This window comes from Panthera leo, chromosome D1 (genome assembly GCF_018350215.1).
Source record: "Panthera leo isolate Ple1 chromosome D1, P.leo_Ple1_pat1.1, whole genome shotgun sequence".
Lineage (NCBI taxonomy): Eukaryota > Metazoa > Chordata > Mammalia > Carnivora > Felidae > Panthera > Panthera leo.
In genome coordinates this window covers 64,231,716-64,478,522 of record NC_056688.1, presented here as the reverse complement: position 1 = coordinate 64,478,522, position 246,807 = coordinate 64,231,716, and the positions used below count along the sequence as shown (strand labels likewise).

The 246,807-nt window shown below is 41.3% G+C and overlaps 1 protein-coding gene and 2 pseudogenes across 1 annotated transcript; 2 read left to right on the top strand and 1 right to left on the bottom strand.

Annotated features, from left to right (window-relative positions):
- Window positions 1-13,630: 13,630 nt before the first annotated feature.
- Window positions 13,631-215,569, bottom strand: SYT9 (synaptotagmin 9). Its single transcript, XM_042906776.1, has 7 exons — window positions 215,425-215,569; window positions 152,242-152,593; window positions 141,571-142,117; window positions 66,704-66,824; window positions 65,102-65,273; window positions 62,886-63,015; window positions 13,631-14,170 (listed from the first exon to the last, which is right to left on the bottom strand). The coding sequence occupies exons 1-7, from the start codon at window positions 215,567-215,569 to the stop codon at window positions 14,162-14,164; spliced, it is 1,476 nt and encodes a 491-aa protein (XP_042762710.1). The 3' UTR covers window positions 13,631-14,161.
- LOC122200972 lies at window positions 201,944-202,313 on the top strand (annotated as a pseudogene).
- A 25,444-nt stretch (window positions 215,570-241,013) lies between the features above and the next one.
- LOC122201465 lies at window positions 241,014-241,251 on the top strand (annotated as a pseudogene).
- The last annotated feature ends 5,556 nt before the right edge of the window (window positions 241,252-246,807 follow it).

Genomic DNA, 246,807 nt, shown 5'->3' with positions numbered 1-246,807 from the left:
ACCTAAATGTATATCAAAAAATGCCTTCTTCTCTTTTATATCCTTTTATTGCTATTTCCTTACTTAGAGCTTCCTTATTTTCTACTTCTTATTCACTTATTTAACAAATGTTTGGGAGTGCCTATTATTTTCCAATCACTGGACTATGCACTAGGGATATAATGACAGACACAACACATATATTTCCTACCCACAAAGAGGATGTAGTCTCAGAGGGGACACAATCACAGAGATGCATAATTAAATTATAATACATTTTAACTATATTATTTATTATTATTATTTTTTAGTGCTTATTTATTTTCGAGAGAGAGAGACATGGTGTGGGGTGGGGGCAGAGAGAGAAGGAAACACAGAATCCAAAGCAGGCTCCAGGATCCAAGCTGTCAGCACAGAGCCCAACATGGGGCTTGAACCCATGAACTGTGAGATCATGACCTGAGCCAAAGTCGGATGCTTAACTGACTGAGCCACCCAGGTGCTCTGCATTATAGCTATTTTAATTATGTGGTGATAGTATTGAGTGCCAGGACAGTATTAGAGATGGAGCACCTGAGCTCTGTGAATCAGGGAAGACTTCCCAAAGGAGGTGACACCTGATACTTGAAGCTGAGACTTGAAGGATGAGTAGGAATTAGCCTATCAAGGAGGTAACAGGGGGAAGAGGTGGGAATGGCTCTAAGCACAGGCAAGAACATGGGCAAAAACACATAAATGAGGACTTAGTGGACTTGAGGCACTGATGAAAAGCTCTGTATGGACTTTCAATGACTGAGTAATGATGCTGGGGAAATTATTGTAGTTAGGATCCCTAGGAAACAGACGTTGAGACCAACCTGCATGCAAAACATTTCTGGGGGTGTGCTCAGTGGACAATACCTGTGGGGGAGTGAATGAAGCATGAGTGAGCAAAAAGAGAAGTTAAATTGCAGTGCAGTTGCAACACAGGCCTCAAGTGATCTCACAAAGAGCTCCGGAACTAGGAGACCCCTTCAGATATGTCCCAATTTGATGCAAAGGGACCACGTCTTGGCACCCCTGCATCAAGCAGTCATTGGCAAGGACTGTTCATGAGTTGGGAGGATACATAATGTTGAGTGAGGCAGCTTCCTTTGGCTGAGGACAGTCCTGGAGAGGGACTGTGTTAATGGCAACACTCACACAACATGGGGAATAAGTGTCCTTGTCCTAGAGGATCATACCATCCACTTTAGTAGGATAAGCAGAGGCCAGACCTCGCCAAGTTTGTAGGACCTGCCAAACAGTTTAGATGTTGTGGTAAGAACAATGAAAGAGCAATTAGAGAGTTTCAAATAAGTGAGTACATAAATAGGCTGATGTTCTAGACAGACCTCTCCAGAGGATGGATTGGAGGGTGACTAGACCAAACTCAAGGTGGGAGATTAGGAGGCTGTTACAGTGATTGCAGAGAGATAATTAGAGCCAGAACTAGAGTAGTCAGGAGAGAGAGAGCTAAATGGATATTATGGTATTGTGAAATAAAATAAATAAAGATTTGGTCTTCAACCATTGTTCCTGACACAGAGCTCCTAAAACCCTTGGAATTTCCTGTAATGAAAGCCATTAAAGTCTCTTTCGTTAATGAGGGCACTTTTGGACCACACCTAGTGTGGGGGCTGCTTGCCAGTGGAGTCAACCATGTGATTAGAGAGTTGGAACTTTCAGTTCTACCCAGACCTCCAGGGAGGGGAGAGGGTTAGAGATCAAGTTCAATGACCAACAGCCATGATTTAATTACTCGTGCCTATGTAGGAAGCCTCTATAAACACCCAAAAGGATGGAGTTTGGAGAACTTCCAGGTTGATGAACACGTGGAGGTTCAAGAAAGTGGTGCACTCAGAGACCATGGAGGCTCCACGCCCTATGCCCACATCTCTTCATCTCTTCCATCTGGCTGTTCCTGAGTCATATATTTTTATAATAAACTCATATTCTAGTAAGTAAAATGTTTCTCTGAGTTCTGTGAGCCGCTCTGGTAAATTAACACAAGAAGTGGGTTGTGGGAACCTCTAATTTATAGCCAATCAGTTGGAAGCACAGGTGACAACCTGGACCTGTAATTGGTGTCCAAAGTGGGCGAAGTCTTGTGGGACTGAGCCCTTAAGGTTGGGATCTGATGCTGTCTCCAGATAGTGTCAGATTTGAGTTAAATTGTAGGGCACCCAGCTGGGATCAGAGAATTGATGGTGTGGGGGGGAAACACGCATTGTAATTGGTGATCAGAATTGTAGATATCTTTGAGAAACGTTTAGGATGCAGAAGTGACAAAATTGGTTACTAACTGAATGAAGGATAGAGAGAGGGAGGAATCCAGTTTGATGGCTAGATTCTGCATTGTCTACAGAAGCCTCCATTCTGACCCCTTCTGGTCTATTGTCCACATTGCAGCCAGGATGATGGAGCCAATTTGCAAACCTAATTATGTAATTCCCCCTGCTTAGGGGCACGGACTGTCTGCCAATTCCTCCCCAATAAAGTCTAAATTCCCCAGGCTCATGGAAAGCTTTGCAAGTAAGTTACATCTAAATTAAGATCTATAGCATGAGCAAAATATCGGCAAAGGAATAGGGGTAAGTGTGAGGTACATTCCAAGTGGGGAGGGAGGCACACAGATAGCCCTTTACCTCTGGCTAGCAAGGCTGCCTCTTAGAATTGAGGATGCCTCTTTTAGACGAAATTTCTGCTTCTCTGCTTGTTTTTGCCATATGTCTGCTACTCAGCTCTTAGACTTTTGCTGGGACACATGTCCTTGCCTAGACTAATTCCTGAAAGAAAGAAATGTTTGCTCTTGGTCTGGGTTTCTATTTCCTCCAGAACAGGTCCCTTGTCTGAATCATGCTTGCTGTCACCTTGCAGCCAAGTCCTGTCACCTGACAGCCTCTCTGAAAGACACTTAGAATTTTGCATGGATGATGTAAGAACCTCAGGTCCATTACTGTGGCCCACTTAATGGATTTTAGCATTGACTTCAAACCTTACATTATTTTGAAGGACTCAGTACTCTCTAGCCCTTAGCAAACTGGACAGATGTGAGATTTCACAGTAGTTCAACATATTCCACATACCTATGAAAACCAAGTTCTCAGAAGTGTCAGATATATAAGCTATGTAGTGCTGTGGACATGATGGGGAAGATTTTACAAGGACAATCAAACCTCAAAACCTAGGACCACTTGGAGAGGAGGAGGGGCACTGAATGAAGGAGGGGGGCCTGAAACACCAAATTATTTAAAAAGTCAGTACTTTTTAGGACTAAAGATCCAGTTGTGAGGATCACAGTTGTTTGTACGTAGATGACGTGTGTAGGGGACTTGAAACAGCCTCCTTTATTAATTACTGTGATTTTCCCCTTGATGGATTTATTCTCTTATTAATTTGCTACTCTCTTCTTTTCAGATCTTTGGATTACCTGGAAAAGAAGGAGGTAGGAGTGAAGCAATAGGGAGTGGTTTGTGTCATTTCATAGGACTAAATGCTGTTTCAGGATGTGATTTTAAAAAGAAACATACTATAGAAGGAAATTAAATTTGACATTAAGAAGAGTTTCTGACTGGGGTACCTGGGTGGCTCAGTTGGTTGAGTTGGCTGAGTTGGTTGACTTTGGCTCAGGTCATGATCTCACGGTCATGAGTTCGAGCCCCCGCACCAGGCTCACTGCTGTCAGCACAGGGCCCACTTCAGATCCTCTGTCTCCCTCTTTCTCTGCCCCTTCTCTGCTCCTGCTCTCTTTCCTTCTCAGTAATAAATAAACATTAAAAATATTTATATAAAAAAGAAGAATTTCTGACTGATAATTCTGGGGCAAGAAGTTATTGAAGCAATTTGCGATTTTTCTAGTGGATAATGAGATATTTGAGAAATCATTTAAAAGTCTTTAGAGATCTACATTAGAACATAGGAAATCAGGACAGAACCCCCTTAGAAGGCCCCATAAAGGTAACCAAAAATGACAGTCATATATAAATGCTTGTGGAATCTCCAATCAGTGTCAGATATACCTTTAGTTACCTTCTGTCCCCATTCAGCCTTTGTCACCAGCCTTTCCGTTTATCAGTGATGATGTAATTTGACATGAGCAGAGCAAGAAGTTCCTGAGACACTTCCTTTGCCCCCATTCACCTCTTCTTATCCTACCCTCTCTCACTCTTGGCCTGACTCTACTCAGAGCACAGTCTTCTTTGTTCTGGACTTCCTCCCCCTTCTCCTCCATGTTTTACTGGAAATGTCTTCTGGCCAGAATCCTCTCAAGTGGCCACCAGTAGTGCTTTTCCCCCTCTGAAGTGGAGAGCCTGGTCCTGTCTCCTGCAGCCTCAGGATGGGAAAGGTGCTGTCCAGCATTCCTTTGGTGGAATACTCACAGCCTCCCTCTTTGTTGTTGTTGCTGTTTTTTAATTGAAGTATAATTGACATACAATGTCCTATTAGTTTCAGGCATGCATCATAGTGATTTGATATTTTTATACACTATAAACTGATCCCCATAACTCTGGTTACCATCTGTCACCACACAGAATTACTACAATATGGTTGATTATATTCCCTCTGCTGTACATTATATCTCCATGACTTATTTAAGCATGTGCACCAGAGTCCCTAGAACTTCCCAAACCTCTCTTGGTGATCATTCTGGTTTGGCTTTTGAAATCCACCTGAGCAGTTTCCTATGAGTGGATTCTCATGGGAGCCAAGTGTCTGCTCCTAACTGACACTAGTCAAATGCTAGACGCGATGTGCCACGTGTAGCTGGTTGGGCGCGGGTGTCCTATTTGGAGTGTCTGTTCTCAGATCACCTGGTAACCACATCTCTGCCAAGAGCTCCTGAAGTTTTGCCGACATTCACTCAGCTTGGGGAGGTCTTGGAAGTGGGGGAAGGATGCACTGCAGGGAAGGGACTGATTAATGAGCATAGGACTCCTTACTAAGTAGGCCCCAGGGCCAAGGCTGGTCAGCATGTGTAGGAAAGCTGGGTCTTATACAGGCCCCGTGTCTTTTCCAGCATTGGACATACCCTTGGTTTCTGCTGTGAAGGTCCCCAAGAAAGTGGGGCCTCTGGGGACCGATGAGCATTTAGCCCACTGCGGACTGAGCCCCAGGACTTAACATCATGGATTACATTGTGTCCCCACAGAGTATCTGCTTGGGTGGTCTCAGTTCAGTGTTCAAGACCAAACATGGAGTCAATTTTGTGCAAAATATTGGTTTGCCACTAGGGGGCAAAGACTTTTTAGGCAGTTACCTGACTATGGCTAAAATGGTAGTCCTTTCTCTTTTTATATTTGAATAGGACTGTAGTCCATCTACAAAGAGTGCCCATAAACTTTCTCTCTCTTTAATTCTGCCTCCCTCAATAAATTTGATTGATATTCTCAATCAGATTGACTGAATCAATAGAACAGACTGAGTGGGTTAAATTAAAAAATGCTCTTGCAGTCCATAGAGTATCAGGCCCTAGAAATCCACATCTCAAACCAGTCACACGTGGGCTTGGGGGGTGGGCAGGGCTGGCTTGTGTGGACTGCAGATGGGAGAAGGGAGGTTCCTGCTCTTTGCCTACCCCCCACCCCCCAAACACCTCTGTCTTGATGTTATCAGGAGGACAGGGCTGAGATGCAGCAGCTGTGGACAAATCCATGAGGTTCCCAGGATAAAGATTTTTTAAAAAATTTTTATTAGTTTTCTTTATTTTTGAGAGGCAGAGAGAGACAGAGCATGTGTGGGGGAGGGGCAGAGAGAGAGGGAGACACAGAATTGGAAGCAGGCTCCAGGCTCTGAGCTGTCAGCACAGAGCCCGACATGGGGCTTGAACCCACAAACCGTGAGATCATGACCTGAGCCAAAGTTGGATGGTCAACTGACTGAGCCACCCAGGCACCCCCCACCCCCAGGATAAAGATTTTCATTGCAGCCCAAGGCAAGGGTTCATAGGCTGTTGCTTCACAAAGTAGGCCAGGGTGAGAGGCCACTCAGTGTTCCCCCTCTTTCCTGCCCCTACCTAGGAACCAACAGCCCAGACTGTCCCTCTTCATCTAACACCTACTTCTTCATCAAAATCTCCTCTTCTAGGGAGCTGCCCTCTTCCTACCCTCCAGCTTACTCACAGGACTATAATGAATTCTTTAGGGTATCTTGAGAGAATCTATGCTGGTATTAAATTCAGAATGGAATTGCCTCTGCCTGGAGTGCCAGTCCTGTGTCATGATCCACACTAGACATCACTGATTATTAAAAGGGATTTAGGTAATTCTCAAAATCAAAAAGTCCTTTCAGATCATTTGTTAAAAATGAAGAGCCAGTGAAAAGGGAACTGAGAAGCACTGGGAGAGGTGAGGAGAGAGCTGATGGCCCCTGGAGAGCATAGAAAACCCTCCCCTCACAGTTAGTCTACACTTGGGTTTCCAGGCAACAGGAGTCTAGGACTGCACAGGCCCCACCCCAGCTATGCAGCTTTCCGGGGACAGGGACAAGCAGTTCCTCAGACTCAGAGACACACAGATCAGAGGTAGAAGAGCACAGAACACATCAGGCCAAACTTCCCCATGTGAGAAGAAGCTGGGAGCCACAGGAGTGGCCTTGGCTTCAGAGGCAGGGGCAAAGCCCTGGGCCCAGCCCCAGACTGTGGCTCCATTACATCATGCTACCTCTTGGTCCTTGCTCAATGTTCCTGATCCTTGAAAAACAACAGTTGACCTTGAACATGGATTTGAACTGGGTGGTTCCACTGATACGTTTTTTTTTCCAGTGCGGTACTGTAAATTTATTTTCTCTTCCTTATGATTTTCTTGATACTATTTTCTTTTTTTCCAGTGTACTTCATTTTAAGAATAATGTATAGAAGTATATAATACACATAACATGCAAAATATATTAACTGACTATGTCATTGGTAAGGCTTGTGGTCAACAGTAGGCTATTAGTAGTTAAGTTTTAGGGGTGTCAAAAGTTATATGTGGATTTTTTTACTGTGTTGGAGGGGTCAGTGCCCTTATCCCCCACATTGTGCCAAGGTCAAATGTACTACACATGAATGGCAATCTTTCGCCAGAAATGGTAGCCCTGACAAACCCTACATGGGATGCTGTAGTCTCTGATATGATCCTTTCTCAAACCCACATGTTGTGGCCCTTGAGAGGTGGAGTCATTGGCAGTGATGCTTTTCCTGGCCAAAGACTGGGTTATGGAGGTGAGTGTCATGTAGACTCTTGCATAAAATGAGAGTAGAGAGCTGCCATGAATGATGGTCATGGGTATCTAAGGAGATAAGAGGCTTTGAGAAAACTGGACTCCCTGTGCTAGTGGGCAAGAACACTCACAAAACCTTGCTTTATCTCTGGTATTTCCATGCAGCGAGTTCTAAAAGATCCAGAGAGCTTTTTGCTACAAAGATGTAAAGGTCAAGTCTCCCAGTTCTGCATGGGACCATGTTCTCCTCAATCATTTTCTTCTGCCTAGGAGGGACAGGAAGCTCTGCACCAGCCTCTGCCAAGCGCTCCTGAACAATAATTGCATTTGTGCTTATGTGTGTGCCCATGTACCGTAGGCATACCAAGCACCAAGAAGTAAAAGTCAGTGAGAGACTGGGTCAAGGCAGAAAGTCCCATGTCACATTTCTGTTGTGTGCTTGAGCTCTTTGAAGACTGCCCAAGCCCTCTTAAGCCCAGAAGAGAGTGGGAGCCAAGTACTCCCACAAGTGTACTACTTTTTCTGTCTCAGGTATGTCTGTGGTCTGGTTGCACCAGGGACTGAGAAGGGTCTGGGCAGGAATCCTTGAGGGCTAGGGGTGTAGTAGGAAGGGGAAGCCTGGAGGTTACAATGTTGGTCAGTGGCAGAGTAGATTCTCAGCCCCACTGCAGGGCAGGGCTGTCTCCAACCAGCACTATGTTTGGAGGTAACTGATTTGAGGTCCTTCTGCATCTTCTAGGGCCATCTGGTCTCTACCACTGCTTTGGTCCACCAGCAAAGGGCAAATGTTTTTGGCAAAGCAGTGAGATCATGCACTAGAATAGTTTTAAGTGGTCGATAAAAGTTTAGTTAACCTTCCTTCCGGGTCCTTAACCCCCATGTAATTATAGCTTTAAGCCTGAAATTGGGCTTTCCCAAAGTAGTGATTTTACATTGTCCCCTGGAGCTAAGAAGGTCATGAGTTCTTTCCTCATGTATACAAATGCCTTCCTCCACAAGGACCTGCCTTCCCCATGGAAACATTGGGAGACATGAAGACTGTGCTGGGGTTTCCTTAGCCTGCCCAAGCAGGCTCTTTCTTCTTCCAAATTAGAAAGGGCCCAAGAGGGGCAGTGGGTCCCACTGAGGCTTTACACACAGGAGCAGTCCTTATTAAGGCACCATGACACCTACTTTTACATGAGCAGGGAAATGACATAATGGAGCCATTCAGCCAAATGTCAAAGTCAATATGTGCTCTAAGAGATGTAATAAATGCGTGAATAATTTACCTAAGTTTTCTGGTTTTATGGGACTCTTTAAAGTCACAGATATACCCCTTGGATTTCTTTTAAGTCCGTTATTTACATTTTAAAAAATTACATCTTTCTTCCTCTTAAAAATCCAAAATCAATGAACTTTAAAATGCGGGGAAAAGTTAAGGAGACTGCACTTAGTCTGGCTCCAGATGATGCGCACCCCCAGAACCCTGCACCCACACATGGTGGTTGTCCTTGTTGTTCTGTTTGGTGACACAATACACTCTCCTTTGCCTTGGAGTTCTGGGGACAAAAGGACGACCTGTCAGATTGGGGAGAATCAAAAGCAAGTGGCAGTTGCTGTCCAGATGGCATTATCCTGATGCAGAACCCCCAGAAGTTTTGTCAAAGCTGCTAAGTGGACCTGCTATTGCCAGCGGGCTGGGGCTCAGGGTTGGGGGGTGGTGGGGTGAGGCCAAACAAGTGTGATGAGCACTAGTTGGGGCCAGGATCCAGCAGGTCAGGCAGGCAGCTTCCTCTCCCAAACCTGCAAGACTAGGCACCTGACATGTAAGTGCCACTGGCTCCTCAACGTGCCTTTCAGGTGTGGGAAACACCAGGAGGCAAAGTTTACACGTCTTCTGGCTAATTCTACCCAAACAAACACAATTCTTTCAAAATCTACCAGTGCAATTCAACATAGGGTTTCACTTAATTTGCAGAGAGCAAAGCAAAACCAACACATATTTTGAAAAGAAAAAAAATATTTACTTTGGTTGAGGTATCTTCATCCCCAGAGTTCTAATTTGAAAAGTGGCATAAAGCAGCTCCTCTTCCTTTTTAAAGAGGAGCCAAGACATACCGTTGGTCTCCGTGGGGCTTGGCCCAGGGCTGCCTGCATCTTATTCTCAAGAAAACGTATTTTGTATTCGCTCTTTGCATCCAGAAAATGCTGACCATAATTGAACCACGCTACCCACAATCGTGACCATAATGCAGATCTGCAGCTTGGTTAGGAAGGTTCATGAGCGTCGCTGGAGCCAGCAGACCCCGTGAGTCCTCAGCAGAGCTTTCAGTCTGCATTTGCAGACATGCAGATAGGTATAGCACATTTGTTTCCCTTTAAGAAATGTACACTTTATAGCATGGCTTTTCTTCACTGAGTTCTTACTCTGCTTTGCACTTTCCAGTGCACTTCTAAGGTAGGGATTATTTGAAATTTTATTTTATACTTTTATACTATCAGTGCAGAGCCGGATGCGGGGCTTGAACCCACAGACTGTTAGATCATGACCTGAGCCAAAGTCAAGAGTCAGACGCTTAACCAGTTGAGCCACCCAGGGTGCCCCTATACCTAAAAATTTTTAATTTAATCCTAAAAACTCCTGAGGGGGGAAATACATCTTAAAAATCATTACTTTTTTGAAATAAAGATAAAAAAAACTTGTTTCTGGAAGGTTTATTTACCAGTTTATGTAGCCCATAAGCTTGTCTCTGAAGCCCTGAATACAAGTATCTTCAGGTATTTATTATTCTCTGACAGCTTTGAGATTGGCAAATTAGAGAAATTGCCTTTCTTTGATAAATTCAAATCTGGAAACTGCTGCCACACAAGAAGAATTGTATCTAAATTGCGCTAATATCAGTGTCTTGAGATGATGTTCACTTGATAGGAAAAACTGTCAGTATTACTATGTCAGATGCTGATTTGGAAATAGCTTTAATGCAATTGATAATTATTGGAATAATAGCTACAGTGAATTTAGTATTGAGTCAAGAAGACTATAATTTTGTTTTACTACCTTTACTGTTTGGAATAACAGTTGAATTATCAAAAAGTAAAGAAATGGTAAAAGCAATGTGATGTGTTCTAAGCTATAAGATGCAGTGGTTTATCATCAATAACCTTCTTACGAATAAACATACCTTCATAACTGTCTGACAACAGTGACCCAGCCTTCATGAATACAACTATCCTATGACAGAGTTTAGGAAGGCAGTAGCAATGACATAAAGGGACAGCATTTGTGGCCCATGTCCCTTTGGCTCAGAGATAAAGGGAGAAAAGCATCTAACTTAAGCTTTTGAGCTCTCAGTAGGATGATGATAATCATATTTTTACTCCAAAGTTTCTTGTTTTATGGTAGGCTCTGCATCAGTGATAACCAGTTGCTTTTCATTAGATTTTGCTCTAGTTAAGTGTCCATGGATAGCCCTTCCCCCTCTCCTCTGCCCTTTATTACTACCACACTCACCACCCCCCCCCCCCATTGTATGTATTAAGACTTACATGTGCTTTTAAAATAAGAGCTATCCAGGAAGGCTTCTGATTCAGTGACACCTCCCTCTCCACTCCTAACCCCACTATTTCCAAAGTAGCCCTCATGAGCCACACTTTCTGATAGTCCATTCTTGTGTAATCTCTTCCCCCAAATCTAGGCTGGCCTGATGACTTGCTCTTGACCAGTAGTATGTGGCAGGGATGACTCTGTGATACGTCAAATGTTATTTAGAAGAACCTTGCAGCATCTACTGGGACCTCTTGGAATGTTAGCTCTGGGGAAGCCAGTGCTATGCAAACAGTCTAACTGCCTTGAGACCTCCATGTTGTGAGGAAGCCCAAACTAATCATGTGGAGAGATTATACGGAGAAGCCCAAACAGCAACCAGCTGTTCCAGTTATCCCAGTGAAGGAGCCAGACATGTAAGTGATAAACCCATCATAAATATTCTGCCTTGTCGGGCATTGAGATGATGCCACCTTCAGCTGCCATCTGATAGTAACCATGGGACTCCAAGAGAAAGCAATCACCCAAGCCCAGACAACTCACATAACCATGAGGGGTAATAACTTCCCCTATAAATCAGTAAGCTTTGTATTTTGTTACGCAGTGATAGATAACTGGGACATCCACCATTGCAGGACAGGATGGCCATGAAGATAGCTTTCCACATCTATCTTTTGTCAGTCTCCTTGGCTTAAGTATGAAAACATGCATAACTTTCTTATTTTCATATGCAATTTAGTTCTATTAATGGTCATGAGGACTAAGTCATTCCATTTAGAGTCATGATAATTGGAGCATTTTGAAAACATCCACATTGTAGAAACCACGCCTATCCCTCTGTCCCTTATTCCTGCCCTGATTGTGTACCAGTGTACTTCCTGGACAGCATATCACCCGTTGAATGTGCTCAGCTCACTGGAGGGGAGAAGCTTAGGTAGCTACACACATCCAAGGCACATCAGCTTGAAGACAAAGGCAGTAAGAGGAAGGGGCTGAGAATCAGTGCCAGGTGGGTAGGGGAGACACTTGGCCTCTCCCATCTCTTGGCACCAGCTTTTCCCAAGGTCTTCTCCCAATATCTGACCCTCTCACTGCCATTTCCATTTTTTCAAGGTATGTTAATTTCCTTTTCCATCTTGGAAAAGAGGTTGGAGAATCCCCTTCCCTTCAAGTTCAATGAGACAAGGTTGGAGTTTTTCAAAAGGAACATTTACTAGGAAACTAAAGGGAAACCAAACAGAATGCAAGAGAACAGAGGCAGAGTTGCTGATGGGTTCAGGGAGTTCAAATTCAAAATGGCCTCTGGCCACAGCTGGACTGGCTAGATAAAGCTTTCTAGACATAAAGCCACCTGCCTGCCATGCAGACAGGCTTCTTTGCCTGCTGGCTCCTACAAAGCCACCTTCTGTTTCATATCAATAAGCCAGTAACATACTCAGTAGTACCCAGGGCTGCTAGCTCTCTGGGCAGGAAGATCTTTGGGTGGGTGGGTGGGTGGGGGGGACAATAGGCACAGCTGCCCCAGGATCTCCTACCCAGGTTCTCAGTGCCAAGGACATGTCAAAGTTTATTGGGATGGCTGCCTGATATCTGCTGTGGCCAGTCTGGTTTCTCTGGGACCATTCTTCTGGGCTCATCTGCCTGGCTCTAGAGACAGTATATCTGCTGGCTATCCAGCTGGCACATGTCCTTCATGCTTTGGTTTGGAACACTGGTATGGTGGAGGATGTCTGAATGGGGAGGAAGAGTCAGAGTGGAACCTTGGGCAAGGAAAGTTGAATTCTCATGTCATCGGATGCAGGCAGAACCTTGGGTTCTCTTTGGATCCCGGTTGTTGAAAGCCAATCAGAGATGGAAATGGACTAGGCAGGCTGGGGAACACGTGAAGCTGAAGTGTGGTTAACACTGCCTTACAGAACCAAAGGCCTCTATTTAGATGTGAAATCAGTGTAGAGTTTCTTACACCAGGCAGCTGTGGCAATAAGAACTTTCTGAAGACATGCAATGATCCTGCTTCTACCCAGTTAGCCCCATAGTGAAATGTTAATTCAGACAAAGATAATGAGCTTCCCAGGATGTTATCTTGGAGAAGTGGTGCAATGTGTGGTTGGGATACCCAATTACCTTGCACCCATGATGGGAGAGAGAGGACCACTAGGTAACAGCCACCTCCTCCCCCCCACCCCAAGGTATGCTAAGGCCTTTGGTTTCATTTGTATGGAGGCAGAAGCAATGAGGATGAGGAGCAGAGCTGGCAGTGGGTTGGCTGATGTGGTCACAAAGGAAAAGCTGAGTAATGAATGAGATACCCGGGGAGAGCCCTTGACCTTCACTCTTGTAGGTATTTCCATTCCCCAAGTGCTGTGAAAGTGATATATGTGTCTGGAAGTGAAAGGAAACCTGTCTGTGGCTTCCCAAGGCTATGCCCCTGGGTTGTTGCATATGGAAATACCCCAGAAAGCACTCAGACCAAGAAGGCCCAAAAGTTGTGCCTTTCTCAGGGGAGGGTTGTGTTACCTCTCCATCAACTCATCTCACACAATGGTACACCTGTTCTTGACGCCGTTCCCCTGGTGGACAAATATGCCCTGAAAGGGTATTCCAGAATGCTTATGCCATTGAGATGCTTGCCTCCCTAACAGAGATAGATGGCAATTAACTTTCATTCTAATGTCAACACCAGTTGCAAGGAAGTGGCTGCTGGTCATCTAGAAAACGCTGTTGAGGATTCTGGCTCCTCAGAATCTAGGTGCAGCACAAGAAACATCTATGATCAACTGGTACTCTCTGCCATGTGCATGGGAGGGGGCAGTGAATTTGCTGTGAATTAACCCTCCTTGCACTAGATTTTCTCTAGGGGAACAGCCTGTTTATCCTCTGACTCTCCTGGGTCTATTCCTTGCAAAGCTGGAGCACTTCTTGGGGTAAAATTATTTTCTGAAGACAGTTATTAGCTCAAAGGTAGTCCAGTATGAATTAGATCTGCTGCCTATTTAGCACCTGGATATATTTTTAAGTATTCCGTCCTTCCAGGGCATTCAAGCAAATAACATCATGTCAGAGTGACATTGCCAGAGCAGGTGCTATGACCCCATCACCAAGGGCCTCGTGTTAATCACTAAGAATCCCAGTGCTCTAGGGTACTCTTAGTGTTCTCACTACATCAGGTGGTTTCTTCCACAGTCCAATCTTGGTTCTTGGCCATGACAGTCATGCTTCCCCTGCAGCACACCACCTTAGGCCACTTGAGGATGGCCAGGCCATTCATATTCACTAAACCTAATATGGAAAGAGGGCCAGTTATTGCTGTGGTTACAGCTCAGCATTTGGTCACTGCAGTCGTCCGGGTGTTGTTCGATGGGAAAAGTTACTTAAGATCTTTGTAAGGTGGTTGTCCTACTGTGTCCTCGGCACAAACAATCCTCTTACCAATAGTCATCGTTTCTGTAGGAAGAAGAAACAAAGAGAATGCTTTGGTTTTCATCCATATATATTCTTTTATTTTTAAAACTGAAGTATGATTAACATACAGTGTTATTTTAGTTTTAGGTGTACAATGTATTGATTCACAATTCTATACAACACTCAGTGCTCACTATGGTAAGTGTAGTCACCATCTGTTGCCATACAATGTTATTATAATATTATTGACTATATTCCCAATGCTGTACTTTTCATCTCCATGACTTATTTATTTTAGAACTGGAAGTTTGTATTTCTCAATCCCCTTTATGTATTTCACCCATCCCCTCCACCTGCTTCCCCTCTAGCAACCACCAATTTGTTCTCTGTATTTAAGAGACTTTTTTTTTTTTGGTTTATTCATATGTTTTGTGTCTTATATTCCCTATAGAAGTAAAATCATACGGTATTTGTCTATGACTTATTTCACTTTGCATAATGCTTTCTAGGTCCATCCATGTTGTCACAAAATGGCAAAATCCCATTCTTTTTTATGGTTGAATAATATTCCATTATATATGTGTAGACATACACACCACAGTTTCTTTATCCATTCATCAATCGATAGATACTTGGGCTGCTTCCGTATCTTGGCTATTGTAGGTACTGCTTCAATAAACATAGGGGTGCATGTATCTTTTCAAATTAATTAATGTTTTTGTTTTCTTTGGAATTTTGGTATTTTCTTTGGAGTTTAGTGGAATTACTGAATCATATGGCATTTCTAATTTTAATTTTTTGAGGAACCTCAGTACTGTTTTCCACAGTGGCTGCACCAGTTTACATTCCCACTAACAGTGAACAACAGTGCACAAGGGTTCCTTTTTCTCCACATCCTCACCAACACTTGTTATTTCTTGTGTTTTTGATTCTAGCCATTCTATAGGTGTAAAGTGATATCTCATTATGGTTTTGATTTGTATTTCCCTGATGGTTAGTGGTGTTGAGCATCCTTTCTTGTATCTGTTGGCCATCTGTATGTCTTCTTTAGAAAAATGTCTATTCAGGTCCTCTGCTCATTTTGTAATAGGATTATTTGTGGAGTTTTTTGGTACTGAACTATAGAAGTTATCTATATATTTTGCATATTAACCTCTTTTTGGACATATCATTTGTAAATATCTTCTCCCATCCATAAGTTGCCTTCTTGTTTTGTTGATGGTTTCCTTCACTGTTCAAAAATTTATTATGGTGTAGTCTCAAGAGTTTATTTTTGCTTTTGTTTCCCTTGCCTGAGGAGACATATCTAGAAAAATGTTGCTAAGGCCAACGTCAAAGAAATTACTGCCTATATTTTCTTCTGGAAGTTTTATGGTTTCAGGTCTCACATTTAGGTCTTTCATTCATTTTGGGTTTATTTTTGTGCACAGTATAAGAAAGTGGTCCAGTTTCATTCTTTTGCATGTAGCTGTCCAGTTTTCCCAGTATCATTTATTGAAGTGACTGTCTTTTCCCCATTGCATATTCTTGCCTCCTTTGTCATAGATTAAGTGACCATATAAGCATGGGTTTATTTCTGGGCTCTCTATTCTGTTCCATTGATCCATGGGTCTATTTTTGTATCTGTAGCATACTTTTTGGGGTTTAGAGGGAATATATCTCCACATTATAAAGGCTATATATGACAAACTCACTGATAATATGATACTCAATGGTGAAAAACTGAGAGCTTTTCTTCTAAGATCAGAAAATAGACAAGAATATCCACTCTTACCACTTTTTTATTCAACATAGTACTGGAAGTCCTAGCTGTAGCAATCAAACAAAAAAGAAATAAATGACATCTAAACCGGTAAAAAGAAATACAACTTTCACTATTTGCAGATGACAGGATACTGTATAGAGAAAACCCTAAAGACTCTACAAAAAAACTATTAGAACTGATAAATGAATTCAGTAGTTTCAGGATACAAAATTAATATACAGAGAGGTGTTGCATTTTTACACACTAATAACAAAGTAGCATAAAGAAAAATTAAGAAAACAATCCCCATTACAATTACACCAAAACGAATAAAATACCTAGCATGGTCACACGACCATGGAGGTAAAGACCTGTACTTTGAAACTAAAACACTGATGAAAGGAATTGAAGACAACACAAACAAGTGGAAAGATATTCCAATGCTCATGGGTTGGAAGTATTAACATTATTAAAATGTCCATACCATCCAAAGCAATCTACAGATTCAATTCAATCCCTATCAAAATACCAACAACATTTTTCATAGAGCTAGAACAAATAATGCTAAAATTTGTATGGAACCACAAAATACCCTGAATAGCCAAAGCAATCTTGAGAAAGAAGAACAAAGCTGAAGGGACGCCTAGGTGGCTCAGTTGGTTAAGCATCTGATTTCAGATCAGGTCATGATCTCACAATTCACGAGTTCAAGCTCTGCATTGGACTCTGTACTGATAGCTCAGAGCCTGAAGCCTGCTTTGGATTCTGTCTCCCTCTCTCTCTGCACCTCCACTGCTTTACTCTGTCTCTCTCTCTCTCTCTAAAAATAAATAAGTAAATAAAGAAGAAGAACAAAGCTGGAGGTATTAGAATTCTAGATTTCAAGATATACTACAAATCACCCATACATTTTTTAATGTGCACCAAATAAGTGCTAGGCACTGTGATAGTTGCTGGGGATATAGATATCATGAGTGAGACACATGCTTCCTTTTCAAAGGGCTCACAGGGGGAGAAGTTAGAATGTGAGAAGCTGAATGACAGAGTTGTACATAAAATGCATAGGGAAGGACAAGGGGATTGGGGAGGTCTACAGAGAGGATTCTGAAAGATAAGTCAAGCTGGGCTGTTTAGGCTAAAGGGGAGTCCATCAGGAGAGAAGGAGGGAAGGCCAATTTGGGCAGAGGAAAGAGTTTGTGCAAAGGCACAAAAGCAGGAAAGGTGTATGTTTGGCCCATTGGAGGAAGTGGCAGAATTTGGAGTGAGGAATAGAAGGGGAGGAAGTAAGGCTGGGGAGGAGAGAGGGGCGTCTGTGCGGTGCCACATTCATTCCTTTTCTTCAAGCTGTGAAGGATGGGCTCTTTCAGTGGAGTCCAGACTTAGAGTAGCAGGATCTCTCATGTTTCACACTCAGTGGAGCATCAATTTAATTTAAACTCAGAGCATCTTCCAGTATAGATTAGGGGTATTAATGCTGCTGTCCCAGAGAGAAAGAAAACTGGAATCAGTCCCAAGGACACAGCAATAACAAAAAATATACATGTTAACTATGGGAGATTCACAAACATTGTGAAACTAGAATACATGGACTGCATTTCAAGGATCAAATGTTCACATGTGAGGCTATAACTTAGAGCAATAAAAGCTAGAGCATACACTGTAGACAGACTGTGACCTTCGAATGTAAAGTGTGTGCCTGGGCTTGGGCACACCCATACCCCTGGGAAAGGGATGTTCCTTCCTGAGTCTAGGAGGAAACTGTGAATGGATATTTGTCTTATATTGTGATTCAAAACAACCTTCCCAGACCAGCTAATGCTCTGGAGCACCCCATGAATGGCTCTCCTTCCCAGCCTACCACCCACATCCTGCAGGATCTTCCCAGAGCCCCTTTTCTCAGCTGTGAGACCCATACCTGCAGGCCCAGCTTGCCAGTCCCTGAGTCTTTCCTTATCTGGGAAGGCAAACGGTCAACAGGCTTAGCCTCACCAAAGAATTAATTGTGCTATTAGCCAACTAGGCCATGTGCCATATTCCTTCAGGTTTTGAGTACCTATTATGTGCCAGGTGCTCAGATATGCACTTTACAAATCCTTAAAAGGACCCTATGAGGCTCTTTACTGGAGGACATAAAAATATAGGAAGATTAATCTGCCCAAAGCCATACTGTTACTATGAGTCAGAGCTGGGATTTGAACCCAAGACTTGTAACTTCAAAGTCTATGCTTTAGCAATTACATTGTTCCTAAATTCACTCTGTAAGTCCAGTCTATACATCTGAGCTTCTGCCTTGGTTTTCTAGATACTGTAAATCAGGAGAAGGAACACTAAGAAATCCTAGTCTGAGCCAGTAGCATGCAGCAGATACCATAGCCCACTTACAGCTTCCAACCTTACTACTCCATTTGGATTCCCCCGGCTAGTGACCTGCCCATGTACTTCATTTGCCCCCTCAATTTTATGCACAACCTCAGTCTTCCCTGTTCTGACTTTAGTTTCTCCTCTCCATTTGAAGCATTTGAAGCAGCCAAATGGCCAAATTATAGGGCAGCTCTGACCTGACCTCCACAGCTGGGTTTTGCTCACTTGGCGAGTTTCCTTGTGGAAAACTGGAATCAAACGCAGCCCCTGGGAATACCGTGGGGTGCCTATTCTCTTCTTTAGCTGGATCTCCCTCTTCTATGGTTGGGTTTATTTTCTGGGCCCTGATCCTGTCTGGTCCCAGTATCCTTTGTGTTCTTACTCTGGACAGTGCCATGAAGGCCCCAGAATGTTTTTGGTCTTCCAGCCCACAAGCTGACAGGATAAAGGAGTTTCGATGTCTGGTGGAATGGTGGTGTGGTCGTCTCTACCAGGGGTCTTGCAAGAGAAGCTTCTCGGAAATGAACTTTTCCTAGGGAAAGTCAGATATACAATTCAGGTGTGGAAGAAGTAGTTCGGTTGTTACAGGAGAAGGGTAGTTTTGAATGTGGCATGGGTGAATTGTGCTGTGGCCCAACCTCTTTTGTTTGTCTTTTGTCGGGGGAAAGACCGGAAAAGCTCAACAAAACCAAAGAAAACGAAGTAAGTAAATTACAACAACTTCCCATACTCTTACTACCTAATGAGCTGTTTCTCAGCCAAGATTTCTATAAAATAAAGCGTAAGGAAAGATTTTTCTACAGTTCAGAAGAGTACTGACCCAGTAGGGCTTTGGTGGGGGGATAGGGTGGTAGAGACTGACAGCAATGGCAGCACAAACATTGGTGGCCATAAGTCTGGCCTAGCTGGTTCCAAGCTGGCACCAGGCCCATCTCAGTGGGCAGAAGCAGCAGTGTCCTTGTTATCAGACCAGTGCCCTCCCAGGAAGCACCAGGGGCTTGGAAGGTATCAGGAACTTCAGTGGCATCAACAGGAAGTAGTGGGTACAATCTTATCAGAACAGAGGGGAATTTAAGTGAATTGAATTGTCCTGAGACATACAGATCCGATTTAAATTAAATTGAATTGAAACCAAAGATGAGAACTGTCTCAATGAAAACCGTAATGTGAAGTGACATTTCGATCACAAAAATGACAGCTGATGTGAGACAGGCCATTGAAACTGACCCCAAATTAAGAACATGAAAAGACTGAGTGGATCATTAGATAATATCTTCCTGTGAATTTGAAAATGGGTTTTGATTACAGGAAGTATCTAAGGGCTTTGAACTAAGAGGCTTGTCAAAAATTGAAGTGACTCATTACATGATTCAATCTTACATGGGCTTATTATTGTTAAGCTTGTATTTAAAATTTTTATTTAAAAATCACAAAAATCTCATGATTTTGTTGACTATTACTTAGCACTGCTTTGGAAATATATGAAGAAACATCAGGCCCTCCTGCTTACAATATGATTAGCTTCTTTTTTCTTTCCCCGAAGCGGGCATTCTTTATTCTTCATTGCCCCTCACCCTTTTAAGAATCATGTTAAAGAAATAAAGCAGGGTGAATGTGACTATTCTTTTAGTCAGGAGACTGGGGTGATAGCTGGAAAAGGAGAGTCCATTTGGGTAGTAACTACTATTTGTGGGGCACTCAAGTGCTCTTCTCTATCCTAAGAGCTTTGCATAGTTTACTTCATTCAATGCTTGCCTGGACCCTCTGGGATAAATATTACAGTTACATTTTTTACAGAGGTAACTGAGTCTGAGAAAGGCCAAATAACAAAGGTAGTGAATGGCAGAGCCAGGATTTGTTATCATGTGTTTACGGGTTCATAATGTATGCTCTTAAGTACCATGCCCAGGACAGCAAATTATCATACCCTGAATGCCAACTACATCATGGCGCCTTTCTTTTTTTTATTTATTATTTATTTTTTTTAATGTTTATTTGTACTTTTGAGAGAGAGAGAGAGAGACAGAGCATGAGTGGGGTAGGGACAGAGAGAGAGGGAGACACTGAATACAAAGCAGGCTCCAGGCTCTGAGCTAACAGCTCAATGCAGGGCTCCAAACCACGAACTGTGAGATCATGACCTGAGCTGAAGTTGGATGCTTAACCGACTGAGCCACCCAGGCACCCCATCACAGAGTCTTTCTAAAAAGGATTTCCAATTCAGAGGATAATTCTGAACAGTACAGACTTCATAGGAAAGTGTATTAACATCCACTGTGAAGTCAACCTTGAGGGGAAAGGTGGTGAATGGTGGCGGCATGTATGACATGTACATTGTTACTGAGAAGGTTCATCAGAAACAAGCAAGAAGCAAGGGCTATAAGTGAGGTGTCATTAAAAAGGTATAGGGGAGTCCTGTCACAGTTTCCAGATGAAGGGCCAAGTTAGTGAATTATTGCAAGGCAAAGCTTACTCTACCTGATGGGAGTTGAGCTGATATTTGGAGTTTGTTACTCCGAGTTTATAATTTGTTACATTTATTCATTAATTCATTCAACAAACATTTATGGAGCACCAGGCAAATGTGAGGACCACTAGAAACACAAAGATGACCAATGCACACCCTATCCTCAAGAGCTTGCAGTTGTCAGTAAATGGCTAGAGAAACAGGCCACTGAGGAAGAAAAGAGAGTAAATGAAGTCTCATCAAGAAGCCTGATTGAAATTGCTATGTGTGGGTGTGTGTGTGGGGTGGGGGAGAGACTGTGTGTGTGTGTGTGTGTGTGCGCGTGTGTGTGTGCGCGCGCACTTGCACACATGTGCATGTGTACAGGATTCCATTTTCCCAAGTCGGAGAAGAAAAAGGAAAAAAGTTATAAAAAAAACTGGGTCAGGGTGAAAGTTGAAAGGTTCCTAGGATATATGAGATGCACTGGATTGTGACACGCAATCCCACTAAAAAAGCATGGTGTTCTCCCACTGACAGTACAGCTAGAAGCCAACTATAAGCCAACATAAGAAGGGACTTGCCTTGTTAAAGCACAGCTCTGGTGAAATATTCCAGGGGGCCATCCACGCCCTTCCCCATGTCCATGCACAGGTATCCTACCTTTGCAGTTTGGGACTTGGACCTCTCAATGGCCATCTGTAATCTCAGGTGCTACCAAAGACTTGGTAATTCTGATCGTATTATTTAGAAAATTAACTTTGTAACACCAGCAAGGTATAACAAACAAGAATTCAAAACAATGAAGTAATGATGCTTTTTTGTGTAAGTTATATTTATTTGAGTGTAAGAACACATTTTGTTATCACAGTTCTGCTTTATGTTGAGGTAAGTGCTTATAATATATTAAAAATTACAGGATTTATGATTTTAATAGATACATTTAGGAAAAGTTGACTTGTTAAATTTACTGAACATTTAAATGCTCAGGAAAATCCAATATACTAAGTTTAGAAATTTATTTTCTAAGATGTTGAAATGCTTAAAGTAGTGTAATCTAAAAGTATATGATTTTATTTATTAGCATTGGAAGAGTTAACAGTGCTTGAGAACCATTTTGTTTAACACCTACTGTGTTAGATGTTTGAAGTGTTTGATGTAATCACTCTTTAGATTTGTGACTTCAGTTTGAAATGTTTAGGGAAATTAGCCAATCAATTGCTTAAACAGTGTTTAAGTATTAGGAAAATTTTACTTGCTAGATGTATAAGGTCTTTTCTTTAATTTGAAATGTTTAAGAGAATTTGATTAAGTGTGAAATCAGTGTTTAGCAGCTTAGGGAAATATAATCTGTCAAATTAGTGAACTAATTGAGAATTAAACATGGAAAAAATGAAAATGAGTACTTTAATTTCAAAACGAAATGATTAGTTTCATAAATCATTGTAATAGCTAATATCATATATAGCATTTAGTATGTACTGTTCTAAGAATATTACATCTATGAATTCCTTTTCTCCTCACCACAGTTCTCTGAGGTGGGTACTATTATTATCCCCATTTTACAGATGAGGAAGTCAAGGAACAAAGATGTAAAAGGACTACTTTACCAAGTGCTATGGAATGAACTGTATACCCCACAAAATTCATATATTGAAGCCCTAACCTCCAACGTGATGGTATTTGTAGATGGGATCTTTGCAGGGTAGTTAGGGTTAGATGAAGTCCCAAGGATGGGGTCATCATGATGGGATGACCTAAGAGATGGGATTAGCTAAGAGACATCAGAGAGCTGGTGCTCTTCCTCTCTTTCCACTTGCCATGTAAGGACACAGTGAGAAAGCAGCCATCTACAAGCGAGGGAGAGAGTCCTCACCAGAACCCAACCCTGGGGGTACCTAATCTTTGACTTCCAGCTTCCAGAACTGTGAGAAATAGATGTGGTGTAAGCCCCCCAGTCTGTGGTATTTTGTCACGGCAGCCCAAGCTGAGGCATCAAGTGCCTCCATTTCCTAGGGCTTTCATAACAAAATACAACAAACTGGGGGACTTAAAATAATAGGAATTTATTCTCTCACAGTTATGGAGGCCAGAAGTTTGAATTCAAGGTGTCATTGGGGCTGTGCTCTTTCTAAAGACTCTACAGAAGAATCCTTCCCTGGCCTCTTCCTGGCTTCTGGTGGTTGCCAACCATCATGGTGTTCCTCGGCTTTTAGTTGCATCACTCCACCATCTCTGCTCCGCTGTCACACTGCATTCTCCTTGCTAGCTCTCTCTGTGTCTTGACATGGTCTTCTTATCATAAGGACACTAGTCATTGAATTTAAGGACGATCCTAATCCAATAAGACCTTATTTTAATGTAGCTGAATATATCTGCAAAGATTCTTTCCAAAAAAGATTGTGGGTAGATTAGCATTTTGGAAGGACACCATTAATGCAGTATCCCATGTCACCAATATCCAGCACATTGATAAAGTCCATGTCAGTTCTCAGTCTTCATCTTATTTGACTTATTGGTAACCTTTGACAGATCTGATAACTCCCTTCTCCTGGAAACAATTTCTTCTTTCTTGTCTTTGGACACTCCTGGTTTTCTAATCATTTCAATGACTTTCTCCTTCTCAGTCTCTGTTGGTTTCTCTTTTTTTCCTAGCTTTAAGTGTTGGAATGTCCCAGTTTTTAATCCTTGGACTTCTTCTCTTCTCCATTTATATGTCAACCATCTTTACAACATCAGTTTGACCTTTCTCTGGAATTCTAGATTTCTGCATCTAACTTCCACTTGATGTCTCCCTGTAGATATTCAATATCTGATTGCCCTGCACAGGTGCTTGACCTGCTGCTGTCTTTTTCAGTTCACTTCCAGGTGCTCAGGCCCAAAATATTGAAATCATCCTTCACTTCTCTCTGTCATACTCTACATCAGGAAATCCTATAGGTCTCCTTCCAAAAATATATCCAGAATGTAACCACTTCTCACCATTACCCCACTTCTACACCAGTCCAAGCCTATACTGTTTCTGTCTGGATAATAGCAGCAGACTCCTAGCGGATTTCCCCCCTTCTACCCCTGCCCCCTACAGTCTATTCCCAACACAGAATCAAAGGGATCACTCATGACCTCAGATCACATCACATCTCTCTTAAACCCACGAACCATGAGATCATGACCTGAGCCGAAGTTGGGATGCTTAACCGACTGAGCCACCCAGGCACACCCACATCTCTCAAAAATCCTGCAATGGCTTCCTGTTCATCTCAGAGTATAAACTAGAATCCTTATAGAGATCTATGAGGTTTTATGTGATCTGAGCCCTGCCCACCTCTTACTTTTCTGATCTCATCTCTTATTTCCCTCCCTCACCCTTGCAACCCCCACATTGTTTTCAGTGTTCCATGTACAAACTTCCCTAAGGCCTTTGTATTGGTCATCCCCCATCAGCCTGCATACACATGTGACTTCCTCCCTCATCTCCTTTGCTCAGATGTTTTAATTCTCCATGAGACCTATGTTATCTCTATTAAAATTACCACCCCCTCTCTTAAAAAACAAAACAAAACACAACCAACCAACCAACCAACAAACCAAAAAAAACCACTACCATACTTCTGGTCCCCCCCTTACTTGCCCTATTTTATTTTTCTTTTTATTGATTAGTGACTATTAGCTTCAATAATACAGAATATGCTCACTTACAATGTTTCTTTTCTGGTTTTCCTGCTAGAATTAAGCTCCACTAGGGTAAGAATTTTTGTCTATTTTTTCTCACAGATGTATACCCATTGTAGGTAATCAATATTTGTTGATAAAGAAATGATTAAATCCCCCACATCCTTCTGCAAAGTGACTGTTTTAAAGGAAACTTGGTTGAGTATGACTTGAATAGAATGTCACAATATAGACAGTAAATGATGCAAATGATGCAAAGAGGCGTCTTGAAAGATTGCAGAGATAAGCAGCCAGCATCATTAAGTCCAAACATGGAGAAATTCTAGAGGACATGGTCATGGTTCTTCCAATCTCTTTTGTTTTGTTTGTTTTTTAAAGTGACTAGATTTTATTTTATTTTATTTTATTTTATTTTATTTTATTTTATTTTATTTATTTTAATTTAATTTAATTTTATTTTGCCTTGTCTTGTCTTATTTTAATTTTTGATTGGGGGGAGAGGCAGAGGGAGAGGGAGAGAGAAAATCTTAAGCAGTCTCCATGTTGCAGTTCTCAATTCCACGATCCTGAGATCATCACCTGACCTGATATAAAGAATGGGGCACTCAACTGACTGAGCTACCCAGGTACCCCAACACCCCATCTGTTTTTTAAATTAAGATGATTCTGTCACAGAGACCTTTATGAGAACGCTCTGGGCATTTTTGTTGTCACAAATCTCACCTGAGACAAAGACTGGGAACTCGGCATTACTGTAATTCTCACGGGTGCTGCCTTGCACTTGGAGAACTGAGAGCTGGAAGGTAGGTAGAGCTCATTTTCTCCTCAAGAAAGTGGAGCTTCTTAGGCTTTCAGAGCTAACACTGGGTTACTTTTATAAATTACTAGAACCACTGTAGCTGTAGTTTTGAAAATATGACATGCAGAGTCCATCTAAGAAATCAACAATCATTTTCCAAGCTGTAAGATAGAAGAAATTGGAATTCTATCCAACAAGAATTTATTCAATGCTGACTTTGTGCCAGGTACTTTGCCAGGTACTGGTTATACAATGATGAATAACAATTGCTATCCTCAAGGAGCAGCTGGCTGTACTGCAGATGACACGTACACAAATAATATCAAGTGGCACCAAATGCTATGGTAGGGGTAGGCACAGGGGACCAATGGGTGAGAACACATACAGGAGACATTTAACACCTAGTAGGAGGATCTCCAGAATGCTTCCTAAAGAAGATGACAACTGATCAGATGCTTAAAAGATGAGCTGGATGTAGCCAAGCAAAGAGAGGTAGCAAGGACAGCACAAGAAGTCAAATCAGGAGCAAGGGCATGGGGGTGAACAAAAAGTATGGGGTGGGCCACCAGAAAGTGGGCATGGCATCAACATAAAGTACAAGGAAGAGATGGATGCAGGGTCACAGAGGACCATGAATAGCAACATAGGGGACCTGATCTTGATCTGAACAAAGGGCAGCTATTGAAGTGGTCAGATTTGTACTTTAGGACTTGGACCCTGCAAGCAGTGCAGAGACTGGATAGGAGAGCAGAGAAACCAGGGTGGAGCAACCATGTAGGAGCAGGTGAAGCACCCCTCTTGCCTTTATAGTCCTCATTTACCCTGGCCTTGTAGAAGTGTTGGTCAGTGGGGAGGAGGTAGCTGGTTTTGGCTCCTGAGAGCTCTATTTGGTTGGTCCTGAGACAGGATGAGAGCATTTACATTCAGAATTTCCTAAAAAGGGACAAATGGAACTCTGAAAAATAATGAAGAGCAAGAAATATAAATATCAAAGAGATAATGAATGGTCATAACTACAACCCAACCCACCAATGTTTAGTGTACAATAAAATGGATGTTCGATCTGCTCACCTGTGAAATTGACTCCAGGATATCACCATTACCACTTACAGATGGTAGGCATTTTCTGGCTAAACAACAAGACCTCAGTATCCTCTAGCTTTTATTTGCCTGACATAAGGGAGACCTTGAAGGGAGATGCATTCAGCCTGCTGCACGTGTGGGTGACTTGTACCCTCCCCTCTGAGTGCTTCTACCCACTTTGAAGAGCTGTGCAGAGTCTATGTGTCTCAATCCTCCCTCAGGACTCTCACACTGACCAGTCCCCCTCCTGCCTGTTGATGATCACATTCTGGAAACTTCTCTAGGGACCACAGAGGAAAGGCTCAATCACCCTCTGCAGTAAAGATCCAGCAATGAGCTCATGTCAGCTAAATACATCAACTGGGTGAATAATGAAAGCCCCTACTTTTCACCATGGGGAGGAAGCGTAATCTCAGACCTCAAGGGGTTCACAGTCAAGAGAGAAGACAGATGACTCTAACGCACTAGAAAGCAAAAGCTAGAGGCAGTAAGTGATCAATATGAATCACAATCACAGTATCATGGGAGCACTTCATTCTAAGTGGGGTGTAGTTCACTTAAGACTTCACAGAGGAGGTGGCACTTATTAAACCCTGAGGATTATGTAGGATTTATATGGTAAGAATGTAGAGGAAAGGTACAGCAAGTTAAGGAAGCATCAGGAGAAAAGGTGAAAAAGAGAAAATTAATTTAGGCACTATAAATAGGCATGGCCAGCCAGTGGAAGCTTTTGAAGGAGGGAGACCTGGTAAAATCTGAGTTCTCCTGCCTAAGGAGAGTGGCTTAAAATGAGAAGGAAACAACCAAGGGGCTGTGGACATTGCTAGCATAGACTACCTAAGGGAGGGAAGGCAGGCACTGAGGGGGACCTCCTTCCTGGGCACCTGTTGGGACCAGCCTCACTGAACTGAGTGATGGATACTCCCTTCAGCAGGTATGACCCAGGAGATGGTCAACCACACTGAGTTTACACAGGCCAAAGAGAACAGCTGTAGAATTCATAGTCTATTGCGATACCATGAGAGAGAAAATACCCACTGCATGGTGGCCTCAAGCAGGGGTCTCCCCCATAAATTACTCAGGCCTATCATGCTCCCTTTTCCTTCTGTGAGTATGGATGTGTTTCCCTTAACTTAGGAGAAGTTCTCAGAATTAGCTTAAACACTGGGATGTCGTTGTATGGAATAAATACATCTAATAGGTTGAACAGAACTACGTTTTGAAAAGTCCATTAAATATGTGGTAATTTAAAAATAATATAATATCTTATAGCTTAGTTTTCTGTGTGAGAGAGAGATCCTTAAATATGTTTGTTGTTTGAAAAGAGGTTATGACATAAGCCACTTTCTTTCCCCCAAAGATTTAGAGGCTTATATTAAGTTATTCACAATATCAACATTTTGGGTTTTATTCCTACCATTAACTTTTTTTTTAATGTTTACTTATCTATTTTGAGAGAGAGAGCGAGAGAGGGTGTGTGAACATGTGTGCATGAGTGGGGGAGGGGCAGAGAGAGAGAGAGAGAGAGAGGGAGAGAGAAAATCCCAAGCAGTCTCTGTGCTATCAGCATAGGGCCCGACTCGGGGCTCGATCCCACAAACTGTGAGGTCCTGACCTAAAATCAAGAGTCGGATGCTTAACCAACTGAGCCACCCAGGTGCCCCCCTACCATTAACTTTTCATCTCAGCTTCCCACAACATCCAAAAAAAAAGCAAAACCAAAACCAAACAAAAACACCTATCAGCACACTTTTCTCTTATTTGAGTATCTGCTCTTTTCTGAAAAATCTGACTGATAGTTGGCCATGGAATGCATCTCTCTGCACAGTGCTGTTAACACTGGGCCTTTGCGTAAATTAGAACCAGGAGCCCCTCCAGGCACACTCACCACTTGGCAGTGGAAAGACAGCTGACTTCAGCTTTGTGTTTCCAGTCGGCCCAGCTCCCTGCTGCAGGAATCGCCTATAGGAGTATTTGCAAGGCCCTGGGGGAAAAGCTCTTGGGGGTAGGAGTCCCTTGGGGAGCTTAAAGGCCCAGACCTTACCTTGGCCTGAGAGGCTGTATTGTTCTGCTTAATGAGGTAAAGTGTCTTCCTTGCAGGCAGGTTCCCACTGGCAGAGACAACTATGACCTGAGGTGGATGTTTCTTTCCCTGATATAGGATTTTCAGTTTCTTATGATCTGTTTGTCTTGCAGTCACTCCTGTCACCCCCAGCCCTTAGGAAGGTTTCATTAAACACTGGCGCCGGGCGCTAGCTGTGCTTTGGGGAATTGCAGAGGAGCTGGGTCCATGCTGGGGGTAAGCAGCGCAGGGAGAGGCTGTGGGCTTGAAGAAGCAGGTCAGAGACCTCTGACAATGACCAGCAGAGAAACCAGGAGCGCGACTCGGGGCAGAAAGTAAGCAACAAGCAGGACTGATGAGACACAGAATTGCTGAGTGGTGTGGGGAAAGGAAATTAACAAGGGCAGACACAAAGGGCAGAGGCTCAGACAGGTAGGACCTGAGGACCCGGGACTTTCATCAAAGGGGCTGGAAATTCAGGGAGAAGGGAGAAAAGTGACCAAGGATGGAGAGAGTACTGGGAAAGGTGGTTCTTCCTGCATGAATTAGGTGTTGGTGTTACCTGTGAAGAAGCTGAACTCTCATAGCTCTGCCCTGAGCACCTGGCCTGGGAGACAAGATGAACCAGCAGAGTGGACAGGCTGAGGAGACTGAGCTCCATTCCAGTCTCCTGGGGCTCACGATGAGGGGTGGGGGAGTAGAAACCCCAGGGGCAGCCACTCCCCTTGCCTGAACCCGGAATCCCTGGGACTCCCTGTCCTAGCTACACCACCTCCTCTCTGCTCTTCCCAAGTCTTTGTTCTGTGGTCTGCTTCTTGTCCCAGGTCCCTGTTAGTGTCACTTCCCAACACCAAGGTGGCTCCATTCACCCCATCATATCTCTCTGTTGTATGTTCATCTTTGAACTTATCATGACCCATTTGTTTACATGTTCACGGTTTGTCTGTCTCCTTCCATCAGAATGCGAGTTTTACATTCAACACTGCATTCCCGGTGTCTGGAACAGCATTTGGCACGCAGCAGGTGCTCAGTGAATGCTGGCTGAATGAATGTGGGAGGGCAGACATCAGGACAGCTGAAGACTGCCGTACGAACTGATGATAAACGTGCCAACGGCCAGCCCTTGGGGTTTAGAGGAACATAGTTTGGAGTGTCTTCCCAGCTCACACTGTCAGCTCCCTCCCTGGGCCCACTCCCTGGGCCTAAATTAGATCACATCACCAATGTGACCAATGAACCAACGCCGGAGTGTGCTGACCGGACACAGCCTGGGGGGACACAGACACATTCCTGGAGCAGAGAGTGTGGTTACGTCCTCCCAAACCACAGGGGCAGAGAGGGAGGTAGGGTGGGTCCTCAAGGCAAATGGGATTATTTTATCAGAAGAAGGAATGCTGCATAAGCAACACATAAATTTTCACTTCAGAGCCTTTGGCATTAAGAGAAAATCATGTTCTACTTTGAAGGAATCAAATCTTTGCTGCTACGAAGTTTAGTCTTATCAGAATACAACATTTAAAAACACATTTGCGGGAAAACCCCACAGAACGTAACAGGACTGCTAAAATAAAAAAAAGAGTAGTCCATTAGCTTTTAGGACTTTTTTTTTTTTTTAAAGGTTTCAGTTAATCAATTTTACTGCATATTGTTCACTGCATGTCCTACTGGTTTTGAAAATCACGGTTATATTGAAGCAGCAGCTGATTAGGTGGGGAAGAAACAGAAGAAGCAAAACAACTGAAAAATAAATTAGCAAAAAAACTTACATGACGAATCATTTGGGAATGTGAGGTCACAAGGGAGAGGGCATGAGAGCCAGCAGGAGGAAAATGAAAGAATTTTCCAAAAATCCTTAGGCATTGTTTTAGCTTTACGTTATTAATTGAGTTGCGTAACAACAGCACAGAGGAAGAATCTTTTAGAACCAGCATCGCTATGTGATCCATAGATTGCCTGACCCTGTGAGGACCCAGTTGTGTCTGACTGATGTAGCTGCCTGACCAGCAGAGAGGCAGGTTTGAGAGATTTGCTGAGAGACTGGGTAGGTCCATACAGATTTGTTTCTAGGAAGAGGGGAGGGGAAGAAAAAGAAGAGAGCAACTGGATCAGCTATAGGCTGCCTGACTCAGCTTGATGAACAGAGGCAGAGAGAGCCTTTCCTAAGAGGGTGGAGGAGGTCCACATCCAGACCCACTCAGAATGGCCTTGGTGTCTGTGCCCAAGATGCATCGGGGCAGGAATCCGAAAAATCTGTAAGCTTTTGCTGCAATAAAAACTCCCCAGTCTTCGCTGCTTATAAGAATGAACATGTCTTTCTTGCTCGTGGGTCTGTGGGCTGTCTGTGGCTCTGCTGGGCTCAGCCGGATCTGGCTCCAGACAGGTGGAAGTCGGCTTCTGTGTCTTCTCATTCCAGGGTCTAGGTAATTCCCTGACATATGCCAAAAGCCCCAGGGGATAAGTAGAGATAGGAGATGCTTCTGAAAGCCCCGCTTGGAGCTGTGACCCCACCCATAGTCTATATTGGTCAAAGCAAGTCACAGGGCCTCACCCAGAGCAACCAGAGTATAAGACCCTTAAGGAGTGTAGAGAGGGCATGTAACAATGGACAAATAATACAAGCTACCTCAGTATGCCAGCTCTATCACGGCTTTGCCTTATGATGTTGGAAAAGTTAGTTCAGCTTCAGTTGTTTTATCTGGGGAGATGCTATCGTCTACCTCACAGAGTGAGGGTGACATTAGATGATACATGTACAGTGCTTAGCACGACGCCCTGGATAGAGTAGGTGCTTGATGTAGGCAAGCTAACGTGATATTATTACTCATCTGAGGTACTATGTCACAGGTAAGGAACTCCTGATTGTCGGGGGCGGGTGATGACTGGCACTAGGGAGAAGGCAGGACAGTAACTGACAGCTTAGATGGGCACAGTCTGGGGCAGCAGTAGGGGAGGTGGTGGTCAGGCAGGCAAGTAAGGATTTAAAGTGGTAGAAAGGCTGTGGACACACTAGACCCAAGCAAGGCTCACGAACACTGGGTGATTAATGAATGAATGGATGCGTGGATGAGAGATGGCTCAGGTTACGTCCCTCTTGAACAACTCTGGAAGAGCAGCTGGTCTCAGGGCTGTTGTGGCTTTATCTTCCCACCCCCAGGACAGCCTGGTCACCTTACTTCTTCCAGGGAAGGCACACTTTGCTCCCTGAGGCTGAAGCTGCCAGGCCTCACTCCCTTTCCTTCTGCCCCCACTGTCCAGTCACCTCATCTCTCTACCCTGTCACCCATATCCTGCTCTGTACTTCCCCTTCCCCAAACAAACCCCCTCTCCGAAACATCAGCAGCCCTCCTCTGGGGCCCTCCACATGCCATCCTCTATTATCCTTGACTCATTATTCAAACCTTCCACCTGCCTCCCTGCCTTAAGTTCTCCCTGGAAGCCATGGCTCTGCAGTCCTCTCAGCAGAAGGCCATTTTGTCCTGTGAGTTCCCTGGGTCCCAGGCTGGGGTGGGGGCACTGTCTCTTTTGCTCCTTGATGCCCCTGCCTCTCCATCTTCTTGTCAAACCACCTGCCTTCCCTCGACCTCTCTTCCCTGCTACCACCAGGAACATCCTTGGCCATGACTAAGACCCCTGCTGCCCCCCGCCTGCCACTGCTCCGCACTGACAGCCAGTCCAGGTAGGTCTCTCACCTGGGTGCCAACCCATCCCATCGTGAAGCCACAGCCAGCTGTTGTGACAGTGGTGGTGACAGTGGGGGTGGTGAGGGAGATTCAGCTCTCCAGGAAAGCTGCGGAGAAATGGCCTCCAACTCGGCGTGCCCTGTTGCAAAATTATGTTGGAGGACCTATAAAAGGTGATTTATTTTGAGAGAATTCTTTGTGCTCTGTAGCAGAGGAGATTTTTCCCCTTTATCAAATGATTTCAGGAAGTCTGGAAAACAAAACTATGTACTACACCACGCTGGAGACACAGTGGGTACAGTTGCCATTTTCAGCATAGATTGAAGTGAGATAATCGCAGCATGAAATTGTAATAAATGGGCACAGTCATCTTGCTGAAGCCAGCACAAGAGCACGCATGGGCCGCTTTCTTCTTCAGAGGGGGCGTTGTGTGCCACTGCCCCATTCTCTGCCTTGTGGCGAGGGCACAGAGGCCGAGATCTGTGGCGGTGCTCTTTTCACAGGTGCCATCAAGGGCAATGATGTTCCCCCCTCCCCGAGCTTCAAGCCAGGTCCCCACACCTGAGTACCACACCTTGGATGGCAAGGCTATTCTGAGAACAGACCCTGAAGACGTTCTGGAGGCCACAGCCTCTATCCCCACTGCCTCTCCATCTCCTGCCTCCTTAGCTGCACAAGTGAGGTCACCAAATCATCTCAAAATGTGAAATATCCCGGAGTCTGGGGTCTCTGAAGCCCGGCTGTATTTCTCTCCTTGTGGACCTTACAGACTTTCCCTAATAGCCCTTCCAAAGAGGGAGATCCCATATCATGGGGCAAGACCTGGGCCTTTTCCATTCAGCTTTTCAGTGGGTAGAAGTTTGAACTGAAATCTGCTGGAATCATGCAGTGGCTGTCAGTGAAGAATACCCAGTGTGGGGGTCAGTCAACTGGGCCCCGCACGCCTCACACCGAGCACGTGGGAAGCCGGGCCCTCTGGCTTTCTCTCATTCAGCCAATACCAAGCACCTACTCATTGCTGGGGCCTATAAAAGGGTCTAGGGATTCAGAGATGAATGGGATTCACTCCCTGTTCTCAGGGAGCTCATGGTCTATTCAGGAAAATGAATACGAAATGACAAAATCGCAGACACCTGGGTGGCTCAGTCAGTTAAGTGTCTGACTTCAGCTCAGGTCATGATGTCATGATGTCATGTTCAAGAGTTCGAGTCCTGCCTCCAGCTCTGTGCTGACAGCTCAGAGCCTGGAGCCTGCTTTGGATTCTGTGTCTCCCTTTCTCTCTCTGCCCCTCCCCTGCTTGCACTCTCTCTCTCTCTCTCTCTCTCTCTCTGTCTCTCTCTCTCTGTCTTAAAAATAAAGAGACATTTAAAAAAATTTTTAAAAAGAAATGACAAAATCCCATTATGGGAGCTATCACAAAGGTATACATAGAGAGAGGAGGCTATACTTGGGTTGAATCTGAAGGAAGTACACATTTGCAGGGGAAGTTCTGAGGAGGTATCTCAGGCAGGTGGAACAGCCCATGCAAAAGCAGAGGGACATCACAGAACACAGTGTCTACACATCCCAGAAGCAGCTAGTGAGGCGTGGCTGAGCATAAAACGTCAAGGGGCAGTGATGGGCTGGGACTCCAGACAGACAGGGAGAGGGTCAGGTTGTGAAGGTCTCTGTGTGCACACTAAGGAATTTGGGTTCTACCTGTAACAGAAAGTCTGAGAGGGCAGGAGGAAAAGACGGAATCGGGGTGAGGTGCCAGAGTGAGACACGTAGTGGGCAGGCAATTTCCAGATGCATTCACTGGAGCACAGGGAAGCTGGCTGCATCTGTCTCCTGCTCCAAAGGGCTCTAGTTATAAGGTTGAGACTGGCCAGACCCCAAAACATAGCATCTCACAGCACTGGAAAACCTGAGTTCCATTGGCCAGTGTTCTCACCTGTCCTGCAGCCTCACATACACTCGCAGGTCGCCAAACCCCATATGCCAAAGCAAAAGGATATGGGTGCCCTTTGGCTCCAGGAGTGAGAGTCATGTTGCATTCGTGGTCAGGTTCTGCTGGGACCCAGGGTGGATATTCCAGGTGGTGCTAGTGTCAAGGTGTGCACTTCCCTAGCTTCCCTAGCTTCACAAGGTGTGCGCTTCCTTCCCTAGCTCTTCTCAAGGATCAGGTCATTCCTGTCCACTGCATGGGCATTTGATTATTTAGGAATCATTGCAAGATACCTGGGGGACTGACCAAGACCAAGGTGGGCTCACAGAGAGGCAGGGCAGGAACCATCTCCCCACATAACCCAGGAAGAGCAGAGGAGGAGCAGGGAGGTCCCAGTGGACCAGCCTTGAGTTCCTAGATGGGGAGATCACAGAGTATCCCCTGCCTGTATCTCCTTGAGGGAGTCAACACAGGGGCCATGTCTGTGGTGGGTGTTGCGGAGGGTGGGCAGGGAGGGCTTTTTCTTCTTCCCCTCTGGGCAGTGCCAGGATCCAGGTACTTAAAGGACGAGCATCTGTGGTACCAAATGCTAAGTTTAGGGATCAGGAAGCTGTCATGATGTCACTGGGCCTGGACACCACTGGATAGGAGGATCAGCCCTTCCGAGAGGTCCCAAAGTTGGGGAGGGAGGGGTCAGGTATTCCCAGTGTTTCCGGCCAGGACTCTATAAGCCCCATGGAGCCTGGTTTCTCCTTTAATAACAATGACAATAATAACTAGTATCTATTGAGCATACACTAGGCACTAGGCATTCTTATAAGTGCTTTACATTTATTAACTCATTTAATTCTTACAGCTCTAGAAGGTAGTTAAAAAATAATCTTCCCAACAATAACCAAGATCACCTGTGGATGTAAAGACTGGACATCCGGCTCCATGACATCACTGGGTGGGAGCTTTTCACTTCCCTGCAGCCCTGGCTACACAGCTGTAGGATCAGGGGGGGTGCTCCAGGCTCACCTGGCACCTTGGTGGTGCTGTGCCTGGGGCTGGTTCCCAGCTTGGGGCTGCCACGTAACTGCTGCTTATGTTAGGGGTGGGGAGGGAAGCCCATCCTGTGGTCCGTGCCATGCAAGCCAGATGAGTTGGACTTTTTAGCAATTTCATTAGAAGGTGCACATACTGTGTGCAGAAGGGTGAGGCAGGCTGAGCCCAGACACTGGCCAGGAGTGGTGTTGCATCTGGAAAAGCTGGTTTCCAAATGGGGACTTCCCCAGGGCCCCATGGTGCAGAGAACATCTCTGGGATCCCAGCTCTAGGTACAGAGTCTCGACAACTAATTTGGCCTGGCAAGCCCTGACTATTAAAAGAACTGTCTCTCCATGGTCCTCTATATGGAAAACCCAAAAGATTCCACCAAAAAAACTGCTAGAACTGATCCATGAATTCAGCAAAGTCACAAGATATAAAATCAATGCACAGAAATCAGTTGCATTTCTACACAACAATAATGAAGCAACAGAAAGAGAAATCAAGGAATCAATCCCATTTACAACTGCACTAAAACCCATAAAATACCTAGGAATAAACCTAACCAAAGAGGTGAAAAATCTACACACTGAAAACTACAGAAAGCTTATGAAAGAAATTGAAGAACACACATTAAAAAAAAAAAAAAAATGAAAAACTACTCTACGCTCCTGGATAGGAGAAACAAATATTGTCAAAATGTCAATACTAACCAAAGCAATCTACCTATTAAATGCAATCCCTATCAAAATAACACCAGCATTCTTTATAGAGCTAAAATTTGTATGGAACCAGAAAAGACCCCGAACAGCCAAAGCAATCCTGAAAAAGAAAACCAAAGCTGGGGGCATCAGAATCCTGGACTTCAAGCTGTATTATAAAGCTGTAATCATCAAGACAGTATGGTACTGGCACAGAAACAGACACTTAGATCAACGGAACAGAAAAAAGAACCTAGAAATTGACCCACAAGCATATGGCCAACTAATTTTTGACAAAGCAGGAAAGAATATCCACTGGAATAAAGACAGTCTTTTCAGCAAATGGTACTGGGAAAACTGGAGAGCAACATGCAGAAAAATGAACCTGGACCACTTTCTTACCCCATACACAAAGATAAACTCAAAATGGAAGAAAGACCTAACGTAAGACAGGAAGCCATCAAAATCCTAGAGGAGAAAGCAGGCAAAAACCTCTTTGACCTTGGCCACAGCAACTTCTCACTCACCATGTCTCTGGAGGCAAGAGAAACAAGAGCAAAAAGGAACTATTGGGACCTCATCAAGATAAAAATCTTCTGCATAGTGAAGGAAACAATCAGCAAAACTAAAAGGCAACCAATGGAATGGGAGAAGATATTTGCAAATGACATATCAGATAAAGAGTTAGTATCCAAAACCTGTAAAGAACTTATCAAACTCAATACCCAAAAAATAAATAATCCAGGGAAGAAATGGGCAAAAGACATGAATAGACACTTTTCCAAAGAAGTCATCTAGATGGCTAAGAGACACATCAAAACATGCTCAACATCACTCATCATCAGAGAAATACAAATTAAAACCACAATGAAATACTATCTCACACCAGTCAGAATGGCTAACATTAACAACACAAGAAACAACAGATGTTAGTGAGGATGTGAAGAAAGAGGAACCCTCTTACCCTGTTGGTGGGAATGCAAACTGGTGCAGCCACTCTGGAAAACAGAATGGAGGAGGTTCCTCAAATAATTAAAAATAGAACTACCCTATGACCCAGCAATTGCACTACTAGGTATTTATCCAAGGGATACATGTATGCTGTCTCGAAGGGGCACATGCACCCCAATGTTTATAGCAGTGCTATCGACAATAACCAAAGTATGGAAAGAGCCCAAATGTACACAGATGGATGAATAGATAAAGAAGATGTGGTATATATACACAATGGAGTATTACTCGGCAATCAAAAAGAATGAAATCTTGCCATTTGAACAATGTGGATGGAACTAGACCGTATCATGCTAAGCAAAATGCTACGTCAGTCAAAGAAAGACAAATATCATACGACTTCACTCATATGTGGAATTTAAGATATGAAACAGAAAAACATAAGGGAAGGGAAGCAAAAATAATATAAAAACAGAGAGGGGGACAAAACATAAGAGACTCTTAAATACAGAGAACAAATGAGGGTTGCTGGAGGGGGTGTGGGTAGGGGATGGGCTAAATGGGTAATAGGCATTAAGGAAGACACTTGTTGGGATGAGCACTGGGTGTTATATATAGGGGATGAATCACTGGAATCTACTCCTGAAATCATTATTGCACTATATGCTAACTAACTTGCCTGTAAATTAAAATAAATAAATAAATAAGTAAAAGAATTGTCTCTCTAGCATCCACTGTATCCCAGTAGGTCACCAGCCCCCCTGTCCCCAAAAGCTGCTTTGTGTGGTATGGAAGAAACAGAAAGTGGCCTAAAACAGAAACCTGGGGCATGAATGTGTCTAACCGTAAGCCCACCAACTCATACAAGAGATAGAAAAGAACAGCTGGAGATGGAGGAGGACAGCAGACTTCTTCTGGGAGCCAGCGGGAGCCAGGAGAAGGCAGGGTCGAGGCAGAAGGGGCAGAGCAAGGCTGGAGTCGGGGGCTCCTGGTGGGTCACCACTGAGGGAGATGGAGGTCGAATGGCACAGCTGTGAAGTCCAAGCTGGTCAGTGAAGCCTGAGGCCTGGTGCCCCCTGCTCTCATCAGCCACTGGGCTTGAGGCAGCACATTACAGACAGTCCAGTTTTCCCTTCTGCTTCTCTCCTTTTCCTGAACATACTTGTATGTTAAATAACATCAGTGATCAAAACGTACCTAGTATCCGTTAAGGGCAGACATTGTGTTAAACAAACACGCCGCATTACTTCTCATTAAGTCTCAAACTGTTCCATTTGAGAGGGTCTATTGCTGTGCTGAGATGAATAATCTGAGGCTCAGAGAGGTTCAGAAACGTGCCCAAGGACACACAGCTCAGAAGCAGTAGAGCCAAAACATGAGCCCAGTGGTATGACTCTAGAGCCTGTGTTTTTAATACCATGGTTCCTGCACTGAAAAGACCTCATCCCTGGCTTTCAGTTAGTGGACAGTGGCCTAGGGCTCCTACAAAACCCCAGCAGGGGAGGGCCCTCCTGAAAGCCTGTTGGCAAGATGAGCCACTCTCTCATCTGGCCCCAGCAGCTGACGTCTAGGTCCCTGTAGTAACCCTGCTCTGAAAGATCATGAACTTCATGGGAGATCAAAGGCAAAGCTGGGTACCGCCTGCCAATCCATTCCCGCCTGACCCCTCCCATGGCTGGCTTCCAGGGAAGCAGCCACCACAAGACCAGAACATCCCTGGCTCTGACTCCACAGGGGAGGCACACGCGGGCCTCCACTGGTTCTGGAAATTGGGCAATTTTTCACTTAAAACCATCTGAAAACAAACTTCATGCCTTCAAAATTATACATTCACAGAACATTTCTAGACTCTGGAATAGGATTAGGCGGTAATGATTTAATTGATGGTTAAGTGCGTAGATAAAATGAATGTGCTGAATCCTTTCTGTAATTATCTCTCCAAGGAGCTCCGGCAGCTGTAATTACTGTCTGAGGCCGAAATTACAAACCAGCTGTAATTTTAAGCAAAACGTGGTGAAGCCCCTGCCAGATCCAGTGAAAGTCAGTCGCTACCAACCAGCACAGGGACACACGAGGACCCGCCAAAGGGAGCATGGCCCTTGTAGAGGCTCGTCTCTCGAACCTGGGGAATGTGTTCTCGCTATTGCTCTGTACCCCTGGCCCTGACCGCCACTACAATGCAGTCTACACCCTGTTGGTGGCCAATACACAAAATTAGGTTATAAATCCAGGTCTGGATTAATCAGAATGGCTGTCTACACTGATCAAATGAGTCTAGTCATGACTAAGTTCTTTGCAGAAGCTATGCTCCTGCCAGATAATTATGCACAGCTCATGTATTCATTCAACAACCACCGACAGAATTATGGTGTGTCTCCTATGTGCCAGGTGCTGTGTGAAGGATTGGGTATATACATAGGCGAACAGAGCAGACAGGGCTCCTGCAATATTGGACCATGCTGCTCGAGTCATTCTTGACTTGGCCAGAAACCTGCTAAAGATCTCACGCATCTGGATCTGCCTGTGGAGATGAGGAGGATGGGTACAAGACCATGTGACCATGTCAGGAAGGGCTGGGTGTCCTGTAGCTGAGAAGGCACAGGAGCTGTGGGTCTTAGCACACTTGTTGGGGGCAATGGGCTTGGTTCTTAGGCCTCTGGTCTGCACCCTCTGGCATGCATTCAGTACTTCCCAAGATGCTCACCACGTGTATAAGCTATGCTCCTCTCTGGTTCATTCCTTCTACCTGAAAACAATGGACCCCGTACCCGATCTTTGCTGTGCAGGACTCTTACTAGATATGAACAAGGCAGAACATAGCAAAAGGAAATGCTTACTATAAGTGTTACCAAACAATCTGTCTGATTACTTACTTTGTCTGTGTCCTTAGACTATAAATTCCAAGGGCAATGGGGCTAGCATTTTCCCCACTGTATCTCTAGTGCCCGTCAGAATGCTTGGCACCTGTTCAGAAAAATTTGGTTTATCAACGAAAACAAACTATAAAATGCCCCGGAGGAAGAAGGCAGACGGGGCTGGCACATTCCACTACTGGAGTGAGGTCAAAGGTCCCCAGCTCCATCCCTGAAGAGAAGGGGTGTTAGGTGCAGGTTCTGGGCGGTGAAGTCTGTGGAATGATGAGCAAATCTAGGCATCCCCAGGGGTCCACTACAATTCATCCATTCTCTGTCTCTCTGTCTCTCTGTGTCTCTGTCTTTCTACTTTTCCTCACTAGACCATGCTCCTGGAAAGAAAGTGGTATGTGTTTGTATTGCTGAATCCTCAGTGTCTAGACATTGCGTAGTACAGAGTGGCCCTAAATAAATGTTTATTGAGTAAGAGCATCAGTAAAGCCATCAGAGCACTGAAAGGTTACCTGCAGTGATGCTGATGGCCAGGGGAGGGCAGCAAAGGGCAGCTGAGCTGAGGCCAGAAGCCCAGGAGAGGGCTATCTGCTCTTTGGTGATCACTTGGCATTGAGGCAAAAGTTCTATTATTCATGTGATCATTTGGGGACATGGAGGCAGCAGGATTGAAGAAGACTGCTGACAGAAGTCCAATGAAACCCAGCGTTATAAAGGAGGGAGACCAGTTTGAGTGGGCAGCTAGAGAGGGTAGGGGCCAGTGCTGGAATAGAGGTATGGGGAAGGAGAGGCTGATGGCCAGGATCTCAAGGGAAGTAGTCTAGGCTCACAGTGTTGGCAGCACAAGGCCTGTGCAGAGTACCTTCTGGAGCTCCAGACTTACTCTTGGGGCTTTGACTCTGGTTCTTATAGTGACAAGTGTCCTGGAAGTTGGGCCTGATACCACTGACAATACTGATTTGGGCTCAGGACCAGTAGGAGGAGAAGGCTAACACCAGATCGGGCTGCGTGGGGGGAGGTCCCTGCTTGGTGTGGGAATAGGCAGAGTGCCAGATCATTAGAAGCGCTCCTCATCTTGGTCAATTCTCTCTGGTGCAGAGTGCTGACAGCATATGCAGAGTCGTGACAGGCAGCAGGTGGGGTGCAGGCCATGGCTTCCTGCCAAGACCACCTCTCACCTGGAGAGGTTCTCAGTGGGGGCTGCTGGTCCAGCAGATGTGGGCTCCAGACTTGATTCGCTATCCTGTGGTGCTCATGTTGGCTAGAAAATGTTTCCAGGAGGGCAGACAACACTGAGCCCAGAGCTGTTGTGGACAGACATCAGGGGAATGGAGGGAATCACAGCCGGAAGGTTAGACAGACATCACTAGGGGAAAAGGAGATGGTGTTTTTCGCCAGTATGAAGAAGGGATTCTGCTTGCGATTGGAAAACAGTGTCCTCCAAATCAAGGAAAGCCCTCTGTGCCTTGAAAGATGTCACATGGCCAGTTAACCCAAGTGGTAGGTAGGACACACATCCCTCCAGGATGCTTTAAGTGTCAGGAGCTTTGGGAGATCCTTAGCCCATGAGAATATGAAGAGGCACATAACCTCATTTTTTTTTTTTTTGAGCAAAGCTTTGATGAAAGCAAAATTGCTGCATGATGCCTCAAAGTGTCTCAGTTGTAGAAAACAAGTAACCCTGAGTCAAGTTCATGGTTCCGTGAAGGAGCCCAGCTTCCCAGTAGAGACAGAAGACCAGATTTCTAAGTTCAGATCTGGCATGGGCCCCTCTAGGAAAGTGGGGAGGTAAGCAAGTTTCCATATTTCTAGAGAGTGGAAGTGCAGTGAAGAGGCAAAATGATGGGGATGAGGTAAGGTGGTAAGAGAGAGACAGAGAACAGGTATTAAGACAAAGGCAAGAATGTGCCGTCCTTACTTCAGTAAAGAAAAACCTTACTGAAAAGGTTTTCTTTTCAGCCTTTGTACATACACGTCCATTTAAGACATCAGTGAGCATATCTTTCTCTGAGTCCTTCCCTTACTACCATTTGTGACTGCGTCAGAACAGCATTTTAGAGAGCTTCTCAAATACACTGAGTCTCTCTATCTAGGCTCCCAGCAACTGAAAATGTGTACCTATTTTTTTCTTCTGAGTTTTCGAAAATCTTAACTCAAAAGCTATGACAGAATCTGACCATATCCAAACATTATCTCTTTCACTACCATGATCTCTATGATGATGCAGTAATTTTCCCTGAGGGCCTAATTACTTCTACTTTCCCAAAGAGTTTTTATTTCTCAACACATTTTCTTTCTCCTTCTCTTTCTTACTTTGATATAGATTTTTTTCTGACCTGAACTCACTGTCTACATTTATCAGAAGATGTCTTGCGAAGCACACTGGTAATTACCTGCCCAGCACTAACTCCCCCCTAATTTCCTCCCTCCTAAATGAACCTTGAATTCATCAGGTTTCCATTTCTCCCCCACACACCTATGTATCTCAAGGGAAGAGGATCCATCTCTGGAGTTGGATCTGTTTGGCCTACATAATCCCACTCCTTTTGCCAGGGACTGATTCAAAACTTGGCATCTTCTGGCTAATGACATGTAAAGGGAAAGTTTGCTGGGGGCTTGAAGAATATTTTCCTTTTCCCAACAGAAAGCTAGAAGAAGCACTTTTTCTTCTGGTTATTTACATGTCTAGACTTGATGCCTGGAGTGGCAACCATCTTGCCACCAACCTGAAGATGAACTGAAAAGGGAAGATGGCCCAGTAGCCCAGAAAGATCCAGAGTTCCTGATCCTGTCACTAACCACAGCTCCTTAGCCAAATGACACATTTCTCATTGTTTAGCCCAGTTTGTGGCAGGATTTTGTTCTTTACATCCAAAGTATTCTGATACATCTTGCCAGCAAAGCAACTCAAGAGGTTTTTAATCAAAGAAGACTTCCAGGACATGTCTCTTTGGTGGACTTCCTCCCTCACGCTGAGATTTTGCCTTTGTACTAGTGCTATGATTTGCTTTAGGAGAGCATTGCCCCTCTGCCTGCGATACTCCGTTCAAGGGGTCACTCTGCTAAGCTCCACGTGTACCCTGCTCCTTGAGTTTTCTGCCTCAGACTTTCCAGGCAGGTTAATTGCCACTAACCTGACCGTTTTAAGTGATCTGCTGGCATGCCTGGGGTCCACAGGCCTTGCACTGGATCATTGTGCTTGTTCTCTGTGTGGGATACATTAGAACGCTGGAGGTCACTTCTGGCTGGTCTTCTGATCTTACCTCCCATGGATCACTGACAACCACTGATGCCAAAAGTCTTTTTCCCACATCCTACTTAATATCATCCACAGGGACTAGTCTGGTGTGTTATCTGTTTTGTTGTGTTGTTTCCCTTTTCTTCTTGGCATTCCCTTTTTAAATCATCTTGATGGGATTAGCTAATCAATAGCTAGTTCCCCCATGTCTTTGTAAGATCTGCATTCTTGGCTAAAAAGCATTTCTTCTGGTATGTTAAGCCATGGCTCAGAACCTCATCTAAACATCAGCCTGATTTTTTGCGGCCAACTGTTGATCATCTTTGAGGTATTCCTTCTAGAGTTCCAAAGGACATGAGGAAGAATAAGGAAAACACCATTTACGTTCTCAATTCCTTAATTTTCCCACCCCAAAATCATGATCTCTGAAGATGTATCCATGTTTCCTTCTAGTGGTTTGCCTATGGTTCGTGAGAAACAGTAAGTCTGACCAATCTCAGCTGACTATTATACTTTATTGACTATCAGGAAGCCATCTTGCTATCAGATCATTTGGGTCTATCTGTAGCTGCCTCACTACGAGGAATCACCAACCAGGCTCTTTTTAAGCTCCTTCCATGCAGCTTTCTTTACATTCAAGTTTTTGTTCTTCATCTGTGTTTCTCTTCCAGAAACTATAGCTTCCTCTCAATAGTTTAAATCTCCTTTCTCTTGTGTGTTATTCATTCTTGCTTCTTCCCTATTCAGGGAGATTTCCACCATTTTCAGGTTTCAACTTGATGAGGGAACATAAGGCAAGCTGAGGTCAAAGCGCAAGCTAGTACACTCCGCCCCCCCCCCCCCCCCCCCCCCCCCGGCCCACCCCCCTGACCACCGGTGGGATGTGTGCGATATTCCTCAGGCACTCCTGGCTGCCCAAAGACAAAGGAAAGGTCAGGAAACAAATGGTTAAATTGATAGTCTCCATCAGTTTACAAATATCTTGGTACAATTACAAGAAAAGGGCAATCTTATCAATAGCTAATCTCCAGGAACTCCCTACTGCCTTAAAGATAATGCTTTGCTAGAGGGAAAACAACCTTAGCTTGACAACAGCTAGGCTTCCAGTAATCTGTAAATCTTTAGCATATGGAAATACCTTTAAGAAACTTCCTCTTGACTTTATCTCCCCCAACTCCACAGTATATAAGTAGTCACTCGTCATAACCCTAATGCAGCTCTTTCTGACAATGGGTCCTGTCCCCGTGCCTTAATAAAATCACCTTTTTTGTACCAAAGAGGTCTTTAAGAATTCTTTCTTGGCCATTGACTCTGAACCCCCACCACTACTCCAAAACCTCATCATTATGCACAGCTAGACCATGGCAAACTATGTGAAAACACTGAGTGGCCCAAATCCAACATCCACCAAATGTACTTCTGGGTGGCCCAAGTCCATACATGTTCTGCTGCTAAGCATTTGGGTTGTGAGTAATAAAGGCTCACTCAGAGTAGTTCCATATAAAGGTTAGCTAGGGGTGGTGGTGATGATTTCTTATGAAACCACTCATGGAGCAATAATGGAAATGGACTTTCACAGAAATTCAAGAGCAGGCACCCTGGTAGGAGTAGGTCCTAAGACCAACTGAGCAGGAGTTTTGTTCTGGGTCCAAGGTAACCCCTGGAACCTCAGTATCACAACTTCTAGATCTTGGCTCTGGTCCATTATTAACCTAATTCAGCTGTGCTCTCTTCTTTCTTTATTGATTGGCTTCTTAATCTTCTACTGAGCATATAGTTCTACTCACTACCATTTCAGCATACTTCTAATGTGTTTTTTCCATGGCCTACCAAGACCTCTAAAGTCTCTCTTCATCTCATAGTTCTGCTGATGCCTCATTTTCTTGATATATCCAGGGTCAGTGGCAGTATCTAATGGACCCAACCCACCTTGGGGTATCATGTGACCACATCATATGTTGCTGGGCAGCTCATAGACAGGCTGCTGGGAGCATGTGCCCCTCTTGATCCAATCATCTCTGGCCATGAATACATTTTATAAACGATGGTGTTTAGAACTGTCTCTTCAACAGATGGTAGGGGGTGGAGCTGTGTGTGCATGCAGGGGAGGCTCAGACGGGGCAGGCACTGTGAGTAACATACTCAGTGCAATTCCCTTGCAAGGCTCTGCCTCCCATCTGCTCCGTGTCTCACCCTTGCTTAATTTTCCTGACCTCCAACTTTGAAGTCTGCTCAGCCTCTCCAGTCTCAGCTTACTGTTCCACTTCTCACCTTAGCCTGTCTTCTGATTTAGTGTTGCTGGACTGAAGCTCCTATGGCTTGGCCAGGGGGTCCACTCCCGTCAACCATTTCCAAGTAGCCTTGGTAGGTACAACCCAGCATTCCTGAGCCTTGGCCACCCAATGTGAAATCAGACATGCTCCTCTTCTCTCTCAGCCAACACTCAGTTCCAACACTGGCTCCTCTTAGCTTCCTTCTTATTTTCTGGAACAGAGAAAGCTGCCCAGAAGGTTAAATTCACATTCTAAGTGAAGATTTCACACCATTCTCTTCTATGGTGTGTGCATGCCTCAGTGTCTCAGTGTCTCTAGTGCCTCTTGCTTGTAGGATATCTTCCATTCTCTCTTGGAACTTTGTCTTCTCTATTAAGCTGGGTTTTTAGGAACATTTTTCCAGACTATTTCATCTCTTCCAATGTCTTAGAGTTTGTCTAATTAAAGCCAAAAGGGCACAGTGAGTATTTGTACTCTGAGTTGTGAGGGACAGCCTCTTGCATCAACATTGAGCCCTTTAGGACTCCAGAATAAATGCTCAAAGACTGTCCACAGCAGGACCTGCTGGAAGTGAATGTAGGTGGGGGCTGTGAATTAGAGCAGGGAGGAGAAGACTTAGCAGGAAGAAGCTTCTGCATCAAGGCTGATGCTGAAATCAGAGATGAGGTCTAGGCAGAGGTGTGGCACGTCCTTCAAGTGTCAGGGGTGGGACGTGGGATGTGCATGGGAGGACAGGGAGTAGGTCTCTGATCTGAGGGGCACAGTTTCAAAGTGCAGAGCAGAGCATCAGGAAGAGGCTGGGCTGTTCCAGATAATCTGATCAAAGTTGATGGAAGAATAAGAGTAACACCTAGATGCTGGCAAAAGGCTCAGCAGGACCCAGGTGGAGAAAGATGTCCTTTCAAGGCAGAGTCAGGTTGGAAGAGGGCAGGGCTGCTTTTAGGACACTGGAGTGTGCAGGAAGTATGCAGAGGACACCTGGGGACCCAGAGACATGGTAAGAGAGGAGGCAGGGGATCACCTGGGCCTCAGTTCTGCTCATTAGGGAAGGTAGAAAGGGGGCATTGCATAGATGCTGGGTGCTCTGTGCAAGGCTACTTGCAACCCTGCCTGTGGAGTGACATCTGTTTCTCCAGGATGGAGCCATGCTGTGCCCAAACCAGGTGGGAGGAGCATCTGTGTACTCTGGGAGAAAAGCTGGGTACAGGCCCAGGGCCCTGTGTCTCCAGGCTAACGCCCACACACCCATCATCCCTTTTCTCTCCTGCATCTTTGACCTTTCCTTTCCACTGGCCTTTTCCTCAGCCTATAAAAATGCTCAGATCTCTTGTTGCTGAAAAAGAAAATCTCACTCTCAAAAACTTTCTTTGTTCTCTAGTGATTGGCCTGTCTCTTGCCTTTCCATTTTGGCCAAGAAACTTGAAGGAGTTGTCTGTGTTTATTAACTCCTGTCTGTCACCAATCTGGATGCTACCAGATACCACTTCTCTGCTGAAATGCTCTCCTGGAGGGGAGGAGCCATACAGACATAAAAACTCAGGGCAGTCAGCCCAACCAACCCGTGGTACAGAAAGACAAGAGCACTCTCTCTGAAGACATTTGAGAAATTTGAAGGAAAGCAGAGAGATGGGCACAGTAATGAGAAATGATTTTAAAATGCCATTAAGTTTAATTGGACATTGACTTGAACAGATTTTTCTAACCTTTCTTTTGTCCTGGCCTGCTCTGTGACATCACCCTGACACTGACTGCCTTAGTGTTATGCTGTCCCCTTGGGCCCCTCTCCAGTCGTTGCTCCCTCGTCCATGCCTTGTTTGGAGGGCACCCACGTATCTGAGTGCCCTGATGACTGCTGTTTCAGAGTTACTTGTTCAGTCCTCACTCTAGGCCTCAGCAGGAGAGGGTGGCAATTCCAAGAATCAGCCTGTGTGAATGGACGGCCCTTCTCTTCTCTGTAGGGTCACAGCTGAGTCTGCATTTTCTAAGGCTGATACACAGGCCACTTGGAAAAACCCGCAACCTCCCCTAATTCAGGGAGAGCTTTCGTTGGTCAAGCTCAGGACTTTCTGACATGCTCTTTCCAAGGGATCGGGACTTAAAATCAGGCTAATTAGCCATTTGTCAGCAGACTACGGGCATAGGCATTTTTACTGCAAAACTGGGTGAAAGAATCTGCCTCCTTCCCATGGCCTTGGGCCCAGATTAGAATCTGATTGGCTCTCAGTTAAGAAAAGGGTAGGAGGTAGGAGTGCCATGTGAGCATGCACATGTGTGTCTGTGCATCTATGTGTGTGTGGTGGGGGGCAGTGGATGGTTAAAATTAAAGTAACTTAGCTGTGAACATTATATCTTTCAGAGGAGCATCTTGTAGAAGGTAACAAGCAAATGGCACACTGTGTCACATGTCACTGCTCTTGGCACATGCTGAAACTCCTTCATCCCTCCCCTGTCTCCTTGTCAGGCTCTGTCCTTTCATCCTCTCCCCAAACACCCTATCCTTTGTCTACTGTTCCGTGGCTCAGAAGACATCAGGACCATCCATCTGGTCAGCAGAGCGGCCTGGGTATCATCCCGAACTCCTCTCTCTTTGGCTTCCCATAAACCTTGGCAAGACTTTCTTCCCACCTCCTCCTCTACTTGTGCCCTCTTCAGGCCTGAGCATGAGCATAGCTCACCTTGACCCTACAGCTGTGTCTGCCTCCAACCTCCTCCCTCTTGCCTATGCTCCTCCAGATGGTCAGTGTGATCTTTTTAAAACATGGATTTGGGCAAGCTGTGCTCTTCTTCAAATCATTCCAAAGCCCCCTACTGCCCCAGCAGAAAGTCCACATTCCTTATCACAGCTGAACAAGCCTTTGCCTCCCTTTTGGACCTCATTTCCATCCCTGTGTACCCTGTGTTTCAGTCATCCTGAATTCCCTTGCTCCAGGCACCAGCCTTCCTTCCATTCACATCTCCATGCCTTTGGATGTGTTCATCTCTCTCCTTCACGTTCCTTGTCCTCTTTGCTCAGCAGAAAGATCCCTACTCATTTTGCAGAGCCTGCCCAAGTGGGCCCAGCATGTCTCTCTGGTACCAGCCTTCTCCAGTGGGTGGCTGAGACTCTCATCTACACTCCCTTACAAATTTTGAAAACAGTGATTATACAATCTCCAGTCAGACCTCCCCAGTAGACTCCTTGAAAATGGGCACTGTGTCCCCACACCAGGCAGGAGTGAAGGAGTCTACGCAGAGACGGTTACCCCAGGGAACTCTTTTGAAGCAGTGATATACACATCCAACAGGAATCGCCTCTTCCTTCCTTCTGTGGCTTTACACAATGTTTTTCTTCAATTATAAACACACAGTTGGTGTCTCTGTGCTGTTTAAGCAGTGTAAGGCTAAGTACAGATCCAAACCAGAAGGTTAAATACTCGTGATTAAAAATAACCTATATGTGCTCATGCACATGAGACAACACAGACTCAGGCATGCAGTGTCCTATGCAGAGAAGTAAAGCCAGTGTTTCCTGATTAATATATGTGATGAAAAGCCTAGAATTCCAGTCTTTTGGAGAAAAAGCATTCTGGATGGACCTACAGAATGTAGTTATGTGGTTATGATTCCACATTTCCCTCTTAAAACTGCATCAAAATTACAGTGGTCTTTCGAAAGGTGCATATCCTGTTACTCCTGTGTTTTTCATAGTGTGAACTGTGACCCATCACTGACTGGGTTTGTGAAACCTTTAACGGTTGTGACCAGTATTCTTGTTTTAATGACAAAATTGTTTTAAAAAATGCATCAGATGTATGTGTATTATTTCATGAAACTTTTGTTTCAGTTTTATATCTGGTATGTCATGCTGTAAAATGTATTTCTTACTCTAAATCTAAGCTAAGATCACTTGAGGCCACTGCTTTATTATTTAACAATTGGGAGCTTATTGAAATATGGTGCCACCTCCTTGTGATCTCAACATCTAAGTCTCTGGGTAACACTGGAAATTCCAAAGGCCAGAGAGACGACATGTTGGGACATCCTTGGAAAAGTTACCTTATTTGAGCGCTGCAAGAAAGAGCATCAGCAACAACCAGTGGCTGCAAGGCTGGGCGGGGTTGTATTTTCCTACTTGTTCCAGACTTGTGGAGCATCTTCCACTGCCAGAGACTATTCTGGGCATGTTCATATGTGCTGAATCATTTAATCAACATGGCAGGTATATAAACTAGGTACTGACAGTCCATTTTTGTCTAGGAGGAAACTGGTGTCAGAGAGACCAGGGAATTTGCTTGGGAGCAGCAGTCCCGAGTGGTGGAGCGGGCGTCAGGCACCGGTAACGCAGCACAACCGGGCTAGCCCATTGGAAAGTGGGACTGGTCATGCCATCCTCTTTGATTCAGTGATTTTGCTTTCCACCTTTTCTGTCTCCTTCGACCACAGTAGATCTTGCATTTATCTGTTCTGCTCTTTCAGTTTCCAAATTAGATTGGACTTGAGGAAACCATTCACCAAAACAAAACAAAATAAGACAAAACGAAACTACCTCCCCAAACTGGACACCACTATGTTAAACAATTAGTTTAAGCATTTCGAGGTATGCTTAAATTTGCAAAGAACTAACTTAAATTTGTACATTTACATATGCATATAAACAGCAGATTACAAATAATTTAGAATCACGTAGGACCTCCACGAACCCTTGAGTCCGGGGGCCAGACCCAACAAGTTCTCATATTACACTCCAAATGCAAATCTATGTCAATCCTACTGAAGACTTCCTGGAGCTATTAAAGGCTACCTTGTTTCTGGCCAGCAAGACTGAGTCCAGATCTCACTGAAATGCCTTTCATCTTCCACCATCCTCCCCTCTTCCACCAGGTTCCTTTCCTCGCGGTGGGCTACTGCCCCACAAATCTCTCCCCTAAACCTCCTCTTCCTTCAGCTTCTTCAACCACAGGCAGGGCCCCTTATGCAACCTCCTGCCCCATCCCACTCAATAGGTACTCAGCAGGCAGGTCCCACTCAGCAACACAGAGCTTTAAACACAGAGGTCACCTAATGTTCTCTGAGTATGGTGGGCTGGGCATGGTGGAGGGGGCCCAGCCTTTAACTTTCTCCTCCCTGGATGGGGACCCTCCTCCCTGGATGGGAATGGGCGAAGCCCTGAGTCTGATCCAGATCTGCTTATTCTTTCATAGCCCTGGTTCCCCAGCATTCCCTGGCTCATGGAGTCCCCTTGTGGTCTTTGCAGCTGATTCACTACGTAGAGTTAGAGGAGTCTCGGTCTGTAGTTGCTCAAGGACTCTCATAAAGCTCAGTGCCATCCAAGCTGACTAGAACACAGGGCTCAGCACTGCATTTCCAGTGCTACTCCTATTATTAATGCTGTCCCTAGTTCCTGCTACCGAGCAAGTCCTTATGCAACAGGGCAGTGTCCTGGGGCTCCCATGAACTCAAACACAATCTCCAGACAGTGAAGGAAGCTGCATATGTTCTGGGGGCTTTAGAGAACTATGGCTTAAAGCAGTAAGAGGAACATCTTCTGGGTTGAGTGGTCCTTGAAGACTCCCATGTGATTCAAAAGTCCTTTTCTTGCCTATTATTCCCTTTTTTGCTTTCAAGCATCTCCTCTGGCAGCAGCAGCTGGAGCTAAAAGCTATTTCCCTGTAACAAAGCACAGCTTTCCCAAGGTCCTTGCTATTAACACTTTGGTGCCTGCTGACATGTGAGAGCAGCAGCAGGATGGGAGGTGGAGGGGCAGGCGTGCTGTGCGGGATGGCTTAGATTCTGCTGGACTCAGTGAGTGAGGGCAGCATCCCAGGTTTCCCCTTGTTATCCTGAGAGTGGAGTTTCCTCAGGTTTCCTGAGAGTGGAGAGTAACTATTTCTTTTGCTACAAGGATCTCCAGATCCTTATTCCTGATCTAAGGTTAGGTTCTAGGTATGCCCACATTCACACAATACTTTGGTTCCATACTTGAGAAGCAACAGAACTATCACATTATTTTTAAGCAGCAGCACACAAGCCATTAGCGCCAATCCCAGGAGTGGACATCTCACAACTTTAAGGAACATAACATTTAAAATGCAAGCGAAAGATCAGATTTCGTCATTCCCAATTACTCATGCTGTTGATATCACCCTGTAGGCTCCATCCAGGTGGGGAGGCAAAACTGTAGCTCTGTGGCTGCCCTGCCCTGCTTCAAGGTCCTATGATGCAATCTTCTACAGCACGGGGACCTCAGTTGTCAACCCATTCTAGAACCTTGTGTGCCAAGATGAGTCAAACTCCACATCCTTTGCCTCCACTATCAGGTGAACCTCGCCTGCCAAGCTGAGATCCTACTTGGATCCTAGCTCAATCCTAAAGGTTTGCCATGAAGACCTCTGCCATTATTCTCTCTAAACAGAAGCCCGCCCTGATCCCTGCACTCTTGGCTTCTTTGTTAGAGGTTGAATCTGCAGCTACAGTCACTGCCACTGGAGGGCTCCACTCACTACCCCTAGATGGAAGCTTCCAGAACTAAGAAGGGAGTACCTGATGCTCTACCTTGATATCTTAGCTATGGACTCCGTGGGCTCCCTGCCCATCTTCTCCTTGTGAGTAGGTGTTGCCTGTTCCAATTCAGCTCTGTTCCTCAGTGTGACTGTGATTCCAGGCAACAAAGAGAGAATGTAGATAAGCCACAACTAAAACAGCACTCTGAATCCACATCTCCATGCCTCCTTCAGAGACTTCATTAAGCATTAATGACACGAAGGAAAATTCAGAATGTTTACACTGCTTAACTTGAATCAATTTGATCTCTTTGGATGGCATTTTCTTGATTGGTTTTATGATCTTTTCTAGTAAACCTTCTAAATCTGGACATTTACTGTCGGTATGTATAGTATTTAAGCACTCTCCACTCAGATCCTCAGCTACGTGGGGAGAAAAAAAAAAAGTACATCTTTGTTTTCCTAACCCTCATTTATAGCTGCTTCTCTTTTGATAATCTGAGCACAACTCACGGTGGTACTCCCTAAACCTACAAGTTAAAATTGCACTTTGTAATTGCTTTGTGATTTTTCCCCGTTTCCTTATAACATTTTTAAGCATTTCAATCATCAATGTCATCACATTTCATGTTCTGAATTTGATTTAAAATGGGAGAAAATATGTAACTCTACCACTATTGATTATAGGCTTTAGCCTGTGAGCTTTAGCTCATAAATAAAAATAAAATTATAAGAATAGGACTAAAAGATAATTTAGAGCTGCTAAAATATCGCTATTAAAAGAATATAGATTTTTATTTTCATTCTAAACAGAACTGTAGTACACGGTAGGGGACATCAACAGGAAATGACAGGCATGTGACTGATCTTCATTGCTGAGGAACTGTGTCTTTATCAACCCAAGGGAGCCACCATAAGCTAGAGAGCTGCCCACAGGTCCTGCAGGTTCATGCAGGGTTTGAATTTCCCTTTGCAAAATAAGATACAAATACAACAGGAAAGCAGATTTCCCCCTCACTTTATACAGCATTTGCATGTCATTAAGAGCAGAAAGTCTCTCTTCTGGCCATGACTGTTTCAACATGTGAGCTAAGCAATCAAACATTGACAATGTTTTCTTAGGAAAATTTCACTGAACGTCTATCATGTGCCATGTACTTTGTTAGATACTGGACATACCATAGTGGGCAAAACAGAAGAGTGGATCTCGTGGCAACTTTGGGAATGGTTCTCTTCACTCCAAAGGAACACCAAATGGGTCAGGAGTGGATGCTTACCAGTGTCCTAGAAAATATATTTGTTTTAAACAACAGAAATCCTACCTCATATTGCTTACATAGCAAAGGGAATTTATATGCTGACATATCCACAGAGGTAACACTATGTTCAGGAGTGGCTTGATCCAGCCGCTTGATCAAGGGTCTAGATTCTTTTTCTTTCTCTATTCTGCCATCCATGGGGTTGGCCTCACCCCATGCCCGGATCTTCTACAGATTTAAAAGGGCCACAGCTGCTCCTGGGGTATACGCTTCTTTGTTTACATCCAACAGGAAAGAGACAGCATCTTTGTCCAAACATTCACACCAAATGTTGTATAATCTTCTCCAACTGAATCAGCTTATGCAGTGCTAATCCCCCATGGATGGTTTGAGTGGTTTAGCCTCGGACCAGGTCATAGTTTCATCACCGAAGCCAAGGAGGGAGCTACGCTCCCTAGAATCCCCAATCAGAGCCATCAAAAAGAAGGTCTGATGCTGGGGAGGCAACTAATTAACACTCACACTGTCTGTGGGCACCTGCAGAACTGGGCAAAATCCTTGTCAGCTCTCTTGCTTCTTGTTCTTGGGATGTGAGAACTAAAGCCATCTACCCCAACACAGCTGTCTACAGAACACACTCTACGTCAACTTGACTGTAACTATTCTACTGTCTTCATTAACACAACTTTACTATTCTGGAGAGTCTTGCCACGAGAGATAAAAGTTGTAAATAACATCATTGCTTATTACAGGGAATTCTCAAGACCATCGAATTCTTCTTTAGTATCAAAAGACAAGTTTATGCCCCCAAACTCTTTGAATTTTGGTCTCACAATCCTCACCTTGCTGGTCTCACAATCCTCACCTAAATTATCACCTCATGATCTTTACAGAATCCTAACCAAGCTCCCCCGTTCCGTAGCAGGCAAGCAATAAACTCAGCTTTGCCCTATTAACAGGTTGTTCTGGTGATATTTGGGAGGCCGCAGTCAATAGGCACATCTCCCAAAAGACTCATTTCCAGGAGCAGTGGCCTTCCAGACATCCCCCTCCTCTGCCAAGATGCACCACTCTTGCTCCAGGCCCATCAACCCCCCAAGTTCCCTCTTACCCCTAGATACCACCTAGGGGTGTGGCTCCTTCCGAGGCTGGCCGGAACTCTTCTGGTGCATTTCATCTATGGGGGAAGAATTGGCCCATTGGCCCACTGTATAAACTGTCACCTCTGAATGCCACTCCTGGAGATGGAGATTGCTGAAGCCTCAAGCCCGTTGTTAACCACTTTTTATTTAATTGCTATTCAAGTGTGCCGCAGGTGTGCTCCAGGGCAGAGACTGCTGGGGCGAGGTCATTTGTGAGAGAGAGGAGAGTCAAGATGCAATTGACTTTTTGTTCAGGCAGAAATGTTATTTTCTAACACACTGTTATTATCTCTTATAACTCTAGCGTTGCCCCAAATGTTTCCATGTTTTATATGATCACCAGCTTTACAGATACTCAGAAGAACCACTGGTTTTGCATCCCAGCTAAAGATGAAAAAATGCTTAGGGTCTTTTTTTTTTTGATAACTAATTCAATACAAGAAAGAAGACTGCTTGAGAAATACTGAGTGCTCTTGGCTTTGTTTGCTGACCATTTCTTCCACCAGCTGGAAATACAATGCCTCATTAACACTAACCGTGCCTACTTGTCCAAACGGCACTCTGGTCACTTGTAACAATTGGCACAGATTCCAAAAGGTTTGTTAACGTTCTTCAGATCCCAAACATATAGCATATCTTTATGTTCTTTGCAATTGGTTTTGCTTCAGTGGTACTGCAGGTGTTTATGGATACTGGCATGCTAAATCTCACCGATAAAAATAGTTAATTTTTTCCAAAAAAAATTTCAACTAAGAGTCCTTTATTTTATCCAAAAAATCATTTTCTTCTATTTTTTTTATTTTTTATTGTCGCACGTAGGTGGAGTGAATCATTACATTGTGTAAAACTGCTGCTAAAGTGTTTCCCTGTTGAGAAAACTAACTTATGGATTAATGTCCTTGTCCCTCCTGATCGGTTCTCATTCAGGGTGCAGCTGTCTACCCTTCACCACAGACATCTCGGTGCTGTTTCTGCTTCCTCTGTCTCTTACAAAAGAAGACACTAAAATACTCTAGAACCCGGCCACCTATGTCAGCTCAGGGGGGTCCTTCAAGATTTAACAAGGTGTCTCTTTACTGTTCTGAATATTTTTCACTTTCACTCAAAATGCAAAGCTATCATCACCAGATGCAGTTTGTGATGAAAGAAAGAAAGAAAGAAAGAAAGAAAGAAAGAAAGAAAGAAAGAAAGAAAGAAAGAAAAGCAACAGGCTCAAATGGAGTCACTTGTGCAAACATCCCGCATCATCAAACAAGGACTTAATACCTAGCCTACCTGCAGTTCAGCCTCTCCCAGGAATGTGACCCGTAACCAATCAATCTGGACTTATCTGGTCAGTAGCACTAGTGAGGTATTCTGCCTGACCCCTATTTTCCCCCAGAGGAAGGTTATCTTATCTGAAACAATCCACTCTTTGCTAGAGCAACTTCCTGCTTCATTCACCTCCTTCTGCCTACAGAAGGCTTTCATTTTGTACAGCTCTTCAGAGCTCCTTTCTATCTGCCAGACGGGAGGCTGCTCAATTCATGAATTACTGTATAAAGCATGTAAGATCTTTCAATTTACTCAGTTGAATTTGATTTTTTAAACAATGGGAACAAAGTGAGGAAATGGCCTCTTCTCATATCCTCCTTCTAAATGGAAAACAGTCAATCAAAATGTACAGCTAAATAAATTAGGGCCATCTCCATTTGAACAGCCCCCTGCAAGTTCTGTGTCAGGACCTTTTACATCTTTCCTTGAACTGACTTGTACTTTGAACTCCATCGAAAACTGTGGAACTTTAGAACTAAAGGAAACCAAATGCCATCACAATATGCCTCATTCATTCATTCTTTCATTCGTTCATCAATACTAATTCAATACCTATGTAAGAGGGATAGTATTTCCATTCTCTGCAAATCATGTTGTTCCATGCAATGAATTAATGCCATAGACTGCTATAAGCCAAGGGCAAATAACACAAGGTCAATTATCAGCCAGTCCCTCATGAAATAAGAGTCTGGAAAGCCAGGCCTTGTTCAGGGAAAAGAGATACATCTAAATTCCAAATGTTCCCTTTGCATGTTGAGAGGAAACCGTAGAGATCTGAACATAAGGCATAAGTAGAGAGGAGTCATGTTATGTATAAAGTAAGTGTAATAGAAAGAGTTAGGGGTTTCCCCAAAAAGAAAGATGAGATATAGCTTTAGTGACTTAAGAGAAGTCATTCTAGGTACCCAGCTAGTTTCCCTCATCTGTGCCTTACCTGGCTCTAGTAGCAGGAGCACACTTCTAGAAGAACATCCTAAGAGATATTAGAATTACAAAGAAATGCAAAAACCTCAGTAGTTAAGGATTTTAAGGGAACAAAGGGAATGTAAAAATCACTAGTCTCCACCAGGCCAGGAAATAGCCTCACCCTATCAGAGACAACCAGTGGTAAAACTCCCAGCGCGGGTTCAAAAGTAAGCAAGGCCCCGCCCTCCTTACCCAAGAGAAGGAGCCCCAAACCCCAGTCAGTTTATACCTGCTCTCAGAGCATACCCGTGTCGACAGTTACCTCTGCTTCATTATAATGTCACAGTATCAGCCTTAAATGGAGCACAAGCTTCTTCAACATGACATAGGATGAATGTATAGGCATGTTTTCTAAGTACACCTACACAACCTTGTGGCCCGCCTTCACAAGTGGTGACAGAGCTCCCCTTTCTGAATACTCATCCTAAACTCTAAATAAAAAGAACCTACTCATCCTTGCTTGGGATGGGGGGTGGTCATGACTTTGGAAGTTATTCCCTATGATCTCCTTACTGGCTGCAAACAAAGTTTCCTTTCTGTGAAAACTCCCCCTGGTGTGGTATCTACCTGTAACTCACCAAGGAGCAAACTCACATTAGTTCAGTTACAGAAGATTCTTCCAGCTGGGAGGAGGAAGTAGAGAGCTTTGGCAGAAGAGACAGGGAGAGGGGAAGACAGGATCTCCTGTGAGGCCCTGGTTTCACCCCTCAGGCCTAAAATCCCAAGTTTCAGGTGGATTGAGGAGGAAGCTGAAGGTGGATGTGTCTCTCTACCAACATGAGGCCAGAGGAACAACGTAGAAATGGCCATGTGGGGCACCTGGCTGGCTCAGTGGGTAGACAGTGTGACTCTTGATCTTGAGGTTGTAAGTTCGAGCGCCATGTTGGGCATGGAACCTACTTAAAAATAAAATCTTAAAAAAAAAAAAAAAAAGGCCATGTAACTCAATGGACATGCAGAGGGCGTCTGTACTGTCATCAAGTCCCCTGAAGCTCCTATGTGTCTCTGATGTTTGGAGGGTGTGGAAAGGAGGGGACTATTGGCTGACAGGGTTCCAGGGGTTCCAGCAAGTGGGGAAGTGACCCCGTACCAAGGGGTGCAAAAACCTCCTAGGCCAGGCATCAAGTGAGAGCTGCTGTCAGACCTCAGAGATCCTCAGGGCTGGCAACAGCCACATTCAGGTTTGGCCAGCCTCAAAGGGGCCGAGCTCCCACAGAGTAATCAGGCCTGGCTTGGGCTTGTTCTGTGAGGACAGGTAGCAAGTTACATCAGCAGGGATCCTCAGCGCAGGCAGAGACAGTGTGGCATCTGATGGCCAGAGACAAGAAGGAAAATGTCCCCTGTCAGGTGAAAGCATGCAGTCCACTCCTGTCACAAGGCCTTTAGGCTTCCCCACACCTGGATGGCAGCTTAGGAAGGAGGAAGGAGAGGAGACTTCCAGAAAGAAGGGAAATAGCTCTGGTAGAGAATTTAAGCATTATATTTGACTAAATATTTATCCCAGAGAAACCAAGATAACCTAGAAAAGACCAGAAATCATTAATTAGCAAGATCAATTTTTTTCCCCTTCCTGTTCTTTACCAGGATGGTATTCATTTTAGATAATAAAGAAATTTACATTTTCTTACACTACTTTAATGTACTTCAAGTGCTTCTGGTTCTCTCGGTTCCCATCCAGGCCAAGCATTTTGTTGTCTGAGGCACTGAGATCTTCTGTTGGATCATATTCGGAGGGGTGGGGGGGGTGTGTGTGTCACCACATGCAGAAGATACTGTGATAGCATGTGGCCCTCCAGGTACAGACTCCTCATTTCCTCCATCACTATCTGCTGACACACACATTAGGCTCATGCTCAGCTCAATGACCCAGTTTTTGGGCTACCCCTTCACAGGGCAAAGCATGTGATCGCCAGCCTCAGTTCATCCCTTACTTATCAGAACTGAATTCACGGTATTTCCAAAGACCAGCAATGGGGGTGCTGTAGGCACCTCAGGTACATCCTGCTTCTGTGTGGCAGCACTTTCCAGGGCTCTCCCTGTCCCGTCCTTCACTCCACACTTTCCCCTACCCAGTCTCAGTTTCCTTCTCTGGTAGTCTAGTCCTCACCTGGGCCCACGTCCTGCAATAGACGCCAAGTCCTCTGATGGGAACCTCATCGCCTGCTTGGTTCTTTCTAGCCAACCCCTCCCCGTTGTGGAGAATCACTTTTGTTTCTTCAGTCTCTTGTAAATAACAATTTCCCCAAAGTGCTAAAGCCTCTGAGTCCCTCACTTAAAAATCTGGGTAGCACTGCGTTTCGCCTGCGTCAATGTCTCCGTCCTGCCTGGGCCCTTCTCAGGAAGCTGGAAGGAGCACTGGCTCACACTGCAATGACCCCTGGGGCGGGGGAAGACACCTAACCCAACCGGAGCAATCGGATGCCTTCTCCCGGGAATGTGTGTACCTCGCAGACTTCAGGCAGGTTCTGCGGGGCACTTGATGGCCACTATCTAGAACTGGTTTCAACAGCCTGGTCCTGTAACTCCCAGTGACGTCTGGATAACTGATGCTTGCTGTCGTTCTACAGCTGTAAGCTTACACCTTCAAGAGGTTCCAGAGGGTGGTAGGTGAGTACTCTGGTCATACTGGGCCTCACTTGTCCCTCAGTTATGCCAGGAACTGCATAACTCTTGAGTTGTAGGGGGCACTGGGCTCAGTGAGGTGGCCCTGCGGACCACCAGACCAAGTGGGTGCAGAACCCCCTTGTATATACACACACATAGGAAAGGCTGAGCTTAGAGAGAGGAGACTTATCCACCCCTAAGCACAACGTGAATAGGACTCTGGGGTTTAGAATCTTGTATCGCCGCCCAGGATAATGTCGCTGATCTTCACTATACATTCTGATTGGATATTCTCTCTTCTCTCTTTTAGAGAAGTAACATTTTATTTAACCAAATGGTGTCTGTGTCCGGTCTTCCCATTACACCAGTTCACTGCTTGTTAATGCAGAGGTTATGCAGCACTACAGGGGGAAAGTGATGAAAACCTGAAACTATTTTTATTATTCTCACCGGGGTTCATGATGTAGGCCAGCTCCACTACAGAAGGGTGGGAAGGGTGCTGGGCTGTGACCAGGCCAACACCATCTTCTCCAGGATATCAAAGGGGGGGGGGGCTGTAGTGGGAGCTCCAAGAGTTCTACTACCTCCTGAGGCCCCCTGGAAGGGATATTCCTGTCCCCGAGTCCCAGGCAGCTGGCTCTAGGGGAGTCTGCACAGCTTCCCAAGCCTTTAACATCATGGAGAGTGAAGGGAGCTGTATTGGCTGACCTTTGAGTGTGCAGTGAAGCCATCCAGAAACCCTGAGAGAGAAATGGATTTCTGAACTCATTGCCTTTGAAGACTCCATCTGCCACCTGCCCTGGCAAGGTCAGGGTGTGTTGGATGCAGCCCCGCCCGAGCCGGCTGCCAAATCTCTGCAGGGTTCAGGGTTCAGTCTTAACCTGGTCCCTCAGCCCCCAGCGGTGAAGAGCTTCTGCCAGGCCAGACTCCCTTTATACTAAATCCTAACTACCCCATAATCTCTCTCTGCCTTTCTCTCATTCACGTATACACACATGCTTATGTACACACACACACACGCACACATACACAAACACACACAGAACTGGGACTTAATTGCCGTTTTTGCTTTTACACAGAAAATCTAAAGGTTCTCAGACAGTGTAAGAGGAGAGGAGAAGAATCAGAACTTAAGGGCATGCATCTATGTCTAGCCCCTTCCCCCCATCTGAGGGTGCAGGGGGTGGGATTTCCAGCCTTCCTTTTACCCTCCATGGCAAACATGATGGCTGAGGGTTCCATGAGGACACACGGCAGCCCCTCACCATGCGGGGCATACATAGTACTGACCGTAACAGAGAACCTCCCTGAGCGTCTACAGCCACTGTGTCTTCACTGTCTGATCCTCACAACCACCCTTGGGAGACAGGTGCTGTTAGGGGCCACTTTGCAGAGGAGAAAACTGAGATTCAGAAAGGGAAGAACAACTTGTGAGTGGCAGCATTGGGATCTGACTCTAGGTCCATCCAACTCCACAGTGAGTGCCTCTGACCAACGGCTCTGAGTCCAGTTCCCTCCTTCCTTACAGCTGTCAGCAAAGCGCAATGACCTCTCCAATCCTGCTTTTCATCTCATCTGGTACCAGTGCCCCGATTCTGTTGGCTGCACGTTTATTTTTAAAAGGGAAAGTACCGCTTCCACTCTTGGGATGGATGTGGGGTCCTGGGCGCATACTTCAGAGAGACAGGAAGCAACGGGGCAGAGATGGCCCCCTCTTCACTTGCCCCTCACAAGGTGTGCAGGCACGTCATTCTGGGGCAGCAGTTAAGAGACCACTGTTGTACCAGCTGAAGTCATTCTAGCTGCTGCAACACACGACTCCCAAGTTTCGGTGGTTTAACCCTAAAAACACTGATTTCTCACTTACATGGCTATCATACCCTTATTTGCAAAAAGTCAAGTGCCCAGGGTTTAGGGACCATCTCCCAAGCGAGCAAAGTCAGACAGTGCTTTTTCCTCAGGAGTGAAAAGAAGCCTCCAAGGCCCGCATTCCATGCTTCCCGTTGGGTACCATGCATGCACCGCCACTCAGGGTCCCGTGCACAATACACTACCTGTCCTCACTCCCCGGCAAGGGCACTGAGAAGGAGCTGCTGTGCACCAAACAGGGGCTCCTGTCTCAGCCCCACACCACATCCCTAAACTCTACTCCTTTCCCATCCTGGGACCTGAGAGGCAGAGAGCTCTGTGACATTCTGTGACACTCCTGATTACAAACAAGAATTAAAGTCAGCTGTGACTGAAGGGTACAAAAAGTCTATTACCACTGCTCTGATGGTCACTGGTACTGACAGACTCAGGCAGTATAATGAGCCCTCACATGGACTCCTTTGAGGGCTCCCCCCAGGAGCTGAAGAAGTGAGGGGAAGTTGGGTTAGCATATGACTTGCAGCTACTTCTCAGGTGATTCAGGGGGCCGTGGGTCTCCCTCAGGGATTAATTTTGAGTCCAGAAAAGAACGAGTCTTAACTTCACTGGCCCAGGGGCAGAGATATCCTTGGGGACCTATAAATTAGGGGGCCTTAGGTGCTGCTTGAATACACCCCAGGCCCTGAAGCTTAGAATCAGTCCATAGGTTCTATGCCGGTCTTCTCCGTCAGGCACCATCTCCAACAAAGGAAGACTGTCCCTTCCTCCCCAGGGCCCCCTGCCTCCCCAGGTCTGCCTCAACCCGACTCTCCTGAATCTTGATGGCAACGGAACCCACACGACTGAGGTTTTGTCTTGGCCTCTCAGGATGGCTTTGATGGGAGTAGAGCTGCCTGTACTGGAAGAATAAGAGGAAAGTTCTCTGCCTGGAACCCATGCTCCCTGGAGTCCCGTTTTCCAGGGGCTCACTTCCCCATCACTTAACCAAGAGCAGGAGGGAAAATGCCTTCCTGGACAGTCTCACCTGCCACCTTTGTGCTCCTGTAGCACCTGATATGGATGTTAAAGCTCATGACTGTGCATTTTAGTGGTTAGTTTGCATGCCTTCTTCTGTCTCTTTTGTGGTCTACAAGCTCTTCACAGGATGGTTTCTTATTCACATCTATTCTCTTTACCTAATACGGCAATTGACTCTCACAGGTGATAAACGCAATTTATTTTTGCAATGCAATTTGCATTTTGCAAATTTGTAAATGCAATTTGTTTTTGAAAGAATGAGTTAGTACATAAATAAGAGAGGGTGTCAATGAGCAACGATGGATGGGGGAAGCATGAATGAGAAGTAAATGATGGGGGGGGTGGTAAATGAATGAATGAAGGTGTGAAGCAGAATGATGGCCCACTGGATGCAAGTATTCATTCATCTCTTCTTCCCTGCACACAAACCCCGGTTTTTAGTTGGGACTATTTACACCCAGTAAAAGAATACATTTCCCACATGTGTCCATGCGACTAAACTCTGTGACTAAGTTAAATATAAGTAGATGTGTCACATGAGACATCAAAGAAAATCCTTTGAAAGAGAATGTGTGTGCTTTTGGATCTTGCCTCTTTCTACCTTTGGATGACCTGAAAAGATATGTTGGAGCTTAGCAGCCATGTTGTTCAATGAGGTGACCTCAAAAAAACCCCACACTGGGACAGTGAAGCAGAAAGACAGAAGTCTAGTTCTCTACTGTAATCACAGAGCCACTAGGCTGCCTTCTTCTGGACCTTTTTTATGTAAGAGAGATATACATTTCTATTTCATTTGTTGTTTTGTCCATTTTTATCACATGTAGTTGAATCTGATATTAAACAGCTTGTCCAGAATCACAGGTTAATGCTACAGCCAGTCCTGGAATCCAGGCCTCCTCTCTCCTAGTCTCAGGTTCTTTCTGATGCTACACATAAGTCACTCTATGGCGACCTGAAATTCCACACTCATCCGGATCCTGTAGACACCTTCCAAATGTCAACCCAAAGCCATGACATGGAATCAGAGAATCTTAGTCATTCTTGAAGACAATCAAAGTGAGGGATGAGTGATCAATGTCCAAAACCCACTAGACAGATGGGGAGCACAGACTCAACCTCAGACTGAATGCAATTTCCAACGGCCTCAGAAAAGGCAACCAGAGAAACCCATCAGTGACTGTAGACCCCGGTACACTCACCCTCTTGGTGTCTTCTGCATTTCAACAGTAAAGCATTTATTCTTCCACAAAGTGGAGCATGTGGGAGTAGGGTCTTACCTCCACCAGGGAATGCCAGTGTGCAATGGGCTTCCGAGGATACGACAACATCTCACTCCAGTGGTCTCTGCCCAGCCTCTCAGCTTCGTTGCCTACTTGACACACGCCGATGATCTCATTATGACCTACACTGTGAAAACGGCCCACAATAACTTTTTCTTAAAATTTTGGTATGTAAGAGCAACAACTACTCAAACTGAGAGGAATTAGGCAAAGGGTGGTTCTTTTCATTCCTTAATTTAAAACTACAGGACAAGCTTAAAAGCCAATAGAACTTGGGATCCAAGATAGTACTTGGTGGCACAGAGAGGAAGAGCAGAGGTTAGCTGTCACACACCTGAGCTTTTGTAACACTGGCATGGCTTAGCTTGTTCCTGATGCATGCTAGGGATGACAACTCTGGTTCTAGAATGAGGCTGACCTCCAGGTCTTCAAACCTATGTAATGAAAAGGAGGCCATCTGAAAGGAGTTCCTTGCATTAATGGCTGCTCAAATTCCTATAAGAGGCAACCAAGTATGTGTAAAAGAGAAGTATTGGGTAGGGCAGCCATAGTCTGGAGCTTACAAAGGGGGCAGGGTGGGGATACTTCCTGAGTCTTCTTGCAACCCCTCTCTTCAGGGAATGTGTGTTCTCACACTCTCCCCTCCTTCCTTCCAAGCCCACCTTTGCTTCTTTGACCCAACTTGATTTTCCTACTGTAGAAAGATACTTAGCTCCTTTAACTTTAGGGCTAATATTTCTGAAACTTTCCCTGGGTAGGTGCCTGCCTTGGGGCAATCTTTCTCCTTAGCAGTTTCTGGTTAGAAGTCGCCTGTGTAACTAGAATGATATGACCCATCCTTTAACTCTTTAGGATCCGAGCTCATGGACTTTCCGTTGTTTTCCTTCCTGCAAAGATGAGTAATTTTTCTCCTATTTGTATGTAGGGAGTAATGGCAAGACACGGGTGGGGGAGTGTGAAGGACATTTGAGTCTGTGCTCATTAAAATCAGTTGTGTGCAGAAGCCCCATGAATTCTGCCATGGATTTTTCCAGGCAGATTCATGAGTTTACTGAGAATTGAATTGAAGCAGAGCTCATATAATCAGATTTGTTGATGCGGGAATCTTGGCAATCGCTTGAAAAAAGCTGGCCTAGATTTCCACGGTTGGTGGGCAACGTCCCCTCCTGTGACCTGACACTACTGGTGTTGTGTTTCGTCCAGAGAAGACAAGATAAGGTTTATTGCTCCATGTGGGCTGTCACACCCATGGGCAGCTGAGCCAACCCATGTGTTCCCTGAGCTGGAAGACAGTTCTGTTTCACCTAGGCATCTGCTAGAAAGGGTGTTCAGGGCACTGATGCTGCCTTAGTGACATTTCAGGGGTATGTGGGAAAATTTTCAGCTACAAATAATATTTGTAAGATTATATTAGAAGTCAGAATGATTTTTTTTTATACTTGTGCCCAGACCACGTGGGAGGTTTCCAATTAAAAAGAGACTCTGCATTTCAGTCCAATGACTGGTTTAACATGTCTAATTCCCTGTTGGTACTTCCTTTGCATATTAAAATGACTGTTTTTCAAATCTGTCCTTTAAATACACAATTGGCTACAATGCAGGCTATAAATATCTCTTCTGTGCTGTATTAATTAGAAAGTCGAGCATCTTATACATTTTAATGTACCCTGTCATCCATACTGATTCTAGCATTTTCAAGAGAACATTTCTGTTTGCTTTCAGACTTAAGTGGATGGAAATGATCTTTATTAAACACACTTGGAGAAGGGGAAAAATAACAGAGTTATGTATTTAGAAATGTTGATGGTGTGGCTAAAGTAATCACTCTGCTATTTTGAGTGGAATCTTCCCACGAAGGCCAGGCAGGATTGCGCAGGAGAAGATTAAGACCTGCAGAACCAGGTTTTTCCAAGCTGAGATTCTGGGGAGTATGCAGGAATGGAAAGGGGATGAGGTGGGGAGGAGGGGAGGATGGGGAAGGAGAAAGAAATAAAAAGGTGGAGAGCAAAGAGGCACTTGGGTAATATAACTCTAAAGCATGGTTTGGAAAATGGCGACTCCTTGTCAGTCAGCTTTCCCGGGGTGTCCATTTGACTCATTTCCTGCAGCCTGGGACACCAGCTAAGAACGTGTGGCTGCACTCCCCCTCTTCCCTCCCTGTCTTGGGCACAAGAGACATTTTCCGCCCTGAGAAAAAGCTCCAGGTATCTCACCGGTCATAGTCCATGACGGCTATGGACAAGTGGATTTGGTCAATGTTCTCGGGAGGGACGTCAAAGACTATGGCTTCGTTGTAAATGGGATTCAGAGTGTTCCTCTTGGTGGATGTTTTCCTCTTCTTCAGTCGTCGGCCATCACACATCAGTGACACTTTCACGTAGGGATCTGTACAACCATGAGAAGCGGGGGTACTGAGAGGATAAATGTGGATGTAGGGGGCAGTTCCATCACTGTGGAGTTCCACGGACTACGGGATGCAGAACTCCCTTACCTGCCTGTGGGCTGGAGTTTGGGGATTTTAATTAATAAGATGCCTGGGCAGTGACTACAGTTAGGATAATTAAGACATTCATTCAAGAAAAAGCACAGGACACTGTCTCCTCAAAGTGTGTGGAATTTAAAAATAGTGTGAAAATATCTGTTACCAAATTAGAAAATGTTCCAGCTAGAATTCCAGACTTGCCTGGCTGCAATGGGGAGAGATGCAAAGGTATTTCCAAGGCAGGAAAAACAGGCTGAAGGCCCCGACTCTGAACCACCCCAGACAGTCTCTTCCTAAACATCAGGTCTTTAGGAAAGGAACAGATAGAATGCCTAGACGACAGGGACAGCTTTGGGGAGTACAGGGACTTCAAGCCCCAGAGCTGCCTGAAGTCGGGTTGCAAAGGGGGAAGCAGTTCAGCACAGCAGAGAAAGGACAAAGCTTGCTTATGGCATGACCTTGGCAAAGGGTGACAGGTGACAAGCTCGGTCTCTGCTTCAGGTGGGACTTCTCTGGTTCTACCTCACTATGCTTCTGCTCCATGGGGACTTCTCTTTTTCTCCTTGCCTGCACAACCACGTGTTTCCCTGACTCCCCATACACTGTCCAGGAGGCACTGAAAGGCCAGAAGGGGCCACAACTTTTTTTATCTTGGAAAAATACTGGAGGCCAGTAAGTAAGCAGAATATACTGCATCTGATGTCCATTGATTTCTGTGATCAACAGCCAATGGACTGGGTGTTCTATGACCACATTTTGGGAGCCCCTGAAGAAGTTGCTTGGGAATGTGTATAGTAGGACCTGCATATCAGGGCTTTCTTGTTATGGTTTAGAATATGTTTAGAATACCAAACTGCATAGTTCATTGACAGGCCTTGTAGGAGGATATATGATTGTTTTCAATCTTCCATAGGCCTGAGATGGTGATTACTGGTATCTGAAGAAAGACCCAATTAGATAAGCTGTGTCAGTATGTGTAAACTGTAGGTCCAGTTCACAACTATGGTGAAGAAGACGTATAAGAGAATAATGACTATTCCCATTAGGTAGCATTTCATATGTGCCAGGTACTGTTTTATGACATTATATGCACTAACTTACTTAATCTTATTATAACCCAATGAGCCAGATACTATTATTACCCTCATTTTACAGATGGGGAATCCGAAGCTCAGACAGGTTAAGTGACTTGCCCAAAGTCATACAGCCATGAGGTCTAGGAGAGGAATTAAACCTAGGTAGTTTGGTTTTATGCACCTTATTACTCTGTTAGAGACTTCATAAATACTACATTAGAACCATGGGAGGAAGTCTGAATTTGAGAATGTCCCACCTGATGCTCCTGTTATGTCCATTGCCTTTAAATTCCTCGCTTTTATAATAGTGATGGTCAGCCTGCCAGCAGTTGGAAGGTAGCAGAGGGAAAACATCAGCTCTCCAAGATCCACATTGTCCTGTTGAGAAAGCACAAGCGGACTCATTGGAAACTGTCCTCAGCCTGGCACGCATAAGGACCAGCTGCAGGACAGCATTGGAAGGGACACCACTGGTCCTCAGCTCATCTTGTGAATCCCTGCTATCTCCTGCTTCACGTCGACCACAAGGAGGAGAACAAATGCCTGGACTTTGGGAGCCCCAGACCCTAAGGAAGTATAGCCTGTCCTCAGATGGCAAAGCTGTGGAGGCCGTCCAGGGCCTCCACCACCCTCTATCTATCTAGCCACTTGCGGCCCCGCACAGCCCCCAGGAATGAAGCCCCCAGAGCCTTGGCTATTTCCCATGTGGTTCCATTCATATTCCCACCACAATCCCCCAGGCCCCCCCCAGGACAAAGCTACCCAAAGAGGTGCTCCTTAGGACTGCAAAGCCCCACCAACGGCACAGACGTGCTCTGCACACAGCCCCACGCAGCCTCCTGCAGCCTCTCAACAGACCCCCACACAGCCTCTCCCTGTTTCCTATAGCCCTTCCCCCATAGTCTTCCCCACAGGCCCCACATGAGGGCAAAGTCCTCCAAATAGCCACCATCTGTATGCCTCCTTCCCTTACAGCCCTACACACTCCCCTACCCAGTCCCCTCAGGACTGCTGTCATACTTGCACACACTCCTGCAAATACCCCCATCCCAAAACACACACAAGTGCATGCAGGTGCACACATACACACTCAGCCAACAACCCTCCACCCAGCAGAGCACTGCACACAACCTGGACACGCACTATGTATGTAGACCAACACACGGCTCCACTGGATCCTGAAACACCTTGCCCCTACTATGTGGCTCTAGATAAGGACCCTGCAGAAGGCTGTGAGTGCCACCCCGTGACCTCATGCGTGCCCTCCACAGCCCTGGACACACCCAGATACTTGCCTGGCCCTGCCCAGCCTCAGACAGAGCCCTCTGTAGTCTCTACACAGGGAGAAATGGGTGTGACCCCCTACTGCTGGTCTTGGGGGTTCCCACTTAGCTGTAGCTCTTGCCTTCTCTTAGTGTGTCCCTAAGGAGACCGTTTCCCTTTGCTGGGGAAGACATCTCCTCAGGCAGTGTGTAGCCATTCAAATAGGTCAGATGACATGGTTCTCTTTCTCCTTTATAGCCCAAGGAGTTACCAGAAAGGGGGAAAAAAAGCCAGTTCATTTACTTTCCATTTCTTTGATACCTAAGGTTATCGAGGTGGGTGTCTGTGTCTAATTAATACGGTTTCATACTGACAATGCTCTGGGGAGTCCGGGTTTTGCCCTCAACATCCACAGACTCCCCTCCCCTCCTCGAGTCTCCAAAGATGCTTCTATTTTTAGAAGCAAAGATTCAGTTCTGGAAGGTCACCTCGCCCAACCTCCCTGCCTTGACCGCTTCTGCAGGAGGATGAGGCGAAGGGAATCTGTTTGGTCGCTAAGGCAGATGGATTGCTCTGCATCTCTGTGCATCACTTGCATCGTGTAAATAAATGACCTCACTCTGCAAGCCAGGCTCTCCTGGTTCCTGGAACCTGGATCTCAAGACACCCAGGCGGCTGGGCCTTTCCCTCTCAGATAGAGTGAGGGGGAGAGACAAGAACTCTATAGGAGTGTGGGGTGGTGGCACACCAGGCAGGCGCTGGACAGTTTCATGCTGCTGGTTCCCTGTTGCAGGACAGGCGTCTGCTTTCCCTGAAGAGGGAGGATCTGATCCAGCTTCCTGCTGGTGGCAGAGGAGAAACAGAAACAACAGCTGTCCCCACAAATTATCTTTTTCCTTCCACACTCCCTGCCCTATTCCTTTGCCCTTTGGATTCTGTCTGCCTTAAGTGGAAAGGCCCAAACACCTGTTCCTCCCTCAGGAGGTTATTCACTGCACCTAGCTCACCACCCCCTCCTCTCATCCTGCTCAGAAAATCTCAGTTTGACAAAGCAAAACAGGAGTAACCAGAATCATGCCGATGAAGCTTCATCTCACCCATTTTCTCAGCATACAGTTCTGGAAGGTCCACACTCACCCAAGCTCTGTCGGGCTCAAGATGTGATGGGGCCTGCACTCCAAGCCCTGCCCTTAAGCCCAATGAACACAACTGAATGTGATGACTCAGGTTACTTTTGTGCTAAGTACATTTTCTTCCCAACATAAACCCCATTCACAAATCACTCACATTATGGCTCTTTGCTCATAAGTTTAAGGAAAAAGAAATCAAGCTTTGGACTTGGTGATACAGTATTCAAAAGGTCAACTAAAGTCCACATGTGTACTTAAAAAAAAAAAGCCAGAAAATTAAAAACATAGTTATCAAAGAGAAAATGTTTGATTAGACTTTCAAGTGTTTAGAAATAAAACAGTTAACATTTTCTAAATCATGAAAGTAAAAATTATGATAAAATTAATATATAGATATTTTTAGTGAAAGAACAAAATATCCCCTTTTCTTCTGTATCTGTTGTCACTCCTTTCCCCAGAGTGACACTGAATAATCTTTGTAGTTTTCTTTTCATTCATCCATCAATCCATCCACTCACTCACTTATTCTTTTAACATCGGCTGCGATGGTGGTGGTTGGGCATTGCTCTTTTCCAGGCGCTGGAGCTGTTTTTGCAGTGGGAACAACAGACAGGGTCCCTTAAGTGCAGATGGGCTTGCAGGGATATGGAACAGGGGTCGATGGTACATAATGTTAATTCTGCTTTTCCCCTATCAGCTGGTGCTGATTTGGGGTCAAGAAACTGTAGATCCCTATGTTTGCAAACATCCCTTTAAACCAATGGTTCTCAACAGTAGTAATGTTCCCCTGGGGGACATTTGGCCTTATCTGGAGAAATTTTTTATTGTCATAACTGGGGAGGCAGTTACTGACATCTAGCGAGTAGAGTCCAGGGATGCTGGTAAACATCCTACAATGCACAGGGCAGCCCCTTTTACTGCAAAGAATTATCAGGTTCAAAATGTCAATAGTTTCAAGGTTGAGAAACTGCCTTACACAGAAGTGTTTATATTGTTCGTAAAAATTTTTCCAGAGTGCTGATGAAAGTCAAATATAAAAGGGTGGTGGAATATTTGGCTTCTTTTTCAGCTTGACAAGAATACAGAGTGTCACTGGTGGCTGTGTGCCCTGGGGGATACAAGGGGAAGGAAAATGTCATATAAAGAAATGCTTCACTTGCTCCTGCTTTGTGTGGCCACGTTCAGTACTGTTAGCAAAATATACTGGGAATTTATAGCAAGTGCGTGAGAATTCTCTACCTGCCAATCTGTAATGTGATATGTTTGCCTGTAGTGGTCTATGATAGCTGTAAGTTTTGTCTAATTAGTGCACTTTGCATTCTTCTTCTTAGGTTCTTTTGGTGAGCTCCTTCCCAATTCTGTGAAGATCTAGAAGGGCTGCTGCAGGAATTCAGGTTTAACCAAATATTCATGGCCCTGTCCATATCTGTTTAGGGATAATCATGGAACCCAGGCAAGGCCACTTCAAATCTTCTCTGGGATTGAAAAATTGATATTGAAATGGAGCAATTATCATTTTATTGGGGTTATTTGTTGGGAAGATATGAAACTAGAATTGTTCTAAGGTTCTTATACTATATGTAGCACACATGGTATAATATTACTTTAAGTTAGGCTGTGTATATTAAAGATGAACACTATGGGGATGTCTGGGTGGTCAGTCAGTTGAGCATCCGACTCTTGATTTTGGCTCAGGTCATGATCTCATGGTTCATGGGTTCAAACCCTACGTGGGACTCTACGCTGACAGCTCTGTCTCCTTCTTTCTTAAACATTTAAAGATGAACACTATAAACCTGTAAGAAATGACTATTAAAAGGATTTATAGCTAATATGCCAAAAAAGGAGATAAAATAGATGCTTTAAAAGTATTAAATTAATCCAAAAGGAGACAGAAAAAAAGGGAAAGAGAATACTACGAGAAGAGACAAACCTTACAGAAATAGAAAATGAATAACAAGATGGTAAATTTAATCCTATTATTTCCATAATTACATTAAATGTAAGTGATCTAGGCATCCAAATAAAAAGCAAAGATTGAGACAATAAAATAGCAAGACTCAGTTTTATGGTCTCTACAAAAAAAAGTACTTTAAATATAAAATATAAGTAAATTAAAAGTAAAAGAGTAAGAAAAGATATGCCATACTAACACTAATAAAAAAATCTGGAGAACTATATTAATATCAGACAAGGTATATGTCAGAGCAATGAATATTACCAGGACAAAGAGTGATATGATAAAGAGGTCAATTCATCAAAAGCACATAACAATTCTAAATATTTATGCACCAGATAACACACTCTCAAACACATGAAGCAAAAGCTGATAGAATTGCGAGGACAGACAAGTTAGAGTCAGAGGTTTGAATACTTGAACAACACTAACAACTGACTTGGTGTAACCAGTGGCATTACAATAACACTCTATCAACCAGCAGTAGAATACACATCTTTTCAAGTGCACCCATAACACCAAACAAGCTAGACTATATTCTGTTCTAGGCCATAAAATGAGTCTCAATTAAATCTGAGAAGATTCAAAGTACATTTTCTGGCTGCAATGGAAATGAATTAGAAATCAACAGCAAAAAGATATCTGGAAAATCTCCAAATATTTTAGAACTAAATATCACACTTATAAATAATCCATGGATCAAAGAAGAAATCAAAAGAGGAATGAGAAAGTATTCTGAACTTAACTGAAATAAAAACATGACACATCAAAATGTGTGAAACGCAGCTAAAGCAGCATGTGGGGGGAAATTTATAGCACCAAAATGCTTATATTATGCAAGAAGGAAAGTCTCAAAACAATGACCTCAGTTTCCACTCTAAGAAATCAGAAGAAAATAAATAAATGAAGATTAAAAAGAATAAATAAAAACAAAGTAAGCAGAAGAAAGGAAATAATAAAGATTAGGTAAAATAATGTAAAGATGTATATTTCAAATAGAGTAATCACTAAATAACTAATAGATATAGTAAACCAAGACCAACCATATATGCTGTATACAGGAAACCCATTTAAAATATCATTACAAAGATAGGTTTTGAAAGATTTTTCAAAATTAGGCAATGTAAACACTAATCAAAAGAAAATTTTAGTGACTATATTAATATCAAAGAAGATTTCAAACCAAGGAATAGTTCCAGGGAGGAAGGATCAGATCATCAAGGGGACATAATCTTAAATGTGTATGTATCTACCAACAAAAATTCAAAATTATTGAACAAATCTGAGAGAATTAAGAGGGAAACTAGGCAAGCCCACAAGCAGAGTTAGAGACTTCAACACTGCTCTATCAGTCATTGATTGAACAGGCAAATAGAAAAGAAGTAAGGATATAAAAGACCTGAGCAATAATATCAACAAACTTGACCTAATTGGCATTTACTTTACCCATTGATACTCCATCTAACAACAACAAAATATTCTTTTTAAGTATACACAAAACATCCACCAAGATAAATTATGCTCTGGGCCATAAAAATTTTTTTTCATTAAATTCAAGAAGATTGAAATCATGCCAAATATGTTCCAAATAAGAATAAAATTAAACTAGAATTCAATCAATAATATCTGGAAAATCCCCCAATATTTGGGAATTAAACAATATTTTCTAAATAACCCACAAGTCAAATAAAAACCCCCCACAAGGTGTATTAAACATTAATTTGACCTGAATGAAAATGAAAATACAACATATCAAAATGTGCAGGACCCAGACAAAGCAGTACTATAGGGAAATGTACAGCATTAAATGTTTATATTCAAACAGAGGTATAATTTCAAAACACTGATCTGAGTTTCAAGTGAGGAACACACACACACACACAAAAGAGAAAATAAAACACAACACAGATAAAAGGAAGAAAATAACATAAGCATAGAAAACAATGAAATATAAAAAATGGAAACACTTAGAGAAAGTCAATGAAAGCAATATCCTAGCAAGACTGACCAGAAACAAAAATTAGAAAATATTAATTATCAATAGAAAATAAAATATCAAATGGAAATGGATATATCAATACAGATACTATAGACATTAAAATAATAAGAAATGTTATGATCATTTTTATCCCAATAGATTTGATAACTTAGAGAAGATGAACAACTTGCTTGAAAGACAAAAAAAAAACCCACCATACCAAACTAAAGAAAAAAATAGATAACCTGAATTGTTTTATATCACTAAATAAATTGAAGTCCCAATTAAAAACCTTCTCGCAAAGTAAAGTCAAACCCATTTAAGAAAAAAATAATACCAATTCTATATAAGCTTTTCCAGAAAAGAGAAGAACATTTCCCAGCTCATTTTATGAGGGCAGCAATATCTTGATACTAAAACTAGACAGATATTATAAGAAAACTACAGACTATTGTCCTCATGGACACAGACACAATTATCTTCAATAACATTTTAGCAAATTAAACCCAGCAATCTATTAAATAGGAGATATATCCTGAACGAGTAGGATTTATCCTGGGAATGCAAGTCTGGCTTAACATCTGAAAATATTAATCAAAGTAAATCAACATATCAACATACTAAAAAGGAAAAACCATATCAACAGACAGAAAACAATCATTTGAAAAAAGTCAATACCATTCAGGATAGATGCTCTCAGAAAACTGGAATAGAAGTGGACTTCCTTCTATTAAGAAAGACACCTGTAGGGGCGCCTGGGTTGCTCAGTCGGTTGGGTGTCTGGCTCTTGATTTTGGCTTGGGTCATGATCTCATGGCTCCAGTTTGTGGGCTCTGCGCTCACAGTGTGGGGTCTGCTTGGGATTCTGTCTCTCTCCCTCTCTCTCTCTTCCTGCCCTGCTTATCTTCTCTATCTCTCTCAAAATAAATAAATAAACTTAAAAAAAAGAGAGATAACTTATAAAAAAACTATAGTTAATGCTAAACTTGATGACAGACTATACATTTTCTCTCCTAAGGTTAGGAAACAAGGCTAGGACATCTGCTCTCACTACTTCTGTTTCACATTGTACTAGAGGGTCCAGCCAGTGAAAGAAAACAGAAATAAAAGATACACACCTTAAAAAAGAAGAAGTAAAACTGTTTTATTTGCAGGTGCAATGATTACTTATGGAGAAAATTCTTAGGAATCTATAAAAAACTACTAAAACAAGTTTAGCAAGGCCAACAAGGCTAATATGAAAGCAAAATTATTTCTATATACTAGAAATGAAACAAGTATTGAAATTTAAAAATACACTTACATTTATACTCACAGATAAATTTAGCAAATCATGTGCAAGACCTGTATACTGAAAACTACAAAACAACGGTGAGAAAAATTAGAGAAGACATAAATAGAGAGATATTTCACATTCATACATCAAGAGACTTATTAACATTGTTAAGATATTGATTCTTCCATAATCTATAAGTTCAGTGTAATTCCAATCAAAAGTTCAACATACCTTTTGTAGATATTGACAAACTGATTCTAAAATTTATATGCAAATATAAAGAATCTAGAATAATCAAAATCATTTTGGAAAAAAGAAACAAAATGGAAGTACTTAACACTACCTATGAGGTGTAGAATAAAACAACAGTAATCAGTAATCGAGGAGGTGTTCACAAAAGGACAGACATACTGATGAACGGAACAGGATGAAGAGGCCAGAATTAGACCCTCATTTACATGGTCAAATCACTTTCTAGAAAGGGAGCACATAATTTAATGAAGAAAAGATACTCTTTTAAACAAACAGTACTGGAATAGTTGGATATCTATTTGAAACAACAACAACAACAACAAAAGAACCATGACCTTTCCTTCACATGATAGGAAAGGATTTCATGCAAATGGATCATGTAAGTACTGAAACTATGGAAGTGCTAAAAGAAAGCATAGGAGAAAATGTTTGTGACTTTGGGTTAGATAAATATCCCTTAGATGGACACAAAAAGCACAATACATAATAAAAGAAACTCATACCGTTTGCTTCATTAATGTTAAAAACTTTTGCTCTTCAAACACATTCTTAGGAAAGACAAAGGTTAAGCCACAGGCTGAAGGATTATATTTGTATAATATACAGCCCATAAAGGAATTACATCCAGAATATATAAAGAATTCCTACAACTTAGAGAAATAACCTAACAAAAACAGGGGCAAAGATCTGAACAGACATTTCCTCAAAAGAATGTTAAACCATAGCAAGATACCACTACACAACCACAAGAATAAGCTAAAATGAACGACTGACAATATGACTTATTGCCCATGATGGAGAGTAATTGCCTCTCAAGCTCTGCTGGAAATGCAAAATGTTAAAACCATTTGGGAAAAACAGTTTGGCAGTCTCTCTTAGGTTACACATACACATGCCAAATGACCCAGAAATCTCACATTTAGTTATTTCCCTAAGTGAAATAAAATCACACCTCCATCCAAAGACTTGTATGCAACTGTTGTGAGCCCAAACTGAAAAGAAACCCAAATGTAGCATCAAATGGTGAATGGACAAACAAAATGAGGTATATCCATACAATGGAATGCCAGTAGGCAACCAAATGGAAAAAACTACTAATAAAAGAAACAACACGAATACATCACAAAAGCATTAAGCTGAGTGAAAGGATCTCCAACAAAAGACAACATGTATGATTCCCTTTATATGAAACTCTGGGAACAGCAAAATTACAGTGACACAAAGTGATCAGTGGAAACTAGGGACTGGTGGTGGGAGGAGGGAACTGATCATAGAGGAGCACCAGGAAATCTTTGGGGATGAGAGAAATATTCCATGTCACGATTATGGTGGCAGTTACATGGCTGTATAATTGTGACAAAACTTGTACACTTAAAATTGGTTAGTTTTATGGTATATAAATTAATAATGGGCATTAACAATTCTGAAAAGACACATTTTGTAGAGGACTACACTTTTGTCTTCCAATTTTATGGCCTTGAGTTCACAGGATATGCCTTAATGATTTCAACCATTTAAAATATTATGTTATTCTGTCCTATCCTGTCTCATTCAGTTGTGCTTATATGTGCTTAATGTGTATTCTCTATCTGCAGGGGCCAAATTCCCATGTGTCTATTAAATCAAGCTTGTTGACTTTGTATCCAAGTCTTCTTCCTTCCAGAATTTAATTAATAATGCTTTGTCTTTTAAAATACATTTAAAAAATAAATAAAAATTAAAAAGTGTTTTTTATTTTTTATTTATTTTTATTTTTTGCTATTCCATTATGTTTCACAGCCAAATTAACAAACATTTAAGATATAGTTAAAATATTCCCATTTCTTTGCTCACTGCAGTTTCTTAAAACCCACATCCCCCCCTTTATAGAAACATTTTTCATTTTACTTGAGTATGTCCTTGAGAACTTTTTTTCTTTTTTTTTTTTTTTCCAGTGAGGGATCACAGGTAGTAAAAATAATTTTTATTGTGGTCTAATTCTTAAAAGAAAGTTGGCTGGGCATAGAATTTAGGTTAAAATTCTTTTATCTTAGAATCATTTTACATTGTCACAATGTCTCCAAGCACTTCATGTTCTAGCTGGGATGAACATTTGATGCCATTCTTTTGTAGATTTTTTTTTCCCTCTCAAGGAGGTTTTAAGATGGTCTCTTTGTACTTTTATTTTGTACTTACACCTTCTGAAATTTTCCCAAAAGGTATTTAGATATCTTGTTTTCCTTGATCTTGCTTGGTCCTCAATGATCCATATTAATTAGAATTCTTTCTTTTCTTTTAATGTCTTCCGCCCCTCCCCACTCCCTTTCCCCCCACCCTGCCCCGGGATCAGTTGATCTGTTCATTTTGGACCATGATAGTGGTTTTCCTCATGGTCTAGGACATCCCTAATTGTCTATATTTATAATTAAAGGGTCAAAGGAAAGTCTTCTATTGCTTATGGCCTCTGTAATTCCTTTACTATTATTTTATGAGGGGCCTCAGGAGGCAATGCAGGCAATCTCGTTTTTTATCTGATGTATTTAACTAGGAGTTCTGATGAATTATTCTTTAACACTACCTGTAAGATATTAACATTACCAAAATTACTGAACTTTGGCATTACAGAAGGTTACACAAGTTAGGCAAAGGGAATCATTATCAACAGACTTATGATACTCCAGTTTCCTCAATATTTTTGAGTATCATTGTATTGGAGGTCCCCAAGACCACCCTGAAGTTTGATGATTCACTAGAAGGACTCTAAGGACCCAGAAAGCTGTTATTCTTATAGTTAATGGTTTATTTCAGCATAAGGACTCAAGATTAAAATCAACAAAGGAAAAAGATACAGGGTAGAGTCCGGGAGAAACCAGGCATAAGCTTCCAGTTATCCTCCTCCAATGGAGTCACACCGACAGCACTTAATTCTCCCAGTCATGATGGGTGACAACACATATCGAGTATTGCCAAATGGGAAACTTAACTAAACCTTGATGCCCAAGGTTCCTTTCCTTTAAACACTTCTGTTTTTTTTTTTTTTAAGTTTATTTATTTATTTTTGAGAGAGAGAGAGAGAGAGAGAGCATGTGGGAGAGGGGTAGAGAGAGGAAGACAGAGAATCCCATTCAGGCTCCACACTGTCAATGCAGAGCCCAACATGGGGCTCTAACCCATGAACTGCAAGATTGTGATCTGAGCCGAAATCAAGAGTTGGATGCTTAACTGACTGGGCCACCCAGGCACCCCAATGTCCAAGGTTCTTGTTGTGGGTGGCAAAGAGTTCCCAAATGACTGACCTTAACAAGTCAGTCCTCATTTCCATCATCAGAGGTCAAACAGCATGGCTCAGGACCCTAGGTGAACAAACACAGTTGTTGACCATTATTGCATTGTTAACATAAAATATCTAATGTGGTCCAAGTTCTGTTATATAATGAACTCTTATCAGGCAGGATATTCTAAGGGCTTAGAGGTTATCTCTCAAGAACCAGTCAAGGACCAGTCCTTTCTTTAAAATGTGTAGAGTTTGAGGGGCGCCTGGGCGGCTCAGTCAGTTGAGTGTCCAACTTCGGCTTAGGTAATGATCTCATGGTTCATGGGTTCGAGCCCCGTGTCGAGCTCTGTGCTGACAGCTCAGAGGCTGGAGCTTGCTTCAGATTCTGTGTCTCCCCCTCTCTATGCCCCCAAGTAATAAAAAGAACTAGGAGCATCTTTTGTTCTATTGAAGCAACTCTGTGTGGGCTCTTGGATGGGGGCTGGTCACCAGAAAGACCAAGCCAGAATAAGAAGCTTCGAATTTTCAGGGGTGCCTGAGTGGCTCAGTTGGTTAAGTGTCCGACTTCGGCTCAGGTCATGATCTCATAGTTTGTGAATTCAAGTCCCGAGTCAGGCTCTGCTGTCAACACAGGGCCCATTTCAGATCTTCTGTCTCCCTCTCTCTGCCCCTCCACTGCTCATTCTCTGTCTCCAAAATAAATAAATACACTAAAAAAAAAAAAAAAAAGAAGCTTGGAATTTTCAGCCAGAGGAGAGTGGGAGGAAAGGGGTTAATAACTGATCATGCCTACATAAGGAAGCCTCCATAAAATAGGACCCAATAGACCTGGGTTCAGAGACCCCCAAGTTGGTGAACCTATCTATATACTGGAAGAGTGACATACCTGCCCTATGTATCTCTTCATCTGGCTGTTCATCTGTATCCTTTATCACATTGTTTAATAAACTGTTATGTTTCCCTGAGTGGTATAAACTGTTCCAGAAAATAATCAAATCCAACAGAGAAGAGGTCATGGGAATCCCTGATTTGTAGCCAAGTTGCACAGAAGTTGTGGGTAACACAGGGACCTACTTTTTATCATTGGCATCCAAAGTGGCAGTCAGTCTCATGAGCCTGATCCCTTAACCTGTGGGATCTGACATTATCTCCAGATAGATAGTATCAGAACTGAGCTAAATTTTAGGATACCCAGTTTGTGTTGCAGAATTGCTTGGTGTAGGAAAACCCCACATGTTTTGTGTCAGAAATGTCATAAGTGTGGTAAGTGGTATCAGAGTAAAGGAGAAACAAACAGGAAGAGAATGGTAGCTTTTTTCTACATAAATGCTTAAAAATCAGATTAGGGAAACATTTTTTAGCTTTAAATGTATAATATGGAACAAAGTAAGGCTGATTATCAGTGATCAAAGCATCTACCTGAAGAACCTGGAAAAAGAACAACAAATTAAACACAAACTAGAAGGAAGGAAATAATATTAGAGCAAAATTAATGAACTGGACAACAAATATATTTAGAGAGAGTCAACAAAGCCAAACGAAGTTGAAGTTAGCTTCCCCCCCCCCCCCAGTTTATTTATTTTGAGAGAGAGAGAGAGAGAGGGAGAGGGAGGGGCAGAGAGAAAGGGACAATCCCAAGCAGGCTCTACACTGACAGCATGAACAAAATTATGGACAATTATGTCCATAACAGAACAAAGTGGGAACAAATCATATAATTATCTAAATGAATATAGACAGATATGATAAAATCAAGCATCTACTTATGATAAAAGCTTTTATCAAACCATATATAAAAGAGAAATTTGCTGATCTGATGTAGGGCATCTAAAAACAAGGCTATAGCAATGGTATACTTAATGGTGAAATACAGAAAGCTTCCCAATTAAATTATGAATAAGACACAGACTACTTCTATTTTACATTGTACTTGAGGTCCTAGTGAAATAAGGCATGAAAAAGAAATAAAAGGTATAAAGTTTTGATGTGAAGAATTAATTCTGTCATTATTGCCAGATAATATGATGTGTAAAACTATCCCAAAAACCTTACAGAAAAACCATTAGAATACATAAGCATCTTCATCTATGACTGATGGATTAATGGCCATCAGTGTCAGTAAACAAATATAAATTTTACTTTTATACCAAAAAAAAAAAAAACAAGTTAAAAAGTAGAAAAAAAAACCTTATTTAAAATAGTTTTCAAAAAACCCATCAGCATCCTGCAGATCACTTAGATTCCACCCACACCTGCCTAAATAACCCAGAAAACTGCCAGAAGACTAGCAGAACAGAGTCTCCGGAGCCAAGCGCAGACGAGAGGCCCACGGAAGAGGGTAGGAAGGGCAGCGAGGCGGTGCACGCTACACGGACTGGCGGGAGGGAGCCGGGGTGGAGGGGCGGCCCGCCGGCCAAGCAGAGCCCCCGAGTCTGGCTTGCAAAAGCGCAGGGGCCTGACGGAGTGTGTTCTGACAGCAAGTGGGACTCAACATCTGGAAGGTTATAAGTTAACAGCTCTGCTCAGAGAGCGGGAGGGCTGGAGGACAACGGGAGGGAGAGTTGTTGAGCCCTGGATGACAGAGCTCAGCTTGTCAGGGAACAAAGGCACTCGCCAGCACCATCTCCCTTGCCCATCCCCCAGCCAAAATCCCAAAGGGAACCGGTTCCTGTCAGGGAACTTGCTTGCACCTCACAAACACCCAACGTTGTGCTTCTGCGGATCCATCCCTCCCACTGCCGCAGGGCCCCTCCCCAAGCAGATCTCTGAAGAAGCGAGCTGAGCCTTCCCCTCCCGCCCCTGTGCACCTTGCTGATCCACCCCAGCTAAAACGCCAGATCCCCAGCACCACAAGCCTGGCAGTGTGCAAGTAGCCCAGAGGGGCCACGCCACCCCACAATGAACCCCGCCCCTAGGAGAAGGGAAGAGAAGGTACACACCAGTCTGACTGTGGCCCCAGCGGTGGGCTGGGGGCAGACATCAGGTCTGACTGTGGCCCCACCCACCAATGCAAGTTATTCAAGACAGCACAGGGGAAGTGCCCTGCAGGTCCGCACCACTCCAGGGACTATCCAAAATGAAGAATTCCCCTCAAAAAAACCTCCAGGAAATAACAACAGCTAACGAACTGATCCAAAACAATTTAAACAATATAAGAGAAAGTGCATTTAGGATAATAGTCATAAAATTAATCGCTGGGCTTGAAAACAGTATAAAGGACAGCAGAGAATCTATTGCTACAGAGAGCAAGGGACTAAGGAACAGTCAGGAGGAGCTAAAAATGCTACTAATGAGCTGCAAAATAAAATGGAGACGACCACAGCTCGGATTGCAGAGGCTGAGGAGAGAATAGGTGAACTAGAAGATAAAATTATGGAAAAAGAGGAAGCTGAGAAAAAGAGAGATAAAAAAATCCAGGAGTATGAGGGGAAAATTAGAGAACTAAGTGATGCACTAAAGAGAAATAATCTACGCATAATTGGTATTCCAGAGGAGGAAGAGAGAAGGAAAGGTGCTGAAGGTGTACTTGAAGAAATAATAGCTGAGGGGCGCCTGGGTGGCGCAGTCGGTTAAGCGTCCGACTTCAGCCAGGTCACGATCTCGCGGCCCGTGAGTTCGAGCCCCGCGTCAGGCTCTGGGCTGATGGCTCGGAGCCTGGAGCTTGTTTCCGATTCTGTGTCTCCCTCTCTCTCTGCCCCTCCCCCGTTCATGCTCTGTCTCTCTCTGTCCCAAAAATAAATAAAAAAAACGTTGAAAAAAAAATTTAAAAAAAAAAAAAAAAAAAAAAGAAATAATAGCTGAGAACTTCCCAGATCTGGGGAAGGAAAAAGGCATTGAAATCCAAGAGGCACAGAGAACTCCATTCAGACATAACTTGAACTGATTTTCTGCATGACATATCATAGTGAAACTGGCAAAATACAAGGATAAAGAGAAAATCCTGAAAGCAGCTAGGGATAAACGTGCTCTAACATATAAAGGGAGACTGATAAGACTAGTGACAGATCTCTCTACTGAAACTTGGCAGGCCAGAAAGGAATGGCAGGAGATCTTCAATGTGATGAACAGAAAAAAATATGCAGCTGAGAATCCTCTATCCAGCAAATCTGTCATTTAGAATAGAAGGAGAGATAAAGGTCTTCCCAAACAAACAAAAACTGAAGGAATTCATCACCACTAAACCAGCCCTATAAGAGATCCTAAGGGGGATCCTGTGAGACAAAGTACCAGAGACATTGCTACAAGCATGAAACCTACAGACATCACAATGACTCTAAACCCATATCTTTCTATAATAACACTGAATGTAAATGGACTAAATGCACCAACCAAAAGACATAGTGTATCAGAATGGATAAAAAAACAAGACCCATCTATTAGCTGTCTACAAGAGACTCATTTTAGACCTGAGGACACTTTCAGATTGAAAGTGAGGGGATGGAGAACTATTTATCATGCTACTGGAAGTCAAAAGAGACCTGGAGTAGCCATACTTATATCAGACAAACTAGACTTTAAATTAAAGGCTGTAACAAGAGATTAAGAAGGGCATTATATAATAATTACAGGGTCTATCTATCAAGAAGAACTAACAATTATAAACGTCTATGCACCGAATACGGAAGCCCCCAAATATATAAAACAATTACTCACAAACATAAGCAATCTTATTGACAAGAATGTGGTAATTGCAGGGGACTTTAACACTCCACTTACAGAAATGGATAGATCATCTAGACACATGGTCCATAAAGAAACAAGGGCCCTGAATGATACATTGGATCAGATGGACTTGACAGATATATTTAGAACTCTGCATCCCAAAGCAACAGAATATACTTTCTTCTCGAGTGCACATGGAACATTCTCCAAGATAGATCATATACTGGGTCACAAAATAGCCCTTCATAAGTTTACAAGAATTGAAATTATACCATGCATACTTTCGGACCACAATGCTATGAAGGTTGAAATCAACCACAGGAACAAGTCTGGAAAACCTCCAAAAGCATGGAGGTTAAAGAACACCCTACTAAAGAATGAATGGGTCAACCAGGCAATTAGAGAAGAAATTTAAAAATATATGGAAACAAACGAAAATGAAAATACAACAATCCAGATGCTTTGGGATGCAGCGAAGGCAGTCCTGAGAGGAAAATACATCGCAATCCAGGCGTATCTCAAGAAACAAGAAAAATCCCAAATACAAAATCTAACAGCACACCTAAAGGAAATAGAAGCAGAACAGCAAAGGCAGCCTAAACCCAGCAGAAGAAGAGAAATAATAAAGATCAGAGCAGAAATAAACAATATAGAATCTAAAAAAACTGTAGAGCAGATCAACCAAACCAAGAGTTGGTTTTTTGAAAAAATAAACAAAATTGATAAACCTCTAGCCAGGCTTCTCAAAAAGAAAAGGGAGATGACCCAAATAGATAAAATCATGAATGAAAATGGAATGACTACAACCAATCCCTCAGAGATACAAGCAATTATCAGGGAATACTATGAAAAATTATACGCCAACAAACTGGACAAAATGGAAGAAATGGACAAATTCCTAAACACCCACACACTTCCAAAACTCAAACTGGAGGAAATAGAAAGCTTGAACAGACCCATAACGAGCAAAGAAATTGAATCAGTTATCAAAAATCTCCCAACAAATAAGAGTCCAGGACCAGATGGCTTCCCTGGGGAATTCTACCAGACATTTAAAGCAGGGATAATACCTATCCTTCTCAAGCTATTCCAAAAAATAGAAAGGGAAGGAAAACTTCCAGACTCATTCTATGAAGCCAGTATTACTTTGATTCCTAAACCAGACAGAGACCCAGTAAAAAAAAGAGAACTACAGGCCAATATCCCTGATGAATATGGATGCAAAAATTCTCAATAAGATACTAGCAAATCAAATTCAACAGCTTATAAAAAGAATTATTCACCATGATCAAGTGGGATTCATTCCTGGGCTGCAGGGCTGGTTCGCAAATCAATCAACGTGATACATCACATTAATAAAAGAAAAGATAAGAACCATATGATCCTGATAATTGATACAGAAAAAGCATTTGACAAAATTCAGCATCCTTTCTTAATAAAAACCCTCGATAAAGTCGGGATAGAAGGAACATACTTAAACATCGTAAGAGCCATTTATGAAAAGCCCACAGCTAATATCATCCTCAATGGGGAAAAACTGAGAGCTTTCCCCCTGAGATCAGGAACACGACAGGGATGTCCACTCTCACCGCTGTTGTTTAACATACTGTTGGAAGTACCAGCCTCAGCAATGAGACAATAAAAGGAAATCAAAGGCATCAAAATTGGCAAAGATGAAGTCAAGCTTTCACTTTTTGCAGATGACATGATATTATACATGGAAAATCCGATAGACTCCACCAAAAGTCTGCTAGAACTGATACATGAATTCAGCAAAGTTGCAGGATACAAAATCAATGTACAGAAATCAGTTGCATTCTTATACACTAATAATGAAGCAACAGAAAGACAAATAAAGAAACTGATCCCATTCACAAGTGCACCAAGAAGCATAAAATACCTAGGAATAAATCTAACCAAAAATGTACAAGATCTGTATGCTGAAAACTATAGAAAGCTTATGAAGGAAATTGAAGAAGATACAAAGAAATGGAAAAGCATTCCGTGCTCATGGGTTGGAAGAATACATATTGTTAAAATGTCAATACTATCCAAAGCCATCTACACATTCAATGCAATCCCAATCAAAATTGCACCAGCATTCTTCTCGAAACTAGAACAAGCAATCCTAAAATTCATATGGAACCCAAAAGGCCCCGAGTAGCCAAAGTAATTTTGAAGAAGAAGACCAAAGCAGGAGGCATCACAATCCCAGACTTTAGCCTCTACTACAAAGCTGTCATCATCAAGACAGCATGGTATTGGCACAAAAACAGACACATAGACCAATGGAATAGAATAGAAACCCCAGAACTAGACCCACAAAAGTATGGCCAACTAATCTTTGACAAAGCAGGAAAGAATATCCAATGGAAAAAAGACAGTCTCTTTAACAAATGGCGCTGGGAAGACCTGACAGCAACATGCAGAAGAATGAAACTAGACCACTTTCTTACACCATTCACAAAAATAAACTCAAAATGGATAAAGGACCTGAATGTGAGACAGGAAACCATCAAAACCCTAGAGGAGAAAGCAGGAAAAGACCTCTCTGACCTTAGCCGTCGCAATTTCTTACTTGACACATCCCCAAAGGCAAGGGAATTAAAAGCAAAAATGAACTATTGGGACTTCATGAAGATAAAAACTTCTCCACAGCAAAGGAAACAATCAACAAAACTAAAAGGCAACCAATGGAATGGGAAAAGATATTTGCAAATGACATATCGGACAAAGGGCTAGTATCCAAAATCTATAAAGAGCTCACCAAACTCCACACCCGAAAAACAAATAATTCAGTGAAGAAATGGGCAGAAAACATGAATAGACACTTCTCTAAAGAAGACATCCAGATGGCCATCAGGCACATGAAAAGATGCTCAACAACGCTCCTCATCAGGGAAATACAAATCAAAACCACACTCAGATATCACCTCACGCCAGTCAGAGTGGCCAAAATGAACAAATCAGGAGACTATAGATGCTGGCGAGGATGTGGAGAAACGGGAACCCTCTTGCACTGTTGGTGGGAATGCAAACTGGTACAGCCACTCTGGAAAACAGTGTGGAGGTTCCTCAAAAAATTAAAAATAGACCTACCCTATGACCCAGCAGTAGCACGGCTAGGAATTTACCCAAGGGATACAGGAGTACTGATGCATAGGGGCACTTGTACCCCAATGTTTATAGCGGCACTCTCAACAATAGCCAAATTATGGAAAGAGCCTAAATGTCCATCAACTGATGAATGGATAAAGAAATTGTGGTTTATATACACAATGGAGTACTACGTGGCAATGAGAAAGAATGAAATCTGGCCCTTTGTAGCAACGTGGATGGAACTGGAGAGTGTTATGCTAAGTGAAATAAGCCATACAGAGAAAGACAGATACCGTATGTGTTCACTCTTATGTGGATCCTGAGAAACTTAACAGGAACCCATGGGGGAGTGGAAGGAAAAAAAAGAGGTTAGAGTGGGAGAGAGCCAAAGCATAAGAGACTCTTACAAACTGAGAACAAACTGAGGGTTGATGGGGGGTGGAAGGGAGAGGAGGGTAGGTAATGGGTATTGAAGACGGCATGTTTTGGGATGAGCATTGGGTGTTGTATGGAAACTAATTTGACAATAAACTTCATATATTAAAAAAAACCAAAAAACAAAAAACAAAACAAAACAAAACAAAAAAACAAAAAACCCATCAATACCTTGTAATATATCTACCAAAAAATGTCCAAGATTTTTTTACAGAAAAAAGATAAAGCATTATTGAGTAAAGGAACTGTCTAAATAAATGACGAGAGGTACTGTGTTCATAGATTGGAAGACTCAATATTACAAAGATATTCTCCAAAATGATCTACATAGTAAATTTAATTCCAATCAGATTACAACTTGATGAAGTAATTCTAAATTTTATTTGAACATGCAAAGTGCAAAGAACAGTCAAGATTCTTTTGATGAAGAACAAATTGGGAGACTTTACTCTACTGGATAGGAAAACTCGTAGAATTCTACTAGACTAGTGTCCAGAACAGACTGGACTAGTGTAGCATTTGTGCAAGGTAAACAAATGAATGGAGTTGTACAGAGAGCTCAGAAACTAACTTGTGTATATGGACATTTGTTTTATTGTAGTGGTTGTCTTCATTTGCCTCTGCACATTACTCCCTGCTCTATTCCCTAAAAGACTGTCCTCTACAGAAAGAAGTAAAATCTGTTGTATTTATTAAGAGAATGTCTGACAGATTTTGGGATGAATTAGTGAAAGGCACATGGGCATACACACCCTCATACAGCAAATAAAACCCATATAATTCATTTGTTTATTCTTCACTCAATAAGCATTTACAGAACACAATTATTTGCCAGGTACTTTTCTGGGTGCTGGGAATCCATCAGTGAACCAAACAGATAAAAATCATTTGCCTTCATGAGGCTTCTATTTCTTGTGAACCTAGGCAATGAGCAAAATAAATTGCACACACACACACACACACACACACACACACACGTTCGTACATACACATAACACACACATATGGTGAAATGTAGAGAAGAAAAGAGTAAAGAAGGGGTTAAGTAATATTGAGGGGTTAAATAAAATATTAAACAGAAAGGCTTCAAACCGGAATGCCTTTTGAGTAAGGACCTGGGGAAATGAGGTGATAAAGGCAGCAATGTAGCTAACTGGGGAAGACTGAACACAGACCAAGGAGCAAGTGCTTGAGGTAGGAATGTATCTGCTGTTCCTGAGAAAAGAAAAAGAGGGAAAAAGAGAGTAAAAAAGACAAGATGAGAGAGACTGTGAAGGACTAGATCATGCGGGTTATCAAAAGGATTTTGGCTTATCCTCTGAGTGGGAATGGAAGCCATTAAAAGGATTAAAGCAGAAAAGCAGCACAATGTGACTTTATTTTAACAGGATCAGCCAGGCTGCTGCATTGAGAATAGTCTGAGGGGACAAGGGCAGAAGCAGGGCCATCAGTCAGGAGATTACTGCAATGAACCTAGTGAGAGTTAATGTGGCTTGGTCCAGAGAAAGCAGTGGAGGTGGTGAGAAGTTATCCGATTTTGAAGATAAAACAACAGGATTTTCTAGCAGATTAAATGATAGAGAGGAATCAAAGTTGATTCCAGTATTTTTGGCTTGAGTTAATGGAAAGGTGGGATTTCTATTAACCCTCATATCTACATGTAGGAGAAGGCAATGGGCTATGGGACAGATCAAGAACTCAGTTTTTTGTACATTACATGTGAGATCCAAATGGGGATGTCTCATAGCCAATTAGGTATGAGTATGGAAATCAGGGGAAAGAGCCAGGCTAGAGATACAAATGACCAATTCCTGGGGTGGGGGCAGGGGGGAAGAGAATGTAATCACAGCATACCACATAGTTCAGCTGTAAACCAAGTTTACATAATAATGACACAGACATGAATAATTACCTCCACAAATTTATGATAGAGCTAATGTTAGAAGATGGGGAAGAGTCTGTGGCTGTAGTGAACTTAGGAGCTATGTCCTCATCTTCTGCAATAAAATTCAATAAAGCTAAAACTAAAAATAAAATAAAGCATTTAAAAATATATGGAGGTATATTTTAAAAGAAACAGTTAAAGTAGCTGAAAGTATTTGCTTCTGCAGAGTGGGAATTGGGATAAGAGGTATAAACATAAAAATGATGACATAATTGGTATTTAAAGGCCCTGAGGTCACAGTACAGTTGATGGGAGCTGAGTTCAAGTCTCAGCACCTCATTTACTATTATGCAACCTTAACCAAACTACTTAATCTCTCAGTGTCTCAGTTCTCTATTCTCAGTCTCCTCAACTGGAGACTGAGACTACTGAAATTAGTGTCTAAAACACAGGGTTGTTAAAAAGATTAAATGAGAAAACATTTGTGTGTGGTCAGTACTGAATATGGGGCATCTGTTACCGCCTCTGCATTGATTACATGTTTCTCACTCTCACTGGTCAGTGTATTCTTCAGGGGAAGTCCCCTCACCCACCTGTCCCAGTGGCTGATTTTAGGAGTAGCTTGGTCAGTGTTTCCTGAATTAATGAACTGATGCACAAATGAAGAGGAGTGCAAGGGTCCTGGGACAGTTGCTACAGCCTCAGTAGCCTAGCCTCCTAGGACCTTTGGATCAAATTTCCAGTGAGGCACCACACTATGGTACATGCGATTGCTACAACCCCTTATATTCTCCAGCACTACTGACTCCCTGAGAAATCCTATTACAGAGTCTTTTTCTCTTTTTTTTAAACGTTTATTTATTTATTTTGAGAGAGCAAGTGTGCACACACATGTGAGTGCATGAGGAGGACAGGCAGAGAGAGAGGGAAACAGAGAATCCCAAGCAGGCTCTATGCTGTCAACACAGAGTCCGACAAAGGGGCTTGATCTCATGAATGGTGAGATCATGACCTGAGCCAAAATCAAGAGTGGGATGTTTAACCAACTGAGCCACCTAGGTACTTCCAGAGTCTCTTTCAAAAACAAACCCCCCTGTGAGATACAGCAGCAAGAAATCGTTATTTAGCAAGTGGAGAGGAAATCCTAGTTGCAATATTTTTCTTACGTGTCATTAATCCACAAGTGTAATAAATACATTGATGGCCCAAACCTGCCTCACCTGTAACAGGGAAGCTGTCAATGATTTGATCATCCTGTTTTCTCAGAAACTCCAACTGTATTCCTGATACTTGCCACAGACATGATAAAATTGGCAAAAACACCCTTTTCCAGTGACAGATCCTACCAATAATTAGCGATGCACTGTTAAAGTAACTGTTGATTGCACTTTATTTATAGATATTAACATGATTAATTGCACTGGCAGTGTGCCTGGAGGATGACACTTTCTGAGTGGTACTGGGGCACAAGTGAACCCAGCAGCCCTCCCAGGGTGCTGGAAGGGATTGTGGTCAGCCCACTCCTTTTCCTTTTCTGACTCACTCCCTCAGATGACTCTGGGTCACATTCCATAGGACTGAGCTGACATTAGACAGCATTTACTTGGACTAGTGATATGCTTGCACGTGTGTAAAGCACTTCATGGTTGACTAAAACATTCAGTATCCCAATCTTACCTGATCTTATCCAGCTCCCTGGTTTACAGTGCTGACTCCAACATTTATGTCTCCATCCCAGGCTCTTCCCTGCATTATGGACTCATCCAGATGCTTTCTTTAGAGGTCAGTTGTCTAATAAGCATCCCCACCTTGACAGTTCACAAACAGGGTTGACTTCCCTCCCCAGCCTTCCCACCCAAGTCGTCTTCAGCTCAGTTTGGTAAAAACATCCTCCAGAAGCTGAAGCTCACAATCTGGTAGTCAGCGTATCTAAATTCCTCCTCTTCTCTCACCCTCCCACATCTGCAAGTCATGTTATCTCTCCCTCCCAGAATATCTAGAGTCTGTCCAATTTTCTCCTTCTCTGTACATGTCCCTTTTCCAGAATATTGTCGCCTTGCTCATGTGAACTACTGAAGAACAGTGAGGGCACAAGGAGAGGCGAGTCCATGAGGCTCTGTGCCCAGAGCACATGTTTCTGCATGGCTCACAGATGCCCTGCTGCTTGCTTACATATCCTCATGTCCCCATTGCAACAAGACTCTGAGTCTGGGACTCCCAGCGTGGTCTGGTGCACTGGTGAGTACTTGGACAGAGCTTCAGGAAAGGACTGGCCCCACGAGGGGAGAGGACACTGCAGTTCCCCACCTCCCCCCATGATTGGCATTGGTGCTTTCCCTCAAAGGCTTCTAGAGTATGACCTAGTGGTTGGGGAGCTCCCATCATGCCTCCACCACATAGGAAGAGGCTGTACCCTACTGATGCAATGGCAGATAGGATCGATAATAACACACAAGGGAAAACTTAATGATGAGAACAATGATAATAGCTCACTCTCAGCAACCTCTCTTCCTTCCTGTAAAAAAGAGGTAGATTTGGCTTGTCTCAAGTGACATGATGGCTGAGATTTGAGTCTTTCATATTTCAAAACACTACCTACACAGCCAGGAAGATGTGGTGATGTGGCAGACACTCTCTTCTGTGAAATACTTACTAGGTGCTCAGCTTTTCTCAGCACTAGAGGATGAAAGAAAAGCTTGGTGACTGGTCTGTGCTCTGTAGGAACTGCCCGCCTAGGATGACAGGCAGAGTGTCACCATGGGCAGAGGCTGGGTCCTCACTGGCAGAGAGGGAAACCATAGTCCAGAAGAGAGTTGAGCCCTTTTCTGGGAAAAGTAAACTTGGTGTTTATCTCAGGCATGTTATTGGGGTTATTTTAAAAGTATGGTTTTGGAGGCCCTAAAATTTCAATGAGTCTTCATGGGTACATTAAACATGGGGGGTAGTAGATTAACATCACTTCCTTCTTTGATTTGGGCTACTTGACCCCTATTATCAGGGCCCCTTTGTAGGCACAGTAAATGTGGACCTGAACACAGCATCTGGTGAGGTCTGTCCTGACCCCCTGGTATATGATCTGCATAACTTTAGGCTGGATGATAGTAAAACAAGGTGAATTCACTTGTAGTTGGACAATCAACCATAACAAAGGGTGCTGCCTAATGATTCAACACTGGGGTATTATCCAGTTCTATTATTATGTCAATAATTTAGAAGACCTAGAATTTGGGTGTGACATGATTGGCATAATAAGTGCACTGGAGCCCAGAATCAAGATTCCTAAAAATCCTGATAGGTGAGACGGATAGAGCCTAACAATATAAATTGATTAAGATAAGTTATTTGAGGGCCTACCCAGTCAATGATGCCACCTCTTAAGTAGATGCAACCTAATTAGGTGAAAATAAAAGTCTTTATGGTTTAATCGTATTTCGAATCAAAATGTGATACAGCTACCAGAAACTAATTTTGTTTTGGGCTGCATCAATAGAGGTATAGTCTAGAAAGGGAGGGTGTATACCAGCCACCACACACCCAAAACATTAGTTCTGTTCTGGGCATCTCAATTTTAGAGATATGTAATCATCTAGAAGATGGTGAGAAGTGCAACCAGAGGGGAGAGGGTCAGGATTATAGACGGAACAATAAAGAGCTATGAAGCTCTAAGGAAGAGATTCAAGAAAGGTTCTTGTCAGCACATATTTGAAGTGGTGTCACATAGAAGAAGGACAGTACTTGTTCTTAATGGTTCCAAGGATTAGAACTAGGACCAAGAAGGGGAAGCCATGGGAAGATGTAGAACATTCTTTTCTATCACAATACAAAACCACAGTCTGCTCATCTCTGAAAGTGGGAAATTCCCTTCCTGTTGGGCTGCTTTCTCTGCTCTAGAGAAGAATGGAATATCAAGAGGAGGGTTAAACAAAAGCAAAGCCTTTCCCAGCCCTGATATCCTGCAATTCCCTGATCTCAGAGATTAACTGATAGGCAAGAGAGACAATAAAGTTTTGGAGCAAGACAATTGTGTTATCAGAAGCGTGATTAAGGATATTGGATTTGGTGGAGTGTGCAATTGCATTTGAGGGAAAGATCTGGAGACTGGGAGGTCAGAGCAGTGATGGAGGTTGACTGATAAAGTTTACTTGTGCATTTTAGGAACACGCATGCTTTAAAGGGGGACATGGGAAAGAGGAGGTGAATTCCAAGCCATGGTGCATCTAACACAGGAATATTGAGTGCTGGGGTCTCCCTGAACCTTCTTCTTCTTTTTAATGTTTATTTATTTTTGAGAGAGAGAGAGAGAGAGAGAGAGAGAGAGAGAGAGAGAAAGCACAAACAGGGGAGGAGCTGAGAGAGAGGGAGACACAGAATCCGAAACAGGCTCCAGGCTCTAAGCTGTCAGCACAGAGCCCAACATGGGGCTCGAACTCACAAACCGTGAGATCATGACCTGAGCCGAAGCTGGACACTCAACCGACTGAGCTACCCAGGTGCCCCTCCCTGAACCTTATTATTATTTCTCAACACGCTTTTCTAATAGATTCTTCGAGATTTGCACATGATTTTTTTTAATGTTCCTATTTTCCCAGGGAGCATGTCTAATCAAAGACTGTTGTCTGTAAAAACAAAGCAGATTTCAGAAGTTAAAGGGCTACAGAAAAGGCTTTAGTATTGAATTTGAATGCAAAATAATTTATTCTGAAGTCTTTTTATAGATCTATCAATTTTCAATGGGAATCAAAACCCAGAAGTAATTGGAGATGAAAATTTGTTGTTATTTAAAGCACAAATATCATTTGGGACTGTCGGAGCATCCTTAGAAGCTTGGGCATTGTATGATGGCTCTGGCTGCTATGACGTGTACCACTGGCTTTTGGAGAAAAGAAAACACTGAGATGAGTTAGAGATAATTATGAATTTATCTTGCACTCTAAACATCCTTGTCATCCAGAAAAGGTCTATCAAAACTAAGAATTCACATTTATTGGAGATGGGAGAATGAGATTCTTTCATAGAAATGCCCTCTAAAGAGAAGCATAGCAGTAAGTGAATGAAACAACCAACATGCTCAGTGATAGGAGCAGTCATCAAGAGAAACACATTATTTTTATTCTACCATGGATGGAGACCTGCTCCAAAGAAAATCACAGGACATAGGCTGTTTTTAACCTTTACACTGGAGACAAGCACTAGGCATCCCACTTCTCTTCCATTCCCATCAATTGTGCCTCCACCCCTACTACCATGTAACTCTTAGAGTTTAGTACGTGGGTCACCAAGTCGCTTCATCCAACCTCCAAAGTGTGTCTTGATTGCTTAAATTCCTTGCTTAAATCCTTGGGTTAAGAGTGAACCTCTTAGCATATTCTATAAATGATCTTCTGTTATTTCCCCTAACATGTTCAATTCCCCAATCAGTCTGAACTATTCTTAACTCCCTACACATACCTTACCCTTGCATTCCTTTTGTGTGCTGTTTCTTCTTCCTGAATGACTGCTCACTTCTCTGCTGGTGAAATGTTCTTTTGTATCTTTGAAGACCCAGCTTGCAAGTAATCCCTACTGTGCAAACTTCAGGTCTCTCCAGCCCTGTGCTCTCCACTCAGGAAGCCCTTTGTCCATATTTCTATTACCACAAGAAATTAGAGATATTTGTGTTAGATTGTGAGATGCTGAAAGCAAGAGCTATATCTTCTTCCTCTTAGCATTTTATCCAGGGCCCCAGACATTTGACAGAACAGAACTCTAGGTCAGAAAGGTTAAGTAACCTGCTCAAGGTCACACAGCTAGGTAGTGCTGGAGCCCCAGCCAGGCAGACTGACCGCAGACTATAGTGCTCCCAAGTGGAGAGCTCTTGCCTAGCCCAGGAGAATCTTAGAGGATGGTAAAGGGGAAGTTGGCCAGATTATTTTTTCTTGTGTGGTGGAGAGAGATGAGGAAGCATGTGGGGAGCTGAACTGGGAAACATTAGTCTCCAGATCCTTCCCTTTACCACACAAGGTCTTCATCCTCAGGGCTCACTTTCACCTTTTATCAGCAAGGACTCACTTCTGCCTTTGCAGCTAGTGGAGAAAAGAAAGAAAAGCAAGAGAAGCAACCTTGACGGAATCCTATTTGAGAACTAGGGCAAATGGGGCTTTAGCAAAAGAGGATCTGCCTCTCCTTCACATACAAGCATCAGACCATTTCCCTCCATATCCACTAAAGTCTCCTAATACTCTTTCGGGAAATAGAGATGTCGTTACAATAAAGGGAAGTGTAGGTATAATTAGGAAGCATTTCAGATATACTTCCAATAAAGACAATAATAATCATCTCTCTCATTAAAAATTAAATGAACTAATATATGTAAAACATTTAGCACGATGTCTGAAATATGTGGTAATGCATTATCCATGTCACTCCCACACTGCTCAAAGCAGTGCAAGGCACAGAGGAGGTCTCTAACTCTCAGGTGCAATGTATCAGTGAATGAGTGTCAATCTCTACAGGAAGGGAATGAGAGACTGATCAGGGAAAGCACAGAGCAGAAACTCCTCTCCAACAGCTCGTCCCACATTTGAAAACACTCTTACATCCTGATCTACTAGCTGGATAAAGGAGACACACAGATGCTGCAAGAATTTCCTAGGCTATGAAAAGAATCATACAGGAAAGAAAACAAACTATCCCTGCAAAATGGTACAGTCCTAGGAGCTACATAAGGTTATCAGATACCATCAGAGAGGTTGAACAACCTGCCTGAGGTCACAAAGTGCACCAGTGTCATGAATAGGTCTGAAGATCCATTCTACTTCCCTGTGCTCTCTGTGACCCCAAGTCTTCATTCCAGGGTGGTGACTTTCAGGAGGTGTCAAACTATCCTATTAAGAGTTTGAGAACAAACATCCCACTCCAACTCTCACGACTTTTGCGGAGAGTCTAAAGCTTTCTCCACCTAACACCCCAGTTGAGACTCACAGGCATTTTCTAGGAAGAATAACTCAACTGCTACAGAAAGTCTACTTCTTGGTAATGGCCTTAAGCCATTCCATGTGTCGGGGTGTTTTGGGTGACAAACATGGGCACCGAGGTTGCCCTGACCACCTGAGGAATTCCCTGACTCCCTAGAATCATGACAGTCTACGTTATGTAGGAATTCTAGCTTCTCTCTACAAAGGTGTAGTTCTCATTCATCTGGGACAAGAACAAAGGCAGTTATGTAGAAGGCAAGAGAGTCTTGGGAATGTTTAAAAAAAACAGAGAGAGTCTTCACTTTAAATTTATTAATTCATCTATTCAACAAGTATTTGTTGAATATCTACCATGTACCAGGCACTATACTAGGTACTGGGAATACAAAGGGGGAAAAAGGGTAAGAATTCTTGCTGTAATAGAACTGCCATTGCAGTTGATACTCTAGAACTCAGACAACAAACAAATATAAAAAGTAAACTATATATTGTACATTAAATGGTAAAAAAAAAATGTCAAAATTATAGTCAGACAGAGGAGATGGTGGAAGGAAATGCAATTTTTTTAATTTATTTTTTTTAATTTTTGAGAAAGAGAGAGTGTGAGCAGGGAAGGGGCAGAGAGAGAGAAAGAATCTCAAGCAGGTTCTGCACTGTCAGTGCAGAGCCTGAGGTGGGGCTTGAACTCATCAAACTGTGAGATCATGACCTGAGACAAAATCAAGGGTCAGTTGCTTAACCAACTGAGCCACCCAGGTGCCCCAGGAAATGCAATTTTAAATAAGATGGTCGGGGAAGACCTCAGAGATGATGACATTAAAAAGAAGACATGGGTGCCTGGCTGTCTCAGTTGGCTGAGCATCCAACTCTTGATTTCAGTTCAGGTCATGATCCCAGGGTGATGGGATCAACCTGTGCATTGGGCTCTGCACTGAGCGTAGAGCTGATTAAGATTTTCTCTCTTTCCCTCTGCTCCTCTCTCCCATGCTCTCTCTCTCTCTCCAAAAACAAAACAAAACAAAACAAAACAAAACAAAATTAAATTAAATTAAAATAAATAAAAGAAGACCTGAAGGAAGGGAGGAAGCAAAAGTGCAGAAGTGGCTCAGGCAGATAAAATGACCCTGAGGCAGCAGTATGTCAACATTGGGAGGAGCCTCCAGTGTAGCTGTAGTGGAGAAAATATTTGGAAAAGGACTGGATATGCAGTCTGAGATAATGGGGCACAGGGTACAAATTCTGGAGGATTTTGGCTCTTATTCTGATAAAACTAGGAGTCATCAGAAGATCTGGGGCAAAGAAGTGACAGGAATCAGCCAAAAATTTAAGAGGGATCATTCTAGCTTTTGTGTAGAGAACTGCATGAGGCAGGGAGGCAAAATAGGATCACGATAACTAACTACGAGGCCATTGCAATAAATCAGCAACTTATGCTATTCAAGCTTCCATTGTTTTTTTAGCTAATTTCCCAAGATTATCTGGATTTTATAAGGTGTTCTTAGTCATTAACAAGTGGCTTAATTGGTTATTGAATTCGTCATTGCTTTTGTTGTAAACAGGTTTCTGCTACTCATCTCATCAGATTCTGCGGGGTATGATAGGACATTCCTTTTGGTTAGGAAGATTCATGATAGAGGCCCCAGGCATTCTGCAATATCAAAACGTAACCCTCTAGGATAATCTAAAAAAATGTAAAAAGAGCCTTGAAAAATGTTCATCAGGAAAACTTCCCCAACACCAGGTGCCCCAGTCACATCACACCTAATGCAGGCATCTCCCTCTAGGGTCTCCAAAAGAAAAGATGTGAAGGCCTCCCCAGCCTCTAGTGCTTCCAGACATCTGCGAGGAGAGAGTTCAAGTATTAGGTTAAATTATGTGAAACTTCCACTTTTATAGGTAAAAAGTGATGGACAATATATTAGCAATTTTACATAGTTCAATCTCTTTCATGGTTCAGAGTCAGTGGGAGCTGACTCTAAATGTTCTGAGCTAGCTGCAGCCCTAAATGTTCTCACAAATGCCCTCAGACTGAGAAACTGTTCCAAAATAAAATGCAAGCCTCAACAGCTCAGGTCAGCCTACACAAAAGATGCTGACAACGTCTGTACCTGAAGCAATCAGACCAAAGCAGGTAAATGGGGGCTTGGAAACATCTGGAACTCAGCACTGGACAGTAACAATCTGGGAAGAGGAGGTGTGAGCTTAAGGAGATCACCCAAGGGTAAAACAGGTAAGGGAATAGGAATGAAAAGGTGACATATTCAATTGATTTATTTAAAAATGTATTCCAGGGGCACCTGGGTGGCTCAGTTGGTTGAGCCTCCAACTTCAGATCAGGTCATAATCTCATAGTTCATGGGTTTGAGCACTGCATCGGGCTCTGTGCTAACAGCTCAGAGCCTAGAGTCTGCTCCAGATTCTATGTCTCTTTCTCTCTCTCTCTGCTCCTCTGCTGTTCATGTTCTGTTCTCTCTCTCTCTCTTTCTCTCTCAAAAATAAATAAACAACAACAAAAATACATATTCCAGAGGAGAATAGTAACAAGTCTTATATTGTGTCTAGTATAACCCTGAAATAATATCTGACAAAGATGCACAAAAGAAACAAACACCTTTACCAAAATAATAACAAACAAGCAAACAAACCTACAGGTCAATTTTTATATGAATATAGTTGAAAAATCCTATATACTAACAAATAAAACCTATTGGTATTAATAATAACCTTGACCAAGTAGGGTTTATTCTAAGATACATGGATGTTTCAAAATTAATAAATACATTAATGGATTAAGTAGGAAACATCTCAACAGAAAAGGTTTTAGATAAAATTCAACATCCATTCCTAATAAAACAATCATGTAACACGGAGAGCAGTATCATTGAATTCAAGATCAGAACAAGAATTCCTGCTATCACTCCCATTATTTGACAGTTTGGGAAGTTCCAACCAATACCATAAAGTAAGAAAAATACATAAAAGGTAAAACTATTACAAAAAAGGAGTAAAAATGATTCTTCACAGAAGCTATGATTGCTTGGTTAGAAACCAAAGATAACCACATGAGTAACTATTGAAACTAATGAAACAGGTGGCTAATTACATGTATGTAAAAACAAAGAACTCCTAGAAATCATAAGTCAGAAGCCAACCCAATAAAAATGGTCAAAAAGCTAAAACATACATTTTATAGATGATACCTGGAAAGCGAGAAAAGCTTGATGTCATTAGTCATAAAGGAGAACCACAATGAAATACTGTCACTGGAATGGCTAAAATAAAGACACCAATATTGTCAGGGACATGAAGGAACTAGAGTTCATACACACTGCTGGTGTGAGTATAAAATAGGACAACGCACTAGAAAACCATTTGCATTTCTTATAAACATATATCTATCTACCTTACGACCAAAGAATTTTACTCCTAGGTATTTACCCAAGAGAAACGAAATGTATCTCTCACAGATTTATACAAGAATGTTCATAACAGCTGTATTCATATTAGCCAAAACAAAAGCAAAGAAAAAAAAAACCCCAAACAACCCAAATGTCCAAAAATAGAAGAATGGATAAACAAATTCTGGTGTGTTCATACACTGTAATATTACTCAGTTTAAAAAAAAAAAAAGGAACAAACTACAGATATACCCCACAACATGGCTAAATATCAAAAACATTACCTTGAGCAAAAGAATTCCCTCCTACACAAGTTATTAAGTACAAGAACAGGAAACTGTGGTGATGGAAGTCAGAAATTGGCTGCTGTTAGGGTAGGGTGGAGGGTCTGACTGGAACAGGGCATGATGGAACTTTCTGGGATGATGGCAATGTTCTTTACCTTGCTGTGGATGGTGGTTATATGGATGAACACAAATACTAAAACTCATCAAACTGAGCACTTACAATCTATGCATTTTACCAAATGTAAATTATATCTCAATTTAAAAAGTCTTTTCTATATATACCAGTGAAACAGATTTTGGAAGTGAAAAATTTTCCATTCTCAATGGCAGCAAAAATATGAAGTACACAGGAAAAATCTTAAAAAGATATGTAATGAATCCAGATAAAGAAATTTTACAAAATGGTATTAAATGACTTTTTTTTTAAAAAAAGTTATGAAGTAAATGGAGATATTCTATGTTCCCAGATGGGAATATTTAAATTTATAACTATGTTCATTCATACCAGAATTGTATGTAGACATAAGTAAATCCCACAACAATGTCACAGTTCATTTTTAAGCATCTTTCCAAAATCATATAAAGGATTACTTGCAAGATTACATCGATGAAATACCCAGTCTTCTCACCATTTATTAGAATAAGATGAGACATCTGTCTTACTAGAAGTAAAATGTATTATTAAAAGGCTGTCATTCTAATATCAGTATACTGCTACCAAAAAAAAGTGAAGATGAGTGGGGAAAACCCATAAAGTACAAAAATAGACCAACTATATATGCAGACCAGTACTTGGGTACATAATTATCTCATTAAAATACAAGGGATACTCATGCACAAAACTCGAGAAACATACTTGGATATTTCTATAAAGGAGTTTCTATTCTCTAAGAACTACAGATTTTATTAAAACCCTTACCACATATTACTTTGATAGCACAATTTTTAACAGTATGTTCCCAACATTCTCTTTCATTCACAATAGATCGCAGAATCAATAGGCTAAGTGGAAGAGAGCATCTGTTTGAAGATAATAGTCAATTGCTTTCAAATTCTCACTACTTCCATATTTATCCCATTTTATTACATTTCTGAGGGTCATACTTTATGATTAATATCAGCATTTTTCAATTTCCCATCTTTGTGTGTGCGTGTGTGTGCACGTGCATGTGTGTTTGAATAGGGTGTAGGTTGTTGTCTTATTGTTTTAATTGCTTTGTTAAGAAATAATTTACATCCCATAAAGTTCACCTGTTTTAAGTGTAAAGCCCAACGAATTTTAGTACATTTACAGAATCTATAAACATCACCACGATCTTGGGTAGCCTGGGTGGCTCAATCGATTAAGTGTCTGACTCCAGCTCAGGTCATGAACTCACGGTTCATGAGTTTGAGCCCTGTGTCAGGTTCTGTGCTGATAGCTGGCAACCTGGAGCCTGTTTTGGATTCTGTGTCTCCCTCTCTCTCCACCCGCCCCCGCTCGCACTCTGTCTCTTTCTCTTTCAAAAATAAATAAAAATTTAAAATATTAAAACAATAACAACAAAAACATCATCACAATCTAATTTTAGGACATTTCTATTATTCTAAAAAAGAAACCTCATGCCTATCTAGTCTCTCCTCATAACCTCCCTAGCCCTAGACAACCACTAATCTACTTTGAACCTCTACAGATTTGCCTTTTCTGGACATTACATACTAATGGAATTCCATATTAATGGAATCATACAATCTATGTTCTACTGTGTCTGGCTTCAGAATAAGGGCAAGATGAGACTCAATTTTTAGACAATTATGTAAATACCACTAATCAAATGAAGATGAAAATCCTGCTGACACCGATCTGTTTCAGCAATGCCACTTAAAATAGTTTTCAAGAGCTTTATCAGCTGATGTATTAAATGTTAAATTTGGGTTACAAAAGGTGGTTTAGTGATGTGAATGTATAAGGCTCAAATGTGCAGACTGCACAAAAATTAAAAATATGAGTATTTGTTATGTGACAAATTGGCAGGTTAGGAAATGTTGGCTCAATCAGGGGGCTTGGTTGAAAAACCAATTATTTGGAAAAATTAGTTAAGATCACTAGCCTACACGTATGCCAGATTCATTCCAAATGGATTTGAGTTTCAAAGTAGAGAGTGCAGTTTAGACTGCAGCCTCTGGAGTCAGACGAGCTGGGCTTGATTCCAGGCTCTGCCACTCACTAGGTAACCTTGAACAAGTCACTTCACCTCTCTGTATCTCAGCTTCTTCATTTGTAAAATAAGTTATAATAATAGCATATGCCTCATAGGGTTTCTGTGATGAATAGAGAAGATGGCATGTGTGAAGCTCTTTGGACACAGGCTGGCAAATGGTTAAGTGCTCCGTAAATGTTATTCCCGAATGTTGCTGTGGTTGTTGACATAGGTGATTTTTGTAATTTCAGGAATGAGGGTGGAGATGGGAGGGACTTTCTAAGCATAACTCCAAAGGCAGAATTCCCTTTCTTTCTTTTGTTATTTTGGGAGAGAGAGAGAATGCCTGCAGGTGAGCAGGAGAGGCGCAGAGGGAAAGAGAGAATCTTAAGCAGGCTCCAGGCCCAGCGCTGAGCCCAACACAGGGTTCAATCCCATAACCCTGGGATCATGACCCGAGCCAAAAGCAAAAGTTGAACACTCAACCAACTGAGCCACCCAGGCACTGCTGAATTTTCAACAGAAGAACATTATGTATGTGAATACATAAACATTTAATAGGGTCAAAGAGCAAACAAAGACTGACATCTTTTTTTTCAAAGAGATCTTAAAAGTTACTAAGAAAAAACAAAAGTAAACCCCAATACAAAAACTAATAAAAGAAACAGACAAGTCACAAAAGAAGAAAAAGAAAAAACAAATGGTCAATAAATGTATACACTGATGTTTATCTTCATCAATATTATAAGAAACACAATTATATCAAAATTATATCAAAAAATCATGCTGTATTTTGCTTGCTACATTAGAAAATAATACAATTATGATAAGAGAAAACCTGGGAGCCCTACACAAACTGAAATAATAACTACAACAACCAGAAAAGGCAAACATCAAAACAGGTGAGAGAAATCCTCTGAAAATGTCAATAAGGAGAAAGCAATGAAAACCAAAAGCCCATTAAGGCTGGATACTCAGCAAGAAAAGTAAAATTAGCTCATTCATTCATTTATTTAAAAAACAACAACAACAAAAGTTGTCACCCACGAGATGTCAAGCACGGCACGAGGTGCTAGAATTTGGGGTTGGCAAATTCTAGCTAGAGTCCCCAGACCCTAAGGAGTTCCCCATCCCATTTGCTCGGAAGTGCAAATAAATTACAACCAACAATTAAACATAATGTTGTCACATAACCAGAACATGGTATACTATAAAATCTTAAAAATATTTTTAGGCTTGCAAAGACAGAAAATGAGAAATGTGATTTTTTTTTCTTTTTTGGCTGAGAAAAAAAAAAACTTGAAAACGTGCTTTTCCCTATGAAATGGGAGGAGAATAAAGGATGTACTTTTTAGACTGGGGTGTCTGTTTTCCTGACACGTCATCTGTTCCCATTCTCCCAACCCCATCTGGAGGGTTTCTAAGTTCTTTCTTCAGTTTTTCTTCTCTCCACAATCCTGAAGACAAAAAAATGCATACACTCCATCATCACAGCTTTCCATGTCATTGGAAATGGAAAGGTTACTGCAGGGTCTCACTACCCAAGGGACAGAGGGGGGCTGAGAGTGGGGTGGGCCTGGGAGGAGGGAGCCTGGGTGCCTCTAAGGCATACTCACTCAGATACCCCCAGACACAAAGCAAGGGCTACTAGCAATCCAGAAAACCTGTTCCGGGAGGCAAATCTTCACTGTCCGGATAGAAGGTTCAGTTTAGGACAGATCTTTTTTCTTCCCTTTCTCCTGCTAGCATTTGCTCCCTCATCCATCTGTCACAGCTGCAGAGTTCCCCAGCCATGAAGGAATCTGACCCCAAATTCTATTTTAGTCCAAGTGATGCCTTACATTTAACAGAAATAAATGTAACCACTGAGACGACAAACCCTGCTCATACAGGTTAGAGTTTTCAACTGGGTCACGAACGATCTTAAATATCCATACGAAGGGTAAGCAGGCCAGTGAAGGGATAGCAGAGAACTTCCAACAAGCCAGGGAGAACTGGAGTGGGTCATTTTGTCTTTGCCATGCTGTCTGATGTTTCAAATTAAAGTGTCAGTTGAAAGGCAAACAGATCAGGGGTTCAATCCCAGCTCAGCTATCCACTAGCTGGATGAGTTTGGGCAAATTATCGAACATTTGTTTCCACATCTCTAGAGTGAAGGTAATAGCACTTGACTGGGTTTTGGGGATTATTAGAAATAACGCATGTCCCTGACACTAGAAATTTCAAAGAACATAAGCTATCATTTGCTGGTCAATCAGGCTTCCTACTGTTCCTCAAAACTCTGAACATTATCTGTATCTCAATATCAGCAAATGACTTTGTTTCTTACTTCATGGAGAAATCGGAAGTCATTGGACCAGAAGTCCCCGAGCTTGTTCACTCAACATCCTTACAAAGACCTCTGTGTCTTTATCCTCCTTTCTGCATCAGAAGACGCGTTCCTCATCTGATCAGGTGGGGGTAATATTCCACCCCACTAAGCCCGCTTAGAAACTTAATGATTATCTCTGCTCTTCTCATTTTTCACCCTTTTCTTCTCCAATGCAGCCTATGCGTCAGCGTTTAAACATACTCTCTAAATTTTTAAATAAATCTCTCCCTTGAAAACATGGCCCTCTTCCCAGCTACTGCCTGCCACTTTCTTGTCTGGCCCAACTTCTCCAAAGGGTGGTTTAGACAAAATAGCTCTAATTCCTTACCTGCCACTCAGTCTTCAACCCACCTTTACTTGGCTTATGCTGCCAGCGGTCTATCCAAACTGCTCTCACAGGGTACCCCCCACATGTTGCCAAATATAGTGGATATCTCTCCGTCTTCATTTTGACCTCTCAGAGGGCACTTGCCCTAAATGTTCACACATCCTTTGTGAACGTATTCACTTCCCCTGGATCTGACAACATTAGATTCTCCTGCTTTTCTTCCTTTTTTCTGACTCTACTGTTTTAGTTTCCCTTGAGAACGTTTCTACTCCATTAGACCTTTAAATGTAGAAAGCCTCCATGGTGTGGTACCAGGAATTGCTTTCTTTTCCCTCTAGTTCATCTGAGATGATCCCTTTCCATGTCTTCAATATGCTCAGGCCAGCCATGCCTTTCAGTTTTAAACCCATACATCTAATAGCCTATCCAACATATCCACTTGGATGGCCCACAGACACCTCCCATTCACTATGTAAAAAACTAAATTCAGACCTTCTCCTCTAAACCTATTTCTAGTATTCTCCATTCCAATAAATGGTATCACCATTCACCTAGATGCTAATATGATGCTAATGTGAAAAAACTTAGGATCATCATTTTCCTTGTAAGATTTCCTGGTGTTAAAAGTACTCAATTTGTACCAGGTGGATGAGTCAGGAGAATTTAGGTTAGTTGTTTTCTTACTAATTTCTCTATCTAGTTCTGTGAACTCACTCAGAAATAGTAGCAAGAGTGGATTCCAGGAGGCCCATTAGGAGACTATGCAGAGAAATGATAATAGCTTGGGCCAAGGTAGTAGCAATGAAGATTCAAGCTAAATGTAGAAACTGAGATTTACAGAAACTGGTGATTGATGGAACGTGTGAGAAGAACAAAAGGTACAAGGGAGACATTCTGAGTGCCGAATATACGTAACAGGTGCAAAAAAGGTATAGTGGACAACAAAAATAGAGGTCAATTCAATAAACAACAACAAGAAAAAAGAGGAGCCAAAAAATATCAACCATATTAACCAGAAAGTGAAAAATAGTAAGACAGTAAAAGAAATCTAAATATGTATAATTAATGGCAACATATATAGATGGATTAAATTTTCAAGTAAAATTGAGTTCTATGCTATTTATAAGAAACATCCCTAAAATGTAACAACATATTAATGTTGAAAGTGAAGAAATGAAAACTATATGTGAGGTAAATAAATAGTAACCAAAAGTTCACATAATATTGGGCAAAGGATCTTTAGGGTGAAAAACACTATAGGGATAAAATAGTATGGTATATTTGGCTGATTTTTCTGCCAAATGTTCAATATCTCCATTTCCTGACTGATGGAACCCCAATTTTGTTTGAGGCAGCAATGGGCCCAGTTAAAAATACCCAATTTTCTGGACTCTTTTGCAGTGAGGGATGATCATGACCATTTCTGGCTGAAAATATATAGGTGGAAATCTGCTGGATGGTACTTTTGAGAAGTATCCGATATAAAGGAATAGTCTTAACTGATACTGTCATTCAACTTTCTACCATCTTCTTATATATAATGCTGAGCTGATAACTGTAGGTAGAGCAGGCATTCAGTGACTATGAATCTGCAAGTACAATGTTAAGAATAGTAGAGTAAGAAGTTAGAAGGATCTGGGTCCTTGAAAACTTCCTTAAAGAGGGTGACCAGCCCTGAGTTATTATCAGATTTCTTATTTATTGAGAAAAATGATATTCTGTCACTAAGCCACTCTCATTGGTTTTCCATAACATGCAGCTGATCTCATTTCCAGCGGACATAATGATATAAGGAACGATTCATCATTAAGATATAATGATCCTGAACCAGTGTATATGTGCTAGAGATACCAAATTCACAATCATAGTGGGACATTATAACATAGCTTTTTAAGTAAATGATAACCCAAGCAAATAAATTATGTGAGAATACAGATTATTTGAAAAACACAGTTAATTGGGGCGCCTGGGTGGCTCAGTTGGTTAAGCGTCCGACTTCAGCTCAGGTCATGATCTCACAGTCCTTGAGTTCGAGCCCCGCGTGGGGCTCTGGGCTGATGATGGCTCAGAGCCTGGAGCCTGCTTCGGATTCTGTGTCTCCCCATCTCTCGGCCCCTCCCCTGTTCATGCTCTGCCTCTCTCTGTCTCAAAAATAAATAAAAACATTAAAAAAACCCACACAGTTAACAAGCTTGATCTAAGGGTTATACATGGAAGCTTGAATTCAATAATAGGAGAAAACACATTCTTTTTTATACATAAGCATACATAATCGATTACATTGTTCTTATTATTTTGAGTCGTTATTTGTTAATTAATCTGTGAGATCAATTAAAAATAAGAAAAATGAAGGGCACCTGGGTGGCTCAGTTGGTTAAGTGTCTGACTTTGGCTCAGGTCATGATCTCACAGTTTGTGAGTTCGAGCCCCGCACCGACCTCTGTGCTGACAGCTCAGAGCCTAGATCCTGCTTCAGATTCTGTGTCTCCCTCTCTCTCTGCCCACCCCCTGCTCAAACTCTGTTTCTCTGCCTCTCTGTGTCTCTTCTCAAAAATAAATATTAAAAATTTTTTTTTAAATTAAGAAAAATGGAAGTTTTTATTTTACCTTCACTTAGCTCTTCTCTGATGTTCTTCCTTTCTTTATACAGCTCCAGGTTTTTGACCTCTATTATTTTCCTTCTCTCTAAAGAATTTGTTTTAACCTTTTTTTACAAGACAGGTCTACTGGCAACAAATCCCCTTCAGTTTTTGATTGTTTGAGAGAGTCTTTATTTCTCCTTCACTTTTGAATAATAATTTTGCAGGGTACCAAATTCTTGGTTGCTGGTTTTTGCCTCTCAATACCTTAAATATTTCACTCGACCCTCTTCTTGTTTACACAGTTTCTGAGAAGAAGTCAGATGTAATTCTTATCTTTGTTCCTCTACAGGTTAGGTGTTTTTTCTTTCTGGCTTTCAGGATTTTTTTCTTCATTGTTGATTTTTCTGCAATTTGAAAGTGATATGCCTTGGTGTACTTTTTCAGTATTTATCCCACTTTGTGTTCTCTGAGCTTCCTGGACCTGTGGTTTAGTGTTTAACATTAATTTGGGGAAACTTTCAGTTATTATTGTTTCAAATATTTATTCTGTTTTTTCTTTCTTCTGATATTCCTGTTTCATGTATGTTATACCTTTTGTACTTGTCCCAAAGCCTTTGAATATTCTGTTCTTTTATTTTTTTTTTTTCTCAGTATTTGTTCTCTTTGCTTTTCAGTTTTGGAGGTTTCTACTGAGATATCTTCAAGCACAGAAATTCTTTCCTCAGCCTTGCCCGGTCTACTCATAAATCCATCAAAGGAATTCTTTATTCCTGTTACAGTATTTATGTCTATCATTTCTTTTTGGTTATTTCTTAGCATTTCCATATTTCTGCTTACTGACCATCTGTTCTCTCATGCTCTGTATTTTATCCATTGGAGCCCTTAGCGTATTAATCATAGTTGTTTTAAATTGTTAGTCTGACAATTCCAACATCCCTTCCATGTCTGGTTCTGATGCTTGCTCTGTCTCCTTAAATTGTGTTTTTTGTCTTTTGGCATATGCCTTGTAATTTTTTATGGATAGATGGACACGATGTACTGGGTAAAAGGAACTGCTGTAAATAGGCCTTTAGTCATGTGGTGCTAGGTGGTGGGGGGAAAGGAAGCAATCTCTAGTCCTATGATTAGGGCTCAGCCTTTTGATGAGGCTGTGCCTCTGGACTGTGAACTTCACAAGTGTTTTTAATTTCTTTTTTCTCCCATCTTTAGGTGGGAGAGAATGGCTAGAGCTGACTGGAGTTGGGTATTTTCTTTCCCCCAGGTCAGTGAGGCTCAGGCTAAACAGTTTCTCCCAAGGGCAGGCCTTGTGAAGTAGAACAGAGTACACTAGCACATTCAGAATGGTTCTTTTTTCCTTCTGCTTGCTGGAAACAGGAAGAGATTTTTCTCTGATATTTACTGTGGAAACCTGGTTGAGCTAGAGGTAAATTTCACAAAATTGTGAAGTTCCATCATGATTAGGTCCCCCTGGAGTTTTTAATTCTCAAAGTTGTCTACACTGAGCCTTTAGCAATTCATCAGGTTTTCCTACCCTGGCACTGGTTCCAAGAGTGGCTCCCACTAGTGAGTCCTTACTCCAGGAAGTTGTTACTCTCTGTCCTTGCCTGTCAGTCTCTCCAGCCTTAGGGATTTGCCATGTGTCCTCACCTCTTTTACAGAGTCTATAAGAGTTGGTTTTTTTTTTTCAGTCTGTTCAGCTTTTTACTTGTTAGGAGGGAGAGGCAATTTCCATGCTCCTCACATGAAGAACCAGAAACCAAAAGTTGAAAATACATTCTTTTTAGGGAACCATTGAACAGTTTATAAGAGCTGACCATGTATAAGGCTGCAAAGCAAGCCTCAGTAAATCCAAAACACCGATATTCTTCAAATCTCTGAGCAAAATGCAATAAGATTATAAATCAATAACAAAAAGCTAAACAGACCCACAAATTTGGGAATTTAAAAATCATACTTCTAAATAATTCACCACTTAAAACAGGGATTATAATGGGAATTAGAAGCTGCTTGGAACTGAATGACTCATAGGATGTAACAAAAAACCACATCAAAAAGTTAGACAAAGTATAACAGACTAACCAAACCAAAAACAAACACAAGACCAAAAAATTAGAGAAAATATCAAAAACAAAGACAAAAGGATCAACAGTACAAAACTCGTTCTTTGAAAAGCTCTAACAAATCAGTTAAATCCTTGACAAAGTAGGTAAACACACACACACACACACACACACACACACACACACACACACAGAAATAAGGAACAAATAAACTGTGTCAGAAATGCAAAAGAGGCCATAACTATGCCTATGTTAGGAACTTTTAGAAATGTCAGAGAACATTATGATCAACTTAATACCAACTCAATTTGAAAACTTAATGAAACATAAAATTATCTAAAAAATATAATTACTAATATTGGAATCAAGAATGGATAACTTGAAAAAATTATAACCATTAAATCAATCAAATCAGTTACTTAAAACCTACCTCAAAAAGCCCTCTATGACAGATAATTTGACAGGCAAGTTCTACCAAATCTTTAAGAAATCAACATTCTTTATCTTACACAAATTTTTTGAGAGAATATATTTAAAGAAGAAAGTTTCTCCAATTTATTTTGTGAAGCTAGTATAACATTGATCTCTTAAGCAGGCATGGACGGTGTAAGAGAGAAAAATAATAGGCCAATTGCCTTTATGAACATAGCTGCAAAAGCAGTAAAGAAATTATAAGAGAGGAAAATAAAGTAATATATGAAGGAAAAAACCATCACAACAAAGTTGGGTTTATCACCAGCATTCAAGGATGATTTAACATTAGATACTATAATACTATAAACCCACCACATAAAATGATGGAAATGGCATATGGAAAACAATAGTATCATTTAGACTCAAAAAAAGCACTAGAATTTAACACTCATTCATGGAAAAGATACTATTGAGCAAACTATGAATCTTTAATCTCATAAAAGTTACCTATCAAACACTCACTGAGACTATCATATTTAATGGTGAAATGCTAGAAACTTCCCTTTAAGAAGAAGACAAGATTCCCTGCTTTCACTGTTTCTGTACAATATTATACAGGAGTACTTAACAGGGCTCCAAATAAGAAAAATAACTGGCAGGAGTAATGAAGAGAAACGAAGTTGTATTTTGTTAAAAATTACAACCTAAAGAGAATCTGAAAACTAATTTAACTAATAACCAAATACAAAAGTTTGCTGGACATAAAATCAATGCTCAAAAAATCCAGAGCATTTTTATTCACTAGCCAAAACAACTGTAATTTAAAAGACAACTTTCACAGTGGCATCAAAAACTATATTGTACTGAGAAACAGATCGGTAAAAATTATTTTAAAACTTTAAGAAGGACATTATTACTGAATGACCAAAAAAGGACTCCTTATATAAAACAGTACTAACCTTATTGTTATTCTTTATCCCTTTGCACACAATTTTTTCTTCTTCATAGTATTGATCACCTCCTAACATATGCATTTTTTGTTTATTGTCTGTTTCCCCTACTAGAATATCAAGTCCTCAAAGCTAGTATTCTTTTTGCTTTTATTCTGCTGCATAAGTCTCTGGAATAATGCCTGGTATACTGTATGTCTCATAAATACTTTTTCAGGGGCACCTGGATGGCTCAGTCAGTTAAAGGTCCAACTCTTGATTTCAGCTCAGGTATGATCTCCCAGTTCGTGAGTATAAGGCCCACATTGGGCTCTGCATTGACAGTGTGGAGCCAGCTTGGGATTCTTTCTTTCCTTCTCTCTCTGCCCCCCCCCCCCCCCAACCCCTGGCTCTCTCTTTCTCTCTCAAAATAAATAAATAAATAAATGCACTTAAAAAAACAAAAAACAAAAACAAAAAAACAAAAACAAAACTTCTTCAAGGGTGTCTGGGTGGCTCAGGTTATGATCTCCAGGTTCAGGAATTCGAGCCCCACCTCAGTCTTTGTGCTGACAGCTCAGAGCCTGGAGCCTGTTTCAGATTCTGTGTCTCCCTGTCTCTCTGCACCTCCCCCGCTCATGCTCTATCTGTCTCTCTCTCAAAAATAAACATTAAAAAAAATTAAAAAAAAAATACTTCTTCAGTGAATTAATGAACATCTAACCCAATGGAGAAATAAAGTATATAAGGTAGAAAAAAAATCAGTATTATAAATATGTCAATTCTAGTCAAATTAATATATCAATTGAATGCAATTTAAGTAAAAATGTCTACAGTGTTTTTTATGAAGCTGAATAAGCTGATCCTAAAATTCTTCAGGAATAATGAAGGGCTAAAAATAGCCTATCCACATAAGAGGGAGGAGAGGAAAGTTGAGAACAGAATTGGGTAGGAGGAGACTCAACAGTTACGAAAACGCTATAGAAATCAATGAAATATAAACTAATAGAGAAGGGAAGACTGCCCAGCGGAAAAACAACGTATGTATGAGAATCTGTTACATGTCAAAAGTAGACTTCCACACTCACGGGAGCTGACACAAGTGGCTATTAAGATAGATTGATTGTAAAAATAGCTCCAACGCTCCACCCCTCTGTACATTCCTTTGGCAAAGTCATGTGTCAGCTCCTCCCATAAGGAGGAGGTGGTCTGTCTCCGCCCGCCCCCCCACCCCCCCTCCAGTGAATCTGGCCAACCCTGCAACTTGCTTTGGCTAATCAAATGACATCCAAGTGCCCATGTGTCACTTCCAAACCTATGCCTCTGAAAGGCCTTATGCGCCTCCACTTTTTCTCCTATTCTGGAACCTCTGCCGGGAGAACAAGCTTGGGGAGCCACGTGGAGCAGAGCTAAGGACAGTCGTCCCAACAAAAGCCCCAGATATGTGAAAGAGCCCAGCCAAGATCAGCAGGCCTGCCCGGCCAACCTCCAGCAGACAACACAGCCATGAGCGAGGCCCATTGGGCCCAGCTCTGCTCAGCACAACCAAGCTCGGGAGCAAAATCATTACATCACTGAGGTTTTGCGGCTGTTATGCAACATTACTGTGGCATTAGGAAATGGATAGTAGATACTTTTATGGAGAAGGATAGACTTTTTTTAGTGAACACTCACACTGCACACATAAAAGAAAAAAATCCACATAGATCAAAGAATAAACTGTAAAATACAAAACCTAAAAAGTTTTTAGAAGACAGTCTAAAAGTTTCCTTTTATAAAGTTGTTTAAAACTTAAAGCAGTCTAAAATTGCAGACCATAAGGAATAGAGACAATTCTGATTATATTAAAATTAAAGGCTTCTGTATGACAAAAGATACAACACACAAAGTTAGAAGTTAAGCTTTAGAATGAGAGAAGGTATTTACAAAATGCATAATAGAAAAATGATTTATAACTAGAAAGTAAAAAACAAACAAACAAACAAAACCCCCCAAACCATAACAATTAACAAATAAAAGTAATCCTAAAAGAAAAATGGCCAAATTATATGATCGGGCAATCCACAAAAATTCCTAATGGCAATACGTATAAACATAATAAACATATAGGGAAATGTAACTTAAAATAATGAGCTACAACTGTCAAAATTAACCCATCAACCAAGTTTTAGGGAACACATACAGACACTGAAAACTATATATTTCTGTTGGGAGTATAAATTGGCATAAATACCTGGAGAAGCAGTTTTTAAATACCTAATAAAAACTGAATTGTGTGTCTACTCCAGCCCTTACCAGTTTCATTTCTAGCAGTGCCCCAAAGGGACATGTAGAAGGATGTTCATTATAGATTTTTTTTTTTTTTAGCAGAAAGGGGAATTGATGCAACTATCCATCAGTCATGAGACAGATAAGCAAACTAACTTAATCACAAAATGGAATTCTAAATAACAAAGTAAATCATCTATATGTACAAGTATTAGTGCGAAATAAACCTTGAAAAAATCATATTAGAAGAAAAACAAGCTACAAAGGGACATATAAATTGTAATGCTACTTATTGAAAAAATGTAACATGTGGCAATATTATATTATATATGTTTAGAGCCATAACCATGTAGTAAAATAATAACAATATGCATGGAAAGGATACACACCAACTTCAGTGGTTAGGTCAGGTGGTTGGGAGGGGTTTGACTATGTCTGTACTATTTTATAACAATAAATATATTAGGATCAATATGGCAAGATATTAACATATGAACTTCTAATATGTCTTTTTTTTTTTTGCATTTTTCTGTATGTTAAAATATTGAGAATAAAAGACAAATAAAAAAGGACAATGGAAGGAATTAACATAGTGGCCACCCATTCTCTCCCCACCCTAGTTTTTGTGGATATTTTTGCAAAATGGATGTGGCTGATGAAAGACAAGCAATGGGTCTTCTTGGGTTATATCTTGATTTGTTAGCCTGCTGCCAAGGTGCCTATTTAAAAAAAATTTTTTTTGTTAATGTTTATTCATTTTTGGGAGAGAGAGAGACAGAGAGAGAGAGAGAGAGCAAGCGGGGAAGGAGCAGAGACAAAAGGAGATACAGAATCTGAAGCAGGCTCTAGGCTCTGAGCTGTCAGCACAGAGCCTGACATGGGGCTCGAACTCATGAACCGTGAGATCATGATCTGAGCTGAAATCGGACACTTAACCAACTGAGAAAATGAGGCACCCAGCCAAGGTGCCTATTAGAAAAAGTAGGAGGAGAGAGTTTGGGGTCTCTGGTTATCTATTTGTCTGAAAACTATTATACCAGGGGTTTACTTCTCATTGCCTCTCTATCTTTAGGACACTCTTACCCAATTATGGCTGGTTCTTTTGCATTACCTCGCTTGGGGGACCAAGCTTAGTCATATCAATAATGTAAAAAAATGTTTATTATCAGGTCTTAAAGACCCGAGTAAACATAGTATTATTTTTTTCTTACGCTGGTATTCATATCCTGTATTTCCAAACAACCAGACTTTGGCTCCCTTTTGTAATTCTGCAACATTAAGATGATACCAATACAGTCCTTGACAATTTCCCTAGACACCTTACAATCTCTTCTTCACACAACAGCCTGAGGGGGTATTTTTAAAATGCAAATAATTGCATGTCTCTCTCCTCCTAAAAATCCGTCACTGGTTTCTACTTGTTGTTTAAGGGGGGAAAAATCCCAAATACTGAACATGGCTTGTTTTTCATCATGAAAGGCTCTTTCCAGAACTTCTCCTTTGTCTTCTTCTTCAGGTTAGCTTCAATTCACACTTCACCCTCAGCATAAACATTACTTCTTTGGGGAAACTTTCCCTGACGCCGCAGACCGAGTTTTGCCCTCTTGTTACTGGTTCTTGGAGTATCTGGTATTTTTTCTTGTGCCATTTCTCACACTTCCAATTAAATAGCAATCTGTGTAATTACTTGTTGGATATCTGCCTTTCCTCCTTGTCCAAACACCATGAAGGCAAAGACCCTCATTCACAGCAACCTAGCGCCTCCCACATACAAACCATTCAACATGTTACCGTGGGATGCATGAATTAGCATGTTTTAATATTACAACTTGAGAAAAGTGACTTAAAGATAACGATTCTCTACATAACAGAAACTGCAAAGTGGAGTTTCAAGTACTGATGGTCATAATTACTTTCCATTACATCGACTGGAAAATGGTGATAGTTGTCTGTAAAGGACTCATTTTAGAAGGTTCAAAAAGGGGTTCTGGTTACTATCTCAAATGCTCTCAAGTCATAGGTTTAAGTACTTAGATCACAAGGGGGAAGCAGCATTAGTGGAGTACAGAAGGGTAATGTGCAAGAAGGCGTCCTTTTCTTCTTCCCTTGCTGGGGGGCTGCATCATATGATGGAGTCCAAGCCCTGCTGGGAAGGAGAGAGAGCAAGAGCAGAAAAGAGCAAGCCCCAAACCAGGTGAGGTAGGCTAAAGCCTAGACACTCACTGCTCCTATTTCAGATCACTGAAAAACAGAAGTAATCATTTCTCCCAAGGGAGAATCTAGATGCTGCATGTCAGGGTTGCAAAGAAGGTACGAAAATTAAATTTCAAGAGCTAGAAAGGTGACTCAAGTTTGAAGATGCAAACAGCAGACTCACCAACAGTTCGGTCTTTCTGTGTTAGAACTACATTGGGATCCAGACAGTTGGCCTTGCAGAGCTGCTTCCTCCATCCTCGACAAGCTCATTACCATTTGTGACTTTAATTTCAGTAACCAATCTCAACTCCTGGATAAGCTCAAACACATCATCAGTTATCTCGGCCTAGACCTGAGATGGTTGATGAGCACAAGAGAAACCACTATTCCACTGGAATGATTTTAGGTTGATTCCCAAATGAAATCCAGGGGAAAGGCTTAGGTGTGACCAGTCAAATTAAATAAGAAACATTTCATGAGCTCTACTCTGTCCAGGGCTCTGGGCCAGGCAGACCCAAGTCCATAAGGAAACGAATGGGCCCCCAAGAAGCTCCTGGGATAGCTGGGGAGAGAAGACACAGCACGAGAAATGCGAACAGCATGACTGTGGACTAGTTATGAGAATCTTGGCACTCCGATTCTAGCTCCAGGTGACTCTGAGCAAGTTATGCTGAGTCTTGATAAGGCTTCTCTCCTCTGTCTGTGTATCATTTGACCAGATGATCTCTCAAGTCAGTCCCATCCATCTCACTGTGCCCACCTCTTTCTCTAACCCAGTGATTGAATATAAGAGAAGTCCCAAAGCAGTAGCTGAATGTTTCTTCGATTGTGCAATCGAAGGATCAGGCAGTAACTGTCATAGAAGTATATGAGAGAAGGTGGGGTAATCTGCATCAGACAGACGCTTCTCTTCCTTCTGGCTGAGGAAGGCAAGAGACAGCTTAAGGGAAAGGTGGGATTTGAGTTGGGGCCAAAAGGAATAATGGGACAGCTAGGAGAAGAGTAGAAGGTAACTCTAACACAGTGCTTGCCTAATATTTTGCGTTGTGGCAAAGAAGCTATGTCTGTAGTGCACCCGAGAGAAAACCAGCTGGTGGGGAGGTAAGGGTGGAGGCGGGTATCACACTAGCAGAACTTACTGGAAATCCACCTCTGGAACTTGCTGGGAATCTGCCATCTAGGGACCAGGAAGAGCTGTTCATGGGAAGATGTCTCACGAGAGGCACTCTGCTACAAAACCAACTGAGGAGGGGCCAGGGGGAGCTGCTAACCACTGAGTGCCGGAGGGGCCACCTGTGCTGTGGAGCCCAGCACTGAAGTAGGTGCGCACACCTGCAGGAACAGGGCACTAGGGAAGCTGCATGTGCTGCAGGAGCTGGGTGCTGGAGAAGCCTGGCCTCCTGGCAGAAGCTGGAGAAGAAAACATCAGAACTAAGAAGAAAAATCCCTTCCTCCTACATTGTCTGTCCAGTGCCCTCTCCTGACAGAGTTTAGCAATGTGTTAGGTGGTAAAGGTAAAACAGTTCAAGGTCCCAATTTATTTTTCCAGAGCAGGCAATGAAGGATGAATTTGGAGTTGAGAGGAAATAAATTTATAACTGGCACAAGCAGTATGAAAGAGTTTGGGGCATAATCCTCAATATATGTGTATTTACTTACATACAGCTTACATATAGACAGTTCTAACAAATGTATATAATAAACATACACAAAAAAGAGAAACAACCAAGATAATATAAGCAGAAATTCTAATATTTTATTCTTGCACCTCAATGTACTCCACCCAGTCAAACCCTTAAGGGACCAGAGCCAAACTACTTACTCGGCAATACCTTTCTCATATTTGCAGCTCATGGTAACCTCTCCATAGGTCCCATCCTTGAGTGAATTCTGCTCTGTATTGCTACATCAGTGTTTCACAGGTACATCTCATCTCCTCCAACAACCGCAGGGGCACTTGTTATACACTATTCCGTACTATCCCCCACAGGACTGGATAAAAATTATAGTTATCACAGCCTTGCTAATGGCTGACTCACTGACTATCCTTTTTTATTTGTACAACTACTTTATTGAGGCACACTTGACATATAAAAAACTAAACAACTTAGTGTATACAACCTGATAAGTTTGAAGATAAGTATATACCCACAAAACTATCACCACAATCGATGCCACAAACATACCCACCGTCACCAACTATACCTAAATAACGTCAATATCTACCGAACACCATTTTTCTTTATTATTCAGATAATAACCAGCCAGAGGCAGTGCATGTATCCAAAGTTTAAACTATGATGTCTGGGTCTTGCTTTTTTAACTCACTTCCTCCAAGAATACAAGGTATTTAATAAAACATGTTTGTTGTTGTCAGCTTGAAAGTTTGCTGTACAACTTTCTGATGAATTTAGGTAAATACTCTCTCAATCCCAGTGCAGATGTTCAGGGCAGCTATGCAGACCCAGTTGCCTTGCTGGAAAGACCCTTATCTCTTCTTCATCTCTGAGTGCTTAGACAACACTTGCATAGAAACTCCTATCACTCTAAAACTGTATGTCTTTCTGCTTCTTTAGGAAGGAAAAAGCCCACTTCATTTAGGTCAGAAGTCGAGAGACTGCTTCACTGGGTAAAACCACACACACACACACACACACACACACACACACACACACACTTCCCAAGTCCTCAGAGATGGCCTGTCGAGCCAATTGGGATTTGGCCAAAGAGACACACAACTGCTCACCATCTGGGCCCTCCTCAGGCTGATGGTGGACAGACACCTGCAAAGAAAAGCAAGGTCTGGTAGTCCCTCTGCTTCCCTCACTCCATCCTGCCCCTACTACTCCTGCAGGCTTTACTTCCTGGAAAAGACATTCACAAGCCAGTCACCCCAGCTCATCCATACAGCAGGCTTTAGCATAGAGTGCTGGTTGCTCATTATTTTTTTCTTCCTTTCTCCTCACTCTCAAGCCTGGCAATGTTTGTAACTTAGGTAGAATCCTCCCAGCCCTGGGTATTCAAATACCAGCACATCTTTCAACTAAGCCCACTGTCTGTGTGAGGATACTTTGCTTAACGGAGCGGCCAAATGTTGACAAAACAGAGCCTAGCCTCATCTCAAATTTCCACTTCCATCTTCAGAATCGATGAGCATTCTGGAAAGTGCATCATTAATCCCATTACATCATCTTATTGAAGACACTGTTGTGGTGTTTACAAAAAGAAAATGCTTTCTTTGCCCATAAAATCAATGATGACAGGCTAAGGGTCTGGGCAGGGAATGAGCAGTCTGGAGCTCCCGTCCAACACACAGCTCCCACACGGGGAGCCTGTAACTCAGGAGCTGCTCTCAAAAGTAGGCCAGCATCACCACTGCATCGTGCATTAGGTGACTGCCACCAGCCAGGCTGCCCAAAGCCACAGGGTCCTCTTGCACTGACTGCGGGAGCTTAACCCCGGCTAGCCACATCCTTGGCCAATTAGCACAGATGGCAGAGTCTTGAAAATGTAGCCACTGCCCCAAATGACACACAGATAATACTTTACTTGTACTAAAGATCTTAGAAAATATTGAACTATTAGTTTCTTCCTTCACCAGAGTTCCTGATATTCAACCATTTAAAAATAAGAACTGCATATTTGTTTCAAGGTGCCAAAAAATGCTAAAATTATTTTTTAAACCCTGGCTATTCATATGGGAGCAGAACTTTTTTAAAAAAAGTTTATTTATTTATTGTGAGAAAGAGACAGCATGAGATGGGGAGTGGCAGAGATGAGAGAGAGAGAGAGAGAGAGAGAGAGAGAGAGAATCCCAAGCAGGTTCCATGCTGTTAGCACAAAGCCTGATATGGGGCTCCATTCCACAAACTGTGAGATCATGACCTGAGCCAAAATCAAGAGTCAGATGCTCAACCAACTGAGCCACACAGGTGCCTCAGGGAGTAGAACTTTTTTAAGGTGACCATTTTGACATGGATGTTTTTAAAACCATAGCATCCTATCCTAAGAATCACTGGTTTTATTACAAAGTGGATGCTTACCTCATTCCTGACCCCATTCCATGTGACTGTCACTTACAAATAGGATGAGGGTTAGAGACAGGGTCAGAGTTGAGAATCCTCTAAAAACGGTTGCTTCATACATTTTTTAGACAAGTTTGTAAAATCTGGAAGTTCATCTGTTCATGTTGAGGCAGTGTCAAAATGCACATACTATTTATTGTCTCCCTCTTGCCCCTCCCTCATTTCTTCTGGAAAAATCCTGCTCTCAGGCTGAAAGTTGGTGGTGGCAGCAATAGCAGCACCAGTCATGAAAGGAGCTGGGGAGTGAGCACTGAGGGAGGAGGGGTGGAAAGAGAGAAGGCCTGGGGAGGCCTTAGCAATGAGTCCTGAGATAAGGAAGATGAAGGAAAGTCAGCACAGGCCACAGGACTGCATTTTGGACATCCGTGTCTATGAGGCAGACGTGGGTGAACAGGACTGTGGGCTTTAGCCTGCAGGACAGACCAGTGCCTGTGGGCAGCTCAGGCAGGATTGACGGGCTGTCCTTTAAAATGGTATTATTTATATACCTGATCAGTGTTTATCGGAAGAGAAGTTGCCTGTACTGGTGGGTAGAGAAAGAAGGTTGTTGGAGGCAGCGCTGGCCTCCCCTCTATCACCTGACAGTGAAGCCTGAAGCTGGCAGTTAACTGGACCTACATCATCAGAAGACGTGCATTCACTGCAAACTGGGCCACTTGGAAATGCCAGTGCTCTCCCTCTGTGGCTTACGGTAATAGTAGTTCCAACTACAGAGAATATTCTCCTGGAGAGAAACTTTGATTAATAGTTTCCTCCACCACGGTGTTTTAGCATCCTTTATTGATTACTTCTCTGGATATCTGTCTGGCCAGCCTGCCCTTATTCAAGATCTGATGTATCATCTATTCATCAAAAACTACACTGGGCGGGGACAAGGTGCTATGGGGGGTTCCCGCTGACATGAGTGACTCATGGGGTAGAGGGGATCTATGGGGAAAACACCAGAAATATTAGTGGCTCTCATAAGTGTGCTACATGCAAACCAGGATGCAGACTCATTTTTATTCCAGAGTTTAGAAGGCATTGTTCAAAACATGTGTTTATGCTGGGATAGATATTTGGAAGTGTGGTGTGGAAAAAAAACAGAGGTTTTGGAACAGAGGCTCTAAATAGGCTTACATTCAAACTTTGTTTTGCCCCTTATTACCTGTGTGACCTTAGGCAAGTGATGAACTCCTTTATGCCCAGTTTCCTTTTCTGTAAAATGGGTATAACACTTCTTTCACTGTTTTAAAGATTCATTGGGAAACATAAAAGCCCTGAAGCTGGGGTCTGGCGCCTAGGACGCGTTCCTTAGTCCAGCGCAGAATCCAGTCCTAAGCGGGCACTGAGTGTGAAAGGTTCAACTGCTGTGCGGCTGTTCTGTGACTAGGCCAACGACTTCTAGGAAAGAAAAACCTCTTCTAATGAAAAATTTGTTTTTCCAGTGGGTGTGCTCAGCATCCAGGAGAGAGACTGGCATGGATGGGGTGGTGGGAGAAGTGAGAATTCAGAGAGAGTGAAATACAAGAGTGGATTTTGTGAGGACACATGTCCATGGGTGATGACCCAGGTCCCCAGGCTGAGAAAAGGCCAGCTTGCACCTCCTCAGGCCTCTTCCAGACTGGAGGGGCCATCCCTGCAATACTGTCTCCTCTGCTGGCTACAAGCCTCTTTGACATCCTGATAGAGGGTTGTTGTTTTTCTGCATTTTTTTTTAATAGTGGAAAAGATATACATAACATAAAATCAATGGTTTTAGCCAGGGGTAAGTGTACAATTCAGTAGAGTTAAGAACATGCACAACATGCAACCATCACCACAATCCATTTCCAGAACTTCTGTGTCATCCCAGATACTCTGTATCCATTAACCAATAGCTCCCCACTTCCCCCTCTCCCATCCCGACGATTCCCACCGAGGAGAGTACGTGGTGGCGACAATGGGCAGGGACCCACTTGAAATTTCCTATTCCAGACCCTCTTCTGAATTTTCTGACCCCTTCAGAAGCCACTCCCCCAAAGCCATGGCTACCTCAAAACCCCATCAGGGCGTGTGGCTCCTCTGCCTGAAGGGCCTTTAGTACCCCTCCCCACACCTCACCCTCCACCAGCTGTGGCTTGTACCCTCCTCAGTTTGTGGAGCTCAGCTCCCTTCCTTTCTTCAGGATCAAACTGACTTCGGCTACTTTTTGATAACTGCTGGAATTGAGAAATACACAGACCACAGCCAGGACTAGACCTGATCTGATGCCCATGGCTGGGTATGAAATCTAAAGAGACAGTAAAAGAAAAACCCATTTTAAAACAGGACTAGCTCAATTCCTAAAAACCACTCATCCACAATCTGAAAATACAGAAGGATTCTATTCTGTTTAAAAAAAAAGGGGGGGGGGTCTGGTGGCTCTGATACCTGGAAGGGATTAAATGCTAAAAATAGCTCAAGGTATTAAGAATGCTGAGGGAGTACACAGTTCATGAAACAGAGAGCAGTAAAACCTGGCATTAAATGCTAACAAGAGAGGAGTTCTTCCCAAATGATTGGGATCTGTGAGTCACTAGGACCCTCCTCCATTAAACGAAAAAGCAATTTTCTTTAACAGCAGCACAATTATGGACCTTACTGTCCAACCCAGTGTTAAGAAAATACTAAATACTTAGGAAAGGATCCAAAACTGACCTGAAATGAAGGAAGTGAACTATGGATTCAATTCTCTAATGCCTCCCTGTCTTGGGTGAAACCGTGCTGATGGCCAGGTAACATTTGCAGGGCCATCTGGTGACATTTCTTTTTGGGAACAGATTAGTAGAGACTGGGGAGGGTGGTACAGAGACCAACACAAGATTCTCAGGTGGCTTCCTGGAGCCTGTGTATGTCTCTGAAGGCGGGGTGGGAGGGTATCCCCTATTTTTTTTCTGGAAGGGTGTGGTCAAGCTCTAGTTAAGCATTTGGGAGGCATCAGAGGAAACCCTCCGCAGAAAGTATTCGTTTTAATTCTGAGAGCATTTCTTAATACGAAACCCAGGTATTAAGAAAAGTTCCTCATTAGGAAATGTTCTCTCTCCACCTCCAACTCTTCCAGGATGAGAAGGGAGTAAATGCAGCTAGCGATGAATTGCTTCCTCTTGGAACGGCTTCCTGCTCTGATGCCACAGGCTTGGCCTCTGCCAGACAGTGGTGTTCTTCAGTTTCTATGGGTGTCCCAGAGCTTACCATCAAGCCTAATGTCTGTAGAAAGAACAAATGCTTCACTGGATCTTGGACCCTACTTTCCCTCATGCTCTGCTCTCACTGAGTTGGATCTCTGGCTCAATATGGCAAGACTCCAAAATTTCCTCTGTTAGGCCTCCATCCCCTTGACAAGCTGCTGTCCACATCTGCTGTGGAAGGACAGTGAGACCTTTCCCTCCAGGCCTATATGGAAGCACCATAGAACTACACACTTCCCCACTCCCTGGGCCTGGCAGCATCCTTTAGTATAGGGAGGCTGGCCCCAAGACCCCAGAAGCTGTATATGAGATTTGCCCAGTGTCTGGCCCTGCAAGCATTACCCTGCTTTGATTGGAATATTTGCTAAGAACTGTTTGAAAGCACTATTGCCTAATTGGTCAGTGCCAGCTTCTCTTTTGGATATACTAAGATCCCTCAGCCTCCAGAGAGAAGGAACAAGCCAGACCAGCTTCCTCCGGAGGTGGCACACTGGATTTGGGTTTGCCCTGGGCTGCCTGACTGCCAGCGAAGCCCTCACCTCAAGACAAGTGGACAAAGGGAACAAAGTCCTGTCCAGCTGTTCAGGGACAGAGGCTCCACCCACTTGCAGAGGGAGTCCTCTGAGATACACAACTGTGCATTCTGCTCCTTTCCTGAAACACACTAAAGCAAAGAGGCAGGCCAAATCATGTTACAACCATATCAAAACGGCCACCGGAGAGCCATGCTCAGAGTTTACATGGGAGAGACATATCCAAACTTTAACAGTGGTTATCTCTGGACAGAGGGATTATGAGTGACTTTGTACTCAGTATTATCTGCCCTTCTGCTTTTACTCAAGTTTTCTGGATTGAGCATATTACCTAAGAAAGGGAAAAGCCAACAAATTAATTTTTGAGAAGTAAAATATGTTCTAAAATTTAAAACAGACCAAACTGAGATTAATAAATCATGTTTTGCAGTTACCATAAAAGAACTCATCAGACCAGCACCAAGACCACAGGCTCCCTGAGGGCAGGGGCCATTCCATATACACTCTCAGCACGCAGCTCCGTCTCATCCTTCTCGCCAGATGGGGCTGCGCTCGACTTCCTGCTTGTGTGGGGCCTCCCCGTCCCACTGTGACATGGGGGGAAGTGCCCTGTCCAAGCCAACCGTCAACGCTGTTCCTCCATTTGGGGTCCCATCCACTCTCACCTTTCACCAGGCTTCTGGCCACGGGGCGCCCGCTGCTCATCTTCTCTCTCCTGCACCTGACGCTCTTCCCCTTTACCTGCTCTTACCTGTCAGCATTTAAAATATCCCTTCCATCTTGACAAAACCCTTCTTTATTTCAATCTCTCTCGTCTTGGCAGACCCCCACCCCGCCTTCGCTCTCATGTGTTTCTTAGTCTGCTCCACTCTGGCTTCGTTTCTCACCACTAGCATCCCTTACTAGAGCCACCAAATATTTCTTGTCGAAGAATCCGACAGGTTCTTTTCAGTTCTTTCTTAATTGACATCTGTGCGGCTTTTGACCCACGTGACCACTCACAATTCCTCGAAATATCCTTGTGACTTTGTGACACAATCAACTAGTTCTCCTTTACTGCTTCAACTGTTCCACTTCAGGCCCTATGAGGTCTCAGGAATTGGTCCTATACTCTTCCTTCTTCACCCCAGATTCTCCTAGTAAGTGACTTCCTCAACCTATATGATCCAAATAGCATAAACAGTATATGTTGACGATTCATGAATTCTTACTTCCAAAACAGACCCTGCTTCTGAACCACAGCCTAGGGTATACGACTGCTTTTATGCCTTTCACTTGAATGTTTCATTGAAAGTACAAACCATATATGCTAGAAATGTAATGCATGAGCTTATCCCACAACAAAAATATAAATACCTGTTCTTCATCTAATGATTCCTATCTCAATAAATACCAACACCTTCCTTTGGGGGTTGCTTTCTCTAGAAACCCAGAAATTATTTTGACTACGTCCATTCTTTAAGTCTCAGAGAAAATGACAGGGAGACAGGAAATGAATTTACCCTCACATCTGAAACAATTCAAAATCTGGACAAAGTACATGAAATGATGATTTCTAAAACACTGAACACCAGGCCATGAGGATAAGTGATACTTGAATGACAGGAAACAAAGGAGACAAGTCCTACAATTAGCCCAGCTCACTACCTGGAACAACTTTTTTAAGACACAGCATAGCACCAGGTGGAGCCCAGTGGGCTCCCAGCATTGTGGAAATGCACTCCAGAAAGGCCAACCCAACTAGAGTGCAGGGCATAGTACAGAGGGGAGAAAGATGAACACAGAGAGCTCCAGAGACATATACTAAAAACATTGCTGAAGTAAATTACAGAAAACGTATTACATGGAGAGATATATATTCTTCATGATTGGGAAAACTCAGTATTTTTAAGATGTCTCTTCTTTCCAAATTGATTTTATAATCAATGAAACTCCAATCAAAATTCCAACAGCGTTTTATGCATGTGTATGTGTGTGTGTGCTAGGAGTTAACTATAAAATTCATGTGGAAATGCAAAGAACCTAGAATAACCAAAACCACTTTGAAAAAGTAGGACGAAGTTGAGCACTTATATTACCTGATTTCAGGACTTATAAATCTACAATAATCAAGACACTGTGGCACTGGAGTAAAGATAGACAAATAAACAAAGGAAAAGAATAGAGTCCAGAAATAGACCCATATATTTGATCAATTGAGTTTCTTCAAAAGTGAAAAAGGCAATTATGTAGATGAATTATAGTCTTTTCAACAATGGTGTTCGAACAATGTAATACTATATCAAGAAAAAAAATGAACTCCAATCCATAATTCATACTATATATAAAAATTAACTCAAAGCATATCATAGTCACAAATGTAAAAGCTAAAGGTATAAAACTTCTCAAAGAAAATGTGAGAAAATCAGACTATATAAATTTGAATTGGGCAAAGATTTCTTTGACATGTCTCTAAGTGCATACTCCATAAAGGATTAAATGGATAAAATGGACTTGAGCAAAATTAATGACTTTTCCCTTTCAAAAGACAATGTTAAGAGAATGAAAATACAAGCTATAGCTTGGAAGAAAATGTTTGCACATCATACATTTGATAAAAGATTGGCATCCATCATACACAAAGAACTCTCACAATACAGTAACAAGAAAGCAAATAGCCCAATTAAAAAATGGATAAAAGGTTTAAACAGAAATTTCATCAAATGAGATAAGCTGATGGTAGATAAGTATATGAAAAGATGCTCAACAGCATGAGTCCTTAGGGAAATACAAATTAAACCCCAATGAAGACTCCATTTTACACCTGTTAGAATGTATAAAATTAAAGACCAACCCTACCAAGTGCTGGTGGTAATGCAGAGCGACAAGAACTTTCATACAATGCTGGTGTGGATGTAAAATGGTATAGCCATTTTGGTAAACAGTTTGGCAGTTTCTTAGGAGGTAAATATATAACTACCATATATATGCGATCCAGCCATTCCACTCTTAGGTAATTATGCAAGAAAAATGAAAGCATATGCCCATACAAAACACATGAATGTTGATAGCAGCTTTATTTGTAATTGTCTCAAAATGAAAATAATCCATTAATAATCCAAATAAGCAACAGATAATAGTATATCCATGTGATGCAATAATACTCAGCAATAAAAGGACTGAACTACTAATACATACACTAAAATGGATGAATCTCAGAATAATTATTTTGATTGAAAGAAGCCAAATAAAACAGAGAACACACTGTGTACTTATTATGTGTATAAAATTCTAGAAAAATCTCCACTAACCTACAGTGACACAATCCAGAGCAACAGTTGCCTGGGGACTGGAGGATGGGTGGCAGGGAGGAGACACAGGAAGGGATTACCAAAGACAAGTTTTTGGAGTGACAAGTATGTTCATTATTTTGATTTTGGCAGTGGTTTCACAAAGCATATACATGTCAAACACTGTCAAATTGTACTCCTTAAACATACGTACCTCATTGTATACCAATTCCTCAACAAAACTATTTTTTAAAAAATTCTTGTCTATTACCACCAGCCTGTGGGAGAAATCATCATTTCCCTCCTGGCCTTCTACAACAGCCTGACCTTTCCTTCACTGTTTCCTCTTGTCTGTTCTCTGCACTGCAGCCAGAGTGACTTTTTAAGAATGTGAATCTATTTGTGTCACTTCACTGCTCAAAGTCCTTCAAAAATTACTGAAAAAATAAAGACTGAAAGACTTACTCTTGTTCCTGCCTGAGTTCTAGTCTCTTTCCCATTGTGTTTCCCTCTTTTAAACCACTCTGTGCTTTCAGTTGCTGGAACTTGCCCAAAGTGTTTCTGTCTCGGGGCCTTTGTACATGCCAGTGCCCTTTGCCTGGGACTCGGCCCTTTTCCAGGTGAACCCCTAACCTGCCTTTAGTCCTTTAGTCTCAGTTTTGATGGTATCTCTTCTAAGCATCCTTTCCCAATGCACTGACCAGATCAGGTCTTGAAAGTAGCACCGACCTATGTTTCCTTTGTGGCACCAACTGCACATATAAGTAATCAATTATCTCTGTAATTTTTTGTCTACTGCCCTTTCTTCCCACATTCCCATCTCCTAAGACCATAAGCTTCCAGAGAGTAAGGATCATTATGTACTTGATGCTTAGTGCATTGTCTTGCACACAGTAGGTACTCAAAAACACCTGTTGAATAAATGATAGAGACAGACCCAGAACTCACTCCCTGAGTTCTAAATTAGATTTTTCTCAACCCACACACGCAAAACCCATCCTTCTGTATCTGACAGCCAAGTATACTTTTTCTATAATTAAAACTTAAGTCTCAAATTGGTAAGAATTAGGAAATGTAATGAAGCAGTTAGCTTAAGTATTAAATAAAACAAAAGTATTAGACTTAGAAAGGTTAGTAATGTTTGACACAGCTGAACTGATAGATCAGTTGAGGTTTTTAAAAAGTCACTCATGCTCATTTTAAGAATACATTTATTCTGAAACTTACACCCCAAGACAGTTACAAAGTTAGTTATCAAGACAGTTAACAAAGCATGAAGGAAATAGATGGAGGTGCGGTGAGAGAGGCAGGGCCTCACCGGAAATGCAGTCACAGCCTCCTGAAAGCTGACCACTGACCCAGCACTACCATGTTTTTTTAGCAAAGCAGTGCCCTAGATTCTCAGTGTAGCTGAGTGTGTGGGGCTGAAAAGATAAAGATTGCAAACATGGCCATTTTCCAAAACAGCTTCCTAAGAAACAGCCTACCTTCCCCTCCCTTTCACTCCCCCACCATGTTTATAGACTCCCCTTAATTAGAGCATTTCAGCATGGAAGCATAATCCAATTTGAAAGAAAATTTCCCTTGAGGGCCATCTGTCAGAATTAGACTACACTTAAGCTACTGGACAGTAAGGCTGTATTGTAAATACCACAGACTGCTTTGATTCTCCAAAGGCTCAAAACTCATTTCTGAGCAAGCAAACACCAATCCATGGGATAAGGCTCTCTGTCAGGAACTGGCTTGCTATTTTGGACACTAATCCTTCCACAGGTAGAAGATCATTAAAAGCAGTCTCAAGGGAACATTCTACCTGACTAGTCTCACCCTTCTTCAGGGATGAAACTGCTGCCCTTGACAACTCCATTAACTTTTCCTTCAGTTGTTTCAGGTTTGCAGAAGATTTTTTTCATCAAGCTAGGTTGTCCCCATGTGCTCAGCCATGGAGATATCTGATTGTGTACAGGGGGGGACCAAGTAGAGCCCACTTCAGCTCCTTGCAAAGCCAGCCTCTCTCTCAGGAGTGGACAGCTCACCATACAGACACCTGCCTTTGATGCCCTTGCCCAGGCAGCAAGTAGACTCTTGGCTGCAAAAAGAGCATGTAGGATGGGGATGGTGGGGAGAAGAGGGTCCCTTCTCTCCATCATTTGACTCCACCTCAAAGATCACGTGAGTCAGCGTCTTTCCTGTGTCCCCATAACCCCTCTCCCACTGTGCTGTTCTATCACATTGCAGCAGACCCCACTGTGTCTCGACTAGATCCCCTTTACCAGGCTGGTGTGCCCATTCCTTAGCTGCTGTGACTGTTGGCCGCTAACATCCAGGGCTGCATCCTACTTGGGAGAATTCCCATCAGCTGAAGGCAGCCACCTTAAAAATGATTGGCAAGCCCGGAAATGGCCTGTAGCCAATATCGAAGTAGTTCAGGGTTTACAGGCAGCACCCCCCTCTTGACACAGGGTGGGATTCACGCTCCCACAGCTGCCTGTGTGATCAGGCTCAAGATAAGCTTTAGCCTCCACCTTTGCCTATCCCATTCCCCTTACTTCCTCACGGATTTCACATGAGAGCCATCCCTCAGTAAATCACCTGCACAAGAATCCCTCTCAGCCCCTGCTCCTAAGGGAATCCCACTTAAGATACACATACTACATTGGAGCTATCCTCATTTTGTTCATTTATTCATTCAAAAGCATTTATCATCTATTTCTCGGGTTGAGTAACAAAGATATAGTCATAGGCTTTGTCCTCAAGGTGCAACTAACTAGTTTAATGGGGTGGGCCAGGGTAAACAGATACTTACAATCGAGTGGGAAAAATGCTGTGAAGAGGTGCATGTAGGATACTTGAAGAGCACACAAGGGACACCTAATCTGTTCTGGGTGGATACAGCGAGGGCTTACTTAATGAGGTGGTGGCTGAGTGTAGGACTTCTAAGACGAATAACATTTACTTGAACAGGGAAGAGGAGCGGAAAAAAAGGTCACTGCGGACAGAGAATAGTGTGTATACAGAACACATGCATGAGTGAGCAATTAGAGAGAATGAGCTAGAACAGCACAAGGGAATTGGTTGTCCAAAACTTATGGCAGTCATTGCTATCGGATCCTGATCTTCTCATTTGCTGGGCCATGATATTGCTTCTTAAACCTTCTTCGTGCAGCCCACTAGTCAGCTACCGCCAGTTGATTAATGTTGGTCCTCCATATGAAAACTCCTTTCCATTCCTTTTGCACATAGGTTATGTTTTATCTTCTATTACACAGCTCCAAATCTACAAACTTCTTTGTGTCTGCCCCCACACTTCTCACTAACTCCTATAACAAAGAAAATGATGTCCCTGTATTTATCTAAAGTCAACCCCTATACCTGTATTTTGGATTCTGTCTCCTACCTTCTCAGGGAACTTTTACTGATTATCCTATACTCTCTATCGCTTCACACTGTACCTTTTCTTATTTTTTCATTCGATTTTTTTTTCTCATTTAATTATTTATTTTCCCCCTCAAAGGTGATTTTTAATTTTTATTAATTTGTTTTTAATTTAAAGACAGTAAAATTCACTGGTATGTTAGACAGTGGAATGAATTTTGACAAACTCGTAGAGGCTTGTACCCACCACCACAATTATAATGATTCCATCATTTCTCCAAAATTCCCTCTTGTTGCCCCTTTGTAGTCCCCCCATCTCCTTGCCCCCACTCCTGACAACCACTGATTTGTTCTCTGTCCCTGTAATTTTGCCTTATTCCTCATATCCTATGGAATCAATGGAATCACACAGTATGGGGCTTTGTGAGCCTGTCTTCTCTCACTTAGCACAATGCACCTGCAATTCATCCATATTACAGTATGTGTGCATCATGCACACCCTGTTCCCTTCACTACTGAATAGTATCTTATTATCGTATGGATGTAACATTTATCTGATTACCCACTGAAGGCCATTTAGGTTGTTTCCAGCTTTTGGCAATTATGAATAAAGCTGCTATAAACATTCACATACCAATCCATACAGATATTTTTATAAATGTTTTTATTTCTCTTATAAATGTTCTCTTTTCCAAATTCCACCTAAAATAATCAAAACATGGGTAGATTTTATAGAGAAAAATATCAGTACCCCCTGCTACCATTTTTTTAAAGAATTTTTTAAGTGTTTATTTATTTTTGAGATAGAGAGCACAAGCAGAGGAGGGGCAGAGAGAGAGGGGGAGACACAGAATCTAAAGCAGGCTCCTCGCCATCAGTGCAGAGCCAGAAGTGGGGCTCAAACCCATGAACCATGAGATCATGACCTTAGCTGAAGTCAGTTGCTTAACTGACTAAGCTACCCAGGCACGCTCTCCCACCCCACCTGCTATCAATTTTGAGCTGTGGTACTGTCTCCCTGTATGTACACAGGAATCCCAACAGAGCCAGCCTGCTTTCTCAGGTCTCTGCCCTGTCCTCCTCTTTGTGCAACCCAGAGCATCTAGATGGGATACTTAAGTTCAGACTTGGAGTCAATGAAATGTTGCTGAGCATCTCCCTCTGGGCCACTGGGGCAGACACTATGCCAGCACTATAACCCCCTCATCTGGCCACATTCCAGCATAGGGGATGAAAAATGGAAAAATTATGTTTTCAATACCATTCTTCTTTTTTTTAATTTTTATTTAAGAGAGAGAGAGAGAGTATGTGAGCAGGGGACAGGGACAGAGAGAGAGCTTTTTTCTTAAGAGAGAGAGGAGAGAACAGGGGAGAGGGGCAGAGGCGGGGGAGAGAGAGAGAGAGAGAGAGAGAGAGAGAGAGAATATTAAGCAGGCTCCACACTCAGCATGGAGTTTGATGTGGGGCTCGATCCCACAACCCTGGGATCATGACTTGAGCCTAAATCAAGAGTTGGATGCTCAACTGACTGAGCCACCCAGGCACCCCTCAAAACCATTCTTAAATGTGAATATGGTTATATGACACAGTTTTGGCCAATAAGAAATAAGCAGAAGATATCAGTGTGACTTTGAAGTCTTTCTTTCCTGATGGAAATTCCAAGAGGTAGTAAGCATTGCTTTTTTTTCTTGGCACTTTCCTTTTGTTTCAAATGCAGAAGTGATGTCTAGAATCATATTATTTTATTTTATAATTGTCTGATTGAAAATATTATGTAAGTAGATTGATAATCTTAAAGAAATTTTTAAAAGATATCAAATATGTGAAAGAGGATCATGTAATTATACAAATGACCAAAGCTTTGGAAATCAAAGCTGCTAGGAATGAAAATTACATTAATAAATGGGAAATTCAATGGATTTGTTACATAGCTAATTAGAAATTGCTAAAGAAAGATTTACTGAACCAAAAGACAGATCTAAAAATGTTGCCTAGGATGCATCAGCAATAAAAAAAAAAGAGTAAACAAACATAAAAGACAGAGTGAGTAGGTCTAAAAATATCCAGAAGGAAAAGATAGAAGGTTATCAGGAAGAGACAATATTTGAAAAGATTATGGCTGGGAATTTTCAGAATTGATGAGACACTTATCCCCAGACTCAAGATACCCTGTGAATCCTAAGCAAAATATACAGCATCCACACCATCATAGAATTGCAGACAAAGATAAGTCTTAAAACAGAGAAGAGAAAGGTATATTACAATTAGATTGTAGCTGATTTCTCAAAACCAAGAGTTTGAAGGCAAGGAGACAACAGATTTATTGCTGAGAAAAAAATATTATCCTCCAGGGGGTTTTGGGTGGCAGTTGGTTAAGCATCCGATTCTCCTGGTTTCGGCTCAGGTCATGATCTCGCTGAATTCAAGCCCTGTGTCTGGCTCTGTGCTGACAGCACGGAGCCTGTTTGGGATTCTCTCCCTCTCTCTCTGCTCCTTTCCCCATTTAATCTCTCTCTCTCTCTCAAAGAAAATAATAAATGTTAAAAAATTTTAAAAAGTTATTATCCACCAAAGACATGTATAGTCATGTTTTTTTTTTCACTTATAAATGTGAAATAGCAACATTTCCAGACAAAAAAATCCTGAGAGCTAACAACGACAGGCCCTCTCTTGAAGCAGTATCTTGAGGATGTGCTAAACATGAAAAGTCATCTTTAAGGAAAGCCTGAAGAAATGGCAAACACCAGTGATGAATATGTGATAAATGAAAACCATCATTGACTATGGAAAACATTAATTATAATGTCTAACTGAGGGAGTAAAAAAGCAAGGCAAGACAGAAGTAAAACATTGGAAAACAGTACCATGGTACCTGGAATGAGGGAGACTGCAGCTGAGGGCTCCAAGATATAAGTATAGTTTTGATTAACTCCTTAAGTTTATTAAATTAACCATGCATGTCACAATTTTTAGGAAATGACGAACAAACAGATTATAAGTTAGTGGAAGAGAGAAAGTGAAATGGAGAGAAAACTTAATTCAAAAAAAATAGGAAAAAATATCAGGACTAAAATAAGCATAATATAAAAGGGTAGAATAACCCCAAAATACTAATGTTTGCAATGACATAAACAGACTAATCTCACTTGTTAAAAGTAAATGATTTTCAGAATGGATTTTTTCAAAAATCCACCTATACATTGTTTTCAGTATTTACAATTACTTATAAGAATATAGGAAATCTGCAGGTAAAAGAACAGAAAAAAATATATAAGACAAAACTAACTGAAAGGAAGGGTTTATAGTTCTATAAATACCAGAAAAGATGCACTTGGAAAGGTGCACTTAGAAAGCAAAAAATATTTCTCTAGGTAAAAGCAGGCACTAAATAATGATAAAAAGTTCAAATGGCCAGAAAGATATAAAAAGTGCCAATGTTATAAACATAAATACATATATATACATGTATATATGAAGCAAAACTGATAGAACTATAAGAAGAAACTGAAAATCTACTATCATAGTAGGAGACTTCTAAGCATGTTTTTTGACAACCAATATGTTGGGCAGAAAAAAATATCTACTAAAATATGGATGTGGGTAATGCATAATCTTTTCTAGCACATATAGCATATATATAAAAACAGGCAAAAGAGAACATCAAGCAAGTATCAACACATATCACATAATATGCAAAATATAGTCTACATACCTGATCACATTCTAATTAGGGCAGTAACACTTAAAAAACTATTAAATATGAAATTTTTAAGACACGCTTTCAAGTAAAATATGTAGATCAAAGAAAAAAACATACTTGAAATTAGAAAACAGATCAGAATAATGACAATATTAAATATCAAAATTTGTAGACAGTTAAGGTAGCATTTCAAGGGAAATTTATAGTCTTAAACGCATATCTAAAGTTTCTGTTATGTAAGATACATAAATTCTAGAGATCTATATATAGCATTGTGCTTATAGCTAACAGTACTATACTGCATATTTAAAATTTGCCAAGAAAGTAGATCCTTTGCTAGTGTTCTTACCACACAAAAATAATACTATTACCACTACTCATAACAACAATAATAATAATAATAATAATAATAATGATAATAGAGAAGATGGGGGGGAAACTGTGGGAGGTGATAGATATGTCAATGGCCTTGGTGGTAACAATGGTTTCATGAATGCATACTTGTCCAGAATATTCAGTTTTTCACATCAATCATGCCTCAATAAAATAGGTTTAGAAAGGACCTAGAGATGTAAGAAATAAGAAATAACTGAATAAACCTAAGGAATAAAAAAAATCATACCATCAAAAGAAGAAAGAGTAAACAAAAATTAAATATAATCAATAAAATTCAACGGTTCTTTGGAAAGACTAATAAAAACTGACAAACCTCCAATGATATTGATCAAAGAAAAAGAGAATAGGAACAAATAATTAATGTTAGAAATGAGAAAAAGGACCTAGCCAGGGATAAGGTAGAAAATAAAAAGATAAGACTATGAAGAGCTATAAGTCAATACATTTAAAACAGAAAAATCTAAATCACCAAATATGATTTATAAAGAAATAGAAAACTTGTATAGTGCAATAACAAAGGAACGGAATCAATTTCCCCCAAAGTAAACACGAGACACAGAAGGCTGATTGGGTCAATTCTACTAAACACTGAAAGAAAAGATGATTTCAATTGTACACAAAACCCTCAAGAGAATAAAAAGAAAGAATGCTCCATCAACTCATTTTGATCACAAAACCAGATGAACAGAAAACAAGAAAATAAAATCAGGGGCTGATCTCACTCATGAATTCAGTTACAAAAATCTTTAACAAAACATTAACAAACCAAACAACTGAATAACGCACATACATTTATGTATATCTATGTATATGAAAAACAATACATCATGTACAAGTTGGATTTATCACAGTAATGTTTTTACCAAAATTAGAAAATAAAGCAATATACTTTATCACATTAAAAGATAAAAGGAGCAAAACATATGATTATCTAGATAAATTCATAAAGTCATCTGATAAAATTCAATATCCACTCAGGTTTTCAAAGTCTACAGCCAATGGCCTATTAGTATAAAAATTCAAAGTATTCCTTTTAGGATGGGAACAAGGCAGATTACTCTGTGGACCTTTGTTTCAGCAGTCCTGGCAAATACAATAAAGCAAGCAATAAAGATGGTGGGGAGAGAGAAGCCAAAAGGAGAGAAAAAACAAAACTGTCCTTATTCATGCATGGAATAATTGTCAGTGTACAATACTCAGAAGAGTCTATGGTCAATTTTTTAGAGAGTGACACAACACCAAGTGTTGGAGGGAGCACAGACTAACATGGGCTCACACACTGCTGCCGGGATTGTTGTTAAACCTCCTTGAGATATAATTATCTTTGATCTAGAAACTACATTCCTAGGTATATACCCTAACAGAAATTCTTGCACATATTTCCCAGGAGACATGTACAAAAAACATACACACAGGGGTGTCTGGGTGGTTCAGTTAGTTAAGCATCTCACTTCGGCCCAGGTCATGATCTCACGGCTGGTAAGCTGGAGCAATGCGTCAGGCTCTGTGCTGACAGCTCAGAGTCTAGAGTCTGCTTCGGATTCTGTGTCTCCCTCTCTCTCTGCCCCTCCCCCAGTCATATTCATTCTCATTCTCTCTCTCTCTCTCTCAAAAATAAACATTAAAAAGAAATTTAAAAAACATACATTTAGCAGCATTTCCTGAAATAGAAAAAACTTAATTCAAATATCCATTGACAAGAGACTAGATAAATTTTTTTGAGAGAGAGAGAGAGAGAGAGAGGGCACAAGTGAGCAAGGGGCAGAGAGAGAGGGGGAGAGAGACAGAGACAGAGAGAATCCCACAAGGGGTAGAGAGAGAGGGGGAGAGAGAGAGAGAGAGAGAAGCAGGGCTCATGCTCACCCGAAGCGGGGCACTTGGGCTCATGAACCGTGAGATCATGACCTGAGCTAAAGTCAGATGCTTAATAACTGAGCCACCCAGATGCCCAAGAGATGAGATAAATTATGGTACACTATACGATGAAATGCTAAAACACCCCTGCCAAAAAAGAAAAAAAAAAGGACTATAGTATATACATGAACATAAGCAATTCAAAACAAAATACTGAAAATAGCAGTTTGCAGAAGAATACATACAATATAATTTCTCCACAAAATTTCAAAAATAGGCAAAACTGAACAACCTGAATTTTTACGTGGTAAAGTGATTTTAAAAACAAGGGAATTGTAGCTCTAAAATTCAGTTTATTGATTATCTCTGGGGAAACTTGAGGGATGGAGGAAAGTCACACTGAGAGCTTCAAAGAGATAAACAATTTTCTCTTTCTTGAGCTAAATTCTGGATTGACTGATGTTATTTTGTTATTATTATTAAATCATACATATGCATTCTATATACTCTTGTACATGTCATCTATTTCATTGAAAAAGCAAAAGCTTTGTCCTAGGCAAGGATAAAAGCTATCAAAGTCTCTGTCAGAGACCTGCAGCTTTAGTAATCCCTTCCTTCAGATGTTCTGTTCTACAGTTTTGCCACTTTTCACTGCCTCTGAATAATCTTGACGTCGAGGGGTTGACATGTCTGAGGGATCATGACTGGAAAAAATGACAGGGTGGGATTCAGTGGATTTTCGTGAAGATTTAGCTCATGAGCCTCGGCGATGGCCGACTCCACTCACACCCACATTATGGAAGGAACTTGGCTTCCCTGTCATCAGCTGGAAGCCAGGGCTTTCTATGGGGTTTTTCAAATTGTTGTTCTCTTAGGATCAGTTATCCAACCAGTGTTAGTATTTTCAGCACTAGATGCAGTTGTGTGCTGAAGCCAGCTCTTATCAACAGGCACCAGCTTGCAAGAGCCAATGTGAGCATCTTTTGCCAGCTCCACCTTCAGTGATGTCACATTGGTAGCTTGAAAAATCAGCGCCGCTAGGAGTTATTTGCTCCACGGAAATAAAGAAATGCTACAAATCAGGTCCCCTTCTTGTCCCTCCACCTCTACCAGCCAGATGTTACACATCTACCAGGATGCCACTGAATCTGACATAGCTATACAATCATATGATAATACCTCGGACTCATGGTGCAATGGAATGAAACACGATTAAATTAATAAACTTCTTCAGTGACAGAGACTGCCTGCCCCATCTGCATTCAACTGGCTTCCCTGAATACTTATATTTCCTCCTGATTGGTTCCAGGTATACACCTCGGTCAGGTCTAAAAATGGCCTCAGGGACTTAGAAGACAGAACAGGAAAATTCCTAAATCAGCCACTGAAAGATATGGGACTTTGCAATGACTCACAAAGTCAGATTTTGATGGAAATGTACAGTTTTAAAATTCCTAACATTAAAAGAGAGTCTATGCTATTGTCAACTGTACCCTTCCCTCTTCTGAACTGGGGTCCATATGGGCACAGAGGAAACCTCATGGCTTCCACTGTTACTACGTGAAAACTCTGCCATCTCTCCCAAATTAGAGTGTAGCTGAGATGATCAGAGATTCCCAGAGAAAGTCTCTGAATCAGTTTCTAAGAGGGCCATTGAAAGAGAGATTCCTGAATGCTCAATGCCTATTCACCAGGGAGTCAGTGATGAGTGGGGTATATGAAAATGTCAAGACTCAGGCATGACAACCAACATTCACCCAGACCACTAAACTCATGCTCTCTCAACTTCAACCTTCCCCCTGATAATGTCTTCTCTCTTGTTGACTGAAACATATCCCACAGAGATGCATCACACTCTTATTGATTGATATAGCTTCAGTTGAGAGGTCCAATTAAACTACTGTTTTTACACTCAATAACTGCCATTTTGTTTCTTCACAGGAAGGTGTGAGGATTAGTTTTTATTTGACTGCTAACATTTGTAAAACCCATAATCTACTTGGAGAAATAAAGAACAAGATTTTTTAAAAATGGAAAGATTAGTTTATGGGTTTCAGCACTGCATAAAGCTCCTCTCCAACCAAATCAGTCCCTGGAGCCTCACCAAATTAGCCCCACATAAGGAGCTTCATTTTATTCAGTAAGTGCATATTAATTATTTTACTTCCAGGCACCATTCCAGAGGCTGGGCATGCAGTGAACATGCCAGACATGGTCTGCGCACTTACAGAACAGTCTAATGGGGAAGGTATGATGAGTAATGACAAAAGTACAGAGTGTCACGGAAACAAATACTAAAAAAACCTACCCTTCTAGTCCAGGTCTCAGATACAAATTCTCTGAGGCAGTGGCATTTATGGTGGGATCTAAGAGCTTAGTAGGAGATAGCCAGGCAAAGAGAAGCCAGCCAGCATGTATGATAATTTTGAAACATCTTTTCATGAACTGACTGAACTGGCTTGAAAACCTTTGTCCTAATTCCTGTTTGGCCATTATTCAGCTACGTGAGATTAGCTGAATCTCCTAATGGCCCTCCACCTCAGTGCCATGGGCCAAGTGAGGATTTCAGATTACAGAACCTCTAAGGTTCTTTCTGGCTATTCAATCACAAGGCAAACATCCAATACACAGATTACTATCCAGTTAGTACAGGTAACAACTGCTTTTTTGAACAATCTTTAAACAATATACTGTAGCACACGATATTTCCAACAACAGGGTAGATGCTCACAGAAACTCCTCCAGGTAAAAATACTGGATTACAAAATCCTTTTCTTTTTTTTTTTTTTTTAACATTTATTTATTTTTTGAGAGACAGAAAGATCATGAGCAGGAGAGAGGCAGAGAGAGAGAGGAAGACACAGAATCCAAAGCACACTCCAGGCTCTGAGCTGTCAGCAGAGAGCCCGATGCAGGGCTTCAACCCATGAACCATTAAATCATGACCTGGGCCGAAGCCAAGACACTTAAAAGACTGAGTCACCCAGATGCCCCTACAAAATCCTTTTCAATGCATGGCAGAGCTGATGGGACAAAAATGCAATTTTTCAGTGGCCAGAAACAGCAAGAAAGTATGAATCCATGGAGGTAAGTAAGCCCTGGAACTGGAGCTTTAAAGAAGGTAAATGTGAATCTCTAGTGGTTTAGTGTGTGGTTTTTAGACAACTGTGGGAGAACCCTGCATAGAGCTGGAATCCTAAAGATTAAGGGTCACACCCTTAAAGGATAAACAAAAAAGAACTTCTACCCTGCATAAGTAGAAGCTAAAGATATATCCTGTCCTCGACTTGCTCTAGGGAAAGCAAGGAAAAAAGTCTCCCCTGCCAATTTCTAACCATTAATACAAGCCTGCACTTACACATTTGGAGCCTATATTCACCCTACTTCTCTGTTGCCCCCAAACCCTCAAGCTCAAAATTCAGTTTCGAATGGTTCCCTGTTGGTTACCTCACAAATCATCCCTGAAGGAATGCACTTTCAGAATGCAGAACATGAAGCACAGAACATGAAATTTTCTACTGACAAAGTTTCAAGCCATATGAACTCACAATCACAAATCATTAAATATAGGAGGCAACAAGGCATGATGAGTTAGTCAATGGAAATACCAAACAAAAAAATCAGAGCTACAAAGATTATAGCTGGTGCAGTTAGGAACAGAATATAAAAGTAACTTGTACATAATGGTAAAAGAAATTAAAAAGGGAACTGAAAGTATGTTGAAACAAAAAAAAGAGACTATTAAGGATACTAGGCAAGTGTGGAAACACCGCAAATGAAACTTCTACAAATGAAAAGAGGTAAATGGGTGAGAATTTTCTAGAACTGATAAAAGGAAACAATCTCATATTCAGGAACCCTGTAAATCAGTCTGAATAAATAAAAATAGCCACTTAGCAACGTGAGCAATTAAACTATGGAACACTAAAGAGGAAAGCAAGATATTGAAAGCAAAGGAAAAAAAACTGCATACAAAGGAATAAACATTATACTAAAGTCAACTTCTCAAAGGCAAATGGAGGTCAGATGACTATGGAATGATAGCTTTGTAATGCCAAAATCATTTTTGGCAATGCCAAAAACCCTATTTTTATACCCAGAAAAACATTCTAAAAACAATAACAAAACAAAGACATATGCGGAACTGTGGCTTTCAGTTGAAGGTTATTGCCAGCCTACAGATACCCTAAGGAGGCTATGTAGGGGAATAAATATGCCAACCTTGCTCCCTTCTCTTCCTCACTACCTAAACCTCACTACTAGCCAGAGACTAAAAGAGTTATTTTCAGTTCAAAGAAAAATAAACAAACCCCAAAGCCTCCAGGAGCACTAAGGAAAAACAAAAGGAAAGTAGCCAAAATAATCCCCCAACTAATTTTATAAAACAAGAATTATCTTGGTTCCAACCCAGATAAGAACCATATGAGAAAGTAAATTACATGTATCACTCATTAGCACAGATTAAAAAAATGCTAAACAAAATATTAGCAAAGTGAACTTAATATGCAAAAGAGGTAATATATCAAATCTAGTGTGGATCATACTAGGAATATAAGATTGGTTCAAAATTAAAAACCTGATCAATGTAATTGAGTAAAATAGCAAATTATAGCAGAGAAAAACCTCACAAGATCACAGCATTTGACAAAACAAATGTTTACAATAAAAAGTCTTAGTCATGAAGGAATGGAAGGATACATTCTTCTTCTTCTTCTTCTTCTTCTTCTTCTTCTTCTTCTTCTTCTTCGGGATACATTCTTTTTTAAAAAAAATTTCTTTAATGTTTATTTATTTTTTAAAGAGAGAGAGAGAGAGACAGAGACAGAGACAGAGTATGAGTGGGGGAGGGGCAGAGAGGGAGACACAGAATCCGAAGCAGGCTCCAGGCTCTGAGCTGTCAGCACAGAGCCCAACGCAGGGCTCAAACCCACAAACTGCGAGATCATGACCTGAGCTGAAGTCAGATGCTTAACCAACTGAGCCACCCAGGTGCCCCAAGGGATACATTCTTAATATGGTAAAGACATCCACAAAACATCTACAGCAAAATTATACTCTATGAAAATGTTAAAAACATTTCACTTAAAAGTAGGAATAAGTCAAGGATGACTACTACCATAATTATTATTTGGCATTATACTGGAAATTCTAGTTTGTAAACTGAATTAAAAAATAAATAAAAGCATCCAGATTAGAAAAAAACCCCACAAAACTATCAAGTCACATGTCTGATTATCTATAAGGAAAATTCAGAAGATTTTACAATCAAATTATAAGCATTAATAAGAATTTTACAAGATTGCCAAATTGAAGATAAATTTAAACTGCATTTATATAACAACAAAAGTTAGAAAATGCAATTTTAGAAAAAATACTATGGTTGACCTTTGAACAATGTGAAGGTTAGAGTGCTGACCCCCCAAAACTTACCTATTAATTGACTACTGTTGACTGGAAACCTTATTGATAACATAGTCAATTAACACATATTCTGTATGTTATATGTTTTATACATTGTATGCTTACAATAAAGTAAGCCAGATAAAAGAAAATGTTATTAAGAAAATCATAAGGAAAGAAAATACATTTATAGCACTGTATTGCACTTACTGAAAAAAAATCCATGTATTAGTAAACCTGAGCAGATCAAACCTATGTTGTTCAAGGGTCAACTGTACCTAAAATAATGAAAAACATGGCACCTACCAATAAATCTAACAAGAGACATGCAAGATCCTCATGAAGCAAATTATAAACCTCGAATGAAAGAATTTAATTTAATTTATTTATTTATTTCAAGTTTATTTATTTATTTAGAAAGAGCGCACCCACAAGCAGGGGAGGGGCAGATAGGGAGAGAGAAAGAATCCCAAACAGGCTGTGCAATGTCAGCACAGAGCCTGATATGGGGCTCAAACTCACAAACCGTGTGATCATGACCTGAGCCGAAAACAAGAGTCAGATGCTTAACTGACTGAGCCACCCAGGCGCCCCTAGAATTTTACAGAAATAAATAAATGAAACAAAATACACTATGGTAATGAATAGACTCAATATCATAAAGATGCACAATTTCCCTAAATTAATCTACAGACTTCATACAAGTCCAAATACCAGAAAGAATTATTAATTTGGCAATTTGATGCCAAAATTTATGTGAAAAGTCAAGTACCAGCCAACTGAATTGAAGAAAAATCAGGCTGGATGATTGTTCTTTCTGATAGTAAATCTTATCATAGAATGATAGTAATTTGCAAATTGTGCTATAGGTAGATTTAGTGAAAAAGAACAAAACAAAGAAAAAAGACTTCAGAAACAGACTCTTCGCTCTGCTTTCTCCAGCTCTTTCTTTCCTTTCTTCATTCTTGTGATAAGGGCCAGCAAAACTGAGTGCCACACTTTGCTTATGTGAGTATCAGGACAAAGCTGGCACCAGTATCTAGTGCCATGAGAAGAGAAGATGTCTCTTGGAACAGCCAAAGTGTGGGTGAGTCCCCAGTTCACAAAGGCAGACAAGAGTGAGAAGACTAGTGTGGGTAATTGGTCACCACACAGAGATTTTTGCGTGTTCTCTTCCAGAGCAGGATGAGAGCCTTTCACTTACGGGACTCCAAATTCAAGCTGGATCATCATCTGAGCTGAGGAAGGATTATGGAGCTTGGTTTCTTTGGATGCCAAGGCAGAGAAAGAAAACTATGCTGGCCTCAGAAGGGCTCGCATTCTAGAAGATGTGCGAGCAAAGTTGCCTGAAGGAATCTGGACTGATGTAAGAAGCAAGTGGCTCTAAAATATCAGCATTACCCAAGAAAGTCCAGTTTTCCTTCTATTTCAGCAGTGTCAATACATGTCTGCAGGAGAGTGATAAGGATGTAAATGGAGTAATAATATCACCACTGCAATCTCATTTAAAATGTAAACATGGGTGTGTGGTGTCACTGCCATAGCCCTTCAGACCTCTCTCCTGAGCTCTAAATTGGATTTGACCTTCTATTGATTAGCTTTGCCAATATCTGCAGATCTTTTCAGACTGAACTCCCTGTCACTTTGATTCTGTATTTACAAATGTGGTACAAACTCTTGTCAACCATTCTCACTTCTGGGATTCAAGTTGAAGATCTGATCATGGGAAATGCAACTGAGCTGACCTGGGCACACAGGCAAGGACATAATGCTCTCAGAGAGCCTGGCAATGGTCTCGTAGCTGCAGATTACAGCGAATAGGATGCCAGGATCCATTTAGCACAAACAACCTAAGAAAGCTCTACAGAAAATGTGGCAAGGAGGGCAGATAATATCTACTGCCAGTTAGGGAATAGCTAAGAATTACAAAGTAGAAAAGAGAGAACGTTGCTCTTTAATACTGTTTTCATGAGCAATTCCGGGAACTTTTAAAATGAATACTGTTAAAGGTCTGCTTCTGGGAAGTTACAAGGAAGGTTCTGAAACAACAGCTATCCAGACATGAAAGTGAGTTTTATACTTTGCCCCCAAAATAAAATAAGGTGTAAGTAATCTGTATGCATGCAGACCAAGAAGCCTCCCCCCAAATGGAGAAATGCTGGACTTACATTGGTGACATACTCGATATCCTTCCAAAGGATGCACTCCCTGGGGAAATCAGCCAAGTCTAAGAAGTGATCCACCACCACTTGGCCGATCAAGTCATGGCGAGAGAACCTGTCAAAGTCATACACAGAGAAGTGAAGCTTCCGTGCTGCAAGGTCATTGTAGGGAACCGGAAACAAAAACACTTCATCAAACACAGGGTTTAGGGTCTTTCTGTGCACTTTAGTCTGGTGTTTTGTTTTCCGATCAGGAAGCAAATAGATCTTGACATAAGGATCTGAAGTCCCAGAGAAGTCCTTGGCGGGCAAATTGACAGCTTTGTGAATCTTCACTATGAGCTGCTCTAAGTCACAGTCATATTTCAAAATGAAATTCAGTTTCCCACAGGCTTTGCTGTTACTCCTTGTCCCATCATCAGTATCCAGTGACCTCTGCTTATATAACTCTGGTTTAATTCGGCCAATTCCAGTCAACTGTTCCTGTTTTTGAAGCTGCTGGATATTGAAGTCCGGGTTTGACAAGTTGAGCTGTCTCCGGATTGAATTATGCCTTGAGTGAGGAGGAAGAGAGAAGAAAAGTTACAACCTCAATAGCTACGGGTCTTCCAGAAACTTGTGCCTGGGCTCGAGGTAGTCAGTTATGCACTGTTAAAAGCTCAGATCCGTGGGTTTTTGGTTTTGGTTTTTTTTTGGCCTAAATTCAAAAGGCTCATCAATGTGAGTAAGCTGTTCCCCAAGGCTTGAGGCTCAAAATCGAGGCTTGGTATCAGGAAACGAACCTACTACCACGTGACCTTGGAGCTGTAAAGGTTTAATGCACTTTCTAAACTACTATGCCAATAAAGAAGCCTATTCGGTTGGAGGAATGTAAAGATTTGTACAAACTGCCTTAAAAATAAAATTATTCACCTTTTATATATAATATCATCCTGAAATTGAAATAGTTAGCTATGTGTTGTTGCCTTAAGAAGAATGCATCTGTCTCTAAATTAGATAGAATTAACTGTCTCTGGCTTATAACTTTATTGGTAAAGAAATTCTTACTGGTTAAAATCAAAGCATTTCACAAGAGCACAGTTCTTGCCCTTGTGAGAATGTAGGTGACAGGATGTGTCCTCTTGTGCTGGACTGTGTTGGCTCTGACAGGTGCCCCTGGCAACTCCATGACAGTGCTTCTGTCATACTATGTGGGTGATTAGTGATCAGGAGCAAGGGTTTTATTTCTGCAATAAACACTAACAGCATAACAATTAAAGGTAAGCTACTACAAACGTATAGAGGAATTCAAAGAAGGTTGGATACTGATATTGGCAAAGTGAGTATCTGCTGACAGAATCTAGTCTTTACTCTAGAAGCTTTTTGGTTTGGGTTAGTAGTGTCCCGGAAATTCTCTATGAAACCTGCCTTATCTGTGCGAGTCCTCATAAATTGAGAGTAGTCATTACACACAAGGTTGTTTTCCATGTTATTTTTGTTTGTTTTCAGCTCAGAGTCACTATACCATATTTTTCTGGTGTCTCCCAATAACCTTAATTAAAGTAGCCTCTGTCCACCAGTAGGTGAAAGAGAACAGCCAGGCTGTCTCTGAGGGACTTACAAATAGTTTGAGAGGCAGAGTAAACATTTGAGTTTGTCTTCTTTTCCTTTCTTGAGACTACTTTATGAAATAAAGATGGAAAATGGGATTAACAGACCCCCAAACATGTCTGAAATTATTCTCCCTGGTAATACAGATGTTGTTATACTAACCATTCCTCTTCATCTTCAACCTATGCTCCTGGTCACTAATTAATCACCTACATGGTACAACAAGAGCACAATCACAGAACGATCACATGTACCTGTCGGAGCCAACCCAGTCCACCGCAGGCAGACACATCCCAGGCACATGCATCCCCATATGTGCAAAAACCATGTGGTCTGAAAGATTCTGTTGTCAGATTTTAACTTCTTACAAAGAAATCCACAATCTTAAGTTTTCTCTGCATCTTACGATTTTTCAAGTGGGGGGGGGGGGCAGTCAGGGGATGCTGCTAAACACCTAAAACCAGCTGTCTGTGCTGGTACAGCTCAGTCACTCCCTTGTCCAGACATTGACCCTCTGCAGTGCCGGAACAGAGCTCCAGTCTCACTCTACTGGGATCTCTGGGCAGAAGGGACTGGCAGGGAACAGCATGTGTCCAGCTCTATGCAAAGGCCATAAAGGGGTGGTACCAGTTGTGGCCCCTGCTACTGATTTTTCCCGCCAGTCTGGATTCAAACAAGGGCCCTACTTGGGGCTGGTGTCAGTTCCCACTTACAACAAGCCATTCCAGAAACCGTCTAGTGATGCTGTTTAAATATTAAAAGTGCTTCCTTAAGGCCCACCTTCTTTGGACCAATGTCTGATGGGACACCAGTCCTGGGTCTACACTGGACCCAACCCTGCCACTCTGCTACCACTTTTCTCCCAACCTGGTTGCTGAGCTGACTTTCTGTGCATAACAACCTACCTTTGGGTTTTTTGAGTACTGCCTTTAGACTCATCACAGCAACATTTTGTCTTATATGTAGGACTAGGCCTGCCATGCAAATTTTAATTTTAATTTAAAATACATGACTCTGTTTAGCAATGGCACATATTCTGTTTTACTTGTACATTTTCTTAGACAGTAAATCTGAAGAGAAGTAAGTCCCATGTGCTCGGCTCTTCCTAACCACAATGGATTGCCAGGGGGTTGAGGGAGTAGACTGGGGAGGGCATCATGAAGAGATCTTACTTCAAAGACCAAACAAGATCCCAACCACACAGGATGCCTCCATTCAAAATTCTGATATAGCTGAAGATTCCTTTTAAAAACCAAGCACAGATATGAACACTATTATCTACCCAAATGTTTTCCATCACTAGTTTCATTCCCGATACTTCTTCCTCCATTCAGGATCACACTGTTAGGGAAACAGTTGAATCCAACCGGAAGGTGGTGGCTTAAAGCAGACAGCACAGACTGTAACAGGCCATGACAGTTCTCACTCCCTGGGGCTCTCTTTCAATCGCTTTCAATTTCCTTTCAGGAGAGAGTCAGGGATTACCAGAGTTGGGGGGCGGAGGGGTGGGCGGGTAGACTAAAGAAGCTCAAAGGAGTAGGAACCAGGGTAATTCACCACCTCCCTGTATAACCTCTGCAGCTCTCTTGGCTGAGACATGAGCAAGTAGGGCACGGAAGCTGCCACGGGGATAAGAAGACGACAAAGGAGAAGAAACGGAAAATCAATATCCCATAATTTCATAGGCTATTCACATGGAGGTGGGATCGAAAGGCAAGTCCAAAGCAAGAGAAAGGAAAGATATGGAACAGAATATTGTGATCTGGCCCCTGTCACCCCAGGTGAGGTGGTTCTAAAAATGGTCAAAGGAGGTGGCCCTTGACTACAGTAAACCACAGGAATCCAGGGCAAGGGTCTGGAATTTTAATGCTACAGAATGAGTGTGACAAGGAGAGATCTGAAGCAGACAGTCCTCTGAGTAGGTCTGGGGACTCCTGTATTTTGGTATTCTCAGGACTTAATGTGCACAATTAAAGGAAGGAAAAGAAATGGTTTCCAAAGACTGGGGGTGCAAAGGAAAGCTGAGAGATGGGGTCCTCTGTAAATAAGTCACACTCTGACGCTGTCTTAGAGAAGCCAGCCACTGGGATTGAGACCCTCAGCTCCCCCTACCTCCCACTTTCCCTCAGTGCAGACAGAGCACATTTTCCTGTTGTGGAGAAGTGAAAGATCGGGATGTGTTTGTCCCAGATCTGAGGTGGAAGATTGGTGGTTGAGCCTGGAGAAATCCTTATTTCAAAGATGATTAACAAAATCTGTAAAGCAGATTTCCTACAACAAACTCAAAAACACTTTAATGCCTGAAGGAATCTGAGCCTTGTGCTGAGATGCAGCCAAGGGTCAGTAGAGGCAGGGACCCAGATATAAAAAAGCTTTTCCAGGGGCGCCTGGGTGGCTCAGTCGGTTAAGCATCCGACTTTGGCTCAGGTCATGATCTCACAGTTTGTGAGTTCGAGCCCTGTGTCTGGCTTTGTGCTCACAGCTTGGAGCCTGGCGCCTGATTCGGATTCTGTGTCTCCTTCTCTCTCTGCCCCTCCCCCACTTGTGCTCTATCAAAAATAAATAAATGTAAAAAAGAAATTTTTTTTTTTAAATAAAAAAAAAAGCTTTTCCTCCTCTCCTTTCCTCAAATTTGAGTTAGCCGGTTCCAGGGTCCCACTTTGAGTCCTCCAACAAACTCTTGGTCCCCGAACCATCACCCAAAAAGCCAACTACCTCCACTGGATTTTAAGTAAGAGGACATTACCACAATTTACCAAATATGAATGTGCAAAGCAAAGGGTCAGGTAGGGTGGAAGGCACAGACAGGCAAAGCCTAGCCACTGCCTGCAAGGAGTTGGCTGGCCAGGAGAGTGATAAAATAGTCAAACACTAACACACAGCAGGTCAGAAGAGGGAAAGAACTGACCAGATGTTAGGGAGCCACAGAGACAGATAGAGAGGCCTCTGGCTTGGGAAACTGTCATGGAGGAAATGGTACTCTCACTGAGCCTGGTTACTTAACTTGGCCTCATATTATCAGCTTCCAAGCTGGTGCTGTAGACCTCAGTAGGGAAATCAAGCAAGTTTCCACCTTGGCAACCAGCTCTTCAGCAGAATTGGATCTTCAACCCTTCTGTCCCCACAGCTTTCTCCTCATATATGCCAACATCTTCTGTCTAGGCTCTGGGTGAGAGCAGACAGTCATCATTCCCACTATCCTTTGCACCTCCAAATATCCTGTGCAACTACAGACAAATTACACTCTTCTACCTGCCATCATCTCAGTGACCCCATCTTAGAGGTGAAACTTGGCCTATCCCTTCCCTGGTTCTGGGGCACCAGTGTTGACAGAGCTTCAAGGTTCAAGGGAAGGAAAGAGAGAAGCAAACTATGATTTCAGAACCACATGGGTTTCTTTATTAGGTTCAAGTCGAGACAGGGAAGTTTGGAAATGCTGGGGATGGGATTGTTTGCCTTCTTGAAAACTCCCCAGGTGACAGAGAGGAAGAGGTTGGGTTGTCCTGAGCTGTAGGCAGACACGGAAGAGGAAGTCTCAGAAGTGAACTCACTACAGGGCAGGAGGAAATGGGGATCTTTCTCAGTGCAGGATTCAGAGGTCTCCAGGCTGAGTGATATAAGAAAGATGTAACCATCACACCTTGGCCAGTGGAGGTGTAGGGTCAAGTGCAGTTGGATATTCTGATGCATGACCTGCTTCCTCCCACACCTCCCAAGTTAAACAAGTTTGAGATCTTGGTGTCATCTTCCAATGTTTTATTCCCTATTTCTAAGATGATCCTATGTCCACCAACACCCTCTCTGAAGTAGCTCACAACGCATGCCTCTTTCTACTTCCATTGCTTCCAGGAGTTCAGACCTCATCATTATTGACCTGAATCAGCCACTATAGCCAGTCTTCACCCTATCTCAAGCCTCTTATACACTCTTGCCAGAATGATCTTCTAGAAAACAATTTGAGTACTTTAATGTGCATAAGTGGAAATAGGCTCTTCTTGCCTATTTCCCCAACTAAGCTGTGGATCTTTTAAGGTCAGGGCAATACATATATGTATATATATGTATGTGTGTGTGTGTATATATATATATATATATATATATATATATATATATATATATATATATATATATGTTTTTTCATCTCTTTACTACCAGTATATGATATGGAACTTTTCACATTGAAGATGCTTAATACAAGTGTCTAGAATAAATAGATGAATGCCAAGGAAATAACAATTTCCAATAATTAAACCCCAGTAGAGAAAATACACATTTACATCTAGTTTGAGAACCTCATGGGAGTTGAGAGAGGTCTAAGCAACTTCCATTTTCCAAGCTGTCAGTTTATTAAAATTTGGAGAAATATCTAAGACTCATCCAAAACACTGTTGTGTTTTAAATGTTCACATCTAAAAAAATGTTTTCAACACACACACACACACACACACACACACACACACACACACACACAAACATAGCTTAATATAACTGTGGTCCTCATAGAGTAATTACAACATTCAGTCTCAGCATACCACTTACTGGAGTTGTGGCCAGTGATGGGACCCGAATCTAAAGTTCAATAATTGTCGAGGTGCCTGGGTGGCTCAGTCAGTTAAGCATCCAACTTTGGCTCAGGTCATGATCTCACAATTCCTGGGTTTGAGCCCCACCTCAGTATCTGCGTGACAGCTCAGAGCCTGGAGCCTACTTCAGATTCTGTGTCTCCCTCTCTCCCTGATCTTTCCCTGCTCTCACTCTGTCTGTCCCTCTCTCAAAAATAAATAAACATTATAAATAAATAAATAAATAAATAAATAAATAAATAAAGTTCAATATTTGTCATCTTCTTTCAACTCTGTCAGTATATTTCTGTGAGTCTGTGGCTTGCTTAGTTTGGAGATAAGGCCAAAAGCCTAAGTGTAAGGCTCTGAAGTCAGGTAAGACTTGGGACAAAAGGCCCTCCACCGGCCTCATCCCATATAGGCCCTTCTTCGGTTTATACTTCTGGCCTTTTGCCATTCTTGTCAGTGGAACATGATAAAAGTGGCTGGATACTGATGAAGGTATTCTGTCAGCTATTCATGGAAAAAGTCTGCTCTGGGGGCGCCTGGGTGGCTCAGTCGGTAAAGTGTCTGACTTTGGCTCAGGTCATGATCCCGCAGTTCATGAGTTTGAGCCCCATGTTGGGCTCTGTGCTGACAGCTCTGAGCCTGGAGCCTTTTTCAGATTCTGTTTCCCTCTCTCTCTGCCCCTCCGCCCCTCATGCTCTGTCTCTCTATCTCTCTCTCAAAAATAAACATTAAAAAAACAAAAAATAAAAAGTCTGCTCTATGCCAGGGCTGCACTAGGTGTTAGATATACAGGGAAAAACAGCGGCTATAGTTTTTGAGTTCACAGAACTCCTAGATTAGAGAAGGGGTACAGGCAACAAGCAAACAAGTAATCATTTAGTTAGAAAGAGAGTTTGATCTTGTGAAGAAATGCAGGCAAGGTGACATGTGAGAGAATGCAGAGTGGGAGGGAGTGGAGGAAAGAGCACATACTTCAGACAGGATGGTGGGGAGGCCTTTCTGAGGAGGTGATGCTTTAGGTGGGACATTAAAGCTGCAAAGGAGATGGAGGGGAAAAACAAAAGCACTCCAGGCTGAGGGAACAGCTTGTTCGTGAAGGCCTCAAGGCAGGAAAAGGCAGGGGATACTGAAGGCATGGAGAGAGGCTAGTGTAGCTGGAACATGATGAGCTTTTCCAGGTAAAGCTTCCTAGTGAGTCCTTGTCCTCTGGGGCAGCGCTGCATGGTGCTGAGGTGGGGAGCTGACAGAAGCAGACTGTGGCAATAACACACAGGTTCTAACAGGCCTGATAAAGAGATGGCAGTGTGGTAATTGAAATTTTTATAAAACCAAAGTGTTATATAAGAAGTTTGAGACGACTTAATAAAACAGGTTGGACTTTCATCTTGGGATGTGAATCAGGAAATGCATTAGATGCCTTGCAAAGGCTCCTTCTATTTTGAGGACCTAGGGATTTTTATATATTTAGAATAGAGATATTTAAAATGTTCTAGTATTGAAGCATTCTGAAAACAAATCCATATTTCCAGTATATTATACAAAAGGGATTTCATCTAAAATTGAAAAGAATTAACAGGGACTTTGGAGGGTTCTAATAGTAACTGAGCTAGCTAGAAACAGAATGTTAATGTGCTCGATCGTGGGAAAACAACAGGAAGTCGTCCTGACTAGAAACCTTCTGAGAAGACAAAACTCATCTTTAGGGCATTCCATAGACATCGGTGGGAGCTGCACATATTCATGATCAAGAGGCCAGGAGAGGGTGAGCTTTCCAATGTCAGTGCTGTGACAGAAGCTATGCTGAGGGACTGCAGGGACAGTGGGGATGCCCTTAACTGGGAGTCTAAGGCTTATGTGCTCTGGGTAAAGGAGCTGTCCTGGGACTCTGGGGACAAGTCCCCAGACAGCTGCAGGAAGGAAGCAGTAAGAAAGAAAGTGATTACAGTGAGGAAGTAGGAGCATTACAAGAAAAAAAGGAAGAAATAAGAACTAGCAGAGCAGACTGTTTAGAGCCATCTCAGCACAGTACCTTCTCCCTCCCCAAATCAGTATCGAGAACATTACTTAAAAAGAATGTTAAAAATTTTGGAACGTGAAGGAAATTTCATTCATTTCTCTCATTTTGTCAGTAAAAATGTTTTGTGTGTGTTTATAAATAACACAATTCCTAAAGAATGAGAAGACCATATACCACTCATTATGATAAGACCATAACTAATACATACATATTTCCCAACATAACCCATAAAACTAGGTCGGTAGTAATTTAGGTAAGAATGTTTTAAATGCACAATGATACAAATTATCAGTATTAGATCAACACAGCTGGAAAGAGTTTAGTTTTCTTACGGTAGATCAGATATTACTAAACTTGATTTTGCCCATCAGAAAGATAATTACATGACTCTCAAACTAAAATAAATCTAAATGTAAATTCATTTTATAGAAATAATTCCTTCGCTTTCTTCTTTTTTTCCCCTTCTACCCAATTTCTATAAATCAGTGGTGAAGATACTACAATTTTCATTCTTTCTTTTTTAAAGTTTTTTTTTTAAAGTTTATTTAATTATTTTGGGGGTGGGGAGCAGAGAGAGAGAGAGAGAGAAAGAGTCCCAAGCAGGCTCCACTGTCACCACAGAGCCCGATGCAAGGCTCGAACTCACAAACCATGAGATCACGACCTGAGCTGAAATCAACGGTCGGATGCTCAACCAACTGAGCCACCCAGGTACCCCTACAGGTTTTATTCTTAAATGAAATACATTTCTTGATAAGTAGAGTACTTATATATTTTTCTAGAATAAATACTGTGATAATTATAGTGATATGATTGCTATCAATTCATTAGAATCATGGCAGAGTCCTCAGATCCATAATCTAATAAAAGCACAGTACTATCACCTTGTATTGATGGGACCTAGGTCAGAAAAATTAACATTCAGAGTAAAACTGAATAGGAAACAATTTCAATGGATACTCCATCTGAAAGACTCCAGTTATTGAAATAGTGAAGGGATTTTATTACGAGTCTACACCACTGCATGAACGCCATGACAGCATCAAACAGAGCTCCAGCTATATTTAAGTCATATCTAAAGAGAAATCCTAGTGATAAAATCTGAGGAGTTCTTCTAAATCAAATGGCAAACAACCATCCATTTCCTCACAGAGGAATATTTTAGGTTTAGCTCTTTGATTCAGAATTGGAAATGATGCTAAAATAGGTTTGTAGAAAAATTAAATTATAAACTGTCATATTCCATCCCACTTAATGTGAATGAGCAGAGTCTCTAGGATAAACTCGATTAACATAAAAAAGGGTAAAATCTTACTTCCGTTTCTAGAGAACAAATAAAAAAGATTTTTAAAAAATGCCCCCAAACTGTGCTCGCACTCTCCAAATAACAGCACATGCTATTCCTCTGGCTATTGCTCAAGCAAATATTTTCATTTTAAAAAAGCTACTTCCTGTATCTCTTATCTTGAAAACTCCTGTCGAAAGTGAATTTTGATATCCGGGGATTGAGAATTGTCTGTTTAACGTGAAAGGCATGTTTATGCAACATCTGAGTCCTGGAAGAGGCCAGCCACAGGGCAATGATCACGACAAAAACAACACGGAAATCAAAATGGCCGTTCACGTTTTGGAGTACTTACCAGGTGCCGCCTATGTAAAGCACAGGATGTGCACGTTATTGCTTCATTCTTAAAAGCACCTATATGTTGGTATTATCACTATTTCTCTCTCACAGAAGAGGAAATGGAAACATATGGAGGTTAAGTAATGTGTCCAGTGTGTCATACATGTAAGTAAAGCCAGTTCACTTGACCCCAGAGCCCTGGGTTTTTATCACTGCACTACATGATTTCTCTACTGCTTAAAGAGGAGCATGCAGCCCACAGAAAGAAAGTGACCCGAGGCCTGGGTACTCTAGGCCTTACAAAGGCTGAAGATGCACAAAGACCTCCAGCCACTTTGTGGACTACAAAGACAGCCTGTGTGACAGCTAGGCTAGGTCAGAGGCACAGAGAATGAGTCCAATAGCACTAGGAGGATAGTGGGAAGAGTGGCTAAGAGGTCTCAGGCTCTGGTGTTGGTTGAATCAGGGTCCAAACCCTGAATGCATACCAATCTATGATGTTTTTACTTAAACTCTTTGACTTAAGTTTCTTCTTCTGTGAAATGAAAATAACTTTTGCATCTCATGCAAAGTTGTGCATTATAATAAAACAATGCATAAAGTTCTTAGCACTTATCATGGTTAATCTTGGCAATGTAACTATTATTATTATGGACTATTATTATTGTGGACCCTACACAGGGAACTCAAGAGAAGTAAGGAGCCTCACTAGAGCATAGGAAGCACCACATTTTCCCATATTCGCATCTCTGAAACTGAATGGACATGTGAAATTTCGGTTACAGGATCCTTGGCTAACCAACACTACTGCTGCCAATAGAGGGAAACGAGGTGGCCCTTGCCTTGCAGTCAGAAAGGAAGGGGGCATTACTGACCGGGCCGACGAGGTTGGCTCTGTGACTTGGCGCTGTACACGGACGCCATGGGCACAGTTCTCCTGGCCCCCCGCTTGGGTCGAGAGGGGAATGTCAGGGGAGGTGTGGCTGATCTTCATGGAAGAGTCAGGGCAGGGGGTGGGAGGGTCTAGGAAGCCCTCACTGTTCTCCTGCTCATTGGTCTCTGTGTCCGTGTAGTTAAGAGGTTCCCGATTGTCGTCTTTGCTACCAGAGAGCAGGCCTCGTTCTCGCCATGGAACCCAGCAGAGTTTCCAAGACACGAAGAGAGACACGCCAAAAAGCGCGAGGCCACAGGCAGTGACCACAAGGGTCAGCAGGCTCACTGAGATATCTGCAAAGAAGCAAAGATCAAAGGTCAGTGTGATTGCTCGTCCTGTGCCCATCCATTGCACAGTGCAGGCAGAATGACCCTTTAATCCATTCATCCCTCAGGAGCTGGCCGCAGGAGATAGGCCAGGGATGCTGCCGGGTCACCTGATTCTGGCGCAGGGATGGTGAGACTCAGACACAGCACAGAGAAAGTGACATGCAGGCCATGATTCAAAACAATGAACAGTCTGCTCTAGCAAGAGACGGGGTATATTCAGGGGGACTAGGAATGCCCTCCAAGTCAACTGAGACCCTACACCACAGCAATACAAATCATTGAGGCTTTGTGAGCAGGGCAGTTTCAACTGTCCTTAAAAATTACTCAATCATTTCAGAGAGCTGTATAATGAAATTTGGGAATTGTTTAAGTAACAACTTTCTAATACAAGAGAAACTAGAGTGCTTTCTTTCTCTTTTTGACATTGACTTTTAAGGGTCTCAGCAAAATGAAGCTCAAGTCCTCTGAAGCCTCAAGAATACCCCCATCCAGTGGCCAGGTACCTAGGACCCAGTGCTGACCACCGTAGTTTGGGTTTCCCCAGTAGCAGATCCTGAGACAAGTATTCAAGGGCAGGTGGTTTATTCAGAAGGGGAAGAAAACACAGGTAGGGGAGTAAGGAAGTGATCCAGGGAAGGCAGCCAGCGAAGGGGGCTTTACCAAGCCAGTTACCCAAGGGGCAAGGGGCTGGGCTATTTATAATGTCAGCTCCCTTCAGTCATGGATTGGAGGGCAGCTCTCAAGGGGCATTTCCCACCTGCAGCACGAGTGGCAAAGTAAGCTTCAGTGGCCAGAAAAATCGAACATTCAAATAAATGCAGGGGCTGGCCTTTGGAGGTGAGCGGGCATGTGCTAAAGTGGTGAGAGTGAGCAAATATGGCAAGGCAACCACGGCATCTGAGGCCCGGACTGTATGGCCTCAGCTAGGGTCCGTGGCAGTGCAGTGGCTGTGCCCTTAATGCCCAGAACAAAGCCCAACTCCCTCCAGGCTTCCACTCCATGCTACAGTAGACCCAGGGAGGCTAAGACATCAACCTGAACTCATTCCTGGGTGGCTGTAAGCCCTACTTTAAACGACACTCCCACCTGCCCTTACTGCACTCCATCACACGTAGGAGCTCCAAGGATTCTCCCAGGCTTTGCCTTTACTGTCCATCATCAATATTTGCATTGCTTCAGCCAAAGTTTTCTGAATGTCCATTACATGCCAGGTACTGGGCTAGGTTTTGGAGAGAGTACAATGGGGAACATGAAAGGCACATTCCATACCTTCCTCATAGACTCATATTCTCGTGAAGAAGAAAATTAGGAATAAGTTAATTTTCCAATATTAATTATCCACAGCATACTGATAATCCATGACATGAGACAACTGACATTTCTGCTGAGGCATGTGAACTCCTACTGCAGGTCACTTACCTACTGAGTCACGCTGACCACCCACCATCCGTGTGCTTTTCAACATGACTCTGAAGGTACTTGATCATTCTTATGAAATGATAAAGCAGTTTCCTCATGAAAAATGGCTCTTGAGAGAATGCCAGCTGCCAGGACTGGTGATGGAGCTAATGTATCTCCTCTACGCCTCCCCATCAATCCCTGCCTTTTCAGTGAAATAATATTCTGTCTCTGCTCGACAACACTGGGGCTCCAGTTTCACATGGGTAAGTGAGCTCAAATCTGCCACCTTTCTCTCCTCAACCCACTGAAAGGGGATTAGCAAACTATACAACAATGTGAAACAAGGATGACTTCCATCAATCCATCAGTGAACCAGTATAACATTGAGAGGTTTCTAGAATTGTTTTAAAGGAAAATCCAATCAGTATTGAACATTTAACACAAGCAAATGAAGGGACACTAAGGAAACAATAAAAATTAAAACTCCCAGGTGCAGAGAAACAAGGGCAAGGATGAGGACAGGGAGTAGAGTCAGTGGGGGCAGAGTAAAGGGCACCAGAAATCACACCTCATGGAGCCCCAACATGAGGTAGGAAGAGAGCGTGGTATGGCCACAGGCTCCATTGGGTTCCATCAGCTCACACGGAGTATGGGAAATTCAACTGTGCAAACTCCTAGGATAGGTAGTAGTGCTCAGGACACAGAAAGGAGACTTTATCCTCATTAATCAGGTGGACACAGCAAACATCAACTCCCACCTAGTTCAATAAAACACAAAAACAAAACAGGCTCCATACCATAGTGAAATCCCTTAATACATTCTGTAATCCAAATGGAGGTAAAACTCCTATGTCCTGTTAATCACTGTGGCACTTTCCTAACACAGACACTGCTAGAAAACACCAGCAAAGGCTGGGGTTGGGACACACTGGGAAGCAGTAGGTTTAGGAGTGTAATGTGATTAATTCTTTTGTTATTCATCAAATATTCACTCTCTCCCACCACAGTGCCCCCATACCAAGGAAAGAGCATAAATCCCAATCCCCTGATGTTGATTTTGTCCATGTGACTTGCTCTAGTCAATAAAATCCAAGGAGATATGGCCCATGCCAGCTCTGACCAGAAGACTCTTGGCTCCCACCTTCTGCCAGGAGAAGAAATCTTAAATAAAGCCCAGTCTTTCAACTTAGTTACTATCACAGGAAGACTTGTGGCACAGGCCCAAAGTCCAGAATGAGAAGCAAGCTTAAACCTTATCCACAGACTGGGGAAGAGCTGCAGCTGATCCACAAATCCATGAGCAAACCCTAGTTCATGTTTTAAGTCCCTAATATTTTGAAGGAGTTTGTTACCATGGCAAAAACAGTTAACTCATACACATGACCATATAATTTATTGTCCTAAGCTGGGACACCTTTAAGAGAGAGAGGTGTGATGTTAATAATCACTTGGGACAAGAGACTTTACCCAGTACCCAGGGCAAACCAGGGAATATGGTCACTCTGGACTTAAGCTCTGAACTCATCACTTGGGTACAGCATAACCTCTCAGGGTTAACGTGGCATAGACAACATGCTAAATAAATGAAATTAAATTAACCCACTTCTGCTAGTAACCACAGGGACCTGACCCAACACAAGAATGACCCAAGCTTGTTAGCTGACTCCCAGTTCATGCACCCAAAAAACAGCTTGCTCACCAGTCCAGTCATGGGGGGATCTATGAGAGCAGGAATCCCATCCATCTCAGCATTGAATGCCAAGCAACTAAAAGAACACTTGGCACATTGTAGGCATTGAGTAAATGCCTGATGGTGCCCACCTGAAGACCGCTATGGCCACCTACTACTTTTACCGTGAATTATGGTTGTGTCCTATAAGCTCTAGAGGTGTTAGTCACATTCATAATCATTATAGATTTTTGTGCAGATAGGTATTAAAGAGAATTTCTAGTAAATGGCAGAAGTGATTTCTTCTTATTCACACAAAGGTACCATGTGGGTTAGCAATGGGCCAGGGAATGCCTTTGAGGAGAAACCAGTAGTGACCTACACAGACATACCAACCACAAAGCAAAATCATCTGGGCTTCTGTTTTTAAACAACTCAGGGCACCCTCTGGACACTTTTCTCTCTTTTTTCAGAAAGAAGTATTAGAAAACTCCTGTTGAATCACTAGGGCCACAGATACTACCCACCTCAGACCCATGACTTTAGGAAAGGGAGGAGAATCAGCTTAGAATCACATAACAGCCTTGCTTAGAAGAGATTTCTTAAGTTAGGTGGTAGGTACATGGCCATTTGTTTTATGATTGATCCTGAAACCATATGTATTCACTATATATACTCTTTGGCATTTATGCTATATTTCATAACAAAAACTGAAAAAAATAGTAACATCAAAAAAATAATTATTCTAAAGATAAATTTTCTAAAAAATGGGAAAGTATAATTAGTCCTTCTGTCCAAGAGCCAAGAGAATAACCAGATGGTGATTCAGGGATGAAAGGAGGCAAATGGCAACCCAGTTCTGATCCAGATCCCTGGAGGTGTTGCTGCTTGGGGGTGACTGTGCACAAAACTGCATCCAGATCCGCCACAGAGTACATTCTTCCAGGGAAGATGTGGCCTAGAAGACCCTGCAGTGAGGTCTGACCATCAGAACTCTCTTCTACCTGCTATTAGATGCAGCCACTGAACATGACGTAGTGTAGCAATATCCTTGATCTTGCAGACATCAGATACAAGATACCATGACATCCCTACCCCCAGAAGACATCCCAGCTGTACACCTAGAATTCTAAGGGATCCATGCAAGCCTAAATACTTGTTTTGGAATGGCAAATATTATTGTCCAATGAATGAAAGGCTTGAGCTTCCATATACTACACACAGGCAGATGAACAGTAGTTGTCCCCCTAAACTATGAAGGGCCAGTAAGAACACATAAACTGACAACCAAAGAAAAATAATGGGACAAATCAGCAGCTCAAAAGAGGTCAACCAAGCTGAGCCATCAGAATAAACTGGTCCTGACATTAAATAAAATAGTGATGAAAACTAAGAGGTATGGGTAAAGTAGTGATCAGAAGCAGATGGGCTTGAGATCCCAGCTGATCTAAGGAAAAAAGATTGGAGGGGTGCCCGGGTGGCTCAGTCGGTTAAGTGTCCAATTTCAGCTCAGGTCATGATCTCATGGTTCGTGAGTTCGAGCCCCACATCGGGCTCTGTGCTGACAGCTCAGAGCCTGGAGCCTGCTTCAGATCCTGTTCTTCCTCTCTCTCTGCCCCTCCCCCACTCACACTCTGTCTCTCTCTCTCAAAAATAAATAAATATTAAAAAAATGTTTTTTTAAAAAAAGAAAAGGATATTGTAGTCCTATAATTCTACAGCTAGCCAGACTATCACTAGGGAAAAAGAGGCATTTTCAAACAGACGATGACTCAGAAAATACACCATTCACATACCTTCTCCTGCATAAAATCTAAGCAAATTCTCCAAACAAACAAATAAAAATGTATGTCAGAATACAGAACTCAAGAAAGGAAGGACATATTATATTAGGTGTATCTATATACTATGTATCACAAGAATTAATGATAAACAAAGAAAATAGCACAAATTGCATTAAGTCTAAATAATTGCTCTTTATGAGGTTATGAAGCTTAATGTAACTGTTACGAAAAAAACACTTAAAAGAACAAAGCAATGATGCTATATACATACTCAAATTTCAACAATTCCAACAAAACATGGGAGGCAGAAGAAGGAAGGAAGTAAAAAGAAATTAAATGTTCTATATTATTAGCATGTGGAGACTATTGATACTTCAACTTGATGTTGATAAAGAAATACAGGTGTAAATATGTATATAAAATATTTAAGGAGGACTTTGATCCATGATGGTACATCTGCATATTTATATTAATATCCTCCCCTTCCTGAGACTCCCATCAGGTGATAGGAAGTAAATAAAAAATAGAAACCTACAGTCATAAAGAATATAGCACAAGATAATCAACAAACTAAAGACTTTTTCTTGAAGACTGTATGTGGATAGCAAAGTGATAGAAGATGCAACCTGACCTACTGAACTCAACCTCAGGACACAGACATTTCCACTATGGTGGCAGCTAAGACTGAGATACAGAACAAAAATATGAGCATGGATTAAAAATCTTCACCAAAATATTTCCCAGTCTGTCTAGGGAGAAACCAAGGCAACTAGCGTGAGAATTAATGCCCAAGACCAAAATCCTCCATGTTTTGACAAAAAAAATGTAACTTCTTATGTTCCCGTAAAGTAAAATCTGCCTATTAAAATATCACTCACAGATACATAGCCTCATAGTTAGCTTTTCTACTGCTTCATTATTAAATATGATTAAGCTGCAAACAATCACCAGCCATGTAAGGACATCCTAGAGCAACCAGATCAATGTATAAAAGCAAAGAAAAGAGAGAGAGAGAAAGAGAAAGAGAGAGAGGTTCCCAGAGAAAACAGATAAATCAGTGAGGAAACAAGAATTTTTCATTCACAGGACATTTCCAGAAGATATTTGATCCATACATAAGATAAGAGTAGACTAGTGGTAAATTGAATGAAGAAGAAGACAATGTTCTTAGAAGTAAAATAATGTGATTGCTGAAACAAATAAAAAATTTAATAGTGGGCAGAGAGTTTCTGATTCAGTAGGTCTGCCTAACAAGTTCCCAAGTGCTGCTGCTGCTGCTGCTGCCGCCGCTGGTCTGTGATACACTTAGACAACTACTTGGCCTGTTGCTGTTGAATTTCAATGACTTAACCAACTAATACGCATAAAGTGCAGAAAGGGATGAAGAGAAGACACACCTCCTCCTGTTCTCAAGAAGCTTAGATTATGGCTAGGGAGACAAACTGCAAATTGCATATTCGGGAACCATAAGCAACAAAGTGGAGAATCTGATACCTATGGAAATTCTAAGAGGAGATGCTAAGTAGACTACTGACCACTCAGTCGGACACTCTGGAGAAAATTTAGAGATATATTAGGGAGCTGTTGCCCATGGGATCACCCTTGCCTAACTAGTGATGGGAATTGATCGAGAAGTAGTTCTGATTTTTGTCTCCTGGATGGACAATTCTTAGAATTCTTAAGGATTCTGAGAAAATTGAAGATGAACAAGAAATAGCTGCTTGTCCATGTGGTCAACTCAAAAGCTCATCCTTGCACTTATTTTCCCTTATTTCCTACTTCATCCCTCTGTTCCTCATACCTTCTCTCTGGGATCACATTCCCAATAAGCTACCTGTACACACTCCTTTTTCTCAGTGCAATATTGTGATTTATAATAAAAATATATTTATTGGAAAAAATTTAATACAGGCAAAGTCAAGGAACATCTACCTGAATGTGCACCAAAGGTACAGGAAATTTAAGTGAAAGATATGAGATACAGGGTATGCATCCAGGAGGTCTAATATCTACGTTTCCTGGAAAGTAAAGACAGAAAAATGAAGGTAAAAAATACCAAAGAAATAAACTTTTAATTCCCTAAAATTGAAGGACAAATTATAGAAGTCCACTGAGCACCTACAATGAAATAACCCTATCTTAGACACATTATTGTGAAATTTCAAAACACAAAAATTAGAGGAAAATCACAAAAGCTTGAGAGACACAAGTAATATGAACATAAAAAAAAATTAGAACCACACTGGTATTGGAGTTCTCATTAAAAGCACTAGATAATAGACTAATGCCTATAAACTTCTGAAGAAATCTTACGCTTAAGTTAGATTTCTACACCCAATAATACTATCAATGCAGTATGAGGGCCAAAAATGTCAGCAAGATTACTTCCATGCACCTTTCATAGGAAGTTACTTGAGGATGAATGTATGAGATTACAACAGGAGAGAAGAAGACATAGTCTATAGGAAAAGTTGCACTCCACTCAGAAGACCAGTAAGGTCCCTGTGTGAGAGGTGAGTGGCGGGCCTAGAGAGGAGCCAGTCCAGCCTGGAGCAGGAAGACTGGGCTCTAGGAAGGAGGTGTCCTCAGACAAAGAGGACTTGAAAACAAATACATGACATTATGGAGTATTCAGCTTCTAATGACATCACCATTTGTCTTCAAATGGTGGAAAAGAGAGAATAATTAGGAATTCCTGCAGTAAAACTGTTTGGGAAAAGGAAAAATAATCACAATATACCTTCTGGTTCTATGCTAAATAATATTTTATATTCATAATAATATAAATACCATTTATTGATTTTCAGTGCTTAGAATCAAGTAATAGACAAAGTATGGAAGACGTAAGTACGGATGTAGAACTGAATGCACATTCAGCTTGGACAATTTAAACTTAATAGAAAAGATGTCAGAAATTAAGACGTAGAAAGAGAAAAGAAGCTAATAGCAAGACTGAAGGTTGCCTTCCAAAATGAGGGAAACAAGACATACCGTATAAAATGGATAGACAATCTGTACATATTGATATTTTCATGCTAATAGCATTGATTTTTACATTAAAAACCATGCAGAGATACAGCAAGCCATTTCTGTTGAGATGAAATTAGAAGGGACTTTCACTTTTTTTTTAATGTTTACTTATTTTTGAGAGAGAGAGAGCGTGTGTGAGCAGCACAGAGCTGGATGCGGGGCTCAAACCCACGAACCGTGAGATCATGACCTGAGCTGAAGTCAGACACTCAACCGACTAAGCCACACAGGCACCCCAGGGACTTTCATTTCTATATTAATTTTTTTACAATAAACAAATATTATTGAGAAGAAAAAAATTTTTAAAGCTACTCTAGTATATAAAGTATATATGCCTTAGTACATTCTGGTGAACTTGGGTCTGTAATCCCAAAGCATTTCTGAAAACAGTCCTTATTTAATCCTCCTCCTTGGTTTATAAGGAACAAATGACTGAAAATCATGACAATCATTATAATAATGATCATCTCAGTTCCTTAGCACAGTTTTCCTTCAAAGTCAAACCTATAAAAGACATCCATCCTTTTCTACTCATCTTTGTTTGGACTTCTAGATTCATGAAAATAATATCAGAGGACTGACAAGAGCTCCTGGGTGGCTCAGTTGGTTAAACGTCCGACTTCAGCTCAGGTCACATCTCACGGTCCATGAGTTTGAGCCCTGCATCAGGTTCTGTGCTGACAGCTCAGAGCCTGGAGCCTGCTTCGGATTTTATCTCTCCCTCTCTCCCTGCCCCTCTCCTGGCTTGTGCGTTCTCTCTCTCTCTCTCTCAAAAATAAATAAACATAAAAAATTTAAAAATATATCAGGGGACTGACATAGGTTATCAACTTTTTACTTTGCTAATACTGATGTTAAAAGGTAACTTATTTATTATCATGGTCACTTCATACAAGGAGAGAAAGAAAGGAAGGAAGGAAGGGAAAGAAGAGAGCAAGAAGAAAGAAAGAAAGAAAGAAAGAAAGAAAGAAAGAAAGAAAGAAAGAATTTTAACACTCCAAATAAATGGCATTGCTTTAAAGCACTATATTGAACTTTATGAATAAAACCATTCCACTGTCCTTATTTCGCCAGTTTGTTTCAGATCTGTGAGAACCCTGTAAAAAGGCTACACAAGGCACCAGAGATTGGGAACCACCTAGTCTCTCACATATCAGTCTGGCCCCATCTCTACTTCTTAACAACAAATACAGCTCAGGGCAAAACTGGGAAAGGGATGACATTTTTGATACCCACCCCCGCCTTCCTATCCTGAGCTCTCCTCTTTCAACTGTCCCCCCAACCTCATGTTGTCCCAGAGGACTGGAATTTTCAAAGAGACTACGTTGGAACCTAAAGATTCAGTGTCCGTGTCTAGTCCTCTCACCGCCAAAGGAAACTGACAAAGACAATGCAGAGGGGCCAGTTGAGGCTCAGGATGAATGAAATGTGGTATTTCCAGGGCAGGCAAAGGAAGCCAGGAATTACGATGGAGGAGGGAAGCAAAAAGGATCAGAACCAGAAAAATGGTTCTGTGCACTGGGACTGAGATGTGGTGGGGCATAAAAAAGAAGAGGAGACTCATGGTCAGAAGCTCAGATGATAGGGACTGGTTTGAAAGACTCATGCAAAATGAAGTAAGGCAAGGGGCTCAGGGTCCCTGATACGGTCATTTACATACGACTTACCTTTTGGCAAAAGGATTAGAGGCAGCTTAAAAAACATACACAACACAGTAAGATAAAATGTACTTTGTGAGGAAATCAGAACTGAAGAAAAAGAAAAGTAAAATGAAAATGAAGTCAGGGGTAAGGTACATAGTCAAAAAACATGCGTGAGGTTCTGTAAAGTTGCCAGAAGTGGCTACAGAATTGGCTCCCAACATCCTACTTGTCAGAGAAAAGAATGAAACATAACTAATTACGTGATTCAGCATCCAAAACACTATACAATTAAGAAACATTTGAGACAAGGAAAATTTGAACTAGAAATGTAATATTAGAGATTAATGTTAATTACTTTTCAAATATGATAATTATATTGTGGTTATGTTATGTAGATACATATGAAAACATTCAAATGACATGATACCTGGAATTTGCTTCAAATTATAGATGAAACAAGACTGAGCATGGGTTCATAGTTATTGAAACTGAGTAATAAGTACGTTGAATTTCTTATGTTATTCTCTCTACTTCTAACAATCTCTTAATGACAGAAAACAAAACTCGCTTTGGTCAGGAAAAATGTTGATCCATGACTCCGATCTTAGATTTTCTTATTTAATAGACCTTGGGTGAAGACCCTTAATCTCCATTTTGCATGATCTCCATGATGCAGATGGTATACAGATGATACTGAGTAAACCTGATCAAGTATATATATAGTCTACATACATATGGAGTACACACACACACACACACACACACACACACACACACAGTGGTTCAGAACACAAGATGCTTTCCTAATCCTAAAACAATTGTGTCTTGGGGGTTTAATAAAGATAACACTGGGAAATTTAGTTAGACAGTCAGACCATAGAGAACTTGAGACTATCACATGGTGCCTTGTACGGAAAGCAATAATGTAATTAGTTGGAGGAAACAGGCAAGACCAAACAGTTCTGGGGATGAGCAGTCAGGTATTTCAGGGAACTGAACCAACGTGGAAACCCTATATTACAAGGAAACTTAGGGATCATCCACAACATTCCACAGCAGAATTCCCTCATCAACAATCCCTTCCGTGTGACCATGAGGCCTTCATCTGAATATTTTCTAGGTTTTTTAAACTTAATACAATGAACATGTATTACTCTACAATTTAAAAAGATAATAACAATAATAATAATAACAACAACAACAACAACAATAATAAAATTGTGTTAAAAAAATCACAGCATTCTGGAGTTGTCTGGTGAAGGGAAACCTAGCCCTATAAATACCTCGACAGCCCAGAGGGCATCTTCTGGATGGTGACTTTGAGGCATATTGGATAAGAAGCATATAATAGACTTTAGGCTAAAATTAGATGTGTTGGTGTTTAAATGATTGCACTTAGGTTGTCTGGAAAATGCAATCTTGCAGACCTTTCCCTTTAATTATACTGCAGGCACCATAGTACAGTAGTTAGGAGCAGGCATTCTAGAATCACACAGTCAAGGACTACCTTAGTTAAATTCCTCTTTATCTTGTTTCTCATTGTAACTTTGGGATAATGACAGTATTTACCTCTTGGGGTTGTAATGAGGGCTCAGAAAGGTTCTGGCACTCAATACATAACTTTTTTTTTTTAATTTTTTCATGGGGTGTCTCAGGAGTTAGCCACTCCATAACCAGACTTATTCTTACGCCAAGAAGTGGTCAACTTGGTTAATAAATCATGAGACCTCCTATAGCTTGATGAGTTGAGCTAGCAACAAGCAAATATCAGGTGCCTAATAGGTGCTTATTGAGCTGAATTACTGAGGACAAGAGAAGGAGCTCCTATTGGGCACCTGGTATTTGCTAAGGAATAAACAAGGGGTACAAAATAAATAAAACTCATTCTTGCCCTCAAGGAACCACTAGTCAAATCAAGAGAATTTCCACAACACTATTTATAATTCATAGAGAGCTAGTGAAGTCCAGAAGTGGGGATACAAAACCTACTCTGGGTTTCAGAAAAGGCTTACCATAAAAGAAGAGTGAGCCATGTCCTACTTATAACCACTTTTCTCTCTCTGTCTTTTTCTTTTTTTAATGCTTATTGAATTTGAGAGAGAGAAGGAGAGAGAGAGAGTACACACTTGTAGGGGAGGGGACGAGAGAGGAGAGAGAATCCCAAGCGAGATCCGTGTTGTCAGTGCCCAATGCAGGGTTTGATCTCACAAACCATGTGATCATGACCTGAGTCGAAATTAAGAGTTGAATGCTTAACCAACCGAGCCACCCAGGCGCTCCATCACCACTTCTCTTTTACAAAGACCAAAATCAGGTCATTGGCCATGTAGTCAAAAGACTTCACCAGAAGAAAGGCCAGGGCTTCTGTGTATGGTCACCCATGTTGCATTGGGCACAACCGCTCAACTATACACGGAGGGCCCAGGAAAGAAATGGAATGCTACAAGGGCTCCAGGACCAGCTTTGCCACCATTTACATTTTGTGACCTTGGGCAAGCCACTACCTCTCTATGGTATTCCTCATCTGTCATAAAGGTCCTGAGCATGGCTCTCACATTCTGTGGTTCTTGTGAAATTACCAAATGACTTTGAGTTCACAGGAATGTCTGTATCTAGAGCTAAAGCCATTATAATAATTCCCATTAGTGACCACAAGCCAATGGGTGCTATCCAACTGGTGGCTACAGTTTAGGGCCATTCCTGCTTTTCATTCTTGCAGCAGACAGGAGGTTCCCTGAGCACTAGCTCACAGTGCAAATTGCAAGGATTAAGGAGCATTAACTTGCGCCTGCAGGGGCCATACCATTATTAAGGTACTGAGCCAGATAAACAGAGCACTTCACTGCCTTAACTCTAAGAAGCCTGTGAACTAATAAAATGAATTAGAACACAGAAATTGGCATCAATTGCATTTTCCAGCGATTGACATAAAAGGTAGACCATATTTTAGTAGGACTGTGTCTCTGTCCCTCAGATCCCTTCCTCAGAAGGTTGCCCAAATTGTTCTGTATGTGTTAACTAAACAGCTGGCCTAAAATTAGGTCGAGAGAACACTTTCTGTTGCACCTTCTATTTGCAAAGTGCAGCCTCATCAGTGTGACCAGCTCCTCTTCACACTGGCATCACCCACCCCTGCGTCAGCCAGATGGGGCAGGGGCTACGGAGACTACACACTGGTTGTAGCCACAAACATCAAGAGCTGGGGTTTTTTGTTTTTTTGTTTTTTTTAAGTTTATTCATTTATTTTGAGAGAGAGAGAAAGTGCTCACACACGCACGCACGCACACGCTGGGGAGGGGCAGAGAGGAAGACAGAAAATCCTAAGTAGGCTCAGCACTGGCAGCACAGAGCCCAACTCAGGGCTCGAACTCACAAACCGTGAGATCACGACCTGAGCCAAGACCAAGAGTCAGACACCCCAAGAGCTGGGTTTCAACTTTTGTATCCCTGACCTTCCAATCCTGTTGTACCTGAGCCCCTGCTGTCTGCACAACAGGAAGCCTCAGGGTTTATCATCAGGTTTGCTACTGAGTTTTCAGTCTCTTTTTGTTCTCTACAGAAATTATTTAATTGGAAACATGGCAGGTGTTTGCAGATCTACAATGTTCTTCATATCATGGAATTCTGGCCTATGCAGAGTAAATGGAAACACTCAAGATATACTAAGATTCTAACAAAATCATAGAAAATTTGATGTGTAAGGTTTTAGACAATGGGGACTTTTTGCCTGAAAAGAACACCATGAATTGAAACGCAAGAACAAGGGGGCACTGGGCACAAGCCAAAGAGGTCAGCAACCCACCTGGTGTGTCTGTGGAAAATGGGAGGCCCAGCCTGCCCAGCAGCAGAGGAGGACAGGGCTCAGCAACTGGAGACCTGAGGTCCACTTCTGTCACCTCTATAAGACTTTGGGCTGCCTGCAACCTCTCCTGGGTGGGATCTTTGCTTCTAAAATGGGGTGAAGGGTTGAAATTCCTCTTTGCCTGCCTCTTTGGAAAGTTAGGTGCATTTGCATATGTATAAAGCCTGCCATATGCTTTCATAGTGTTGTCTGAGATTCTTCTTAAGCCTGGCATTGCTGCATTGACCCAATAATTCACACCTCCCACAGGACCCCATAAGCTCCATCAGTCCCAGTTCTTTCCTAGGCCAGATCTGATCTTGCTTTGTTCCAGTTAGTGTTTAAATCTCTCATCTATCCTGTGGAACAAGATCAAAAAAGGTTGCTGACAACCACCTTTGCGAACCAGCATTTAGAAAAATCTCATAAAGCAATGTGTAATGTGAGAGTGGGAATCCTTCTTCCCATTCCTGGCTCCCACGAGGAGCGACTTTTCCCTAAATGCTCCTGGCCACCATCCCACCTCTTACTTCTCCATTCAGAGGCAAAGTGGGTTGCTCAATTAGAAAGCATCTTTCATTTACCACCCCAAATCCATCTCCTTTCCTCTCTACCTCACTCTGGGACATGGAGGCTGACCCATATGGACTATATCCAAGGGCTCCCTTGCCTTCAGCTTCTGTTGAGTTCAGCCAATAAGAGGCCCTAATGGGAAACCAGAGGGTGGGAAGAGAATGAAGTTACAATATTTATTTCCCCAGATTTCTTCCTGATAGGTTACCATGTTGCATGTGTCCCTCTACTGAGAGCCACAGCCCTTTTCCAGGTTCTTTCGGGCCTATGGGTGGCAATGGCTCCCTACTATTTCCAGCCCTGGAGTACTGTACTATCCCCTGCTTGGTTCCCTGCATCCTGACCATGCCTTTGTAAAAAGTCCTTTATTAAGCCCTCCTCAAATTACCTACTCTGACCACGGTGCCTGTTTCTACTGGGACCCAGACTGATATGCTGCAGAATGAGCTGTTTTCTATTCTGGGCCCTACCTCTTGTCACCTGAATAACCTCAGGGAATCTGAACGCGTATTGGAGCTTGAGTCTCCTAATATATAAAATCAGACGCAATAAGATGGAAGGGTCCTTCCAGATCTCATATTCTTGAAGTGAGAGAAATTTTATATCTAAAGTATCTTCTACAACTTATCATGATGTCTGGCACACAGGAGGCACTCAATGTTTGATGAATGATAAAATTCTAAGCTGTGTATCATTTCCATTTTTATATCCACTAAAAAATGTGCGTCAGGAAAAGAAACTGCCAAAGAAGTCGCGTGTTTAAGTATATATAGAGTGAGCGTTAAGATTACCTTTTCATCATGATTGAAAATGATACAATATTTCATGCTTCCCTGGATATTTAAGACTCCACAGAGGCAGGGCAGTGCAGTGCAAGGAATGTGGGCTCTGAAGACAGGCATTATTCATTATATCAACTTCACAACACACTGTATTGAGCTGCCTTTATGAAAATATTATGTAATTAGTAGAGTGACCTATTCAGAGTGTGTGAGAGAAGCCACATTTTCAGGAGACACTCTTACAGCCAAATAGTCTTGCTTTCAGGGCAACTCTAACCCTAGACTTAGGTCTCCTAAGAAACATTTCCAAGCTGCTTAAAGTCAGAACAGAGAGTGGACTGGCTCCAACTCTTCCCTATTTTCTTTCTTCTGTCTGGCTTGAACCCTGGTCCATGGCTAAAAACAGACTCCCTTCCAACATAAAACCTCTTACTAGGTTGGACATTCTATACCTGAAACCCTAATGTATCCCCCACCCCCACCCCCAGGTCATGGATCTGCCTGTGCAAGCACAATCAGGCTTAAATTATTGGCAACTGATTAAAAGCATGGGCTCTCATGTCTTTGTATTTCACTGTTAATTTGCTACAAATTATATGTTTTTAAGTCAATTTCCTTTCAGTAAAGATCACGCTGCTGAAATGACGATGGTTTATTTTAAATCGCTCACTTTCGTTAGTAGTTACACACAGAAATTGGCATCTATTCGACATCAGAATGATTAATAATACTGGTATATGACCCAAAAATGTAGTAATTGTTCTAAAAAGCATGGACTGTAAAGAAAAAAAATACTTTAGATTTCAACACAAATTACTCCTAACTGGAAGATACAAGGAATACCAATTCTTCTCAAAAGCGATCTCTTAAGGCCTGCCCCTCCTTGAGTCATGGAAATTCTGCCTAAGGCAGGGGACAGAACTATAGCCATAAGCAGGCGCTGATGTTGTCTCCTAAGACATTTCTTTAGTCCTAACTTCTTTTCAAATTGGGTAGGGTTTTTGTTTGTTTGTTTGTTGCCCATTCTCCTCCTCCTCCTCCTCCTCTTCCTCCTCCTCCTCCTTTTTTTTTTTTTTTTTTTTTTTGATTGTGGCAAAATTCTGCATAACAGAAAATTTACCATTTTAACCATTTTTTTAAGTTTATTTATTTTGAGAGAGACAGAGAGAGTACGAGCAGGGGAGAGGCAGAGAGAGGGGAGAGACAGAATCCGAAGCAGGCTCCGCACTGTCAGTGCAGAGCCCCACGCAGGGCTTGAACCCACGAAACCATGAGATCATGATCTGAGCCAAAATCACAAGTCAGATGCTCAATCAACTGAGCCTCCCAGGTGCCCCTTAACCATTTTTAAGTGCACAGTTCAGGGGCATTCCGCACATTCGCATTGTTGTTCAGACAGCTCCACTGTTCATCTCCGAAACCTGTTGTCATCCCATACTGAAATTCTGTACCCATTAAACAACCCCCAACCCATTCACTTCTCCACCCTTCCCCCCAGTCCCTGGCAACCACTGTTCTATCTTCTATCTCTATGATAAACCAAATAGTTTGCTTCATTTTAATGAAAGTTGGTCACTATGCAGGCTCTTCACCTCCCAAAAGTTCAGAGAGGAGCACCAAAGACAACACCAACCAGTGAACACAGGCAGGCTGCTACACAAATGTGGAGTAAACGGGAGAGCCTGGGGTACATCCCCAACGATGCTTCGGAGACTTAAGTGGGACAGGGGGCCGCAAATAGGTGTTTTGCTAACATCCTCCAGGTTCTCCGACCCCAGGTAGAATGTGCTTTCCTGCAGCTGCAGAGAACTTCTCCCACTTTTCTGGCCTTCATTGGCATCCTGTAGCACTAGCGGTCCAAGCAGCACTGCCATGAGATGCTCTATACAAACTAGGCTTGAGAGGGGAAAAGTGTTTTCCTAAAGACCAAGACCGTGAGTGCCGGAGGCAAGAGTAGACTCCAAACAGCAAACAGGGAGGGAAGAGTTCTCACACATAAAAGGCAGAAGAGACTGAGGCTCAATCACTAGTGGTAGATCAGGACAGAACGGAGATTAGCAGGCAACTAAGGCAAGGATCTGAACGGGGGCAGCACTGGAAGGAAGTGACAGTGACAGCAGCAAGTCTGCATCAGAGGGATGACAGAGTGGCTCATTGTAAGTGGGATATTATTATCTACCATATTCCCCAGGGGAGACCTGAGGAAAACACAAGAAGTGTGAGGACAGGGGTCCTTCCTGTCCCGTAGTAGGTAAAGGATGATGGTCCAGCAGGCCTAGGTATAAAATGGTAAAGTCGTCTCATGGAGGCCCACGAGTGGGTGATTTCAGGAGATACTGAAGTTAATAATCAATTAAACAGAAGTAGGAATTATTGAAATGATCAGAAAGGATGAGACTTTATCATAAAAATACAAGAATGACTAAGCAAGGAGCATGCTGATGAAGAGTTAGATTTCAAATAAATTCATGTAACTCCGTGGCTTTACTAAATACCAGTAACAGCCAGGTACACAGTCTCTCTCAAATCCTTCTTCCAAAATACTAGTAATGGAGTACCGCCCACCTCACAGTCTGGGGTTCCTCCCAGGGTTTCCCAGGGCCCTAGCACTCGTATACTTAGTCCCACTGTTATGATTCCGGAGTCTGTCAGAAGACCCTTCGACAATATTGCAATCTTTGCCATTTGCCATGAAGTCATAATGCTTCTTTCCACTGTGAACATATGGACTGCTATATATCACTTGGAAAATGTGGTGCATCAGAGCTTAAACAATTCCATTTCCATAAATAAGTTATAAAATATATAAGGAAATGGAATGAAAGCATGAAGTGTTTGATTGTCTTTATAACTTGCATACTGTTTTGGAAAGTTCTAGGTGTTTGCTGCTTTATAATTTGTTGGAAACTAGCAGGGAGCCCACATCTCATCCCAAATGAGAAAGAAAAAGTTGCAATTAGATACCACCATTAGTCAAATTAGGTTTAAAATAAGGATGCAGATTATCTCAAGGTGAAGAAGGTTATAGTAAGCGGTGTGATCCTCTTCTAAGATAGGGAACAACTCAATTTCTGCTCAGATCTTTGAACAAGTAAGGATAGAAACCATAACCACCAGCAAACTGAGAAGTCACTGTGGGTAATTATATCCAATCATTATTTAATGTTACCTTGGGAAGAAGTGGACTTTGCTGAAAACCCCTTCTGACTAGTGTTGGCCACAGAGTTCACTCAGAACCATTAATTTAATATGGGATTGAAAGAAGACAGAAGCCTAGCTGATCTTTAGTCTCAAAATTTCCCTAAAATAGGGTCTAGGGGTAGCTTGTGTTATAGACTGTGTACCCCCAAAATTCATACATTAAATCCTAACACCCAATGTGATGGGAGGTGGGACCTCTGGGAGGTCATGAGGGTGGAGCCCTCACAGATGGGTCCCTTTTAAAAGAGATCCCGGAGAGCTCTCTTGCCCTTTCCACCAGGTAAGGACACAGTGAGAAGATGGCCAGCTATGAACTAGCAAGTAGGCCCTCAGCAGACCCTGAATCTGCCTATACCTTAATCTTGAACTTACCAGACATCAGAATTGTGAGGAATAAATTTCTGCTACTTATATGTCAACCAGTCTAGGATAGTTTGTTATAGGAACCCAAATAGACTAAGATAGCTTGGCCCCTTAAGGATGTGGACATATAACCCAATGGCCTGAGTAAACTCATACTGAGTTGTTCTTCTGTTCCTCAATGCTCAAACTCCATGATTAGGTGCAGAAAATTATGGTGAAAGGGTCATGTAAAGGGAAAAAAAAGCACGGAGAAATGAGAGAAGGAAAACAAAAGATTCACCACAACAGACTATTCTAATCTTTGCCTTCCAGTACATTAGGAGTATAGAGCAGAAAGAAAAAACTGCAAAGAAGCTGGGAAACAATGAGGATTAATCCAGGAGGCCCCCCAAAAGAGAAAGTGGAGAGGAAGAAATTCTCATAAAAATAACATTTCCCAGAATGAAAGAAAGATTGTGGACCAAATATCCCAGAAAATGTTGAGTAAGATGAATGAAAGAATGCATATATCCAGACACATTGCTGTGAAATTCCAAAACCCCAGGGCTAGAGAGAACATCATAAGAGATCTAGAAGCAGGCACCTTTAGACTTTTAAGCAATTCTGTAATGCAAAAAGACCATGAAACAGTACCTTTAAATATCCAAGAGAAAATTATTCTCATTATAGAATGTATGCTTAGCCAAATCATCCATAAAAATGAGGGCAAAATAAAAGAATTTTTAGAATGCAAGGATTTAATATCTATATCCTATGTCCATCTTCTGAAAAATGTACTTGACGATGTACTCTGACTACATGGGGAAAAAAAGAGAAAGTAGGAAACTAATAAACAACTACTTAACGTTCAGGTGCCGGGCACATGGGGTCCCAGAGCATCAGCTCTGCGTAGGTAAGACAGAATATTTCTAGATGAGAAGAACAGGAACTCCTGGGAAGAATACCATCCAGAAGGGCTGCCTGGGTGGCTCCGTAGGTTAAGCGTCTGACTCTTGATTTCGACTCAGGTCATGATCTCATGGTTCATGGGATCAAGTTCTGATTCGGGCTTCATGCTTTAACAGCGTGAAGTCTGCTTGGGATTCTCGCTCTCCCTCTCTCTTTGCCCCTATCCCACTCTTGCATGCATGCTCGCTCTCGCTCTCTCTCTCTCTCCATCTCTCTCTCTCAAAATAAATAAAATTAAAAAAAAATTTTTAAAGGAGAAAGTAGGTTCCCAATACCATATGTATGATAAAGAGACTGGGTATTTTTAATAATATAGTGAAGAAGTATATTTCTTTTTATTTACATAATATCCTAAGTATTTGTTTTTAGAAAATACAGTATAACCTTGGATTGTGAGGAACTTGTTCTGTGAGTGTTCCATGACGCTGAATGTCACGTGATCACAACTGAGCCAATTCTCCTCTCCTCTCTCTCTCTCTCTCTCTCTCTCTCTCTCTCTCTCTCGTGCATGCACACTGCAGGATTGTGGGTGATCATCTCCCATACTTGGATGCTCAGTCTCAGGCCATGGTGTCTGACAGAAATCAGTGATTTTTCAGAATGTTGGAAGGTGCCCACAACAGGCACTAATGTATTTTTTGTCACTTCAAAGCATCTATGGACAGTCCTTTGCTTTTCCATACAAGAGTAAGCTTAGGAATGCTTCGTTTCATTCTAGGTCAGTCTGCCTGCAGACATAGACCCTTTCCTCTGCTCCCTTATTGCCAGTTACATTAAATACAGTATATGACAAGAGTTTATTAACACCGTACTATCAATACCCATTAGTGATAGTGAAAGTCATCCTACGCAATAACCCTCCTCTCTTGTCTATCTCACACCAGCCACAGATTTTCAAAGGTAAGTGCAGGTTAATTTGTTTATTTTTCTTTGTATTTTGTATTTTCTTTATTATTTTGTATTATATTACAGTATTGTAATCATTTTTTAATGTTTATTTATTTTTGAGAGAAACAGAGTGTGAGAGGGGGAGGGGCAGAGAGAGAGAGAGACAGAGAGGAGACACAGAATCCCAAGCAGGCTCCAGGCTCTGAGCTGTCAGCACAGAGCCCGACACAGAGCTTAAACTCATGAACCCCAAGATCACGACCTGAGCCGAAGTCAGATGCTTAACCAACTGAGCTACCCAAGTGCCCCAGAATACAATAAAATTTTGAACAATCGATGGCACATAACTGAAGACTTTGGATACAAGGGACTGAATCCTTTAAGTGGCACAAGATTAACAACATAAACCTGTGTTTCCTTTTCCAAGGTCCAATCACACTTCATGGCTCAGTAGCTACTAATTTTTACAAAGTCACAAAATTATAATAGCAATAAAAATGGCTCCACCTTTGAGTGCCTAACAAGGGCCAATGCTGTAATAAGCATCACCTATGTGCTAGTTCACTGATCACTGTAAAAATCCTAGGATTACCACAATTTAACAGATGAGGAAACCTAGGGACAGAAAGGTTACTTGCTGAAGGCTACTCAATTACTGTATATACTCTAATGTTACAAGCTAAGAAGACTTTTAACTAATGTGGCTGGTGCCAGTTAATTGAAAAAAAAAAAAGTTAGTTAAAGGAAAAATCCACCCTCCTTATACCTCAAATATATTATCTTAATGTAAATATTTTGTTTTAACTTAAAATATGAATTCACCAGTTCTTTGATAAAGGGCAAAGTTCTTTTTTTTGAATACGGGTCCTTGGATTATTGTTGTATGTAGTTCTGTGTTGTCTTTCTTACATCAAAGATATCCACAATACAGTTTGTATTCATCTCGAGTTTGTTTAGAATAAGAAGTTATGGGGTGCCTGGGTGGATCAGTCTGTTAAGCATCTGACTTCAACTCAGGTAATGATCCCGCAGTTAGTGGGTTCTAGCCCCGTGTTGGGCTCTGTGCTGACAGCTCAGAGCCTGGAGCCTGCTTTGGATTCTGTGTCTCCCTCCCCTCCCTCTGCTCTTCCCCTGCTCATGCTCTGCCTCTCTCTCTCAAAATTAAATGAACATTAAAAAAATTTTTTTAAATAAGTTAAAGATATTTGTGAGGCAATCTGAGAGGAGAACCCTAGATTTTTCCATTGTTTTCAATCTTTCCCAGTTGCTCCTCTGCTCCTGCTTCAGCGGCATTTAAAGATATGACTTCCCTTTACTGAGTCTTAGAAAGCATTTGATTCAGTTTTCACAGAAACAACAATTCTCTTTTAGTACTCCTATTTCACTAGCATATGTAATATTTAATTAAATTACATAATTGAAACAATAAACACAATCAGGATAAACAAGTTCTGGAACAAAAATAACTGCTTCTTAGTAAGCATTCAGCTTGACTTATGGAAGCAGAAATAAACAGGAATAGTAGTGAAAATGCTGTTGTCTCTGACCACTCAGCCTCTCATGGTATTTACTGAAATGTTTTCTAAAAGAAATGGGAAGCCCTGATAATTCTAGCCTACCAGACAACCATAAGCTGGTTAAGAAAACTCCACATGTTCTATTAACCACAGTTTGTTGGTATGTAATATTTAGGATTAACATATGGACAAAACATGGATGGCTGCATGATTATAATACAGAATGTAAGAATTTTACAATCACAGCATAATAACAGTGTGCTAAACAACCCATATATCTTTATTTTACAGAGCAGAGGACCTGGAAATAATGCCTAAAGCTGATTCAATAGGACATGGAAATGTAAATATTTTTTTAGAGTTTAACGTGTAACTAATAAAAGGATTCAAAATATCATAACAAATATAAATTGGGAATGAGAATATTCCTCACCCTGTTTACATATATTCTAAAGCTGATAAATAAAAAACTGAAGCAAAATTATATTATTTACATTGTGAAGGAAATTACCAGAGACCCAAAACCAGTAAAGAGTCAATGGGAATGGTCGCCTCGGAGAGTGGACCCACGAGAAAGACATAAAGCTTTTCTTCTCTTTTTTTCAGTATTTTGTGATTTCTTGAAGCATTTTTAACCATATGTGTTACTTAGATAATTATATTTAAAAACTGCAAATAAAATGTGAAGAAGCTAAAAGCAATGCAAATAAAGAAAGCATGCTTTAAACTAGGAAGCTGGAACGTTCCCAATTCTGGTGAAAGAGGATCATTAAGGACCCAGAAAGGGCTCTGTCTCAACTGAAACAGATGCCAGAAAACACACAAAAGCACCTGGGAAGATTCCTGCTCTCAGAAACGTCCCATAGAGCTGCCTCCAGGTAACCCTGGGGTGGGGGACCCAGATGGCCTCCCAGGAGTCTCTGGGTCAGCGCCTGGGCGCAGTGCCCCAGGAGGTGCGCACTGGAGGATCTGTAATTAGGCACCGCCTGTCATCGGGCACGTGAAGCCCAGGGTGCCTAGCCTGCCATCTGTCTACCTGCCTGCTTCTGGAAACTCACACCTCAATACATACCCAGCCAAAGGATATTTTATAGAAGCCCTCCGTCATGGTTCCGCTTTTCACCCTGAACCAGAACCACAGAATCGGCTGCGCATACACTAAGAGAGCTTCTCTGAACATGGATTTGGCTTGAAGAGGAAAATGGAAAATGGCGTCAATACCGTAAAATGGGCTCAGGGTCTCCTCCCAGCCAAAAAGATTGCTGGGTTTCATTTTATGTTCTTTATTATATGAGAAAGAGTTTTTTGTTCATTTTATAAATGTAAAATTTTGTTACAATATTAGGAGAGAAGCTTTCTCACCTCAATTAAGAATCAGGGGTGCCCTAAGAATTTTAACTTTAGGAATTCGAGAGCCTGTAGAAGATGTTTTATGACTGAAATAGCAGGCAAGTTGCTGGATTATATAGCCAATATCCATAGCAGGAAAGAACAGTTAGCAACTTAAAGCAATTTTGTGTTTATATTTGTTAGGCAAAAGTCTATTTAAGTAGGCCCCAGTGCCATAATTACAAGGGTCAGTACAGAAAATACTGATAGAGCCTAGGTCCCTACAGTGGGAAATTCAAATGCACTTCAGGAAATGCTCTCGGGGAGAAGAATGAAATTACTCAACAATTTGCTTGTAAGCTTAACAGTGAGAAAACAGGCAGAAAGGATATGATTGTGCATTGGAGGCATATTACCTACTCCCTGACTATCCAAAAATTCTATCAAAGAAATAACACTGCACGGCACTGTCAGTTTTAATAAGAATTTAGGTAAAAGTGCAGCTCAAATCCTAATATCTTTGGATATTGCGGCCGATAGCCTCCAACTTCCAGCTCCAAAAACCTACAAACTGCAAATACATTCTGTATCTGGCTTTGGGCAAATGACTCCAAAAATCTACTCTAATGCCCACCTCCAGGCTGTCATCAGATTTTAATAATGAACTGACTGCCCTTTTACAGAACAGGTGTAGAAGAAAATGGAAAAGAAGCAAACAATAATATCATACTTGTATTCAGAAGGTCTTCTTGATTGGAGAGTGTCAAAATATCAAAAACAGTTTTGCTGAAATCAGTAGGATGCAACACAAGAGAGGTACCCTTACATGTCAGAATATCTACTGATGCAAAACACGAAGCTGGCAAAGAACATGAGTCATAAACAGTTTCCCAGACATGACAGGGGAAACCTGTTCTATTGGATCCGAACTCATCTGTTTAGGAATTCCTCTTCACTCTGATGCCCAGGGGCGGGACACATTTGTCGGGCATGTTACTGCCATGCTCTGGCTTAGAAGAGCTGCATTTTATGCAAATATGAAAAAGCGCCTAAATATCATAGCTGTACTCCTGCATAAAAGCAGGGACAGAACCAAATAACTGATCTACAAGTTCAGAAAATTTGCCCCTATTCAGCAGTGGGCTAGAGCCAGCTCATAGCAGGTTATAAGAGCCAAGTGTTAAATTTTCAGGCATTTTGAAAGCTCGTTATTAAACACAGCCATTATTTAAAAATTATATAAACTTACAATTATATACATTACATTGAAAACAAAAGTGGAGGTGCCTGGGTGGCTCATTTGGTTAAGTGTCTGATTCTTGGTTTCAGCTCAGGTCATGATCTCATGGTTCAGGAGTTCAAGCCCCGCGTGGGGCTCTGAGCTGCATTGACAGTGTGGAGCCTGCTCAGGATTCTCTCTCTCCCCCTCTCTCTGCCCCTCCCCTGCTCATGCTTGCTCTCACTCTCTCAAAATAAATAAATTAATTTTTAAAAAAAGAACAAAAGTAATAAATATTCAAAAGTTGCCATTTCCTATTCATTTTACTACATTTTATTATTATCCATGTTCCCAAGGTTATTTAGATATATTACATCTGTATGGTGGGAATACTATACAATGATATGCCACTGCTCATGTCTTCCCAACCCTGAGTTCAGTGATGTCATGCTGGTAGGTTGAAATGGGCCTTGTTGGTAGAAGCATGTATATCATGGAAATTTCACACACCACAAATCAGGGCTTCATTTATTAGTTTGTTGATGAACTAGTCTTAAGAGAGTGATAGAGAAAATGTCAATAATAAAGATTAAAAGTGTGTCGTGTCTGTAGCCATTACATTGTGAACAGCACAAAAGACTGAAGACACATTCTTCCAGTATTCAAAAACTGTTACCTGGTTCAACAGAGAGGCTGCTCCCATTATTGAGGAATGAATGACGTTAGTATATGTGCCACTGTTGTGTCACTTTCATCTTGCTTGCTAATGTAAATGAAACTCAACCACCATGCAGGTCGGACCCACACTCGTTTGTCAATTGCAACCAAAGGTTGCTAGGGATACAAATGTTTGACAAAAATCATGGAAAGCCCTCTGTGAGAATCAATTATAATGCAATCAATAAATTATAATGTGCATTTTACTATGAACTGTGTGCTGCACAACCTTTATATCAGTAAAATTTATAATAAACTTGTGTACATATACTTATGCACATATTTAAAAATATGTGCATAAATGGTTGTTACCCATAGAGCAGTACTGCAATTCAGACAGCATGGAGACTGACTTTCTTAAGGAAGTGTACAGAGCTAAGTTCCTTCAAGTATGCTCCACTGCTCTTTACATGAGGTCTTTACCTGATGCAGAATTACTATTTTAGTGCTCAAAAGATTTGCTTCATCAGTCCTACTTTTGTACCATAAATGGACTATCACCAGATGGCAACAAGAGTTTTGGGCCTGACCCTGGGCAATTAGATATAGAGGAAGATCAGAAATTTCTGGGTCATAATCCTATACAAAAAATGAATCTGCTTCTAAAACAACTAAAAAACCCTATACTTCACTAGCTGGGTAACATTCTTGACAGCAAATGATCTTATCTTTAAAGCAATAGTCCTAAAATTCATCTGTGCTTGATAATTGCCTGGGAAGTTTGTTAAAGATATAGATTCCTGGGCTGTGCCTCCAGAGATCCTGATTCTGGGTAAGGCCCAGGAAACTACATTTATTTATTTTTTTAAATATAATTTATTGTCAAATTGGTTTCCATACAACACCTAGTGCTCATCCCAACAAGTGCCCTCCTCAATGACCATCACCCACTTTCCCCTCTCCCCCACCCCCCATCAACCCTCAGTTTGTTCTCTGTATTTGAGTCTCTTATGGTTTGCCTGCCTCCCTCTCTGTTTGTAATTTTCCCTCTTCCCCTCCCCCATGGTCTTCTGTCAAGTTTCTCAAGATCTGCATATTAGTGAAAACATATGGTATCTATCTTTCTCTGACTGACTTATTTCACTTAGCATAATACCCCAGTTCCATCCACGTTGCTGCAAATGGCCAGATTTCATTCTTTCTCATTGTCAAGTAGTATTCCATTGTATATATAAACCACATCTCCTTTACCCATTCACCAGTTGATGGACGTTTAGGCTCTTTCCATAATTTGACGATTGTTGAAAGTGCTGCTATAAACATTGGGGTACACGTGCCCCTATGCATCAGCACTCCTGTATCCCTTGGGTAAATTCCCAGCAGTGCTATTGCTGGGTCGTTACAATCTACATTTAAATAAACATTCCCAAGTATCTCTGAAGGCAGTGGCTCACGGTTCACCGTTTGAGAAATGCAGTACTGTGGGACACTCTGAACATAGACAGTAGCTTATCTGAGTTCCCCACTCCTTGCTCAAGCAGATTCTAACTGGCTCCATCAAACTGGCCACAGTTTGATGATCTTCCTGCCTCTCTGGCTTTTCTCTTCAGCTGACATGAGCCTCACCTTACATACCATTTCCCCAACTCAATTTATTTGTTCTCAGTGAAAAAAGAACTTGTGTTGGGTATCCCAAGCAGCCTCATGAAAAATCTTGCTGAAATCCAGAGTGATTCTATCAAGAAAGGACACACAGGAAGATTACTACGACTTGGTTTTAACAAGCCATTCTGGGACACCTTTTCTTTTCTTTTTTTTTTTTTTTTTTTTTTTTTTTTAATTTTTTTTTTTCAACATTTTTTTTTATTTATTTTTGGGACAGAGAGAGACAGAGCATGAATGGGGGAGGGGCAGAGAGAGAGGGAGACACAGAATCGGAAACAGGCTCCAGGCTCCGAGCCATCAGCCCAGAGCCTGACGCGGGGCTCGAACTCACGGACCGCGAGATCGTGACCTGGCTGAAGTCGGACGCTTAACCGACTGCGCCACCCAGGCGCCCCACACCTTTTCTTTTCTAGGTGCTCACAAACCATCTGCTAAATTGGCTTTGGACTTTGCCAGAGATGGACACCAAGCTCACAAACCTTGAATTTCTCGATTCCACACATCCTCCACCATGAGGACCGGGCCATCTGCCCAGCTCTATCTGCTGGCATTGCTCCTGCCTCTATTGGGTGTCTCCTGGCATCTGTTATTACTCCCTCTCCCCAGGCAGGAAGAGGTCTTCTTTCTTGGTTTGAACATAAATTAAAATAATACATTTCACATTATTCTTTGGATGTTTCCAAAATACCAATTCATTCTTGCCACCAGCATTCCTGGAAATACTTGATGGCATATGCCTCCTTAAAATCCCTGGATTATATTTGCCTGGCCTCTTCATTTGGGTGTCAAAACTCTTAAAATTTGTGCTCATTGGCCCTAGTTTCTGAAATGATAGGGTCTTCTACCTCTTCTCTACTTTTAAAGTTAGAATGTGAGGGGCACCTGGGTGGCTCCGTCAGTTAAGTGTCCGATTCTTGATCTCAGCTGAGGTCATGATCTCACAGTTTGTTGAGTTCAAGCCTGGCGTTGGGCTCTGTGCTGACAGTGTGGAGCCTGCTTGGGATTCTGTGTCTCCCACTTTCTGCCCCTCTCTTGCTTGTGCATGAGCTTCCTCTCTCTCTCTCTCTCTCTCTCTCTCAAAATAAATAAATAAACTTAAAAAAAAAGTTAGAATGTGAGAATCTAGAAGATCCTCTATGTTTTCCAGTCCTCTTGAGCTATTTAGAATCCAACTACATGAAATTATACCTAGTTCTATTCACTGAAAATTTTTTTCTAAGTTATAAAGTACAAATCCAGCTTTCTTCAGCCAAATCGACCCAAGTAGAGTATCAAAGGAAATATGTTAAAGAACCACCCTCTATACACAAGATACCAGTGTTGCTGCTTTGGTGCAGTGGGAATGAAGGGCAGCTTCAGTTTCACCCCTTAGGTCCAAGCGTGGCCAAGACAATGTTGCAGGATCTCACCGCTTACTAGCACACCACTGGCACTCAGTCAGTGAAGCGTCCAACTTCAGCTCAGGTCATGATCTCACAGCTTGTGAGTTCGAGCCCCGCATCGGGCTCTGTGCTGACAGCTCAGAGCTTGAAGCCTGCTTCAGAGCCTGTGTCTCCCTCTCTCTCTGCCCCTCCCCCACTCATGCTCTGTCTCTCTCTCTCTCTCTCTCAAAAATAGATAAACGTTAAAAAAAAAAAAAACCCTCAAGGCTCACTAAAACAGAATTTTAAAACCACTGTGCAGATCTAAGTGCTTACCTCAGTTTAGGACTGACTTTCCTCTGCCATTTAAATAATGTGCAGCTTTCATAGCTTTTAACAAGTTTACAGTATCATTGGCACAGTTCCTTTCTTGGTGAATCTCTACATGCCACTGAGACAGAACTGTTCAACTCAAAAAATTCTGGGCATGAATTCCAACCAAGTTGATGATAAAATTCTGCAACAGAAACATTTGTTTTTGTGTTGAAAACTCAAATCCAGTATGTACTCTGGGGGAAGGAATAGTAACTTTCAGCTAAGCATACCTTAAATCCTTAAGAAAATTGTCCACTAAGCCATAATGTCCATGTGGCTGACATAATACATGTTATAATAACAACATAATTACTTAACTATTGCAAAAAAATGTCCTTTTATTCTTGTTTGAGAAAAACCTTCAGATTCATAAGACACAGAAACCAATTGATATAATCTTCCAGTGGCCCTTTTTTCTGTTTGGTTATTATTGATTTGGGGTCTTAATAAGACAACAGGCAAGGTTAAGACATGGTATTTTCTGACAAATATAAAGAGAATGTTCTGTAGCATAAAGCACACAAGGAATTCCCATTTGCAGGTTTTAAAAATGCAGTTCTGTGCCATAACTTGATGACAATGACCAGACTTCAGCCAGAAACACCCATCTTGACAGGTTATTCATTTGCTCTTTCATCTATTCAAGTATTCATCAAGTACTTATTATGCTTCAGTAACTGGATTAGATGAGGGGAATAGAAAGATGAATAACACACAGTCTTTCCATCAAAGCATTCTCAATCAAATGAAGAGGGCAGATACATGGACAGATAGTGTTTTAAGTGTAGGTACAGTGAGAGGGAGAAGAGCACAGAGAATTCACGTGAAAGAGACCCAAAGCTGAGTGTTAACAGAAGGATAAGGAAGATCCACTAAAAGGGAGGGGGCAGGAGGGTGAGGAGAGTCATTTCAGGCTAAGAGGACAGTTTAAGTAGGGGGGCAAGAAACTGCATGGCACACTCTGCTGTTAATGTAAAGCAAGTGATGGCATGTTGTGTGACTGGATTCATCTCTGACATGCCATGCTAAGGAGCTTGAACTTGATCCTGTAGCTGATTGGAAACAATGAAGAGTTTTACAAAAGAAAGCAGCAGGGTCAGATCTGCTTTTCAGAAAGATCACTCCAGCTCCTGTGGAGGTTCAATTTAGGTGGTTTATAACAGAGGCAGGAAGCACATTAGGTGCTCTAGTAATACAAGAGGGGAGTGAGGCCTGAAACAAGGTGATAGTCGAAGAAAGGGCGCTGGAAGACAGATTTGAGAAATAATTATGAGATCAATTTAGATGGAATTTGTGACTGTTGGATAAAGGATGGCAGGGACGACAGAAGTAACGGTGACAGAACTTTCTGGAATGACATCCTGGTTTCTGATTTGAGTGACTAGGGATGGGCATGGTGTCAGCCATCAAGATAAAAAAGTATGGAAGTAAGTCTGGGAGCAAGGGGATGATTTATTCATTCACTCGGTATTTGGGTACCTACCATGTTCTAGAAATTGGCCCAGGTCCTATAAATATAATAGTGAACTAGACAGATAAAGAGAGCTTACATTCTTTTTTTTTTATTTCATTCAAAACTTTTTAATTGCTCTTAATGTTAACTATAAATTTTTTTCCAATATCTCTATTTTTTTTTTAATTTACATCCAAATTAGTTAGCATATAGTGCAACAATGATTTCAGGAGTAGATTCCTTAGTGCCCCTTACCCATTTAGCCCATCGCCCCTCCCACAACCCCTCCCGTTGTCCCCCTCCCTGTTTTTATATTATTTTTGTTTCCCTTCCCTTATTTTCATCTGTTTTGAAGAGAGCTTACATTCTAATTGGGGGAGGAAAACACTAAACAAGTAAAAGTAATTCTATCATATTAATTCAGATATATGTGCACTCAAGGAAAAAAAAAAGCCAGAGAAGAAATAGGTAGATATGGGACCTTTCTGAGAAGATGCTGACTGAGCAGAGAGACTCAAATAAGAGAGCAGTGAGCCCTGAGGGACCAGTGGGAAGCATATTCCAGGCAAAAGAGCATCAGGGTAAAGGCCAAAATGATGACTCCAGTTTTGGACATGTTGAATTTGAGGGGACTTTCATCTATCCAGATGGAGACATCCAAGACAATAAAATACACAGGGCTGATGCTCAGCAGAGTCTGTATTATAAGTGGATTTGGAACTAGGGGTGCATTGGAGGCTGCGGAATCTCGAGAGAGGAGGGGACGACTTTGGGAAAAATGCAAAGTGAGAAAAGCAGTGGCCAAGCTAGTTCATTAAGAAATACCAACAGCTAAGGGGAAAATAGAAAGAGAAAGAACCTATGAAGGAGAAAAAGAAGAGTGGGACTCAGTGTGGCAAAATGCAAGAGGGTAGGAAGCAGTGTTCACCATGTCCAAAGAAACAGCATTCCGATAACTGCAGTGTGGCCACTGGGATTAGCAATTAGCAGGTCCTTGATGACTGTGGTGAGAGCAGCCCCAGAGGAGTGGGGCGGGTGGAAATTGGATGACAGGGGTTTGAAGAAGATAAGAAGGAAACCCAGAAAATATAAGGCATCTTATGAGAGTGTGGCTGTGAAGAGAGAGAGGTCATATGGAGAGGGGACAGCCAACAGAGAGAACATCTACACTGGTAGAGTCCAGAGTCTATCAAGTCTGGAGAAATGAGCCAGGCCAGTACTGGCAGGCAAGGGGCATGCCCTAAACTGGAGCAGAGGCCATGACTACTTTTCCAGATGGTTTTGTGCAGCCCTGCCTCCAAAGAACTAATTCCAGTCCTTGACTTGGACTTTACAGAGCCAGGATAGAGTGGTTAAATCACCTAGTTTTCCTCACTCCAGTGCATTGCAAGAACCTTTACGAAGTCCCCCCAAATCTGTATTAAGGATTGGGTGTAATGGGAGACACTGTAAGCAAAACATAACAAATGATGTTGCTCAACCAAGGGGCCTGGCCATGAAGAGGTGGTTGGGAAGCCCATGCTGGGTTTCCTGAGAAGGTGGCCTTATGTGCGATGCTGCAACCCCTAAGGGAAAACTCCTCACTCTTCCATTTATACCATAAGGCATCAGCCCCAGAGTTCAAGGTCAGGTCCAGTTCCATGGACCAGGTGGGATGTGAGAGGTGCAGAAGGGAAAACTTGAGTAGTGATGGGAACGAAAACCTATCTGTTTGGGAAAAAACCAACCACACAAACCGACAAGAAAATATGAACTTACAGAAGTATGACCAAAGATAATACAATCATGACTGGTGTAAATTAAAGAAACATAGATATGGTCAACAAATTATGAAATATCAGAAGCAAAAGAGAAGCACTGGAAGCAAAGGAGGTATCAGGCTCCGACTAATCAAAGGCAGCTATACACAGCTCAGCAGGCAATAAATTTACCATAGGACTTCATCTTGAAGGGCATAGAAGCCGGAAATAAAAATAGACCCAAATGTTTAGATAAATTCAGCAATAACATAACCATGGTTGTTTCTTAAATGAAATTAGCTGATTAGAAATACCTCTCATCTTGAAGGTTGAGTTTAGACAGGAAAAGACCTTATCACCTACCCCCAAACTCTCATTCATACACTTCCCTTGGGACCAACATCAGTCCATGTTTCTGGCCATGGGACTCACTTAGAATGGCTCTTCTGCTTCTTGGAAAGAAGCCAATCTCCAAGTTCCTGTAGGCAACTCCTATAATACCAGAGGCTGAACACTATTTTGTTTGAATTGCCTTCACAAGAAAATGCATACTGGATTCTCTCTTCCACCACAACTATGTTCTCACATTTTGATCTCACTTGGATACATATAATTGACACATCATTGCCCAACTATGCTCACCAAAATATAAAGACAAGCAGAAAGACCAGAATCATGCAAAAAAAAAAAAAATGCAAGGAAACTTTTGGCAATAACAAACGCAATCACTACCAAGATTTCAAAATAAGATTTGCAATTGCTTTTTCATTTCAGACCCATGTTTACAACTTGTATTAACTATATACCACAAACATACATTTCTAAAACTCAACTCAGTCTCTCTCATTCCCTCAACCTGCTCCTTCTTGTGCATTCTGTATGACCTAGCTGCCTAATTCAGAAACCTCAGACTTCCTTTATACCTCTCCCCCTACTGTACTCCATGCCCTATGGATTCTATCATAAAATAGATCACCATTACCATTAGGATAAAATTCAAATTCCTTTTTTATAATTAAAAAAAAATTTTTTTTGAGAGACAGAGATAGTGTGAGCAGAAGGACAGAAAGAAAGAGAGGGAGAGAGAGGGAGAGAGAGAATGAATCCCAAGCAGGCTCTACACTGTCAGCACAGAGCCCAATGTGGGGCTCAAACTCACAAAACTGTGAGATCATGAACTGAGCCAAAATCAAGGGTCAGACGCTTAACCAACTCAGCCACTCAGGCACCCCAGGATAAAATTCAAATTCTTAACATAGCCCACAAGACCCCTACTTTACTTTCTTTCTCTCTCATCACATAAACATCCCCACTCCAACTCCCAAATTCAACTCCATCAACCCTAAACTCTTTCAGGCTCCCTAAGGTCACTCCCTACTTCAAGTATTCTAGCCTTTGTTTTCTTTACTAAAAACTCTTCTTCTGAATGTTTTGCTTGAGCTCACACTTCCATAACATATCAGAGTTTATTTACTTCTTGTCTGGAGATGCTGTTTTTGACACCACTCTTGGCAAGTTTGAGTTAGGTGCCCTTCCCATGTGCTTCCATAACATACCACATTTTCCCTTATGGCACTAATTGTAATGGTCTGTTTACTTCTCTATTTCCTCCGCTAGAAGATAATTCATTTCTTTGAGGACAAGGATCATGCCTTTTTCAGTCACAATAACTCCAGCACCAAGGACAGCATCCAACACACGAATAGCCAGATTACATTACATCCTCATTTATGAAGAGTAGCAGAAAAGAGCCAATAACAAATTTGGAGGATAAAATTAAGTAAGGGGGAATAAGATGAAGAAAAAGGAGAGAAAAAATAATGGAGTAAGACACCAGAGATGAGTGGAGAACAAGAAGAATGATTTATGGAAGAAGTAAAAAAGAAAGCAAAAATAAAGGATGTACATGGACTGCCTAGAATATGTGTTATTCCCTGAAAGTGTTTCATTTAGAAAGTATTTAACTATAGAACAAAGGCAGATTTTATGGTAAAAAAAAAAGAATCCTAAGCAGCAAATCTTATAAATGAAACTGTGATTTACCTTGTTATAGCTCAGCTCCTGCTTTTCTTCCTTCCTTTCTTACAGCTCCTTTGAGAGCAAGCAGACTGTCCTGAAGTCAGCATTTGTCAAAACCTTATATGGAACTGATACCAGGACCATGCATTCCTCCCCAGCTCCCTCTAGGGAAATGCATGGCCTAAAGGGACCTGGGTCATATCTGCTACAGGCTCCAAATGTGGGGTGTGAGAGTGCTGCTATCACACCAACCAGCAATCCTGGCCCATGCTACACAGTCCACCACTGTGTCTTCATGTCCTAGCAATACCCTCCAAAATGCACATTTCTAGAAATGCATGGTTTGCAACAGATATGGGCCTCAGCTAAGGCACCCACCAGGACCAAAGGAAAATGCTTCCTAAATTGACATTTAAAATGGGCTTGGAGCTAAAATATATATTGCATTATTTTATATTGGAAAAAGAACTGTTCTCTTTTTCCAAACTTCTATAACAATAAAATAGCTTTGTCATGACAGCAGTCACAGATGCAAAGGAAAGAAGGCTACTCACTCCTGTAGCTGAACAAAAGCTCATACAGTGGCTATTATGCCTCTGGTTCCTTCATTTTAAGTCGTCCCTCTCCAGGTAGAAGCAAATCCTTAAAAGCAGAGCCCTTGCAGCCTTCCCTCATCTTCCCTGCTTTTTGAATTTACTAGGCTTTGCACACTTTTATCTACAAATATTCTTTACATCTGATGAGATATATACACATGCAAACATATACATATATGCACACACACACACACATACACACCCCACACACATATATACACACATATACATATTTCTTGTGCATCTAAACATCAAAGTCAATAGTTCCTCATGGAAGCACATTTTCACAAGAAATTAATTTTGACTGATTCAATTCATCATCTAACAGTGGTTACCAAGGATACCAAACAGCCAAAATCAGTTGGCTCCAACTTGCTTGTTAATCAGAAGATATTAACAGAAAGCTGTGAAGAATTATTGTTGTCTAAGTAATCTGGCCAGAAACAGTATCCCCTCCCAATGTCGCTCAGTCCTGAACTCAGTTAAAAACATTCCAATCTATAATAACTATTAAAAACATGCAAGGCTTTTTCTAGGATTTGAATTCAATGATTAGTATTTAGAAAAATGACCGCTAATGGTTTGACTTTAATTCACTGCTGATGAAGCACTGAACTAAGAATGGCTACTGATTTGATCTTCTTATCAATCTGAAAGCAGATGATTCTCACCATAGCAGTTAATTGAGCAGTCAGGTAATCTAGCTGAATCTGTCCTAAATCAAACAGCCCAGCAATGTACATGTATTAATAGAGGATAGCGTTAAACAGATAAGCCTAGTACGTGCCCTTGAAGGGAAGAGAAAAACACCCAAAACAAAAAAATGTTTCCCCTTGCTAAAAGGTCATGTTTTTTTTAAAAGTAAACAGAAGATTAAGTTTTGTTTAGTCTATAATATACATCTACAGAAGAACCAAAGAATTGATACGTTACTTCCAAAAGGCACAGGCGATCAAGTTACTAATTAGTATATCTGTTTACATTTTGAGAATATTAATTATATGTCATTCACTGCAATTATTCTGTCTCATTTTGTGATTTGCCATCATTTTGTTTATAACGCCTTTTGCAAAAGAAAACGCTGCTGCTATTGTGCTTGCCAAAATCTGTTAAGCTTGTCTTTTATGGTTATTGGCTTTGGGGGTCATGCAAGGAAGGCTTCAGCTACCTAAGTTATTCCTGAAACTGGTATTTGCCACCCAAAATCTATTTTTTCCTTTTCCCCAAAACAATAAAACTTAAATTGCACTTGGAATTTGTCTTGACAATATGTCAAGACAAAAGACTACATTTCCCAACTTTGGTTATGGCCGTGGGACTAAATTCTGATCAAGAGATAAGAGCACAACTGTTGACAGGGACTTCCAAAAAGGTTACTGAGGAAGAGCAGACTGGAGCTGGAGGTGGACTCTTTTGTCTCTCCCAGGAATGTAAATGTGAGTACTGGAATTCCAGAAGCCATTTTACCCCATGTGGTGACTTTGAGCTATAAGCCATGCACTAAAGAAAGCAAAATAGAAAGACAGAAGGAAGGTGGGTCTCATGACTACCTGGAGCCTCTCAGATCTAGGAAGCCTATTTCTAGGTATATTTATGTGAAAGAACTTTAAAAACGTACCTTCTGTGTTTAAGCCACTGTTATTAATGTTTTCCTGTCACATGTAGAGAATCCTAATTATAGGTTATCTTACAATTTCCTTTAAAATTTTAACAGTTTTACTTTTTAGAAAATTTAAAATACATGACAAATTTGGAGTATAGAGCAGAAATACGGTGTTTTTCTCAACATTATTTACTGAATAATCCATCCCCCCACCCCAATGATTTGAAATGCGATGTTTACTAAATACAATAATGCCATGTTACTCTATTTCTGTTCTATTAGGTTTGTCTGGTTTTTTGCATAGTCTTTATTTTCTCTGAGAAGTGGGAAGTTGAGGGTAGAGGTAGAGCTTGAGAGGAGGGAGAAAAGGGCAAGGAAGAAGCCAGATGACAAGTAAGAACTACCAGGAGGCACTGAGGGCCCAGATGAAATGAGATTCTCCATGTTACATTGTAAAGTTTGATGGGGTGGACTCTGCATCCAGAATGGCTACATTCCAATTCCAGCTCCAAGACTTAACTGGCTGTGTGGAGGCAGACACATCACTTATGCGACACTTTGGCTTCCTCTTCTGTAAAATGGAGATAACACTAGAACCTACCCCAAGGTGGCTGTGTTAAATGAGCTATTATAAAAAAATTTTTAACGTTTTTGTTACTGAGAGACAGAGAGAGACAGAGAGTGAGCAGGGGAGCGGCAGAGAGAGAGGGAGACACAGAATCCAAAGCAGGCTCCTCCAGGCTCTGAGCTGTCAGCACAGAGCCCAACGCGGGGCTCGAACTCACAAACTGCGAGATCATGACCTCAGCCCAAGTCGGTCGCTCAACCGACGGAGCCACTCAGCTGCCCCATAAATGAGTTATTATATAAAAAGCTTAGAGTAATACCTGGTCTCAAGTTCTATTATGTCTCATCAATATTATTATTGTTACTAGTTATAATGTAATTGTTAATACCATTGTTGTCATCATCATACTTAATATTAGGATAGCAGCTTTTTTCCCCTCAGGTATTAACAAAGAATAATATTGAATTTTATCATATAATTGTTATGGCATCATCTGACGTGATTATGTTTGTTTGTTTCTCTAAAAACCTATCATGTATTGTGAATAAGGCACCATGTCACACACTAGAATGGCTATCATAACAAAGATAATGACAAACGTTGCTGAGAATGTGGAGAAATGGGAACCCGCACACACTACTGATGCAAATGTAAACTAGTGCAGCCATTTCGGAAAACAGTTTAGCAATTCCACAAAATGCTAATGTAGAGTCATCATATGACCCCGCAATTCTACTTCTGGGTATGCACCCAAGAGGAATGAAAACATACATCTAAGCAAAGACTTGCACCTAAATGTTCTTAGTATCAATTATTCATAGTAGCTCCAAACTGTAAACAACCCAAACGTCCATGAACTGGCGAATGGATAAATAAAATGTGGTATATCCATATAATGAAATATTAACCAGTAATAAAAAAGAATTGATGACACATTGTACAACATGGCTGGATCTCAAAAAAAGTAGGCTAAGTGAAAGAATCCAGTCACAAAAGTGATATCAAATATTGCAGGATTCCATTTATTTGAAATCCAGAAAAGGCAAATTGATAGAGACAGAAAGTAGAGGTCTTCTGGAACCAGGTAATGGTGAATGGACATGAGGATTTAACTGGAACAATGAAAACATTCTAAAATGATTGATAATGATGCTTGCAGAACTTCATAAATTTACTAAATAATCACTAAATTGTACACTTAAAAGTGGCTGAATTATAGAAAATGTAAAATATGCCTCAGTGAAGTTTTTTTTTTAATGAAGGAATGGATGGAGACTGAGAAAAAATAGGAAAAGTTTATGTTACTTTTGTGTAAACATTATCAAAACTTAAATAATTTTAGGAGTACCTGGGTGGCTCAGTCAGTTAAGCACCCGACTCTTGATTTCAGCTTAGGTCATGATCTCAGAGTTTGAGGGATCGAGCCCCGTGTCGGACTCTGTGGTGACAGTAAGGAACCTGCTTGGGGTTCTCTCTCTCCTTCTCTCTGCCCTTCCCCCACTAATGCTCTCCTCTCTCTCTCAAAAATAAACTTAAATAACTTTATGTATTTTATACACACATATACACCCACACACACACACCCGAAAACCTATTCACACAATGAATGATAGGTTTCCTAGTGCTTTCCCATTCTTATATCCTCAAAGTAAACACCCAGGAGAAAATTCCACTGGGTCACAGTATATCATTAAAAAGCTATATTTATTCTACTATTACTTAACATACAACTTGGGCATTTATGTGCTTAATTGAGTTGGGTTTTTTTTGTTGTTTTGTTTTTTTTTAATGTGCATAAAGTTCTTTTTTCTTGGGGCACCTGGGTGGCTCAGTCGGTTAAGCAAATGACTTTTGATTTCGGCTCAGGTCATGATCTCACTGTTTGTGGGTTCGAGGCCCACATCAGGCTCTGTGCTGAGATTGAGGAGCCTGCTTGGTATTCTCTCTCTATCCCCCTCTCTCTAACCCTTCCTGGCTTGCTCTCTCTCTCTCAAAAATAATTAATTAATTAATTAATTAATTTAAAGATCTTTCTTCTTATTGTCTTCGTTAGATTTGATATCAGGCTCATAAAGTGAACTGGAATGCTTTCTATATCTTTTCTATGCTATGGAATAGTGTTTTTTTTTTTTATTTTTTTAATGTTTATTCATTTTTGAGAGAGAGAGAAAGAAACAGAGCATGACTAGGAGAGGGGCAGAGAGAGAGGGAGACACAGAATCCTAAGCATGCTCCAGGCTCTGAGGTGAACCAACTGAGCCACCCAGGTGCCCCTATGCTATGGAATAGTTTTAACATTATGTGAATTGTTAATTCTTCCCAGAGGACAACTTGATAGTTTTGTATTGAATATTCAAAGTGCATAAGCTTAAATCTGGCAATTTCACTTCTGTAAAAAGAAGTAACAGTGACTCTTTCTGGACAATGAAAGTGGTAGTGACCTTTATCTAATTCTTGTGCTCATGTAAAATGTTTTGCAATGAGAATTTAAAACAAATTTGCAAAGACTATTATGGTTCCAACAAAGAAGAAGATGATGGATTACTTGACATTTTGATAGACTTGACCTATACAAATATGTGGGCCTATAAATTTGTGTGGCAAATATTCTTTGTCCACCATTCAGCGTCTTCTAAATATTTCTATACTTCCTCTGAGATGTTTTATAACTTCTACTCAATTTGTATTTCCACATCATTGGCATATATGGAATTTTCTTATGTTTTTTAATCTCTTCTATATCTGTCATTAAATCCTTTTTCTCATTCTTTTTACTCTGTATTTGTTTTCTCATTTTTTTTTTCTTGGTCAGAACAACAAAATATTTACTTATGTAAATTTCAAAAAAAAAGCATATCTCAGTTTTGTTTATTAATACCACTTTTGTTTGTGTATTTGATTTTTCACTTTCTAATACATGAATGTTTTCTTTTGGTTTTACTAACGCTTTGCTCCTACATTTTGGGGGTTTTTAAGTTTAATGCTTGGTGTATTCATTTTCTATCACTCTATTTACTAGAATTAATGAAAGCTATGAATTATCATCTAAATATAGCTTTGACTGCACTCTATAGTTTTAATATATGTACTTTCATTTCCACAGTATTTTCAATGTCTAGAATTTTAGTTTCCATTTCTGATTTTTTAACTAAAGAGATCTCTAAAAAAAGAGTTCAGTTTTCAGGAGTTTAGGCTCCTGGTGTTGTTGTTACCTGTTATTCACCCATTGATAGTTTTACTGCATTATGGTTAGTAAATGTGGCCTCTACAACTTTGATCTTTTGGAATAATGTTCCCTTTTTATGGACTGATCAGTTCCCTTTATATGGTACTGAACCATTTTTTTAAAATGTTCCATGAACATTTTCTCTCTTTTGGTGACTAGAAAATCCATAGGTATTTATGAATCAAACTTTTAGCAATATTATTTCTGTCTACTTACTGTCTACTGATGTGTCATTATTGGTGAAGTATGATGGTCTCCGATCATAATTCTGATGTTTCTAACTTGGAAGTTTGAACAAACTTACCTGCATACACTTGAATACTACTTGATTCATTAAGTTAATGAGTGGTCTTCATTGTTTATAGCACTATTACCAACCTAAAATAAGTCTTATTTGATGACTTTTATGTCACATTCAGTATGCTTATTATACAGGAATGTTAGTTTAATTAGCATGAGGCCTTAGAAAAAAGAGCAGATAAATATAAAATCCACAGATATTTTGCACATGTTATTTTAAAACATTAAATGAAACCATTTCCTGAGCATTTAAAAAATCAGGTAGTGTACATCCAACTCGATCCTCCTCTGACATTTCCCCATGTTCTAAGCTGCATTATTAAGGCCACTATTTAACACCCACTTCTCCCTCCATTCCCTGAATCAAATCTGATGACTGTCCTTTAGTGCTGTGACTGCAAGCCCTAAAACATCTTTTTATTATAAAGGAATTTGCTATAGGGCCCTTGTTTTGTGAATCTGTCCAATTTAACTTCTCAGTTCCCACATACTGAGGCACTGGGAAGACAGCTATGATTGAGTCATTGACATATAATACAATATAAAAATTAAAAGATCAAAAAAACCAATGTAATGGAAAAAAAAGCTGTGATTTAAATCTTTATCGGCCTGCAGAGTGGATCCTCTCAAACTGAACCTCTGGGGATTAGATTTCCCCCCAGAAAAGCCTACAGTAATCCACCCATAAATGGTCTCTAAAGCAGTGTGGAGTTACAATCAATGGATGCTTCTCCCAACAGCATGTGGAAGGAAAAAAGAAACACTTTGGGAGATTTTGTAGCTCTTGCTGTATACTCTCTGAAATAAATTCCATAACATGATGAGTTTTAGCTCCCTCCAAAATTAAAGTAATAGACACAAAGCACTTTAAAAGCCCCAGGAGAAGGATGACCTATAAATTTGGTATATTACAGTGACATTAAATCTAAAGTAGCAGTCATGGTGGAACAGATTAAAGAATAGCAAACAACAGTTTTCTCATTCCTTCTGAAATAATTTGGGAAGCATTCAGAGCTGGCCCAGCTATGCCATCAGTGGACTTCCATATTATTTGAAAAAATCACAATTGAAAGTATGTTGCACCTGAGATTTTCAGTGTCAAGTGTTAAAAGTGGTTCGAATGTGGTCCCCCATTTATACCTCTTTCTTTATTTCCAGAGTTTTTCCTCATAGGAAGTGAACATATCGGCAAGAACAAGTGGTAGAGTATAGGAATCAAGCAATCGTGTCTTCTCTAAGCTCACGGCCTAGTTAGAGTTTCTTACAGAGCTTATTTACAGTATGGTTATCCTAAATTAAAAATAAATGACAATCATATTACATGTCTAACAAAAAAGAAGACCATGATTTTAGTTCGTGCCAGGGTGCTACAGTCACGTTCTACAGCAAAATTTTCTGCAGAATTTATTATTAGTTGTGCCAACAGCAGCTGTACTAATAATTTGAGATAACTCCCACTGTGGTTTAAAAAAAAAAAGAATCAATGATAGATAGTGAGAGCATTTTCATGCTTGGATTTCCTTGCCTAATATATTATAACAGTTTTATACAGATGGTTAAAGCATTTATTTTGACAATGGGGCTGTAAAAAGTAATTTCAATCCATAAAGGCCATAAATGCATGTCATTTGCAACCCTGGATGCACACCAGACTCATGCATAGAGACACTTTAGGCATCACCCCTGAAGATTCTGATTTAGTCAGTCAGGGAACAGGGCAGTATGTCTTCAAAAGTTCCCCAGTTGAGGGGCACCTGGGTGGCTCAGTTGGTTAAGCGGCCAACTTTGGGTCAGGTCATGATCTCACTGCTCATGGGTTCTGCGCTGACAGCTCAGAGCCTGGAGCCTGCTTCAGATTCTGGGTCTCCCTCTCTCTTTGCCCCTCCCCACTCTCTCTTTCTCAAAAATAAACAACAACAAAAAAAATAAGTTTCCCAATTGATTCTGATGCATAGCTGGAACTGAGAATCATTTTCCCAAACCCTTCAAGTTGGAAGGGACCTTAGTGTTCAACCATCTCTCACCCTTCCTGATTTCTAGTAACTTCTTCCCAATGGTCCACCAGTCAACAGACCTGGATGTCTGCATCAGATTTCCATACATCCTCAAACTTAACACATTTAAAATTAATCTTTTTTTTTTTTTTTTTTGCATAAACCGTACTCAACTTCTTGTAGTAAACAATAAGTTACATGACCATCCTTCCAGGCACTTATGCCAAAAATTGGAAAATTAGGATCCCTCTACTCCATATCAGTATACGGATTATTTTTACCTCTTAGATATGTTTTGTATCAATCCCCTCTTCTCCAACTCCATTGCCTTAAAACATTCCTTTAACTCTTTTGCCTAAATACTAATAGTCTAATACTACTTCTGGTGTTCTGCAAAATCCCCCAGCTTTGAATCTCATATTGCCTGACTGCACCACTACCCTACACATACCCATCCCTGTCACAGACATCTATATTCCACAGTCCATTTCCCCACTTCCTCCCATTCCTGGCTTGGTGTCACTCTCTCCAATACTACTTTTGTCTTAACGTGTGGTTAATTCAATATTTCCCAAACCACGGTCTTTGTCTTCTTGCCCCTGTCTCCGTCTATAACTTGTCCTTCACCCTACCTTAGGGCCTCATTCCACAGTCACATCGCAGAGCTGGTTAATAACAACAACTGCAGTCCCTCCTCTTCACTATGCTCCCAATAATCATCCCACACAATCCTTTAAGCCTCCAATCTCTTTCCTGCCCCTGCATGTCTACTCTCCCCTCCTTACTCAGATGAGATTCCAGAGTCAATTGCCCCAGTTCCTCCATTCTTTATACCTCAACTCTTTTGCCACTCTCTCATTGTCATATATCAGCATGACCTTGCTTAAACGTAACTCCTGTTTCTTCATGCCTGCACAAACACAGGTGCACGTGGTGGGGAAAACATTCATGCTTAAGGTGGTGGGTATCACATCAAATTCATGGTCATGAACTTCAAGTGGGCCCATAACATCACCTGGCAAGTACGTTGTACTTCCCTGATCCATTTACTCTCCCATCTTCTGGACTATCATTTATACCTCTCCAGTTTTCAAACCTCCATAACCTCCCACCCCATCCTCACTCTCAGCTGATAACTTTGCTACCTCCTTTTTCACTAAGAATGGGAGAGCAATCAGAAGACAAACTTCTATATGATCTCCAAACCATATCTGCCCACCTGGACTCCTGACTCGCTGACAATGAATGAACTGTTGAAAAACCCACCTACTCAAGCACAGCACTCAGGTAATACAATCCCCTAAATCATTTTATCTCTTTTTTTTAAATTGAAGTATAATTTGCATACACTGTTATATTAGTTTCAGGTGTACAATATGATTCAACAATTCTCTGTGTTACTCAGTGTTCATCATGGTAAGTGTACTCTTGATCCTCCTTATCTATTTCATCCATCCCCCTACCCATCTCCCCTTTGGTAACCACCAGTTTGTTCTCTATATTTAACACTATGTGTTTTTTTTTGTTTCCTTTTTCTTTGTTAATTTATGTTTTTTTCCCCTCAAATTCCACATATGAATGAAATCACATGGTATTTGTCTTTCTCTGACTGACTTATTTCCCTTGGCATTATACCCTCTAGATCCATGTTGCAAATGGTAAGATTTGCATCCACGCAATGCAATTGCATACCATCTCCAATGGTAAGATTTGCATCTAGATCTATGTTGCATCTATGTTGCAAATGGTAAGATTTTTATGGCTGAGTAATATTTCTGTGTGTGTGTGTGTGTGTGTGTGTGTGTGTGTGTGTGTGTGTGTATGCCTTCTTTATGCATTCATCCATGAATGGATACTTGGGTTGCTTCCATATCTTGGCTATTATAAATAATGCTGCAATAAACATAAGGGTGCATATATCTTTTTGAACTAAGTTGCTTTGTTTTCTTTGAGTAAATACCAAGCATTGGAATTATCAGATCACATAATAATTCTGATTTTAATTTTTTGAGGAACCTCCATACTGTTTTCCAGAGTGGCTGCACCAGCTTGCACTCCTACCAGCAGTGTATGAAGGTTCCTTTCTCTCCACATTCTCACCAACACTTGTTGTTTCTTACCTTATTGATTTTATCCATTCTGACAGGTGGTGTAAGGTGATATCTCATTGTGCTTTTGATTTGCATTTCCCTTATGATGAGTGATATTGAGTAACTTTCCACGTGTCTGTTTGCCATCTGTATGTCTTCTTAGGAAAAATAGCTATTCAGGCCCTCTGTGCTCATTTTAATCAGATTATGGTGGATTTTTTCAGTTTTGTTTTTGTTTGATATTTTGGTGTTGAGTTGCATAAGTTCTTCAGCTACTTTGGATATATCAAAATATCAATCAGTATCAATATCAGATATATCAAATGCAAATATCTTCTCCCATTTAGTAGGTTCCATTTTTGTTTTGTTGATGGCTTCCTTTACTGTGCAAAAGCCTTTTATTTTGTTAGAGTCCTAACAGGTTATTTTTGCTTTTGTTTCCTCTGCCTGAGGACACATCCTCTGCATCCTTTTTAACTTCTCTCTAGCAAACGAATTTGTAATCACTTTCTCCTTTATTTAAAAACCATCTATTGACTTATTTTCTCCTTCCTTTTCTTTCACTATAAAACTCAAAAATGTAGGGTATGTTCTCCAACTTTTCTTCATGAACTTCACTTGCCCACAACTCCTTCAGAATCCCTCAGTTCAAGGTCATCAATGAAGCTCCACGTTGCTAAATGCAACCAGTGCTTGGTTCTCATCTTGATCTATCAGCTGCATTTCACTTAAAAGATCACTCCCTCCTTCCAGGAATACTTTCTGTACTTCCAGGCCACCATACTCCTGATTTTTCTCCCACAGTACTTGCTGTTCCTTCTCAGTCTCTTTTGTCGGTTCCTGCTCATCTTACTAACCTCTAACTAGTAGTTTGACTTCTTCTTTTTAATCTTCATTCCTTCCTTGGTAAGTTCATCTAATGTCTTAGCTTTACATATAATCTCTATGCTGATGGCTCCTAGATGTATATCTGCAGGCTAGACTTCATCCTTGAGCACCTAGTAAAGATATCCCAATAGCCGCTCAAGGATACTGTTCCAGTGGCTCAGTTGGTTAAGCATCTGACTCTTGATTTCGGCTCAGGTCATGATCTCACAGTTCATGGGATGGAGCCCCGAGTTAGGTTCTCTCTCTCTCTCTCTCTCTCTCCCTCCTCCTGCCCCTATCTCACTCATGCTCACACACGTACTTTCTCTCAAAATAAATGAATAAACTTAAAAAAAAAAAAAAGAATGCTGCTCCAACAATTCTCCTGTTTTGTCCTACATCATGTATTTTTGCTCTCCACTAGATCATTCCCATCACATTAATTTAGAACAAAAAACAAAAACCCCTTGATCTTACTTCCCTCACCAACTACTACTTTTGCCAGTCAATTCCTCTTAAGTCTACACCAATCAGGCTCTTATTCCCTCCTCTTCACCAAAACTGCTTATCAACTTCATTTCTAATGACCCCTACACTACTAACTGCAGTGGTCAGTCTACTTAACCTAATGGTAGCCCTGAAATGACTTTTATGCCCTCCTCTTTGATATACCTTTTCCTTGGCTTTTCATTTTGGCTTTCAGGTCAATACTCTTGGATTTTCTGGTCCCTCTTTATTAGTCTTCTTTGGCTGGTTCCTTGACTTCTCTCCATCCTCCTAGTGTTGGATGGATACCTCCAGAACTAGTGGTCCTCTTCTCTCCTGTCTTCCTAGATCATCTCAGCCAGAGTCATTTAAAATATCATCTCTATACCTACAATTCTTATATTTATATCTCCAGTCAGGCCATCTTTTTCCAACTCCAGGCTTATATATCCAACTTACTAATCTGTAGCCCCACTTGACTCACCAATAAGCATTTCCAACTTTACACATTCAAAACTGAGCCCTTAATCATTCCCCTCAAACTTACTTCCCCTACAACTCTATTCCCTCGCTCAGGCCAAAATCTTGGGAGTCATTTGGATTCCTCTCTGTCTTTCATACCCTACATCCATCCATTGGTAACTCCTATCATCTCTACCTTCAAGCCACCTGGAATCTGACTATTTCTCACCACCTCCACTGCCATCACTCTGGTCCAAGCCACCATTATCTCTCACATAAATTATGATAGCAGTCAAATAACTGTTTTCCCTGACTCTACCCTCACTCTTCTACAGTCTTATCAGACTAATCCTTTCTATTCCTAAGTCAGATATTACACTGCTCTGCTTTAAAACTTTTCAATGACTTCCCATTTTACTCTGTGTAAAAGTCGTATTCATTACAATGGCTAATAGGGCCTTGTGATCACCCTGCCATCACTTTCCAGCCTATGTCTTTCTCTCTTGCCCTGGGCTAATACCTAGCATGTGCCTGATTCAGAACCTTTAAACCTGCCTGGAATGCTCTTCCCCTGACGTGTGCATGCCTTACTCCCATCACCTCCTTCTAACCTTTGCTCACATATCAGCTTCTCAGTGATGCCATTTTGGTCCCCATACCTATTCTCTTTCCATGTTTTATTTTTCTCCTTAGCACTTATTACCATCTAACATACTATGTAATTAGTTAACTTATTTATGTATTATAATTTTCCTCTCAGGAACACGTAAGTGCCATGAGGGAAAGCTTTTTATTTTGTTTGGTTCCCTACTATATACACAATACTGTATCTACATATCTAGCTATATACCATACCTAGAACAGAGCCTTGCACATAGGGGATGCTCAGTAATCATTTGATGAGTAAGTAAATGGCATTTCCAATCATGATCTCTCCAATCAACCTCCATCCTGTCTCCAGAGTGATATAATTAGAAGATAAATCTGCTCACCTTAATTTTCAGCTTAAAACCCTTCAGCAGGTCTGCAGTATTATAGGTGATGCAAACTGAAATGTCTTCAGTAGTCAGGCATATCCTATAAACGTAATGAGTAAAGTTTATGTGTGTGGGGAGGGGGTAAGGAAGGATAAAAAAAGTGGAAAGTGTATGACCCACCTAAGGGCGTTCAATTCAATTATTTTAAAATATATATTTTTTAATGTTTATTCATTTTTGAGAGACAAAGAGACAGAGAGTGAGAGGGGGAGGAGGAGAGAGAGAGGGAGACACAGAATCCGAAGCAGGCTCCAGGCTCCAAGCTGTCAGCACAGAGCCAGACGCAAGCTGGAACCCACAAGTCGTGAGATCATGACCTGAGCCAAAGTTGGATGCTTAACCGACTGAGCTACCCAGGTGCCCCCAATTCAATTATTTTAACAAATTGTGCCCACTACCTGGAAGCTCCTGTATTCAGAATAAATAACCATCTCCACAGCATGGCTTGGTGGGCACTAAGCAGGTCTGCCATGCTTACTCCCTCGTGGGCCCTATAATATCAGAGAAAACAGACTGTGTATATCCACATACTGTGTGGTTGCAATGTAACTGAACACGTTGCTTTTTCATTATTAAATAACCAGGCAAGGAAGCAAGATGTCACTGTTGGCATACTCTGAAATGATATCTAGAGCCAGATGTTTGAACCAGATGACTAAATTTGTTAAAGGCAGTTTGTACAATTATGTGAGGTAATTATACCTGGGTTTCAGGATGACATGATTGGGTATCTAAAACAAGGGATCTATCATTCAGTGACTCCAATCTGTCAAGACCTTACCTTTGACAAAAAAAGCAGCATCACCACCAACTTGAGCTTATTTCCCATGAGCAACCAAAGAGACTAGAGATGGGCACTCACAGAACCTTGCCATCCTGAAATCTCCCAGAGTACTTTGCTGAGAATGAGTCCTCTAGACCCATCACAGTAAATTATACTTGTTTTAAGATTTCCTCATCAGAGTGTTCTAGCCCAAGTCCTCAGTGGGACTTTGACAATGGCATACGATCTGACCAGTGTTTACTAGAACAGACTCCTCCCTCAACAGTCCCAACACATACTCTACTTACTATTATTACCAAAGATCCATTTCCTCCTGATGTAGGACCTTTATAAATTCCTAGAATGTCCTTCCCACCCACACATTCCAGGCAAAGTGCTCCACCCAAGAATTAACCTCTCTAGGAATCCTCTGCAGATCCACTCAAGCCAGCTAATTACTTCTCTCCTCTTTTCTTTGCACTGTTTCCCATATATATCTCCCTTCCTGTCTTCATTTTATTAATTGCAATTATTGTTTTATCTCAAAGCCATAGGGGCAGTAACCATGTCTAATGTATCTTTGAATTACTGATGCCTAACCGAGTACCTGGCAATTACAAGGCACTCCAATGTTTTCTTAATTTAACTTAATTATAATTAAAAAAGAGTGTTCTGGTCAGTGTAGCTAGAGTAAAGTTTTCATAATTGCTGGAAGGGGAAGACGAGTTGGAAAGAGGGAGAGAAAACATACAGAAAAAGAGATCCAAGTTGCATCACAATTTTTTTCATATTTCACATAAATAAAGGCAGTACTTTGCATTGGAAAGAATGTTACAGTTTGTCGATTTTTTTCTTTACCATTATGGGCAGAAAGTGAGACACTCTAAATTCTCAACATTGTTCAATTAAACCTTACCTCCTTCCCCCAAAAAAGAATATTACAGTGAATCCCAATTTGTTGATGCACCCTTCAAATTTCAAAAATCGGTCTAGTATAATGATTAACTGTAGTCAGACAAGGAGAGCTCATTCACTGAACAGTGAACTAATCCTTCTGTGAGCTGATCTGACAGAATATTTATATTCTAACTAATGCAAGTTAGTAGGAAAAACATTAAGATTCTCAAAAAATAAACTGCCACATGATAGAGATCAAACACAGAAAATTCACATAAGAAACAAAAGTAGGTTTAAAACATTGAAAATATTCAATTGCACCAACACCAACAAAAAAATATAAATGAAACGACAACTGGGCAGCCACTTAAAACCTGTTAAATTAGCAGGTTTTTCTTCACATTATTACCATCTAATGCTAGTGGGTTTGCTATGTAGCAGGGATAGTTGGCATAGATCTTGTGAAAATAATGGAAAACCTTACTAAAATGGAGTCAGGAGGTTTGGGAAGGGGAGCTCCCATGCCCTACCACTGCAGATCCAACAGGAAGAGATGGACTTGATCTTGCACATGGATGCTACTTTACTATCCCACCTGGGGAAGACACGCTTTCTTATCCCCACCCCACTCAACAGCTCAGCCAATGAGAAGCCACCAGTTTACTCCAATGGACTTTTAGTTTATGACAGCTTTCCCAATTTATCCCTTTTCTCCCTAAAAAGGTGTACCTTTGTTCTCCAGATTTCCCATGGTTTTGCCACAGGTTGTTTGTCCCATGTGGCAATTCTTTCCTGAATAAGCCCATCTTTTGCTGGTAAAATAACTGGAAGATTTTATTTTTAAGGTGGAAAATTTACAGGAAAACAATCTGAACTCACTGTTGATAATTTATCATTAAGAAATATTCCACTTCTTCCTCTTTAAGGACATAGCCGAGCCGGTCAGTGGCCGCAGTCTTGTGGCAGATGTAGACATGCAGACCTTTGCGAAGACCCTGACAGGCAAGACCATCATCCTAGAGGTTGAACCCAATGACGGCACTGGGAATGTTGAAGTCAAAATCCAAGACGAGGAGGGCATCCCACCTGACCAGCAGCATCTGGTTTTTGTGGGCAAACAGCTGGAGAATGCCACACTCTCTCAGACTACAATATTCAGAAAGAGTCCACCCCATACTTACTGCATCGCCTGCGGGATGGCATCACTGAGACTTCCCTCCACCAGCTGGCCCAGGAATACAACTGTAAGAGTTGTATCTGCAAGAATCAGATACTGTACTGGACTGCCATAAGAAGTGCAGCCACCCCCACAGCCTGCACCCCAAGAAGAAGGTCTAATGAGGCCCCTCCACCAGCTCTCCTTTTGCTGTCAGGGTGTCCTCCTGCCAAAGCCCCAGGGCCCTGGGGCCTCAACGTAGTTTCCTTTGCATTGACTAGAGCAGTAAAAGGGAGAAGAAAATCTCCCAAAAGGGAGTAGGATATTATAGATACAAAATAGTATTTATAGTAATGAAAAATTAGAAGCTACAAATGGCCAAAAAGCATGGTCAAGTGGAAAAGATTTACCTATTCTTCGGAATATATATAGTCATCATTAAAATTGCACAATAGATTTTGGGAAGATGGCGGCGTAGGAGGACGCGGGGCTCACAGCGCGTCCTGCCGATCACTTAGATTCCACCTACACCTGCCTAAAGAACCCAGAAAACCGCCAGAGGATTAGCAGAAGGGAGTCTCCGGAGTCAAGCGCAGACCAGAGGCCCACGGAAGAGGGTAGGAAGGGCGGCGAGGCGGTGCGCGCTCCACGAACTGGCGGGAGGGAGCCGGGGCGGAGGGGCGGCTCGCCGGCCAAGCAGAGCCCCCGAGTCTGGCTGGCAAAAGCGGAGGGGCCGGACGGACTGTGTTCCGACAGCAAGCGCGACTCAGCGTCTGGGAGGTCAGAAGTTAACAGCTCTGCTCGGAAAGCGGGAAGGCTGGAGGACAAAGGGAGGGAGAGCTGCTGAGCCCCCAGACAGCAGAGCTCAGCTTGGCGGGGAACAAAGGCGCTCACCAGCGCCATCTCCCCCGCCCATCCCCCAGCCAAAATCCCAAAGGGAACCAGTTCCTGCCAGGGAACTTGCTCGCTCCGCGCAAACACCCAACTCTGTGCTTCTGCGGAGCCAAACCTCCGGCAGCGGATCTGACTCCCTCCCGCTGCCACAGGGCTCCTCCTGAAGTGGATCACCTAAGGAGAAGCGAGCTAAGCCTGCCCCTCCAGCCCCCGTGCACCTTGCCTACCCACCCCAGCTAATACGCCAGATCCCCAGCAACACAAGCCTGGCAGTGTGCAAGTAGCCCAGACGGGACACGCCACCCCACAGTGAATCCCGCCCCTAGGAGAGGGGAAGAGAAGGCACACACCAGTCTGACTGTGGCCCCAGCAGTGGGCTGGGGGCAGACATCTGGTCGGACTGCGGCCCCGCCCACTAACTCCAGTTATACACCACAGCACAGGGGAAGTGCACTGCAGGTCCTCACCACGCCAGGGACTCTCCAAAATGACCAAACGGAAGAATTCCCCTCAGAAGAATCTCCAGGAAATAACAACAGCTAATGAACTGATCAAAAAGGATTTAAATAATATAACAGAAAGTGAATTTAGAATAATAGTCATAAAATTAATCGCTGGGCTTGAAAACAGTATACAGGACAGCAGAGAATCTCTTGCCACAAAGATCGAGGGACTAAGGAACAGTCACGAGGAGTTGAAAAACGCTTTAAACGAATTGCAAAACAAAATGGAATCCACGATGGCTCGGCTTGAAGAGGCAGAGGAGAGAATAGGTGAACTAGAAGATAAAGTTATGGAGAAAGAGGAAGCTGAAAGAAAGAGAGATAAAAAAATCCAGGAGTATGAGGGGAAAATTAGAGAACTAAGTGATACACTAAAAAAAAATAATATACGCATAATTGGTATCCCAGAGGAGGAAGAGAGAGGGAAGGGTGCTGAAGGGGTACTTGAACAAATTATAGCTGAGAACTTCCCTGAACTGGGGAAGGAAAAAGGCATTGAAATCCAAGAGGCACAGAGAACTCCCTTCAGACGTAACTTGAATCGATCTTCTGCACGACATATCATAGTGAAACTGGCAAAATACAAGGATAAAGAGAAAATTCTGAAAGCAGCAAGGGATAAACGTGCCCTCACATATAAAGGGAGACCTATAAGACTCGTGACTGATCTCTCCTTTGAAACTTGGCAGGCCAGAAAGGCTTGGCACGATATCTACAGTGTGCTAAACAGAAAAAATATGCAGCCGAGAATCCTTTATCCAGCAAGTCTGTCATTTAGAATAGAAGGAGAGATAAAGGTCTTCCCAAACAAACAAAAACTGAAGGAATTTGTCACCACGAAACCAGCCCTACAAGAGATCCTAAGGGGGATCCTGTGAGACAAAGTACCAGAGACATCACTACAAGCATAAAACATACAGACATCACAATGACTCTAAACCCATATCTTTCTATAATAACACTGAATGTAAATGGATTAAATGCGCCAACTAAAAGACATAGGGTATCAGAATGGATAAAAAAACAAGACCCATCTATTTGCTGTCTACAAGAGACTCATTTTAGATCTGAGGACACCTTTAGATTGAGAGTGAGGGGATGGAGAACTATTTATCATGCTCCTGGAAGCCAAAAGAAAGCTGGAGTAGCCATACTTATATCAGACAAACTAGACTTTAAATTAAAAGCTGTAACAAGAGATGAAGAAGGGCATTATATAATAATCACAGGGTCTATCCACCAGGAAGAGCTAACTATTATAAATGTCTATGCGCCAAATACCCGAGCCCCCAGATATATAAAACAATTACTCATAAACATAAGCAACCTTATTGATAAGAATGTGGTCATTGCAGGGGACTTTAACACCCCACTTACAGAAATGGATAGATCATCTAGACACACAGTCAATAAAGAAACAAGGGCCCTGAATGATACATTGGATCAGATGGACTTGACAGATATATTTAGAACTCTGCATCCCAAAGCAACAGAATATACTTTCTTCTCGAGTGCACATGGAACATTCTCCAAGATAGATCATATACTGGGGCACAAAACAGCCCTTCATAAGTTTACAAGAATTGAAATTATACCATGCATACTTTCAGACCACAATGCTATGAAGCTTGAAATCAACCACAGGAAAAAGTCTGGAAAACCTCCAAAAGCATGGAGGTTAAAGAACACCCTACTAACGAATGAGTGGGTCAACCAGGCAATTAGAGAAGAAATTAAAACATATATGGAAACAAACGAAAATGAAAATACAACAATCCAAACGCTTTGGGATGCAGCGAAGGCAGTCCTGAGAGGAAAATACATTGCAATCCAGGCCTATCTCAAGAAACAAGAAAAATCCCAAATACAAAATCTAACAGCACACCTAAAGGAAATAGAAGCAGAACAGCAAAGGCAGCCTAAACCCAGCAGAAGAAGAGAAATCATAAAGATCAGAGCAGAAATAAACAATATAGAATCTAAAAAAACTGTAGAGCAGATCAACGAAACCAAGAGTTGGTTTTTTGAAAAAATAAACAAAATTGACAAACCTCTAGCCAGGCTTCTCAAAAAGAAAAGGGAGATGACCCAAATAGATAAAATCATGAATGAAAATGGAATGATTACAACCAATCCCTCAGAGATACAAACAATTATCAGGGAATACTATGAAAAATTATATGCCAGCAAATTGGACAACCTGGAAGAAATGGACAAATTTCTAAACACCCACACTCTTCCAAAACTCAATCAGGAGGAAATAGAAAGCTTGAACAGACCCATAACCAGCGAAGAAATTGAATCGGTTATCAAAAATCTCCCAACAAATAAGAGTCCAGGACCAGATGGCTTCCCAGGGGAGTTCTACCAGACATTTAAAGCAGAGATAATACCTATCCTTCTCAAGCTATTCCAAGAAATAGAAAGGGAAGGAAAACTTCCAGACTCATTCTATGAAGCCAGTATTACTTTGATTCCTAAACCAGACAGAGACCCAGTAAAAAAAGAGAACTACAGGCCAATATCCCTGATGAATATGGATGCAAAAATTCTCAATAAGATACTGGCAAATCGAATTCAACAGCATATAAAAAGAATTATTCACCATGATCAAGTGGGATTCATTCCTGGGATGCAGGGCTGGTTCAACATTCGCAAATCGATCAACGTGATACATCACATTAACAAAAAAAAAGAGAAGAACCATATGATCCTGTCAATCGATGCAGAAAAGGCCTTTGACAAAATCCAGCACCCTTTCTTAATAAAAACCCTTGAGAAAGTCGGGATAGAAGGAACATACTTAAAGATCATAAAGGCCATTTATGAAAAGCCCACAGCTAACATCATCCTCAACGGGGAAAAACTGAGAGCTTTTTCCCTGAGATCAGGAACACGACAGGGATGCCCACTGTCACCGCTGCTGTTTAATATAGTGCTGGAAGTTCTAGCATCAGCAATCAGACAACAAAAGGAAATCAAAGGCATCAAAATTGGCAAAGATGAAGTCAAGCTTTCGCTTTTTGCAGATGACATGATATTATACATGGAAAATCCGATAGACTCCACCAAAAGTCTGCTAGAACTGATACATGAATTCAGCAAAGTTGCAGGATACAAAATCAATGTGCAGAAATCAGTTGCATTCTTATACACTAACAATGAAGCAACAGAAAGACAAATGAAGAAACTGATCCCATTCACAATTGCACCAAGAAGCATAAAATACCTAGGAATAAATCTAACCAAAGATGTAAAAGATCTGTATGCTGAAAACTATAGAAAGCTTATGCAGGTAATTGAAGAAGATATAAAGAAATGGAAAGACATTCCCTGCTCATGGATTGGAAGAATAAATATTGTCAAAATGTCAATACTACCCAAAGCTATCTACACATTCAATGCAATCCCAATCAAAATTGCACCAGCATTCTTCTCGAAACTAGAACAAGCAATCCTAAAATTCATATGGAACCACAAAAGGCCCCGAATAGCCAAAGTAATTTTGAAGAAGAAGACCAAAGCAGGAGGCATCACAATCCCAGACTTTAGCCTCTACTACAAAGCTGTCATCATCAAGACAGCATGGTATTGGCATAAAAACAGACACATAGACCAATGGAATAGAATAGAAACCCCAGAACTAGACCCACAAACATATGGCCAACTCATCTTTGACAAAGCAGGAAAGAACATCCAATGGAAAAAAGACAGTCTCTTTAACAAATGGTGCTGGGAGAACTGGACAGCAACATGCAGAAGGTTGAAACTAGACCACTTTCTCACACCATTCACAAAAATAAACTCAAAATGGATAAAGGACCTGAATGTGAGACAGGAAACCATCAAAACCTTAGAGGAGAAAGCAGGAAAAGACCTCTCTGACCTCAGCCGTAGCAATCTCTTACTCGGCACATCCCCAAAGGCAAGGGAATTAAAAGCAAAAGTGAATTACTGGGACCTTATGAAGATAAAAAGCTTCTGCACAGCAAAGGAAACAACCAACAAAACTAAAAGGCAACCAACGGAATGGGAAAAGATATTTGCAAATGACACATCGGACAAAGGGCTAGTATCCAAAATCTATAAAGAGCTCATCAAACTCCACACCCGAAAAACAAATAACCCAGTGAAGAAATGGGCAGAAAACATGAATAGACACTTCTCTAAAGAAGACATCCGGATGGCCAACAGGCACATGAAAAGATGTTCAACGTCGCTCCTTATCAGGGAAATACAAATCAAAACCACACTCAGATACCACCTCACGCCAGTCAGAGTGGCCAAAATGAAGAAATCAGGAGACTATAGATGCTGGAGAGGATGTGGAGAAACAGGAACCCTCTTGCACTGTTGGTGGGAATGCAAATTGGTGCAGCCGCTCTGGAAAGCAGTGTGGAGGTTCCTCAGAAAATTAAAAATAGACCTACCCTATGACCCAGCAATAGCACTGCTAGGAATTTATCCAAGGGATACAGGAGTACTGATGCATAGGGGCACCTGTACCCCAATGTTTATAGCGGCACTCTCAACAATAGCCAAATTATGGAAAGAGCCTAAATGTCCATCAACTGATGAATGGATAAAGAAATTGTGGTTTATATACACAATGGAATACTACGTGGCAATGAGAAAAAATGAAATATGGCCTTTTGTAGCAACATGGATGGAACTGGAGAGTGTGATGCTAAGTGAAATAAGCCATACAGAGAAAGACAGATACCATATGGTTTCACTCTTATGTGGATCCTGAGAAACATAACAGAAACCCATGGGGGAGGGGAAGGAAAAAAAAAAAAAAAAAGAGGTTAGAGTGGGAGAGAGCCAAAGCATAAGAGACTGTTAAAAACTGAGAACAAACTGAGGGTTGACGGGGGGTGGGAGGGAGGGCAGGGTGGGAGGGAGGGCAGGGTGGGTGATGGGTATTGAGGAGGGCACCTTTTGGGATGAGCACTGGGTGTTGTATGGAAACCAATTTGACAGTAAATTTCATATATTAAAAAATAAAAAAATAAAAAAATAAAATTATCTCAAAATAAAATGAAAAAAATAAAAAAATAAAAAATAAAAATAAAAAAATAAAATTGCACAATAATGACTGTTCAACATGGAAAAATATAATAGTAATAATGGTTACTATATTGAACATTTATTATTTGCCAGGTACTATGGTAACTATTTCACACGTGTTGTGAGATAAATACTATAATAGGGTTTCCAGAGTTAGCAAATAAAAATATAAGGGGTACAGTTCAATTTGAATTTCAGATAAATGACAGGTATAGTATAAGTCTATCCCATGCAATACTACCCATTGTTTATCTGAAATTCAAATTGAACTGGGCATCCTATATTTTATCCGAACACTGGTAATCCATTTTACTGATGAGGAAACTAAGACACAGAGATCCACCTAGGGACATACGAGCAGTGATAAAATGCTAAGCATACAGAAAAAGTAGAATGGAAACTTCTGTCTATGAGTGATTAGAAATGGGTAAAACACATGCATGCCCATGGATCACAGCTGAGAAGAAGCATGAACAGATAAATACCAGGACCACCAAAATCTAGCACTTAGTCTGGGCACGGTGCTCCCATGAAGCCTTCCACGCCCGTTTTAATAGATGAATAAAGTGAAGAGTTAAATATTTTGCTCAAAGTCATAAAGCTAGTAAGAGCAAGATCAGATTCTGACTGTAAAGCTCTTTCTTTATCCCACTTTGTCATCTTGATTTCCTGGCTGAGTTTTTTCCCCCCTTCAGGTGCAGTTCCATCAATATTGATATAAAAGTTTTTGTGTGATAAAATACACGCACAAGGACACATGAATATTTCAAGGAGATCTGCAAAACCTAGTCATTAAGGGTTTGCTTTGGTTTAAAGTCATTCCTAGAACTAACCCCAACAAAACACTGAAAAGAAAAGGTTGTGATGCACATTATGGCTTAAATTGTGATTTCATTTAGAAAGTAAAAAAGCACCCTCCATATTAATCCATTTAAAAGTGAGATTGCTCTCCCACTTATGCCTCTCTCTAAGCTCCTCCCCTTTCTCTCTACACTTTAGCAAGTAAACTTGTCTGGTCCTTCAAGTAACTCAGTCAAGAGGGATTACAAATTTTTTTAGGCCAAGCATACAAGAAAGCACATGTGCACACACAAACACAAACGTGCCGATATGCTTTCACCATGAAAGAAAACTCTATGCTCTATACAGAACAGGGCATTTTAGGTGATTTCCCTTAGGTGTCAGCTTAATTTCTCCTTGAGACGTTAGCCCACATCAAAAAGTTTGTGCTTTTGATTGTTTATTCTGAAAGAGGCAGCTGGCCACAGGACAGCCTGTGATGCCTTTACCACAGTTTGCTTTTGTTTTTCCCTCTTGATAATTACCTCATGACTAAACCACTCACTGGTCCATGTAGAAGAATCCCACAGAGATGAAAACACACTTGTTTAAATAAAATATTTATGAAGAAGCCCTCAAATGTCACTGAAGCAAATGCAAATTATCTTCACATATTGTGCAACCAATATGCCACTCATTCCTTAGAAGACTATTTCCTGATTGCAATTATCATTAATTTTTAAAAATTAATCCCATTGTGCATCATCATCCTAATGTCTATTCATAAAAATCTAGTGCTCTAAGGTTAACTCTCTTTTGACTATCTGTGAAATTTTTAATAAGACTAATATTTAATCTTGCTCATTATTTTGAAGTTTTCCCTTAGAAACTATATTTAATCATTATCTTATATGTACATCTTCTAATAAATTTTTTCATTCTAATTCAGTACCAGTTGACATTAGTGAGGGTTCCACATTCTGGCTTTTTAATGAAATACTGCTCGGACACGATTTTCTTAGTTTGTTCTTCTTTCCACCCCCAACCCCCCAAGTTGGATCTAATGGATCCAATCTAATGAGATCTAATGGATCTCATTAGATTTTCACAGAAACCTCAAAATAAAAATTGGGGGCAATATTATCAAAGGAAAATAAAGAATCAGTCGATGTGTACGGCAACCGTTAACAACACCCCTGACTTTCCATACCATCTTTCCTAATTTTTCAGGAAAGAAATACGAGCTGAGCTGAGCTGAGCAGATTAGGTGGTTTAATCCTTTGCTTGATGGTCTCAACAGTTGTCCTCCACTTGGAATCAACACTTTAGAATCAACAGAACTTAAAAAATATGCTGATAACAGGCCCCACCACCAGAAACTCAGATTTAATTTGTCTAGAGTAAAGCTCAGTCATTGGTAACTCTTTGTTTGTTTTATTTGTTTGCTCCCGAAATGTTGCTAATGTGCAGCCAAGGTTGAAAACCATTTGTTTAGAAAGAGCTTTTCCTGAGGTCAATGTCCACTTGAAAAGAGAAGTCACTAATGATGAGCCATAAGGCTCTTCTTCACACCCTGACCACAAAATGAAGAAAAATCTCTAGAAACACAAAGCTGGAATGTCAACATAAAACCTAAAAATTAAGCTGAATCTTTACAACTGCGTAGAATTTAACCTACAGTTAGAGACTAAATCCTTTATAGAAGAACGCAATAGACAAAGGAAGTCTGAAGGGGGCTCTTATGAAAAAAGACCTAGGAAATTTTCATTGACAATAACTCTCAGATTCTTAGTACATGTAATGTGTTTATCTAAGAAGCTACTTTGACTTAGACTCAACCCTTTCCAAATGGAACCCATGGCCTTGCTGCTAGTTTAGCTCTGAGCTTCAGTTTATTCATAAATACCAATCTCTTTTAGCCATGCTTCTCAAATTTGAATGTGCCTATAAATCATCTGAAGATCCTGTTAATACACAGATTCATGTGCAGTGGGTCTGGGTGGGGCCTGAGAGTCTGTGTTTCTCATAAGCTCCCAGATGATGCTGATGCTGCTGGTCCACAGATGAACACTTGGAGCAGCAAGGTCTTAGAAGACGTCATGAGGATTAAATGAAATGACCTACATAAAGAGTTTGGCATGGACACGGTTGGCACCCTAGAGAAGAAAAGGCTTATAAGGAAAATAATACAACGTGGTTAAAACCTAGAAATTACATGACACAATCCTCCCTTCTTTTCCAGATGTGGAAACAGTGGGTTAAGAAAAGCTAACATCTCTACCTCCTTACAGACAAAGGAAAAAACCAATAGTTTTTAACTGGGGAAAAAAAAAGTGCAACCAAGGTCCATGAGTGAAAGTTAAACAGAACTCTTCATTCCATACCAGGAAAAAATCTTCTAACAATAAATGCTGTCCTACAATCAATCGGCCCACTTGAGGAGAGAGTGTGAAGTCTCCAGTTACAAAATGTGAGCATAGACCAGTTGATGTTAAAGAACACATTCATGTTTCAGGCGACTGTTGAACTGAGAGACATCACACACTTAATATTTTTAAAAAAATATTTTTTAGTAACACAGAAACCTCATTTCCTTCTTCCCTCCACCCCTTGAAGTAAATGGAGGTAACCTAGGCCAAAAAGCCTTGGAGTCTTCTTTGACTCCACTTCTCCCACCCCACACATCCATCCCATCCACAAATCCTAGCGCAGCTACCTTCAAATGTGCCCACAACCCAGTTACTTGTCACCATCTCCATTATGACAACCCACTTCCCACTCTGTCTGCATCACGACAGCAGCCTCCTATCAAGTTTCTGTCTCTCCCCTTGTTCTTCAACAGCATTTTCTCAGCAAAGAGCCCCAGTGCTGCCACTTCTCTGCTCAATCCCTCCCTTCTCGTTGAGAGTAAAATCCAAAGTCCTTCTGCTGGTTGACAAGACCCTACGTGATCTTTCCCCTCCAGCCCTCAACCATGTTTCTCATCATTCTCAATTTTTTTCTCTCTCCAGCCACCCTTATTAAACTCACTGTTCTTTGAATCACATCAAGGATGCCCTTATCTCAGGACCTTTGTACTTGCTCTTCCCTCTGTCATGAAGGCTACACTCTGGGATTTGCAAGTTTATGTCCCACATCCCCAATATATGAAACAACATAAAGACACTTAACAGAAGGATTCTAACTGCTCTCTATGGAGAAAAAAAAGTGCTCACACTCAGCTTAAAGATCAGCACTTTACTTTCATAGTTCATACAGATGAAAGCCTGGGTGAGGCATTCCAGATCCAAATGTGACTCAGCTTTACTTTTTAACACTGCACTTTCATCAAATCCTCTCTTAACGCCAAGTCAGGGGAGACTATGTACTGTACTCCCACATCAGAGCACCCCAGCTACCTGGGCAGGGAATAACCCTTCTGGATGGCCACTGATCTGTGACCCACGCATAGTTCACCTCTGAAAAAAATGAACAAATATCCCAGATGCAGTGTCCCTCTGCATACTTCCCCACAGGGAATGATGTCTGTGTTCTTCTTCTAAAACCAAAGTTCCTCGGTGGAGCTTGAGAAAATCTAACTACCACCAAGTAGGCATGGATAGACAATGGACAGAGAAAGCTGGCAAATGCCATTCAGTTGAGTCCCTTTGCAGAAAAGGAAGTCATTCATTTACAGAGAGGACTTTGTCAGGGACCCGTGTCCCAGGACCAGTGTGTATGCTTATTTTGGTTCACACTAGACAATTGCCAGGGCACCATGTGCAGTGTTGTGCAATGCAGCTACTCAAGCCACTCAGCTCTTAGAGCTCGAAATGAAAGCCACTCTTGGTTCAGACAATCAAACAGCTTCAGAGGGATAGAGATAAATGCATCTAATATAAGAATTAATGTGGGCAAGGAGAGGAAGGAGGGAAGTGAAGAGAGATCTGGCCTGAGCTGAAGTGCCCTGGGAAAGAGGGTGCACTCTGATGTGGGCTTTAGCCTCCGTCCCTCTCACCCCATGCTCACAGTGCCCCACTCCTGCCTCAGGAGCAGGCTACTTCCAGCCTGAACCAAAGATCCAGAGCGGCATGGGCTACCTAGAAACCACCATGCCCTAGTTAGGAAAGCACCATAGCGCTTTTAGGAACTCAAGGACTAGCAGGGCATACTCTTAACTGTGGCTTCTTCTCAGCCAAGTTATCAGACTTGTTTCTTGCAAGGAGTTTTTTTCTGTGACTCTTCCTCAAGGGCAACCCAGTGCAGGGGCCAAGCAAAGCCCAAGAACATGGAATCCAGCTTATATATTAAAAGAAGCAGAGGCATAAAATCAGCCAAAAAGATGTGGAGTGTTAAACATGGACTCAGCAAGAGGCCTCACTCATCTTCTCTTATAAAGAAAGCCAAAGGAGACTACTTATGTGGGATAACAATGGGAATTTGTGGCACAGTCACAGGCAAGGAAGTGGGACATTTCAACACTAACACTTGCTCTGGGTGAAGCATGCTAAATAATTTTCTTGTTCCCGTGGCTCAAGGAGAGAACTTTCCCCACTTAGGACATCATCCAGGGCTCCCAGTTCACGAAACAAGGAGCTCTCACTGGTATCTGTGGTCTGTGCAGCACATCACAGCCAGCAGGAAGCCACACAAAGGCTGGGCATTGAACCTCCAGGGAAATTGTTTGCGATCAACAGTATTTCTTGACTTAATTCTGCAGTTTGAAGTAACACATTAGTGATCATCTGATAAACTTAATTAATGTAACCACAGGCAACAGGGAACAATAATCTTTCTTTTTCAATAGAAAAATAGACTTTGAGTAGGGAAAATCTGATATAAACTTTTGGCAGATGATTTGTCTTCACCCCACCGACCCATTTTGAATATACTATCAAGGAAATGCTATGTAAGTCAGACTCGCTGTGTATCTCTTTATAAATCAAATAATTATCCTTTGTACAAGTAGATTTTTATATAATGGATTGGCTTAAAATGAGGTAAATTTGTACTGGATAATTTGCACAGCAATAGCTCCTTTCCAATATTTATACACAGGAACATCAAGGGGAAAGGCCATTTTCTCATCCCATCTTTAACGCATACTTTTTTTTTTTTTTTTTTTTTTTTTTTTTTGTATTTAGGTTGAGAGAATATTCGAGAAAATGATTTCTCCAGGTAAGAAGAATCTCAAGTAAACATTTGGACTGTGTCTTCCAGTAAACAGCAGTGGATGAAATGTGGGAGACCCAGGGCCCTTAGGAAAAGCAAATGGCTCCACTAAAACTCCTTCCTCTAACCTTAATTGGTCAAATGCCAAAATAAACGAACTTTCCAAAGTTAGGAGCTGTGCAACTTCCACTAGGGATAAGTGCAGGTGCCCCAGCCATGACCAGCAAGCCCACCACCGACCCGTTTGTGCCCGGCAGCGGCAGCTGGTAGCTCCGGGAGCCCAGGCCCAGGCCGCCTCCACGCCAAACGACCCGCCGAGAACGGGTTCAGGCCGGGCTGCCCAGGACCCGGAGCTCCCCGTAGCCGGCCCCGAGCCAGATCCCGCCCCGCCCTTCCCACCCCAGACCGGGGAAGGGAAATGGGCGCTCAAGAGAGAGAGTGGGAAGTGCCCAGTGGGATTCAGCCGCAGCCGGGGCCGTCCCCAACTCCCAACTTCCCAGAGTTTCCTCCGGCCTCGTCCCCCTTCCCACCGCGGAGAAGCGGCCGCGGCCTCCCCTCGGCCGGAGCGCAGAGCCCGGGAAGTGGAGCGCGGAGCCGGGAGCTCGGGAGCCGCCCCCCGGAGCGAGGGCGACCGGAGCGCAGGTGGCGGGCGTGGTCCCTCCAGCCCTGCCCCAGTCCCCCCGGACCCGGCCTCCGCGCAGCAGCCCCTGCCCGTGTCCCCGCCCGGGTCCAGTATCAGGCCACGGCGAGCCGCTTCCTGATCCCCTCCTCTAGGTCGGCGGCCACCCCCCACATTCCCCCAGTCCGCGTCGCTCATCTGCCTCAGGCCCCGGTGCGGCCCCAACTCCCAGCACAGGGCCCTCCGGTCGCGCCCAGCAGCGGCGGCTGCACTCACCTGGGTCGCGAAGCCGGGGTCTGGCGCGGTCCCGCAGGTGGTAGATGAAATCCTGGCAGCTGTCGTGCTCCAGGGCCCCACGGGCACAGAGCTCGGCTAGCAGCTGCAGCGCCTGGTGACAGAGCGCGTCCCTGGCCCCGGGCATCGCCCCCCCGCATCCTCGGACCGAGCCGGGCAGGCGGGCGCGGGAGACAACCCTCCGCCTGCCAGCTCAGAGCCGCCGCCTCCGGGCCGTCAGCGCTCTCCGTCAGGGAGCCGCCAAGAAACGGCCCGAGCCCCAGCCCCGGCTGGCCCGGCCTCCCACCGGTTGCATGCAGCTCTTCGGCTGCCGGTCGGTCGGGCTTTCTCTCTCTCCCGCCCGTCCGCTCCGTCCCTCCCTCCCCCGGCACGGAGGGGAGGTGGCGCCGCACAGCCCCGCGCGCCTCTCTCCCGGCGCCCCGCCCGCCACTCGCGGCCGCCGGGGGGCGGGGCCCGGTCAGTGGCGCGCGCCGCGGGCTGGGATCCCGGTGGGCCCGGCTCGGGCGCCAGCGTTGGACGGAGGGCGCTCGCCCGCTCCTAGAGGAGCGCGGGACTCGCCTCCGGACCCGGCGCTCAGAGCGGCTGCGCCCAGGCTTGGGGAGTGTGATCGGGGGCGCGCTGTGGGCATTCTCGCCATCCCACCCCTCCGTCCTCTTGCAAACCAACACTCTCTCCCACCGCCCCTCGCCCGGTGCGTCGAAAGCACGTTCTTGGGTGCGCTGCGCGAAAGGTGCAATCTGAACCACACCCGCCCAAACTGGAGAACCTAGTCCCGGCTTCGAACTTGAAAAGCGCCGTCTGGACATAAATCACGGGCCTAAGGGTGCTAGACCCCCAAAGGCGGGTTCGGGGCCAAGATTTGCCAACAAAGGAAGAATCTCCCAAGTGCAGGATCTTTTCCACCACGGTGGTGATTTGGAGACGATGGAGGCTCTCACATCAGAAATAAGGTCAAATAAATGGCTCCTGAGAAAGGGGCTGGGACACAGATCCTGGCTGGTTTTCTAAGCAACTGATTAGAAATCCGAGGATTGCCAGCGTGTCTCCTGCACACACCAAGTTAGACTATCACACAATCTGAGGTTTGGGGAAGAGAACGTTGGCCACCTCTTATGCACCCACCTCTTCACACTCCCAGGCAATAAACACAGAAATAACTACGAAGACTGAACTCCGGTGGGGAGGGGAGCAGGAGAGGGGTGCCAGGCACTATACCACAAGCCTTTTAGATATAGAATCTCATTTCATTCCCTTGATAGCCCCCCAAGGTCTACATAACTGTTACCCTCATTTTACCAATGAAAAACCTGAGGCTCATAAAGGCTCAGTTCACCAGCCCAAGTTCATACTTGAGGAGGCAGAGTAACCTCTAATACTAGTAGTAATAATAAAGTTAATAATATTATTATTAGCTTTAAGTAAAACTCGTGTCAAAGCCTTACTCTAAAACAATTACAGTAGAATCTCTACAACTGGCACTCTTAGCCATAGGTTGTGCTGTTGCTAGGGACACCTCATAGCAAATCATACTGTGCAGTTAGGTATTTCAGGATGCTACAGAGTGTTCACCCAACAGACAGCTTTGAAATCCTGCTGTGAATGGTGCTAGAGCCTCAGGATCTTATATTAGAACAGTAGAGAGAATGCAGAGTTATAAAGATAACTCCAAACAATGAAAAGACAAGCAGACTCTGTGTCCTAGGAAAACTAGGAGGGAGAAGAAGCCAGCTGAGGAGGAGCCTGTGGAAGATACAGAGCAGAAGCTGGTCCTTGAAAGGAAGGAAAAGACCATGTGACAGCGGAGCGGAAAGCAGAGAGTAGGATGCTAGTGCTAGTATAGTAATGGTGGGGAGGAGGGTGTGTGTTAAAACATGTAGAAATATACCACTGATGTGAGTACCTCAAAGATGAACTGAAAGTGAAAAGTCCAGTTAAGAACAAACTTTGATAAACCAGGCCAGATATGATAAGGGCCTAGATCAGGCCAAAGGCACTAGCTGATTGCCAAGAACATCTAAATTTGAGAAACATTTCAAGTTTAATTGACAAGACTGCAACCAATGGGATGAGACAGAATGAAAGACACAGAAGTTACACAAACTGACCTAGGTCGTACCTGGTAAGTAGCGGAAGATACTTAGAATTGGAAGCCTATTCAGGCGGAAAAAGAGAACACAGAGAACTCTTCATTGGCTCTTAAGTGTTTGCACCTGGAATTGATGTGCATCACATTTCATGAGTCAAAGCAGAATACAAACTCAGTTCTAATTTAAATAAGTCAGAAACTATAAACGTCTTTTTTGCCTATAGTGTCAAGATAAATGAAACTATTAGTGAGCACTACCAAGATCTACTACAAGAGAACTTTGAGACATTTGCATTTTGGAGGTACTTTAAAGCATATTAATGCATGAGATTGTTTATACAGTGACAGAAAGTAAAAAGTGCACATAGTGTTAAAAACCAATCTTAAAAAAATGTAAATATTTAGCAGCCATTTTCTGGAAGAATAATCCACTCTTTATTAGAATAGTTAAAATCTCTTCAGAAAATTAAGTTGATGGACTAACTAAATAAAAGCCAAAGCAAAAATACATATAAATAAATAAAACCACCACAAAATATTCATTGAAAAATGTGAGTGATTTTACTTTCAACTTTCACTATATGTTTTTTAAATTATTATTATTTTGTATAATGTCAGTACTTAATCACAATAGTAATAATAAATAAAAGCTAAAATTTGCATGGAAAAAAAAAAAAAAAGAATTGGAAGCCTAGAGTTTAGTTGCCATATTGGATGGGTTCATCCAGGCAAGGAGAGCTGGAAAATTAGGAGAGAGCTTTGCCATTTAAAATGTGCTTCAGTAAGGAGGAGATTGAAAAAACCCGGACAGAGGGGAGTCATGAGAGCCAAAGGAGGAAGAGCATCTGATGGAGGAGTGATCCACAGCATCAATTGTCAACAGAGCCTAGAGAGACAAAAACTAAGAAGTGCCCTTTGGAGGTAGCAGGCAGTAAGACATTTGTAATTTAGAGAAAATGGTTACTGTGGAACCAACCTTGTGGAAGTTACTTAAAATTTTTGTGCCTAGGGTTTCTCTTCAGATAATACTAATATGTGCATCAATGAATTCTTATAAAGATTACATAGAGTATTTGGAATATGCTGCCACATAATATGGGCTCAATCAACATATGTTTTTGTTGTTGCTGTTGTGTGTCTACAATGTACTAGATGATGCTAAACACACTTTCTTAATTTATTAGTGACAACATTCCTAAGAAGTCGGTGTTATTATTTCCCATTTTATAGGTAAAGCATGTGAAATCAGGTGGCTAAATAATTTCCCAAGGACAAATTGGTAGATTGTTTCCAGGGACAGCCACAACCATCCCTCTCACTCCATATGTCCTTTTTCAACATGACTTTACCACTCCTTGAACCAAGTAGTTGAGTCTGTTTCCCTTCCCCTTTGAATTAGGCTGGCCCTGTGACTTACTTTAACCAAAAGAATATGTGAAAGTGATATTCTGGTGTCAGAATGGTGGTTGACAAGGACGTGCAGAAAAGGGAACCTTTGTGCATGGCTGGTGGGAATGTAAATTGGTGCAGCCACTATGGGAGACAAAATGGAGGTTCCTCAAAAAATTAAAATTGAACAACCATATGATTCAGCAATTCTTCTTCTGGATACATATATGAAGGGAATAAAATTTCTATCTTGAAAAGACATCTGCACCTCCATGTTCATTGTAGCATTATTCACAATAAACAAGAGATGGAAACAACCTAAATGTCCATCAATGGACCAATGGATCAAGAAAATGTGGAAAATGTGACACACACACACACACACACACACACACACACACACAGGAATATTATTCAGCTTTAAAAAATAAAGAAATCCTGCTATTTCTAACAATATGGATAAACCTGGAAGGAATTATGCTAAGTGAAATAAGCCAGACTGAGAAAGACAAATACTGCATGGTATCATTTGCATGTGGAATCTAAAAATCAAAAACAACCAGTCAAACAAAAAAACCTGATCTCACAGAAACAGAGTAAAATGATGGGTGCCAATGGTTGGGGATTGGTAAGATGGAGAGATATATGCTAAACTCTCAGTTGTAAGGTTCTGATGTACAGCATGGTGATTATAGTTAATAATACAGTATTGTCTACTTGAAATTTGCTGAGAGTGATCTTAAATATTTTCACCACACGCACAAAAAAAGTTTTTAAAAGAGTAAAAATTTAACAGGTGATGCATGTGTTAATTCACTTGATCTTGGCAATCATTTCACAATGTATATGTACACCAAATCATCATGTTGTACATTTTAATTATAAGCAATATCACTTATCAATTATTCCCCAATAAAGTTGGGGGAAAAATAATTTTAAAAAATGAAATCTTATAAATCTTTCATGCTGCTCTTAAACTATATCCTGCTTCTAAGACCCAGATTCTGTTCTTGGGAAGTGGTTTGGCATTCCTAATGGCAGAACTTCGTATTCACTGGCATTTGTTTGATTCAGTTCCTTGCCAGGTAGTTGCCTTTAACAAAAGAAAACAACCGACATGACTTGTTTTTAGTGAGCCCATGCTATTTCCCAGTGATTACCACTCCTGTGAAATACTCCCAGACTTGCTTAATTAACCCTGATAGGAATTCAACCTCACACTTGCTTTAGAGCCTGCACTATAATTCACCTGGACCAGGAGACAGGAATGAACTCATGTTCTGTGACAACCACTCTCTCATCTTGGGCATCAATCTTGTAAATCTGTAAACTTAGTCCTTCCCTGTTTGGAGTGAATTTTTCTTAACAGATGAAACGGGAAATTTGGGATTGGGTGGCTCCGCTTTGCCTGTGTGTCCATTATCATTACACTAAATAACAGGTTGTTCTGGAATGTTCAAAATCTTTATTCTTCCTTCCTGAGCTGTGCTTGTTCCCTCCCAGTTTCATGATTGCCAATTATAAAGTTATAATTCCAATTTCTTTGACTTTAAAGAGAGTAGAGATTTATTAGCTTTAGTATTTAAAAGATAAACCATAAAAGGAGTATATTAAAAGGAACAGACGGCAATGTTCTGGGTCAGAGGGCCTGGCACTCCTCTGCTGTCTCCTCTTAGTAGATACTCATGGTTCTACATTTTTTCATCTTTTCAGAATGAGGACTAGGGAAGGGTGGGGGAGGGAGCAGAGGTCAGATTTCTGCTGACTGAGAAAAACCTACACCTAAGTACCTTCTGCCACTAAGTAACGTTTTTGTAATACTTTTTGTGTCCCTGGAGCTGCCTTTCAAAGTGGCTAATGTCCCTCACCCTAGACAGGTCTGGGAAACTGCTGGAGTCACTCTGGATTCTGGAAAGGGATAAAGTCCAAAACTGACTAAACTGTGTCACAGTGGTGATGAAACATCCAACTAGCTAAAGAGGCGCCAAAAGAAAAGAATACCTTTCCTTGTCTTCCACATCAAACTTCCTTCCATCCTCAGTGTTAAAAATAGGTTGACCTGCACTCAAGTGCTTGGTTATTAAGAAAAAGGGTCAATGTGCGTGTTTATGAGCAACAGTGTTAGCATTAAGCACTTAAAGAAGTGCTCAACAATCCCTTTCTTGATCTTTTGTTTATCAATAAATGGCTTGGACAAAAATGTCTGGTTATACAGAGAGAGTAATAGAGGGAGAGAGAGAAAGGGGAGGTAGGGAAGGAGGGAGAGAATCCATCTCAGTGTCTCTCTAGCCTTATTCAGAAGACCCTAAGACCATATATTTTTCCTAGCCTTCATTCTATCCAGAGAACCAAACTTTAGGTTGTCTGCTGAAGAGCTCAGTATTTAGTCATATTTAATCAGCCAACCAATTAATCATATGTCTACTGAGTCCTCACTAAATGCAAGGGTTTTTTGATAGAACTTCTGGGTTGAATATTAAATTTCCATATTTAAGCTTTCTTCTTATATATTTTATTTGTTATTTAAATGTTATCTTCTTAGTACTGCTTAAACTTTGAGTTATCCCAATGGCAAATTTTCCTGTCTTTTCTTTCCCTCCTCTAACCTACCTGCTCCTGATTTTCTTCTCTCTCATTTCCTTTCCATAAATCCATTCTTCAAAGCTTTTATCAGGAAGCAAAGTAGAATTTGGAATCTTAGAGGTCCATTTCAAATTTTTTATTATAATTATATTTTTCTATAGTTTTTTGAGCTAATGCTATGTGCTAGATACTCTAAAAAAATATTCTAAATATATTGCTCATATAATCTCCATAACAACCATAGGAACAGGGTATTGTTATTAACTATCTCTTCTTTTCAACTGAGGAGACATAAGCACAGAAATTAAGTAGCCTGTGCAAGGTCACAAAGCTAGTCAGCAGTCATGATGGACTGTGTGACTCCTGAGACCTGACTTTAACACTGCTCTCCTTTACAGGTGGGTATGGTGGATTCAGGTAACAGCACAGAGTTCACGTCCTGAAGCTGAATGAACCCAAAGGTCAAAAGAGCAAAACTGGCATTGTGCCTTCACCAACTCTGGTAGATGTTATCAGATCTACATCTCGATTTGGTTTTCTGCATGTGAGGGTGGGTAGGATCTGACCAATGTACATTTATGTCCTGTGGGGTCTTTACAGATTGGCTTAAGTGTTCATTTATAGCTGGCATTTATTGAACAGTTGCTCCATACCATATACCAAATGTTGTGCTTTACGTTCTTGGCTTAACTGAATCACAACCATTTGAAATAGATGTTGTTATCATCCTGACTCTAGAGATGGCAACACTAACACCCTGTGATCTAAGTCACCTGCCTAAGGTCACACAGTTAGCAAATGATGAAATGAAGATTCAAACCCACGTTGGGGAGATTCCAAGACTTCAAGGAGAGTTAGATTTCAATTATCACACAATACATCTCCCTGTAAATTTCTTATCAGAAAAGTCTGGCAGGAGTTTTCAAGTTTTATATACATTCTTGGAGACCCTTATGATCCCCTTGGACAATTGCAGGAAAACCAAATCCACACTCTGCAATGAATTACATGTAGCTTACTGAAGAATTGATTGGGGCACCTGGGTGGCCTAGCCAGTTAAGCATCCAACTCTTGATTTCTGCTCACGTCATGATTTCACAGTTTATGAGATCGATCCCCACATTAGGCTCTGTGCTGACAATGCAGAGCCTGCTTGGAATTCTCTCTTTCCTTCTCTCTCTGCCCATGCCATGTGCTCTCTCTCTCTCTCTCTCTCAAAATAAATAAACTTAAAAAGAAAAGAATTGACTAAAGCCCAGCTGACTATGTGATAAACTACAAGTAAAACACTCTGATCTGTTATTCTGCTAACCCATTCCCACCTGACTAAGATCCCACTGCATTCTGGATTCTCTCCACTGGGTCTCCCAGAATGCATTCTCTTGCTACTTTTCTTCTGTACTTCTGCCTTTCGTGCTGGCATTAGAATTGCCTTTTTCAATACAGAGACCTCAACTTTTCTATCTGCAACTTATGAAACTTCAGATTTTGCACCAAGAGTTTCCACTAACCAGATGTAAGTTTTCCTGCCATTCAATAACTGCAAAATAATTGCTGTCCTCTACCACACAAATACTTTTTCTCTCTTTGTGCTTGGGCATACTTTACTGTTTCTCTATTATCTCTTTTCTCTCATTTCCCTATGGGTCTCTAAAATACATGCTGTGTGTGTGTGTGTGTGTGTGTGTGTGAGAGAGAGAGAGAGAGAGAGAGAGAGAGAGAAATAATCTCTGACTTCTTGTTGGAAAAAAAGGAACTCTTTTCAGGGCTTGGCCAGTTGAGGAAGTAATGGACTTTCTCTGTTGCAGTACAAAGCAGCTTCCCTAGATACAGATGGATGTAGCAAATAAACTATTTTTTCTTCTTTTGAACCATTTTACTCCCCGTGGAAGGATATTTGTTTCCAAAAAAGGTTAGAAGTCTTCAGGTTCATCAGGGCACAATTGTAAGCCCAGGTAAGGGTTTATTTCTCATTTCTTGAAGGGTCTTTTGAAATCAGATCTCTTCTTTTAGAATGCAATGTATGGAAAGGAAGGGAAACTCATCAAGAGCAGATAATGAAGGTTTTGTGCAAAATCTGAACTTTAATGAACTGTAGATTGTTGCCTGGCTTTAAGGGTTTAATTAGAAGAAGAGGTGTACCTTTTAAACTATAACTTTAGCTCTCATTGATTAAAATAAAAGCACAAGCCTTAATTTTCTTTTAGATATAAAAAAAGGGATCATTATATATTGGTTCTCCTGTTTGAAACAGTTCTATTTAAAGCAACATAATGTTATTTGTGAACGGCTTTAAGGATGCTGACTCAATAAAATAGCAAGAGGTGGTCTTGTTCATTTTTTGTTTTAAACATGCTTAGGAGGGGCACCTGAGTGGCTTGGTTGGTTAAACATCTGACTCTTGATTTCAGCTGAGGTCATGATCTGGAGGTTCATGAGATAAGCCCCTTGTCAGGCTGTGTGCTGAAAGGCAGAGCCTGCTTGGGATTTTCTCTCTCCCCCTCTCTCTCTGCCCCACCCCACCCTCTCCCTCCTTAGCACACATTCACCCATTCTCTCTCTGTCTCTCAAAATAAAAAAAAAATTAATAAAATAAAATAAATAAAATTTTTAAAAATTAAATGTTTTGGATATTAAAAGATATAGTCAAAACTTGTTTTGTGAAGTTGTTTTTTCTTTTAGATTTTTATTATGCCATTTTGGAGAAAAATGTCTTGCACATATTATTCAAGAAAGAAAAAGTAGGGGCGTTTGGGTGGCTCAGTTCGTTGAGCGTCCGACTTCGGCTCAGGTCATGATCTCATGGGTCGTGGGTTCCAAGCCCTGTGTCCGGCTTAGTAATGACAGCTCAGAGCCTGGAGCCTGCTTCAGATTCTGTCTCCCTCTCTCTCTTTCCCCCCTCCCCCACTCGCATTCTCTCTCTCTCTCTAAAATAAACAAACACTAAAATATTTTTTAAAAAAAGAACAGAAAAAAGAGAGAAAAAAGTGTTTAAAGTGTTCTTTCTCCTTGAATTATGTTCCTATTTTCCTTTGGTTTCCAGTAGTATTAGGCTCACTTAAGGGTAAATCTGTTCTATGGAACTTCAAACACAAATGCAAGTTAAAACACAGAAGATGGCTCTTACCTTTGAACACAGACCTCCAAGGATAGAGTTGGGGTGGGGGAGAGGAATTAAAGCTGGAAAGGCCTAATGGCTGGGTATTCTCAAGACATGGCAGCTGGTTACCTCAAAGTGAGTTATCTAAGAGTATATCTAAGAACCCAAGATATAAGCCACAGCTTTTTATAACCTAATTTTTGAAGTGAGATATAGTCACTTCTGTCATATTCCATTAGTTACACAAACTAAACTTTTATATGGAGTGTGGGGAACTCCACAAAGGTGTGAATAACAGGATGTGGGAAGCCATCTTGGAAACTGGTTACCGCAGCGGGAAATTCTCCACAGTAAGAGTGTATAAAAGGAGCTTGATGGTCGGAAAACATGAAAAATGTTCATAAGTGCAGTGCTTTCCAATCTTTTTCACATTGTGGCAGACATGGAAAATGATGCTATTTATTCAGCAAGCTCAGGTTAATGGATGAGTCTGTTTGTAGACAGACCAACCCTGTGGCTTTGGCCAGCTCAGTCTTCTGGTTACACTAAGGACTGAAGGAATCAATATCTTTTACACCTATAACCTCTTTATGTGCTAAAACATTCTTCTCTCTTCTTCCAGTCTTGCCTCCTACAATCCTTTTTTCTAAGAGCAGCTACAGTGATGTATTAACTCATGAGTTAAATCACATCAATTCATTACCTAAACTTCAAATGGCTTCCAATTGCAGTGGAAATTAAAAATCCAACTCCTTTGTTTGATCTGTAGTGTCCAGCATAACTGAGTGGAATCCCCTCTGCCTTTCTGACACAACCTTGTATTACTCTCCCCCTTGCTCTCCCCAGTCACATTGTTTTCTTCTTCCCCCAAATACAATCAGTTCTCAGCTCAGTGGTGTTTCACTTGCTCCTTCCTCTATCTTAGACATATGTCCTCAGATGGCTCCTTCCTTTTCTTACTATTTTAGCTTAAACACACCTTCATAGAAAGGCCTTCCATGTTGACCCTATTTAAATGCCCTATTTCACACTAATCTATTTCTTTCATATCACTTATCACTATCAGAAAAAATCTTGCTAATTCTACCAAATCACAAATATTTATCAAACACCTACTATGCACCAGAAACTTCTAGGTGCCAAGTATCTGTTTGCTTGTTTTTTCCTTAATTCCATTCCTCATTGCTCATGATATATAGGGACTTTTTCTGTCATTGCTGAGAATCCAGCATCCAGGACAGTGCCCGACTCTTAGGAAGTATCCAGGGAATATTCATTAAATGAAAAAATGGTGGATGATGACAGGTAGCGCTCAAATCCAGATGGGCCAGGGTACTCACAGGGCAGTAGCTTGGAACACGTAAGAACCAGTGTCATATGCCAAAGAGTCACATGAATTAGGAGATGAGAATTCCAAGTGAATGCAGGACAGGGAGTAAGACTGTGGAGAACCAGAAGCAAGATGGAAGGAACTGGTTCATGGGGAAAAAAGTGAAGCTTCCCCCCATGGCCATGTCTTTTACTGTCAGTCTTGTCCCTGCAGACCCAAGCGAGCAAAGTGCAGTAACAGCTATTGAATAGCATCCCCCATCCCCCAAATTCATGTCCACCTGGAACCTCAAGAGAGTGACCTTATCTTAACACATAGTCTTTGAAGATGTGATGAGTTAAGGATCTAGGGTGAAATCACCCTGTATTTAGGGGGAACTCCTTCTAAGAAGAGGAGAGGGCACAGAGCAGATGACAGAGATGAGACTGCAGTGGTGCAGCTATAGGCCAGGGAATGTCAAGGAATTGCCAGCAGCCATCAGAAGCTAGGAAAAGGCAAGGGAAGGTTCTCATAGAGCTTCCAGGAGGAGTGTGGCCCTGCCAACACTTTGATTTTGGAATTCCAGCCTCCAAAATTGTGAAAGAATCAATTTCTGTTGTTTTAAGTCCCCAAGGTTATGGCAATTTGTTATAGCAGCCCTAGGGAGGTAATACAACAGCTGTGCTGTTATTTTTTTTCCTGGGCATAAAGCACGTGTTCAATAATTCAGCCAGGCAAATTTGTAGCCAACAACTTACCCAGTACTTGGCATGATGATTTCAAAATTTTTTGTTGAAATAAATGTTTGATGATTTGATGACCTGGTGTAATTTGGAAAAAAAAAAAAACCTTAGGAGAAATATATCAAAACTTTCAAGATTCTGTCTATGGATATGAAGAGTCAAAAGCACCCTGAGGATGCTGACCTTTTCCTGCTGGCTGAAATAAAAATGCATTACCTTTGTCCATATAATTATACAAGACCTAAGGTCAAAATGAATAAGAAAACAGAAGGGCTTGGAAACATGTCTGTAATTTTTATGCCAAGTTTGAAATATTTTACCTTGAATCTGCATCCAAGATTTAGTTCTCTATTACCTGTGTTGTTTTCTTGTGCAACAAATAGGGCCCTGGGCCAACAGCAAAGCTACCTGGACTATTTAGGATCAGTTCAGGCTAATGAACTGAGCACCTCCTGGATAATTATGACTGTGTCAGTCACTGTGACCTTTGAAAATATATAATATCAGCTCTTATCCTGTGGGACCTCCCAATTCTGGAGAAGGAACAGACCATGGTACCTAGATAAAACATAGAACCATGCTAAAGTTTTTTTTTTTAAATATAGAATTATGAAACAATGCAGATGGATGGAGAGAGTAACTATATCAAAAAGCATCTGTCTATTATCCAGTTGTGTGGCCATAAGTAAATGCCTCTCTGGATATAGGTATTCCATTGCCAAAATGAACATGTTTTACAAGACAAGGTCCTTTTAGGCATTGACAGCATAACCTTGACCTTGGATTGTCTGTTTTAATGTGTGTGGTTTCATCTCCCCTGTTATGACTATGAGGGGGTAGATCCTGTTCCAGTGCCCAGGGTGTTGTCTGGCCCATAGTAGGCATCTGTTAAATGCGTGTTGATTGGTTGAAGACTGAAATTCGTCTTTCTCACCTATTCTAGTATCTCAGAATCGGGTAAAATTTCTTACCCCAAATTGACAGGTTTCAAATAACGGAAGTTAAAGACAAATAATAAATGCTCTCAGGGAGCTACTCCTGGCTTAGCACCTTACCCTCATGAATCCTGACAAAAGGCTTGAGAAGGGCTTTTTGGATCAGTTTTACTTTGATAGTAATCTGTCAAAAAGCTCCCTTTTCCAAACTGATGTAAGGCCCTCACCCTCCATGACCTTCTCTGACTCAACATGGTAGACAATGACTACCATGAGCCTGTATTTGTGAATGTTTCTTGAGGATGTGAGTGTTTAGAGGTGACTGGTGTGTGTGTGTGTGTGTGTGTGTGTGTGTGTGTGTGTGCATACAGGCACACACATATACACAAAACTTTAGAGTAAATGTGAAATTTAGTAATGTGCATGCAAGATGTATGAGAGAGACTCTGAGTGTGCACTTGTGTTGTTGATCAGTTCAGTAGAGGAAGGGAGTTCTTTATGCCCTGCAGAATTCCATGCCCCACCTCAAGCCTCCCTCCAAGTTAGCAGAGTTTATCCTAAAGAACAAGTTCCATGGAGATGGGGGCTCATGCCTCTTTCTTGTCAGTCTTTTTTTTTTTTTTTTAATTTATTTATTTTTGGGACAGAGAGAGACAGAGCATGAACGGGGGAGGGGCAGAGAGAGAGGGAGACACAGAATCGGAAACAGGCTCCAGGCTCCGAGCCATCAGCCCAGAGCCTGACGCGGGGCTCAAACTCACAGACCGCGAGATCGTGACCTGGCTGAAGTCGGACGCTTAACCGACTGCGCCACCCAGGCGCCCCTCTTGTCAGTCTTTGGGCCTCCATTCCCTATTCTTTGGGGGTAGGATTCAATGCACTGTGCAACTTTAGATAAAGATGACCATGGAAAAGTGGCCACTCTCAGGGAGTTGGTGGTTTTTTTTAGAGTATTAAAAAATAGTAAGCAAGCAAGCTTGGCTATCTCTAGTGAATAGATAATGTTCTGTCTGTTAGAAGAACTGTTGTCTGGAAAGTTTTGTTTTTTTTTTTTTTTGCAGACATTTGTTTTCAGTTTATGACCTGCTCTGCTCCCAGAGGGGCAAGAGAATAAATCATCTGTTGTTCAAAAGAAAGAACCATAAAATAAAAAACAAAGGCCCAAAAAGCTGACTATTTTCCCAGTTTAAATCATGCTTGTCTGAGTGAATATGTATGAGTTAAGGGCCAACAGGGCTAAAGTGTAAGCAGGTCCAAGTCTGGGCCTCCAGAGACTATGCCATGAGTGTTAATATTAATCTGGGATTTTCAGGGAACACAAAACAGCCTTATGTCACACCACTAACTCTGTTTCTGGGTCAGGATGACTCCTGAGGCAAAAGAACTCTGTACCGGGCAAGCAAGCTTAAGGTTTCTCTTCTTGTCCACCAACACCCCTCCCCTCCCCCATCACTTGCTGTTTTATCACAAAACTAATGGCGAACAGAGAGCAAACCCATTTGTGGAGCTGTTGCTGTTCTAAGCACTTTACAAGCATTGACTCACTGAATCCTTAAAATAATGCTATCAGATAGGTGCTATTATTATCTCCATCTCATAAGTAAAGAACCTGAAGCCTAGACAGATTAAGTCACTTGCCTAAGGTGACACAGCCAGTACGTAGGAAAGCTAGAGTTCAAATCCAACCAGTATATATAGAGACTGCTTTATTAACTGCAACACCATACTATCTGACTGACCAGGCCCCTGTTACAGCCAGGTTCTAGAAATGGACTTGCAAAGTCAATATTAAATAAAATCACAGTTTAAAATAGAACAGAAATTTGGCATTAAGTATTTAGATATTGATTGATTTTTAGGATGATAACAAGGCAAATGTAAGGATGGGAAATACTGGGAATGTGTTGTAACAACCCATGGCTGTACTAAAAAACGTACTGATAAGAGTAAGGAAGCTTTAGTGTTTTCTCTGCCTCTAGTCTTTTATACTATCAACCTCATATCTCTGGATACAGTGCTCCCCCATCTGTCTATATTAAGCCCTCAGCTATGTTGAGTCCTGGGAATTGAATTCCCTAAAAGCATCCAGAAAGAGATGTATTACTGAGGACATTGTTGTGTGTGGCTGGAGTGGGAAGAGGTCCAAGGAGAGTGGCTCTTCTGCAGCCTTTGGTAGGTGAATGCCCTGGACCTCTTGGATTCTCCTCACTTAAGGCTCTCTCTACACTTTTGTGATTAGCTTTACTTGGTATCAACTAGATTTTTGAACAGTATTCCTATGTAACTTTCCATGTTTTCACGGTATGTCACTGAGAAGGAAGGGAAGACAGGCTCCTCCTGAGCCTTTGAGTTGTCTCTTCTAAAACACATTTACATACGTATCTTAAGAATCAAGTGGAATCATGAAAATAGATGTTTTGGTATAATATATTGTGGCATGCTGCTTTATACAATGATGCATCCTTCAACATATCATTGTATTTCCTACACTCTGACTCTATTAAACATTTAATTCCATTCAGAATCCCAAATCAGAGTCTTCAACCAAATTTATCACCTATCTGGCATATACTTGATTATTTCTCCCACTGAAGTAATTATCTGTTATTGCATAACAGATTACCCTAAAACTTAGGAACTTAAAGCAACACACATTCATTTTCAAACAGTCTCTGTAGGTCAGGAATCCAGGTGTAACTTAACTGGGTTCTGGCTCAAGGTTTCTTATGAGGTTGTAGGCAAACTGCAGGTCATGGCTATGGTCTCATCTGAGGAGAGACAGATGGGGGAGACAGTATCCCTTTCCAGGCTCATGTATGTGATTGTTTGCATGCTTCATTTCCTTGCAGGCTGTTAACCTGAGTGCCTGAGTTTCTTGCTAACTACTGGCTGGAAACCTCCTTCAATTCTTTGACATGTGGGCCTCTCCATTGGGCAGCTCACAATATGGCAGCTGGCTTTCCTCAGAGTGAGTAAGAGAGAATGCCCAAGATGAAATCTTCAGTCTTTTTGTAACCTAATCTTAGAAATAATATCCCATCACCTCTGCTGTATTTTATTTGCTAGAAGTGAATCACTAAATCTAATCCATAATCAAGGGAAGGGACTCACACAAAGGCATGAACATTGGGAGGTGGGGATCATTGGGGTCCATCTTAGAGGCTACCCACTACACCCTTTAGAGCAGGGCCATTTCAACTGGGAATTATTTATACTCAAGCATCTGCAACCTAGTACTTCCCAAATTCTCCATCTTTCAAGTCTTATCCTTTGCATATTGTCCAAATAAGATTGTTCAAGCAGTCACCCTAATATTGTACAAAGTACACCTACCTCTGCCACTGGTACGGTCCCTTGGATTTCCAGGAAGGGCTTATGTTCTGATGTTATGTTCCATCCTGAATCCCACTGACTCATCATGGCCTGCCCCTAAAAAGTTTTCTTTGTTTCTGGGTCTGTATAGACTCTTTTCCTCTTCCTTCATACTCACAAAGTACCACAAACATTAGGTTATTTTAGATAACAGATTTCTACGGAAGGTTTAGAGATATTAATAGGTAACTATAGTCAGTAAAGAAAATACCCTCAAATTTGATAGCAGACATAATTGTTCCTAGAAATATATTAGCCATTCTCCATTATTAAAAATTTCTCACTGGCTGGAAAGCTCTGGACTAGCTTAACCTGCTGATATGTTATTTGGGTTCTTCACCCCTTCCAGCTCTGTCATACATCTCATATTTCTTCATAATATTCTAGGAACTCAAAAATTTTCTCTTCATTTGTTTACTTTGGGATGCTTGTGCTAGTTTGGGACCATCCTCATCCATTTCTGAGATTTTGGTAATGTTGATTTTTGAATGGGAAGGGGTTGAAACATTTACCTGTCTTCTGGGGCAGCTTCATGGCCCCTATTACAACTTCCCATTTTTTACTCAAAGACCAGATATCTCAACATACTTAGGGACACAGAAAAGGCAGCTGTGTGTGGCTCAGTCAGTTAAGCATCTGACTTCGGCTCAGGTCATGATCTCACTGCTTGTGAGTTTGAGCCCCGCATCGGGCTCTGTGCTGATAGCTCGGAGTTCAGAGCTCAGAGCCTGGAGCCTGCTTGGGGTTCTGTGTCTCCCTCTCTCTCTGCCCCTCCCCCACTCACACTCTGTCTCTCTCTCTCTCAAAAAATAAACATTAAAAAAAATTAAAAGAAAAGGCAGATGTGACAAAGATGCAAAAGTTTCTATTGTCCCTTATCCCTAGGGTGGCAAGTGCTTACTCGTCTAATATTTACACAATCAAGTAGGGGCATTCTAGCGGTGGGTCAAGAAAATTTGTTTCAATGTGACTTTCTGTGTCCATCTATACAAAGAAGCATTTGGCAGCTTCTATTTCTAAAATATTTTTAAAGTTCTCTTCCAGGCACCTTGTTACAAGAATATGATCTCATTTTAGAAAGAAGAAACTCTATACTCATATAAATATATAGAAAACAAATCTAGAAGAAAAACACAGCCAACTGCTAGAGTATTTACAGCTGAGGAGTGAGGTTATTTTGGAGGAGTTCTGTGAGAGGGGAATGGAAGGACTAAGTAGTAAGAGGGATTTTTGCCTTATGTATTACATATGTCTGTATATTCTTAAATAATTCAGGGGCGCCTGGGTGGCTCAGTCAGTTAGGCATTCAACTTCAGCTCAGGTCATGATCTCATGGTTCATGAGTTGGAGCCCTGTATCGGGCTCTGCGTTGACGGCTTAGAGCCTGGAGCCTGCTTCAGATTCTGTGTCTCCCTCTCTCTCTGCCCCTCCCTCACTCATGCTCTGTCTCTCTCTCACTCTCTCTCAAAAATGAATAAACTTAAATTTTTTAAAAATAAATAAATATATTCTTCTTGTGTATTTAAAATTTAAGAATAAAGCATCCTTGGGGCGCCTGGGTGGCTCAGTCGGTTTAGCAGCCGACTTCATCTCAGGTCATGATCTCATGGTCCATGAGTTCAAGGCCCATGTCAGGCCCTGTGCTGACAGCTCAGAGCCTGGAGCCTGCTTCGGATTCTGTGTCTCCCTTTCTGCCCCTCACCATCCCTCCCCCCTTTAAAAATAAATAAAATACATTTAAAAAATTTTTAAAAAAAGAATAAAGCATCCTGGCACTAAACAAAAAGAAAAGTTTGTAGACAAAGAAACTAAGGCCAGCTTCATAATACTCTTCAGCAATGTTAAGGACCAGGAAGTAATGGAACAATATGTGACAATTTTAATGGAAAAAAAAGTGTATGAGAAGAATTTTTGTCTTCAGCTATTTTTCCATTCCTGATGGCAACGGAAAGAAAATATGTGCATAATATATGTAATTCTATGTCTTATTGTACCTAAACAGGTCAAGACTCAAAATAAAAAATCAAAGAATGTGTAATTTGTAGTATAAAATGATTGAAGAAGAATGTAAATTTCAATAAAAGAGATAATTCATTAATTTATTTAAGAAATATTAATTTAAACTCCACTAAATACCAATTGTGTGTCAGGTACATTTATAAGATCTTAAATGCATCATATAAATAAAACAAAGACCTCTGCTCTTATGGAGTTTTCATTCTAATTACATAATATGCTAGATGGTCCTATCATTATTATTATTTTTTTTTTATTTTTAAAAAGGGAAACACCTGATAAAAGGCATCCAGAGTATGGGGAAGGAGGTGGCCAGGTTACAATTTCCAAAATGACAGTTTAGAGGTACATGTCAAATCTGGAATAAACCAATGAAAATAATATAGTAATATATTAGAAGAATTATATGCCCAGAATAGTATGCAGACTTTATTCTTAGAATACAAGTTCACTTCTAACTAACAAATTTATTAATATTGCCCATCAGTAATAGGTCAAAGACGAAAAGCAGCATGATTACTCCCACAGTTGTCCTAAAATGATCCCATAAAATTTTGTATCTATCCCTGAGAAAAAGTCTTGGAAAGTAAGCAAGGGAGAAAATGTCCTTAACAATGAATATAAAAATCTAGAGGCAACATTCTGAATGCTGAAACAACAGAAATATTTCCTTTGAGATTCAGGAACAACAACAACAAAACCCTAATATCATTATTATTTAACATTACTTTGTAAATTTGCAAAACAATAAAAGAGCTAAAGGGAGATAGGTACCACTATTAAAGTAAGGAAAAGTTATTTTACAAATCACTGATTTGTTCTAGAAGACTCAAGAAATTTAAAAAAAAATATTCAAATTAATTAGAGAAGTTAGGAAGATGTTCAGATGCAAACATACATATAAAATCTTAATAGGTGCCTCTTTTTACCAGTAGTAATCTAATCAAAATTATGATGGTAAGACTATTTTATTCTATGTCATCTAAAATAATTAAGCACATTTAAAAGAACAGTAATAAGAGAGCTGTGAAAAGCAATTTAGAGAATTGTGTCTCATCTATATGAAGAAAATTAGAAAACAGAGAGACATAATAGGAGAATAAATGGAAAGATAAACCATGTTCCTGAATGGGAATATTAAAAATTATAAAGGTGATTATTTAATTCTTCTCAAATAATTTAAAAGTTTCATGTGATTCCAATAAAAAATCTGAGTTTTTCCAATTTTTAAGTGACAAAGTGATCATATAGCTCATTTTAAAAGTATATAGTTTTGAATAGTGAAAAAGTTTCAAAAAGATAAAATAAAACAAGACCGAAAGGGTAATAAACAGAGATTTTTCTTATGAGATAATAAAGCCTACAATAACCTTTCAGTTATCAAGATGTTGTGTCTCTAGGGCAAGAACTGAGTTTGATCAATGGAGCAATATAAATATTTTAGAAACCAACACTCTTCTATGTAGGAATTTAAAATATAGTTAAATGCCATTGTAAATCAATATGTAAATTGAGGAGTATTCATTAAATGATGCTGGAACAACTGGTTAGGTATTTGGCAAAAAATAAAGCTAGATTGAAATGACTTAGTAATGTGTTTAAAATTAAGACAAAATAAAACTCAACAAAAGTAAACTAAATTAAACTAGAATAAACTATAAATGAGTATTTTGCAGACTCCAGGAAGGGGAAATGTTTTCTAAGAACGAAAGACATAGAAGAAATCACAAAGCAAAAAATAAAAATTAAAAAAACACAAAGGAAAAACAGTATATTTAATTTCTTAAAAATCTAAAACATGTATATTACCATATACATATAAATTACCCTTAAATAAAATTAAAAGAAATTTGACAACCTGGAAAATTATTCATAGACAAAGTCTTAGTCTTCTTAAAATATTTTTTAAATTACTGTCAAATCAAGTGGAAAGGACAGACCAAAGTAACAAAGACAAGAAAGAAACAGAAAATCTCCAGAAATGACAAAACAAGTAATAAAATGGCATTAAATACATATCTGTCAATAATCACTCTGAATGTAAAAGGACTAAATGCTTCAGTCAAAAGACATAGGGTGTCAGAATGTACAAAAAAAATAAGACCCATCTATATGCTGCCTACAGGAGATTCATTTCAGACCTAAAGACACCTGCAGATTGAAAATGAGGGGATGGAGAAACATTTATCATACAAATGGATGTCAATGGAAGGCCAGAGTAGTAATACTTATATCTGAAAAGCTAGACTTTAAACCAAAGACTGTAACAAGAGATGATGAAGGGCACTATATCATAATAAAGGGGACAATCCAACAGGAAGATCTAACAGTTGTAAATATTTATGCACCCAACATGAGAGCACCCAAATATATAAAACAATGAAACAAACATAAAGGAACACATTGATAATAATATACTAATAGCAGGGAACTTAAACACCCCAGTTACATCAATGGACAGATAAATCATCTAAGCAGAAAATCAACAAGGAGACAATGGCTTTGAATGACACACTGGACCAGATGGACTTAACAGAGATATTCAGAACATTTCATACTAAAATAGTAGAACACACATTATTTTCAAGTGCACATGGGACATTCTCCAGAATAGATCACATGCTAGGTCACAAATCAGGCCTCAACAAGTACAAAATAATTGAGATCATACTATGCATCTTTTCTGACAACAACACTATTAAACTTGAAGTTAACTGTATGAAAAAATTTAGAGGAGCGCCTGGGTGGCTCAGTCAGTTGAGCCTCCGACTTTGGCTCAGGTCATGATCTTACGGTTCATGAGTTCACGCCCTGCGTCAGGTTCTGTGCCGACAGCTCAGAGCCTGGAGCCTGCTTCAGATTCTGTGTCTCCCTCTCTCTCTGACCCTCCCCCATTCATGCTCTGTCTGTCTCTGTCTCAAAAATAAATAAAGATAAAAATTTTTTTTTTTTAATTTAGAAAGACCACAATTGCATGGAGGTTAAACAACATGTTACTAAACAATGAATGGGTCAACCTGGAAATCAAAGAAGAAGTTTAAAAATACACGTAAACAAGTGAAAATCAAAATACACAGTCCAAAACCTTTAGGATACAGCAAAAGTGGGCCTAAGAGGGAAGTATGTGACAATACAGGCCTACTGGGAGAAGCAAGAAAAATCTCAAATAAACAACCTAACCTTACACCTAAAGGAGCTGGAAAAAGAACAAAGCTTAAAGCCAGCAAAAGGAAGAAAATAATAAATATTAAGCAGAAATAAGTGATACAGAAACTAAAAAACAATAGAACAGATCAATGAAACCAGAAGTTGGTTCTTTGAAAAAAATCATTAAAATTGTTAAACCTCTAGCCAGACTTCCCAAAAAGAAAAGAGAAAGGACCCAAATAACTAAAATCACAAATAAAAGAGGAGAAATAACCAACACCACAGAAATATGAACAATTATAAGAGAATATTATGAAAAACTATATGTCAACAAATTTGACAACCTAGAAGGAATGGAAAAATTCCTAAAAACATATAAACTACCAAAACTGAAACAGGAAGAAGTAGAAAACTTGAACAGACTCATAACCAGCAAAGAAATTGAATCGGTGGGCACCCAGGTGGCTCAGTTGGTTAAGTATCTGACTCTTGATTTTGGGTCAGCTCATGATCTTGGGTCAGGTCATGACCTCATGGTTTCTAGGATCGAGTCCCATGTCTGGCTCTGCACTGACAGCAAGGAGTCTGCTCAAGATTCTTTCTCTGTCTGTCTGAGTCTCAAAAGAAATAAACATTAAAAAAAAAAAAAAAAGAAAAGAAATTTGAATCAGTAATCAAAAATCTCCCGAAAACAAAAATCCAGGGCCAGATGGCTTCACAGGCAAATATTAACAAATATTTAAAGAACAGAAGGGGTGCCTGGCTGGTTCAGTGAGTAAAGCATGCAACTCTTGATCTCGGTGTTGTAGGTTTGAGCCCCAAGTTGGGTGTAGAGAATACTAAAAAATAATATCTGAAAAAATTGTTTTAAAAAATAAATTAAAAAAGAGTTAATACCTATTCTTTGCAAAATACAGAAAAGGAAGGGAAACTTCTAAATTCATTCTATGAGGCCAGCATTACCCTGACACCAAAACCAGATAAAGACTCCACTAAAAAAGAAAACTACAGGCCAATATCCCTGATGAACATGGATGCAAAAATTCTCAATAAAATACCAGCAAACCAAAGTCAACAGTACATTAAAAGAATCATTCACCACCATCAAGTGGGATTTATTCCTGGTCTGGAAGGGCAGTACAATATTCACAAATCAATCAATGTGACATACCACATTAACAGAAGAAAGGATAAGAACCATATGATCATTTCAATAGATGCAAAAAAGCATTTGACAAAATACAGCATCCTTTCTTGATAAAAACCCTCAAGAAAGTAGGGATAGGGGTGCCTGGGTGGCTCAGTTGGTTAAGCATCCGACTTCAGCTCAGGTCATGATCTCACAGTTTGTGAGTTCAAGCCCCATGTCAGGATCCGGGCTGACAGCTTGCTCAGAACCTGGAGGCTGCTCCAGATTCTGTCTTCCTTTCTCTCTGCCCCTCCCCTGCTCACACTCTGTCTCTGTCTCTCTCAAAAATAAACATTAAAAAAATTTAAAAAAAAAGAAATGAGGGATAGAAGGAACATACCAAATATCATAAAAGCCATATACAAAAGACCCACAGCTAATATCATCCTCAATGGGAAAAAACTGAGAGCATTTCCTCTAAGGTCAGGAGCACAACAGGGATGTCCACTCTCACCACTGCTATTCAACATAGCACTAGAAGTCCTAGCCACAGTAATCAGACAACAAAAAGAAATAAAAGGCATCCAAATTGTCAAGGGAGAAGTCAAATTTTCACTATTTGCAGATGACATGATGCTGTGTATAGAAAACTGGAAAGACTCCACCAAAAACCTGCTAGAACTGATACATGAATTCGGCAAAGTTGCAGGACATAAACCAACATACAGAAATTGGTTAACAAACAAAGTAGAGTTAGAGGGAACATGCTTCAACATAATAAAGGCCCTATGTGAAAATCCAACAGCTAATATGATCCTTAAAGGAGAAAAACTGAGAGCTTTACTTCTATGATCAGGAATAAGACAGGGATGTCCACTCTCACTACTGTTACTTAACATAGTATTGGAAGTCCTAGCCTCAGCAATCAGACAACAAAAGGAAATAAAAGGCATCTAAATTGGCAAGGAAGAAGCCAAACTTTCACTATTTGCAGATGACAGGATGCTATATATATAGAAAACCCAAAAGACTCCACAAAAAATTGCTAGAACTGATACATTAATTCAGTAAAGTCATAGGATACAAAATCGATGTACAGAAATCTGTTGCATTTCTATACACCAGTAATTAACAGCAGAAAGAGAAATCAAGGAATCAATCCCATTTACAATTGGACCAAAAACCATTAAATCACTAGGAATAAACCTAACCAAAGAGGTGAAAGATCTGTACTCTGAAAACTATAAAACACTGATCAAAGAAATTAAAGATAACACAAAGAAATGGAAAACCATTTCATGCTCACGGACTGAAAGAAAATATATTGTTAAAATGTCTATATTACCCAAAGCAATCTACACATTCAATGCAATCCATATACCAAATACCAACAGCATTTTTCACAGAGCTAGAACAAACAATCCTAAAATTGGTATGGAACCACAAAAGACCCTGAATAGCCAAAGTGACCTTAAAAAAAGAAAAGCAAAGCCAGAGGTATCACAATTCCAGACTTCAAATTATATTACAAAAGCTGTAGTGATCAAGACAATATGGTACTGGCACAAAAATCAGACGCATAGATCAACAGAACAGAACAGAAAACCCAGAAATGAACCCACAGCTCTATGGTTAACTGATCTTCGACAAAGTAGGAAAGAATATCCAATGGAAAAAAGTCAGTCTCTTCAACAAATGGTGTTGCAAATACTGGACAGCAACATGCAGAAAAATGAAACTGGACTACTTCCACCATACACAAAAATAAATTCAAAATGGATGACAAACCTACATGTTAGACAGGAAACCATAAAAATCCTAGAGGAGAACACAGGCAGCAACCTCTTTGACTTTGGCCATAGCAACTTCTTACTAGATATGTCTCCTGAGGCAAGGGAAATAAAAGCAAAAATAAACAATTGGGAATTCATGAAAATAAAAAGCTTCTGCACAGTGAAGGAAATAAGCAACAAAACTAAAAGGCAACCTATGGAATGGGAGAAGATATTTGTAAATGATGTATCCGACAAAGGGTTAGTATCCAAAATCTCTGAAGAACTTATAAAACTGAACATCCAAAAGATAATTAATCCAACTAAAAAATGGGCAGAAGTCACAAATAGACATTTTCCCCAAGAAAATATGACCAATAGACACATTAAAAGATGCTCAACATCATTCATCATCAGGAAAGTACAAATCAAAACTACAATGAGATATCACCTCACACCTGTCAGAATGGCTAAAATTAACAACACGAGAAACAACAGGTATTGGTGAAGACATGGAGAAAGGGGAACCCACTCACACTGTTGGTGGGAATGCAAACTGGTGCAGCCTCTCTGGAAAATAGTATGGAGGTTCTTCAAAACATTAAAAACCTTATAACCCAGCAATTGCACTATTAGGTATTTACTCCAAGAATACAAAAATACTAATTTGAGGTAAACATGCACCCAATGTTTATAGCAGCACTATCTACAATAGCCAAATCGTGTAAAGAGTCCAAGTGTCCATCAACTGATGAATGGATAAAGAAGATGTGGTTTATATATAACGGAATACTACTCAGCCATCAAAAAGAATGAAATCTTCCCATTTACAGTGATGTGGATGGAGCTAGAGAGTATTATGCTAAGTGAAACAAGTCAGGCAGAGAAAGGCAAATACCATATGATTTCACTCATATGTGGAATTTAAAAAAGAAAACAAACATAGGGGGGAAAAAGAGAGAGGAGAACCAGGAAACAGACTCTTAACTATAGAGAACAAACTGATGGTTACCAGAGGGGAGACAGTAGAGGGATGGGTAAAATAGGCGATGGGGATTAAGGAGGGCACTTGTGATGATCACTGGGTGTTGTATGTAAGTGATGAATCACTAAACTCTATTCTAATATTAGTGAAACCAATATTACACAAAATGCTAAACTGGAATTTTAATAAAAACATAAAAAATAAATAAGCACAATGAAATTACTGTTAAATCAAGAAGAAATACATTGCTAGATAAATAGATACTAATGAATGAAGGACATGGACAGATAATTCACTAAAAGAGACATAAGCAACAAAAAAGGTGAAAAAGTTTTGATCTTTTAGTTATGAAAAAAATGTTGGTTAAAATGAAACAATATTGGGGTGCCTGGGTGGCTCAGTTGGTTAAGCAGCTGACTCTGGCTCAGGTCATCATCTCATGGTTCGAGCCCCGCATTGGCTCTGTGCTGACAGCTCAGAATCTGGAAACTGCTTTGGATTCTGTGTCTCCCTCTCTCTCTCTGACCCTCCCCCACTCATGCTCGGTCTCTCTCTCTCTGTCTCTCAAAAAATAAATAAACATTAAAAAAATGAAATAATATTTTCCTGATTCTGAATTTGAAAAAAATATTAAAAAGCTGTAAGACTCAGTTACTAAGGGTTATATGCAATAACATTAAAATCCTTCCTGGAAAATAATTTTGAAAAAGTATACCAAAGTAGTTACATATTGATATCCTTTGACCTAAGTAACCTTATTAACTGCAATTCATGTTATTAAAATAGGTGCTATTTTAAAAGTTTAATTATCTAACAATAAAATCATTAAACATGGACAGATTAATATTTCAGCAATTATAAATCATATTCTTAAATAAATTAATAACATTCAAAAATATTCACAAGGCAAATAAAAATTAGAATGAAAACTGTTTATATACCATGACCACACATTTGTGTGCATCTGTGCACATACACATACAAACGGCCACACATACGGGGAACATGTCAGATTCTGAGCTCGGCAGGAAGTGGGACCAGTGTGTGGCAGATGTGGTCATGAAGACAGGTATTGGTTTTGGATTAGGACTTGTTTTCTCACTTCCCTGCTTTAAAAGAAGAATGTGGCCAATAGCCTTTGGTTCTGGCATGGAATGGAGAATGGCCTCACTCCAACTGTCAGCATGATTTCCAGGCTCCCCATCCTCTACATGGAAAATCTGTCAGAGAGCGGGAGCAGTGACTTAACACCTGAGAACAACCCAGCGGGAGGAAAAGAGAAATCACGTTTATTCTTCAGGAATACTGAAGTGTCCCAGAGTAAGCAAACATTTTTCTATAACACTGTAATCAGTAATGCTTTTAAAAACTCTAGCATGCTGTTTATGTATTTGAAAGGAAGTCTGTTTCTTGTTTTGTATTTTGTCCCTAGAAATTTCAAGGAGGTGGTCTTAAAAGAAATACATTAAAAATAGGCAGCTCCCCCCACAAAAGAAACCCCAAATACCAACACATGTGCATGTGTACAAATGATGCAGGAAAAGGGTCAAAATCTAATTTTATCTTTATGAGTCCATTATGAATGTGTTTTCTTTTATTCTCTTTATTTTTTTTGTAATTTTGAAAACATGGAATATTATATTTTTATAATAATTAAAGAGTTTGGAGGAGAAGGATAAGGGGATACTTCTAAAACTAGGAGACATTCATTCATTCATACACTTATTTAACAAATATTTACCAAGGGACTATCGGTGCTAGGCACTGGGTCAGGTCCTCAGTGTACATACAAAGGGCATGATTCCTTCCCCCAATGACCTGATTCTCAAGATTTGTATATTTGGTTTTCAGCCTCTCCTTTCTTAGTATTACCTCAGAATAAATAGATTGCATTTTTTCATACTCAGCAAGAAAAAAAGAAAAAAGAAAAAGAAAAAAAAAAAGCTTGCTTTCCTGCAAAGAAAATCTAGCAACCAATTCTCTTAACTTGCTATCCTTTTGCTCTAATAGGCAGCCTTCCCTGAAGCTAATTTTTTTTTTCTGAAAGATCACTGTGTCATCAGCAGCAGCCAAATTGCCAAATGACACCTTCCTTTCTCTCTGATGTGTTACCAGCCCAGGAGCTCAGTTTAGCAGAGTTCTCTGCTGAAGCTCAAAAAGAATGAATTGTTTCCTTTTAAATAAACAGTAAGATGAGCTCCAGGGAGAGCTACAGCCAGCTATACTTCCCCCCAAGATTTTGCTGATATTTCTATAATATAGTATATGTGTGTGTGTGTATGTGCAGGATGCATTAGTGCATAGGTGCTGGGTACACATAATATATGTGTGCTAGATTTCCCAAGAAACCCTTAACAATTAATGCAAAATCTATTTAATAAATGATTCCAAAATTAACCTTTGGTAAAGCTACTGCCCTTTTACTTACTGATTGGCTGGACCAGAATTTTAAATCATTATTTTTCCTCCAGTTAGAAACACCTTCTGTCAGGCAGTCATTTAACACTTAGAGAATCCCTCCCAAATGGCAGTGATGATCCTAGCCACTGGGGATATTAAGATGAATGGGCCAGTCTACAGTCTTAACCTCCTTACTGGGTTGAGCAGAGGCGTAGAAAATATTATAGTACTGTGAGCAAGGAATTTTCAAGAAGCTTTGGGAGCCAAAGGAAAGATCATCTCATAAATTCTCATAAGCATATTCTATTTGTGTTAAGTTTGCACACGTGTAGAAGCTTGAATGGCACACAAAATGGGAATAGGAAAAGAAGAGGCATGTGAAAAGTTAAGAAACCAGCAACAATATTATAAAATGTGAACCAGGATAATTTATGGACCTACTAATGGCTGATTTGTTTCTGCTGCTGTGAAAGAATTGAAAAGAATGTGAACTCTTTGTGGGGGGTGGGGAGGGCTGGGTGGCTCAGTCAGTTAAGGGTCCAACTCCTGATTTCGGCTCATGTCATGATCTCACAGTTAATGAGATCGAGGCCTGCTTGAGATTCTCTGCCTCTGTCTCTCTCTGCCCATTCTCCACATGTGTGTGCACGCTCTCTTCCTCTCTCAAAATAAATAAACAAAAACTTAAAAAAAAAAAAGAATGTGAGCTCTTGTGTTTTTCTCATGTTTACTCTCCTCCACATTCTGACAAGTTATTGAGCACTCTAAATCCTTTTCTAGCTATTAAATTCAACCCTCCAGATAGCACCATGAGAGAGGAATTACCATCCTCTCTAGTTTACAGATAAGAAAACTGAAGCACAGAACAGATAAGTAACTTACTGCTTAGTGATAAACCAGAATTCAAACAGATTGAGTCAAAGCCTATATTCTACAAATACTACCCAAACAAAGGATTCATATGCAAAATATATAAAGATCTCCCACAATTCAAGAAGAAAAAAATAGAAAAACAGTCACAGGTAATAAAATTCATAGAAGAAGAAATCTGAATTGGGTTATAAATATGCAAAAAGATGTTCAAATTTGTTTAGTTTTGTAAAATAAAAGCAACATCACAGTGCCATTTTTCCTTCATCAAATAGGCATATATTAAAAAGTCTTACAATGTTGATTGTTTGCAAACTTTTGGGAAAATGGAATAATTATATATTACTGGTAAAAACATAAGTTGGCATAAAAACAGTTGATAGTAGCTATGCAAACTTTGTGATCCAGCAGTCCATATCTAGATGTACGAACTAGAAAAAAATTCTTACATGTATGTACCACAAAACATGACAGCAATCAATCTATTGTTTGCGATACTATAAATCTGACCACCTAAATCTAAATCTCTATTACAAAGGGAACAGACAAAACTTGTTAGGTTGACACTCATGTTATGAAATACTCTAGAGTGAATAAAAAATTTGAACTATATATAGATTACCTATGTCTGTAAGCAATTAACCACCATTAATTCTGGGTTGTGGGAGATTAGGTATTTGTTATATTATTCTTCTTGTTTTTCCATATCTTTAAATTTTCTTAGAAAAATAGCACAATCTCTTAGGCAAGAGATCCCAAGGATATTTCCATTCCTTAGAAAAAGACAATCTCTCTTCTATCTTAAGGAAAGAAGCATAAATCTCACAGGGTACCCTAAGTATCTCAGATCCAAATTGTATTTCCCACTTTTTGCCACTTTATTGACTTTATAGAGACAGATAAGTTTTTTGAAAGATTTGTGGTTATATGACACCCTCCTCCACCTCCCTTTACCTTTGGATTACTGGTTCTAGGGCAAAAGGGTAGCTCTTAACAAAGTCACATGCTGTCTTATTTATGCTATTTGACTGTTTTTGGATGGGCCATCTTGAAGCAAAACTTATACTTTTTGAATTGCAGAATGTTTATGAAGGGCACTAGAAATACCAAAACTGCTTCACTACCCTTACATTTTTGCACCAAGTCCCTTGAAGTCCTAGTTTTATAGTAGACAGAGTCTGACTCTAAAGACCCTATAGACAGTTTAACCAGCTGCTTTACAACCACTCAACCAAATTCATCAGCTTCTCAACAAGAGGCCTCACTATCCAATGCCCAAGCGCTTTGCTAGCTCTACAATCACAACACTCCAACCTCTGTACCACTTTTAGTATTAATCAGAATTAATATTATATTAAATGTTTATATTAAATGTTTGATATTATATTATATTAAATGTTTGATATTAATCAGAATGCTGTGGGTTACGTACTTTAGAAATTTGGAAATAACAGAAACCTCAAGTCAAACTATCTTAAATGAAAACTGAAGCCCATTGTTTCATATACCTGGGAAGTCCAGGGGTTAACGGCTCCTTCAGGCATGGTTAGACCCAGGTACTTAAACATTAGATCCCTCTTCCTCCTCCTCCCCTTCATATTCCTCTTCAATTTTCAATTCTACTATTGTCTGTGTTGGTCTCATTTTCTCCTACTAGAGATGGACTTTTTCTGAATTTAGGGAGGTGATTGCCAGCAGCTCCAAGTTTACACTCTCTTGGTTTAGCAATTCTGGTGGAAAGATAGACACTTTTTCTCAGTGTCCATATATCAATCCCAAGAATGGGTTGTGATATCCTTGTTTGGGCCAGGTGTCTATCCCTTTGACCACTTACTGTTGTCATGAGGTATGGGCACTGTGATGATACTCTTCCAAAACAAAATGCAACAGGAATGGGGCAGTTTCCCAAATGGAAGTAGGGTGCTATTACCAGACAAAAGGAAGAGATGCTGGGTAGCAGAACTAATTGGTACCACAAATCCACTAGAAATCCTATTTATCCCTAAACTTATATGTAACATCTTTCCATTAGTGGTTCTATGAACAATTAAAATGGAACTTTAAAGAAAAATGACCTTCTAGGATATATGCACCTCAATGTTTTTTTTTTTTTATTTTTTTTTTATTTTTTAATATATGAAATTTACTGTCAATTTGGTTTCCATACAACACCCAGTGCTCATCCCAAAAGGTGCCCTCCTCAATACCCATCACCCACCCTGCCCTCCCTCCCACCCCCCATCAACCCTCAGTTTGTTCTCAGTTTTTAACAGTCTCTAATGCTTTGGCTCTCTCCCACTCTAACCTCTTTTTTTTTTTTTTTCCTTCCCCTCCCCCATGGGTTTCTGTTATGTTTCTCAGGATCCACATAAGAGTGAAACCATATGGTATCTGTCTTTCTCTGTATGGCTTATTTCACTTAGCATCACACTCTCCAGTTCCATCCATGTTGCTACAAAAGGCCATATTTCATTTTTTCCCATTGCCACGTAGTATTCCATTGTGTATATAAACCACAATTTCTTTATCCATTCATCAGTTGATGGACATTTAGGCTCTTTCCATAATTTGGCTATTGTTGAGAGTGCCGCTATAAACATTGGGGTACAGGTGCCCCTATGCATCAGTACTCCTGTATCCCTTGGATAAATTCCTAGCAGTGCTATTGCTGGGTCATAGGGTAGGTCTATTTTTAATTTTCTGAGGAACCTCCACACTGCTTTCCAGAGTGGCTGCACCAATTTGCATTCCCACCAACAGTGCAAGAGGGTTCCTGTTTCTCCACATCCTCTCCAGCATCTATAGTCTCCTGATTTCTTCATTTTGGCCACTCTGACTGGCGTGAGGTGGTATCTGAGTGTGGTTTTGATTTGTATTTCCCTGATAAGGAGCGACGTTGAACATCTTTTCATGTGCCTGTTGGCCATCCGGATGTCTTCTTTAGAGAAGTGTCTATTCATGTTTTCTGCCCATTTCTTCACTGGGTTATTTGTTTTTCGGGTGTGGAGTTTGATGAGCTCTTTATAGATTTTGGATACTAGCCCTTTGTCCGATGTGTCATTTGCAAATATCTTTTCCCATTCCGTTGGTTGCCTTTTAGTTTTGTTGGTTGTTTCCTTTGCTGTGCAGAAGCTTTTTATCTTCATAAGGTCCCAGTAATTCACTTTTGCACCTCAATGTTTTTAGCAGCATTACCTACAATAGCCAAATTATGGAAATAGCCCAAATGTCTATCAACTGATGGATGCATGAAGAAGATGTGGGGTGTGTGTGTGTGTGTGTGTGTGTGTGTGTGTATGTGATATAATGGAATATTACTCAGCCATACAAAAGAATGAAATCATGCTATTTGCAATGATGTAGATAGAGCTAGAGTATTATGTTAAGCGAAGTCAGTTAGAGAAAGACAAATACGATTTCACTCATATGTTGAATTTAGGAAACAAAAAAAAATTACCACAGGAGGTAAAAAGGAGGAAAAACCAAGAAACAGACTCTTAACTACAGAGAACAAAATGATGTTTACCAG

Excerpts from the sequence above, each read along its gene's own strand:
- SYT9 (XM_042906776.1), bottom strand. The coding sequence starts at position 215,569 with ATGCCCGGGGCCAGGGACGCGCTCTGTCACCAGGCGCTGCAGCTGCTA. Across the intron at positions 152,594-215,424 it reads ACCCCGGCTTCGCGACCCAG|ATATCTCAGTGAGCCTGCTG; the intron begins GTGAGTGCAGCC and ends GCTTCTTTGCAG. Across the intron at positions 65,274-66,703 it reads GGACATAACAGGAGCATCAG|ATCCCTACGTGAAAGTGTCA; the intron begins GTGGGACATTCT and ends ATGGTTGTACAG.